General features: G+C 40.9%; 1 protein-coding gene, 1 long non-coding RNA gene and 1 pseudogene across 2 annotated transcripts; 2 read left to right on the top strand and 1 right to left on the bottom strand.

Annotated features, from left to right (window-relative positions):
* Positions 1 to 10,879: 10,879 nt before the first annotated feature.
* Positions 10,880 to 19,677, top strand: LOC113601559 (uncharacterized). The gene is made up of 3 exons (XR_008299417.1): positions 10,880 to 17,672; positions 18,837 to 18,894; positions 19,507 to 19,677. It is a non-coding gene; the product is annotated as an uncharacterized LOC113601559 (long non-coding RNA).
* A 34,660-nt stretch (positions 19,678 to 54,337) lies between these two features.
* PELI2 (pellino E3 ubiquitin protein ligase family member 2) lies at positions 54,338 to 252,268 on the bottom strand. Its single transcript, XM_027065781.2, has 6 exons — positions 251,738 to 252,268; positions 198,159 to 198,288; positions 89,331 to 89,432; positions 73,975 to 74,172; positions 66,503 to 66,691; positions 54,338 to 59,002 (listed from the first exon to the last, which is right to left on the bottom strand). The coding sequence occupies exons 1-6, from the start codon at positions 251,812 to 251,814 to the stop codon at positions 58,436 to 58,438; spliced, it is 1,263 nt and encodes a 420-aa protein (XP_026921582.1). The 5' UTR covers positions 251,815 to 252,268; the 3' UTR covers positions 54,338 to 58,435.
* Positions 252,269 to 258,845: 6,577 nt separating this feature from the next.
* On the top strand, positions 258,846 to 259,747 carry LOC106984330 (60S ribosomal protein L6-like; annotated as a pseudogene).
* The last annotated feature ends 28,611 nt before the right edge of the window (positions 259,748 to 288,358 follow it).

The raw sequence follows: 288,358 nt of genomic DNA, 5'->3' as shown, positions 1-288,358 counted from the left end.
ACAGCCAGCCAACCTCTCTGGCTGTACCCAGCAGTCAGGAGAATGCCTTGAGTCCCAGCCCACTTAGAGTTTATAGAGGAAAACATAAAAGTCACATGAGAAATACTTACGTAGCTAATTTAACTTGATTTATAGGGATTTCTCAAGCAAGCAAACATGTATTTTCACTGTCTTCACCATATTGTAGTGCTGTCCCTGTTGGTAGTCTGCTTCTGCAGGCCACATTTGGCCATATCTGGTGTTATCTTCACAGACCCCTGTACTCCTTAGCCACAGGATCAGCGAGGACCCTGTTACGTATGGCATCTTTCCTTTAGTTTATTTATTTATCAAGTACTTACTCAATGCCTATTACATGCTGGGTACAATTTGATGATCTGTCTTATACAGTTATCTGCATTCTATATATTATGTATGATATAACAATGCTACACAGAAATACTTTTATGTTTTCAAATAGAATCAAATTTCAGAGGGAATATGCCATTCAAACCACAACTACCCGGAAGAACTTACCTTCAAAACTTCAAGAATTGGTTAAAGTTCAGCAGATTTCTGGCCTCTGGATTAGTATAATCTTTCCAAGGTAGAGGTAGGAATGTGGTTCCACTCAGCACACAATTACCACTAATATTTACAGCTTGCCTTCTAAAAGTAAACAAATTAGGAGCAACCGGAGAACTCTAAGCCACCAAACCCCACACTTTCCATGAATCTTTCTTATCATGCTATGATAAAAGCAAATAAAAATTCTTGGATGTAGTTCAATGCTAGACGATGACTCTGCATCTGCAAAACATCTGACATATACAAAGTTTTAAAAATTATTTTAAAATGAATATGCATGAATGAATAATGAATGCTCTGTGTCTAGAGACAAAATCATATGTTATCAATTATTTGAAACACACAGCACACAGCCAACAAACACACGTGGAACCCACCAGCGTTGTTGGTAGGATTATGGGGAGAGTGGAGAGGTTGCTTGCAGCTGTTATGTTAATTAAGGAACAAGATGGCTCCATCTGCTACACCATCTCTCAATTGGGCTACCAGCCCTTTTCCTACTTGGCTCTAAGTTGTTATAGAGATAGGATGCTGATGCCTAGTCTTTGGCCCCAGTCAGTTCCCATGTGGAGTAGATGTTGGAGAGGAAGATCTGGCAGGCTGAGTGACAGGTTCCCACCTGGCTAATTCTCCATCACACTCAGGCTTGGGCTGTCAAGGGATTGTCTTCCCCCACATGGAATGGACTGAGATTGGGGGTAAGGGTCTGTGAACCAGGCTGGACTGGACCCTGTGGAAGCCATGCATCAATAAGAACGGATGGAGCTGAACAGAGATGCAGAGCTGGGTGGCATTCTGAGTTTCCTTTGCGGTTGTCTTGCTTTAATCATCCACATGACTTATGTGTAGCAGTGCTCCACACAGGATGTCCCACAGCCACCAATACAGTCAGCTTTGCTTGTATTTGTAAGCTTTGCTTGCAAGATCCTAGAATAGCAGAGTTTGGGGTAAATTTCTATTTGGTACCTTTCCAAGGGCCAAAATCAGAGACACACTGAATAAACACTTTCTAGTAACTGCCGAGACATAGATCATACAGACTGAATATATTTTATTTCTTCATGTATCCAATCTTCACCTATAAGCACATGATGCTTTGTTGCTTCCTCTATGGTCTCATGTTCCCTGATGGTAAAAATCATTCTGTCCATTGATACAAGTCAAAGATGAAGATGAACATAAGAATAGGAAAAATTCTAAATGCATTATGTTCACTTCCATGATTAAATCATCAGTGTGCTTCAAAAGTCTTTGATAAAATTAACATCCTGTTGTTTTTAAGCCAGTGAAAACCATATTATCCTCCTTTTGTTTTCCAACTACTCTTTTCTGGAGGTACAAAGGAGCAATGAGATGACGAGAAGTTAAACTTTAAGAGGAAAGAGTCATCAAGCACCTGCTGTGTTGTGGGTATATTCTCCATCTACAGAGTGAGCCATTACCCACAATACCTGCCCCCACCCCCCAGCACTCAAGGCCAAAAGAGTTATTTTTCGTTCTAGCCCTGGTGATGGGATGAATCCAAAATCACCTTCGTGCCACTTCCCCTTCATTCCACTTCCCCCCTCCACCATGACCACTGCTAGGGGATGCAACAGTCTAATGTGGTATATTAGACCAAGTTCTGCCCCACCCAGGAATGAAGAGGAGAACTACCATAGACAGCTAAATGGCTTCTCTACAGAGGTATCAGAGCTCGGGGCAAAAAAGGGTCAAGAGACAGGGTCAATCGTATGAGAAGAGAAAGACCAAAGTCATAGCTTTGGAAGAGACATTCTTTCTCTGACATGAAATTAGGCTACTGACTCTAAGGAAAAAGATGTTTCCCTGTTTACCCTTAGCTGTAGCTCCCTTGGGTGGTGAGACTTGTCTGGGATTGGAGTGCTTCAGTTCATAAGTGTCCTGCACCTGTCTGTATCTTACCCCAGAGTTTACCACACCCAAGAAGAGGAAAATACCAACAAATACTGGTTGAAACACCAAGGCGTTACTCAAGTGGTGAGTCATAGGAAGGAGTTGAGGATCCTACTCCTTTTTGGAGGAGAGTTAGAGCTTCCTGGGGAAAGGGACTAGGTCATCCAGGGGGTGTCAGGGAGGGAGGAGGTGCCTGGAGCCTGAGAGCAGAGAGGAATGGGAGAATCTGTCCCAGGAAAATATGAATCATGAGCATCTGTGTTTAGGTGGTTCTTCCCATTTGTGCCACAAGAGGAGAGCTGAGTTGCTGTTTTTGGTTGTTTCAACCTTCACTTCTCCCAGACTCTGATGCCCTTCTCAGAACTGCCTGCCCTTTCAGTAAAGAGCTTCTTCCACCAAGGCATCTTCATTCTCCAAGCTATTTGTGGGTAGAGGCACTGGGACAGATGCCAGTAGCTCTCGGGGGGCACTAGGGAAAAAAAAAACTTCAGAAGCTAAAGACAATGTGATGCAACTTCTCTTTTGCTTCGTTAACTAAGTGAAGATTCCTCTAATAGTGATTTTACAACCCAAGTTATGTTCATTTACCTCCAAAGAAGATTGTAGTTCAAGAGGCTATGAAATTCTTCCTTCTAAATTTTTTTGAAACAAAAAACTTTTTAAAAACATCCAAGCTTAAAGGTCAGAGGGCATGTGGAACACTTGAATCAAGAACTCACATGTCCATCGACTGATGAATGGATAAAGAAGATGTGGTACACACACACACACACACACACACACAATGGAATATCACTCAACCATAAAAAGAATGAAGTCTTGCCATTTGCAAGGACATGGGTGGAGCTAGAGTGTATTATGCTAAGTGAAATAAATCAGTCAAAGACAAATACCATGTGATTTCACTCATATGTGGAATTTAAGAAACACAGCAGATCAACATAGGGGAAGGGAAGGAAAAATAAGATAAAAACAGAGAGGGAGGCAAACCTTAAGGGACTCTTAAATACAGGCAACAAACTGAGGGTTGCTGAAGGGGAGGTGGATGGGGGGATGGGCTATATGGGTGATGGGCATTAAGGAGGGCACTTTTTGGGATGAGCACTGGGTGTCATATGTAAGAGATAAATCACTGGGTTCTATTCCTGAAACCAAGACTACACTCTATGTTAATTAACTTGATTGTAAATAATAATAATAATAATAATAATAATAATAATAAAAAGAGCTCACAGTAGAGAAAGTCAAGAGTGAGAAACCTAAGTGTGAACAGAATTCATAAGCCCAACATGGTGAGGAGAGGAGAGGCTCAAGCTCATTTTACTGGAATCAGCATAAAAACGCAAACAATATAATGCTTGCAAAGTGCCCGGCACCTTTCTAAGTGCTTCCCATGCAGTAACTCCTTTGACAGGCAAATGTTTGCTAATTAAGAGCACACAGACTAAAAGAGGTTTAAGCACTATCCCTAAAGTTTCCCTCAAAAGGCATATTAAAATTCAAATACTCTTCTTCCTTGGTAGAGTTCATTATTTACCAACCATTGATAGCATCCTTAGACAACAAGCAAGCAAATACCAGTGTGGCAAGGCCAAGTTTCCTAGATTTTCCTAATAATGAAATTCCCATCAGTATTGCAGCCTGAAACAGAAGCGAGGACCAGTCTTCTAGTGGTAAAGATTTGGATTGAAATAAGACCCATTTGTCGGGACAACATAAATTGAAGCAGCGTATCTAAATAAGGGAACTATCTCTTAATCAAAACTAATTTGTCTACCTTTTTCTTTTTTACACTTCATGAATTAAAAAATGTGTTCTTACATAAAACACAGAAATCATTAATTAAAATCTCTACAATCAAATTAGGCTCTGTGGGTCCGGACCCTTTAACAGAGAATGTATAGGGGTTGCCATGGTAACTCATCGTGTTGTAATTCTGTACCTTCCTGGTCAAGAGCCTAGAGAGGAGAAGACAAACAATTTGAGGAGATATTTGAGGAGATACTAGCTTCAGAAATTGAGTTAATCTGTGACATAAGCCCTCTGTAATTTTGTTTGCCAGCTTTCCCCATGTGGAGGAAAAACAGTAAGAAGGCATGAGCGATTTCATTTCAAAGCTCCCTAAAATTGCCAATTCCGTTCAAAGTTGATTCTCAGCAGAATAGGAAATGGGAGGAGAATGCAGGGAGATGAGGCTGTTGTAAAACGATGAGCTCGAAGGAGAAAGTGGCATCATTGCTTCTGAATGGCAGGAAGCAGGTGCCTCCCCCAGGGGAAGGATTCTGTCCAACCCTTAGATTTGAACCCACCCTCAGCTTACTGTTCCAAGCCATTTACCAACCTGGGACAACACAGAAGCAACTGGAACCAAACTCACAACCTGCAGGCATGCTTTCCCTTCCCAGTAGCTCTGTATGTTGAGGACTGGAAATCATCAGACACTGAGTACTGAACCCTTCCACAGCTGCTGAGCACAGAACGGAGCTGAGCACAGGATGGTCAGATGGCTGACCATCGGGTCTCATTTCCCCCCTTTCATGAAGCTGGGCACAACTGATGAAAACCTTTTAGGCTTTTGGTGTAGTTCTTTGCTTTCTCCCTTACCTTATTCAAGCCATATTGAATCGGGATTCTCTGAGAGTCCCAATTTCTCTGTTTGAAATACCTATACGAAAACTGATGGATTATAAAATCCATCTACTGAGCGGGTATCTTGCCTAATGTGGTCAGAAAACGTTAACAAGAACCATAATAATCTTGAGGACATTATTACAGGCAGGGATTGAAATTATTTAGCTTTTAGAATTCCAGAAGGTGGGGCACCTGAGTGGCTCAGGTGGTTGTGTGTGCGACTCTTGATTTCGGCTCAGGTCACGGTCTCGTGGTTTGTGAGTTCCAGCCCCGTGTTGGGCTCTGCCCCTCCACTGCTCATGCTCTCTCTCTCTCTTTCTCAAAAATAAATAAATAAACCAAAAAAAAAAAAAGATTCCAAAATGCTATCAACCATGGGATCAATTGTGTGGCTATTGTCAACAGCGCTCTTCCTCTTGCACTGGAAGCAAATGCTAGAGGGGACAGGGCTCTGAGGCAAAGTCAGTTTCATTAGAATTGTCACAGGAGTGGGCACCAAAGAAGGGTTCTCTTCTTAGGCAATGTTAAGTGTGTCTAGAATGCCTTTACAGATAACACGTTGGCAAATAAAGAGCTTCTTAATTATCAAGACAATTCCTGTTTTTATTGGGGTTACACTGGAGACGATTTCATTTATTAGGAGTTGACTCACAAGAGGAATTTATTCAACTTCCCAACTTTGCATTGGGGAGTTATTTATGAAACAGCTAATGGGAGCCGGGAAGGGACCTCAGTGTGAGGTGAACTGGCTACACGTCAACCAAAGTCTACTTTGCAGCACAAACCAGCCGCCATGAGCTACTAAGCTACCGTGGTCATGAAAGCTGTGCCACTGTATAACTGTTATTTGTCAGCTGCTGCCTTGTGGCAGGAGAAGGGGAAGCCAGGCATCCCTTCTAGTAATAGATCCCTTTCCATCCTGGCCCATAACACTACCTCTAGTCCCCTCTGATCACATTCACCAGAGTAATAACTGTGATTGACATTAGCTTGACAGAGAGAGTGGTGGTGGTTCCTGTCAGAAGTTCAAAGAGAAAAACAAAGGAAAACCAATGAATCACTGAAGTAGTAATTAGTAAAAATTTATTGTGCACACACCATGGTGATTGGCTACTATATTGGAATTGTCTTCAACGAAAGGGACCTACTTAGTTAGTGGCTACTTCGTATCAATACTGAGGAATGATCTATGTTTCACTTATGATTTTCAGAGACATAAATAGTGACCCAGGTCAAGGGAGTTTCACTTGTCCGGCAAATTATGCTAAATTAAGCTTTACTTGTATGATTAAACTGGTTTAGTCTGCTCAGGGAATTTTCAGGTCTGGTCTCCATTTATTTTTAAGCATTACACAACACTGTGAATGTACTTAATAGCATGGAATTATACACTTAGAAATGGCTAAAATGCTAAACTTCATGTGATATATATTTTACCACAATAAAAAATGTATCAAGCTTTCTTTTAAAAAAGAGTGATATATATATGATGAGTGATATATATCATATATATATGATATACATAATATATGGAGAGAGAGACATGGAATGACCTTGGATATCCATATATATCTATATATATATCTATATATATATATCCATATATATGGTTATATATGGCGACAGAGAGAGAATAAAGAATGAGTTGCAAAGTATGGTGGGAATTTCCTAAGCAGTCAAGAATGTGGTAAGCTGTGGTAGACATTTGTGGCATTGGGCCTAATGTGAGAATACCTGTTCTACTTTGGAAGGATCTCAAGATGGAAGCTGAAGGGTGGAGTTGTTCCCTCAACTGTTCTCTGAAAGTTGGAGAATTAGACCAACTGGAAAGCATCCCATAAAATGCTCATGCCCAAGACTCTAACTCTTAAGGGAGGGACCCAAAGATGCAGGTTCAGCCAGACAGGCCCTGGAAGTGAGTGGAGGCATGGCGAGTGACAAGGGAACACTGCAGGGGCTGCACCCTCCACGAAACATGGACAGCTCTGAGGTCTTGTCTCCTCTGGTTCCTGCCCATTTTCCTGGTTTCTCCAGCCCTTCTGTGAATTCTGCAAGAAAATCCTTCTAGTAAATTCCTTTTCCACTTAAGTTACTTTGTTAACTTCTGAAGTTTGTCATATGAATGGTAATACAAAGAGAAAAGATTCCATTTCTTCCATATTGACAAGTAATACTTGAAGTAAAAGTCAAAATGGAAGTTAATTTGTTCTTTTAACCAAGTGAGAATTTCTTAAATTTTACCTCATTTCCACTTCGCTGAGGTATAACTGACATATAAAATTATAAAATATTCAAAGTGTACATAATGGTACAGATGTATTCCCTGCGAAAGGATTCTCCCCATTGAGTTAATTAATGCATCCCCCGCCTCACATATTTATCTTTGGGTGTGAAAACATTTAAGTTTAACTCTCTTAGCAAATTTCAATGGTACAATACATTATTAATTATAGTTATCATGCTTTACATTAGAGCCTTAACCTTAGTCATTTTGTAGCTGAGTGCTTATACCCTTTTACCAACCTCTCCCTATTTCCTCCACCATCCCCCAGCACCTGACAACTAGTTTTCTACGAGTTTGGCTTTTTTTTTTTTTTTAGATTTCACATATAAATGATACCATGCAGTATTTATCTATCTCTGTCTGGCTTACTTCACTTAGTATAATGAGCCTTCACTTAGCGTAAAGCCCATCTATGTTTACAATGGCAGGGTTTGCTTCTTTCTCACGGCTGAATAACATTGCCTTATATAATATATAATAAAAATACAAATAATATGAGTATTACTCTGTGAAGAATAGCATATCTTTACCCCTTCACCTGTTGGTGGACACTTTTTGTTGTCATATCTTGGCTGTTGTGAATAATGCTGGAATGAAGGTAGAATGCAGATATTTTTTCGAGGTCTTGGTTTCAATTCTTTTGGATATATACCCAGAAATAGGCTTGCTGGATCATATGGTAGTTCTAGTTTTAATTTTCTGAGGAATCTCCATACCGTTTTACCTAGTTGCTGAACCAATGTACATTCCCACCAACAGTGTACAAAGGATCCCTTCTTTCCACATCTTCGTCAACACTTAGCTCTTGTCTTTTTGATAATAGCTCTTCTAATAGGTGTAAGGTGATATCTCATTGTAGGTTTGCTTTTTTTTAACTTTTAAATGTTTTTATTTAAATTCAAGTTGACATACAGTAATATTAGTTTCAGGTATACAATATAGCATTTAAAGGATTCCATACATCACCTGGTGCTCATCACAGCAGGTGCACTCCTTAAACCGCATCACCTATTTAACCCATCACTCACCCACCTGTGAGTTAGGATTTTAAAATTACTTAGGTGATTGTGATACAGGTCGTCCTATGAATCCCAAATACTGGCTAAAATTGTAGAATACTTTCAAGGAAATTAAATTATATAATTTTAAGGACAAATAGTTAATAGATCAAAGGCATGATTTATTATCTCTTTTGCTTCAGAGGTGAGTATGATTTCTTAAAACATAAAAAGCATTAACCATGAGAGAAAAGACCAATAAATTCAATTACATTAAGGGGAAGAACTTTGATTCAACAAAAGTCACCATAAAGAGGATAAAAAGACAAATCACAAATCAGGAGATGTAATTTGCAACATATGTAACTGACACAGAATTACTACCTGCAAATCAGTAAGATTTTATCAATAATTAATACCTACAAATCAATAATGAAAGGACAAACTGATGCAAAATGAACAAAAGGCTTGGATAGACATTTACAAAGAAATCCAAATGGCCAGGAAACGTATAACAATGTACTCAATTTTATTGATCAAGAAAATGTGAGTTAAAACCACAAAGGTATGACATTACATATTCACTAAATTGGCAAAATTTAAAAGGCAGATCTACCAATATCAACTGTTGGAGTGGATATGGATCAATGGGAAATTATACCTTGCTGAGGAAGGTATAAATTGGTACAGCCATTTTTGAAATGATCTTTAGCCTTGTATTGTAAACTTGAATATACTCCAGCAGTTTCCTAGGTATATTTTAGAGAAACTCTTGCATATAAATACCGTATACATGCAAGGATATTCATAGCAGTGTCAGCACTGTTACTTGTAATAGAAAATTATTGGAAACATCCAAATGTAGTTTTGATTTGCATTTCCCTGGTAAGTGATGTTGAGCATCGTTTCATGTACCTGTTGACTATTCACATGTCTTCTTTAATTTTTTTTTTAATATTTATTTATTTGTGAGAGAGAGACAGAGTGTGAGTGGGGGAGGATCAGAGAGAGAGGGAGACACAGAATCCGAAGCAGGCTCCAGGCTCCGAGTTGTCAGCACAGAGCCTGATGCGGGGCTCGAATGCACAAACCGCGAGACCATGACCTGGGCTGAAGTCAGACACTTACCAACTGAGCCACCCAGGCGCCCCTCACATGTCTTCTTTAGAAAAATGTCTGTTCAGTTCCTCTGCCCATTTTTTAATCAGATTGTGTGGGTTTTCTTTTGTTTTGTTGCCATTCAGTTGCATGCGTTATTTATATATTTTGGATAGTAACCCTTTATCAGATACCTGACTTGCAAATATTTTCTCCCACTGAGTAGGTTGCCTTTTTTATTGTGTTGATGGTTTCAAGTGAGAATTTTAGCTGAATTTGTAGCCACAAATCTTCCTCTGTTGTCACAAAACCACTCAACCCTGCTAATCTTCAGTCAAGCAGAGGCTCAAATGGTTAAGAAATAGTTTTCTTTCCCATCACAATACACAAATTCCCTGGGAAAATCAGAAGGACTGACTTCATGTGCTCTGGCTTTTTTGTGTTTTTTTTTGTTTTTAATTTTTTTTTAACGTTTTATTTATTTTTGAGACAGAGAGAGACAGAGCATGAACGGGGAAGGGGCAGAGAGAGAGGGAGACACAGAATCAGAAGCAGGCTCCAGGCTCTGAGCCATCAGCCCAGAGCCTGACGCGGGGCTCGAACTCACGGACCGCGAGATCGTGACCTGAGCTGAAGTCGGACGCTTAACCGACTGAGCCACCCAGGCGCCCCAATGTTTTTTTTTGTTTTTGTTTGTTGGTTTGCTTGTTTGGCTGTTTCAAAGGTTTCAGTACAAACTTCCAAAGAAGAGGCTGTATTTTCCCTAAAATCCTTAATGACCAGGATGTGCACAGTAGCCACATCACTTCAGCCAACCCTAGCTCTATTCTTGGAGTCAGGCAAATGAGCCTCAAACTGAGCAGGGCCAGGCTCCAAAGGCCAAACCACAGAGTCCAGTGCTGAGAAATGATCTTATTCCCTCTCCCAGGGCTCTGGAATGGTTTCTCTTCCAGCATATAGGTAGTTCTTCCTTTATCAGCCTTGCTACAAAAGAGAGTTCTAAGGAAACTGTGGCAACAGTGAGTATGAAAATGCACCAGCCGTGGCACAGTGGCTCGGCCTGCTGGTTGACCCACGTGCTATTTCCACGAACTTGCCCTTCTTCGCCTCCTGTTCTTTGACCCTGGCAATTTGTCCAAATGGGTCAGAAATGGACTGTACATTGAAGTTTGTCTACACCTTAACTCTAGGACAAACTATGCTTTAAAAAAATCTATGTAGTCTGTCAGGATGGTTTCAACCAGCCTCCCAGAAGGCTGTATCAAAACCATGTAGGGTGGTTTTTTTTTTTTTCCCCTCCTAAACTATGGGTATTCACTGCTTCCTCTCCCAAACACACGTTTGGATAAGCACCCCCACCCCCATTTGGATAAGCACCCATTCCTCATTGACATGACCAGGGCAAATGTGTGACAGGATTTCTTCAGGATGACCAGTTCCCAGGGCTGGGATGGGCATCCAGCACACCTGCCTCCATGCCCATGTGGTTTCTAGTGCCCTCAGCACACTGTGGGAGCCAGGTGATCAAGTCCCTCCTGGCTCTGTCACCTCACCATCCCCTAGTCAGTACCTGTATTTGAGGTGTTGTGACAAATGGGGAGAAAACGGGTGGGGACATGGGGAGTGATGCAAAGTGCTGCCTAAATGTAATTTGTTAACATGATGAGTAATAGTCTTATCTGACGTGAGTGCTAATGTTGCCACAGGACAGGGTCTGGAGAAGAAAGGAAGCTGTTAACCAGGGACAAGCAAATCACATCTTGCTTCGTTTGAAAAAAAAAAAACAACTTATATTTTTAGCTATAGGAAAGAGGAAAACAAATGACAATTAAGGACATGAGTGACTTCGAGGCGAACCCGTTACTTCCTGAGAAGTTTGAAAATGCTCACTGAGGTAGAAATCCCCACAGCTTTGTGTAACAGTGGTGGCCATCTTTTTTCCAAGAGTTCGTGAGTACCAAGGATTTATATTTGATTTCCTTACTTTGTTTTCCTTCCGCCTGATTATTCTACTGGAAAAACTGTGTGGGTTATGGAGAGAAAGAGGAAAAAGACAATACCACTATGGAACAAGTTGTTACTAAGCGCAACCTGTGATATGGAGTGAGTAGCCTTTAGGAAGATACATAGTAACGTTTGACCAAAGTAAAACAAGATTTCACTGACAAGCCCACTAGATTCTGTTAAGGGTTGGCCCTGTCTTTTGTTGACATATCACACTCTACTTTCAATGACAGTTTTATGGGCTTTTCAGAAATTAAAACAGCAATAAAAATAATTACATTAATGCCTCCACAGATGTGTTGGGGTTGTTTGATATTCTTGTAATATTTTAAGTCCTTTGCATAATTGGATTAAGCAACATAAACACACAACTCTAGAGCAAAAGGCCACTGTCATCCCAGGAAAGAGACCAGCATTAGCAAACAAATTAATTCCTGGGTAAACCAGAGAGAAAGGAGTAAGGCTTTGATCCAAGACTTAATATTTTCAAACCATCTCCCAGTTAAATTAAAGAGCTATCTCCTGAAGCAGATCAGTGGAAACCAGGCTCTACATTGCATCCCCCTCTACCGCTAAGTGTCCCATGGAAACAAACACATGCTCTTGAAGTTGCTGACCTGCCAAGTGAGAAAAAACACATTATGTGAGTGTGGGGAGAGTTGGTGCTCCAATTTGAAACAGTTTGTCATTTTTCCCCCTTCATGACCTTGGGTAAATGACTTGAGCACCTTTGAGCAGGGTGCTGCCTTTCCCACACTATAAAAATGGCTATTATGCCTATCAATCATGCAGAGGTGCCACAAGGCTTAATTTATTAGTTAATGTTTGTGTTACACTCTGCAGCTCTTAGATGGAAGGTGTTATAGAAATGCAAAGCAGCAATATATTATCTAAACATCTGCCTCCTCAAATAGCTCTCCAGAAAGTGTTCATGGCTGCAGCACAAATGATTCCTCCAAAAATGGATAATTTTGTCCAGGCCTTCCTTGGTCTGTAAATTGTTTCTCCCTCCTTCCGGTGCACAGAGTGTCTATGCAGAATACACTCGAGTAGCTGTGTTTTCCGCCTCCATAATGGCCCTGTGGGTGCTGCTCCCTTGCACCCGGGCGCTGCGATTCCTTATAGGTCTCCTCGTTTCCTCCCCACAGCCGCTCTCTTTGTTCTTTACTCCAAAAAGCCATTATAACTAGGCATTTCTTTTTTCCTAATGTTAACTTCATTTGTTTATTTTCAGAGAGACAGCATGAGCAGGAGAAGGGCAGAGGGAGAGGGAGAGAGAATCCCAAGCAGGTTCCATGCTGCTAGTGCAGAGCCATACATGGGGCTCAAACTCACAAAACTGTGAGATCATGACCTGGGCCAAAACCAAGAGTCTGATGCTGAACCGACTCAGCCACCCAGGCACCTGTAAGCATTTCTTTTGATGATTAATTTTATATATGGGCATGTTATACCTAACCCAAGGGCTTGGTGTTTTAAAATTTGGCAGTGAATGGGGCACCTGGGTGGCTCAGTCAGTTAAGCCTCCAACTCTTGATTTCAGCTCAGGTCATGATCTGACGGTTTGGGAGACTGAGGCCTGCATTGGCCCTGCACTGACAAGGCAGAGCCTGCTTGGGAATAATCTCTCTCTCTGCCCCTTCCCTGCCAGTGTTCTCTCTGTGTCTGTCAAAATAAATAAACTTAAAAATAAAATAAAATAAAATAATAAAACTTGGCAATGAAACCAAGAGAAATCACTTAAAAGATTCTTGAAAATAAAAGAAGAAAATGCAAACAAAAACAAAAACAAAAACAAAACTAGCCCAAGCTTGAACATGTTTCGATGAGACTTAATTAACGGCTACATTGCTAAAGATTATATTGGAGATTATTTCTGCTAATATTAATACTGTCCATAATTTTGTTAAACTCTGTACCCTACCCTAAAGCAAGTGGATATTTATTCCTATATAAATTCCATAGTTCCAAGTGTATGCTTGGATTTGGGTAACTCCTTTCCCAAACACAACTAGAGAAAGACAACAAATAATAAATGATCTCAACATACTGCATTCAAAGTTCTTCCTCTTCCCACATTTTTACTTCCATTTCAATTTTGAGAGTATTTTTTTCGTTGCATATTATTCCTCAACCCTATTGCTTATGGTTATAGGAATGGCTTCATATGTACCTGGGATTTGTTTTAATCAGGTTTCCTGAGATGACAGACATGGAGACAATGGACTTGGAAAGAGTTTGTTACTTACAAGGCCCAAGAGGAGGGGGCATGCAGTTCCATGCAGGGCCACCAGGGGAAGCACCGGGCAAGGCAGGAAGCAGAAAGAGCGACCAGAAAAGTGTGGCCCAGGGACTCTATTGTGGTTCCTGGCGGAAGGACTGGGTGAGGCAGGGTAGGCAAGTTTGAGCAAAGGCAGGCTCTGGGCTATAAGAGTGGTCTCCAGTTGCCTAGTACTTGGCCCTGGGGTGATTTGGGGCAGGGGAAATATGGGCTTGGTGTGTGAGGTTTTGATAAAGGAGGTAGATGGGAATATGGATTTTGGATTAGTTGGTTGGTGTGTGAAAGGTGTGCTCACAGGCAAGTTGTTTGCTACCCCAGCTCTGGAAGGGCAGTCTCTCCCCATGTTCATGTGGTCCCCAAGATGTCAAACATCATAAAATATAAAAAATAAAAAAACATGATTAACACAGGGAGATCTTGCCTGGCATCTTCCAAGAAAATCTTTAAGAATTTGGCCATACAAGTCTCTCACCTTTTATTTGGTGATAAAACATACGCTTTATACACAGAAAAGTTGTGGAAATCATCATGAAAACAGCTACCATTGATGAGTACTTACTATATCTAGCAACCGGTGAAACACTATATGTACTATGTCATTTGAAGTATTGAACTCTAAGAATGCCAACATGAAAAAGAAAAGTTTAAGTTACCCTTTTGTCCTTATTTATCTGTTGTTTCATGGTAAAGCACCTCAAGGTAGGGTTTACAAGAGGTTGACCCAGAGGGCTTTGAAAGAGATAAATCAGCATGTTCTTCCTTCTTAACAGAGATGAGTCAGCCTGTCAACACTCATTTGTGGTGTTGTAAAGCTGCTCACTTAAGTGCATAACCTGCCATGCATGGTGTTGACTGGCTGTTTGAATTAACTCTAGCATTACTTGGAAGCTCAGCTCTGACACATGGCTCCAATTGAAAGTCTCTCCATCTGTAATGTCCTCAGTTTGTGGGTAAGGGTTCTTAACCTGGCATAAAACAGGCAGTTATCACCCGGCATAGGTACCATCACTGCCCAAACCATACCCTTAGCCAGTATTGTTTTGTCTGAGCAAGAATGCAACCTCAAAATCTCTGTCAACACAGTTCTCTAGGAATTCACAACCAAGTTTTAGAATTTAGGTTTTAGAGTTGTAGATTGAAGGGTAATCAATAAATTAGTTTATTGACTACAGAAAATCGAGACATAGTCTAATATTTCTATATTTACAATGAATCTTTGCCTTACAAAATGGGCAATGTAGGTTCCTGCTAACCCAGAAAACTAGGTTAACCCTAAAGTGACCGGTTCTAGGCTGAGCCAATCACAGTCCTTGCTGGGTCTCTTCTGCTGGGGTGTCAAATGAGATTGTTTCTACTGGAGATGCTAGGTCAGGAGGGTATAAGGAAGGCGCTCGTGGTGGAGGACATCATGTGAGCTCAGCCAAGAGATGGAGAGAGAGACAGACAGAGACAGAGACCTTGGGTCCAAGCAAGATGGACCACTTCCTAGGCATGCATGAGAGCCAATAAATTTATTTTTCTGTCCCCGTAGGCTAGTTTAAAGTTGAACTTGTAACCAACAGACTTCTAACTAATAGAAGAACATTTAAAAAAATATATCAAAGGTATATTTTTACTCTATAGAGCTATTTTCTAAAGTTCCAACAGTTGGACACATGCTTAATACTGAGGAGATACATGATTCATATAAGGGGATAATATTTACTGAGCTTACCATGTGCTAGGTATTGTTCTAGGCACTTAGCATGTAGTGAATCATTTCATTCTCATAAAATCATTGGAGGTGGGTATTACTAGCATTATTATACAGATGCGGAAACCTGCACACTGAACACTTGTCCAGGGTCACAGAGCCTATATTTGAATCAGGCAGAGTCTGTGCTCTTAGCCACTAAGCCAGTACTTACAGCCTGGTTCTCGCCTCTCAATGGGAAAGTCTTTCATAATTACGTCTAATAACAAAAGAGAACAGGCACAGTATCCTTTCTCCTTTCCATGCCTCATAGGCCTCCCTGGACCCTGAGTGCTGTTCTAACTTCCAAAGATGAGCAGGAGAGTCTGGTCTCCCTTTGTAGGGGTGCTGACGGCTCTGACGCCATCGTTGGCTCGCCATCTTCTCCACGCCTGCGCAGTGCCCTCCCTCGGAGCTACGTGTTCCAGGCCCTAAGAGGTTAATGTAAGCCCTGATCACAATGAGAGAAGGCTTGTTCTGATCTTCCCTAAAGTGGCGCACAGAAGGGCCCACTGTAGATAACTAGTAGAGATCCTCTGGAGCACAGATGGTGCCACTTTAAATAACTACGCTGTGACCTCACCACTGTGCCCCTCCCTCTATAAAAGCTGGGGGTAAGGCCCTGGCAGGGTGGAGAGTCGTCGTGCGGTCTGTGGATTGTTTGCCTGCTGGATTCTTCTTGTCAGTAAGTTACCCTGGACGAAACTGTAAACACTGTGGAGCGGCTTGTGTCGTTTTGGTCTTAAAGTGCCTTCTTAGCCTGGAGGTTCATTACTGACCCTCTTGTACCTTCTAAAACCTTTGCTATGAGAATCGCTGCCCTTTAGATTTGGGGAGAACATTTCGGAAGAAATTCTACCCATAAGCCTCAGCCTAAACAGGCATACCCATCCTTTCATAAGTACGTAAGGGTCTTGAAAAATGTTATTAAACCAGTGATGAAAATACACAGGTGAACCTTGGCAGTATGCAATAGAGGTAAATATATCCAAGAAAGCCAAATGTTATGAGAAAGGTTATTCCTACTGCTCAGGGACTGGCATTGAAAGCAGGAAAATCTGTGCGTAGCAGGGTGCAGTCACTGGGCTTACATTTTCGTTGATTGCAGGGAAGATTCCTCTCCAAGTTCAAGTTCTCGCTGCCCTCTGTCCCAGGCCCCAGTAGAATTGTCCAATCCGCTTTTGGCACTTAGTTACTTGATTACCTGCTGAAATCCTGCAATTGCTACAGCTGTTGCTATTTTCGCTCCTAGAATTTATGAGCAGGGGAGCATCTCCCTCGCATCTGCTTTGGCTGTTGCTTTTGAAATGAGCGGTAGCGCTGACGGGGAGGGCATGCAGCCCCAAGAGCTCGGGGCAGGGGGGGGGGGGGGCTGAGGACCGCTAAGAGAAAGAGCAACTCTTAACTTTGGAATTAGAATAGTAGCAACATTAAGTATACACATCTTTTTCCCTGAGGAATGCCAAGTATTTTTCAAGAGCATGAACATTAAAATAGTGGCACGGTTTGTATGTAACATCTAGATGCTCTGCAGTGGGGTGACAAGAGGTTTGCTTTTCAAATGGAGGGGCAATGTACGGAGAGAGTACAATTATCTTTAAAGGAACTTGTTAGCTCAGGGGGATCTTCTTTTCAGATGGTTCATAGGTAACAGGGGAGACAGAGGGCTGGGAGAGAGGGATGCAGAGAGAAAATAAGGTGGTACTATTTTCTATAAGCATTTCTGCACACTTTTCTTAATGGACACTGACCTACACTCTGGTTTCCTCAAGGTCGAAGATAAAATTGATTTTTAGCCAAGGAGCAAGCCCGCCAGACACCTTTATGAGTCCTCAATTCTACGTGGGCTCTGATTTGGAGAAGGCTGTTCTCCTGCTTCCTTGGGCATTGTCTGGCCTCGGGAAGCGGCCAATTGCAAAGAAAGTTCACTAAGGATAATAAGCTATTTTCCATAAAGTCAGGTACTTGGGATTAGTTGGGGCCACCGGCTCTTTATGCACAAGTGCCTAGAGTTACTGACTAGCAAACCTCAGAGCAAAACTGAGCGTCTGTCCTGCCTGAGCAGCAGAGCCCGGACCGTCTCTCCATTTCCATGTACAACACCGTCTTCAGAAGACGCGGGGGGAGGATGCATCCCCCAGGATAAATTCTAGTCAATTCCAAGTGAGTCTCAAGTCCCATTAAAATAAAGTTGAATTAACAAATCACTGCCGTATGGCACATTTAAAGTAGAATCGTTGAACGCCATGAGTTCGTGTTTTTGTGAAGAAAGATCATTTGAAAGTAAAAGGAGAGGGGGGAAAAAGAACAATTTTGGTACGTGGTTGTCAAAGCTTGAGGAACGTTAACTTTTTGAGCAGAGGACAATTTTTTTAGGGCCCTACAATAGAAATTAGGTAAACAAAAGCTGCGTGGTTGAACCCCACTCTTGTTCGGTGGCCTCAAATACAGGCTTGGGACTCTTGCCCCTACGCAGGATCCTGCAACAGACTAATGCTCTCACCAAGAATAACTAGAAAGGCCATAAAGTGAAATGAAACGTAAGATACAATTTAAAAATTCTGTTAAAAGGCATAAGAGGGCAGCTGATGCCCACCCGCAACTAGGCAGGTCTATACTTAGATTTATAGGATCACAGAGAGGTGAGCTATTGATTTCCAGGTTCCTTTACCCTGAGACATTTGCAGATTGGGGAGCTAGAGTCAGAGCCTGAGAGTCTCGTCTTGGCATGGAAGACGGTAGAGAAACCAGTCTTGACAGTCTTCTAGGGTTTGAAAGACCAAGTTAGTAGAGGGTAGCAAATCACTAGCCACGAGCATGAGGATGCTAGAATCCATTAGCATGTTCCATGAAAGGAATGGAGAACAGTGATGAATTCTGTAAGAAGGCGAAGTAGAGGTCAGATAAGAGAGCTTCCACTGAAAGAGTTATTTAGGATGAGGAACACCTTTCTTTAGCAAAGGTTAAGTGTTCCAGAGTGTTTACACGTGATACTTAACTGTTATACAAGTTAAGCTACCTTAAAGTATTGGTTAAAATTTTATTATAAAGAATGAATTATATATATATATTTATATTTATATATATATCACCAGTGCATGTAGATATATAGTAATATATACATAGTTAAATATTTAATTTGTTTTCAATTAACATACTTAACATAAATGATATTTCTATCATGTTCAGTCTCTTTGAAGTTGAAAGCTTTCCTTCACTGTCTTCATGCGTCACTTTCGGAGGAAAAGAAAGGGTTTGATGGACAGAATCTGATTCTGTTTGGGTTATCAGAAGCTCTAAACTAATGGATTGTAAATTGCCTTGTAGGATGTGGCATGTTAGGCCATTGGTGAAATGCAAGCTCCTGGGAAATCAAGCTGATGCTGTGAGTATAATGTACACAGGATACCAACAACTTTCATTCTCCATGAGTACAATTGTTGCTGTTTCCTTTTAAATTCAGGTTTGCAACAAGAATGTAGCTCAGGTCTATCACTTGGTGCCTGCCTACACTTATATATTATGCAAGACATAATGCTACGAGTGGTTTTGTATTTATTAGGCAATTTTTGTCTGACACATTTATAAGAATGGCTCTCATTGTTAGATATTGTTAGTGATTTAACTTGGAGAACATTTTCTATTCTCTTTCAAGCTTCTGGTTTGGATTAAAGAGTATTAAGATGGAAGTTGAGCTATGAATCAGGTTTTTTTTTTTTTTTCCCCAATGAAGCAGAAAGATTGATAAGGCTGATAGGACGATAACTGTTTTCCCTAATCCTAGATTTTATCATTTTTTCTCATTTGAGTAATTTTATCCATTTAAGCTTTTTAAACTTATGCCACTAAAATATTGCTTTTATCCACTTACGTATTAGGAATCTGAATGAGAAGTCATCTGATTTTTTGAAAGTGTTCTACACTATCTACACTTTGAAAGCCATTGGTTTAGTCCAATTTTTAATTTTTTTTAACATTTTATTTATTTTTGAGACAGGGAGAGACAGAGCATGAACAGGGGAGGGTCAGAGAAAGAGGGAGACACAGCATCCGAAACAGGCTCCAGGATCCCAGCTGTCAGCACAGAGCCCGATGCGGGGCTCGAACTCACAGACCGCGAGATCATGACCTGAGCCGAAGTCGGCCGCTTAACCAACTGAGCCACCCAGGCTAGTACAATTTTTTTTTAAAGTTTTGATTGTAATGAGAACACTTTATGTGAGATCTGTCCTCTTAACGAATTTAAGTATATATTATTGTTGACCATACTTAAAATGTTGTACAGCCCTCTAGAGCTTTTTACTTGAGTCTGGTTGACCCACAATGTTACGTTAGTGTCAGGTGTACAACACAGTGATTCAACAAGTTTATGCATCAGGCTATGCTCACAGCAAGTGTAGCTACCATCTGTCCCCACATATCGCTATTACAGTATCACGGACTGTATTCCCTATGCTGTGCCTTTTGTTCCCATGATTTATTCATTCCGTACATGGAAGCCTGAAACTCCCACTCTCTTTACCCATTTTGCCCAAATCTCTATCCTTTGCCCCCTGGCAACCATCAGTTTGTTCTCTGTATTTATAGGTCTGATTCTAACTTTTTGTTGATTTTGTTTAGATTTCACTTATGGATGAAATCACATGGTATTTGTCTTTCTCAGTTTGACTTATTTCACTTAGCATAATACCCTCTAGGTCCTTCCATGGTGCCTCAAATGGCATAATCTCACCTCACCTTTTAAATGGCTACATATTATCTACCCACCGCCCCCCGACCCCTGTGTGTATGTGTATGCATGTATGTGTACCACATCTTATCCATTCATATATTGATGGACATTTGGGTTGGCTATCATGAATAATGCTGCAGTAAACAAACATAAGGGTGCGTATAAATTTTTGAATTAGTGTTTTTTTTTCCTTTGGGTTAATATCCAGTAGTGGAATTGGATCATATGATATTGTATTCAATTTTTTGAGGAACCTCCATATTGCTTTCCACAGTGGTTATACCAACTTATATTCTCACCAACAATGCAAAAGGGTACCTTCCCCCCCACCCCCCACATCCTTGCCAACACTGGTTATTTCTTTTTTTTTCCCCATTCTAATAGATGTGAGGTGATATCTCCTTGTGGTTTTGATTTGCATTTCCCTGATGATGAGTGATGTTGAACATCATGAAGTGTCTGTTGGCCATCTGTAGGTCTTATTTGGAAAAATGCTCACTTCCTCTGCCCATTTTTTCATTGGATGGTTTTTGTTTTTGTTTTTTATTTTGGTGGTGTTGTATAGTTCCTTATATATTTTAGATATTAACCCCTTATCAGATATATCATTTGCAAATATCTTCTATTCTGTAGGTTGTCTTTTTGTTTTGTTGATGGTTTCGTTCGCTGTGCAAAAGCTTTGTAGTGCCAATAGTTTGCTTTTTGCTTGTTTCCTTTGCCTTAGGAGACTTACGTAGAAGAAAAATGTCTTTACGGCTGATGTCAGAGCAATTATTGCCTGTGTTCTAAGATTTTTATGATGTCAGGTCTTTAATCTGTTTAGAGTCTCTTTTTGTGTAGGTGTTAAAAGGTGGTAGAGCTTATTCATCTATTCATCATATTTAACAAAAATATCATGCCTGTTGGTTAATAACCCCACCCCCATATCTGCCTCCCTCCTTATCCCTTAGTAACCACCATTCCAATCTTTGATTTTATAAATTTGAATAGTTTTGATACTTCATATAAGTGGAATCATGTAGTGTTTGTCTTTCTGGATCAAGCTTATTTCACAGCATAATGTCCTCAAGGTCTGTCCATGTTGTCACATATTATAGCATTTCCTTCTGTTTTAAGGCTAAATATTATTTTGTATACATATGCCACATTATCTATTCATCTGTCGGGACATTTGGGTTGTTTCCACATCTTAGCTATTGAGAATAGTGATGCAATAAATGGGAGTGCTAATATCCATTCAAGATTCCGATTTCACTTCTTTGGGATGTAAACCTAGAAGAGGGATTGCTGGGTCACATAGTAGTTCTATTTTTAATTTTTTGAGGAACTTTCTGTTTTCCATCTGTGCCATTTTGCATTCCCACCAACAGTGTGCAAAGGTTCTCATTTCTCTACATCCTTGCTGACACCTCTGTTTTTTTTGTTTTTGTTTTTGTTTTGTTTTGATAATAGTCATTCTGACAGGTGTGACATGATATCTCACTGTGTTTTTAAGTTTGCAAATTCTAGTTAACATGCGGTATAATATTAGTTTCAGGTGTACAATATGGTGATTCAGCGCTTCCATACAACAGCTGGTGGTCATCACAACAAGTGCACTCCTTAATCCCCATCACCTGTTTCCCCCATCTCCCCACCCACCTCCCTTCTGGCAACCATCTGTTTGTTCTCTATAGTTAAGAGTCTGTTTCTTGGTTTGCCTCCCTCTCTCTTTTCCCCCTTTGTTTGTTTTGTTAAATTCCACATGAGCGAAGTCATATGGGATTTGTCTTTCTCTGACTAATTTCACTTAGCACAATACTCTCTAGCTCCATCCATGTCATTGCAAACAGCAAGATTTCATTCTTTTTTATGGCTGAGTAATATTCCATCACATATATACCACATCTTCTTTATACATTTATCAGTCAGTGGACACTTGGGCTGTTCCTATTTCCATAATTTGGCTGTTATAGATAATGCTGCTATAGACATCAGGGTGAATGTATCCCTTTGAATGAATCCCTTTGTTTCCCCCTTTGAATTAGTATTTTTGTATTTTGAGGGTAAATACCTAGTAGTGGAATTACTGGGTCATAGGATAGTTCTATTTTTAACTTTTTGAGGAACCTCCATACTGTTTTCCACAGTAGCTGAACCAGTTTGCATTCCCACCAACAGTGGAAGAGGGTTCCTCTTTCTCCACATCCTTGCCAACACCTGTTGTTTCTTGTGTTGTTGATTTTAGCCATTCTGGCAAGTGTGAAGTGATATCTCATTGTGGTTTTGATTTGTATTTCCCTGATGATTGTGGGGATTTTTTTTGTTTGGTTTTTTAATGTTTATTTTGAGAGTGAGAGTGCACGTGCATGGATAAGGGGCAGGGAGAGAGGAGAGAGAATCCCAGGCAGGCTTCACCCACTTTCAGCGCAGAGACCAAAGTGGGCTCAATCCCATAAACCATGAGATCATCACCTGAGCCAAAATGAAGTGTGGCATGCTTAACCAACTGAGCCACTCAGGTGCTCCTGATTGTGGTTTTGGTTAGCATTTTTTTTGATTAGTGATGAACATTTTTTCATATACCTGTTGGCCATGTGTATGTCATCTTTGGAGAAATGTCTGTTCAAGCTCCTCAAGTCTTCAACCCATTTTAAAATTAGGTTATTAGTTTTTTCTCATGGAGTTGTATGATCAAATATATGGTTTGCAAATATTCTCTCATTCTATAGGTTTCTTCTTCATTCCATCATTTCCTTTGCTGTGCAGAAGCTTTTCAATTTGAGTTCCACTTGTCTATTTGTTGCCTGTGCTTTGGGGGTCCTATCTATAAAATCATTATCAAAACCAATATCATGAAGTTTATTCCCTATGGTTGCTTCTGAAAATCTTTACAGTATCAGGTCTTTCATTTAAGTCTTTAACCAATTTGAGTTGATTTTTGTGTGTATAGAGTAAGTTACAGGTCCAACTTCACTCTTTTACATGTAAAATGGTCCAGTTTTCCCAACACCAAGTAGTTGAAAAGACTATCTTTTCCCTATTGTGTTTTCTTAAACCCTTGCTGAAATACCTTGATCATGTATATATGGATTTATTTCTGGGCTCTCTTATGTTCCATTGGTTTATATGTCTTTTTTTATTTTAAATGATTTTTTTAACGTTTATTTTTTTTTGAGACAGAGAGAGACAGAGCATGAATGGGGGAGGGTCAGAGAGAGGGAGACATAGAATCTGAAACAGGCTCCAGGCTCTGAGCTGTCAGCACAGAGCCCGACGCGGGGCTCGAACTCACGGACCGTGAGATCATGACCTGAGCCGAAGTCGGCCACTTAACCGACTGAGCCACCCAGGCGCCCCGGTTTATATGTCTTTTTATGCAAGTACCATACTGTTTTAATTATTAAAACTCTGTAATATAGTTTGAAATCTTAAAGTGTTCTGCTTCCAGTTTTCTTCTTAGAATTGGCTATTCATAGTCATCTGTGGTTCCTTATGAACTGTAGAATTGCCTTTTATTTTTTTCTTTTTCTTTTTTTTTTTTGCCTTTTCTATTTCTGTAAAAAAAATGTTTCTGGAATTTTGATAGGGATTGTGTTGAATCTGTAGATTGCTTTGATTAGTCTTCTAATCCATGAACATAAGTTGTCTTTCCATTTGTGTCTTGTTTAATTTCTTTCATGAATGTTTTTAATTTTCAGTATAAAAATCTTTCAAGCGCTCCTGGGTGGTTCAGTCGGTTAAGCATCCAACTCTTGATTTTTACCTCAGGTCCTTATCTCACAAACCAGGAGACTGAGCCCTGTGTCCAGCTCTGCACTGACAGCGAGGAGTCTGGTTGGGATTCTCTCTCTCTCTCTCTCTCTCTGTCTCTCTCTCTCTCTCTCTCTGCCTCTCCCCCACCCATGCTCACTTGCTCACTCTCTCTCAAAATAAATAAACTTTAAAAAAACTTTGGCTCCTTAGCTTATTCCTAAGTATTTTATTCTTTTGCTACTATTATGAATGGGATTGTTTTTCTAATTTCCTTCCCAGATAGTTCATTTTTAGCATATAAAAACATGACTGAATTTGGGGGGGGGGGAGTAAAGGCTTTTTAAAATTTATTTTAATTTAATTTTTTAAAGCTTTTATTTTAATTTTAGATAACCTACAGTGTCATATTAGTTTCAGATGTACAATATAGTGATTCAGTAATTCCATATAACACGTGGTGCTCATCACAAGTGCACTCCTTCATCCCCATCACCTATGTCACCCATCCCCCTACCTCTACTTTGGTACCATCAGTTCTCTATAGTTAAGAGTCTGTTTCTTGGTTTGCCTCTCTTTTTTCCCTTTGCTCATTTGTTTCTTAAATTCTGTGTGAGCAAAATTATATGGTATTTATCTTTCTCTAACTGACTTATTCTGCTTAGCATAATATTTTCTAGCTCCATCCATGTCATTGCAAATGGCAAGATTTCATTCACACACACACACACACACACACCCCACAGCTTCTTTAGCCATTCATCAGTCAATGGACACTTGGGCTGTTTCCATAATTTGGCTATTGTTGCTAATGCTGCAGTGAACATAAGAGTATGTATATCCCTTTGATTTTGTATTTTTGTATTGGGGGGTGGTAAATACCTAGTAGTGCAATTGCTAGATCATACCATGGTTCTATATTTAACTTTATGAGGAAACTCCATCCATAGTGTTCTCCATAGTGGCTGCAAAAGTTTCTATTCCTATCATTTAGTGCACAAGTGTTCCTTTTTCTCCACATTCTCCCCAACACCTGATGGTTTTTTCTGTTGTTGATTTTAACCATTCTAACAGGTGTGAAGTGATATCTTCATGTAATTTTGATTTATATTTCCCTGATGGTGAGTGATGAGCATCTTTTCATGTGATGGTTGGCCACCTGGATATTGTCTTCGGAGAAATGTCTATTCATTTCTTCCCAATTTTTAATTTGATCAGTTTTTGAGTGTTGAGTTTTATAAGTTCTCGATATATTTTAGATACAGACCCTTTATCACATAATGTCATTTGCAGATATCTTCACCCATTCTGTTGGTTGCCTTTCAGTTTTGTTGATTGTTTTCTTCATTGTGAAGAAGTTTTTTTTATTTTGATGTAGTCGCATCAATGTATTTTTGCTTTTGTTTCCCTTGCCTCTGAGAACCTATCTAGAAAAAAGTTATTACTGCTGATGTCAGATAAATTACTGCCTGAGCTCTCTTCAAGGCCTTTTTGATTTTCAGGTCTCATATTTAGGTCTTTAATCCATTTTGAATTTATTTTGTGTGTGGTGTAAGGAAGTGGTCTACTTTCATTGTTTTGCATGTTGCTATCCAGTTTTTCTAACACCAACAACACCAATTGTTGAAGAGACCATCTGTTTCCCGTTGAATATTCTTTCCTTCTTTGTCAAAGATTAATGACCATATAATAGTGGGTTCATCTCTGGGCTTTGTATTCTGTTCCATTCATCTCTGTGTCTATTTTTGTGCTAATACCATACTGTTTTGATCACTACAGCTTTGTGATACAACTTAAAGTCTGGAATTGTGATTGCTTTTTGCTTTGCTTTTCTTTAAGATTACTTTGGATATTCAGAATCTTGTGGTTCCATGCCAATCATACGATTGCTCTAGCTCTGTGAAAAATGCTGTTGGTATTTTGATAGGGATTGCATTAAATGTGTAGTTTGCTTTGGGTAGTATAGACATTTTAACAGTATTCTTCCAACCCATGAGGATGGAATGTCTTTCCATTTCTTTGTGTTGTCTTCAATTTCTTTCATCGGTGTTTTATAGTTTTCATAGTTTTCAGAGTACAGATCTTTCGTCTCTTTGGTTAGGTTTATTCCTAGGTATCTTATGGTTTGGTGCAATTGTAAATTGTAAATTGTAAATTCTCTTATTGGTGTATAGAAATGTAACATATTTCTGTATGTGGGTTTTGTATCCTGTGACTTTACTGAATTCGTGTATCAATTCTAGCAGGTTTTTGGTGGAATCTTTCAAGGTACCTATATAGAGTATTATGCCATCTGCAAATAGTGAAAGTTTTACTTCTTGCTAATTTGGATGCCTTTTGCCTCTTTTTTTAATGTTTATTTTTGTGAGAGAGAGGGAGAGAGAGAAGAGAAGAGAGAGGGGGAGAGAGAATCCTAAGCAGACTGTGCTGTGTCAGTGCAGAGTCTGATACAGGGCTCCATCTCCTGGTTCATGAGATCATGTCCTGAGCTGGAATCAAGAGTCAGATGCTTAACCAAATGAGTCACCCAGGCACCCCAAGGATACCTTTTTGTTTTCTTTTTGTTGTCTGATTGCTGTGGCTAGGACTTCCAGTACTATATTGAATAAAAGTGGTGAGAGTAGACAACCCTATCTTATTCCTGACCTGAGGGGAAAAGCTCTGTTCTTCCCCACTCAAGATATTAGCTATGGGTTTTTCACATATGGTATTTATTATATTGAGATATGTTCACTCTAAACCTATTGTTGAGGGCTTTTTAAATCATGAATGGATTTTTTACATTGTCAAATGTTTTTTCTGCATCTATTGAAATGATCATATGGTTCTTATTCTTTTTTTTATTATTAATGCGTTATATCACATTGACTTGCAAATATGGAACCACGCTTGCAGCCCAGGAATAAATCCCACTTGATCTTGATGAATGATTTCTTTATTGTTAGATTTGTTTTGCTAGTATTTTGTTGAGAAATTTTGCATCTATGTCCATCAGAGATATTGGCCTGAAACTATTCTTTTTGTGGTGTCTTTATCTGGTTTTGGTATGAGGGCAATAATGCTGGCCTCATAGAGTGAATTTGAAGGATTCATAGAATGAAGTTTTCCTTTTCTATTTTTTTGGGATAGTTTGAGAAGAATGGATATTCACTTTTCTTTAAATGTTTGGTAGAATTTGCCTCTGAAGCCATCTGGTCCTAGACTTTTGTTTTTGAGAGTTTATGATTGCTGATTCAATTTCTTTGCTGGTTATCAGTCTGTTCAAGTTTTTTATTTCTTTCTGTTTCAGTTTTGGTAGGTTATATGTTTTGAGGAATTTATTTCTTCTAGGTTGTCCAATTTGTTGGCATATAGTTTTTCATAAGTCTCATTATTTGTATCTGTGAAGTTGGTTGTTAATTCTCCTCTCTTTTATGATTTTTATTTATTTGAGTCCTTTCTCTTTTTGATAAGTCTGACTGGAGGTTTATCAATTTTTTCAAAGAACCAGTTTCTGGTTTCATTGTTGTATTGTTTCTATATAACTTATTTCTGCTGTAATCTTTATTATTTCCTTCCTTCTGCTGGTTTGGGGTTTTGTTTGTTCTTTTTCTAGCTCCTTTAGGTTTAAGGTCAGATTGTTTGAGATTTTTCTTCTTAATGTAGGCCTGTATTGCTATAAACTTCCCTCATAGGACCACTTCTGCATCATCCCAAAGGATTTGGACTGTTTTTTTCATTTCCAATTGTTTTCATGTAATTTTTTATTTCTGCTTCTATTTCCTGGTTGACCCATTCATTGTTTACTAGCAAGTTGTTTAACCTCTGTGTATCTATGTTCTTTTCAGATTTTTTTTTTCTAGTTTTATAACCTGATAGAGAGGTGCATGGTATAACGTCAATCTTTTTTGTTGTTGTTGTTAAGGCCTGTTTTGTGACATAATATGTGATCTATTCTGGAGAATGTTCATGTACACTTGAAAAGAATGTGTATCCTGCTTTTTTAGGATGGAATGTTCAGAAAAATCTGTTAATACATCCATCTGGTCTAGTGTGTCATTCAAAGCCATTGTTTCCTAGTTGATTTTTCTGTTTAGATGATCTTTCCATTGATGTAAATGGGGTGTTAAATTCCCCTACTATTATATTATTATTGATTAGTTTCTTTATGTTTATTATTAACTGTTTTAGGTGTTTGGGTGCTTTCATGTTGGATGCATAAATTATTATAGTTGTATCTTCTTGCTGGATTGTTCCCTTTATTATTATATAGTGTCCTTCTTTGTTTCTTGTTACAGTCTTTGTTTTAAAGCATAGTTTGTCCAATATAAGCATTGGTACTCCAGCTTTATTTTGACCTCCATTAGCATGTTAGATGCTTCTCCATCCTCTCTAACTTTCAATCTCCAGGTATCTTTAGGTATAAGATGAGTCTCTTGCAGGCAGCATAAAGATGGGTCTTTTTAAAAACTCCATTCTGCTACTGTCTTTTGATCGCAGCATTTAGTTCATTTACATTCAAAATAATTATTGATAGGTATTGTACTTATTGCTGTTTTTAAAAATTTGTTTTCTGTTTTTTTTTTTCTCTTTGTTCTCTTGCCTTTGCTTTGTGTTGAGTATTTATAGTGTTTTGTTTGGATTTATTTCTCTTTATTTTTTGTGTGGCTACCATAGGTTTTGGGTTTGTGTTTACCATGAAGTTCATAAATAACATCCTAAGTAAATAGCAGTTTGTATTTATTGGTCCTTTAGGTTCATACACATTCCAATAACCACAACAAAAACAAAAAAACCAGAAAAATAAAAAATTTACTTTTCCTTACCCCTTTATTACTCTCTTCTCCAAAGTTGATGTATTTGTGTTCATATTTTACATCTTTTTGTTCATAGTTTTCTTATGTCTAATTATGGCTATTTCTTTTCTACTTTAAAGAAGTCCCTTTAACATTTCTTGTAAGGCTGGGTTAGTGGTGATAAAGTCCTTTATCTTTTGTTTGTCTGGGAAACTATCTCTCTTTCAAATATGAATGAAACCTTGCTGGTAGAGTATTCTTGGTTGCAGGTTTTTCCCTTTCAGCACTTTGACTATATTATGCAACTTGCTTCTTGCTGGCCAAGTTTCTGCTGAAAAATAAGCTGATAGCCTTATAGGTTTTCCCTGGTAGGTCACTTTCTTCCTTGTTGCTTTGAAGAGTCTTTAACCTTTTGATGTTTTAATTATTGTGTGCCTGCTTGGGGTCATCTTGTCTTGAACTCTGCTTCTTGGATTTGGGATATCTATTTCCTTCCTTAGGCTAGAGAAGTTTTCAGTTATTATTTCTTCAAATAAGTTTCCTACACATTTCTCTCTTCTTCTTCTGGGACCCCCAGCAGTGCTAGACTTGATGTTTTTTAAGAGATCTCTTAATTTATCTTCATTAAAAAAATTATTTTCTCTTTTTGCTGTTCAGCTTGTGTGTTTTCCAATATCTTGTCTTCCAGATCACTGAGTACTCCTGCCTCTGCTAATCTACTGTTGTTTCCCTTTAGTGTGTTTTTTATTTTCAGTTATTGTATTCTTCAACCCTGGTTCTTTTTAATATTTTCTCTTTATTGAAAGCCTCAGAGTTCTTACGTCTCTTCTCTCAAGTCTAGTGAGTATCTTTATGATCATTATTTTAAATTCTTTATCAGGTATATTGCTTATCTGTTAGTTCTTTTGAGGTTTTGTCTCTTTTGGAGTATATTCCTCTGTCTCCCTATTTTGCTTAACTTTCTGTGTTTATTTCTATAGATTAGGTGGAACCTATGGCTTGTTTTCTGTGCCTCAGCACCACAGGGCAGCTGCCATGGGCTTGTGGACTTACGGACCCTGGGCTCACTGAGGCTGCAAGCGTTCTGTGAGCCAGACCCTGCTCAGGTCTGAGCTTTTAAGGGGGAGAGGGGAGAGTGTTCCCATTGCTGCTTGGCCCTTTTAAACCCCGACCTGTTTTTCTATATCCCAGAGTGAGGGGTTGGTGTGGACTTGATACCCTAGGCTTGCTGAGGTCATGAGCTTACTGAGACAACCAGACAACATGCCCATTGTGGTGTGTAGACCCTGTTCTGGTCTGGACTTTTATGGTGGAGGTGGGGGCGGAGGGGACATAAACTGTGTCATTCTCTAGTTCCTCTGACCTGGAGAGCATTCCTGCAGCTCCTCTGCCACTTGGCACAGCTCTAGTGTTGTTTCCTTTATGTACTAGTTGCTCCTTTAAGCTATGGCTTTCTTTCTGTGCCTAAGGACAGAGGGATCTGTCCCGAGTCCCTCAGTACTAACACTCACCACTGCCATTCACAGTGGTGGGGGTTCCCTTTGTTACTGTGTCTCTGTCTCTCTTGCCATTCTCTTGCTGTTCTATCTTTGGTTGTTCAGAAGCTGTTCAGTCAGAGTTCAGTTATTCAGGAGGAATTGTTCTATTAATAAGTGTAATTTGGTGTGTTCCATGGAGGAGAGGAGTTCAGAGTCTTCCTACATTGCTCTTGAACAGGAACTCCCAAAACACAAGTGATTTTTGTATGTTGACTTGGTATCCTACAACTTTACTGAATGCACTTATTAGTTTCATTAGTTATAATAGTTTTTTAATGGATTCTTGTGGTTTTCTGTATATAAAATGTCGTCTGCAAACAGATCATTTTACTTCCTTTCCAATTTGCATTATGTCTTTTTCTTGTCTAATTGCTCTAGCTATCACTTCTAGTACTGTGTTAAGCAGAAGTGGTAAGAGGTGCATCCTTGCCTTATTCCTGATTTTAGAGAAAAAATTTTCAATTTTTCATCAGTATGTTATCTACATGCTTTTAATATATAGCTTTAATTTTGTTGGGATATTTTCCTTCTATTCCCAGTTTGTTGAGAATTGTAATCCTGAATTGATGATGAATCTGAGCAAATGTTTTTTCTGCATCTATTGAGGCAATTGTAATTTTTATCTTTTATTCTTAGGATGTAATATATAACTTTAGTTTTTGTATATTGAATCATCCTAGCATCCCAAGGATAAATCTCACTTGGTCATAGTGTATAATCCTTCCAATGTGCTATTGAATTCAGTTTACTACTATTTTGTTGAGGATTTTTGTGTTTATGTTCATCAGAGATATTGGCCTGTAGTTTGCTTTGTCTAGCTTTGGAATCAAAGTAATACTTGTCTCATAAAATGAATTTGGAAGGATTCCCTCCTTACCAGCTTTTGGGAAGAGTTTGAGAAGGATTAACCTTAATTCTTCTTTTAGATGTTTGGTAGAATTTACCAGTGAAGCCATCTAGTCCTGGCCTCTTCTTTGTTGGGAAGTTTTTGATTACAGATCCAATCTCCATAGTAGTTATGAGTCTGTTTAAGCTTTATATTTCCTCATGACTTAGTTTTAGTAGGTCCTATGTTTCTAGGAATTTATCCATTTCTTCTAGGTTATCAATTTGTTGGTGGAAGTTGTTCATAGTAGTCAATCATTCTTTTTATTCCTATGTCCTCAGTTGTGATATCTTTTCATTCTAGTTTTACTTGCATTTGTTCTCTTCTTTCTTAGTTTAGCTAAGGATTTGTCAATTTTGTCTCTTTTCCAAAAAAAAAAAACCTCTTAGTTTGTCAATTTTTTTTCTATTTTTAGAATATTCTATTTTGTTTCTTGTGCTCCTTGTAATTTCCTTCCTTCTCTTACCTTTTGGCTTGTTTTGTTTTTTTTCTAGCTCCTTGAGGTATAAAGTTGGGTTGTTTGAAATCTTCCTTCTTTTTTAATATGTGCACTTATTGCTATGAATTTCCCTTTTACTATAAGTTTTGATATGTTGTAGTTTTGTTTTAATTTGTTTCAATGTATTTTCTAATTTTCTTTTTAGGTTCCCCTTTGACCTAACGATTGTTCAGGAGTGTGCTATTTAATTTACACATTATTGTGAAGTTTCCAGTTTTCCTTCTATTATTTTTTAGTTTCCTTCTGTTGTGATAGGAAAAGATATTTAGTATAATTTCAATCTTTTAAATTGAGACTTGTGACTTGATGTGATCAATTCAGTCCCATTTCATCATCTCCCGTAGGAAAAACGGGCAGAAAGATTAAGCAACTTGCATAGGACCACACAATTAGCAGCCATATAATTATCAGAAACTGACACCTGACTTGGTGCTCTTTCCTCTGTCCACATTGGCTTTGTTTTCTAATTTTAATCCTGTTGATTCAGACTGACTGTATCATAGACACCTTTATTTTCTAAAGCAGATTTTATCCTACAGATTTACAGAGGCAAGTAGGCAACTCCATTAAAAATCAAACTATAATACATTGTAACTAAGGAGTTCTCATCCAATGGAAATCTTGGTGGGCGGCAGAGACTGATTTTATTGGACTATTTATTAGATTTTATAGCATAGGTTGCATTTTCAATGAGTTTTTACTCTTGCTCTATACAAGAAACTAACAGATAATCAGTCAAGAATCCTGATGCTTTCCACCAGCAACAAGGGGTAATAATCCAGTGATAACCCAGCTTCGTATCCAAGTGGATTAGTGAATTAACCTTTTTTTTTTTTTTTTTTGAGAGAGAAAGAGAGACCGACTGAGACCCCGTGTGAGCAGGAGAGGGGCAGAATGAGAGGGGGCAGGAAGAGAGAATCCCAAGCAGACTCCACACTGGTAGCTCAGAGCCAGACATGGGGATCAAACTCATGAAACTGAAAGATCATGCCTGAGCTGAAATCAAGAGTCAGATACTTGACTGACTGAGCCACCCAGGAGCCCTGTGAATTAACTAATTCTAAGGAACAGAATAGGACTTTGAAATTGTGAAAAATAAAATACTTTTAAAATTGAGAAATATCTACCAACTGAAAAGGCGGTATATACTTGTCAGCCTTATTCTCATATATATAGTCACAAATATAACTTTGTTATGAAAATATATAGTAAATACTACATGGTCATTTAAATGCTTTAAGTCATAGAGGCTGTGATACAGAGCTGTACACAGCAACAAATAGTATATATAAATAGTAGAGTTTAGAACTCCGTGAATATCAGTGGTCAACATTGGGCTCATGCTCCTTTGTGTCTTTAAAATAATTTTGAGAATGTATGGCAATAGGTCCATAACTGCTACAGCCTACTAATTATAGCACTCCCCAAGAAAGTAAAACACATTAGATGGGAGAAGAGCAGGTCTGTGGTCAAATAAATTTGGGATGTACTAGATTTATTTACCAATGTCATAAGGTTAAAAATGACCTCCCCCCACCCACCCCCGGATCTCAGCCAAACTTGGTTTTATTTATTTCAACTTGAATTTCAAATTGTAGTTAACGTATAGTGTCATTTCACTTTCAGGTATACAATATAGTGATTTAATAATTTCATATAGTACTGAGTGCTCATTAAGATCAGTGTATTCTTTTTTATTTCAAGTTTTTATTTAAATTCTAGTTAGTTAATGTATATGGTAAAATTGGTTTTAGGTATAGAATTTAGTGATGCATCACTTGCATATAACAACCAGTGCTCATCACAAGTGGACTCATTTATATCCATCACCTATTTAGCCCATCCCCCCACCTCCCTCCATCAACCCTCAGTCTGTTCTCTATAGTTGAGAGTCTCTCTATGGTTTGCTTCCCCTTTTCCCCCCTTTCCCTATGTTCTATTGTTGTGTTTCTTAAATTCCACATATGAGTGAAATTATATGGTATTTGTCTTTCTCTGACTTATTTTGCTTAGTATAATACACTCTAGCTCCATTCATGTCATTGCAAATGGCAAGATTTCATTCTTTTTGATGGTGGAGCAATATTCCATTGTGTATATATACACGCCTCATCTCACACCTGTCAGAATGGTTACAATTAACAACACCGGAAGCAACAGATGTTGGTGAGGAGGTAGAGAAAGAGGAACGCTCCTATACTGTTGGTGGGAATGTAAACTGGTGCAGCCACTCTGGAAAACAGTATGGAGGTTCCTCAAAAAGTTCAAAATAGAACTACCCTATGACCCATCAATTGCCCTACTAGGTATTTACCCAAAGGATACAAAACTACTGATTCAAAGGGGGCATATGCACCCTGATATGTATAGCAGCATTATCAATAATAGCCAAACTATGGAAAGAGGCCAGATGTCCATTGACTGATGAATGGTTAAAGATAAGCATACTCTTAGTCTCCTTCATGTATTTCACCTGTCTCCACAACCACCTCCCCTCTGGTAACCACAGTAAGAGTTTTTTTGTTTGTTTTTGTCTTAAATGTTTTATTTGAGAAAGAATGTGAACTGGGGAGGGGCAGAGAGGGGGAGATCAAGAATTCCAAGCAGTCTCTGCTGAGTCAGCACAGTGGAGTGCTGTGCGTCACAGCATGAACTGTGAATTCATGACCTGAGCCAAACTCAAGAGTCAGTGGCTCAGCTGAGTGAGCCACCCGGGTGCCCCAAGAGTCTATTTTTTGGTTTGTTACTTTTTCTTTCCTTTTCTCATTTGTTTCTTAAATTCCACATGTGAGTGAATCATATGGTGTTTGTCTTTCTCTGACTTATTTCACTTATTATGCTCTATAGGTCCATTCATGTTGTTGCAAATAGCAAGATTTCATTTTTTATGGCTGAGTAATATTCCATGTGATATGTATATATTATATATTATGTGTGTATATATATAATATATATATATATAATATACCTAAAACCAATATAATATATATGTATATATATTATATATATACATATACGTACACCTGTCACTATCTCTATCCATTCATCCATCGATGGATACTTGACCTGCTTTCATACCTTGGCTATAGTAACCAATACTGTAATGAACATAGGGGTACATACATCATTTCAAATTAGTGTTTTAATTTTGGGGGATAAATTTCTTTAGATAATCCAGTGATATTATTGGATCATATGGTAGTTCGATTTTTAATTTTTTGAGGAACTTATGTACTGTCTTTCACAGTGGCTGCATCAGTTTATATTCCCAGCAATAATGCACGAGGTTCCTTTTTCTCCACATCCTTATCAACACTTGTTATTTCTTGTGTTTTTGATAGTAGTCATTCTGAAAGGTGTGAAATGACCTCTTGTAGTTTTGATTTGTATTTCCCTAATGATGAGTGATGTTGAGCATCTTTTCGTGTGTCTGTTGCCCATCTGTATGTCTGCTTTGGAGAAATGTCTGTTTAAGTCTTCTGCCAATCTTTAAATTGGATTTTTTTTGGGTGTTGAGTAGTATAATAGTATATTCTTTATATAATTTGGATACTAACCCCTTACTGGATGCGACATTTGTAAATATATTTTCCTATTCATTAAGTTGTATTTTAGTTTTGTTGGTTGTTTCCTTTGCTGTGCAGAAGCCTTTTATTTTTATGTAGTTGCAACAGTTTATTTTTGCTTGTGTTGCCCTTGCCTCAGGAGCCATATCTAGAAAAGTGTTGTTGTTGCTAATGTCAGATAAATTATTGCCTGTGCTCTCTTCTAGGATTTTTATGGTTTCATGTCTCATATACAGATCCTTAATCCATTTCAAGTTTATTTTATGTGTGGTGTAAGAAAGTGGTCTGGTTTCATTCTTTTGCATGCAGCTGTTCAATTTTCCAGCACCATTTGTTGAAGAGGCTTTTTCCCATTGTATATGTTTTCCTCCTTTGTTGTATATTAATTGACCATCTAATCATGGATTTATTTCTGGGCATGCTGTTCTCCATTGATCTATGTATCTATTTTTATGTCAGTACCATATAGTTTTGATTACTACAGCTTTGTAATGTATCTTCAAATCTTGGATTATGATACTTCCAATTTTGTTCTTTTTCAAGATTGTTTTGCTGTTCAGAGTCTTTGTGGTTCCATACAAATTTTAGGACGATTTGTTCTAGTTTTGTGGAAAATACTATTGGTATTTTGATAGGGATTGCATTAAATGTATAGATTGCTTTGGGTAGTATGGACAGTTTAATGATATTCTTTTAACCCATTAGCATGAAATTCTTTCCATTTGTTTGTGTCATCTTCAATTTCTTTCATCATGGTTTTGAAAACTTTCAGATAATAGGTCTGTCACCTCTTTGGTTAAGTTTATTCCTAGGTATTTTATTCTTTTTTGTGCTATTGTAAGTGGGATTGTTTCCTTTCCTTTTTCTTTTAAAGGCTTATTTATTATTTTTGAGAAAGAGATAGAGCATGAGCAGGGGAGGGGTAGAGAGAGAGACAGATAGACAGACACACAATCAGAATCTGAAGCAGGCTCCTGGCTCTGAGCTGTCAGCACAGAGCCCGATGCAGGCCTCGAACTCACAAACAGTGAAATCATGACCCGAGCTGAAGTCAGACGCTTAACCCACTGAGCCACTCAAGTGCCCCAGTGGGATTGTTTTCTTAATTTCTTCCTGCTACTTCATATTAGTGTATAGAAACGCAACATTGGTGTATATTTGTATCCTGCAACTTTACTGAATCCATTTATTAATTCTAGTACTTTTTTTGGTAGAGTCACTAGGGTTTTCTATATATAGTATCATGGATTACATGATCTTTAAAAGAAAAATTTCTGGGACTTAATTTATATACAAAGATTACATGTTGGGAAATATTTCTGTAAGCAAAAAGTAAAAACCATTATTTACCGAGCCTCTATTATGTACTATAGTACATGTATTATGTTACCTTCATATCTCTAAGGAGTAGAAGCACTGTTATCATTTCTATTTTATAGATGAGGATATACTTGTGCATCCCTTTAACCCAATGAATGTATTTAACATAACATTTCCAGAATACATGCAGAAATCAAACTGTAACTAAAAAAGTTTCCCTTTGCAAGTTTTATTAAAAGTATATTACTAGATGTAGAAACCCAAAGCCTGTGAAAGGTGCTGTGATGACCCCTACTTTGTTGACACACAGCAAGTTTCCATCATAATTGATAACGCTTTTGAGAGCTTAGCAAGCTCTCAGAATTCTGTACAAATCTCATCTTTAACTCTGAACTCTCTCAAATAATTTGAGAATTTCTAGAGATTTTCCCTGTAAAGTCGAAATGGTAACAGGCATGAACTAAAGAAATCGATGCTAAAGAATAGGGCACGGAAGTTAAGAAAAAAGGAAATGGAGTTGAGTCTGTTCTATTTGACAGAAGATGGAAGGTAGAATCGCAGGGTAGGAAGAACACTTCACTGGGTGGGCCATCCGTTCCCATCTCTATTTGTACTTGTATACTTCAAGTTTCCAGGAAACCACACTGGGTCAGCCAAAACTAATAAACACAGCGGGGATTCAGTACCTTGTACTACAGAGGTGTACAATTCATAGAATCACTTTAAGAAATTTTTCTTCAACTAAGCATGGAACATGCATTACCTGCAGAATCATCTAGGTTGTCTGTCCAAAGTGTAAATTACTGGAGAGATCTAGAAAAGTAGAAGATCATCAGCCTCTGTAGATGCCACTAAAGAAACTACATTTGAAGCAAACACCCCATCGCACTCTGGTGTAACCTCAAATTTGAGCCTGGAATTAGGCAAGAATGAATCCATTTTTTCCCCCTTTAACTAATAAGAATAACTTTACTCTTAATCTAGCACCTATTTAGAAGATACAAGAAGGAGGTAATGCTTAAGAATAGACCATTTGGGCATTCCAAAGCATGTCCCATAGTTGGCCATGGGTATTTAGGGATACCCAATGGCTTGAAAACAGTTTTATTAGGCTTACAGTTTCGGCAGCCCTCACCACCATGGTCTCACTTTGCCAACATTGGACACATTTTGTGCTTTAGGGGAGCAAACTTCTTTTGTAGCTATTCACTGAGAAACCCACTACAGACCTACAGATCATTTCCCCCTGTTCCCCAAACCACATCTCAAAATGTACATCAGTGTTGGTAAGTAAATAAGTAAACACCAGATGAAATTAAAGTCACAAGTAAAAATTCATTTAAGTATAGAAAGCTGGAACACCAAATGTTGACAGTTTATCTTTGGGTGGTGGAGGAATAAGTTTTATTCTTCATGCTTCCCAGATTTAAATGTTTTCATAGTGGTCCTCCAATGGCTTTTATTTAGATTGCAAGAGTTATCACTTAAATACTTCTTTTTATTTTCTTTTTTTTAATAATTTATTTAAAATAATTTATTTTTAAATTTACATCTGAGTTAGCATATAGTACAACAATGATTTCAGGAGTAGATTTCTTAATGCTCCTTACCCATTTAGCCCATACCCCCCTCCCACAACCCCTCCAGTAACCCTCTGTTTTTTCTTCATATTTAAGAGCCTTTTATGTTTTGTCTCCTTCCCTGTTTTTATATTATTTTTGCTTCTCTTCCCTTATGTTCATTTTTTTTGTATCTTGAAGTCCTCATATGAGTGAAGTTATATATTTATCTTTCTCTAATTTCTCTTAGCATAATACCCTCTAGTTCCATCTATGTAGTTGCAAATGGCAAGATTTCACCTTTTTGATTGCCAAGTAATACTCCACTGTGTATGTGTGTATATATACATATATATACACATATTTATGTGTATACATAATACCTATACATATACATACACACACACACACACACACCACATCTTCTTTATCCATTCATCTGTTGGTGGACATTTGGGCTCTTTCCATACTTGGACTATTATCTACAGCATTGCCATAAACATTGGGGTGCATGTGCCCCTTCAAAACAGCATACCTGTATCCCTTGGATAAATACCTAGTAGTGTGATTGCTGGGTCATAGGGTAGTTCTATTTTTAATTTTTTAAGGAACCTCCATACTGTTTTCCAGAGTGGCTGCACAAATTTGCATTCCCACCAGCAGTGCAAAAGTGTTGCCCTTTCTCCACATCCTTGCCAGCATCTGTTGTTTCCTGAGTTGTTAATTTTAGCCATTCTGACAGGTGTGAGGTGGTATCTCATTGTGGTTTTGATTTGTGTTTCCCTGATGATGAGTGATGTGGAGCATTTTTTCATGTGTCGGTTGGCCATCTGGATGTCTTCTTTGGAGAAGTGTCTCTTCATGTCTTTTGCCCATTTCTTCATTGGATTGTTTGTTTTTTGGGTGTTGAGTTTGCTAAGTTCTTCATAGATTTTGGATACTAACCCTTTATCTGATATGTCGTTTGCAAATATCTTCTCCCATTCTGTCGGTTGCCTTTTAGTTTTGCTGATTGCTTCCTTCGCTGTGCAGAAGCTTTTTATTTTGATGAGGTCCCAATAGTTTTTTGGTCCCATTTTTGCTTTCATTTCCCTTGCCTCCAAAGATGTGTTGAGTAAGAAGTTTCTGTGGCCAAGATCAAAGAGGTTTTTGCCTGCTTTCTCCTCGAGGATTTTGATGGCTTCCTGTCTTACATTTAGGTCTTTCATCCATTTTGAATTTATTTTTGTGTATGGTATAAAAAAGTGGTCCAGGTTCATTCTTCTGCATGTTGCCGTCCAGTTTTCCCAGCACCATGTGCTAAAGAGACTGTCTTTATTCCATTGGATATTCTTTCCTGCTGTGTCAAAGATTAGTTGGCCATATGTTTGTGGGTCCATTTCTGGGTTCTCTATTCTGTTCCATTGATCTGGTGTCCATTTTTGTGCCAATACCATGCTGTCTTGATGACTATACTTTGTAGTATAGCTTGAAGTCTGGGATTGTGATGCCTCCTGCTTTGGTTTTCTTTTTCAAGATTGCTTTGGCTATTTGGGGTCTTTTTTTGGTTCCATACAAATTTTAGGATTGTTTATTTTACCTCTGTGAAGAATGCTAGTGTTACTTTGATAGGTATTGCATTGAATATGTAGATTGCTTTGGATACTATTAACATTTTAACGTTATTTGTTCTTCCTATCCAGGAGCATGGAGCATTTTTTCCTTTTTTTGTGTGTCATCTTCAATTTCTTTCATAAGCTTTCTAAAGTTTTCAGTGTATAGATTTTTCACCTCTTTGGTTAGATTTATTACTAGGTACTTTATGGGTTTGGGTGCATTTGTAAATGGGATTGATTCCTTGATTTCTCTTTGTGTTGTTTCATTCTTGGTGTATAGGAATGCAACCAATTTTCATGAATTGATTTTATATCCTGCGACTTTGCTGAATTCATGGATCAGTTCTAGCAGCTTTTTGGTGGAATCTTTTGGGTTTTCCATATGGAGTATCATGTCATCTGCAAAGAGTGAAAATTTGACCTCCTCCTGGCCAATTTGGATGCCTTTTATTTCTTTGTGTTGTCTGATTGCCGAGGCTAAGACTTCCAATACTATGTTGAATAACAATGGTGAGAGTGGACATCCCTGTCTTGTTCCTGACCTTAGGGGAAAGCTCTCAGTTTTCCCCATTGAGGATGATATTAGTTGTAGGTCTTTAATAGATGGCTTTTATGATCTTGAGGTTTGATCCTTCTATCCCTACTTTCTTGAGGGTTTTTTTTTGATAATCTGACTTTTTATACTTTTATGAGCTTATACATAAAATATGTTTTATGAACATTAGAATACAAATTCAACCCAAGCCATGGAACGTAACTCACTGCTGCCTTACACCATGTCTACAATCTCATACTATATATCGAAACTGAGGTTAGGTCTATCCATAAAAAAGCTCATGAGGATATTATAAAGTCATCCAAGAAATGCTTTCAAAATCTTATTTTAAAAACTCTGTTTGCAAAAAAACACAGTACCCTGCATCCAGCTTCCCCTAATGTTGATAACTTAAGTAGTACAATGATCAACACAGGAAACACAATACTATTAACTGACTTCATTTAAGTATGATTGGTTTTCCACAGATACCCTGCTGCTTTTTCAGGATCCACTCCAGGATCCCATTTCACATTTAGGTATCATGGGCCCTTGGTCTTCAGCAATCTGTGACAGCTGGATCCTGAAGCTTCCCTGTTTTTCATAATCTTGACATGGTTGCTGAGTACCAACCAGTTATTTTGTAACATGTTCTCAGTTTGCGGTTGCCTGATCCCTTTTTTTTAATGTTTAGATTGAAGTTACGCACTTTTGGCAAAACTACCACAGGAAGGGCATTGTGCCTTTCTCTGTGTATCACAAGGATACATGAAGTCAATGCCACATTACTGGGTTTCCTTGGTTAAGATGGCGCCTGCCATTTTCCTCCACAAAGAATTACCACCTTTCTCTTTGTTGTAAAAACACTTGGGAGAGAGACCTTGAGGCTATACATATATCTTGCTTTTCTTCAAACTTTCACCTGGTGATCTTAGCTTCCATCATTATTATGTACTTATACAAATATTTTATAATATAATGACTTTCTATTTTCCTCATTGCTGAAGGTTTTTATGTGAGTCAGTGTTGAACTTTACCAAATGTTTTCTGAGTCTATTCCTATGTTTATATATTTTTTCTTTACATGTTTTTGTATATTTTAAAAAATGTTTTTAATTTTTTAATTTTTTAAAATTTATATCCAAATGAGTTAGCATATAGTCAAGCAATGATTTCAGGAGTAGATTCCTTAGTGCCCCTTATCCATTTAGCCCATCCCCTTCCAGCAACCCTCAGTTTGTTCTCCATATTTAGGAGTCTCTTCTGTTTTGTCCCCCTCCCTGTTTTTATATTATTTTTGTTTCCCTTCACTTATGTTCATCTGTTTTGTCTCTGAAAGTCCTCATATGAGTGAAGTCATATGATATTTGTCTTTCTCAAATTTCGCTTAACATAATACCCTCTAGTTCCATCCACGTAGTTGCAAATGGCAAGATTTTATTCTTTTTGATTGCCGACTAGTACTCCATTGTATATATATATATACACCACATCTTCTTTATCCATTCATTCATCGATGGACATTTGGGCTCTTTCCATACTTTGCCTATTGTTGATAGTGCTGCTATAAACATGGGAGTGCACGTGTCCCTTCGAAACAGCACACCTGTATCCCTTGGATAAATGTCTACTAGTGCAATTGCTGGGTCATAGGGTAGTTCTATTTTTAGTTTTTTGAGGAACTTCCATACTGTTTTCCAGAGTGGCTGCACCAGCTTGCATTCCCAACTTTCTTGAGGGTTTTTTATCAAGAAAGGATACTGTATTTTGTCAAATGATTTCTCTGCATCTATTGAGAGGATTATGTGGTTCTTGTCCTTTCTTTTATTGATGTGATGTATCACATTGTTTTGTGGATATTGAACAAGCCCTGCATCCCAGGTATAAATCCCACTTGGTCATGGTGAATAATTTTTTTAATGTATTGTTGGATCCACTTGGCTAGTATCTTGTTGAGGATTTTTGCATCCATGTTCATCAGGGAAATTGGTCTATATTTTGGATTTTTGCATCCATGGTCATCAGGGAAATTGGTCTATATTTAGTGGGGTCTTTGGTTTCAAATCAAGGTAATGCTGGCTTCATGGAAAGGGTTTGGAAGTTTTACTCTGACTTCTATTTTTTTGGATCAGCTTCAAGAGAATAGGTGTTAACTATTCTTTAAATGTTTGGTAGAATTCCCCTGGAAAGCCATCTGGCCCTGGACTCTTGTTTTTTGGGAGATTTTTTTTATTACTAATTTTATTTCTTTACTGAATATTGGTCTGTTCAAATTTTCTACTTCTTCCTGTTTCAGTTTTGGTAGTTTATATGTTTCTAAGAATTTCTCCATTTCTTCCAGATTGCCTGTTTTATTGACATATAATTGCTTGTAATATTCTTTTATTATTGTTTTTATTTATGCTGTGTTGGTTGTGATCTCTCCTCCTTCATTCTTGATTTTATTTATTTGGGTCCTTTTTCTTTTTGATCAAACTGGCCAGGGGCTTATCAATTTTGTTAATTATTTCAAAGAGCCAGCTTCTGGTTTCAGTGATCTACTATTTTTTTGCTTTTTGGTTTTGATAGCATTGATTTCTGCTCCAATCTTATTATTTCCTGTCCTCTGCTGGTTTTGGGTTTAATTTGCTGTACTTTTCCAGCTCTTTAAGGTGTAAGGGTAGGTTGTGTATCTGAGACCTTTCTTCCTTCTTTAGGAAGGCCTGGGTGCTGTATACTTCCCTCTTATGACCTCCATTTCTATGTCCCAGAAGTTTTGGGTTTTGGTATAATCATTTTCATTGGCTTCCGTGTACTTTTAATTTCCTCTTTAACTTCTTGGTTAGCTTATTCAGTCTTCAGTAGGATGCTCTTTAGTCTCCAAGTATTTGTTATCTTTCCACATTTTTTCTTGTGGTTGATTTCAAGTTTCATAGCGCTGTGGTCTGAAAATATGCATGGTATTATCTTGATCTTTTTGTACTTGTTGAGGGCTGATTTGTGTGCCAGTATGTGGTCTATTCTGGAGAACGTTCCATGCGCACTGGAGAAGAATGTGTATTCCACTGCTTTAGGATGAAATGCTCTGAATAAATGTGTTAAGTCCATCTGGTCCAGTGTGTCATTCAAAGCCATGGTTTCTTGTTGATTTTCTGTTTAGATGATCTTTCTGTTGTTGTGTGAGGTGTTGAAGTCCCCTACTATTATGGTATTACTATCAATGAGTTTCTTTATGTTTGTGATTGATTTATATATTTGGGTTCTCTCACATTTAGAGCATAAATGTTTATAATTGTTAGATCTTGGTGGATAGACCCCTTAATTATGATATACTGTGTTCTTCATCTCTTGTTATAGTCTTTATTTTAAAGTCTAGATTGTCTGATAGAAGTATGGCTACTCTGGCTTTCTTTTGTTGACCATTAGCATGATAGATGGTTCTCCATCTGCTTATTTTCTATCAGAAGGTGTCTTTAGGTCTAAAATGGGTCTCTTGTAAAAAGCATATAGATGGATCTTGTTTTCTTTTTATTTATTTATTTATTTATTTATTTATTTATTTTTATTTTTTTTAATATATGAAATTTATTGTCAAATTGGTTTCCATACAACACCCAGTGCTCATCCCAAAAGGTGCCCTCCTCAATACCCATCACCCACCCTCTCCTCCCTCCCACCCCCCATCAACCCTCAGTTTGTTCTCAGTTTTTAACAGTCTCTTATGCTTTGGCTCTCTCCCACTCTAACCTCTTTTTTTTTTTTTTTTCCTTCCCCTCCCCCATGGGTTCCTGTTAAGTTTCTCAGGATCCACATAAGAGTGAAACCATATGGTATCTGTCTTTCTCTGTATGGCTTATTTCACTTAGCATCACACTCTCCAGTTCCATCCACGTTGCTACAAAAGGCCATATTTCATTTTTTCTCATTGCCACGTAGTATTCCATTGTGTATATAAACCACAATTTCTTTATCCATTCATCAGTTGATGGACATTTAGGCTCTTTCCATAATTTGGCTATTGTTGAGAGTGCTGCTATGAACATTGGGGTACAAGTGCCCCTATGCATCAGTACTCCTGTATCCCTTGGATAAATTCCTAGCAGTGCTATTGCTGGGTCATAGGGTAGGTCTATTTTTAATTTTCTGAGGAACCTCCACACTGCTTTCCAGAGCGGCTGCACCAATTTGCATTCCCACCAACAGTGCAAGAGGGTTCCCGTTTCTCCACATCCTCTCCAGCATCTATAGTCTCCTGATTTGTTTATTTTGGCCACTCCGACTGGCGTGAGGTGATACCTGAGTGTGGTTTTGATTTGTATTTCCCTGATAAGGAGCGACGCTGAACATCTTTTCATGTGCCTGTTGGCCATCTGGATGTCTTCTTTAGAGAAGTGTCTATTCATGTTTTCTGCCCATTTCTTCACTGGGTTATTTGCTTTTTGGGTGTGGAGTTTGGTGAGCTCTTTATAGATTTTGGATACTAGCCCTTTGTCCGATATGTCATTTGCAAATATCTTTTCCCATTCCGTTGGTTGCCTTTTAATTTTGTTAGTTGTTTCCTTTGCTGTGCAGAAGCTTTTTATCTTCATAAGGTCCCAGTAATTCACTTTTGCTTTTAATTCCCTTGCCTTTGGGGATGTGTCGAGTAAGAGATTGCTACGGCTGAGGTCAGAGAGGTCTTTTCCTGCTTTCTTCTCTAAGGTTTTGATGGTTTCCTGTCTCACATCCAGGTCCTTTATCCATTTTGAGTTTATTTTTGTGAATGGTGTGAGAAAGTGGTCTAGTTTCAACCTTCTGCATGTTGCTGTCCAGTTCTCCCAGCACCATTTGTTAAAGAGACTGTCTTTTTTCCATTGGATGTTCTTTCCTGCTTTGTCAAAGATGAGTTGGCCATACATTTGTGGGTCTAGTTCTGGGGTTTCTATTCTATTCCATTGGTCTATGTGTCTGTTTTTGTGCCAATACCATGCTGTCTTGATGATGACAGCTTTGTAGTAGAGGCTAAAGTCTGGGATTGTGATGCCTCCTGCTTTGGTCTTCTTCAAAATTACTTTGGCTATTCGGGGCCTTTTGTGGTTCCATATGAATTTTAGGATTGCTTGTTCTAGTTTTGAGAAGAATGCTGGTGCAATTTTGATTGGGATCGCATTGAATGTGTAGATAGCTTTGGGTAATATTGACATTTTGACAATATTTATTCTTCCAATCCATGAGCAGGGAATGTCTTTCCATTTCTTTAAATCTTCTTCAATTACCTTTATAAGCTTTCTATAGTTTTCAGCATACAGATCCTTTACATCTTTGGTTAGATTTATTCCTAGGTATTTTATGCTTCTTGGTGCAATTGTGAATGGGATCAGTTTCTTTATTTGTCTTTCTGTTGATTCATGGTTAGTGTATAAGAATGCAAGTGATTTCTGTACATTGATTTTGTATCCTGCGACTTTGCTGAATTCATGTATCAGTTCTAGCAGACTTTTGGTGGAGTCTATCGGATTTTCCATGTATAATATCATGTCATTTGCAAAAAGCGAAAGCTTGACTTCATCTTTGCCAATTTGGATGCCTTTGATTTCCTTTTGTTGTCTGATTGCTGATGCTAGAACTTCCAGCACTATGTTAAACAACAGTGGTGAGAGTGGGCATCCCTGTCGTGTTCCTGATCTCAGGGAAAAAGCTCTCAGTTTTTCCCCGTTGAGGATGATGTTAGCTGTGGGCTTTTCATAGATGGCTTTTATGATCTTTAAGTATGTTCCTTCTATCCCGACTTTCTCAAGGGTTTTTATTAAGAAAGGGTGCTGGATTTTGTCAAAGGCCTTTTCTTCATCGATTGACAGGATCATATGGTTCTTCTCTTTTTTTTTGTTAATGTGATGTATCACGTTGATTGATTTGCGAATGTTGAACCAGCCCTGCATCCCAGGAATGAATCCCACTTGATCATGGTGAATAATTCTTTTTATATGCTGTTGAATTCGATTTGCTCGTATCTTATTGAGAATTTTTGCATCCATATTCATCAGGGATATTGGCCTGTAGTTCTCTTTTTTTACTGGGTCTCTGTCTGTTTTAGGAATCAAAGTAATACTGGCTTCATAGAATGAGTCTGGAAGTTTTCCTTCCCTTTCTATTTCTTGGAATAGCTTGAGAAGGATAGGTATTATCTCTGCTTTAAACGTCTGGTAGAACTCCCCTGGGAAGCCATCTGGTCCTGGACTCTTATTTGTTGGGAGATTTTTGATAACCGATTCAATTTCTTCGCTGGTTATGGGTCTGTTCAAGCTTTCTATTTCCTCCTGATTGAGTTTTGGAAGAGTGTGGGTGTTCAGGAATTTGTCCATTTCTTCCAGGTTGTCCAATTTGTTGGCATATAATTTTTCATAGTATTCCCTGATAATTGTTTGTATCTCTGAGGGATTGGTTGTAATAATTCCATTTTCATTCATGATTTAATCTATTTGGGTCATCTCCCTTTTCTTTTTGAGAAGCCTGGCTAGAGGTTTGTCAATTTTGTTTATTTTTTCAAAAAACCAACTCTTGGTTTCGTTGATCTGCTCTACAGTTTTTTTAGATTCTATATTGTTTATTTCTGCTCTGATCTTTATTATTTCTCTTCTTCTGCTGGGTTTAGGCTGCCTTTGCTGTTCTGCTTCTATTTCCTTTAGGTGTGCTGTTAGATTTTGTATTTGGGATTTTTCTTGTTTCTTGAGATAGGCCTGGATTGCAATGTATTTTCCTCTCAGGACTGCCTTCGCTGTGTCCCAAAGCATTTGGATTGTTGTATTTTCATTTTCGTTTGTTTCCATATATTTTTTAATTTCTTCTCTAATTGCCTGGTTGACCCACTCATTCGTTAGTAGGGTGTTCTTTAACCTCCATGCTTTTGGAGGTTTTCCAGACTTTTTTCTGTGGTTGATTTCAAGCTTCATAGCATTGTGGTCTGAAAGTATGCATGGTATGATTTCAATTCTTGTAAACTTATGAAGGGCTGTTTTGTGACCCAGTATATGATCTATCTTGGAGAATGTTCCATGTGCACTCAAGAAGAAAGTATATTCTGTTGCTTTGGGATGCAGAGTTCTAAATATATCTGTCAAGTCCATCCGATCCAATGTCTCATTCAGGGCCCTTGTTTCTTTATTGACCGTGTGTCTAGATGATCTATCCATTTCTGTAAGTGGGGTGTTAAAGTCCCCTGCAATTACCACATTCTTATCAATAAGGTTGCTTATGTTTATGAGTAATTGTTTTATATATTTGGGGGCTCCGGTATTCGGTGCATAGACATTTATAATTGTTAGCTCTTCCTGATGGATAGACCCTGTAACTATTATATAATGTCCTTCTTCATCTCTTGTTACAGCCTTTAATTTAGTCTAGTTTGTCTGATATAAGTATGGCTACTCCAGCTTTCTTTTGGCTTCCAGTAGCATGATAAATAGTTCTCCATCCCCTCACTCTCAATCTAAAGGTATCCTCAGATCTAAAATGAGTCTCTTGTAGACAGCAAATAGATGGGTCTTGTTTTTTTATCCATTCTGATACCCTATGTCTTTTGGTTGGCGCATTTAATCCATTTACATTCAGTGTTATTATAGAAAGATACGGGTTTAGAGTCATTGTGATGTCTGTATGTTTTATGCTTGTAGTGATGTCTCTGGTACTTTGTCTCACAGGGTCCCCCTTAGGATCTCTTGTAGGGCTGGTTTAGTGGTGACAAATTCCTTCAGTTTTTGTTTGTTTGGGAAGACCTTTATCTCTCCTTCTATTCTAAATGACAGACTTGCTGGATAAAGGATTCTCGGCTGCATATTTTTTCTGTCTAGCACACTGAAAATCTCGTGCCAATTCTTTCTGGCCTGCCAAGTTTCAAAAGAGAGATCAGTCACGAGTCTTATAGGTCTCCCTTTATATGTGAGGGCACGTTTATCCCTTGCTGCTTTCAGAATTTTCTCTTTATCCTTGTATTTTGCCAGTTTCACTATGATATGTCGTGCAGAAGATCAATTCAAGTTACGTCTGAAGGGAGTTCTCTGTGCCTCTTGGATTTCAATGCCTTTTTCCTTCCCCAGTTCAGGGAAGTTCTCAGCTATCATTTCTTCAAGTACCCCTTCAGCACCTTTCCCTCTCTCTTCCTCCTCTGGTATACCAATTATGCGTATATTATTTCTTTTTAGTGTATCACTTAGTTCTCTAATTTTCCCCTCATACTCCTGGATTTTTTTTATCTCTTTTTCTCAGCTTCCTCTTTTTCCATAACTTTATCTTCTAGTTCACCTATTCTCTCCTCTGCCTCTTCAATCCGAGCCGTGGTGGTTTCCATTTTGTTTTGCATTTCGTTTAAAGCGTTTTTCAGCTCCTCGTGACTGTTCCTTAGTCCCTTGATCTCTGTAGCAAGAGATTCTCTGCTGTCCTCTATACTGTTTTCAAGCCCAGTGATTAATTTTATGACTATTATTCTAAATTCACTTTCTGTTATATTATTTAAATCCTTTTTGATCAGCTCATTAGCTGTTGTTATTTCCTGGAGATTCTTCTGAGGGGAATTCTTCCGCTTGGTCATTTTGGATAGTCCCTGGCGTGGTGAGGACCCGCAGGGCATTTCCTCTGTACTGTGGTGTATAACTGGAGTTGGTGGGCGGGGCCGCAGTCCGACCTGATGTCTGCCCCCAGCCCACCGCTGGGGCCACAGTCTGACTGGTGTGTGCCTTCTCTTCCCCTCTCCTAGGGGCGGGGTGGCGTGGCCTGTCTGGGCTACTTGCACACTGCCAGGCTTGTGATGCTGGGGATCTGGCATATTAGCTGGGGTGGGTAGGCAAGGTGCACAGGGGCAGGAGGGGCAGGCTTAGCTCGCTTCTCCTTAGGTGATCCACTTCAGGAGGGGCCCTGTGGCAGCGGGAGGGAGTCAGATCTGCTGCCGGAGGTTTGGCTCCGCAGAAGCACAGAGTTGGGTGTTTGCGCGGAGCGAGCAAGTTCCCTGGCAGGAACTGGTTCTCTTTGGGATTTTGGCTGGGGGATGGGCGGGGGAGATGGCGCTGGCAAGCGCCTTTGTTCCCCACCGAACTGAGCTCTGTCGTCCGGGGGCTCAGCAGCTGTCCCTCCCTTTGTCCTCCAGCCTTCCCGCTTTCCGAGCAGAGCTGTTAACTTATGACCTCCCAGACGCTAAGTCGCCCTTGCTGTTGGAACACAGTCCATCAGGCCCCTCCGCTTTTGCAAGCCAGACTCGGGGGCTCTGCTTGGCCGGCGAGCCGCCCCTCTGCCCCGGCTCCCTCCCGCCAGTCCGTGGAGCGCGCACCGCCTTGCCGCCCTTCCTACCCTCTTCCGTGGGCCTCCCGTCTGCGCTTGGCTCCGGCGACTCTGTTCTGCTAATCCTCTGGCGGTTTTCTGGGTTATTTAGGCAGGTGTAGGTGGAATCTAAGTGATCAGCAGGACGCGCGGTGAGCCCAGCGTCCTCCTATGCCACCATCTTCCGGAATCCCGATGGATCTTGTTTTCTTATCCATTCTGTTACCCTATGTCTTTTGATTGGAGCATTGAGTCCATTGACGTTTAGATTGAATACTGAAAGATATGAATTTATCGCCATTATGTTGCCTGTAGAATTGGAGTTTGTAGTGTTCTCTGGTCCTTTATATTCTTTGTTGCTTTTGGTCTTTTGGTCTTTTTTTTTTCCTCATCTTTTGTCTCCTCAAAGAGTCCCCCTTAAAATTTCTTGCAGGGCTGGTTTAGTAGTCACAAACTCCTTTAATTTTTGTTTTTCTGGGAAACTTTTTATTTCTACTTCTATTTTGAATGACAGCCTTGCTGGATAAAGAATTCTTGGCTGCATATTTTTTCCAATTCAGCACGTTGAATATATCCTGCCGCTCCTTTCTGACCTGCCGAGTTCCTGTGGATAGGTCTGCTGCAAACCTGATCTGTCTTCCCTTGTAGGTTAAGGACTGTTTTTCCCTTGCTGCTTTTATGATTCTTTCCTTGCCTGAGGATTTTGTGAATTTGACTATGATATGCTTTATTGATGGTTGGTTTTTGTTGAATCTAACAGGAGTCCTCTGTACTTCCTGGATTTTGATGTCTGTGTTTTTCCCCAATTTAGGAAAGTTTTCTGCTATAATTTGCTCACATAACCCTTCTACCCCTTTTTCTCTCTTCATCGTCTGGCACCCCTATGATTCTGATGTTATTCCTTTTTAATGAGTCACTGATTTCTCTAATTGTGCTCTTTTGCTTTAGTCTTCCTCCTTTTTTTCTGCACATTATTCTCCATAGGTTTGTCCTCTATATCACTGATATGCTGCTCTGCTTCATCCATCATTGCTGCCATGGCATCTATTCGAGATTGCAGCTCAGTTATAACTTTTTATTTCATCCTGACTAGCTTTGACTTCTATCTCTGCAGAAAGGGATTCTAATCTATTTCAACCATAGCTGGTAGTACTATCGTGACTCTAAATTCTGGTTCAGACATCTTGTTTGTATCTGTGTAGATTCATTTCTTCCTGTTCTTTCTAAAATTAAAGACAACACACACACACACACACACACACGCAAATCAAATAAAGGCTGCTAGATCCTAAGTGTGTTTGGATCCTAAGTCTGGTTGTTGAAAGGAACTTGATTAGAGAAAAAAGGGAAAGATAAGAAAAGAAAAAAAAGAAAAAAACATTTGAAAAGTTGGAAAGATGAATATAATGAAATAGAATGAAATGATGGAAGTAGAATTTGAAAAAAATTACAAAAATTACAAATATAGTGGAAAAATATTTTTAATAAAAATGGAAAATTTTTCTTTTTGTATTCAAGAATAAGAAAAAAATTGAATAGATGGACCAGTGAACAGACATATGATTTAAATTACATCAGGTTCCCCTAGAAGTCAAACTATGAAGCACTTTTTTAATCCATAAACTAAGCAGGCAGAGAGACTGTGGTGTTCCTGAAGAGTGAGGTTGGCACTGTTGGGCAGGGCTTAGTGTAACAGCTCCAACCTCCGCTGGATGGCGCTGCTTAGCTTACTGGGGTGGATTGTTGTGGCACCTGTAGGTGTGTATGCGCATGCACGGGAGGGGTGAAAATGGCATCATCCAGCTACCCAGTCTCTAGTATCAGAACTCTGTTCTCTCTGACCAGCAATTGTGCACCCCTGCCTTGTCTCCAGCTTCCATTCACTCCCTGCTTTTACACTGTCTGTGACCAAGCCATCAGGCTGCCAGGGGGTACCGCCTCCTAAGTTTTATCTCAAATGCAGTTGTGTTTCCCAACCCCTCACTCCTGAGTGACTGGGGCTTTGACCCATTCTGACCCTCTGGGGGAGGGTCTCACTGAGCAATGTCCGGGTGCCTGCCTGCCCCCAGGAATGTTCGGGAGACTCTGTTTCTGGCAATGCCCAGACACTGTGACTGGGTGCCAGCCCACCCCAGAAAAAGTTCACACAATTGTGTAGCAGCAGTATCTCAGGATTATGGAAAATTATAACACACATCTGGCATTAAGCTTCTCCCTTAACGTCCTTGTTCCAGCACCAGCGAATGTGGTTGTCTGGGGTCCACTGGGACCTTTGCTTGTGGGGTGGCCTCACAGGCTCTACCAAATGTCCTCCCAGAAGGTGAACCACCTCTCCCCTTGTGAGCCGAGCACCCCTCAGACCTTGCTCTTTGCTCCTTGCGGTTCACCCTTCCCACCTGGGAACCTCCAGGTATCGAGCTGCAGAGTTTGGCTCTGCCCTCAACCTGTTTATAGAGTCTTAATGGAATTTAAACACTTTTCTTTCTCCTTTTTGTTCAGTCCCTTATGTCCTCTTTTTCTCTCCAGCTGCTTTCGGGCGGGAGGGAGTGGATGCTTTCTTGTACTCCATCCTCTCTCCTCAAGCAAAAATAGTTCCTTGCCTTCTACAGCTTCTCTCTCCCCCAGTTCACGTCTCTATGCTATGTATGTACCTGCTGAGTTCTGTGGTTCAGGTTGAGCAGATTGTTGTTTAATCCTCAAATCACTTTTCTAGGTGTGGAGGATGGTTTAGTGTTGATCTTCAGGGATGAGAGATGCAAAAAAAACCCCAAAAAACCAAAAAGACTTCTATGCTGTTCTGCCATCTTGTCCTGGGAGCAAATTCACTTAAATACTTTTTAAAGTGGATTTTGAGGCCTCAGCATAATATTCCATTCTATTCTTTCAGAAATACCATTCTATTTTTTCATCCTAATTGCAAAAAATGGCAGTCAATCCTTAAGAATATAAAGTTCTCTAATAATCTTCTTAGTGGGTTTCTATGTTCTCTTTAGCTAATGGCAAGTGGAAGTATGATAGGAGCAAGCTGTGTTTTAAGACTTTGGAAAACATCTCAAGCTAGGCATTGGATGATCCTGAATTTCTTTATGTGAAGCACTAAGGTTATAGTGCTGTATTTAAATTTTAGGGTGCAATTTTTTTCCATGATCTAGCATCTCTGAACTTCGTCTTTTTAAAAAAATCAGTTTTGAGATAGAATTCAGACATTGAAAGTCACCCTCTCAAAGTATAAAATTTGTTTTTAGTATATACAGAGTTGTGCAACCATCACTGCTATATAAGTTTAGAACATTTTCATGTAATCATGAAAGTAATAGTCCCTCCTTAACTCTTCTCTCCTTTGTGTCTGTCCACTATTAATCTACTGTCTCTGTGAATTTGCCTATTTTCTGACCTACAATATGTGGCCTTGTGTGTCTGGTTTCTTTCACTTGGCATGTTTTCAAAGTTCATATTAGTACTTAATTTTTATAGCTAATATAGCTATAAACACTTTTGGGGTGTTTCTACTTATTGATTACTATAAATAAGGATGCTACATATTCACATACAAGTCTGTGTGTGAACATGTCTTCAGGTGTTGGGTACATATCTAAGGAGTCACCTGGCAATTGTATATTTTACCTTCTGAGGAACTGAATTGCCATACTGTTTGTTTTAAAGTGGCTGTATGTACTATTCTGCAATATCCCCAAAAGCGTATGAAGGTTTCAATTTTCCAACACATTGCCAACACTTGTTTTGGTTTAGCCATTATAGTATAAAGTGGTAGCTCATTATTTTAATTTGTGTTTCTCTGATGCTGGGAATCTTCTTATGCACTTATTGGTTATTTCTAGATCATCTTTGGTCAACAGATTAGACATTTTTCCATTTTTTACTGGGTTCTTTTTATTGATGAGTTCTTCACAATCTGGATACAACTCTTATGATTTTCAAGTTACTTTCTATTTTCTGGGTTTTTTTACTTGACAGTCCTTTGGTGTATAAAACATTTGAATTTGTTTCAATGTGGAATTTAAGAAACTAAAACATGAACATGGGAAAAATAAAACATTTTAAAGCCCAATTTATGGTGTTGTGTTTTTTTGGGGTCTTAAGAAATCACTGACTAATCCAAGGTCATAAAGTTTTACTGTTTTCTTCTAAGAATTCCATAGTTTTTTGGTATTGTGTGAGGTAGGGATCTAATGTCATCCTTTTGTATGTGGCTATCTAGTTATGCCAACTCTATTTGTTGAATACTTTTAGCACCCTTGTCAAATGGGATGTATCTACCTCACAATTGCAAGAGGTTATAGAAAAACAGCCAATTTTCTAATTCATGGAACTTAAATGTTCCAATATTTTAACTCCGGAAATAAAAGCCCATGTAAATGTGCATTTACTTTTGGGAAATGAAAAATCCATTTCCCTCAAAAATACTAAGACTCCTTAAATATCAGTGTGATGAGAAACTATCAAATACCATATCTTCTAATGAAAGACCTATTACTTTAAGGCTTGAATGTTTACCCATAATCTTTACATTATTAAAAGTAAATGAAGACGGTCACGAAAGTAGCAATATGACAATGAACATGAAGGAAATTAAATTCTCCTGGCAGTTAGACTTAAGTACTGATAGAATTTTTAAAGAAAAAGCATGGATTTTCAAAATCCAACTTAAGTAATGTATTGTGTGGAATATAATACAATAAGCTCAACTATATGGGATCAACTTGGAAGTTTGAGAAATGCAAAAATCAAGTCTACTTTTGTATCTTTGTAGCTGTCTGGGGTTCATCAGGACATTTGATACAGAGTCTGAAGACAACAACTCAAACATAATGAGATCCGTTTAATAACTTTTGAAGATTTTTCCTGTAAAATGGCTTGTATTTCCACAGGTTACAATAGTGAAGAAATAAACTTTTCAATTTGACATGAAATATAAAAGAACAGTTTTACAAATATATCCATAAAATTTAACTGCTTGTAACACTATACATGGTAAATAGGACCACCCCTTAACTTCTAGACTATTTAATACAGAGAAATGATCTGTCATCTCACCTAAAAAGAAATAATTTCCCTTTCATCAAGTTTACTTTTGTTTAGAAACGGTTAAGTAGGACTGGAAAAATATTTGCTTTTTCCTATCTTCCTCTAGGGCTTTTTCATGAAGGTGAAAACTTGAGAGGATATAAATTTTACTTAAAAAGAAATACTGAACCTTCTTTGTTTTACGAGTTTTGTAATGTTTACATTGTTAAAAAAAAAAAATCCTGGAGTTGTCTCCTTGGCCTTGGGGTCCTAAAGAAATGATAACAGAGCTGTGTTCTATTTTCAGCCCTGGAAGAGGAACGTCATCCCCTCAGCCCATGAAGGCTAAACTAGGGGGCTATAAGATCCCCTGCCAAGGGAACGGAGCTGGATCTGGCTTAAAATCAAGGTTGTGTGGTTTGCCTATCAGGAATTCCACTGTTGCAAGGCAAAACTGCCTGAAGCTCACTAGATCGTAGTCAGCATGAACAACGCTGAAATTGCACCTCCTTTCACATAAATCCAAAGCACAGAATAGCTTTTAAAAAGTTGATCAAAATCATAGAACTGCAGCTAACAATTCTTCAACCTAGGAGGAAATTCAGGAGAAAACACACTCCCTTTAAACTTTCAAAAGTGCCCAAATAACAATACTGAGCTCTCCCAAAAGGGGTTTGAGTTTCAGGTCAGCAAAAATGAAATAAAGCATGGAAGCTTGATGAAGAAGAGTTCTCGACTTTCCTGACATAGTATATGTAATAACTTAAGGTTTCCCTATTGACACTGGAAATAAATTCTAATACAATCATGCATATGCCAGGTCCTGGCATACTTCTGCATCCAGATTCATTAGTCTCCTTAATGGAGCCCATCATTTTTCCAATGGCTTTCTCCTTTCTTTAAACCCTAACCCTGAAATTCTATAACCAGTTACGTCACGTGGCTTCCCTGAGGCACAAAGGTACCAAACTCTATAATTAACTATTGAGGAATGATAAATATGCTCTCTATATAAAAAGATTCTAATTCTTTTGGGCCACAGTGGGGGGAAAAGAAAAACCCAGAAAGTTTAATACTTACTCTGCAGTGTGAACTGTAGCCCTTTTTGCAAAAAAAAAAAAAAAAAAAAAAAGAACCAAATAAGGGAAATGTTGAGTTGCAGCATGCATGACCTGACAGCACCAATTATTAAAAAAATTCGACTAGAAAAATATTCAGGGTTGTATCCCATCCATTTTTTTTTTTTTTTAAATAGTAAACTGACAACTGAAGAAATTTACTATGGGAATACATCACCGGGGCTTCACTTCTAGTGACCTATTCACAAAAGGCATTTTGATCAGGTCAAGATCAGGATAATTCCTAGGTGTACAGCTGGGGGAGCAGGGCTCGCTCCTCAAGCGGGCAAGCAAAAAAAAAAGTCATCTCTGTGAAGTTACTTTTTCTGAACTATATTACTCTACTTTGGCGAGCTAGACTTGTATGTTCTCACAAACTAAATTGCTCTCATGTCTGGAACAAACTCCTTAGTCCAAGTTATAAGCGAATCTTGCTGGAACTGGCCAAGCTGAACCTGGCTTCTTTTCCCAGACTTGCCACCTCTCTGCGGTTCCTTAGGCAGAAGGGGAGGGGATCTCACTGGGAAGTCAAAGGAGAAGGTGTGAAGAGAGAGTATGTTTCCTGTTAGCCCTTCCAAGAGCTTGGGATTTATTAGCCAAAATTTGACTTCTACTTAGGTATCTCCATTTACTAAAAGTCAAAAGGAACTTTTCACGTTGGAAGATCATCTGGGGGCATGTGTTACACGTAAAACTGCTAGACCCTGAACTGTTGTAGTCCTCGAAACGGAAGATTACAGCAGATTGTAACTTTCCGGAAATGTTTTTGATAGGAAAAATCCAGCCCTTCTAGATGCAAGGCCATTTACTTTATAAGATGCTTTTAGGGTATCCAGGCTCCTCAAACCACTTTCTAGCCAGAGAGCAAGAAAAGGGACTGTTGCCTCCTTTATCATTTTGTGGAGCCCAAAGAAGCACAAATTAAAGAGACTCTAAGAGAAAGTCAGTCATTGGAGTCTGAGGCTAAAGAAAAAGGTATGTGACACATGAATCTAGGCAATTCCAGCTGTCTGGAGATAGTTTATGACTTACCCTATCAGTAAGAGGACTGTTGTTGGATTTTTGCATCACTTAAAAATTACCAAAAATGTCTCCTCCCACACAATCACCTCCATTGAAAAGTAAAGCTTTTTTAAAACTGAGCAGCTGAACTTTTTAGATACTAGGTCAAATTACGCGGTAGCAATCAACAGTAATCCTTTTAAGGAAAAAGACATTCAAGATGTGTTAGAACAATTGAAAACAGGGCAACATATTTACCAGGAGGCAAAACATGGAAAGATGGTCAAGTGTAAATGCAGTCTATTAGAAGCCTATAAATTCTATACCTTTAGAAAGGTTAAAATGTAGCATGAATCTGCAATGGTCAATTTTAGAGGATGTTAGTATAAATAAATACTTGCTCTGTGCGGCAGGAATCTACTTCATGTCAGCCAGCTGTGGCAATCCGTCGCCTGTCCTCAAGAACCTTTACGTTCTGGTAGCAGGGATACCGTAGGTACTGAGGACAGAGAATGAGTATCTGAGAATTATTCAAAATGAAATGGAGCTAACAGAAGGGTTGGTGGTGCTCATGTGAAATTCTGATTTAATTATTCCTCAGTAAACACTCATTTGCTCTCTTGAAATCTGGAATTCCAAATTATCCCTGCAGATGTACTGCTTGGTGTTGTATATATCTAATGATCACATTTAAATTTGGTTTGATTTGCAAACATTTTCAAAACTTACAGGGCTCCATAAGCTGCAAGAGAAGGTGACAGATGGCAGTGAGGGAGTGAACAAAAGCCATTGAATCGTGGTGATACGTTGCTTTTAGGCTCTCAGAAGTTTGGCCTTTTTAAGGAAGGAAAAAAAAGAAACACCTTAGGAAACCCCAACAAGTGGTTTTAAAAAGTAAAATCTTATTTTTAATCACTCATAAATCTTGAGCAATTCAGTAAGCAAAGGAACTTGATGGTATAGTACCCAGGCCATGCTGACTGCTGCAATTAATAATCACCCTTAGTTAATGAATTTTTAAGAGTTGCTGCATTTTAATCAACCCAACGGTTGTGGCCAATCAGGGACAGACCATCTTAAACAGAAGCAACAAAAGGCAGACTAAAAAGTTACGGAAATGTCTTTGAAATGCCAAGGTATTTGATGACTGAGTAAAGTCATCGAATTCCACCCAACTAAAAACAAAAACACACGACAGTATATGAATATTCTTTTCCCAAAATAAGAAAAATCTGAAAACCCCGGATTTCAAAACTGCCACCTGTGCCTAACATCTCCCCACCACCACCGCCGCCGCCGCCGCCACCGCAGTGGGAGCTGGTCAGATTCTAGCCTGTATCAAGTACTCCCAGGCCCTGCATGTCTTTCCATTCACACCTACACCACGCAGCATGGAAGGTCGCCCATTTAGAGCCAACTTCTGAATAAATTTCTTCTACATTTGTAAAATAGGATTTTAAAGTCTCATCCAAGTTTACAAAGGAAAACATTGTTTGAAAACCCAAGGTTCAAATAAAAGCATGGCATTTTAAATCCAATTATGACAAAGATTATGGTTTCATCAAGCAGGCTTCAATGACGATGCCGCTTTTTTGAGCATGCAACACACCCGATGCCTTAAATTCCTGGCATGTCTCGTCGCCATGTCCCCCCCTCCCCCCCCCCAGCCTCAGCCCCCCCTCCCCTTAATAAACAGCATTATAAAAAGGTAAAATCTAGAGTTAGTGGCAAAATCTTCACAGTAACTTGTTAATAAAGTCGTAGATGGCTGTCAAGGGCATCAGTCAACTGGACCTTGGAAAATTAATTTGATGCAGTTCTGTTCCCCAACCAGCTGGGTAGCACAGAAAGGGCAGGCAGCGTGAAATGCGTGAGTTCCATGAGGCAACGGAATCTGAGACCAGTATTTCGCAGACTTTTCTGAGCACACGTGTCCACAAGGGGTGAAAGCATGAGTTGGTGGTCCTGCGTCTACATAAAACCCTGCCTCGCAGCCGAGCCAGAGAGGCACGTAGGGGCCCACAGTCCTGCACATGGGACACTCTCTCTCATTGGCCTCTGTGTCGCTCCGGTGGCCCCAGTTGTGGTACCCGTGCACGTGGCCGCAGCTGAGGTATGCCCAGGGCTGCTTCTCCTCCACCACCTCCTTCCTGTTGATGCTGGGGAAGGCCAAGGTGTTGAGCCCCACGGGACACTGCGGCCGGGCGGCATTAATCTCCTGCCGGAGCGCCTCGATGTGTTTCTGCGTTGGAGTATGGAAAAGGCCGTCTGCTGTTCTCCAGAGAAGGGTGGCCCCGCACAGGTCAATGAGGGAGCCGTCCTGCAGGACGTTGGTCTCACTCTCCACCTAGAACAAGTTTGAAAGACATGCCTTTTAAAAGCAAAATTCAGCAAATCATGCTAACGTTCTTTTGCTCTCAAGATAGAAATCATCTTTCAAGGAAACACAGGCAGGCAGCTTACCCCCTGCCTCCCTGAAGAACAAGACTGGGGGGTGGGGGGGGGGGTAACCCCTTCCTGGAGCTGGTTTCCTCACTGGAACACTGGATGGAACACGGATCTGCCATACTCACAAAGCCCTAAAGAGCACACATACACCCAGCTTTACATGTTCAATTACTGTACTGTGGTTATTTAATGAACATCACATATCTTATAGAGGAAAAGTGAAACTCTAAGTCAGTAACACTGTTCTTCCTTGATCTCACACAGGACAGGAGATGTCCTACCAGTCCATGCAGTATTGACTGTGAAGATTTGCTGTGACCAGAAGTGATCCAGAAGATGCTTGTGGGCCCTGCGATAATGACTGCAGTGGTCTGGACACTGCCTGGTCACCCTCAGCTTCATACAACATACTGCCTGTCCTGCATTGCTATGGTTTGGAGAAGTGTTCGCCATTAGCCTTCATTATAAAAAAAAAAAAAGGTTTAAATGTTTATTTTTGCGAGAGAGAATACAAGTGGGGAACGGGCAGAGAGGGAGGGGGCTCTGCACTGACAGCAGCGAACCCCATGCGGGGCTTGAACTCATGAACTGTGAGATCATAACGTGAGATGCTCAACTGACTGAGCCACCCAGGCGCCCCTAGGTTTTGCTTTTAAAATGGAATGCTAGGCACCTGACGAGAAGCGGCAGACACAGCGGGCGGGAGCCCAACCAGTGCCCTCCATGTGCCTGCTGTGCTCTGAGCCCCGTGGGTAATAAAGCTTCTCTCCCGTCCTGAAGACACGTCTTTAGTGGTGGGAGGCAGACACGCTACAGCCAGGAGCCAGCGAAGGTCAGTACAGCGCTGAAATCGTCGTGCGAGGCCACATCACACAGGCTAAGAGTGTGGCCTTTGCAGCGCACGGCCTTGGGCTGCACCTTGGCTCCGTCACGCACTAGCTCCAACCTGGGGCGGTGACTTCAGCAGCCTGTGCCTAGGTTGCCCCTTCCGTAAAACTGGACAAGGGGATCTTGAGGGTTGAAACAGACCAAGTTCTGAGAACTGGCATGCAGGAAGCACTGTGTACATGTTTGCTACTTTCGCTTTGATGACAGAAGGCCAGAAAGGCTTTTTGAAAAGGGTTTGCCTGGCGCGGAGATTTGAAAAAGTTGTCAGGACCCAGTGGGTGGGCTAGAAGACTCTCCAGAAAGAGGCATGCAAAGGCTCAGCAGCACGGGGCACGAGGGAGCAGCAGTTATTCCACAGGTGACCGAGCCCGGCTGGACGAGAGCCTCAGGCTGGCCTCCCGTGCCTGGAGGGCATCAACACAGAGTTTTAAGCGGCTATAAAAGAACAGATCTGCCTTTCCCAAAGGTCACTTCCAGAAGTGTGGAGGATGGGTTGGATGGGTTAAGAACACCGTGGGAGTTCTCTCCGGGCCGAGAGGATGGGTGCACCTCAACAAAGACAATCTATGGCAACAGCCCAGGCAGAGATACTGAACACTGAGGACTTAGCTCCTGGATTAAGAAAGACACGCTTCTGGATCTGGCTTTATTGTCTGCATGGGAGGAGGCTTTCCGGGCACAGGGAATCTAGGAGAAATGGCAGATTTGGGGGAAGGGACAGAAATTCAGTTATGGGTGTGCAGAAGCGGAGTGTCGTGTGGGTGTCTGCACGGTGATACACAGGAGGCTTGCATGACTGAAGAGCTGTTTTAGAGAAGCCGGTCTGGGACTTAACGGCATTGGGGTGAAGCTCCGGGAAGTGGACAAGACTGTCCAGGCAGGGTCTCAGGGAGGGCAGAGAGGCCCAGGGACAGAACCAGGGCCATCCCCAAGCAAGGCAGGGGCAAAGAACCGTGAGAAGGGCAGGCAGAGAAATTGTTTGTCATTCTCTGACTCAAAAGTCTTTGCTGGCTCTCCTCTGCCCTCAGGATCAAGCCCAAACTGAACACATATATTTATAAAAAACCTAGGAAAAAACCTAACCAAATAGTATGCTGAAAACTATACAAAACTTATGAAGGAAGTTGAGGAAGACACAAAGAAATAAAAAAACATTCCATGCTCATGGATTGGAAGAATTAATATTGTTAAAATGTCAATACTACCCAAAGCAATCTACACATTCAATGAAATCCCAGTCAGAATTGCACCAACATTCTTCTCAAAGCTAGAACAAAGCTAAGATTTGTATGGCACCACAAAAGACCCTGAATAGCCAAAGTTATGTTGAAAAAGAAAACCAAAGTGGAAGGCATCATGATCCTGGACTTTAGCCTCTACTACAAAGCTGTAATCACCAAGACAGTATGGTGTTGGCACAAGAACAGACACATAGACAAATGGAATAGAATAGAGAGCCCAGAATTGGACCCACAAATGTATGGCCATTTGACAAAGCAGGAAAACAATATCCAATGGAAAAAAGACAGTCTCTTTAGTAAATGGTACTGGGAGAACTGGACAGCAGTATGCAGAAGAATGAAACTGGACCACTTTCTCACACGATGCACAAAAATAAACTCAGAATGGACAAAAGACCTAAATGTGACACACAAGAGACCATCAAAACCCTAGAGGAGAAAATAGGCAATAATCTCTTTGACCTCAGCTGCAGCAATTTCTTGCTAGACATGTCTCCCAAGGCAAGTGAAACAAAAGCAAAAATGAACTACTGAGACCTCATCAAGACAAAAATCTTCTGCACTGCAAAGGAAACAATCAACAAAAGTAAAAAGCAACTGGCAGAATGGGAGAAGATATTTGCAAATGACATATTGGATAAAGGGTTAGCATCCAAAATCTATAAAGAACTTAACCAAACTCAACATCCGAAAAACAAATAATCCAGTGAAGAAATGGGCAGAAGACTGAATAGATACTTTTCCAAAGAAGACATCCAGATGGCCAACAGATGATGAGTGATGTTGAGCATCTTTTCATGTATCAGGGAAATACAAATCAAAATCACATTGAGATACCACCTCCCATCGCTCAGAGTGGCTAAAATTAACAACTCGGGACTACAGATGCTGGCGAGGGTGTGGAGAAACAGGAACCCTCTTGCACTGTTGGTGGAATACAAACTGGTGCAGCCGCTCTGGAAAACAGTGTGGAGGTTCCTCAAAACATTAAAAATAGATCTACCCTATGACCCAGCAAGCACTGCTAGGAATTTATCTAAAGATACAGGAGTGCTGATGCATAGGGGCACATGTACCCAATGTTTATAGTAGTGTTTTCAACAATAGCCAAATTATGGAAAGAGCCCAAATATCCATCAACTGATGAATGGATAAAGAAGATGTGGTTTGTATATACAATGGAATACCACTTGGCAATGAGAAAGAATGAAATCATGCCATTTGCAGCAACATGGATGGAACTGGAAGGTGTTATGCTAAGTAAAATAAGTCAGAGAAAGAAGACATCATATGTTTTCACTCATATGTGGAACTTGAGAAACCTAACAGAAGACTATGGGGGAATGGAAGGGGGACAAATAGATTCGAACAGAGAGTGAGGCAAACCATAAGAGACTCTTAAATACAGAGAACAAACAGGGTGGATGGGGTATGGGGGAAGGGGAAATGGGTGATGGACACTGAGGAGGGCACTTGTTGGGATGAGTACTGGGTATTGTATGTAAGTGATGAATCATGGGAATCTACCCCACAAACCAAGAGCACACTGTATACACTGTATGTTAGCTAATTTGACAATAAATTATGTATTAAAAAAAATTTTGCTGCAGCTCCCTCCCCCCCTCACTGCCCCCCCTCCCCAGTGCTGCATGGTCCCCTCCCCTCTCACAGCCTGGCACGAGGCTCCCTTCCTGTGCTGACCACAGGTAATTCTCAGGGACATCTTATCCAAGCATGTAACCACATCTGAAAGAATAATTCTGATGTGGTTAAGACACTGAGGTTCAGTAGTGGCCACACTGGTGAACAACCCCGTCTTTCCTTCCTACAAAGCAGTTTTTGGTAAACAACATCTTATAAATTTTGAGTCCCTGGTCTTTTATTTTCCACACATTCTTGACTCCTCCAAGGATAGAATAGGTTCCTCCTGTCCCTTCTAGTACAAGACTGTGTTCATTACATACAATATGCTAATGACTGGTTGCATTGTCTGTGACCTTCTCCAGATGGGACAACTGGAGGGCAGAGCCCTGGGCATCCTGTTCACTGCTGGATTCCCAGCTCCTACCCCTGCTTTGTCAGAACAGCTACCCAACCATGGACTGCTGTGCTGTGCAGTCCTGTTCCAATCTGCACTTTGCTCTCTCCGTGATCCGCTAAGGTATGGACCGGCACTATTCCAATTAAATGCATATGAAGCCAGGCACAGAGAGGTCAAGTCGTTGATTTGAGACTGCAGCACTCCTCACAGTGGCAATGAGCACCCAGATCTGTGACCGGACTTCAGAACCAGTGATGGAAGGAGGCTGCTCAAACAATAACCGTTATTTTTTGTGGGCTCTCTCTTAACTGTGAACAAAGCGTAGTTTTCTCCAGACTACAGTGTGTAGGAGGGAGCATGGTAAAGACACCCCTGGGCAGAGGCATAGGTTCATCAGATATTTGTTTCTCAAATTCCACAAAAAGAAAAAAAAGAAAAAAAAAAGGCAAGGAGAAAGCCCAAGGAATCGACACTTACCTTTCAGAAGTAAGACAGTTAAAACTGATCAGTTAGCTAAGTTTAGGGTAGACAATTCAAATCCCCACCCACTACTTACAAGTTGAGTATCAACTTTTTAAATCCCTGGTTATCTGTAAGTGGGAATGACAACACTGATCCCATGAGGTTGCTCTGAGTAATGCCTAAGAGAGACTTAATATGAAGCACTTCATAAAGCCTGCACGGAACACTATGGTTATTTTCAGATCACCTAAAATTAGGTAAGCAAATGAACTTTGCTGAATTTACTAAATTTTACAGAGCCAATATAGTTTAATAGATCTATATATCTAGTAGAGATCTAGTAGATATCTAGTACACTCACACTTAATAGAGCAATATTATCACTATTGATAAGACTATTGATAGAAAGTTATCAACTAGGTAAAGGAATAGGATACAGTTCAAAGCCTATTCACCTATTTATTTGGGGTGGGGGGTTAAGCTCCTGAAAGGGCATTTCCCCCCACATTTAATTGGTTGTGGTGATCAAGGACAAAGCTGGTGTGATGAGAAACCAAGGAAGTTGTTAACACACTGGCACATTAAATGCCAAGCAGGATATTAACACAGAACCTTCTACCAGCACTAGTTCCACACTGAAAGCAGGAGGCACCTGCTACTTTTATAATGTTCTCGATTTTTCGCAGATCACTTTATTCTCCACATTTTTGTGTTCAACTGAAAATGGAGAGTACCGTCAGAGACTGTTCTCTAAATCGAATCTCCTGACAGAAACTTTACATCAATACAACAGCCACATGCACAGAAGGAGTCATAAACTGAAACATAAGCTGGAAGAATCAGTGGGTTTTCACCTCAAACTGTTCCCCTGGTTAATCAGAGGGGGTTGCAGGGGAGGATGGGTCCTTTGATCCCCACAGTGCAAAGTTAGACTGATGGAAACTCAGAAACCTTTACTATAGGCCAAGCCAGTCGTACACTATCAAACAGTACAGCACAATGTTGGGCAGATCTAAGGGTCTCCTGTAGGGACTAACTTTGAAAATAGTCTAGATTTAGTACAGCTGGTGAATATAAGCTATTTTTGGAGCGGTTTCTTTTCAGTAGCACTGCCACCTTCTCTGGCACACACAGCCTGAGCTGGGTCACTGCACAATCACCAGAGTAGGCAAGAAACCCATCCTATAAATGTGCCCTTGAAGACAGATGTGCCCTACGCGGACTCTGACATATGCTCTGTATTTCCTAGGGAAGCAAATGCTCTGGTGTCAAGCACCTCGGGTGAGAGCCAGGTGATGCTCCCCACAAGCTGATACCTAGTGGAGGCCTGGAGTCTAGACCCTCAGTCAGGGAGGACTGAGTTTCAATCCCATCTGCTGCTACCTTCTAACTCTGGTACCCTTCACAGTAATTAACCTCCCTATGCCGTACTTTCCTCATCCATAAGATGGGCACGATCCCACTTCTTTGAATAAAGTTGCTCAGGTGTGATGAGTTACGGTCTCTGAAATGTTAATGTTGCCCCCAGCAACCATTTACTAACTTCTACTGTGGCCATTATAATGACTGATAACCAGTTCAGCCAACCTAGGTCAGTTTTTGTATAAAGTTATCCAGTGATCAGAAACAAAGTTATCTGGAAGACCTGCTTTCACATTCTGTGCCCTAGTCTCTTGAAAAGTGTTTAAACAGAGATTACTGTATTTGCTTTGGGCTCTCTTAGAAAACGCTTCTCATATTTACTCAGCCAGGATGTTCTAATACTGGGCTTTACTGTAAAATGCAGAAGCTGTACTTGTAGCTCAGTAATGATGTAAAATAGAAATAAAAGTAACAATTCCCTACAAACTAACATCTAGTAGAGACTAGCCAACCAGGCTAGTGAAACAGCATCCCTGCCATCTTCTTTTTCCGTTTTAGTAATACTTGGTTGTCATCTTGCTGAAAAATGCTAGATGACTCTTATGTTTTTCTAGGGAGGTGTTCTGAATCAAATATTTGTTCTCTCATATTCTGGCTTCTACCTAACAATTAATTAAAGGCACTGGAGTAGAAAGTTTACTTAGAAACTTCCGGCACTGTGTCCCACAGGCGTGGTAAGATCAGAAACCCAAAGCTTCCCATTTAAGGGTTTAACAATTATTCTCCATAGAAGAAAGGGTTAAAAACCCAACTGCTTTAGGTCATTTCGGATAAGTAGTGATATTTATAGGAAAATATTAACATGTCAGATCAATACCCTCTATGAATTATTTCAAGTAAAAAGTTTTATGACTTTGGTGAATTATATAGGGAACTATGTATTAATTTCTTACTGTGAACTCAAAGGAAAAAAGCTAACTTAATTCTCTTTTAGTTCCAGGAAGTCTAGTAAATACTTCTGTAATTCATAATTTTCACTAATTAGTCTTGGACAGCTCAGGATTTTTCCAAATTAGTAAAGTTTTACACTAAAAATAAGTTTATCTTTCTTCATCGAATTTAAGCAGAATTCTGTGGTGAAGCATATAATGAAAGATATGCTATTAAGGTAGGCGAGGAACAGAAAGGTAATTTTCTTCTACTATGGGAAAAGCTTAATCATTGAAGGAAATAAGCCTTTTTCCCTAGCACTTTCAGGGGCCTGTGGAATTCTCGTTTTCCTGGGTCAATGGAACACAGCCCTGGTACCCCTACAAAGGTTCTGAATTTCAGGGGAGAAAAACGACACTCCTTAGAGGCTGGGCTTTTGCAGTTCGGTGCATTTTCCAGAGCGAAGACCACTCACCAGCTTTCCCCTCTGCTGGGCCGACCTGGTTTCTCGCAAGGTGTACACGTCTCCACATACAGAGATCTCACGCCAGACCCCAGGCTGGGACTCCTCAGTGAAGCCCCCTCGTGGATGCATCACCAGGACGCCATTTGTAGTGAGCCCGTCCATGTGGCCATCGGGGTTTTTCCATTTTGCTGCCTTTTCCTGGAGAGCATACCACAGAACAGAAAAAGCATGCTAAGATTATGTTCAAAGTGAAGGGATTCCAGAATCTTTTAAAAATATCCAGTACGGGCAGAAGGAAGGAAAGTGATGAATTTTCATTTTCTATTTAAAGCTAATAATCAGAAGGATAAAATATGCAATTATTCTGATAACATGAAAGTGCTAAAATGTATGAATGATTTATCACTGGATATACATTATATTCATCTGGGGAGCTTAAAAAAAAAAAAAAAAAAAAAAAAAAAAAAAAAAAAAAGGACCTGAGGCCCGGACCCTTCCCTCAGAGATTCTTTTCTACCCACTGCCCTCACGCCTGGGAGAGTCCAGGAATCTAGACACGTTCTTCAGTTCTATTTGTGCAATCCTTTCGCCTCTTATCTACCAGCACTTTACATGCAATTATTACCTGGGAAGTATACAGAAGAAAGAGGAAAAAACATACAAAAATTTTAAGACTGTTAGTCTGACAAGTTGTGGCTAGTATCTCTTCATAAATGTCAATGTTTGGACCCTCAAAGATGGAATGTAAAGAGCGCCTGATGTGATGGCAGGACCAACACTCCTGGATGCTTGTGCCACAGTGACTTCTCTCCTCTTTCTTGGTGACAGAGATAGCTGTTGCAAACATGACTCAGGAGTAAATTCTGAGTTGGATAACCCTCTTGCCAGGGACTGAGCTCTGGCCAATGAGACATAAGAGGGTTTTTAAGAGCCTTCCTGGTAAAGATCCTTTGTTCTAAAAAGTAAAGGGAAAACAGTCTCCCAGTGGCATGGGTCATTCCATTTTCCTTGCCCCTCAGATGTACAACTAATCAGACATCTGTAACCAAAAAAGAGAGCATGGCTGTACAGCATCCAGGTCACCTGAAAGAGATCAATACATCTATGCCCGGAAAGTGGGTGCATTGAAACACAGAGGAGGCAGCGGAGAGGAGTTGCTGGGGAGCCAGAAGGCAGCAAAGGCAGTGGCTGGTGGGCAGGCAGGAGGATAGCGTAACCTTTCTGAAAAAGGAGGTGGAGGGTGAAGGAGGTAAGTGGGGGTCTGCCCCATGCATGTTCTGTAGCTGGAAGGACCGAATGTTGTCTCCAAGGGAAGACTGCAGTGAGTGGGAGAAGGGAAATAGGCAAAAAGAATTTCAGGGAAGGGTCTCCTGCTCTTTGCCCCAGGGTTCTGGCTCATGGACTTCTGGGACTCGTTTCATCCCCATCCCAAGTTGAGGATCCCCCTTCCAGGCTGTGGGCACATCAAAGCCCCAAGAGCTAAGTACACACCTTCTCCAACTCTGCGGCACCCCCATTCCTTTTCCCTTGGTGGCCACTCCCAATCTTAGGAGGAAGTCAGCTCCTACCCCCAAGAGAAAACAAAAATTTGTGCTATGGCACCACCTTCTGGGAAGGGAAAAGAAGGTTCCGAGGTACCAACTTGAACTGTTAGAACCAAAGTAAACAGAACGTTGCCTAAATAGGGTGTTCCGTACTTCAAATGTGAGGACAGAGTCACTTTTAATCAAATACCATTAAAAATCAGAGTAATACAGTACTACAAAAAGAAAATGACAATTTTCCAACAAATGAACCCAAAGACATGGAATACCACAATCTAACTGATAAAGAATTCAAAACAGCTGTTATGAAGAAATTTAATGAGCTACAAGAAAACTCAGAAAGGCAATACAATGACCTCAGAAATAAAATTAACAAACAGAAGGAATACTTTGCCAAAGACGCCAAAATTGTAAAAAAAGAACCAAACAAATTTTGGGCTTGAAGAACTCAATGAATGACATGAAGAATGCATTAGAATGCACTGGAAATAGAGCAGATCAGATGGAAGAGAGAATTAGCAAGTTGGAAGGCTGGAATAGAGAAATGCTTCAGATGGAAGAGGAGAGAGAACTAAGATTTAAAGGAAGTGAAGAAACACTACGAAAGCTAGCAAACTCCATTACAAAAGCCCATATATGAATAATGAATTTTCTAGAAGAAGAGAGGGAGAAAAGGACAGGCAGCATATTTAAAGAAATAATTCCTGAGAACTTCCAAAATTTGGGGAAAGAACTGGATATACAAAGTCCATTAAGCTAACAGAACACCTTATTAACTCAATGCAAGATCTTCTCTAAGACACATTATATTAAAACTATTAAAAGTCAGTGATAAAATTAAAATTTTTAAAAATATTTATTTTTGAGAGAGACAGAGACAGAATGTGAATGGGTTAGGGTCAGAGAGAGAGGGAGACACAGAATTGGAAGCTGGCTCCAGGCTCCTCACTGTCAGCACAGAACCTGACGTGGGGCTCGAACTCAAGAGCTGTGAGATCATAACCTGAGCTGAAGTTGGACGCTCGACTGAGCCACCCAGGTACCCCCAATGATAAAATTTTAAAGGCAGCTGGGGGGGGGGGGTAGGAAGAAAAAAAAAAAAAAAGACAGTAACCTACAAAGTAATCTCCAGCAGGCTATCAAACTTCTCAGATAAAAACTGCCAGCCAAGAATATTCCACCCAGAAAAGTTATGCTTCAGATATGAAGGAGAATTAAAAGCTTTCCCAGACAAACAAAAGCAGAGGGCGTTCACCACCACTAGACCTGCCTTACAAGAAGTGTTCAAATGAGATTTTCAAGCTGGAATGAAAAGACAGAAATACACAAAACTCTGATTAAGGTGTTAGTCAGAATTATAAAACTGTAACTATTTATAGTAGTATATTAACTCCCAATTATAGCATAAAGGTTAACATTAAAAATACCTATAATAAATAATAAAAATAAATACAGCTACTACAACTTGGTAACCAAATCACAGCATAAAAAGAGATCATCTGTGACATCAAAAATATAAAAGGAAAAAAGTAAAAGGACAGAATCTTCATAGGCAGCTGAAGATAAATTGCCATCAGCAGAAAAAGGACTGTTTTATCTGTGAGATGTTTTATGTAAACCTCATGATAACCACAAAACAAAAATTTAGAAGAGAGACATAAAACACTAAAAAAAAGAGTGGGAGACTGAACGAAAAGCACCATGGAAAACCACCAAGGTATAAAGGTAGGTAGAAACAGAAGGAAAAAGAACAGTGGAGAGACAAGATAACCAGCAGGCAAAAGAGAAAATGGCAGTAATAAGTATCAACAATCACACTAAATGTATCAACATATCAACAATCATACTAAATGTAAATGTACTGACTCACCAAAAGGCATATAGTGGCAGTTGGATCTAAAAAAACCCACAAAATACAAAAAACAAAAACCTCCTGCCCTACAGGAGATTCATCTCAGCTTTAAAAAAAAAAATTTAATATGAAATTAATTGTCAAATTGGTTTCTATACAACACCCAGTGCTCATCCCAACAGGTGGCTTCCTCAATGCCCATCACCCACTTTCTGCTCCCTCCCACCCCCCATCAACCCTCAGTTTATTCTCAGTTTTTAAGAGTCTCCTATGGTTTGGCTCAAAATTAAAGGATGGAAGATGATATTCCAAGCAAACAGAATACAAAAGAAGGCAGCTATAGCCATACTTATATCAGACAAAATAGATTTAAAGCCAAAAAGGGTAATAAGAGACAAAGTCATTACATAATCACAAAGGGATCAGTACATCAAGAAAATAAAATAATTATATGTATGTATGGAGATTATGTGTATGTAATGTATGTAATGTATATACACACACACACACATCCCCAACATCCAAGTACCAAATTATATTAAGCAAATAATAACAAATCTAAAAGAGAAATATACAATGTAATAATTGTAGGGGACTTCAATACCTCACTATCAACAATGGATAGATTTTTCAGACAGAAAATGAAGAAGGAAACACTGGAATTAAACCACACTTTAGAACAAGGACTTGACAGACATCTACAGAACATCTTATCCCACAGAATATATTTTTCTCAGGTGCATTAGAACGGTCTCCAGGAGAGATATGATAGGCCACAAAACAAATTTTTGCAAGTTTAAGAAGACTGAAATCATATCAACTATCCTCCCTGACTACAATGGTATGAAAGTAGAAAGTTACAATGAGAGGAAACTGAGAAGATCTACAAATAATGTGGAAACTTAACAACCACTGGGTCAAAGAAGAAATCAAAAGGGGAAAAATTATCTTGAGACAATTGAAAATGAAAACACAATATATCAAATATTGTGGGATACAGCAAAAGCAGTTCTGAGAAGTTTATAGCAATAAATATGTATATACGAAATTAGAAAGGTCTTGAACAACCTAACTTTACACTTCAAGGAACTAGAAAAAGAAAAACACAAAAACAGCAAGCTCAAAGTTAGCAGAAGAAAGGACATATGGATCCAAGCAAAATAAATCAAATAGAGACCAGAAAAACAACAGAAGAGATCAACAAAACTAAGAGCTGGTTCTTTGAAAAGAGAAACAAAATTGACAAACCTTTAGCTAAACTCAGTAAAAAGAGAGAAGACTCAAAATTAGAAATAAAAGAGGAGATATTATACCTGATATTACAGACATACAGAGAATCATGAAAGACTGCTAGAAGGTAGAAGAAATGGATACATTTCCAGAAACACACATCCTAGCAAGACTGAATCAGGAAGACTCAGAAAATGGGTAAAGAGATTGAATGAGTGTTAAAAAAAAAAAAAAATCCCAAGGAAATTCCACCACCAGATGGCTTCAACTAGGGAATGCTACCAAACATTTAAAGAAGAATTACTACCAATCCTCCTCAAACTCTTCCAAAATATTGAGAATGAAGGAACATTTCCAAACTCATTCTATGAAGCCAGCCTTACATTGATAACAAAACCAGATAAGGATACCACAAGAAAATTATAGACCGATGTCCCTGATAAATGTAGATGCAAAAATTCTCAACAAAATATGAACAAATCAAATTCCAGAACACATTAAAAGGATTAGACACCATGACCAAGTGGAATTTACCCGAGATGCGAGGTTCAACAGATGTAAATTAATAAACGTAACACATCACATCAATAAAATGAAAGGTAAAAATCACACGATCAATTCAACAGACACAGAAAACTATTTAACAAAATACAACATCCCTTCAGAATAAAAACCCTTAACAGGTTGGCTACAGAAGGAACATACCTCAACAGGCCGTATATGACAAACCTACGGCTAAACATCATACTGAAGGGGGAAAAACTGAAAGTGTATCCTCTAAGGTTGGAAACAAGACAAGGATGCCCACTCTTACCATTTCTGTTCAATACAGTACCAGACGTCCTGGCCAGCGCAATCAGGCAAGATAAAGAAATAAATGGCATACAAACTGGAAAGAAAGTAAAACTGTCACTATTTGCTGACGATATGATCTTATTTATTGACAATCACAAGGAATCTGTCAAAAAGCTGTTGGAATTAATGATTTCAGTAAAGTGTCGGGACACCAACATACAGAAGTAAGTTGCACTCCTTTACACAAATAATGAAGCATTTGAAAAAGACAAAAAGAAAACTATCCCATTCGCAACAGCATCAAAAACAAAACACTTAGGAACAAATTTAATCAGGGAAGTGAAGGATCTATATACGATGAAAAGTACAAAACGTTGTACTGAGCTTTGCCGAAAGAAATTGAAGACACAAATGGAAAGGCACCCCATGTTTATGAATCAGAAGAATAATGTTAAAATGGCCATACCACCCAAATCCATCTACAGAGTCAATGCAATCCCATCAAAATATTAAAGGAATTCTTCACAGAAATAGAAGCAATAATCCTAAACTCTGTGTGCAACCACAGAAGACCCCAAATAGTCAAAAAATTAAAAATAGACCTACCATATGATCCAGCATTTCCACTTGTAGGCACATACCCACAGGAAATGAAAACAGGATTTCAATGAGATATATGCACTCCCATGTTTATCTCATTATTCCCAACAGCCATTATTGGAAACCACCCCAACGCCCATCAATGAATGAATGGATAAAAAAAGACACTGTACATATACACAGTAAAATATTATTTACCCATGAGAAAGGAGGATATCCTTCCATTTGCAACAACACAGATGGACCCTGAGCGCATTATGCTAAGCAAGTCAGAGAAAACAAGTACTATAGGATATCATTTATAGGTGGAATCTAAAAAAGTTAAGCCTATGCAAAACAGAGCAAAGTGGTTACCAGGGATGGATGGGGGCAGAGGGACCTGGAGAGAGTGGTAAGATTGATGGTGTTTATTGGGTACAACTTGTAATGAGCAGCAAATTAGCCATTGAGATTTAAGGCACCATAATATGAATATAGACCATATTATTGTACTATAGTTGTGAATGTGGTAAATATTGCTACATCAGCAAGTATTTTACAACATACAAATGTATCAAAGTAACAGGACTGCACCCCTTACATTTACACAATGGTACATGTCAAATTTATTCAACTACAAAAAGTAAATAACAAAACAATAAAAAGGGATAAGGATAGAAACTGCCTGTGCCCGCCTCTTCTTCAGCTACAAGTTGTTATGTGGAGGGACGTACGGAGTGCAGGAGCCATCCCTCAGCCCTAAGGCTGCCTGAGGAACCCTGATTTGCGCAGGGAGGGAGGGGCAAGACGGAACCAACGTGGTTCCCTGGATGTCACAGAACCACTGAAGCAATCAACCCTGGAACTGTCTTCCCTGGCACTCCTTGTTACATGAAATAATACATTTTTATTATTGTTTAGGCCATTCCGAATGGTTTTTGTCCTCCCAAAAACATCCCGAATAAAAAAACCCCCAAACTATATTAAAACTGAACATTCACCAAAACTTCCGGGTTTGATTTACATGGAAGCCTTATGAAGCCTTAATCTGTTTTGTTCTCTGCAATATCACATCTATAACATGTGACCGGGAGCACAGCCAATACCCAATGAAAATTTTTTGAATGAATGAACGTCACTTTTTCCTTTGAACCCTATTTATGTAGATTTGACCATTATTTTTCCCTCTGAAATCACCTCCCTTAAATCTACTAAGAATACATTAAGAACAATGTTAATATACATTTTTTAAAAAGTAATTACTGTACATATTATAATACAGCAAGTGGAACAAGTATCAAGGAACTTCATTACTTTCAGATTTTTAATAACAGCCTCATAAAACTCCACCATCTGAAAACTAAAATCTCCAAATGTAACTAGAGGCGTCGTGTCAAGCAGATTTTTGGCCACAATTAACTGTTATAGCTGATAATAATGGGTGTTATTCTTGAAACAATGGGCTTAGTCATAGTACTTACTCCAAGAAATATGTTTTTGGAAGAGTCGAATCCGGCTGCGAATATCCGTGCTGTGTAAGGTTCGCTCCTGTCGCAGACGATCCTGCAGGCAAACCTGGATATGGTGCTTTGTGTAATCTGGGCCTCATCATTGTTCTGACTGCCCGAAATTGTGTCTGTAACAACGAAGTCGATAGGGCTTTCTGTTGATCTGCCCACCTAAATAAATCAAATGCACTCATGACTCATTTTGAAAAGTATGTCACCATATTTTGTTCACATGGAATGAGTGTTCAGGATCCTTTTAACGTTTATTATCTCTGCTCTGAGGGTAAGAATTTAATGAAAAAAATGTAGTTCTGTTCCTTTTCTTGTTTAAGGGAGATATTATAGTAACCAATCATCAGATTTTAAATATTAAGAGAAAAGCTAAATTTTTTATCTGGGAGAAAAACATGAAGTCTTGCCCCTCAACAGATTGTATTTCTTGGATCAGGTAAAAATATTATTCTAATAGAGAATTATTTTCTCCCTCACCCCCTCTGCCCCTCTATTTCTAGCTGGAAAAAACCAAGATTTTAAAGAAAGCCAAGAAACAAAGGAACTGTTGCCCAGCCACAGGGATTGTTTTCCCTACGTAAATCCAGTGACTCATGGCGTGGGGCAAGAATAGCCCTAACCCAGACATAGACTAAATGCCTGTTGCCATACTCTCTGTAAATGAGAATGATGTAAAGGGCTATACAAGTCAGCCCAAAGTTTGGGATGTAGTCAAGTGAAATATTTAAAAAGCTGGTCTTAACATTTCAATTTTGGATTAAAAAAAAAAAAATCTCTCTTGGGAAAGTCTGAAAGAGTTGCCAATAATATTATGTTGACTTATTTTCCTTGGTAAATTTAAATGCTTCAGAAAGAATAGATTTCATTAGGAAGATCTTACAGTTCTAGAAAAGGTTTTCATATTCAATAAATCCAAATAAGGGAGGCACTGCTCTGTCCTGGAAACTGGGAAGAGTTAAGTACTTGTTTACAAATAAAAAAATTCTCAAGGGGTGCCTGGGTGGCTCAGTTGGTTAAGTGTCTGACTTTGGCTCAGGTCATGATCTCACTGTTCATGAGTTCAAGCCCCACACTGGGCTCTGTGCTGACAGGTCGGAGCCTGGAGCCTGCTTCAGATTCTGTGTCTCCCTTTCTCTCTGCCTCTCCCCCACTCGTGCTCTCTCTCTCTCAAGAATAAACTTTAAAAAAAATTTTCAAAAATCCTCAAGACAAAATATTAAAATGTTCACGTAATGCTGTTCTATGCATCTCTTAACTAGTAAAAAGTGATAGATGTTCTATATATGCCAAAGAGACTTTTTAATCATTTATATGTAAATAAGTCATTTCTCACTAAAATATGATATTAATGTTCTCTCCTAACACTAGTGACTTTGATTCAGAAGCTGACAAGGGGAGGGACACATGGAACTCCCAGATGTGTACATATAAGCCCCCCTAAAAGTCAATTTCCCAGGTATTTTTATCGTGATCTCAAAATTCTATCTAACACATAAGATGTATTTTTCATCCAAATGAATAAAAGTAAAAAAAAAAAATTATCTTGCATCATTTAGCTCTGTTGGCTTCCTGGAAAATTATTATTGTATTTCTTTTGTAAATCTCACACATTTTTTATGCACAGACTATCTCTATTAAGCCAACAGACAGCATTCATCTATTTTCTGTCTCTCTCTCTCTTCTTTTTTTTTTTTTACAACACTTAATTTCTTGTCCTAATGAAATGTTCCTGGCATAAACGAAACCTCTGGTTTCACTAAAACTCATCAACTTGAATAGATGCATATTGCCTGAATATATGCATTTCAGGTTTAGAAAATATATAACTTGTTTAAAATGCAACATAAAACCTAAATTAAGAGATATTATAAAACCTTACCATAGAATTCATCTTTCTAAAGTTGAGAGTCTTCCCTCTGCTAGATTCATTTAAAAGCTGGGTGTATAACTCAGAAGCTCTGATTCAGACTGCTCTCTTTCTTTGAGCCTTTTTTTTTTCTTTTTATAAAAGCTATTCTCTTAGCGACTTTCAAGGATACAATACAGTATTATTAACTATAATCACCATGCTGTACATTCGATCCCCAGAACCTATTCATCTTACAGCTGGAAGTTTGTACTATGTGACCAACTTCTCCCTCTTTCCCCCACCCCCTCAGCCCCTGGTAACTACCATTCTAGTCTCTGCCTCCATGGTTTTGATTTTTTTTTTTTTTTAGATTCCACATATAATTGATATCATACAGTATTTACCTTTGATCTATTTCACTTAAAAAATTTTTTTTAATTAGAAAAGTAACAAATACTTATTGCAAAATATTCTACAAATACAGAAAAGTATAAACAAGAAAATAAAGGCTACTCTAAACTCAGGAATAAACTTGTACTGTCCAATGAATAACCTTGTCCAATGAAGCTGGGGAGTGAAATGGGGTGAGTTCTACAATTGCCTGGAGCTCTCACAAAGACACGGTCTCTGACATCGTTTCTGTTACCTCCATGAAGAGGGCAACGGCTCTTCAAGCTCTGTTGTAAGCTCAAAGCTAAAGCCATGCTCTAGTAGAATGTCACAGGCTTGTCACACACAAAGATTACTCTCTTCCGTAAAGGCCACTGTGATTTCATCCCAATATATTAATGTCTTGATGAATTAACTGAAATGGACTGTAAAACATGACATTTCAACTGGAACATACCGTTACCATCAATTATTTCAAGTCATGACACTTATCTGACTGGTCATGTTTGATTTGTTTATCAATTCACTCCCACTTAAATCTAACCTATAGGGTGCCAGTAAAATTTTATACTTTCGGATACATGTTGCTTTTGCCAGGAAAAAAAAAACCAAAACTCTAAGCCACTTTCCTACTGAAAACTCACCCCGTGCGCAAAACTTGGAACCCATCCTTTTGAATACTGGATCAACTCTACATTATCTTAAGGGGAGTCATGTAGACAAGCCAAGATGTTCCTGAATTTCACCTGATAATCATACAGTGCTGATACTCATAGAGTAACCACAGGGAGAATTTTACTGATACCACAGACATGGCATCGTTCAGCATTTTAAATTTTATATATTTTAGAAAGGTTTGGGTTTGCCTGGTTGTCAGTCGAAGTCAGTACAGGTAAGATGGCATTGAAGAACTTGGAAGGGCCTCCCTCACCTTTCCTGGACCAACGCTACCCATATCCCTGTATCTGTAACCTTATTTTCTGATGTCCCTCCTATGACAAGGATGGAATGTTGCTGCTTCTATCCAAGACCAATCTCTCTACTGATGTGGGCGTCTCCATATTCTTCCCAAGGATTTTGCTCCTGATATTGTCCCCTCTCTCTCCTGAATCTTCAATTTCTCTCTTTATACTAGATCTTGCCATCAGCTACCAAACACATTGTGAAGCTTCTCCAACTCTGTGACTCTGTGGGGGTAAAAGGACCAATTTTTTTTTTTAAACAGCAACTTGTCACTGATACTTTTTAAAAGTACAATAAAAATGAGTATTAGAAAAATGATCATCTGCTTGGGTGTTTCAGGTACTATAAAAGGTGCTGTAATGGTTTCCAAAGTCCTCTCCATGTCCTACTCCGCTCATTCTGTACCACTAACAGATGCTTGGATGCTCAGCTGAGCACACTTTGAGTAGCACTGTTCTAGATTAGTCTCTCTCATCTTTAAAAACACATTCCTTCCAGGGCACCTGGATGGCTCAGTTGGTTAAGCGTCCGACTTCAGCTCAGGTCAAGATCTCACAGTTTGTGGGTCCCAGTCCCACATCGGGCTCTGTGCTGACAGGTTGGAGCCTGCTTCGGATTCTGTGTCTCTGTCTCTCTCTCTGTCCCTCCCTCACTTGCATTCTCTCTCTTAAAAATAAATACACATTGGGGCGCCTGGGTGGCTCAGTCGGTTGGGCTTCCGACTTCAGCTCAGGTCACGATCTCGAGGTCCGTGAGTTTGAGCCCCGCGTCGGACTCTGGGCTGATGGCTCAGAGCCTGGAGCCTGCTTCTGGTTCTGTGTCTCCTTCTCTCTCTGCCCCTCCCCCGTTCACGCTCTGTCTCTCTCTGTCTCAAAAATAAACATTAAAATAAACAAACATTAACAAAAATTAAAAAACAAAACACATTCGCTCCCCTGCAAGCAGCCTTTAACCTATGGCCCCATCTCTCCAGTTCAGTTAGAGGCAATACTTCTTGAAAAACCTGTCACTAGTTACCACCCTCCCATGTCCTGACTCCTCCCTCACTCAACTTCTCTCAACCCACCTGTGGAGTTTCTACCCCAGGGCAGTACTGATCACACTACTGCAGAGCTCAGCCAGCACATCCTGGCACATCTGTACCTGGTATTAGAATAATGCAGCCCGGGGTGCTTTGATAGCTCAGTTGGTTAAGCGGTCGATGCTTGGTTTCAGTTGAGGTCATGCTGTTGTGGTTCGTGAGACTGAGCCCCCGTGTTGGGCTCTGCATGGAGTGCGGAGCCTGCTTGGGATTCTCTCTCTCCCTCTGCCCCTCCCCGGCTCCCTCGAGTGCCCTTTCTCTCAAAATAAGTAAATAAAAAAAGAAAGAATAAGGAAACCCTACAGGCTAGTTGGTAAATCATCCCCTTCCCTTCTCTTTCTCTTCTCTCCCTAGGTAATCTCGTTAAATCCTACTATTAGCCAAAAAGTCCTGATCTTTACCAGAGCTTCAGACTATCATGCCCAATCTCCACTTCGGAATCTAATAAGCATCTTGAAACGTAACATGTTCTAAACAGAGCCTGGATTCTTCTTCAATCCCTAGATGCCCTGCCAACGACTGGTATCCAATTTGCTCAAGCTGAAACTCAGTATCAAAATATTATCCTTGATTGTTTACCTTCCTTCACAGCCACCTGTCAACACTGCCTCCAAACACAGCTTCCGTCCTTTCATTTCTCCCACCTTAGTTCCAGTTACTGCCAGTTTTTACTAGGATTGCATTGCCTTAGTCTCCAAACTGGTCTCTGTTTTCACACGTCACCTCCATTCCTTTCGAGAGAGTACTTGAAGATATCTTTAAGAAATATCAATCAGATTATACCCCTCCCTTGCTTAAAACTCAATTTTTTTACTTGGCCTTAAAGGCCCCACCTCTCCAAGCTCATCTCACTTCACTGTCCTCCTCCTTCACTCTGCTCCTGCTTGGGGCTTTGGCACCCCCCATTCCTCCCCCCTGGAATGCTTATTTGTGGTCCGTTTGCCTCCTCTAGGATGCAGCCTCCATGAGAGGGGAGCCCTGGCTGTCTTCAGTAACTACAGGAGTATCTGATACATAGCAGGTGCTCAAGAAATGAAACTGATGAATGGAAGATTCTGACAGTCAGCTTGATCTCTGTGAGAGAGACACACAATGCTTTAAGAAATAACTCTCTCTCTCTCTCTTTTTTTTTTTTTTAAGAGAGAGAGCAAGCATGGGCATGTGAAAGCAGGAGAGGGGCAGAGGGAAAGACAGAATCTCAAGCAGGCTCCGTACTCAGCACAGGGCCTGAAGCAGGACTCAACACAGGGCTCAATCGCATGACCACGAGATCAGTACCTGAGCCAAAATCAAAAGTCGGACATTCAACCGATGGAGGCACCCAGGCACCCCAAAAAATAACTATTTAAATAGCAAATATTCTTTAACTTTTCTCAATTAGATATATGCTACTTAAATATTGCCATCAAAAAGTACTATAGGGGTGTGTAGGTGGCTCAGTTGGTTAAGCATCCAACTTCAACACAGGTCATGATCTTGCAGTCTGTGGGTTCGAGCCCCGCATTGGGCTCTGTGCTGGCAGCTCAGAGCCTGGAGCCTGCTTTGGATTCTGTGTCTCCCTCTCTCTCATGCCCCTGTCATGCTCTCTCTCTCTCTCAAAAATAAATACGCATTAAAAACAAATAAAAGTACTATAAAACAACTAAATTAAACACCAACCAAACAAAAACCAAAAACATAAGGTATGGCAGCACCCAGGGTCCAAATTATGAAACAGAAATCTTGAGGCCTGGCTGATTTCCTTACCCTGATGGTCAATATGCATTTGGCATCATACTTCCCTTTAGGGACCATGTAAGACATTTCATCACTTCCTTTGATTTCTTTGATAAACATTTAAAAAAAATATTTTGCTTTCTCAATAACTACATTATTCCCTCTTTCATTTACTCCTATTCTAGAAAATTACTAAGAAACTGTTGCTACATTAACTCAGACTTTCTTACCCTTAACCCATCTCTTAAATTCAGATATAATTGATATTTTCTTCCTTAGGCAATAATATTTCCAAGTTCTGAGCCTACTGTCTGTTCCACAGTGGGAAAGGCAGCACAAGGACCTTCTTTGGTTCAGTCTGATGTTCTGCTTTTAAATTCTCAATTAACTTAGAAATCATTTTATAGATAATGGCTACAATGAACAGCCCTCAACACCAAGGTCCAGGCTTGAGATATAGGAATGCTACAGTGCTTTTTGCTCAGTAACCTTTGTCTGTGGTGGGTTTGGGACATAAGAACTTGTAAAAGGAAGAAAAATTAAAACAAGCTTGATTGTTCAGGGCCTTCTGAGAATGCCTTAGTTTTACTCTGCAGAGAAATGACCTGATAGTAATCCTCCCACAGGTCTAGTTATTTTGCAAGTAGAATCAGATTATTTTAGTTAAAGTGACAAATGTGTTATGTTTTCTTAGTAAATCTATAAATTCTTGTTGAATTACCACGCTTTATTTAAAGAGGTACTATGTAGAGAATGTAGAACTCCAGAGACGTAAATCTTACTTCTGCCAGTAATGCCTTTTCTGCCCCTAGTAGCTAGTTACCTTTCCTCTCAAAGACCCAAATTTCTTCAGCTATGCAATTTAAGAGGTTAGTATAGTATAATTTGGTATTTCTCAGTGTAGTCTATGAACCTCTGTGGGTCCCTGAGGCTTTTTTTCTTTCTTAAATTTACATCCAAGTTAGTTAGCATATAGCACAACAATGATTTTAGGAGTAGATTCCTTACTGCCCCTTACCCATTTAGCCCATCCCCGCTCCCACAACCCCTCCAGTAACCCTCTGTTTGTTCTCCATATTTAAGAGCCCTGAGACCTTTTCTAAGGACCATGTCCATGAAGCCAAAAATCACTTTCATAATAATACAAACGTGCCATTTGCCTTTTCCACTGTGCTAACATTTATTCTGATGGTGCTCAGGCAATCGAGTGCTTTAGCAGGAATCAAGGCAGTGGCACCAAAGTGTACTAACAGCCACTGCATTCTTCATCGCCGTGCATGTGCAGTTAAAAATAATGTCAATTTCACTTAAGTGTGCTTCTGATGAAGTGGTAATAAATTACTCTCGTTAAATATTGAGGCTTTCAAATATTCCATGTGGTGGAATAGGAAGTATGCAAAAAGCACTTAGATGTTCACAACTATATGGAGGTTCCTCAAAAAATTAAAAACAAAACTACCATGTGATTCAGCAATCCTGTTTCTGGGTATTTATTAAACAAAAACAAAACAAAAGAAAAACCAAAAAAACCTGAAATGAGGATCTCAAAGAGGTATCTGCTCCCCATGTTCACTGCAGCATTACTTACTGTAGCCAAGATCTAGATACAACCAAAAGGTCTGCAAAGGGTGAATGGATAAAGAAAATGTGGTATAAACATCCAATGGAATATTATTCAGTTTTACAAAAGAGGAAATCCTGCCACATGCACCAACATGCATAAACCTGGAGGATATTACAAATATTGCCCGATTCTGATTATGTGCAGTATCTACACAATCAATAGAAACAGAGCAGAATGATGGCTGCCAGGGACTGGAGGTGGAGGGAAATGGGAATCACTGTTTAATAGGTACAAAGTTTCAGTTCCACAAGATGAATGCATTCCAGAGATCTGCTGGATAACCCTGTGTCTATGGTAAAGGTACTGTATTGGGCACATATTTTGTCAAGACGATGGATCTCATGTTAAGATTCTCATGAATCTTTCGCTCATCTTGCATTTGCAGAGGTGAGGGGGAAAGTGAACAATGTGAGTGGAATGTGACTGTACAATAGTGAAGAACTATCTATGTCCCAACATGTCGCTAAAGAATAGTGATGAAATTACAGGTGCTATTGCAGTGATGTGTTGATTTGAAAGTGGTAAAAAATCGACAAACAAAAATTAAAGGAGTTTGTGACCACTAAACCAGCCCTATAAGAAATTTTAAGGAGGACTCTCTGAAGGGAGAAAAGATGAAAAAAAAATACACACACACACACACACACACACACACACACCCAAAAGCAACAGAAGATTAGAAAGGACCAGAGAACACCACCAGAAACTCCAACTCTACAAGCATCATAATGGCAATAAATTCATATCTTTCAGTATTCACTCTAAACGTCAATGGACTCAATGCTCCAATCAAAAGACAGGGTAACAGAATGGGTAAGAAAACAAGATCCATCTATATGCTGTTTACAAGAGACCCACTTTAGACCTAAAGACATTTTCACTTGTATCAGACAATCTAGACTTTAAAACAACGACTGTATCAAGAGATGAAGAAGGGCATTTTATCATAATCAAGGGGTCTATCCACCAAGAAGACCTAACAATTGTAAATATTTATGTGCCAAATGTGAGAGCACCCAAATATATAAATGAATTAATCACAAACATAAAGAAACTCATTGATATTAATACCATAATAGTAGGAGACTTCAACACCCCGCTCACAGCAATGGACAGATCATCTAATCAAAAAATCAGCACGGAAACAATGGCTTTGAATGACACACTGGACCAGATGGACTTAACAGATATATTCAGAACATTTCATTCTAAAGCAGCAGAATATACATTCTTCTCCAGTGCACATGGAACGTTCTCCAGAATAGACCATATACTGGGACACAAATCAGCCCTAAGTAAGTACAAAAAGATTGAGATCATATTGTACATATTTTCAGACCACAACACTATGAAACTTGGAATCAACCACAAGAAAAAATTTGGAAAGGTAACAAATACTTGGAGACTGAAGAACATCCTACTAACGAATGAATGGGCTAACCAAGCAGTTAAAGAGGAAATTAAAAAGTATATGGAAGTCAATGAAAATGATAACACCACAACCCAAAACCTCTGGGACGCAGCAAAGGCGGTCATAAGAGGAAAGTATATAGCAATCCAGGCCTTCCTAAAGAAGGAAGAAAGATCTCAGATACACAACCTAACCTCACGCCTTAAGGAGCTGCAAAAAGAACAGCAAATAAAACCCCAAACCAGCAGAAGACAGGAAATAATAAAGATTAGACCTATATAATAATAAATAAATAATAATAAAGCAATTAATGCTATCAAAACCAAAAGAAAAACAGAACAGATCAATGAAACCAGAAGCTAGTTCTTTGAAAGAATTAACAAAATTGATAAACCACTAGCCAGTTTGATCAAGAAGAAAAAGGAAAGGACCCAAATAAATAAAATCAAGAATGAAAGAGGAGAGATCACAACCAACACAAGAGAAATAAAAATAATAATAAGAGAATATTATGAGCAATTATATACCAATAAAATGGGTAATCTGGAAGAAATGGGCAAATTCCTAGAAACATATACACTACCAAAACTGAAACAGGAAGAAATAGATAATTGGAACAGACCCATAACCAGTAAGGAAATTGAATTAGTAATCAAAAATCTGCCAAAAAACAAGAACCCAGGGCCAGATGGCTTTCCAGGGGAATTCTACCAAACATTTAAGGAAGAGTTAACACCTATTCTCTTGAAACTGTTCCAAAAAATAGAAATGGAAGGAAAACTTCCAAACTCTTTCCATGAAGCCAGCATTACCTTGATTCCAAAACCAGACAGAGACCCCACTAAAAAGGAGAACTATAGACCAATTTCCCTGATGAACATGGATGCAAAAATCCTCAACAAGATACTAGCCAACTGGATCCAACAATACATTAAAAAAATATTCACCATGACCAAGTGGGATTCATACCTGGGATGCAGGGCTGGTTCCATATCCGCAAAACAATTAACATGATTCATCACATCAATAAAAGAAAGGACAAGAACCATATGATCCTCTCAACAGATGCAGAGAAAGCATTTGACAAAAATACAGCATCCTTTCTTGATAAAAACCCTCAAGAAAGTAGGGATAGAAGGAGCATACCTCGAGATCATAAAAGCCATATATGAACGATCCAATGCTAATATCATCCTCAATGGGGAAAAACTGAGAGTTTTCCCCCTAAGGTCAGGAACAAGACAGGGATGTCCACTCTCACCACTGTTATTCAACATAGTATTGGAAGTCTTAGCCTCTGCAATCAGACAACACAAAGAAATAAAAGGCATCCAAATAGGCCAGGAGGTCAAACTTTCACTCTTCGCAGATGACATGATAGTCTATATGGAAAACCCAAAAGATTCCACCAAAAAACTGCTAGAATTGATTCAAGAATTCAACAAAGTTGCAGGATATAAAATCAATGCACAGAAATCGGTTGCATTCCTATACACCAACAATGAGGCAATGGAAAGAGAAATCAAGGAATCAATCCCATTTACAGTTGCACAAAAAAACCATAAAATACCTAGGAATAAATCTAACCAAAGAGGTGAAAAAAATCTATACACTGAAAACTATAGAAAGCTTATGAAAGAATTTGAAGAAGACACAAAGAATGGAAAAAGATTCCATGTTCCTGGATAGGAAGAACAAATATTGTTAAAATGTCAATACCACCCAAAGCAATCTACATATTCAATGCAAACCCTATCAAAATAACACCAGCATTCTTCACAGAGCTACAACAAATAATCCTAAAATTTGTATGGAACCAGAAAAGACCCCGAATAGCCAAAGCAATCTTGAAAAAGAAAACCAAAGCAGGAGGCATCAAAATCCCAGACTTCAGGCTATACTACAAAGCTGTAATCATCAAGACAGTATGGTACTGGCACAAGAACAGACACTCAGATCAATGGAACAGAATAGAGAACCCAGAAATGGACCCACAAACATATGGCCAACAAATCTTTGACACAGCAGGAAAGAATATCCAATGGAATAAAGACAGTCTCTTCAGCAAATGGCATTGGGAAAACTGGACAGCAACATGAAGAAGAATGAACCTGGACCACTTTCTTACACCATACACAAAAATGAACTCAAAATGGATGAAAGACCTCAGTGTAAGACAGGAAGCCATCAAAATCCTCGAGGAGAAAGCAGGCAAAAACCTCTTTGATCTTGCCTGCAACAACAACTTACTCAACACATCTCTGGAGGTAAGGGAAACAAACGCAAAAATGAACTACTGGGACCTCATCAAAATAAAAAGTTTCTGCACAGTGAAAGAAACAATCAGCAAAACTAAAAGGCGACATGGGAGAAGATTTTTGCAAACGACATGTCAGATAAAGGGTTAGTATCCAAAATCTATAAAGAACTTACCAAACTCAACACCCAAAAAACAAAGAATCCCGTGAAGAAATGAGCAAAAGACATGAATAGACACTTCTGCAAAGAAGACCCAGATGGCAAACAGACACATGAAAAAATGCTCCACATCACTCATCATCAGGGAAATACAAATCAAAACCACAATGAGATACCACCTTACACCTGTCAGAATGGCTAACATTAACAACTCAGGCAACAACAGATGTAGGTGAGGATGTGGAGAAAGGGGATCTCTTTTGCATTGTTGGTGGCCATGCAAGCTGGTGCAGCCACTCTGGAAAACAGTATGGAGATTCCTCAAAACACTAAAAATAGAACTACCCTACAACCCAGCAATTGCACCACTAGGCATTTATCCAAGGGATACAGGTGTGCTGTTTCGAAGGGACACTATTGACAATAGCCAAGGTATGGAAAGAGCCCAAATGTCCATTGATGGATGAATGGATAAAGAAAACGTGGTATATATATATATACAATGGAGTATTACTCGGCAATCAAAAAGAATGAAATCTTGTCATTTGCAACTACATGGATGGAACTAGAGGGTATTATGCTAAGTGAAATTTCTCAGAGAAAGAAAAATCATATGACTTCACTCAATATGAGGACTTTAAGAGACAAAACAGATGAACATAAGTGAAGGGAAACAAAAATAATATAAAAACAGGGAGGGGGACAAAACAGAAGAGACTCATAAATATGGAGAACAAACTAAGGGTTGCTGGAGGGGTTGTGGGAGGGGGGATGGGCTAAATGGGTAAGGGACATTAAGGAATCTACTCCTGAAATCATTGTTTGACTATACGCTAACTAATTTGGATGTAAATTTTTAAAAATAAAAACAAACAAGAAAGTGGTAAAAACTGTACCACTGACCACTGTAAAATTTTATTGATGCTTTTTTTTTTTTTTTGGTATTGAGAGTCTGTTCTCTAGGTAAGTAAGACATGTGTAAAAAACCTATGTAAAAAATCTTGTAAATAGAAGATTTATTTGGAAATCTTGGAATCTTGGAAAATAATTTTGGGAAGTATTAAAAAATTATTATGAAGTCCACTAAAATCATCAACAGGGAAGTGTAGGCATGCATTTATTTAGGAAGAGATTTTCTCTGGTTGAAGGAGAAGAAAAAACATTTAGAATGTTATAAAATGGAATGGTATGACTAAAGCCACTGTTAATATTTTGTCTATGATAAATACTACTTTTGGGGCCCTTAACTAATTGGTCCATATCTAGGACTATGACACTATCTAGGATTGTTTAGCTTTTTATAAAATAGCTAACACATTCACATGGTTCAAAAATCATAGTGTGAAATAGCCCCCCATGTCCCCCCTACCCAGACCTCTTCCCTACAAAGGCAGCTGCTTTAGTAATAATGCCTTATTTGTCCTCTTGGAGATTTTTAATGCATATAAGCATTATTTAAATCATTTATCTATGCTAATATTTAATAATATACTATTTAATATTTAATAACAAATTTATTACTATTTAAGATTAGCTAATCTTTTTTAAAATGTTTACTTTTTAAAAAACTGTTTTTAAAAAAAATCTTTATTTATTTTTGAGAGAGAGAGACAGAGTGTGAGCAGGGGAGGAGCAGAAAGAGAGGGAGACAGAATCTGAAACAGGCTCCAGGCCCTGAGCTGTCAGCCCAGAGCCCGATGCAGGGCTCAAACCCATGAACCGTGAGATCATGATCTGAGCCAAAGTCCAACGCTCAACTGACTGAGCCACCCAGGTGCCCCTAAAATATTTTGAGAGAGAGAGAGAGCACACGTGCAAGTGCATGAGTTGTGGAGGGGCAGAGGGAGAGAGGGAGAGAGAGAATGACAAGCAGGTTCCACTCTGTCAGCTCAGAGCACAACCCAGGGCTCGATCCCACAAAATACAAGATCATGACCTGAGCCTAAATCAAGAGTCGGAAATCAAGAATCGGACGTTCAACTGACTGAGCCACCCAGGCACCCCAAAGATTAAATAATCTTAATTGAATATATTATCAATGGCTCGATATAATTAATAATACTAGTATTTAATTCATTAACTATGTTTGGAGCTCTTTCCACATCCACACAAGCTTTTTCTTGTTCTCTTTTACAGTCTTGGAGACCTCCACTGTATGGCTGTACCTGAATTTACCGAACCAGTCCCCTACTGAAAGGACATTTAGGTTGTTCACAATCTTTGGCTACTAAATCTTGCTTTGAGCAATAACTTGGTAAAAATGTAATTCTGCATGTATGTAGGGGTATCTTTGGGGTAAATCTCTAGAAACAGAAGAGCGGAGTCAAAGAGTGCAAGCATTTTTCATTTTCACCAGCATCTCTAACTCACTGTTGCACACAGGTCATACCAGTTTATAGGAGTAGGAGAGGGTTTCCCCACATCTCTGACAAGACCTTTCAGATTTTTGCCAATCTGGTAAGTGAAACATAATGTGGCTGTGCGATGCGAAGCCACATTTTTCTTTTTGAGATAGGTTGAGCATATTTTCTTATTTTTCAGAACTACTTATTCCCCCTTTAGGATGTGATCTATGATATTGTTTTGACACTTGTTTCAATATCGTTTATTTAATAATTTAACTCTCCATACAGAAATGCAAAGCCTATGGACACCTGCGTGGCTCAGTAGGTTAAGTGTCCAACCTTGGCTCAGGTCATGATCTCACAGAGCCTGCTTTGGATCCTCTGTCTCCCTCATTCTGTCTCTCTTCTCTCTCTCTCAAATAAAAGCATTCAAAAAAGAAAGAAAGAAAGAAGAAAGAAAGAAAGAAAGAAAGAAAGAAAGAAAGAAAGAAAGAAAGAAAGAAAGAAAGAAATGCAAAACCTCATGGCTCCCAATTTGAGTTTGATTTTTTTCCCCTTTATTAGCCTTAATTTTAATTTTTTGTTGTTTTAAAGCACCAAATCTTGAATATATTATAAATTCTCTTCTTCCTAAATTGATGATTTTTTTCCCTTTTCATTTCCTTCCTTCTGCTTTCTTTTGATCTATTTTTGGACTTCCTATTATATACCACTAATAGGAACCACTATTCATGACCCTGTTCTGTATTTTCTTACTTTCATTTTTTAAAGAGAACTCTTAGAGACCAATGGTTAGTTTCTTGATTTCCTTCCTCCTTCCCTCCCTTCTATAATGAAAGCACTTCAATTTTTACATTTCCTTCTGAGTATGAGGTCAGTCACATCTCTTGAGTTTTGCTACATAATGTTCTATAGTTCTTTTTAAAAAGGCCTATACTTGTAGTATCAATGTCCTTTCTGATTCAAGTGTTATTCAGGAAGTATTTTGAACATGTTTGCTTTTCAAAGTGATTGGTTCAAAAAATTTTCATTATAAAATAAAAATAATGTGTATTTATACACATAATGCTAAGAACGTAGCTTGTCTGCAATTTTAGAACTAAGTTTTTTCTTAGTCTTTCAAAAACCAAACAGGAATTAATTTTTATATTATCCTTATGTCCTTCTCCTTGTACATCACTAAACGCTACTGTGCCAAAAGGTCTGACTACATATGAAAATGAAGGAAAGTGTGCTAAAATTTCCACAAAGGAGAGGAAGATGTGTCATGGGGATGTAACATACAGCTCGGTGCCTCTGGTAAATAATATTGCGTTGTATATTTGAAAGTAGCCAGGAGAGTGGATCTTAAAAAGCTGTCATCCCCAGAAAAAAACTTTGTAATTATGTGTGGTGACAAATGTTAGCTGAACTTACTGTAGTGATTATTTTGTAATATGCACAAATACAGAACTATCATACTGTATGCCCAAAACTAACGGTAAGGACACCACATTAAACAAGAGAAATAAAGACGTTACCTGAAACATATCCGTATCTTTATCATGTGTGTATTCCACCACCACAGTCTGATTCCTTGACAGAGTATACGATATACTGTGTTGACCTTTGCAGCTGATAGCCTAATAATGAAATAAAAACATAGACATTCAACAAAATCTCGTTTCAACCAACTGCAATTCTGTTTGTAGTTAACAAACATCACTCTGCCAGCCAAATCAATACAAGCCAAGCCAACGTGTTTTTTGTTTGTTTTTAATCAGAACCTGTTCCTGTGCTGTGCCCTGAATTAGACAAACTAACAGCCATGACTCCGGTTTTACCCAATACCGTATCTTCATATGAACAATATTTAAGTCAAATCAAATTTACCAGTTTGCAAGACTTGATTTAATCATGTCTCAGGAAAAACATATATTTTCTCCATATTACTATAACTAAATGATAGAAATTTTAGATTAATAGGGTTTATTCAAAAATTTATTTTGGGGTGCCTGGATGGCTCAGTCAGTTAAGCACCCAACTCCTGGTTTTGGCTCAGGTCATGATCTCACAGTTGTGAGATCAAGCTCTGCACCGGGCTCCACGATGAACGTGGATCCTGCTTAAGATTCTCTATCCTCCCTCTGCCCTTCCCCTGCTCATGCATGCATGCACTCTCAAATAAAAAGATAAGAACAATAATTTAACATTACAGCAGTAAGTCAATGGCATTTTGTTACACCTTCCCCATGCAATAGAGATGATAAGCATAGTAAAAAAAAAATATCACTGCAAAATGTAAATGTTCTTTAAGGATTTCTCTATATCCATCTGGCCAATGATAATCATACAAGATTCAATATGGCATTGAACAGAGTATAAGTAGTTGTTTAACCCAGATATTTACTAAGTTAATAAATAAGGAAACTAAGTCAATTTCATCTTTTCTGTTTTTAGACTAAAGCTAACAGTCTTCTTCAAAGAATCTAGAGGCCAGTAATACAATATTCTTATTGTCTCCACAATGATATATTTGAACACATCTTAAGTTGTGGTCACACACTTTTAACACTTCCACATTAACAAAGAAGTTTATTTAAATTGTACTCCAAATTATTTCAATTACATTTTATCCATTCCACTTCAACCTCATTTATCTTCATTTCTACTCTTTTACATTAAGTATAATAAATAAAATTTTAATGAGCCTTTCTATTAAACATTTATTGAATAATGACACTATGAAGACCAAGAAAGCATTTGGAAGTAGCTGGACACAGAAAGCATGTTAATGAAAATGTACTCTGAACATTTATATTTGACTAATATAATTGCTTAGTGCCAAAAGTAGTACAAAATTCCAAATCAACTTTGAAGTTAGCCTGGTTAATCTCATGGTTATTTAATCATCTGCCCTGAGGAACTTCGTGACTGAACTGTTTTGTTCTACGTGCTTCATTAAGACAATATAAGTATTAGAAATAATTTAAATATTTAATATGGCCAGAAATCTAAAACAGACTCCTTAGACTACTCAAGTCCACTAATAAAAATAGCCTTAAATTTTCATTGGTCTGAGTCCGGTAAATTCAATGGTTTTGATAAAAGTGACATTTTTTTGAAAGCCAAGCTAATAAAGAGCTATTTTCAAGATAAATAGACAATGGATGTTTATAGCTATATGAAAACACCCACTTTAAGAAAAATAATTTTATTCAACTCAAACTTATTAAAACTAGCAATCGGGGGGTGATTATTTATAAACTAATTTTAGGTTTCCTGAAAAAGTGTCTATTGCATTTAGAAGTATTCAATTTACAAATATCTCAGCCCAAAACACAACTTTCATGACGCATACATTACATGAAGAAGAAATGTCTGTACTTTGTCAATTATCTGCACACTGAGAAGCTAACAAGTGCCATAAAAGAACTCCCTTTAAAAAGTTACACCTTTTTGTATGATTGTACCTTCTTAAGTACAGTGTTTCTCAAACTTCCATCAAAGCTGCCTGAACTGGAAGAGAGTCACCTGAACTTTGGAGACATCTGAGAAAGTACCCTGCAGTGAAGTTTCTCATATTAAAACATTTTACCTTAAGCTTATTATAAATTTTGTATTCTCCTTCATAATATACTGGCTAGTTTTAACAGTTAAACATTTCCAAATTTGCTGGGAAACTAATGCCCCGGGAAGACTTGCTGGGCTCACCCCATAACCTGGCATAGCCCTGGGCACGGGACCCCACAGACACTTCTAGGCCACTCTGGGAAATACCTGCAAATAGCCATTTTACAGGCCCCAAGTTGTTAGTGGGCCCCATTGTTCTAACTTGTTTACTCAAACTATTCTTGTGACCCAAGTTATGAAAAGGGCTACTGATAGAGAAGCCATACCCAGGAACTGCTCCCAGCACAGGGAAGCACACAACCTAGGCTGACCCCCGGCTGCTCCCCCTCAAACATGGAAGCAAGCACAGAGACTCTGAACCCTTGAATGCCTGATCCAGGGCACCTTGCGTGTTGAGCCCACATAAAGAAAATTTACAGTTTCAAGCTTTTGCCCACTCTTTATGTGGCTGAACGTGAACAACTGGGGAGTTAGGAAAGGTGAATGCTTTTGGGTTAGGGAAATGCTTTTCCTGAGACTTTCTGATGAAGAAAGTACCAGCAGCGGGCTATATTCCAGATGCCTCTGATGTAGGGAAGATGGAGAAGTGGGAAAAGAGGTTCTGCAGGGAGAAATGAGAAGGTGGTGAATGGCTCTGAGCTGGCAGGTAATGTACTCCCTGTGGCAGGGATGGCCAAGGAACTTCAGAATGGGAGTGACCTCCACCTTCGCGCGGCTTCCAGTTCTCACCGTGACTTCCCTCTGTGAGTGCCAAGCCAGGAGCTCACTGCCTGTCCTGAGTTCTCAGGGCTGGTGTTGTGACACGTTTCACCCGCAGGAAGAAGCATGGTGATGAGCTGGCCCTTAGAACGCTGAGAGTTAAGCCAGGACTGAGATCTGGAGTAAAAGGTGGCAGTCAAAACCAGGCCACCTGAGGCCATTGATGGCAACCTCAGAAACAAATGGAGAGATGCAGACTTCCCTGGATGACACACACTGGGCTCACGTGATCCTGTCTGCATATTAAAGCCAAGAGTGGGGCCAGATTTGGTTAGCTGGGGAGAAAATTAGAAGACCGTGTAAGCTTGAAATCTGGTTTTGTTTTCTTTCTGGCAAGTACCTAAGGCATTACGCTCTTTTCTTGTTAGAAGTACCCATTTTTCAACAAGACTTTTAACATTTAAAATACGACTTTCAGGGGCGCCTGAGTGGCTCAGTCGGTTGAGTGTCCTGACTTCGGCCCAGGTCATGATCTTGCGGTGACTTCCAGCCCTGCGTTGGGCTCTGTGCTGACAGCTCGGAGCCTGGAGCCTGCTTCCCATTCTGTGTCTCCCTCTCTCTCTGCCCCTCCCCCGCTCATGCTCTGTCTCTGTGTCAAAAATAAACATTTAAAATACAACTTTCAGAAATTCAGCTTCTAGTCAATTACAGATTCACGGACTTGAGTCCATCATTGCAGGTATCTCGGAAATAAAAATTTCCCCAAAGTAACGAGTTGCTTTGAAATCTACTTCTGAAATATACAGGGGAGTAGTGAGGCCTTCTCTTGGCACTCACTAGAATGTAGTTCAAACACAATTACTGTGACATAATGTAATTTTTATTACACTAACTCAAACTTGGAAACTAGGTGCTTTAAAATTGTAAGGAAAACCAGCCCAACTTCCCTGGTGGCCAGTGCTGATTTCCAGTATCCGCTTTACTGCTGTGAGGAGGGGGCAGAGACGATGACTCTCTCTCACTGCCCTGTGAGTGCCTTTATCTATCCTTCCGTCCCCAGCACTGAGGGCCCGGCAGGCATTCAACGAATGTCAGACAACTGAATGAGCTGCTACAGATACAAGGTGAGATTTAAAGCTTCCTTCCTCCTCCTCAGGTCTCCGCCCCCCCTCCCCTGCCCTCCTTTTCATCTGCAAAGGTACCCACAGTGACACCTCGGCTTAAATTTACTGCAGGTGACTTTTACTGGGTTAAAAATACCACAGTTGGACAATTACAGATTAGACAATTACAACTACAGAGCCACAGAATAAAGGATTCCAACTTTATCCAGCTTCTGACAGTCAATCATGGCAGGTCCTTTGGATATTACATATATATACACATATATATACACACATATACATATGTATATACACACATATACATATGTATATGTATATGTGTGTATACACACATATACATATATATATACACACACATATACGTATACATATGTATATATGTGTGTGTATATATGTGTGTGTGTGTATATATATACATAGTGTAGGAGCACTAACCTGCGATCCCAGGTGCCCACACTAGGACCCTTCAGAGCCAAGACAGTTTCTTCCCAGCCAAGGATCTACATTTTCTTAGCTTTACTCGTGTCTCAGACTCTGTTCAGCTCAGTCAGCCTCTGCCATTCAGGAGAGCTACAACTGGTTGTCCTGGTTCAACTCAGACTAAACGTCAGGGAGTTTTCTGAGCTTCCAGACTCTAAAACAAACATGGCTCATAATGTCTACAGAATTTTCTTGCTCATATAAAACAGAAGATACGTATATAAAAGCACATATGGAGATACAGAAAGTGTAACGATGCCAGAAGGGCAATCCTGTAAGATGTAAAATGGGATGGATACAGGTTTTCATGGCAGCCAGAGAGTTCTCACACAAATTCTAAGAGGGAAATGATCTCAGATATTGTGTTTGTTATGAAACAGTGGGATCAGCTCTCAACCACAGAGAAGGGAAAGGCCCACTGCAAAACTAACTGGTTTCTAGAAAATACTATTTATTACAGTTATGATTTAGCCTATCTAATTCAAGCTCTATAAGGCTGCTAAGTGAGCCTTTATCAACTGTGTAGGGAGAGAAAATGGAATTCATCACTGTGACAGACATTGTTGGTTACCTACTTAGTGCCTTTCTCCCTGCTGAGCTGGTTTTCCATGAAAAAGCCTGAAAATGCCAATCTCCTAGGCCCTGAAACTTGCACAGGGAAACCTGACCCAACCCTAACCAGCGGGACTTAGGAGAAATCTGGTGTGGACCTCCTGGGGATGGGAGCCATCAGGAGACTTCTTCCTTTCTCTGTTATTAAAATGTCACTGTGACATGTGGAGTGGAGGTGGCCATCTAGCAACATGGAAAGGAGGTTAGAAGACTCTCAGGAAGGTGGACAAAGCCCTGACATCTTGGAGCTGAACCACACCTGGAACTACCTGCCCCAGACTTCTTCTGAGAGAAAAATGAGGGTTTTAAGTTTGTTTTTAGTTGGTGTGGACTGCAAGTAACAAAATACCCATCCCTATATTGTTTGGCCCTAACTTTCTCCTCCTGGGTTTCCTATTTCAGTCAATGGCACAACCATATTCCCGATCACTCACACTTAAAACAGCCCTCTCTTGCCACTGTTGTCCATAGACAATCAGCATTAGCGTAATTAAAGCCAGGAGCACGGACTTTACTGCATTAAGGCAAAAATCAAATACAAATGGAACAAACAATATGTAACATTTCATGCTTTCTCTTCAAATATGAAGTAGTTGTTGGGCAAAACTGATTTATTCCCCAAAGGAGTTTTGCAACCAGCTCTTTTACAGACTACAGCTTTCTGCTCTGGAGATTACTAGGCATCACCTAATTCATCTTTCCTAAATCTGGGCTGCCCTTGGGAACTTGCTTGACCACAACAGAATGCACGAGAAGTGACATATAGGGCTTCCGAGGCTGGGACACATAGGACGTGTAGCTTCTCCCCGGCACAGCACCCTGGAACCTTCGCTCTTGGAGTCCTGAGCCCCCACATGAGAAGCGTACTCATCCAGAGGCCACCATACTACAAGGGGAGGCCATGCAGACGGCAATGCCACGTGGGGAGACAGAGGCCACGGAGCAGCAAGACCCAGACACCGGGATGAAGAAGCTACCTTGGGAGTGGATCCTCCAGGTCCAACTGCCCCCAAATTCACCATGTGGGTCAGAGAGACACTGCCCATGTGGGCCCTTCCCAAATTCCTGATTCACAGAATTACGAACCAGATCAAGTGGTTTTTGCTAAGTTTGTTGCACAGAAAAGACAACTGGACCAATCAGTTTTCAAGACCCATCGGTGGTAGAGCCTTTCTTCTGTCTTAGGTGACTTCTCACTCACGACACCATGGGGCTGTGTGCACTCCCCTTACCTCTGTCCGAGGCTACGGGACTGGGTATAGGGACCACAGCAGGTAGCATAGTGCCTCACACAGAGCACGGGTTAGGTTTTTAAGGGCAGTTTCATGTGCTCCTGAACGTAAGCTAAGAGGCGGCTGTCTGTGGTTTGCATAAATAGTTTCACTGTGATAATCTTCAGTTGCTGAATGAGATGTAACCAAGTTTTATATTAGTATTTAAGATTAATATTTATAGACTAACACATCAAAGAAATCTGTAAGGCATTCTCAGGGGAGGCAAAGCCAGCCAGACATGTCACATGGACAATATTCATTCCTTACACATTTGGATCAGGAATAGAAGGGATACTTAGAAAGGCAGGAACAAAAAAATAGCCACTGACATTAGACACTGAAGCCAAACTTTGGCAAACCACAAGTACTGTGTATACCAACGGAGCATGCCTTACTAGAGTAGATCTCATTTAAGAGAATACTGTATCTGTGTACGTGTGTGAATCTGAGTTTCAAACGAAAAGGAACGAAATTCTTTTTCTTCGAATCCATATCTAATTTTTCTATTAATGTGTCTTTCTTAGAACCAAATGACTCCAGGGCTTAATAATCTCCCTTGTCTAGACATCTTGGATGCTAACGATCACAGGACCGCAGTTAATGCTCCGGGCCACACAGTGTTTGCAAACAGCAGCGCCCTGCACGGTTTTCTCCATGAGTAGATATAATTAGTGCTGTGTTCGCCTCTCCAAAGAGACACCTGCTGTGGCTTATACACTGAAGGAACCTTTTCCAAATAAATCTCAGTCTCACAGAGCTGCTCTGAAGAGTTTTAGCATCACATGTCCGAAGATGGTGGTATTCTGTGATGCTGTTCACTGAGCCCCCTCCTTCGGTTTCCAACAAAACATCTCAGGAAGAAGTCAGAGATGCTCTCACAGCATCTGTTAGATCTGTTCCCAATGGGAACGTTCCTAGGAAATGTCTGTTACACTCTACTCAGGAAGCCAGGAACACCTTTGTCTTCTGGGTTCCACCAAGAAAACTATGAGCTTGTGTTCCCAGCAGCCTTCTAAATGATGTCCACAACTCAGCACTCTTTAATAAGGCATCGTAGAGTAAGTATAGTCTCCCTGGCCAATTATTCCGCATGTTTAAGGCATATTTTTTAATTTTTAATTTTTTTAATGTTTATTTACTTTTGAGAGAGAGAGAGAGAGAGAGAGAGAGAGAGAGAGAGAGAGAGAGAGAGAGAGAATGCATGCACGCACGAGTGGTGGAGGGGCAGAGAGAGAGAGGGAGACAGAATCCAAAGCTCTGAGCTATCAGCACAGAGCCCGCCATGGGGCTCAAACACACGAACAGTGAGATCATGACCTGAGCCGAAGTGGGACGCTCAACCACCCAGGCACCCCTAAGGCAAGTTTATTTACAGTCACTTTAACTGTTAGTTCTAATTTGTAAGTTAGTATTTCGGTTGCAGAAAGGACCTGATAAAATGGATAAATAACTACGTTGACCTCTCACAGCCATTCCTACGACAGGGTGAATTGCCATAGAAACAACATTTTAATTGGTATGAAAAAACATAATGGGAACTATTTGGGGGTAGGACTGAATAAGGCCAACGAACTGAACCTTTTTTGTCCAAAACCAACTTCTGACATTTATGTTTATGGCACATTTATGAGCAAATGGATGAGTCTGCTGAGAACTGCACAGCAGCTTGGAAATAAATAACTGCTGAATGATTTCACCATCCAGGGCAGGGTGTCCATAACGATGCTGGGGCAGTGCAGCAGGGGGCCAGAGGGTATCGGCATATATGGGCACATGACCGCTGTCCTGGGAGCTCATCAGGGCCGCATAACCTCGCTGTTAATAGTCATCCATAACCCAGCACATGCCTGGACGTTGGGCAGAAGCAGCCATTCGTGCTAGATGGTTGCCTCACTGGACTTCCTGGTTTATCCTGCTGAGCTCCAAGTTCACGTGCATGATAGGAAAGGGGAATAAGACCACGTGTGGACACTGCAGAGATCAACTTGGTCAGTGGACTCTGATGTTAAGGAAACACACACACACACACACACACACACACACACACACACACACACACAAACACTGGACCCCAGATTTGAATCCTAACACACAACTACAGCCAGAATACAGGACCTCTTTGATTCTTTTTCTATCTTTATAATTCAACAGAGGGAATTAACGTCAGCAGCACTGATTTCACTGGATTCAAAGCAGAGGGAATGAGGTATAGAACATGGCATTTTCTCTCCTCAAATACAAACTTGTTCTTAGATCACCGCTTCGTGACCCAAAGAGGTTTACCATCAGTTCATCATAGTCCATAACATATGCTTTGGGAATTATGATTCTGTTTGGCTTTAAATATATGTTGGATATTGACTGTATTAATTAGAGATAATCTCGGTATGACAAACATGTTTTTCCAGAACTAATGACTTTTATGTCAGGCTGACAAGTATAATTAGGCAATAAATCCTCAATCAGTGTGGCTCAAACTGCTGCAGGAAAGATGAGGTCTCTGCCATCCTTGTCAATTTATGTATAAAATATGTATGAGTGCTATTTCTAAAGAGAAGAGGTGGCTAAAGGAATTCATAATTTATTTGCACGAACATACTCTTTAAAATATACTATATTTTCAAACAGCCATATTTCAAACAAGTGCCTGAGCCACAGGTATGATTCGAAAGTCAGGAAGCATTTCACTCAATAAATAAGTAAGATAAGCCTATATGTGGGAGGCAATGGTTTGAACTTGGCATTGGACTGCTCCCACACCCGTCTAGGATCAGCTCACTGAGCTATCTCATAAACCTTGGCAGAGAACTTACTGCATGCACAGGCTGGGGAGGACATGGTCAATCCATCCAGCACACGCAGATGCCAGAGAAGATAAGAAGATTTGAGGAGAACCTGTTTCTAATTTGGAGGCACTCCTAACCATACGGAGGCTGGATTTGATGAGTGGTACCAGTCACAAGAGACCACCTCAGATATAGTTCAGAAAACACAAAACATCCACGGCTGTAGTTGTAGAGGTGGGCGAGAACACATTCTTATGCCTGTGGAGATCTGCCCTGAAGGAACTCTCTCACTCACGCTGGATGAAAAGCTCCTTGCGGGCAAGAACTCCTGTCTTTTCAAATCAGCCTTCAATTCAGGTGGTATACTGCGTAACAGCAAAGCTCAGGGTGAATTCCCGCCCCCCCCCCCAATCTGGACAAGATATTTAAGGTCTCCGTGCTTCAGTTTTGTCATCTTATAAGTGTTGGTCCTGTGTCCAGGAAGGTCACTGCTGTCTAAAGTCGGAGATGCTTCAGTTATATCTTATCATAAAGTACTGAACAAGTAAAATGTCAGATTCCAGTCTGTACGGATTATTTCACATAATAGGCATCTTTAGAACCTACTAAGCTAACCTAATGTGCAATCTCCTCCTCAATAGTTGCCTTCTTTGTCTCCTCTCTTTTGGAAAACAGGGCTGAAGGGCAGTTTTCCCACACATGAACGTTGTGGCAAGGTCACACGTTGGCACACATAACATGCTCATGTTACCAATCATATGCTGGACACTAGTCACCATAAGTGACAGCGTATTTCTTTTTTAAATTTCTTTATTAAAAATAAGTTCAATGCAAGGCTCAAACTCATGAACCGTGAGATCATGACTTGGGCCGAAATCAAGAATCAGCGGCTGAACCGACTGAGCCATCCAGGCGCCCCAGTCTATTTGTGATGGTAACTTTTCAAGTACACACTTTACTGCAGGTCCTGTAGACATCTTTCCACACTGATGGAGAGGCAGCTCCCACAAAGCAGGAGGGGGTGCAGGAGGGACGCAGTCCCGCAAGTGCAGGGCAATGCTCTGGAGCTCCACCGATCTCTATGCACACAGCAGATGTGAGAACTAATGGGGACCCAGGGTCAACCCCACAGCAAGGACCACCCCCTACATCCACGGTAACCTGGAGAAGAGTGTGTCATTCTTCAAAAAAGCAGTGCTTTTGCTTTCGGACCGGTTACGGTTCTAGATATGAACAAGGAGGAGCAAGGTAAGAAATGAAGATGCGATATTCTTGCAAATGCCAAGTATTTCCGTGAAAATTAAAACAAAGATGGGATTTCTTACTGCCATACACCTTCAGACAGAGATGCCTAACTGCAGTGTCCCATAAGAACAGGGGTTGGTAAACTTTCTGGACAGATATTTAATTAGTCAATGGACAACATTCTCAAGGATGCATGTGAATCTGTCTGCGGCAACACATGTTTACTTATCTGAATCAAGTACATATTTGCAGACATATGAGCTCCTTGCCACAGGAAACAAAGCTAATTGAAAGAACGGACCCAAATAAATATGAATTATAAGGAAGAAGAAAGCATCTTGCAAATGACTAAGTTGGAATGATTCATTGTTCAGAATTCCATTTACATACTTTTTAAATAATGTGTACACTGGGTAAAATGCATTTATCACTCCAAGACATACGTAAGTCAAATCATTGTGCTGCACCTCTTAAATTTATACAATGCTGTATGTATGTCGATTATATCTCAATAAAAACTGGAAAAAACTCCAAGGGATATCTGCTTTCTAAAAAGCACTGGAGAAAAAATATGTAAGTATCCACCACAAACTATGCATTACAGTGAGTCAGTAGTAAATGCAAGCCCTAATTTATTGCCATGAGCAGGCAAACTTCCAGATGGTATAAACTGAATCGGATATGAAGCGACTTCATACTAAGATACCCAAAGATGTGCCATATGATTGTTTTAATATATATGTAGGCCAGTTTATCAACTGTCAGAAAGATGCCGTGAGTAATGAAGAATAAAAGGGCTGAAATTTACCCTTGCTCAAAATAAAATACAAGACCTTATTGATTGTTTATAGTGACAGAAGCTAAAGTCCTCATTTAAAAGATGTTAGGTTAAAAAAGGGGGAGGGGGTAACGTTTTAAATTTCCCCCTCAATTTACTTTGATTTTTATTTTTAAGGCTTGGTCTAGGTTTAAAATTTGTCCATCTGCTGAAGAACCTCATTTTCTTTAAAAGACCACATCACAGTTATACAGAAATATGAAAATATTTCCTCCCCAAAGATGACATTTATCTTGGCAGTTGGTATTTTCAAGATGTGGAGCTTGCTGGAATCATACAGGTTCCAGTCCTAATACACAAAATTTTGAGCAAAATTATGGCTGCCTTTCCTGGGAAGTATAAGAAAACATACATGTACCTACCACCACACAAGCCATCCATAAATGCTTTTGGGAGATGCCTGGATATATTCTTGGATGTTACTCCTCAACCCTAATTCAACTGAACGTCTTACAAGGGTCCTTATTGTTTGTGTGCCCTTGGTCCATATTCTGAATCTATTTCTTTCCCTGTAAAATACAACTACCTTGAAGGGTTGTTGGAAAAACTAAGATAACGTGTGTAAAGGACCCAGAGTACAGTGCCCAACATGCAATAATTATATTAAGCTATTTTTATTACTAAAACATTCACAATTTCTACTGGATAATTTAATCACATAGGGTCCCTCAGGCTCTTAATTGATTTGTAAGGTAAAGAATATTTTTAATTAGGTAATATGTTCACAAAGTACTAAATGTTACCAATAAATAGTCTGCTCCTTTCAATTCTAGGTCTATCATAGGGAGAGGCACTAATTTCTTGTGTATTCTTCCAGGGAAGATCTGTGCCTATACTAACATAGTAGATATATTTAAACAATGATAATAGCATATTATACACAGTCTCTTGCTATTAGTGCTGTCTCATTCTTTTTGATATATATAGTTTGACTTACCTAATAATTTATTTTTTCCTATTTTATAGGCGATGCTATAATAAATATTCACGTATTCATTGTGCATATAGGGGGATAGATCTATAGGATAAATTCTAGAAATAAAATTACTGGATTAAAGGATATATAAATATTCAAAGGTATTGTCAAACTACTTTTCATAGATGTTAAATCAATTTAAATTCTTACCAGATGTATAGGAGAGTGTATTTTTCCTACCTCACCAACATAGGGAGTTAAGTTACTGTTATGGTCTCTACTGTATGATATGTGGAAAATTAGGTCACTGTGCTTTCACAGAACATTTCTACTATAATAAATGAAGGTAAACATGTTTTAACATGCTTAAAGGCCATCTCTTCCTTTACTATGAACTGTTTACATCCTTTGCTTATTACTCTTGGATAGTCTTTTTCTTATTGATTTGTAGGCACTCTTCATATATCAAAGAGATGACCCCCCACTGTTGGCAATATGAGTTCCAAATTTCCCTATTCGTGTGACTTTTGATTTTACTTAAGGTGGCTTTTTTGCCATGTAGATTTTTTACAAGTTCATACAATGAAACTTTTGTTGTTTGTTTTTATGGTTTCCAGATTTTACCTCATAATTAGCAAGGCTTTCTCACTCTGAGATAAAGCAAAGAATTTTCAATTTTTCTTCAGCACATTTATGATTTTGCTGTTTAGGTTTAAAAATATTACTTGAGTAACTTGTCTTAACAGTCAGGAGTGCCAGTAAAGAAGACAGTTTCTGTTTTCATTATATAAAGGTCATATTAAACACATATCACACAAAATTCGTTTCTTTTCAATGCACTGCCCAATGTTTTAAGGAAATGATGTTATTTGATATATAATAATCTTAACAGACTGTCATTGGATTGTACTCCTTTTCATTATATAGAACCCTTCTTTGATTTAATACTTTTTTTTTTTTTACCCTGAATTCATTTATAGACTGTAACCTCTGCTTTGTTTGCATTTCACTGTATGTTCTCCATAATTTTACCCTGAATCTAAGCCACTTTCAGATGTACCTTATACACAGCCTGTAATTGTATTTTTCTCTATGTGATCCTATTCTTTTAATATGTAGGTTTAGAACATTTATATTTATTGATAAGTACAAGATATATGCTATATTTTCTGCATGTATTGCTACTACTGTCTTATTAAAAACAGCTTTACTGAGGTAGAATTGAGACACAATAAATTGCATCTACTTAAAATGTATAATTTAATAAGTCTTGACATGTTTATATACCTATAAAACCACCATTACAATCAAAATAATGTACATTCCCATAAACCACAGAAATTGTCTCACCATGCTCCACTGTAATTCAATCTTCCCCGCCAGGCCCTCATACTCAGGCAGTCAATTAACTGTTTTCGGTCTCTACAGACTAGTTTGTATTTTCTAGAATTTTATAGAAATGGAATTTTAAATTATGTACTTTTTGGGGGATCTGGCTTCTTTTATTTAGCATTGTCATTTTGAGATTCATTCATGTTGCTATATGTATCAACAGTTCATTACTACATTTTATTGTGAAGTGGTACTCCCTTTTAAGGATATAGTACAATTTGTTTATATAATTCATCTGTTGATGGATATCGGGTTCTAGCTTTTGGCGACTACAAATAAGGCTGTTGTGAACACTTATGTAGATGTGTTTGTATAAACATATCCTTTCTTTTCTCTTGGGTAAATATCTAGGAGTAGAATAGCTGGACACATGGTAGGTATATATTTAACTTTTTAAGAAATTGCCAAATTATTTTTCAAATTGATTGCAGCATTTTGCATTCTGATAAGCAGTGAACATGAGTTCCAGCTGCTCCACATCCTGCCAGCCCTTGGTATTGCTGTCTTTCGATTTTAGCCATCCTTATGAGTCTGTAGTGATAGCTCATTGTGGTTTTAATTTGTATTTTCCCAATGACATTGTCAATCTTTTCATGTGCTGCCATCTCTCTATATTCTTTGGAAAGTGTTCAAGTCTTTTGCTTATTTTTTAAAAATTAGGTCTTCTTACGGAGTTTTGAGGATTCTTTATACATTCTGAATGCAAATTCTTTATCAGATGTGTGATCTGCAAATATTTCCCCCCACTCTGTAGCTCCTCTTTTTATTCTCTGAAGAGTTTAGTTCAAAGAGAAGTTAATTTTTATCTCTAATAATTTTTTTCCTTTATAAATCATGCTTTTGAGTCTAAGAAATCTTTGTCTAATCCAAAATCATAAAGGCTTTTCTAGGTTTCCTTTTAAGAGTTTTAGATTTAGGTCTATCATCCATTTTGATCTAATGTTTGATCTGATAAAAGGTATGGATCAAAAATCACATTTTTGCATATGGATGTCCATTTCTAGCATCATCTATTTAAAAGGGTATCTTTTTTCAAATGAATTGCCTTTGCATCTTTGTTGAAAATCAACATATATGTGTGAGTCAATTTCTGGACTCTATTCTGTTGATCTGTTTCTATTATCTTTACATCAATGTCACACTGTTGATTCTTGCAGCCATAAAAATTTTCAAAACTATTTTTTGTTTTTATGTTTCTGCATTTTCAAATGAATATTTTGCAATCAGCTTGTCAATTTCCAAAGCTTTTTTTTTTTTTAAACGTGTTTAGTTTTTGAGACAGAGTGTGTGCGTGTGAGCAGGGGAGGAGCAGAGAGAGAGGGAGAGAGGATCCCAAGCAGGCTCTCGCTGTCAGTACAGAGCCAGATGAGGGGCTCAAACTCACCAACTGTGAGATCATGACCTGAGTCAAAATCAAGATTCCAATGCTTAACCAACTTTGACCCACTCAGGTGCCCCTTAGCTTGTCAATTTCAAGGAAGGAAGGAAGGAAGGAAGGAAGGAAGGAAGGAAGGAAGGAAGGGAGGGAGGGAGGGAGGGAGGGAGGGAGGGAGGAAGGAAGACAGAAAGAAAGAAAGACAGACAGACAGAAAGACAGACAGAAAGACAGACAGACAGAAAGACAAACAGAAAGACAGACAGACAGACAGAAAAGACAGAAAGACGGACAGACAGAAAGACAGACAGAAAGACAGACAGACAGAAAGACAGACAGACAGAAAGACAGAAAGAAAGAAAGAAAGACAGAAAGAAAAAGACAGAAAGACAGAAAGACAGAAAGAAAGAAAGAAAAGGAAAAATAGCCTATTGGAATTTTGATTGGGATTGTATTGAATTCACAAATAATTTTGGGAAGAATTAACAGTACTGAGTTTTCTGTATATAGCATATTTCTATAAACATGGTATATCTCTCTACATATTTAGAAATATGATATATATTTTAGCAATGCTTTTTCACTCTCAGTGTAGAAGTATTTCACTCTCAGTGTAGAAGCACATTATTTGTTAGAATCATCCCCAAGTACAGTTAATTTTTGTTATTCGTAGCAGTGACGTTCTATAAGGTTGTTGCCAACAACGAATTAGTGAATATCTTGGAAAAATGCAGGTTCTTGTGAGCTTTTAATCACATTTTTGTCTATCGATCAATACATAACCTTGTTTTATGTGTTTCTGTTTAAAGATACCTTGTTTAATACGTATTTCTTAGAAATAATGGTCTACTGGGGAATCTGGGTGGCTCAGTCAGTTAAGCGTCTCTCAGTTTTGGCTCAGGTCATGATCTCCTGGTTCTGTTGAGTTTGAGCCCCACATTGGGCTGCGCTGACACTGCAGAGCCTATTTGGGACTCTCTCTCTTCCCCTCTCTCTGCCCCTCCCTCCCCCCCTTAAAATAAATAACTAAACTTAAAAAAAAAAATCATTGTCTACAATATGAAAGCTGAAATAACAAGACAGATTGAAAACTTTTTCAACCTCAGCTGTCAACTCAACATTTTTACCGTGCTGCCCATGCCTACCAATAACTGGGAAGTTCTACACATATAGATTTTACCAAGGAAATTTGCAAATATGAACTCTATGAATAATGAGGATCAACTGTAGTTTGCATTTTTTTAAAAAAATTTCTTTTTAATGTTTATTTTTGAGAGACAGAGCATGAGTGGGGAAGGGGGGGAGAGAGAGGGAGACACAGAATCTAAAGCAGGCTCCAGGCTCTGATCTGTCAGCACAGAGCCCAACGCGGGGCTCAAACCCACGAGCCATGAGATCATGGCCTGAGCCAAAGTTGGACGATTAACCGACTGAGCCACCCAGGCACCCCTACATTTTTAAATGCTATCGTAAATTTTTTTTTTTTAATTTCTATTTCTGAGCTTCTGTACTGTCATTTAAAAAAATCTTTCACATTATGGTCTGGTTTTTGCCTTAAATTCTTTGTTTTATATGATTACTTAGAAGGGTTCTATTTCTATTCTTGTGGTTACTTTTTTGTATACAACTATATAAATACGGTTGTACTCATTAACAGAAGCAATGATGAATAAGAATACTTGAATTATCTCTCTACCATCCTCCCACATATTTTTAATTGATTTTATAATCTTTTTAACCATTAAATATACTTATATCTTTAAGTGACAGTTTTTGTCTCCCAGCAGTACCATCTGAGGATATTAGCATGCATACACTACCTCTCACCCTTTCTAAGTCTTCCTGTCACCTTTATTATTATTTCTACATTGTCAGAATTTATGACATTGCCCTTCTGTGGCAACCAAGTTCTCTTTTGTTTTGGCCCTACAGAGCGCAATGAATTTGATGCTGAGATGCCAGTCTCTTTGCCACAGATTCTCTATTTACCTCCTTGCTTGGCCGAAATTTGTCTTTTGGGAATTTCTTCAGTAAGGGCTCTTAAAAACCCCATATCTTCAATTCTCACATGTTCATCAATATTTGTCTGTGGGCTGTATATTTAAAAGAAGTCTGGAATAAGTAAAGAGATCTTGAGTCATTAGATTATGAAACCCTCAGGCAAATGAGTCAAAGCACCTAGTGTAGCACCAAGGACCTTTAGAACAAGCGCAGGTGAACAGGTCACTACCAAAAATGGATAAAAGGTCTTGTATACAAAAATGCCTTGTTCTGTGCATATTCTATCTTAAAACTTTTATATTCTGGATATATTTGTTAAGAATTTCATCCAAAGAAATCTTGTATTATGTATGTTACATAATACAAGAATCAGGGGCGCCTGGGTGGCTCAGTCGGTTAAGTGGCCGACTTCGGCTCAGGTCATGATCTCGCGGTCCATGAGTTCGAGCCCCGTGTCGGGCTCTGTACTGACAGCTCAAAGCCTGGAGCCTGTTTTTTCGGATTCTTGTCTCCCTCTCTCTGACCCTCCCCTGTTCATGCTCTGTCTCTCCCTGTCTCAAAAATAAATAAAAAACATTAAAAAAAAATTAAAAAAATACAAGAATCAAATTGTGATGAAGACAGCAGTAAGACGTAGTGTGACAGTGGAAAGAACGTCAGATCAGGAGCGAGCTACTTAGGGTGAAGGTAAGCCCCCTGCAACTCCCAGAGTCCTTGGGCACATTTCTGGTAAAAGAGGAAAGAAGTGGCACAGATTTTAAATGCCATTTTCTATTGTAAGAATATATTCTAGGTATGGAGAAGAATTATCTTTATCATTCCCTCCCCAACTTCAGCTATTTATTAAAATTAGCTTACATTCCTTGAGACATTAAGGACTGAAAGACAAGAATGGGGGTAAGGGTCATCTCAATGAAAATAGTCCAATGTGGAAAATCTATAGGTATTCCATTTACACACAATCAAACAATCAATAGGAAAGTAAAACGGCTTGGTATTGAGTGTGGTGGGGACTGAGATCTGACTTGGCTATTAAGTCATTAAGATGATTACTATTGATCAAAAGGTCTATCCAGGCAGTAGATAACACAATGTTTATTCCTTGGGTGATGCTGCGGAACAGAACTCCTTGAACGGCCACTAAAATGACCAGGGTTAATGCTGTGTTGCTAAGTATAGCTATCTAGCTAAAAGGAAGTCACATGAAAAACAGATCTGCCTTAGGACTCTGCCCGTAGACTGTGGCCTAAAATAAACCTGCCCTACATCTAATGTTTTGGAAAGAGAATATAAATAAATTTGATGAATATGCGTTGCTATCTAGTGGATGGAACCTGTGCTGAATGGTAAGCCCACAAGATGCCACCCATTGAAGAAACTTCAAGAGTGAAACTACATGATGGGGTGGGTGCCTGGGTGGCTAAGCTGGTTGAACATCCAACTTCAGCTCAGGTCATGATCTCATGGTTTGTGGGTTCGAGCCCCACATCGGGCTCTGTGCTGACAGCTTGGAACCTAGAGTCTGCTTTGGATTCCGCGTCTCCTCTCTCTGCCCCTCTCCTGCTCATGCTCTCTCTCAAAAAATAAGTAACATTAAATTTTTTTTTTTTAAAAAGTGGTAAAGCTACATGAGACCAGAGCAGACAAGTCTCATTTATGGTACTTGGGAAGTCAGCCATTTCTAAGTCACATATTTACATATTAATTAGAGTAGTAATATACAATGCACAAAATACTCTGCTTGGATCCAAGTGTAACTAAAAATAAACAGATTCATAAAATAAGGTAAACACCTGCACCTTAATAACCAAATTAGCAATAGTTTCTGCATCTATAGTGCTTTCTCAAGGTAGAGTATTTGCATGTATGTTATTTCACTTAATCATTTGATCCACACAACAACTATAATATAGACATAATTATCCCCATTTGTCAAATAAGGAAATTCACTTGGAGAGGATAAGTGATTTCCTTAGTGCATGGGTGGGTCTACAATTGCCTTGCATACTCTATTTTATTTCATTGTTTGTTTTTTGTTTTACAAAAGAATTTCCAAATGGGGGGGGGGAGAGACTTACATACATTTTCATAATCACTTACAATCTCTGAGATCATTGTTTTGCAAATCCCTTCAAAAGTGATATAGTTGTCACCTATCAAACCCTCTTTCCCTCAGTAGGAAGGAAGAACCAGAAGTGAAGCCAGAGGAGAACCAGGGAAGTATGGTATCAGGGAAGCCAAATTTATAAGAAATGAATTACAAAAGCAAGCCATAATCAAAACAGTCAGCTGGGGCAGAGAGATTAAGCAGGAGAGATTGGGGAGGCCAGTGAATTTAGGTCATTTGTGCAGTCACAGTACCCAATTAAAAAAGTATTAACACAAGTTGAAATTTAGGCACATTCTTCTGAAGTTTCTAGAATCTCCTTGACAATACACCATCCTTGCCAATACCATCCAGTCTAAAAAACTTCCCAAACTGAATAGCCTGGGAAGCTTTGTGGTAGGTAGAAACCTATCTTTCTGCAGCCAGAACATTTAGGGGGAAAAAAAAAATCCAATCCCTCTCATACAAGAGTCCTTCAAATATCTAAAGACAACGGTTTGGATCTCACTTCCAATGTTTCCTTCTCTTAGTGAAACATCTCCCATTCCTTCCAATTTTCTTCAAAACTCCTGGCTCCGAGTCCCTTTATTCTCCTGGGGAGAATCCAGTTCTGTCCATCTACATTCATTTCGAGGTCTCCATACAGAACACTTCCATCTACATATGCTGATTACAATGAGCAAACAATTCTGCTTGTATCACTTCAGCATAAGATTGTATTAGTTTCTCAAGGCACTCATACTACTCACGTGAGTTTATGAAAAACTGTTTTGAATACCTTAAAAATAAGCTCTAAGTGGACTTTACATTTAATAAAATTCACCAATTTTAAGCGCACAGTTTGAGGACTTTGACAAATGGTCATGTAACCATTTCTTCAAGATTTAGCTCCATCCCAAATAGTGCCTTCATGACACTTTGCAGCCAATCCTGTTCCCCACTTTCCCAACAATCACTGGTCTGCTTTTCTGGAGTTTCATATAAATAAAAACTTAGTCTTCTGTATTTAGCTTCTCTAAATTACCAAACGCTTTTAAGATTTACGTCTGTTGCTGTGTGTATACATAGCTTGTTCCTTTTTCTTTTATAGTTGTATTCCATTGTATGAATATACTGTAATTTCTTTATTCATCAGCTGATGGATATTTACATTATTCCCATTTTTGTGCGATCATGAGTAAAGCTGTGCATATATATTTTCAGTTCTGGGTAAACACTTACGGTCATATGGTGAACAGAAAATAACTATTATTTATTTACACTCACAACACATTGGACACCCAGTCTGTGAGTTTTCCACACCATGCCATTCTGTTACCACAGACCCCAAAGGTTGAAGGTTCAGTCCTGCAAGACTGTCTCCACTTCAGACATCAATCACAAGTACGAGGTCCCCAGGTTACTCACAACTTTAGTCCAAGTTGGCTATAAATCGATGGTTTCTATGACCCGCCCTCCCCATCTCATGTTCAATAATTTGCTACAGCAACTCACAGAACCCAGGAAAAGTGTACTTATTATTACTGATTTATTACAAAAGATATTCCAAAGAATTCAAATGAACATCCGGATAAAGAAGTACAAAAGAAGAGGTCTGGAGGCGTCTTGAGTGTAGGAGTTTCTGTTCCCTTGGAGTATACCACCCCCCCGGCACATGGCTGTGTTCGCCAATGCAGAAACTCTCCAAACACCATACTGTTTTTATTTTTTTTAAAGTTCGCTTAGTTTTGAGAGAAGAAAAGCATGGGGGAGAAGCAGAGAGAAAGGGAGACAGAGAATCCCAAGCAGTCTTAGCACTGTCAGCGAGGAGCCAGACTCGAACTCACGAACCATGAGATCATGACCTAAGCCAAAATCAAGAGTCAGATGCTTAACTGACTTAGCCACCCAGGTGCCCCAAACACCAACCTTTTTATGGAGGCTTTATCATGTAGGCTTATGATGAATTATTAATGCAATTTCTAGCCCCTCTCCCCTCTCTGGAGAATGGGGAGGGTGGGGGTGAAAGTTCCAAGCTTCTAATCATGGCTTGGTCTTTCCAGTGACCAGCCCCCATCTAGAAGACCACCAAGGGTCATATCATTAGAATAAAAGGTGCTCCTGGGTGGCTCAGTCAGTTAAGCTCCGACTCGATTTCAGCTCAAGTCATGATCTCATGGTTTGTGGGATTGAGCCCTGTGTCAAGCTCCACATTGAGAGCTTGCAGCCTGCTTGCGATTCTCTCTTTCCCTCCCTGCCCACCCCCCCACCATGCATACACACTCTCTTTCTCTCAAAATAAATAAACTTTAAAAAAAGAATGAAAGCCACAGCTCTTACCTGAGACATCCCAGGGGATTTATAAGCTCTGTGTCAGACACTCCTATCACTTAGGAGATTACAAGGATTTTAGGAGCTCATGTCAGAAACCAATATACATTTGTTTCACATGTTATAAGTGTACATTCACTTGCACCCCCCCCCCCAAAAAGAAAAATCTGGGATTTTGGTTGGAATTATGTTGAATCTATAAATCAATTTTTAGAAAACAGACACCTCAAGTCTTCCAATTCACTAACATGTATCTCTCCATTTCCTTTAGGTCTTTTCTAGTTTATCTCAATGTTTTGCAGTTTTCATCACGTAGTGCTGCATATATTCTATTTACTGCCATGTATTCCACACAATATTTTGAGTGCTTTGTTTTCAAATTTTCCATTATCAATGGCTCAATGCTAGTACAGAAAAACAATGATTTCTATATATTGGTCTCGCATCTTATAAGCCCACTAAATCTCTATTAGTTTGAGATTAAAAAAATTTTTTTCTCTTGTATCCACTGTAGGATTCTCTACACGGATAATCTTATTGCCTGAAGATAAAAAATGTTTCATTTCTCTGCCTGCCCCCAAGCTGTATGCACTTTATGTCTTTTCCTTGCTGTACTGTACTACAGGGCCGCCGTTACAATGAGAAGTAGAGCTACTGGGGGCAAACATTCCTTCCTTGGTGTCAATCTAAGGGAGAGCAGCATTCAGTCTTTCACCATTAAGTACAGTTACCTAGAAGTTTTTCACAGGTATCTTTTTATCAAGTTAGGGCTTTCCTTCTATTCCTGGTTTCCTGAGAGATTTCATTGCAAGTTAGTGTTTAGTTTTTCAAATGCTGTTTATGCACCTCTTGAAATGATCATATGGTTTTCTAATCAGCAGATAATGGTGGATTACATTGATTTTTGAATGATGAATCAACCTTGCATTTTAGGGATAAAGAATATAAGAATCTTACAATTTCCTCCCTCCTGCCCTTGATTTTACGGTTACACTCTCATGTTATACGCTCATAGCATTTGTGTTCATTTTGCTCTAACCAATTAATCTTAGAGAACTCAGAAGAAGAAATATCTGTTTATATATATATTATATATAATATTATATATTATATATATTATATATTAATATATATTATTATATATATTAATATATAATATATATATATATTTTTTAACCATGTCTGGGGTACTCTGTAAATCCACATTTTCATGTTTATTTTTTCCCTTCTGCTTGAAAAACTTGAACATTTCTTTCTGTGCTACTTTGCTAGTGATATTTTCAGCTTTGAAATAGATCTTTGTTTTCATTTTCAAAATACAGAATTCTAGGTTGACAGTCTTCCTGTTCTTCTCTCTGCTTTTAGACTTCCCTTCTGGTACTTTAAAGATGTCGGTCCATTGTCTTCTGTCATGCAACATTTCTGATGAGATTTTTTTTTCATCCTTTGTTCCTTTCTGCATATTGTCTCTTTTTTTTCCTCTGGTTGCTTTCAAGATTTCTAGATATTGGCTTTATCATTTTCATCATATCTGGAAAATTTTGGGCCATTCTTTTCCTTCCTCCTCTACCCCTATTTTTCTAGGACATCAAATACGCATATTTGAGACCACCTGATATTTTTCACAGTCTACTGGGGCTCTCTTCATTTTTTTCAGTCTTTTCTCTTTGCCTCATATCAGACATTTTCTACTAACTAGGTTTCCAAGTTCACTGACCTTTCTTCTTCAGTTCCTAATCTGCACTTTTCACTTTACACATTTAATTTTTCATCTTTGGATGTTTCAGTTGGGTCCTTTTGTTCTTTCATTTCTTTCTTCAACACCTTCATGGTTTCCTCTACGCGCCTGACCACAGGGAATATATTGTAGCAGTTGTTTTTATCTTTGTGTCTATTAATTCCATTTGTATTTTCTGGGTTTGTTTCTATTATTTTCCCCCTCAGTAATAGGTCATTTTTTATTGCCTTTTTTTGCATTTCTGGTAACTTTTGATTGGATGCTAGACACTTAATTTTATAGTTTGGGATACTGGATTTTGTTATGGGTGTTGAACTTGTTCTGGCAGTTAAAGTTACTTCAGATAAGTTTTTCTCTCTCAAGGCTTGCTTTTAAAGCTTTGTCAGTGCAAGACCAGAGAACGCTTTGATCTAGGGATAATTAAACCTCATTACTTAGGACAGAGGCTTCAGAAGAGCATCACCTATTTCCCTTTATTATGCAGTTTTTTCCACTCTGCAGGTGGGAACATAAACTAATGCCTAGCACTCTGTGAGCTATAGAAATCATTTGACCTACAGCTTCCTGGTGGTTCTTTTTCTGCCCTGGAATTTTACCCACACATAAGTAAAGCAGAAATTAGCTAATAGCTCCAGACATGTCCCCCGCAGCTATCCAGAGCTCTTTCTCCCTGGGAAGCCCCCTATTTCTGGTACTCTCCTTCAAAAATTCTAGCTGCCTCAACTGTAACCTCTGGTTCAGCTCAGTGAGATCACAGGGCTGTTTGGTTCCTCATCCCAGAGCCTGAGCCTGGACACTGCTTCAGGTAGTAAGATGGGGCAGGAGGCTTGCCTCATTAAGTTACCTTCTCTTAGAGATCACAAGCCTGAGCTGCCTGGTGTCCAATGTCTGCAACAAGTTATTTAATATATTTTGTCCAATGTTCCAGTTGTTCACAGCAGGAAGAAGTAGGGAATTTCTGTAGTAGTTAATTCTTCGTGCATAGAAACAGAACTTTGTTTTGTACACATTTAGAAAATCTCTTGGAGGGTAGAGAGAATCTAGTACACTTGAAATGATAATTTTAAATTCAAACAATTCAACTTCTTGAATTATATCCCTCCTAGTAACATTAAATATTAAGTAGTACTCCAATCTAGTTCTCTCTAATCCCATTTTATTTTCTTCTGAGCATTTAGTAAATAAATGACAGCTTTTGTTATGTTCCTCCAAGTTCACATTAGAAAGTAAGCTCTGAGAGGGTAAGACCGTGATGCTGTGCATTGTTTCTACCTTCAGGACCTAGAGCAGCTCCTGGAACACACTTAGCACACAACTACCTTTTGAGACATCTGTATATATCTATTCTTTGTCTTGGCAGGTACCTCTCTCAGTAGAAAAGATATTTATTTGTTATAAAGCTAATTTTGGTTAAAAAATATCCTATTTGCCCTTGATACCCACTCTATATAATTAAAATAAGATCCTATGTACACATGCAGGCAAATACAAAGAAAAAGGTAAACATTCATATTCATAATTTGAAAGGAAAAACACTACTTTAGTGTTTCTCAAAGTACATCATATGTAATAATGCAGGGCATCCTATGTAGCTAATTCAGGCATCTGGCACCTTCTAGCAGCATATACTACTATGAATCTGAAGACGAAAGGCTACAGACAGAGAACAGAATCTATGTTCTCAAAAGCTACCACTTTTTAAAAGGGAGGACCTATATTAATCAGAGCATATGAAAGGAAGGAGGGGAAATCTGTCTGAAGTTTACCTGCAATAAAATTTTTTTAGGCTGGATCAACTAGTGATTTCATTTACTCTATATATTACTTATTTCCCAAGATGTTCAAAAGTTTCTTGCTTTCTAACTACAATTTGTATTAAAGAGATTCAGTGTCAACATAAAATCTTGGCTAAAAGATCGAAGGACAAAATAAATTTTAGACATATATATGTGTATATATACACATGTATGTGTATGTATACACATGTATATGTGTATATACATACATATATGTGTATGTGTATGTGTGTACGTATATGTGTGTATATATGTATTTAATATTCAGTCAAATTTCAATGTTTTCTGATACCCCTTTCTCCAGAATCACACCTGGCTTCTGACATTTCTAATAATTTTTATTTTGAAGTGAATGACTAATTCCACTATGACCAATACACATTTTATAACATGTTATAGGTCAGATATTTGTTCATATATATATTATAAGTGTATTTTCTAAGACTTTTAAAACTTGCTGACTTGGCACATGATCAGACTTGGGTTATAAGTGTTCCAATAAAGATTTTGCCATATTAATGAATGTCTTTCCTTTTGGAAATCTTATTTTAAAACAAGACTATGCTACCATTAACTATGAAAATAATTTTAAAGATCTAAATATATACCTCCCCCCCCCCCCCCCAAGTCTGGCTACTGTTATAGTATCTTTACCCTGTGCTATGCTATTTACTTGTCTATAAATTGTCAGCCCCTTACTGTCTGAGCTAGCACAATGTCTGGTACAGAGAGCACTCAAGCGGTTGCCAAATAAATTATTAAATCAGAATACCCTAGCCTCTCCAGCATTCTAGATGCCTGAGATATTACCATGTGTTATTCTCAAATTAATTAAAAATTCTCCAAGTTCTACCTCATGATCCTCTTATGTCTCACTATGAAAATAAAAAAAGAGAATTACACTAGACAATGTTTGGAGTCTTACACTGTCCTGTCTCTACACAGGAATACAAGATGGTTACAAATTGGACTAAAATATCACGTATGTGGCCACTCTTGACGTAGCAACACCAGAGCTTTAACAACTCATCCTGACAGGCTGTGCTAGCTTTAAACAATGCACACACTTCAAATGTTACATCTAACGGTCCCCCATCATTTAGCTTGCAGGCCTCTTTCCGAGAGTTGCGGGTATCAAAACCTGGGGTCTTGGTTTTGCTGAACAATTGCAGAGGCCACAGGAGATGGCGGGACCAGAAGCAAGGTGTGGAGTCAGACTGGCCATCATAATGACAAGTGCACCCCGCACAGCTCTGACAACAAGGATATGCCACTCCTTGTTCTTGCATCCCAACTTCTGGGGTAACAATACCCACCTCAGAGAACCCGTGAAAGAGGTACACTAAGGTTAAGAAGGGGAAGTATTAATGGTTTGTGAAGAGCGCCTCTGCTGGTGACTCTGCACAGGGGCCGGTGCAAATCATCACCCCTAATCAGGTAGAAAGTGGGAAGTGAATGTTGGCTACTGAGGATTCACAACGAAACCCTTTTCTAGGGAAGGTCCCTTGGACAGCTTAGTGCAGAAATGCGTGGGAGAGAATGCATTTCCCCCAAGGGCATCCTGCTGCCCATACCTCACTAACAAGGACAAGCCCTGGCCTCAAGTGGGGCAACTGTGTGGTCCCATGCGTCAGAGCTCTTGGGGGAGCAGGTGGAGGCCAGACTTCAGCTAGCACATTTTCTCAGCTTCTTCTCTGGCTCTCTCCAGCTCCCCATGCTTCTTTACAGGTCTCTCCTACCGGTAATTCCTCAATAAAGCACTTAACACAGGCTTTGCTCCTAGAGAACCTTATTTAATAAACAATCCATACCTTCTGGCTAAAGTCTGACAACCCTCAGCAAGTGGAAATGTTTCCTGGATGGCCAAGGCTCCCAGTCAGGCCTCCTGGCGCATCAGAACAGTGCCCCGCAAGCCCCACCAATGCTGGTTGATACCGGAAATAAGCCAGAAGCCAAGTGTGGGCAGAGCACAAGGTATTACAGGAGGGATAGGATGTACCCCTGCTTAGAGCATCCTCAGACAGGAAGACAAGATTTTCCAAAACCTACATGTGAAGGGAACTTCCATCTCTTGGGGAAAAAAAAAAAAAATCAGACAACATCTACCTCCCTCTCTATATGAAACACCCCTCTTAATCCACTGTGTTGACAGAAGTCAAACAAACTCCCAGAACTGCTTTCTCCACCTCAAAAACATTTAAATGACATCAAGATTCACTTATCCACAGGGCCCAGAATAGCTGCTGACCACAGCAGGCACTCAGTAACCTCTGACTCAGTCAATGCATACATTCTAAGGGAACAGAGCAGTACGGGACCTACTCCCTGCTGTTTCCAGTCTCTACCCTTCTCTGAATTCCTGCAGAACTCAACACACAGGTACGTATGCTACCCAAAATGCTGGTTAAGTCTTTGGTGTGTGTTTACATATTGTCGCCTCAAGGGAACACAAGTGCCTTACTTCCTTCTAAGACCCACTTGGAGCCCCAGCAATGCATCTACCGCCAAGCTCAGTACTGAGGTTATAAAGACTGAGTTAGGCACAGTTCTTGCCCTAAGTTACTCACACTGGACCTTGAACCTAATGGATCACTCCAGAGGAATTCATGGAATTAAACTGACTGTGGCTTGGAGGAGGTGGATAAGGATTCTGGGAGGAAGTAGTCCTTGAACAGGACACTGAAGTAGCAGGATTTAGACAGAACAGAGGAAAAAAGATATCTTGGGGACAGGGAAGGCATTCACAGTGATGAAGACTTGTAAATAGGAATAACCAAACACTGTGATCAGGGCCAACAGACCAATGTGTAACGTAATTAAGTGTTACCAAAAAGGATAGGAACAATTAACTGCTCAGGGGAGTATGCTTCCCCCCCCCCCCTTTTTTAAACCCTTTTCCCACAAGTGCCTGGCACAGAGTAAACGCTCAGCATTGTTTGAATTTTAACAGACATTAATTAATCCCTTAAGCCTAGAATTCTTATATGTGAACTTCTAGAAAGGGAAAGATACATGTATCAATCCTTTGAAACCAATAAACATTTCTGAGCACCAAATAATCCCTGTCTCATGGCCAAGTTATAGAACTACCATGGGGATGAACTGACAAAAGAACTCCAACCTTTGTGTGAAAAGCCCAATCAACAGAAGCATGAATACAGAAGTCAAGGCAACAACTGGCAGAGAAGACTGTGCATTTTATTTCTGAATTGGCATTCACCATGCTTATGAGGCATTCACTCAGAGGACAACCCTCTTACAAAGCAGGATGGCAAGCACAGATAGCTGGCAGGACTGCCCTTCACTCTGGGTACTTAAACTTGGAATAGGTAGCGGCCACAACCCTCTTCCCCCACACTGCTTAGGTCTCTATTCTGTTCCTATTCTGATGAGAGTCCCCCCTTCCTCCACTGGTACAGAGTCAAGCCCCCATTCCTGAGCTTGGCATTCAAGACCCTCTTGGATTTAGCCTCAAGTTACCCTTTTGGTCCAATCTCCCATTACGTGCCAGACACAGGCCCTTCCCTCTACTTTCCATGGCCTCCTGGTTCTTCCATGCCTGTCCGCCTTGGCTCACTGCTTTGCCTGGATGCCGCCTTTCACATTCACCTCCAGAACAAGATGTCAAGCCCTGGTTAAAGGCCACTTCTCCTGCAAAGGTTTCCAGGACTTGCCTGATAATCAGAAAGAATCACTCCTTGTTCTGGATATTTCTCTGAGCTTCAATTCCTTCAACTAAAAAAATCAGAATGATGATCTGTATTCTGTCACATCAGAGTTCTTGAAAGGCTTGAATGAGGTGATGTACGTGGTTGTTCTAGTCTCTACATTTTTTAAAGGGTGAATAAAATGAAAATGTGCACACAAGTTAATGTTCTCACTGTTTACTATGTTCACCGAAGCCACATATTTAATTGGCTCATATGCCATGTTCACTGCAGAATAGTTACCATAGATGCTGAAAATTATTTTTGCAGTCTATTTCATATTCATGCAGCCACTTTTAATGGCTTAAGTCAATCCAATATTCTGAAAATGTATTTTAACCAATTATATTAAATTTTATCTTGCTAAACAAGTTCCCAATGGAGCATCAACACCGATGCCAGTTATGTGGCAGCCAGCCTAAGGGAATCAAAATAGCACACGTACTGTGTGTGTGTGTGTGTGTGTGCGATACAACCGGGCATTTGTAGACATTTCCCAAACTACAGACATCTGTTGTTTATAGTTCAAGTTTTCCCAAATATAAAGTATCATCCTTCCAGACTGGGTAGCAAAGACTACTCGCCAAATGACTACTTTCTTAACAAGATTCCATGGAGGTACCTGACAAGGTCTTTTGTGATGCTTTTGTACCTACAGTGGAGAAATACAGTTAGCAGATAATTAAGTAGACTTATATTTGGATGAATGACCATACTTAAAATATCACTTGCAGTCTAACAGGATCTCACTGGTGGAAATCACAGAATTAGGTCCTAAAATTCAACCTTTTTTTAACCCATTGACTTTCAAGATGTCAAGGAGAATAGGTTGATTGAAAAAAATGATGTAAAACCAAAGACAGTGAACCTACCAGATAAGAGGGTCAAACTCTATACAATGACAACCCATTATAAAAACAGGCCAAATCTAAGGAGATAAAAAATGTAAATTTCTATGTGTAAGTTCAGATAATCAAGTCTCATAAATATATATGTACAAGACTGCTCTTTATACCTCCACTTGTAATAGCACAAAGACCATCTAAACATCCATTAACAAGGGAATAGTTAAATGAATTAACTGGTTATAGCATACTTTGCAGCTACTAAAAAAAAAAAAAAAGTATAGTGGACTGAAATATGATATGGAAGAATAGCTATGATAAATTTTAGGTGATCAAAGTAGGTAGAGGATATTATATATAGACTGTCCCCCCTTTTTAAAAGAATTCCATATATATGCACATTTTTTTTCAAATTCAGAATGTCTAGGCCACTGACTTTTAATTCATCATAGGTATTTATATATAGTTGTGTCTTTTTACCATCTAAGAACTCCTTGCTATCTATTTGTCCTACCTATGGTATACTCCTGTTTCAAGTAACTTTTTTTTTTAAGCTTCATTTTTTTTTTTTTTAACTTTTAAAATTTGAACATGGTTGACACACAATGTTACATTAGTTTCAGGTGTTGGATCACTGCGTGGCACAAGTTTATGCATTATGCTATGCTCACAAGCATAACTACCATCTGTCACCAAACAACCCTACTACAATATCATTGGCTGTATTTCTTATGCTGTGCCTTTTATTCCTGTGATTTATTCACTCCACAACTAGAAGCCTGGATCTCTCACTCCCCTTCACCCATTTTAAGCTTCATTTTGGATTGATGAAACTTTAAAAAAAAAATCACTCTATTATTGTCTTTTATTCTGGATATTTTATTCTGTTCTATTTTTCAGCCTACTGATTTTCTCCCATCTGTCTCTAAACTATTACTAAACTTTTTTTTTTTAATAGGAAAAATTTTCTTAGTCTGGTGTGAGAAAGATCTATTTTTCCCCTCTGTGTTAAGATATAATTGACATATAATGTTGTAGAAGTTTAAGGAGTATAATGTGTTGATTTGATACACGCATATTATGAATCGAGTACCATAAGGTTAACATATAACCTCACGTAACTTAAATGTTATGAACATGTAAGATGTACTTTCTTACCAACTTTCAAGCACATATTGTGAATTATAGTTATTACCATGATGTACATTAGATCCTTAGAATTTATCCTATAACTAGAAGTTTGCACCCTTTGACCAACATCTTCCACCCACCTACCCCTCCCTAAAACCACCATTCTGTTCGTATGAGTTTGGTGGGTTTTTTTAAGTGGTATTTCACTTAACATAATACCTTCAAGGTCCATCCATCTTGTCTTGTGCTGCAGAATTTCCTTTTTAATGGATGATTATTATTCCATTGTGTGTATGTATATATCACATCATCTTTATCCATTCATCTGTTGATGGACAGTTAGGTTGTTTCCATGTCTTGACTATTGTAAATAATGCTGCAGCTTCAGAGATATAGTCAAAAATGGGATTGATAGATCACATGGTAGTCCTGATTTCTGAGGAATCTCCATACTGTTTTCAATGATTGGCTCTGCTAATTTACCAACAATTGGCAAAGGTTCCTTTATCTCAACATCCTTGCCAACCCTTGTTATCTCCTGTCTTTTTGATTATAGGTATTCTTACACATCAGGTGCTATTTCTGTGGTTTTGATTTGCATTTCTGTGATGATTAGTGATGCTGAGCACCTTTTCATGTGCCTGTTGGTCGTCTGTATGTCTTCTTTGGAAAAATGTCTATTCAGATCCTCTGCCTATTTTTAAATTGGATTATTAGTCTTTTTGCTTTTGACTTGTAGGAGTTCCACATATTTTGGAGATTAACCCTTTGATATATGGCCTACGAATATTTTCCTCCTATTCCATACTTGCCTCCTCATTTTGTTGATTATTTCTCTTGCTGTGCAGAAGTTTTTCACTTTGATGTAGTCTTACCAGTTTGCTTTTGTGGCTTGGTGCTTTTGGGGGTCACTTCCAAAAAATTCTTGCCAAGACCAAGGTCAAGGGGATTTTTCCCTATGTTTCCTTCTACGAGTTGTACAGTTTCAGGTCTTAAGTCTTTAATTCATTTTGAGGTAATTTTTATTGTGAGTGGAAATGACAGAGGTCCAATTTCCTTCATTTGCATCAAGATCCAGGTCTCCAACACCAGTTACTGAAAAGACACTACGCTTTCCCCATGAAGAATTCTTGGCTTCCTTGTTCAATATTAGTTGACTATGTATGTACTTATTTTCATATACATATGAATGTGCATGTGTTTGTGTGCTTAAATACGTAAGAGCAACATTTCAGCTCTACATATGAGAAACTATTCTATACATCCTTCATGTATATTAACTAGTTCAGTCTTTAGAGTGAAACAGGTACATATTCAGTATCTCCATTTTAGGTAGGTACAGAAGTTAAGCGGTTGAGCAAGAATATGAAAAGGCAGTCACATTTCACACTACCAGCAGAGTTACTGGGGTAGTGAAGAGTTTTAAAACTGTATAGAACAGACGAAGAAAAGTACTTAGAAAGCATGGGATACTTTTTTATTCAAAAAAGAAAACATGGCTCTGGCCGTGTAAGAAAGGGTATGCAATAGAAGTCAATGGTGCAATGAAATAACAAAAGGGAATAGGAGACACCACTCTGCTACTTCCTGGGTAAGTTACCTGGAGCAATTTACTTAACATCAGAGTCTCAGTTTCCTTATCAGAGTCCTGGTGATACTCAAGCCTAAGTGCAAAGTCATATGGGTTTGATAACACAGGACTGTGCCAAGCCTGCGCTTCCTGACACACAGTCGACCTGCCTCCGTAAATGCTGCTTGCTACATAACAAACAAGAAATCATTCTCATCAATACAGGGAGATCCCAACTGTCCTGAGGAGCAGTCGAATGCAGAGACACAGGAGGGCTAAAACAGACAAGGAAGGAGATGGAAAACAGGCGTGAAGAAGAGTTAGAAGAACTGGAGCACCCTGCCCTACAAGTCATGTCTTAGTCAAGGATCAGTGGCGGACTTTAAAATAATTAAAGGGCTACTGATTTAAGAGAAAAATTAGATTTTCTTCTGTTTCCCTTTGACAGACAGAGCCAAAACCACTACGTACAAGTTATAGGGGAGAGGAGTCGGATTTGGGTACATATATATAAATCGTCTAAGAGTTACAACTGTGGAAAACCGAACTGAGTTGCCCAGTCCTCTCTTAGTTACAGCAAGCTTCATGTCCTCTGCTCGCTCCACTAGGGAAGTTCAGACGGAATGCCACAGGTCTTGCAGGGCAGATTTAGATCTACTGAGGAAGAATGGACTAGATATTCGTAAAGTCTATGCCTTTAAGATTTAGAGGCTCTATGACATCCAAAGGATCTAGCCAGTTCAAAAAGTTTATCAGTTAAGTATTGACATTTTTAACCAGTGAAACTCCCTAACTATTCTCATTGTTACAGATGAAGAAATAGTTCCCAAGGGAAGAAAGTGTGCCTGTGCAGTTCAAATCATATAGATTGAACATCAGGCCAGAATAGCTCTCCAACCTCCAAGGCAGTACATCTCAAATTTTTCCAACTATGAGTTCACTCAATGGGCATATGGTACACATGCAGATAATTAACTCTAATAAAAAATTCATATATTCATATTTTTGAATATCAATAAAATGTTTTAAAACTACTAAGTATTCTATATCAGCACATTCTTACATCTGGCTTCAATGACCTATTTAATTTGAGCAATAGCCTGGATACAAATCTATGATTAATTTATTTTAGTTTAAATCCATTCAAAAATCCTAACTCATTGTGCTGTACGGACAGCAGAAAATGCTACAATGCCTTGTTCCACTAGGCAGTTTAGGTATTTGCATTAAGGATGAATCCCAACATTACAGAGAAACTTCTTATCAAAGGTTTCTCTTGGCACCTATTAGAACCTAAGTCATCCCTAAAAGCTGGGAGATGGAATGTTTCAACTTGCTGCAGATTTTTACATATGCACAACGTATCATTGCTTTCTTGATCAAAGTCAGCATATTCTAGTAAAGAGTCAAATTCTTATTAAGTCATCAGCAGCAGCGTCTAGTTTTCAAAATTTCTCATTATCTTCTTTCTGTCACTGACCAGAAAGAGATAGATTAAATGAGAAGAGAGAAAAATACCCAAGCCGAGTGAGATCATAGAAATGGTTTTACTCACATTGCGGCCATGAAGAAATAGTTCATATCTTATTTCAGAAAGATCTCAATGGCAGTTCAACATAGAAAACCTGGGATTTTCACTTGCTGAATATTTCCTCATACTGCCCTGCAGGGAATTATACATTCAGTGGCAGAGCTTTCATCATCTCGGGGGGAAAAGTAGCATGTGGATAAACATTTGTAGAGCGACAACTTCCTGGCTGCCTGCTCAGCCACTGCTTTGTCAGTAGGCATGTCAAGGAACCTTTCGATCCACATCAGAGCTCACAAAATACACCAAAAACAAAACAAAACAAAACAAAACACAAAAACCAACCTCCCTTTCTGAAGCAAAAGTTTTCAATGAAAAGTCACTGAATACTTCTCCCTGATCTGCGCTATCAGACATATGCTAAAGGCTGACTCATCCCCTGCACGTCAGTGATTTCGACAAACTTACAAGGGAAAATATTCTTTCGCACATGTGACTCCTCCCCCACACTGCATACCACTGACATTATGTGACAAGCAACAGAAGCATTTGATAAAGGGATTTTGCCAAAAGCGTGTTCCTCTTTCTCCCTGAGGATGTTCTCCTCAGCTCTGCGGCTGCTGCTGCTGCACACTTCTCAGCAAATCTGCCTTTGCTGCGAGGAATCCAAGCTTGGTGCCTCTGAGGTTCTATTTTGGGCCCTCAGTGACAGAATATTCACCAATTTCACCCTGGAAAACATTACTTTCTCCTTGATCTGGGAAGACTCGACTGGTTTGCTAGAGAGTCCGCTGTACTTTGCCTGAAAATGGCTCAAAAGTGTTGAGGGTTTCATGCCATTATTTGACAAAGTATCGTAACAGACAAAGCATCGGAGACTATGGGCAGATAAATCACCTACCAAGTAAAATCCAATTTTCAGAGAGTCACTGTGGTACTTTCTATTTAAAATTTTTCTTTTTCTGTTACTTGAGTGAAATTACCAACCTGGCACGTTCACTGGTCCCTGGACATTAAGATTCACATTCTATAATTACACTGGATTTCTGTTCACTATGTTTATGATGTTATTTTGAGCCATAGTATTTTACTCCTATTTTTGTCACTCCTTTTATACCTCACTTCGAATTACTGATCCATTTTTGTGAACTGAAAACCGTGATCATGAAAAATGAAAAGGTTAATAAGTAATTTACAACTGCACAATTATGTGCTATGTACTAATTGAAAGATACATATCTACATATATTAAAATTTTTTTCATGTTTATTTTTGATAGAGACAGAGACAGAGCGCAAGCGGCAAAGGAACAGAAAGAGAGGGAGACATAGAATCTGAAGCAGGCTCCAGGCTCCGAGTTGTCAGCACAGAGCCCAATGCGGGGCTCGAACTCACAAACCACGAGATAATGACCTGAGCTGAAGTCGGACGCTTAACTGACTGAACCACCCAGGCACCCAAAATTGATTTACTCTTCACAGCCACCTTAAGAAGGAGGTAGTATTATCACCTCCTTTTTTTTTTATAGTTGGGTAAACTGAGGTATGACCTCACTTCCCCAAGGTCACAAAGAACCAGAATTTGGGACTAGGCAGTCCAGCTAGAGAGCCTCCATTCTTCCCACACTATGCTCCCTCTCAAATAGGTAAAATGAATGCACTGAAGCAGTTCTTATAACCCAAGGCTCTGCCTTTGAAGGAGTAGGTTAAAACAGTTTGCCCTAAGTAGTCCTGGATAGCTTCCTTCAGGGACCTTGCTGCAATAAAGCCATCCTACCTCCCTCAGAGCTGGAATCTGATTAGATAAGTCAACAGCCAAGGGGTCTAGAGACCACTTTCCGTCCTGTGTCCTAAGTCACACTGGGATGGAAAGTACACAGAATTCCTTGGCAGGTTAAGTATTACATGACCTTCTAAGTTTTTCTTTCTTGATTGGTCAGTTGTTAGTTTTGACTTCCTCTTTTACAAGGTAAGCATTTGGCTTTCTCATGTAGACTCCCCTCCCATTCTTGTAATAGGTCATTTTGTTAAAGTAATTTTTTATTAAATTGATATTCACTGTTTTCATGGTTAGGACTATGCATATAATGGTCACAGCTGAGTCTGCAGTATCCCATGAGTACATTTCCTTTCTTAGTAACTCTGTCTCTCCTGTAATTAATTGTAACTTTGTGGGGCGCCTGGGTGGCTCAGTCGGTTAAGCGGCCGACTTTGGCTCAGGTCATGATCTCACGTTCACGAGTTCAAGCCCCGCGTCAGGCTCTGTGCTGACAGCTCAGAGCCTGGAGCCTGCTTCAGATTCTGTGTCTCCCTCTCTTTCTGCTCTCCCCCACTCACACTCTTTCTTTCCCTCCCTCCCTCCCCCTCTCAAAAATAAACATTTGGGGCACCTGGGTGACTCAGTTGACTGAGCATCTGACTTCAGCTCAGGTCATGGTATCACGGTTAGTGAGTTTGAGCCCCACATCAGGCGCTGTGCTGACAGTGCCAGGAACCTGCTTCAGATTCCGTGTCTCCCTCGCTCTCTGCCCCTCCCCCGCTCATGCTCGCTCTCGCTCTCTCTCTCTCTCAAAAATGAATAAATGTTAACAATTTTTTTTAATATAACTTTGTTTATACTTGCTTTGTTTTCTATTTTCCTATCATTGATTGATCCCCAAATCTTTGACATGAAGGTAAAACTCTTCTCTATAGAAACCCACCGCTGGCTCTCCCACCTCCACAAGCCTCACACACAGCCATTCCTTTAGTGGCCCCTACTGTCCTGGGTAGGCTGACCTCCAGGACCACTCCACAACTGTGTGTCCCCTTACCCGCCCAGGAATTCCCTTTGCTTTCTTCTCGTGTTGGAGCTGTGGTTTTCTGGAACATGTCTTCCTTCCTCTTATCCTTACTCCTTCATTTTTGTGGAGCACAAGTCCAGCAGGTAGTTTTTAGTCCTGGTCTGTCTAAAAAATATCTTCATTCTACTCTCACACTTGACGGTCTGGCTGCATGGAGAACTACAGGCTGGAACTCATCTCCCTTCATAAGTAGGGTATCACTAGTATTGGAAGTTCCATGCTACTTGAGTCCTGATCTTTTAAATATAGTCTGATTTTCTCCTCCTGGAAAGTTTTACTATCTTCCCGTCATCCCTGGTGTTCTGAAAATTTGTAGCAAAGTACCATATGTGAATCATTCTTCAGTTTTAATGTAACGCCAGTAGAATGTAAACTCCATGATGGCACAGAGGTTTATCTACCGCTCCCCACTCCTATGCCTCTAGTGCATTTGACCGTCCATGTCTTAGAGCAGGTGCCTAGCGAATCTGGGTCGGATGAAGGGACAAGATAAGCCCGGACTTGCTGGGTCCTGTTAATCTGGAGGCATACATATTTTTTTGAATTAACTTCTTTGTAACTTTCTCCCCACTACCTTTTCTGGAACTCATGTAAGTTAGGTGTTAGACTCTTGAATGGATACCCAAATATTCTTCCCCCTCTCCACTGTTCTACCGTCTGGGAGATTTCTTTCACTTTTATCTTCCTATCATTGCAAGCTGCTTTAACCTTTGGCTAGCAAATATTTAGCTTCTAGTTATTTCTTACTTGCAGGACTGAGTAATCAAGAGTTCCCATATGTTTCACTGAAGGATCAGAATTCTAAAACTCTAGTATTTTTTAAATCTTTTCCTCTTGGTCTAGTTGGTCTCCTCAGAGAAGAATCCTTAAATCTCCTGGCTGATATTATCAATCCGGCTTCCAGTGTTCGGAGAGCCAAGTGAGGGAAGGCAGTTGAAGATCTCACTATCTGGCACATAGGCATTCACTTGTTCCCAGTGTCTTCAATAATGTACTACTTCCTGCTCTCAGCTAACACCCCCAAAGGAGAACGTGGACCTGCCCTCAGGCCAGCTTTCTTCCTCCTCACAAGGATTATGGGCCTTGGTCACTCCCCAAGCACACCCGGACATATTTCCAGGGCTCTGAGTGTCAGAGTCACATAGACTCTGAGTCAGATGGACTCAGTCCCTTCTCCCCCAAGAGGCCTCCAGGTTCTCTACAAACAAAATATGTCCACCCCTTCTCCCACAGCCTTTAAACTCCCTGAGAAAAGATTTACCACTCTTCTTCACCTGGCCCTGAGACACCTGGACTCACGTACACAAGAAACTGCACAATGTGCCACTGGATGGGACATTGCTTACAATCTTGTTCTCCCTCTCTGCTGGCTATATTTTTTCTGTTGGTATAAAATAAATGTTTTATATTGATTTTAAAAGTTAAGAAATTTATAGTTCTTTAAGAAAATAACTCCAAATCCATCTTGTGAGTGGAAAAGGTTAGAATCTTAAGATTTTCACAGAATATGGGCGGCTGGGTGGCTCAGTCAGCTGGGTGTCTGACTCTTGATTTCGGCTCAGGTCATGGTCTCGTGCTTGTGGGGCTGAGCCCCGCGTCGGGCACTATGCTAGGTGTGGAGCCTGCTTGGGATTCTCCCTCTCCCTCTGCCCCTCCCCAACTCGTGCTCTTGTGCACACTCTCTCTCAAAATAAACGTTTAAAAAAAATGTCACAGAATAGCTGCGTGGTACAAATGATGCTACTACACATGTGACGACAGATCATCCATAGGATGTGGTAAGAGGGCAGTTCCCAGCCATAAACGTCAATAATGAAAATGCACATGGCATGCCTCAATGTGGATTGGTGATCTGAAAAATATTTAAATTTAGCAACTTTGAAAAAAGCCTTGTTAGTTTCTGCTTGTTATTTTTAAAAAATATGTACTGATTTAAAACCATAGGTAATAGAATACAGAAAATCATAAATTATTAATAGTGATAATTATTAATAACAGTAATAATAGCTGTCTTATTGCCTTAAGTGATCCATTTTGCAGAGAAGGAAACTGGGTCTCATCAGGTAGAGGCAAGATTCAAATCCAAGTAGCCAGACTTTAGGACTTGAGATCTTCCCTGCAACCACAAGGCCTCAGAGATGCGAGTCCATCCAAGGCCAGCCTTTCTGCTGGAATGCTAGGAACCGCCTCTTCCTGGATATCAAATTCTCATTATCCACTAATCCCTCTTCTGTAGCTCCTTCCTATATTTACTGCCTCCTTAGGCCAGCATTCAAACATGTTTAGAACTCACTCCCCTTAAAACCCCCTCTTAGTCCACATCTCCCTCCACTTATTATGCTATGTTGTCTAACACCTTGAAGGCTGAACACCTTTAAAGACTTGTCTTCTTGCACAGTCTCTACTTGATCGCCCCTCTCACTCATCACCTGTCTAGAATGTGGCATTCATCCGCATAGCTTCAATGAAACCATTCTTGCCAACATCAGTAAAAGCTCATCCACACTCTTCAGCATCATCCCGGTCTCTTCCCTCTACCTCATCCCCCATATCCAATCACATTTACTGAGATGGTCAAAGCCACTTCTTACACATCTCTGGAATCTGTCAATTTCTCTTCATCTGCACTGCCAGGCCCCACCACCCTGCCACTAGATTATTCCAACAGGCACCCCAACCTCAAGTCTTGCCCTCCATACTGCACCCAGAGTGACTTTCCTAAAACAGAAATCTAATCAGTTAAAATACTTCTGTGGCATCTCCCTGCCCTTGACCTAACTTTCAATATCCTTAATAGAGCCTTACAAGGCCTTCATGACCTGACCCATAGGTCTTAATGGATAAAGAACTGGAAGTTCTGAAGTGTTAAGAGACTTACTGTAATTGCCGGTTAACCGGCAGTGGGAACAGAGTTTGAGCCCAGGTTCTCTTGTCCAAACCCTACTTCTCTCTGCCACTGATAAAGTACTTCTTTTACTGTCTATTCTATGTGGTCCATCCTCCTGGTCATTTCTATTAAGAAATGGGACTAGGAGTGCCGTTTATACATGGACTTAGGGAACTGGCTACAGGTCACTCAGTGGTCTAGCTGGGACTCAGTCTGGGCTCGGTGCTCTGTCTGCTTTTCCAGAGGGTTTCACAAATCACAGGTGTGGAGGAGGGATAGTTTCTCTCCACAGCTACACAGAGTTGGAGTAGGGGGCTCTAACGAGCACCCGACTCATCATTATAAGACCTGAACTCCAGTCTGGGTTTTCTACTAACAGTGTGAATGGATTCAAGTTCTTTCACTTGGCTGAATCTGGTTTCATTTGTTACATGGAGATACAATACTGTCTTGTGTGTGTGTCTGTGTGTGTGTGTACACACACACACAGACACACACACAAACAAAACATTGTTTACTCTGTCTCTCAGAGCTCTTGAGGTAATCAAGTAAAAGAAACAGCTCTTGAAGTAATCAAGTAAAAGAAACAGGAAAGTACTCTACAAATATGTTATCAGCATTAATAAAGGCAGGTTTAAAAGTAAAAATCTAGAGCATGCTTAACTAAAGAAAACATTGTAGCATTCCTGTTTACTGTTTAATAAAGTCAGTTCTCTTCTGTTAGATAGGGCTACAAAACTCAAATGACTTAAATTGAATTCAAATCAAGCTTTCTCCTGTAAGGTCCATCGAGAATTTTTAAAAACAGATACTGTAAGATACTCTCTTTTGAGGCTATTTCCCTATTCTCAATTTCAAGAGAGAACATGTAAGTATATCTTATCTTTCTGGATTATCTGAAACTGATGAGCACAACTGTTCTGCAGTTTGAAACTATACAGAGGCAGGCAATAAGTATCAACTGTGGTTTAATAAATAATGTTTTCCATGATTTTAGCCCCTTTATTAAGATGGATTTATACTTTAAAATAATATCTCCAGGTCACTAACAAATGTTAGCATAAAAAGGTCCTCTGCAAAAAAAAAAGAAAAAAAAACGTGACATGATTTACAGTTAATTCATGCTTTCAATCAAAAATCAATGAAAAAATATTTTTAACCACTAACAATAAAGCATGCTTAATTTACTGCTTGAGTTGCTTCTAATGACTTCAAGGAAGTTTTTAGCTACCTCCCAAACTTGTTATTTTTCTAACCTCTTTTATGGCTAGGCAAGGATTTTTTTTTTCTAGTTCACTGAATAAATCATTTTCATGTGAACCTTAAAATAAGATTTTTAACCCACAAATCCTCCTGGTTAACATCTTTGTCGAGTATACTCACAGGCACTGAAACTGCCGCTCAGCTGGCTTCCAGACACATGCTTTGTGTCCTTGTACAATTAAATTCATGAATGGGCTTAGTAACTAACTGATTAGAATTTGTCTGAGATTTTGAACAATTCTGTCATAAATGTAATCACAATAAGTCTATACAAGACTTATAAGACCGCTGGCCAAAAGTGAGCAATTCAAAACAGGAAACAGAAGGACAAAGGTTTTATTTTGGGAAGAGGAGCCAGATGATTGTAGGGATGAATTAAGGACACTAAACACCTTTAACTGTACTACCACGGCCAGAACAGCCTTCCAGAAATATTTACAAGAGTATAAATTGTAACTAATAGATTTTTGGATATACTATGGACTACAAGACTGAAATCAGCAGGAAATGTAATTAATGCCGTCAGTATAAAATGGCAATTGACAGCAAATGTTGGATAACACGAGACTCCGAGAACTTGAATCTCTTTCCTTAAATTAAGGATAGTAAATGAAACTCCTTCACAAAACAGCTTTCAAGAGACTCTGTAACTGCAAGAGGCATATTACCAATTCAATAGGTTTAGTTATTAATTATAACTGAGTAGCTATCAATTCCTGCAGACAGAATTGATTGGCAACATATGAAATGCAAGTGCTAGGTTTTCAAACTAACAATTTAGGAGTTTGAGATCCTAGATTATTTTACATTGAGGGAAATTACCCTTAAGCAAAGATAAAGAGAACATATTGGGGTTTAATACGCCGGTTCCAAAAAGAATCAGATAACAGTGCGTCACTTACCCTTTTAAAATGCACCATTATCTGCAATTTTGGGATGAATAAGATCTGGCTTCAAAGAGCTGACATGAAGATCAGGGTGGGAGTGGGAGGGAAGAGACTATTATGAGCTCAGTGAACTGTAATGAAGCATGTGACAGAGCTGCTCGGGAAAGCCTGGGAAGCAGAGGTGTCCAGGCAGTCCATGCACTCAGACATGGCCGGGCCCTATCTGGGATATCTGATGCGGTTCTAAACGTGCAGTGCCTGAGGAGCTGACAAACTAGACACCAAACGGAAGGAATCATCAGCAGTCCTGACACTTGGTGGTGGAGATTTCGAGTCATGCCCCATGGAAAGGGGAGATTTCCCTTGTGTTGCTTCAACAACTGAGAATTAAAGACAGCTAGAATTTAGTTCCATGTAAGGAAAAAAAAAAGGATTTAAAAATCAAAGTTGTTCAACTAGATGGGATTCTGAACAAGTGGTGAGCATTGGATATTAAAGTAGGGTCTGGGCGCCTCTCTGACTTGAATTCTGTAAAAGGGACACCAGCCGTATTGGGAAGTAGGCTTCATAGAGAAAGGTTCAAAGCCATTTTAAGAACTGAGGACTTCCATTTCTGAGAGTCTGTCCAAATAGGCACTCTGACCTATCCTCACAATGAGAACTAAAAATATTGGCTAAAACATTAAATACAGATAGCTAGAGAGGTGCCTGGGTGGCTCAGTCGGTTAAGTATCGGACTTCAGCTCAGGTCATCATCTCACGGTTTGTGAGTTTGAGCCCCACATCAGGCTCTGTGCTGACAGTTAGAGCCTGGAGCCTACTTCAGATTCTGTGTCTCCTTCTCTCTCTGCTCCTCCCCAACTTGTGCTCTATGTCTCTTAAAAAATAAACGTAAAAAAAAAAAAATAGAGGGGCACCTAGGTGGCTCAGTCAGTTAAGCGTCCGACTTCGGCTCAGGTCATGATCTTGCGGTTTGTGAGTTTGAGCCCCGCATTGGGCTCTGTGCTTACAGCTCAAAGCCTGGAGCCTGCTTCAGATTCTGTGTCTCCTTCTCCCTCTGCCCCTCCCCCACTTGTGCTGTCTCTATCAAAAATAAATAAAAAATATTTAAAAAATTTAAAAAAAATAGCTAGATATGAGCTGACCAGTTATTAAGGAACATGAGAAGCCAAAAATTAAGTGAAGGCAGGAAGCACAAGAAGTAAGCAGGGGAGTCAAAGTGGCTTCTGCTTTAGAGGCATCTGCTGGTCTGGGTGGACTTTAGCTTTTGTTTGCACAGTCTCTTGGTGGTTAGAGGCATTAAAAAAAACAAAAAAACCAACCAACTCAGGGCCCACCCAAAGTGGACCCGTCTAAACAGGACATACTCCAAAGGACCATACATCACCCTCCATGTTTAGAATTGGACATCTCAGGACTGCAAAGACAACACTTGTTCAAATCTCGGTGCTACGTGAAGGGGGAATATCCCTGCACCTCCAAGAATTCAGAACCACAAGCCAGACCTTATATAAGATTGTGCCCCAAAATAACTTGAAGTACCCAAAACCTCAAGTTGAGAGTTGGGTTTCCAGGGGTCTCCAGGGGTGGAAAGTGATTCCAGTCATCTAGGAGAAGCAAAGGAAATTCCTCTTTGGTTCAACTCTGGTTGCAGAGAATTCTGCATAAAACCTAAGAAACATGGACTCATCGTAAAAACAAAGCAAAAATACACACAAAAGCAAGGCACCATGAATAAGAGCCAGCAAAAATGATAGTGAGAATAAGAACTGTAGAAGCTACAGTTCTTTAGCTACAGCATTGGTCAAAAATGGAATGGAGATAAAAGACATGTATAAACATGCATCACACACACAATATCCAAAGCTGGCTAAGATTCTGGATAAGCTGAAGTCTCATTCATAATCCATCTCACTATTAGAGCAGCTGTAAAAGTTAATACATAAAGCATAAGTAACTAAACCCTGTGAATAAGTCTCTTCCTGGTATTCATTAGACGACAGCTTATCTCTGTACAAAGAGCTGTAGCTAGAACAGTGCTAAGTATTTGTATACATAGGCCTATGTAAATGTGTTTTAAGTCAACACCAAGTATGCTTATTTTGAAACATACTAGCATAGGTAAATGCATATTTATAAACTCTAAAAATTTAATTCTATCAACCTCACAAAGGAGTGAACTTAAAAAAAAAACTCAATGAACACAAAATTTATTAAAGTGATACATGAACTCTGCAGCAGATTTTGCCCCTTGGGTTTGGAGTAGAGCATTACTATTTCCATGTGTCACTTTCATTACAAAAAAGCACTTGAGGAAAAGGTGGGAAATGGTCTTAGCAGTATGGCTTCCAAGTCAGAGTCTCCAGCTGACTGAATGTGGGACTAAGTCAAAATGAAACATTGAAAAGTTTCATTACAAAATGGAGAGGTTAACCAAGGTTTAAAATAACCAAGTATCTGTATTCTTTTTTGACTCTCAGGGGAGTGCAGTGTTCTTACCTTCACACTAACGTACATTTATAGAACACGTATCAGGCAAAATCATCCAAGGACAGCATCATTCTCATTCCACTGGTTTCAATGACCCCATAAAAAGGGATTGGATCCTGCTAGATATACAGGACCCAGGACTGCCTCATGGGTTTCCTTCTCTAAAAAAGGTTTGTCATGATCCAAACATCACTACTACATCAGTCTCAAAGTTGATGGTAATAAATCAGAGGGATGAATAAAAAGTGGGTTTATTAGGGGCACCTGGGTGGCTCAGTCAGTTGAGCGTCCGACTTCAGCTCAGGTCATGATCTCGCGGTCCGTGAGTTCGAGCCCCGTGTCAGGCTCTGTGCTGACCGCTCAGAGCCTGGAGCCTGTTTCAGATTCTGTGTCTCCCTCTCTCTCTGACCCTCCCCCATTCATGCTCTGTCTCTCTCTGTCTCAAAGATAAAAAAACGTTAAAAAAATTTTTTTAAAGTGGGTTTATTAGACTATCTGATGCATTACACATGGGAACAAGTGTTAAACTAGAGCGATACACCTGTCAAAAGTTCAAGTTTAAAAGGTGATCCAGTTACAGTTCCTAATGCCACCTCTCTTTCAAGATCCCACTAATATCTAGAAAGATGCAAAACAGGTGGATTTCCAGGGGGTGGAATCTCAGTAGCACCAAAACAGAAGCAGAACCAAATTCCAAGAACTAATGCTTCTACTACCTAAAATCAATTCCTTATGATTGGAAAGCGAATAATTAAATGTTTTAAAATCCAGTTTTCCAAAAATTTATAATTCTTTTTAAGTTTGAGAGAAAGAAAGTGCAAGCAGGAGAGGGGCAGAGAGAGGAGGGGAGAAAGAATCCCAAGCAGGCGTGCTGTCAGTGGGTTCACTGTTCCTGGTGGGTTGCTGCTCCTAGGCTGCCAGTGAACACAGCCAGAGGCTACACTTAAGTGTACGGATACATCTCTACTTGTTTCTGTAGGTCTGTATTCACTGAAATTCATGAATTTGTACTGATATCCAATTCCAATCTAACACCACAGCATTCACTGTAGTTTTCTCCCTTTCCATATTCAGAATTCTTTCTTGGAAGTCAAATCTGGCTCCCATTATCTTCAATACACTTATATATTTGATCAATTCCCTTATATGGATCTCTCACTGCTGCTACTCAGCCCCCAATCCCACTAGGGCACCCTCCTCACTCCACGTGGGCTTGAACACTCTGGATCAGGAACACTGTCACACCCCATTCCACCCAGGCCATCAATCTCACCCCTCGCAGGTTCTGACACTCACACCAGGCTGCCCTCCTCACCCCGAACTGGGCCAAGGCCACCTGCCCCACGGGCTGCCCTCCACAACACCCTCCTCACCCCAGTTGGACCAGCGCGACCCCCACCCCACTTCCCACATAGATGGCTGCCTGGCTCCATCCTGTCTAATGGCTTCTGGGCTGAACCACTGAGGAAACAAAGGAGGAATAATTTAATAATGATCTTAATATAAAAGAGGAATGGTATAAGACAAATGCCAGATTGGTGCATCTCTGAAGTCTCTGCAGGTAACACTTAAAAATAAAAATAAAATATAGCTAATGATAGGTGGTACATTTTCATTTTATGCAATAGTCACAATCCTGAAAATTTCCACAGATGTTTAAGTTTCTATATAGGAATCATGTTTTAGAGCCCTGTGGGGCTTTTACTTAAAAGAATACAATGGCAAGTTATTTCATGAAGCAAAAAGTCATTTTGTAATGTGAATAATCCCTCCTAATGTAGCTATTCTATAAAATTTGATTTCACCAAACATGATTTTTTTTTAAATGCTGGTACTTAAGAGATAAAGTTCACTAATACTAGTCAATGTACTCCAGAATCTTTCAACTTATGCCTAACTAGGCAAAACAAAACATCATTCAATTATAATATTGAACCCCAGAGAATTTTTTTTCAGTAAAATCAATTAAAAGGAACCTTTAGGAAATTAATAGTTACAGAATGTCATCTCAACATGAGTGTCAGTGCATCTAAGTCTGGAGGGAGGGGGGAGAGTTAAACTAGGAATTCAGAAAATGGTTTTAGTGCAAACATGTAATGATTAGAATTTTAGGGACATGTAATTACCTGCATATTTATTTAGAAATTATGCTCTGAAATCCATCCAAGTGGGTTAGAAAAGAGCATAACGCCACCTCCCCTCACTTTTGTGTCATTAATTGCTACCCCCTCACTTTTGTGTCATTAATTGCTATCAGGAAAGAACAAAGCCCCTTTCTGCCTCAAATGATCCTGGAATCAAGAGAGTCTGGTGAACAGCACGCGTCAGGTGGCCACAGCGGGCTGGCCCCAGGTTGATATGCAGGGAGGTGGGCAAGGGTGAGAAACAAAGGGGGAAGGTAGAACTAACACACCTGTGCAGGAACCTGGGAACTAGGCGCAGGAAGGCCCATGTGGAGAGAGTCGGGGGAAGGAGGAGACAGGTAGGTCAGATCTACACCAGATAAGCAGAGGAAAGGAGGGAGAGCGGAGACAGTCAGGAGTTACCTCGGCGCACCTGAGGTTTTTTGGCCACAGGGAGGTTTTAGTGTGCATTTTCCCCTGGAAACCCTAACTAGGGCAGTCAGTTCTTACACTGGAAATGTAGACTACTGTTTTAAGCACAGATTCTGAAATCAAATGGGAGTTCAAACCCAGGATGCACAGTGTTAGCTGAACACACGACTGTGTTACCTTGGGCAAGGCTCATAATCTCTCTATGCCTCAGCTTCCACATGACAACAGAGATCCTAAACACTGGGATGGGGACAAGGGGGATCCAGGAGGCCGCTCACCCCCAGGGAAGTGCTGGACCACTGGGACAGGTGTGGGGAGGTGGTGTGGAGGCTGCCCCAAGTCAGAAGGCTTCTCTGGATAGGTTCTCCTCAATTGTTTTTGGTAGCTTCTGCTTCTCTGGGACAAGGAGAACAGAGTGGCAAAGAACCAATGCACGTAAAAGCTCTCCAGAGAAGATAACAGTTTGGAACTGCTGCATCTGCTGGAGGACTGTCTGGGCTTCTATCATTCATGCAACTAGCACAGGGCCTCTCTGGAAGCACGTCCAGTTCAGGTCAATTACAGACCCCACCTCATGTGACTCAGGGAGCTCGAAGGGAGGCTGCTCAGTGCACCATGAGCCTCATCCAGGGTCTTGCTCTCATCGCTGGTTCCTATTCCAGCCCTGGTAGCCTTGAGGGCACTGTTCCTTCTTGGGGTTTTACCTCCTTCCAAACCCAGTGCTCAGTTTGAACTCTCCACAGCTTCCACTCTCCAGTGCCTGGATTGCTGGAGTAATCAGCCCCTCTACCCTGCTTCGAAACTGTTCTATTAACAGTGGTGTAATGTACAACGCAGCCTGGATCTCTGGTGTCCCCAAGTTCATACAGCTGCTCAGGATTCTTGGACGGGTCTTATTCTGTTTCCCAGGGCCAGATCTCCATTCTCATTGGTCCCCTTTACCATTTACACTGATCTCATACACATGAGGATATGTACTTATTCATTCTTGACGTACTAAGCAGCCAGCATTATGGTAGGCTCTGGGGACACATAACACTGAAGATACAGACATATGCACATACCAAGACTTTCCAGTTAGAGCACCCAGAGAGAGACCAACTGGCAGATGAGTGATTATAGAGTAATGCGGCTGTCGTTACGACAGGATTATGTAAGGAGCACGAGGGAACCCAGAAAAGGCAGCAGCAGCCAACAGAGGATTGCGTGTGCCGGCAAAGTTGTTACATTTTGACTCAACTATACTTTACGTACTGATGTTTTCATGAGTCTCCCAGTCCAAAGAAGAAAAGACCACCTTCTTAAAATACAACGATAGCCAATAAGCCCTGCACAAATGTAGCAAGACCTTCTTATTCCATTTATACATAGATATTAAAACTATTACACAAAAAATAGATTATCTAAATTCTGAGTTGCTTCTGTGGGTTAATAAAAACAAAACCTGACACACTCTAGTGATCTCCGGTTTCTAAAAGGAGAGAGAGACACAAAACACACTATGTAATGTTGTAGGAATTCTGTCCCTACTGAACTTTGAACAGATGACCCTTTCTCAAGAGCAACAACTGTACCAGCTGTTTCAGAATGAACTATCAATGAATTTTTAAAAAGCCACTAGAGGGCAAGATAGCAGTGGACTTTCCAAGTTAGAAGAGTCCAACTTTAAAAAAAACTACAGAGCACGTGAAGTCACAGTCACCACCTGGTGGGACAGGAGATTTGGGACAGATTAAATGAAGGCCAAAGCAGAGAATCTGCCTGACACTGAGTCTAAATCACAAGTGCCTATACTTGAAAGCAATATTAAATGACTTTATCGAAGTATTCCACTAACTGAACGTGAAGCCCTTTACATGAAACCAGTCCGTTCAAATGAATGTCTTAACCATCCATGTATTCTTCTGGATACTTCCGAACCTGCTGAGTTCCAAACCTGTTGTGCGTTCCAAATCTGAACTTTAAAAACGTAATTTTTTTTTTCATTGAGAGAGAGAGAGAACACAAGCTGAAGAGAGGGGCAGAGAGGGGCAAGCAGGCTTCACTCAGCAGGGAGCCCGATGCAGAGCTCTATCTCACAACGCTGGGATCATGACCTGAGCCTAAGTCAAGAGTCAGATGCTTAACCGACTGAGCCACCCAGGTGCCCCTCTAAACCAAAACTTTTAAAGCATATATACACTTCTTCAATCCCCTTTTCTCCTTTTAAAAGCCATGTTCATCCACATTCCTACATAAGATCAATTTATATTGCCCCATTATTTTGTAGACTGTGAAACCATTTTGTTTTCCTCAGAAATATACTCTAATGTACATTGATCTCACCATCCCCATACATTTACATTTGCCAACATGGGAGATGGGTGGAGGAAAACAGGTATTATATGATACAAACTGGCAAATTAATCTCTTTCTGTAATTTTAGCAAATGGCACTCAATTCTTGTGAAATTAGAATGATTTTCAAACAGGAAGAAATAAAAACCCTACTGTGATTTTTTTATGCAAGTTTGGAAAGTTACTGCATATGGTATTAAAATCTGTATCTGGTCCTCAATGAAGTTAATAAGTGATCAAATATCTTCTAGTATGAAAAGGAAAATAATCAAGATGTGTACCCAAGTTATAAATAGGCTCTTTTACAACAACATGGTCCTTTCTCCATATCCAATCCACATCTGCTTCCATATTTTGCTTTCCTATTGTTAGGACTGCATCCTACCCACAATTCTCGCCTTTCTCTGCACATCTGCAATCCACAGAACAGGATAATGTGGGAGTAGAGGCCAGGCCATTCTTCAAAGACCAAGGGCCAGCTCTCACCACCTCTGGGCCGAAGAAAACTCAGCGGCAGGGAATCTGAGTTCTGGAGATGCCCACATATGAATCAAGGGAGAGACGGTCAAGGCTCTAGTGCATTTCACAGTGTTCCTACAGCTTAATTCTTTGCTCCTGAAAGCCTTGGGAGCCTAAGAACAAGCCCCCTCCTGAATAAACTCTGTATTTAAGTTCTCCAGTTACAGAAATTCAGATCGGAGAAGGGAGTTCAGGTTGAGGAAAGAAAGGTTCCACTGACAGCTGGGTGGTTAAGAGCAATGGAACTTTCCTGGGTTTGCAGAGCCATCCCTTAGGTGTTGGTTACAGGCTCTAGAGATGAATGGGGCCATGAGCATCAAGGGTCACTGGGAGGACCAAACTGCCTTACATGCCTCAAGCAGAGGGGACCACAGACATTCTCCCCCACCCCCATTCTGAAATAATTCTTTCGATCGTTAGCCAGTTCACAATCTATCATTTTAACCCCTGCCTGTTCTCTCCTACATTTGTTCTCCGCCTTCTCTCCATCAACATTGCAGCTCCCTCCCGGACTGCTGGGGCAAATTTAGGTCAGGTGGTGCCATGCATCAGGGAGGACAAGGGGCTGAAATCAAGCCTGTACAGTTCCCTGAACCACACACCCTGGTGATGAGCTGTGTCCACCAGAGAAAGGGAGGCTTTTTCCTATCTGGCACAAAAGCACCATCCATTACCAAGCTTTGTGCCACAGGGTAAGTGTCTGCTTAGAGAGGGCACTACTTGCTCTGGTACGGACTGGGGCTAGCCCTGCTCCCTACCGCCCCCCCCCCCCTCCCCCGGCCGTCACTGTGAACTAAAAAGAGTTCTTCCATCAAAACTAATTCTTTGTGAATCACTGTTGATAAAAATATTTCATTCGAAGTCATACTACATTAATATGTCTTTTCCCATGGACAGACAATTCCTCTTTATATCCAACAGAGTAGTTTTAACTGAAATAAATGAATAAAGGGTTTCTAAGAGTGCCTGGCACATAGCTACACAGGGACCTCCAACTACATATCAGATGTTTTTATTCTTACCTTTTCAAATGTCATGCCATGCTGGATTTATCCAACAACTCAAATACTTTTAATAATGATGGGAGGGAAATCCAAGACAAATTAAGAGAACGAAGTCTTTCCTGCTTCTAATCCATATCCAGCAAAATGATTGTTGAAAATTGGAAAAAAAAAAATCACACCTGCAAAATGTCTTTAGTTAGGCCATACATATGCAGACCAATGAGAAGGTCATCCTGCTAAGAAGATAAAATGAGGGAATATACGTAAAAGCTTCTAGCATAATGTAGCCGGGAGCTCAATAAACATTTTTTAAAAAGTTAAGGAGAGGAGGTAGAAAAATTCAAAAGCTGTCTGAAACTAAAAAAGGAGAGCAGCCTAGGATCATCATGCATAGAGGAAACAGGCCTTAGTATAAAATAATGGTTATTCCAGTCAATGAATTCCTGCTCTATTATTGTCTTTGTGGGAGAGATGAAGAAGGGACTTTTGAGTTCCTCCCGTAGATGCCACATGTTGTCAGGATATGTATGCTAAGCTCTTCAGAATTCTATTAGCTGAGCATGGTTACCCCTGTTTTGTTAAAAAAAAAAAAAGGGGGGGGGGCACCTGGGTGGCTCAGTCAGTTAAGCATCCAACTTCGGCTCAGGTCATGATCTCATGGTTCATGGGTTTGAGCCCTGCATCGGGCTCCGTGCTGACAGCTCAGAGCCTGAAGCCTGCTTCAGATTCCGTGTCTCCCTCTCTCTCTCTGCTCCTCCCAGCTCACGCTCTCTCTCTCAGAAATAAACAGACATTTTAAAAATTTTTTTAAAAAGAAAAAAGGAAACAAGAACACCTGGCCTCCAGGGAGGACGTGACCACCCAAAAGGTTTAAATAAAACGTGAATGTTTCCACCATCGACTTTCTATAAAACTCATCTATGTGGATGATTTCCGGTAGCTGAAGGCTTCCTTCAGGGTAAGTCTCCTCTGCTCTTCTGCACAAGAGGAACGGAGCCACCCCTGTGGTCAGACTCTTCCCTGCAGTCAGGAAAGGCCTCCTCATGTTGGCAGTTAGAGACGTTTCAGAGGGAGCAGAGACTCCATCCCAGTATGGGATCTGGCAAACAGCAGTCTTCTGTATTTGGTTTTAGAAGACGACATGTCCATTCCTGAGCACTGTGTGGGTAGGTGGAGATCAGGGCGCTGAAAGCATGTGTGCCTGTTTCCACATTCTCCATGTGACCCTGTGGTGGCCTCACCTTCATCTGCCCTGTCCCTCTTTAACCAGGTCACCTGAGTGGCTCCCTTTATGTCTCAAAGCCAGATTCTCCTTAGGTAAGCCTTTCCTCTCCTTCTCAGGGGCCGAAATTCAGTGTTCCCTGCAGCCTTTGCTCTTTTGAAGGGCAGGTTTTACAGGTCTCAGGGGTGGTCTGTGAAAGGCAGCTTTAGCTTCCCACAGGGTGTGGCCAGTTTTAGGGGGTGGGGTGGGGGCTTGGTGTCAGGTGGGCTTCTGCTGTCCAGGTCCCAGAACCACACTAGGCCTGACCGTCCGCCTGACTTATCAGCTACTCCTTACCTTGGTGCTGGCTCTCTACCAACTATTATTTACGTGGAGACCTGGCTTTTCAAGTTTTGCTATGCCACCCTGCCGTCTTCATCATGGGGCAGATTTTTCCTGCCTCTCTCTCCTTTGCATTTGTCATATTCTTAATAAAATTCAAACCCAAAAGAGCAAATGTACTGACGGTTTCATCTCACGGTTTTGAAAAAATCAGCAAGTAGTATTGGAATCATACAGCATTGTCCTTTTGTACAAATTGCTATTTAAATGCCAAAACACAAGGTGGATACTGCTTAGTTTCCGGGTATTTTTTGCAGGGGGAGGATTCTGACCGTTCCCCCCGCTCCCCCAGAAGAAAACCGTAGACACATGCTGTGTCTCATAGCTATGCTGCTTCAAAACTATCATTTTGTTTTTAGTCATGTTCCCCCCAAAATACTAGCTTCCAGCCAGATATTATCTGTGTGTCAAACAGCAGAACACTCCCCTGACCATGCGTCTTTGCACAAATGAAGTTAATCTGATTTTAAAGCTGCAGAATTAAACCATTGTCCCCATGGCATGGCCCACTGTAGTCGCCCTGGTGCTGGTGAGCGTGCTGTCACAGGGAGTCAGCAGCTGGGACACATCTGTGGTGTGCCTCTTGTTTAGTGCCGTCTGAAGACAGCAGAAGCAAGGAACGAGCCACAGCTAAGTGTCTGCAGCTTGCAGATAAGAAACATGTTTGGTGAAACAGGAAAGTTCTCAGTGTCTGTTGTTTGCTTTTACTGTTTACCTGGACGGCTTGTGATAGGATTCCCATGGCAAGCATTAATAGAGCAATAAAAAGTGTTAGCGGAACGCTTCAGTTATCTGTTCTGCAGCCTGAGTTTTTTCAATCCAGAGCTTCTTTAAGGAGCCTATATCCATTAAAGACATAACAAGGGACTCTTTCTGTAAGGATGTCAGCAGTCTCAAATCCTTTATGGAATGGGGCGAGTTATAAACATGGAGAAATAAATGAATCTAGCTGCATAAAATGAATGTATGTCATGTCACTTTTTAGTTTACCGACCTATGTGTAATTTTCCTCATCTAATTTTCTGCTTTTAAGTTGGCTACAGAAATGGAAATGGAATAATCAGTCAGTGAAGAATTGTCTATAAACAACAAATGAGTCCTGGGAGCAGGGCTAAGGAACCTCTTGTGAGTGCCTGGCAGTTCAGAGAGCCTGGAGTCACCTTCCTCGCTGATCCTGACTGTACAGCCTGCGAGACGGATAGAGAGGTTGCTGCAGAAGGTGAGATATGGCTCTGAGAGCTGAGTGCTGAGGGTAAAACACACCATTCTCGCGGTTCCTGGGTGAGGAAAGGATGACAAAGGAGTAGAGACTGAACATTAAAAGCTACAAGAATGTTGAGAGCTGAAAACAGTTAACTTTAGGCAAGTCAGCATGAGTGAAAAAAGAAACTTAAGAATTCAGAGACACGAATGCTCAATGTGGTTTGGATGTGAAGATACCATCACTTTGGAGGAAAAGCAAGTGAAGGAAAAGAACAAGAAACTGACCTGGCCAAGCCCAAGAAAGCCGAAGGACCAGGCCCTTTATAAAGTCCAGGCAAAAGCAGCCCCAGAATGCTGTCTACTGCTTTCATATGCACACAGCGTCACAGGACCACCTCCTCCATGTTCATCGTCCGCGAGAACTCTCATCACGTTTCATTTTGACCAAATCTTCTGCGTCTGTGAACCATACTGCTCTCTACAAACATGCCAGTTTCAGACCAATAGCTTTTTGTGGCTTAGTCTGTAATCTTCTTGGAAAATCAAATCCCATCTCCCTCTCTCTGTCTTCTTCTTCCCACCCACGTTCTCATCCCCCACCCCTCCCCACACCCATGGTGTCTTGGATCTGATTTTCTAAATGTATTACCCACAAAGACAAAGCAGAATAACATTTCCATCTCTTGGGAACAATAAAAGAAAACATCTGGGAGGTAGAAGAGTAGGCAGCAATAAATTAGCCTTAAAATTTGGCACAAAACATTAACTTCTAAGCAACAGAAGGTTTCTACAGTCCTTGAATGTGTCCAAAGTGGCAACAATTAAAGAAGCAGCCATGTTGGTTTCTACACCAATCATTTTTATTATCACAAGATCCCCCTGGAGGAACTTCTCTGCTCTACAACCCCAAAAGTAGAAGTACGAAACGGAAATTCTTGGCTTCTATTTTAAACACTCGATTAATTTTGCTCGACTGAGTATCAGAACAGAAAAACAAGATTCAAATCTTTAAGTACAAAAGCTACTAGCTATTAACACAAACAAACAAATTACATTCTCTGAAAGGAGAGGTCCCAGGAAAATGAGAGGGCACGGCTACTGAAAAAGCCAAAGGCAGGGGCAGAATCAGTCTGTACATTTATTAGACCGCCGGCCAGAGTCAGACAACACAGGGCTCAAATCTCGGCTTTGTCACTTACTACCTGTGTGATATCCAACAGGCTTCTTCATCATACTCCCTCTTTTCATCTACAAAAGAGCCACGGCTAAAATACCAACTGACAGGGAATGTGGGAGGAATCACACGCGATGCTGTGTGAAGTGGGCTCAGAATGTGCTTGCCTGGCAAACGTCCCTTAATAAACAGGAGTCTTTATTAGCTAGCCGCGCAGGAGGGTGAGCACACAAATAGTGTTTCCCAACAGATATGTGAGATGATGATAAGCGCTGGTAAAGGACAGGCCGCGGGGGAGGCAAACCAAACCATGAAGCAATAGGGCCACATTGGATCAAAACAACGATCACAGAAAGGAACAGATGCCTGACAAAATGTGAAAATTTCAAAGGTTAGACAACAATAAAATAAGTCGCCTTTTCCTATTACGTGTAGCTTTGTTTTTTGTTTTTCCTGTGATGAAGCATGGGTCTAGCTTTCAGTGTGGAGAAGAGGCTATAGAACGTTAATAAAAGGGTCAAAAATGGCACACTCAAAAGGCTTCCTGCTGTAGTGAGGTAGAGGAGAGAATGAGCCCGGCCTCAGATGTCATTCAGGAGCCCTCTGCCTACCGCAGCCACAAGACACTGACCTCATCTGTAAGGTTCATGGGGGCAGAGCCACGTGTGATGCTTACAAGCTGTGTGGACCCTCTCACGGCCTCAGTTTCCTCATCTGTGAGCAAGGGAGACACACTGTTTACATTTCTGCCTCACAGGACTATTACTACCATCAAATGAGAAGTGTGTGAAGCTATAAAGTGGCAAAGAATGCAACAAATTCTATTATCAGAAAAATAAGAACACCTGTTTGGAAACACTTTCCTTGATGTATTTAACACACTATGAAGCCCACAGCGAAAGCTTAAAAAACAAAAGCCAACAAATAAAAAACTTCTAGAACTGAATTGCGATGCTGACAAAGGACTAAATAATTTAGGACATGTTTGGAAATGATTAAATTCTTAAATGAAGATATAGGTAAGCAAAATTATTCTTAGGGACCTCGTAACAATGCAGGCTAAGCAGCCTCAGGAGAAGCAGTAACTGTCAACAGGTCAAGGCAAAGAGCCAGTGTCTGCCGGGGAAGCAAATGCCAAATAACCGAATTTGCTTTTTCAGAGGAGCCAGAAACCTGAGCCCCAGTGACATGAATCCTGATAGCACTGGAGCTCTCAACACGGCCCCTGCTCGCAGAGTTTTGTTCCTTTCTTCCTTCTGAATTAGATTAAAATGAATGCAATCACAATTGGTTTCTAACTGCCTACCAGTGTTCACTGAAAAACTATCATCAAATGTATGAAAACTCAGACATTGCAGCTAGGACAGAGAATTATACTTTTGAAAAAAATGATACCAATTATGTGAAATATCTGCCTTTAGGAGCTACTACGTTTGCAGGATGAAACCGCCTATGTGTATGTCTTGTCGGGTATGAATATGTGTACTTTACAAAGTAACAGCCCTGCCTGGATATCCAACAATAACAGCTCACATTCGGCTGAACAAATAGTTCAATATACTGTTATAATAAACTTGGAAATGAATCTAGAGGATGAGATTGAGCATAGCATAACTCCACAACTGGTTCAGAAGGCAGAAGACAAAACAGAAAGGAACCTTAACAAATAACACCACAGCCAAACAGGGGCAGCTGAGTGCCATTCCAAGACCTAACAGTCTCAACCCCATCCCCTGGTCAAGAATCTACACAAACCAAATAGAAGATGAATTATTTCCTATGCACATTAAAGCAACTGCAGACAGGGTTTTGTTTTTTGTTTTCATTTTTCCATAATGCTGATTAAAGAAACACCCAGGGGTGCCTGGGTGGCTCAGTTAAGCATTCGACTTCAGCTCAGGTCATGATCTCGCAGTTCGTGAGTTCGAGCCCTGCATCGGTTTCCGTGCTGACAGCTCAGAGTCTGGAGCTTGCTTCAGATTCTGTGTCTTCCTCTCTTTCTGCCTCTCCCCCACTCGCGCACGCATGCACACTCTCTCTCTCAAAAATAAACATTAAAACAATTTTTTAAAAATAAACACAATTAAATGCCACCTTGAAAGCTTAGAGATGACAGTTTTGCAAAATATAAGCCAGATTAAGCAGTTCCCATGCAGTGCTAACATGTATTCTCTGTATAAAAATATAACACTAACACAGGTATGATATATATTCTGGAGCATCGTCACAACATGAAATGGGACTACAAAATGAAACTGCATGATTTCTAAAAGTCACTGCAGTGTTATTACACTGTAGTCAAGTTATGCAGGTTTTAAGCATGCTTGCGCACATTAGGTACCTGAATTCCACATCACTGGTGATAGTGACAAGACCTGATGTGTAATTAAGCAACCGTGAGTTCAATTAAAATTTTTATTTGCAAAACTGGGCTACATTTCAAGACTCTGCTTCTTTCTTAAGGCCCCGTTAATTTTGAAAATAAAATGCTCTTTAGCTCATGTGTTCTGCTACCAAAATGGAGACTTTAGTTGAAAATATTATTATAGTTTACACCCAATGTGAATTTTCAACAACTGATTTATTTTGTTTTTGACTAATTCTTTTAGTCTTGGTTCATGAACTTAGGTTTTTTTTTAAAGGCCATAAATAAGTCTTAAGTCTAGAAAACAAGTATTGTTTCCTTCCACCGGCCTATTTGAGGAAACCCAAAATCTGTGTGAAAAGTATACCCAAAAGTATTCTCTAACAATGGAGTCAGCTACATTTCCCTTCAGTTGGTTTTTCTGTGAGCTGTTTTGCTACAGCAACAGCATGGGAGATATCTATCCTCAAATGCCCTCTCTTGAAAACACTTTATGCTTCATGAAAAGGGTTTAGCCTGCAAAACACATCCAAGTCTATCACTATAGATTTACTATTACCAAGTATCCTTCTGAGGATAAGAACAATCGTAATTGCTGAGCCTTAAAATAAAACTGATGAAGATCTTTTTTCCCCTTATCTAGATTACCAAGTGAGACTATTACATAGATAATCACAATTATGCAATTAATGAAGGAGATGTGCTGGCACAGGGAAGCAAAAAGCACCTATTAATTACTGATACCTCCTTTGCTCAAATCGCTCATCAACTGTGAGACTAGTAACTCGAATTTTTCCGAATATAAGTTTAAGTAAAACAATTATTAAAATTCCCAGCATCTCAAAAAAGGGGGGAGAGGGGAGGGAGGGAGGAAAATCAGCAAAAGGTAGATGTTCAAGAAGAACGCTAACCCCACACAATCATCTGCAGTCATGAGCTCCGCTCTCAGAGCAGGGAGCACAGTAGCACACTGGTCATCTCCTTGACCATTTCTTATCCGACGCAATGAACCCGGAAGGTCAGACTGTCTTGGTCCAGTTCGCTGATACACCATAGGTGGGGAGGAAAGGTCCAAAAGGAGCCCCTCTGTGTGGCATTCATCACATTCTCAATATCACCCCCCAACCTTGTCCCCGCTAAGACTACCCTCCCAACTTTCTCTCCCACTCATCAAATGCTGAACTTTAAAATGCTGTTGCTGTGTCCCTCAAAGGCTAAATATCTTAGAGACAGAAAATATACATTAAGTGTTCCACCAAAGAAAGTAGCATATCCATCTTCAGAACTCTAGAGGTGGCCATGCACACCAGCTCCCTCCAAAGCTTCCCTGGATGCATAATTACAACTGACCCGAAGTTTAGTTCCTTCTGGGTCACCTGGGCCTGAAGCCTCTTCCTACCAAGAGGACAAACCCAAGAAGAAATCACTTGCTAAAATTCATCCTATTGGGCATGCTCAGGAGGAAAACTTGGAAGAGAGACTAAAAATAAGGATACTTACAAAAAGCAGCACACATGGGCATGCTATCCCTGTGTGGATATTTCACACTATACTCCCCAAACCCAGTCAATCTAAGCGATGAGTACCATTAACGTCTGAAAACGAATTCAGAGAAAAAGATAGCATCACTTCTTGTCTCAAAGTCACAGCATAGGGCTTGATACCTTCTAGCCCCCTCTCCCCACCTTCCCCACCCTGAGCTCCGTGCCTCATGGTGGCAGACTCCCATCTCCCCAGTCCCTGAGCTAAGGTGAGAAAGCAAGACAAATGTTCCGATTCTGCATCGTAATTAATTTAAGAACATACTTCCTTAAGGATCCTAATTTGGGATCCAGGAGTTGCACCGAATTACATCATAGTGACATTGGGACAAGCCTTATAAACGAGTCATTAAACATTACCACGGCATGAGGTCCCTATTTGTCATTCAGATTGATTTATCCCTCAGGATTAAAACAAATAAACCTAAGCTTTTTGCTTAGGTATCTTCCTACTCATTATCAATAATGCTCACTCTGAGCCCTGCTCTTGGTACTTCAATCCCCCCTGCCCTACCACTGGCTTATTAACTTCACTCCCAAACATATTTTTGCCATTTCGTCCTAAAACCACCAGCAGTCTTCCCTTCATCATCAAATCGCCAAACTTCTTCGGGACCACAGTCCACCTGCTACTTCAATTCTGGCTCTTTTCCACTTCCCGTTCTGCAGTCTAGCCTTTGCCCCTCTATTCCAGGGACCTGCCCTAAGCTTCCCAGTGGGGCTCACCCTCAGCCTCCCCTACTAACCTGACCCTGCCCTCTATGACCTTTCAAGTGTGCTGTTCCTGGCACTTGCAACAAGCTAATTCCTTTCTGGATCTCCTTCTGTCTCTACTGTGCAAACCCCTTGCCTGGGCAAGAAAGGTAGAATGCAAAAGAGAAATACAAATTATTCATGATGATACAAACTGTAACTTCATCCACATGTGTTAGAGGAGAAAAGATACCATTACCTAGTTGGTTGCTCTACTTCCTGAGGAAGTGATAAGAATGTCTCCCAAGGCTAGAGTTCCTGTTCTTTATAATCTGATACTTGAGGCAATCTGCCTGTACAGTCACTGTCAGATTTTAGAAATTATTCTAAAGATGAACGTGAGTCGGTAAGAAGAGGGAGGGGCAACAACTGGCAAGCTGCAGGTCAGGGAAGAGAACCCTGCCATCCACTTCCAGGCGAGGCTCCCAAAAAAGGCATACGCAGCAGGCATCGACCAAAAACCTCTGGACCCTGCCTCCCAAGCCAGCTTTCATCCCCAGCACCTCTGCTGTGTCTGGCTATTGGCCTCGGCTTGATTTCGTAGTCATGGCTCCTGCCACCCCCCTCCTGTAGGGCAGGTGTATGCTCCGCCTGAGTACCTGCCCAGACTGGTCACTGGAACACATGTCCCTGTCCCTTCCCGCCCCCAGAACACCTGCAGGGAAGAGTAAGGGTTATGGTGAATGGTACTGTTCTCCACAGCACCGTCCGACGTTTACTGCACGAGCTCGGCAGCAAAGCTGTCACCTGTAGGACGATGACAGAGCATTTCTAAGTCACAATCCTCTTCCTCCAAAAGCAAATCAATAAGGCAGCATCAAGAAGCTTCAGTGGTCCTCAGAAAGCCTGTCACAGGCCACCCCTTTCATCTCATAGGTTGTGTCTTCCAATTCCCCTGTGGGAGCTCAGATAAACCTGTGTGGGAGGTCAGGGTCACAGACACAGAGGCTCTCCCTCAGAGGCCAGGGGCCCAGCTGGCCAGGGAAGAGAACAGGGGATACCTGAGACCAATGGTGTCTGGGTGAGCTATAGGACTTCAGATCACTGATTTCAATGTTCCACAGAACCACACTTCCCCTCCTGGGGAGAGCCAACCTTGTATGGATTTGTAGGACTACGAGTTTTGGTAGCATGGATTTTTCCTCTTCAAACAAGGGAAAGAAGTGACTTAGCTAGATCTGTGGGGATGAGGGGGATTAACGAGCCTCTTATCAGTATCCCTACCTGGCCTGTGACTTGGAATTCAGTCATGGGGCAACTTCACCAGCTAGAAAGAGTAAATACAAAATAACACATTTAATGCTTTTATAGCAAAATTTCTCTAGAACTTTAATATCGGTCAAATGTCTATCTAATTTATAGTCACTAATCCATCCACCCAAAACCTATTTATTTCTCACTATGTGCCAGGGACTATGTTTAGAGCTGAAGAAACACACATTAATAGAATATGCTCTGCACTCTAACAAGGTTGGAAAACTTGTCTGAAAATATGTACAATACATAATACGAGGTGCTCTATAAGAGGTGCACGCTAAATACTATGTGAACATTCAACCCAGCCTGTGGATGTCAGGGAGAAGAGGTGACAGTGTGATGGTATACTTCACAGACGATGACAGACCATAATGATACCATGACATCTCAGCCCAGAGGTCTACCTACCAACCCAAAACAATCTAATCACCTTGTGACCTCATGACAACCTTCTCAACGTCCAGAACCAGTCAGTCAGCAACTAGGCAACCGAGGACATGTACAGTAACAAGCAAGAGTTGCTTCGGGGCTGGAAGCTGCCTTCCCCAGCAGAGGTGATGGGGCAAATGCTCAAAGACCTGAGATTTTTATTTTCTCTTATGTGGCTTCTCAGTTGGTTGCGTTGCAGGATAAAGAATCACAGGTAGGCTAAAAAAGCTTCTGAATGGCTTAGAAATCTTGCATATACAAGATGTTCAGAAAGTGTGAACTGCACCCAGAAACTCCTGGTAGTTCCTTAAAAACAAGTAAACGAATGATACCACCAAAAGTTACAATGGTTTATTCCAATGATTTTTAATTATTTAGAGAGATGGACGTTCATTTTTCATTTACATGGAAGGCAAACGCTGAAGAGGTCCAGCCACAGGTCAGACAGTAATAGTGGAGTCTGACAATGGGGCTTCAGATTGAAGACGAACCCCAGGTGCTGTCTACCTGGTACCCCAAATCCTGCCATTATTGTGGGCAATTGTGACACACTTAGCAGTCAAATGGAACCTTGGCCATTCAGTTCATTGACATCATTAACTGCAGACTTTCCCCGTATTCATCTACCCTCAAGGCTGTTCTCTAGCCTTCATCATTTCTTTACATCTGGCCATATTAAAATTGAACCAATCTGACTAAACACTCCTATTTTGAGTCTTTCACTTGATAATTCCACAACATGTTTCCGTAATACATCAAGCTCTTCCTATTGGTCTCTAGCTTCCCCTTCTTGTAAAATTTTTATTTAAAAAATACATGTACATTGTCCGAAACTCAAATTATTCTGTGAGGCTTAAAAAGAAACACAGAAGCTCTGCCCCACTCTCCCTTTCTTGATTTCCCCTCCCGGAGAAAACCACTTCAACTCTGGTGGTGGTTTCTTAATTTCTTTTGTAATTTTAAACAGCATACTTTCCAATTTCAGGCATTAACCACTGACTGATCTTTCCTTCTTCCTTCTCCATACCCCTCCCCTCATCAACATCAACACACCCTTTTCATTCTTCCAATAGGGTTTAGCTACAATTTTTGGTTAAAACAATATTTACTGTTGGTATTATTTTTACTATATTAACATTGTTCAGAGCTGAGCCCTGCAGTGAACTATGGTTAAATTTCTTGTTCAACTTGTTATGTTACCTAAAGCTTTGCTTATCCTTTAATTTATTTTGTTTGTGCTGATTATTGATAAACTCCCAGACTATCCCATGGGAGTCTAGAACTCTCTCAACGCAGTCCTATGTAACACTCATTGGATCCAAGTTTTTTCTTGGATATTCTCACTTATAAATCTTCAGTCTTTTGCTCCAATATGGATGGAATATTCCCTGGGCCTGCTCTACAGTTGCCATCCTGGGATTCCCTGTATCATTCTGGGAGACCCCTTTGCCTTTCTCTTCTGCTGGAGATTACCTGGATCCCATGCATTCCTCTTCATTTACTCCCTCATTTACCTAGATACAGCACATCCTTTCTTGGCTTCACGAGAAAGGTCCAGGCAGTTAAAGGTTTACATCACTCACATTCACAAACTATCTTGTTGATAGTTTAACAGGAAATAGAACTTTAGGCTGGGAATCATTTTCATTCACAATTTTGAAGGTATTGCTTCACTGTGTTGCTAATACAAAGACCAGGGTCTCTCTAATTCCTTGACCTTTACAGGGATGATTTCTCTCTCTGGAAGCTATCAGGATTCTTTATCTCTGGTGTTCTGCACTTCACAATGACATGCCTTTAAGTGATATTGTTGTACCACAGTGTTGGGCACTTAGTGTGAATATTCAATCTGAAGATCCATCATCAATTCTGGGATGTTTTATCTCATTTGATTGCATTAGTCCTTTGATAACTCCTCTCCTTCCTGTTTGCTTACTCTTTGTAAGGTTCATACTAATTGGATGTTAGACTTCCTAGACTGATCCTATTTTTTACCTCCTTAATTTACAACACTTGTTTTTTCTGTTCTACATTCTAGGAGATTTATTTCGCAAACCTTTATTTTTATCCTCACTTTTCCACAACATTTTATTTTGCAAAGCTTTGAAACTGTAAGTCCTTTAAAAAAACTAGTACAGCTTGGGAGGAATTAAGATGTGGGAGAAGTAGGGGGCCAGGATTTCCCTCATCCCTCAAACACAACTGTATGGAGGTCAGAACACTTGGAACACCCAGGAATTCTTTCTGCAGAAAAATCTCCTAGACTATCTCCACAGGTGAAGGGAGGCAGGTTGGCAGGGCAGAGGTGTGTGTATGCAAATTGGGAGACGTAAGACAGAGTGGGCACAGAGGGGAGAGATTTTTTTGTGTTAGGACAAGAGAAAAACCTCTCCAGACCATGAACTGGGGAACAAGAAATAAGGAGAGCACCAGTCTCTACTCTGCAAATAGCTTTAGGAACTGAAAATCAGAGTTTTCAAAAGTACCAGACTTTCAAATCCAGACCAAAGCTGCCATGTGTGTGCAGGGGAGGTGAGCCAGCCCGGGCTCAGCAGCGATCTCAAGGGCACACTAGGAGACCACAGTCTTCTCCCTTGAGTACTGTGGGAAGAGGGTATATGGCCCCCACCCCCAACAAGGACAAAAGACCCTGCTGGTGCCAGCCATATCAGCAGGGTGGGGTGGTGCTACCCCAGAACCAAGTCTGGCTGTACAAGATCCCTTAAGACATCAGGTTTTGAATCCCAGAAGAGAGCCTGGGAGGTGTGGGAGACTGGGGAGCGGGACATGCCAGCCCCCTGGGCTATTCTGTGAGGGCTGCCTGAACAGCATGGTTTGGGACACCCCACCTGGGGAGGAGAGACTGGGGTGTTGCCATTTTTCTCCCCATCACCATCATGGTGGGGTTTCAGGCAACAGCACAGCAGCCCCCAGCGGAGGCAGCGCTGCTTAACATCAAACCCCACAACTCCGTGCCTGGTAACCGCTGATCTACCGAAGCGGGACTGACACTGACCGACCCAGATGGCCTCTCCTCCAGACCAGCACAACCACTGGTCCCAGGCACCAACAGACAACAGTCATGCGGTTTTGTATATTCGTACGTTTTTCTCTTTTCTTTCCTTCTCTTTTCCCTCTTTTTTCTTTCTACCCTCCTCTTTTTTATTCCTTTGGAATCAGGCTCATAGTTTGACTTCATTTTTGGTCAATTCTTACTATATATATGTATTTTTTTCTTTCTTTCTTTGTTCATGTTTTTACTCTATTCTTTTTACACCTTTTCTATATCTCCTTCTTCTTTATTTTTCTCTTTCTCTGGATTAAGCCTTATAGTTTGATTCTCTGTCTGGTCTTTTTTTCTCCACCCCTTTCATTTTTTTTTTCTTTGTATGGGATGAGGTTCCCCACCCTTTCCTTTTTTCCAGAGTTACTTCAACAAGCAAACAAAGTACACCTGGTCCAAACACTCCACCACTACAAGCAAGGAGGAGCTTTGTGGAGGACCGAACGATGGGATAGAGCAGCCCGAGATACAACAGAGTATATATGCAACACGCTCCAAAAACACTTCCTGAAGTGCCAGGCCTTGGACAATGTATGACCTCTTGTTAATATAGTAGTACTCGCAGGTATAGGACACAGAACAAGTTATTAAAACACATAAAAGACAGTAACCTAGCTGAAATGATGAAACAGAAAAATTCTCAAAAGAAATTCCAGGAAGAAATGACAGCGAATTGCCCAAGACAGATATAAACAATATATCTGAACAAGAATTTAGAATAACACTCATAAGACTAATAGCTGGACTTGAAAAAAGCATAGAAGACAGCAGAGAATCTATTGTTATAGAGATAAAAGACCTAAGAAATAGTCATGATGAATTAAATGTTGTAAATGTGATGCAAAATAAACTAGATGCAGTGACAATGAGAATGGAGGAAGCAGAAGACAGAACAGGCAAAACAGAAGATAAAATTATGGAAAATTATGAAGCTGAAAAAAAGAGCAAAAGCAAATTACTAGACCACGAGGGGAGAATTAGAAACCTAACTGATTCAATGAAACCAAATAATATCCACATCATACGAGTTCCAGAAGAAGAAGAGAGAAAGGGGCAGAAGGTTTATTTGAGCAAATTATAGCTGAGAACTTCCCTAATCTGGGGAAGGAAACAGGCATTCAAGTCCAGGAGGCACATAGAACTCCCTCCAAAATCAAGAGAAACAGGTCACCACCACAACACATCATAGTGAAACTGGCAAAATACAAAGATGAGAGAATTCTGAAAGCAGCTAGGTACAAATGGACCTTAACCTACAAGAGTAGACACATAGGGTAGTAGCAGACCTATCCACTGAGACTTGGCAGGCCAGAAGGGAGTGGCAGAAAATATTCAGTGTGCTGAATAAGAAAAATATGCAGCCAACAATCCTTTATCCAGCAAGGCTGTCATTCTGAATAGAAGGAGAGATAAAGGCTTTCCCAAACAAACAAAAACTAAAGGAGTTCATCACCACTAAACCAGCCCTACAGAAGATCTCAAGGGGGACTCTGAATGGAAAGCAACAAAGACTACAAAGGAGCATCAGGCACAAAACCTACAGATAACACAATGACACTAAATCCATATCTTTCAATAATCGCTCTGAATGTAAATGGACTAAATGCCCCAGGCAAAAGACATAGGGTGTCAGAATGGACAAAAAAAACAAAAACAAAACAAAACCATCTATATGCTGCCTACAAGAGACTCATTTTAGACCAGAGGACACCTGCAGATTGAAAGTGAGGGGTTGGAGAACCATCTAGCATACTACTGAATGACAAAACAAAGTCGGAGTAGCCATACTTGTATGAAACAAACTAGATCTTAAAACAAATACCGTAAAAAGAGATGAAGAAGGGCATTATATCATAGTTAAGGGGTCTATCCATCAAGAAAATCTAACAAAAATGTTTATGCCCCCAATGTGAGAGCACTCAAATATACAAATCAATCACAAACATAAATAACTGTATAGATATTAATACCATGATTGTAGGACACTTTAATACACCACTTACAACAATGGACAGAGCATCTGGGCAGAAAATCAATTAGGAGACAATGGCTCTGAATGACACATTGAATCAGATTCACTTAACAGATATATTCAGAACTTTTCATACAAAAGCAGAATACACATTCTTCTTGAATGCACATGGAACATTCTCCAAAATAGATCATATACTGGGTCACAAAACAGCCCTCAATAAGTATAAAAGGATTGAGATCATACCATGCACATTTTTAGATCACAACACTATGAAACTTGGTCAACCACAAGAAAAAATTTGGAAAGCCCCAAATACATGGAGGTAAAAGAACATACTACTAAAGAATGAATGGGTCAACAAAGAAATTGAAGAAGAAATTAAAAAATATATGGAAGTAAATAAAAATGAAAACATGATAGTCCAAACCCTTTGCGATTCAGCAAAGGCAGTCCTAAGAGGAAAATACATTGTAATCCAAACCTATCTCAAGAAGCAAGAAAAGTCTCAAATACAGAACCTAACCTCACACCTAAAGAAACTAGAAAGGCAGCAGCAAAGAAAGTCCAAAGCCAGCAGAAGAAGAGAAATAATAAAGATTAGAGCAGAAATAAACAATAGAGAATCCAAAAAAACCAGTAGAATAGATCAATGAATCTAAGAGCTGGTTTTTTGAAAGAATAAACAAAATTGGTAAGCCCCTAGCCAGACTTCTCAAAAAGATAAGAGAGAGGACCCAAACAGAGAAAATCGCAAATGAAAGAGGAGAGATCACAACCAATACTACAGAAATACAAACAATTATTAGAGAATACCATGAAAACTTATATGCCAACAAACTGGACAACCTGCAAGAAATGGACAAATTCCTTGACACTCACACTACCGAAACTCAAAAGGGAAGAAACAGAAAATTTGAATAGACCCATAACCAGCAAAGAAATTGAATTGGTTATCAAAAATCTCCCAACAAGTAAGAGTCCTAAGCCAGATGGCTTCCCAGGGAAATTTCACCAGACATTTGAAGCAGAGTTAATACCTATCCTTCTCAGGCTGTTCCAAAAAATAGAAAGAGAAGGAAAGCTTCCAGACTCATTCTATGAAGCCAACATTACCTTGATTCCACAAACACACAAAGACCCCACTAAAAAGGAGAATTACAGGCCAATATCCCCGATGAACATGGTTGCAAAAATTCTCAACAAGATACTAGCAAATTGAATTCAACAGTATATTAAAGGAATTATTCACCATGATCAAGTGGGATTCATTTCTGGGCTGCAGGGCTGGTTCAATATTTGCAAATCAATCAATGTGATGGATCACATTAATAAAAGATAAGAACCATATGATCCTGTCAATAGTTGCAGAAAGAACATTTGACAAAATACAGCATCCTTTCTTAATAAAATCCCTCAAGAGAGTTGGGATAGAAGGAACATACCTTAATGTCACAAAAGCCATACACGAAAAGGCCCACAGCTAATATCATCCTCAGTGGGGAAAACCGGAGAGCTTTTTCCCTGAGATCAGAAACACGACAGGGATGTCACCCTCACCACTGTTGTTTAACATAGTGTTGGAAGTCCTAGCCTCAGCAATCAGACAACAAAATGAAATAAAAGGCATCCAAATTGGCAAAGAAGTCAAACTTTCACTCTCTTCAGAGGACATGATAATCTACATGGAAAACCCGAAAGACTCCACCAAAAACCAATGTACAGAAATCGGTTGCATTTCTATACACCAATAATGAAGGAACAGAAAGAGATATCAAGAAATTGATCCCATTTACAATTGCACCAAGAACCCTAAAATACCTAGGAATAAACCTAACCATAGATGTAAAAGATCTGCATGCTGAAAACTATAGAAAGTTTATGAAATAAATTGAAGACGACACAAAGAAATGGAAAAACATTCCATGCTCATTGATCAGAAGAACAAATACTGTCACAATATTGATATTACCCAAAGCAATCTACAAAATCTACAATCTCCATTGGGATTCAATGCAATCCCAATCAAAATAGCACTAACATTCTTCACAGAGCTAGAAGAAACAATCCTAACATTTGTTTGGAACCACAAAAGACCCTGAATAGCCAAAGTAAAATTGAAGAAGAAAACCAAAGCAGGACGCATCAAAATCCCAGACATTGGCCTCTACTTCAAAGCTGTAATCATCAAGACAGTATGGTATTGGCACAAAAACTGACAGACCAATAGAAATAATGGACCCACAAATATATGGCCAACTAATCTTTGACAAAGCAGGAAATAGTATCCAATGGGAAAAAGATACTCTCATCAGTAAATGGTGCTGGCAGAACTGGACAGCAAATGCAGAAGAATGAACCTGGACTGTTTTCTTACACCATACACAAAAATAAATTCAAAATGGATGAAAGACTTAAATGTGAGACAGGAGAAAACAGGAAGCAACCTCTTTGACCTTGGCTGCAGCAACTTCTTACTTGAAATGTCTCTGAAGGCAAGGGAAATAAAAGCAAAAATGAACTACTGGGACCTCATAGAGATAAAGAGAATCTGCACAGCAGAGGAAACAAATCAACAAAACTAAAAGACAACTGATGAAATGGGAGAAGATATTTGCAAGTGACATATCAGATCAAGGGTTAGTATCCAAAATCTATAAAGAACTTACCAAACTCAATACCCAAAAAACAAATAATCCAGTGAAGAAATGGGCAGAAGACATGAATAGACATTTTTCCAAAGAAGACATCCAGATGGCAAACAGACATGTGAAAAGATTCTCAACATCACTCATCATCAGAGAAATACAAATCAAAGCCCATTGAGATACCACATCACACCTATCAGAGGGTCTAAAATTAACAACTCAGGAAACAATAGATGTTGGCAAATATGTGGAGAAAGGGGAACCCTCTTGCACTCCTGGTGGGAATGCAACTGGTGCGGCCACTCTGGAAAATAGTATGGAGGTTCCTCAAAAAATTAAAAATGGAATTACCCTACAACCCAGCAATTGCACTACTAGGAATTTATCCAAAGGACACAGGAGTACTGAACCAAAGGGGCACATGCACCCCCATGTTTATAGCAGCACTATCAACAATAGCCAAATTGTGGAAAGAGCCCAAATGTCCATCGACTAATGAATGGATAAAGAAGACGTGGTTTATATATACAACGGAATACTACTTGGCTATGAGAAAGAATGATACCTTGATATTTCCAACAACATAGATGGAACTGGAGGGTATTATGCTAAGCAAAATAAGTCAGCCAGAGAAAGACAAATATCATGTGATTCCATTCAGAAAATTAACAGATGACCATAGCGGAAGGCAAGGAAAAATAAGATACAAACAGAAAGGGAGGCAAACCAGATGAGACTCTTAAATACAGAGAAAATACTGGGAATTGATAGTGGTGGAGAGTTGAGGAGGTGGTGAAGATGGGTGACGGGCACTGAGCAGGGCACTTGTTGGGATGAGCACAGGGTGTTGTTTAAGTGGTGAACCACGGAAATCTACTCCTGAAGCCAAGACTACACTGTATGTTAGCTAACTTGACAAGAAATATTTTTTAAAAAAGAGCAAAACACCAAAAAACTAGTACAATGTTTGAACAAATTTTTATAAATAGTATAGCAAATAGCTACAGATGAGACCCTTCACCTAGATTTACCAACTGTTAACTTTTTACCACACATGCTCCTTTTTTTATGTAAATGTATTTTTATCCTGGACAAAACCATTTTAAATGTTACATTTCACTCCTATATACTTTACAGTGCTGTTAAGAAGGACATTCATTCACCCAGCCATAACCACAATACCATTATTACACTGTGATACAACACCAAAACTCAACAACTTGCCATTTCTTAAAGGTCGCAATGTAGAATCTGAAATTACATCAATGAGCTTTTCTTACTCCATTATATCCACTGGTCCAACTTATACTTTTGCTCTTTTGGCTACATACAAGTAATATATGTAACATGAATTAAGGATGTAACCAGTCATTTGGAACATACTAGTTCACTGAATTATGTAGAACTTCCGTATGTTGACACATTAATATATGTATTTTTTACTTTGAGAGAGAGCACAAGCATGAGCAAGCAGGGAGGAGGGGCAGAAGAAGAGGTGGAGAGTGTGTGTGGGGGGGAGGGAGATAGGGAAGGGGGAGAGAGGGAGAAAGAATCTTAAACAGGCTTCATGCTCAGTATAGAGCCCAATGTGGGGCTCAATCCCATGACCCTGGGACCACGACCTCAGCCAAAATCAAGAGCTGAGCGCTCAAGTGACTGAGCCACCCAGGAGCCCCAACACATTAATATTTATTTTTAAAAACCACCTTATTAATATCACTACCAAGCTCATCAGGAAAGTCTAGCCTCGGTGACCAACAAGTTTTCCAAATCCCTGATTTTGGCTTGAAAGTTTGAATTTTAACACAGGCAACAAAACTCCCTGTGGTTTTCCTTTCGAAAATGGGTACCAAACACCCAAGTCTGAATAACCATGTCAATAGATCATCCTTTTAAAATGCTGCTCGGTTACACTGGCCAGTTCCATGAACAAGTCCGGCCACCCAGTGCTTTCCCAGAGAAACTAGCCTGCTGTGCTAGGTGACAGGTGCTTTAGATGTACTTCTCATTTCCACATGAATAAAAAGATGTGCACTCAGGGCTGGGATGTAATAAGAGTGTTACCACCTCAAGTGAAGCTGCATTTTCTTTGTAACTTGCAGGTGTTTGTTGCAACGAAGAACAAAATGACCACCCGTTTGGAGCGCTCGCTGCCAGGCTTCAGGTTAAGGTGCCAGGAGTTTTACCCCAACACCGAGGGAAAGACAAATGCAACAGTATCCTAACCAGCCTCCCTTTCCCACCTATACCTCATAGGCACATGGAGCTACTTCTCATTGTTGGAGCAGATTCTGATGCGCTCAACAGTCAGTTCCTCTGTTCTCCTCACCCATTTATCTTCAGATCTGAGAGGTCATCTCCTCTGGAAAGCCATGACTCCCTGAAATGGGGTCAGGTTACCCTGCTCGGCACTTGCACAGCACCTGTTTACCAGGGCACGGGAGCTTTAGTAAGGAGCTTCTGAGAATCGGGGCCCCTCTGGCGCCTGCCCCTCATCTTGGCAAGCACTCAAGAGTGATTCTCTGCTCACCACACTGACTCCTCGACTTTTAAGCTCCCTCCATGAGGCTGACTGATGCAACTTGGTAACAGCACGCTGAATTTAGGCACCAATGCGATGCCTGTCATGTGAGAGGTGTCTGTCTGAACGAAAAAGATGAGAGTTTTACGTTTGCCCTGTGAGTCCCAGTCCTGAATTCTCAACAATCTCAATGTGCCTATCATCTGGATAAGGATCCAGACTCCACCCAGAGAGAAGGCACCATGGCCATCACCCGAGGCAGCAGGGTTCATGCCTGCTCTCTACTAGTAGGTCATGCCAGTGTAGGTGTTCTCTCCCCTCTGGTCACACAAGAAAGGCCTCTGCTGCCCTCACTGCCGCCCAGCACTGGAGCCCACTAGGGTGACAGTGTTCCAGGCCCCTTTCCAGCCCTCTGGCTAGCAACTGCACCATGTCTTTCCCCCTCTGGGTTCAGGTGACATTTAAGCTTAGCTGTGCTTTTTCCACACCGTGTGACACCACGTTTTTATGGAAATATAACCTACTGAGGGGAAACTGACTGCCAGAAAATTGATCCCTTTTCTTAGTGCATCCCAGCAATACCACATTCTACTGGGACTTCTGATTTTCTTACTAAGAACTCCTATTAAATAAACTAAGTTCCTGGAGAACAGTGAGCATATTATCCCCAGTAACTACCATGGTACCTAGAATATAGTAGGTGCTCCAAAAAAAAAAAAAATATCTGAAGGGATTAAACGAGATATTATAAAGTTCTTACCACAGTGACTGGGACACAGGACACAGCTGAAGCCGATCTGATTTTGATATAACGACACTGACAACAATGTTAGGGTTTACGCAGAGATTCAGTAATTTTTTGCTCTACTGGCCTCGTTGACAATGTGCAAAGTGTTATTTGTTAGGACCCAGTGATCTTAGCATGTGTCCAAGGACAGTGAGAAATGACACAGTTAATGAATCTTAAAACCCTCTGTTCGTTCTGCTCTTGGGTGGTAAATTTTTGTCATTCATTTCCACTGTCTTCCCAGGATTTCATGTAGACTCACAGCTAAAAAGCCACGTAGTCACTGAAATCCATGGGCCCTCATTTGATTACCTGTGCTGCACATTTTGATTAGGCACAGCCAACGTGTTTCCAGGCAGGGCAAGTTATCCCCACAGAATGCACAGCGAACCCCTCAGAAGACAGTACTGACCAGTTTAATAAAAGGGGTGGCAGTGATCCTGGAGTTTCAGAAACCACTTGACAGAGTTCCATATCAAAGGTTAACAGCCAGTGTAGGACAGCCATAAACTGAGAGGGAAATTGGGATTAGACTGAGAAAAGACTGAACAACAGGAAACAAAGAAAATGTTCGAGGAGGACCGGGAAGTCTTACATGCCGCCTGAGCTGGTGATGAATTCCAGGATTTTTAGGTTACTCTAAAACATCTGAAGGGAAAGCACTCTGGGTACTTGAGGCTCGCAGACCCATTAGAAAAAGAGACCGTAATGAAACACTGGAAAGAGAACTAGCACATCCAGCCTGGCACGTGAAAAGAGTCATTCCCTGAACTCTGAAATGGTAACTTGCTAGAGCACTTGGAATGAGAGCTGGAAGGAAACTCTTAAAAGGTCAACCTATGAAGTTCAGCAAAGAAGAATGTTTGTAAGAGGAGGACAAACAGAAGACTGTTTTGTCAACTAAGGATTACTTTGAAAAAATTCTTCCTTGAGAGGGAAATGGAAAGGTGATATGCAAACCACCATTCTGACATAACTTTTGTTTTTCCCCAATTAGCCCTGGTAATAAGGCAGAACTAAGCCATTTCGGTCAAGTAAAGGGAAGTAATGTGAGGTACTGACCCTGTAATCTGACGATGAGAAAGTTTCTGAAGTTACCATTTGTTCTAATTAGGTCACCTTCCTACTGTAAATACCCCAGTAAATGAGGTGTGTCATTTCAGTACTCAACCTTTGCAAAGGAGAGGAAACTTCTGAATAGCAGCCACGCTTCCTGCTGGGCAGCGTTTGCTTGCAAACTAGCTGCTCCTTGGTAGGTTATCTGTGGGCTTTTCATGCATCAAAATGACGGTTACTGGTTGGTCCGGAGGAAAAAAAAAATTCCAATTCTCCAATTACCCTCTTCAACACTCATGATACTTAGAATAGCTTTTTATTTCAACTGCACTGACTTAACCGCTCCCCAGGCTGTTTCCCTTACTTCCTAACCCCAAGATGCAGCTCCCAGCTGGCCTCCTCCCCTGGCAGAGGGGCTCCAGCATCTCCTCGGGACTAGTGCTGTGCCGGCCAAAAGCACCCACCACATCTGGTCTCCGCGTGAATACCATGTGGAGGTCTAACCCTGGACTTACGTCCATAAACCACCGAATGCTTTTCCGTTTTAAATATGTTTTAATTTTCCATCCAGTCGTCCCCTTTACCTTCACTTTCCAGCGTCCCTCGTGCTTCAGGTTGTGATGGAGGAGGAGTTTACCCTTGCTCAGCCCACACCTCCTGCCTTCTCTAGGATCTTGCCCAGTTACCCACCCTGTATTTTCAATCTCCCCTTCCGTGTCCTGTTTAACCATGCTCAGGACTCTTCTATGTTAAAAAATATATATAACTCCACTCCCTCATCACGCTCTCACCTCCTATTCAAATCACATGAGTTTCCCGATGCATAGAGCAGCATGAACTCTTGTCGTATACTGTATTTAATGTACCTGGTAATAAGGCAGCAGAGGAAAGGGTCTATATCTGCAGGCAGGCTGACCTAGAATGAAGCAAAGCATTCCTAAGCTTACTCTTGGATGGAAAAGCAAAGGACTGTCCATAGGTGCTTTGAAGTGACAAAAAATACACTAGTGCCAGTTGTGGGCACCTTCCAACGTTCTGAAAAATCACTGATTTCTGCCAAACACCTTGGCCTGAGACCAAGCATCCGAGCATGGGAGATGATCACCCACAATCCCACAGCGAATGAGAGAGGAGACAGAGAATGAGAGAGAGAGAGAGAGAGAGAGAGAGAGACAGAACCACTGACTCAGTTGTGATCATGTGACGTTCAGCATACATACTACTCATATTGCAAGACATTGCTCGTTTGCCAACTTAAAATTTAGTAGAAATGTTTGCTTGTCTTGTGCAACACTTGCAGAACATGTTACTTGCAATCCGAGGTTTTACTGTAATTAGGCAGCCGGATTTTTGGTGAAACATTCCTAACCACATCTCAGGAAACCACAGTGCAATGGAGGGAGCCACCCACTAAAACAGGGGAGAGAGGTTTATCAGTGGCTCAGAAGCATCACTTCATAACTGACATGGAGGAGAGCCTAGGAGAACTACATGGTCTCAGGTGGCATCTGATCATACTATTCGACCAGATTATACAAGGAGAGGTATTTTTCTCAAATAGCATTTGTATGGTAGGCCCTTAACCAGTGTTGGTTGAATGCATGCACAATACACCGTAGAGACGAACGCAAACTTAAAAAGCAGAATGGCACTGCTGTACTTGAAATCCCTAGCCCACTCCTGGATAACTGGCACCACTGGATGCACTGGCATCCAAGACTTCGGTATGAAAGACTATCTCACGTTAAGTAGAAGGCACCTTGCAAACCTACTTAAAGAAAAATGACAGTATCTGTCACAGGTTTTAGCTTCTCTTTCTCCATATTGTTTCCATTTCTCCTAAGGAACACTCTAACGGAAAGCACACCAGCAAATCCAGAATCATCCTTTGAAAGAATGAATTGTGAAGAGCTGCAGGGCAACAGGAAAAATTTCCAGTTTCCTTTTCTGGCTTCCTCACTGAGGCTCACTCAGAGAGCACATCACTTATTTGGAGTCCCAAGCAGGAAGTAGGTTCTATACCTCCAAATTTGCAGGCCAGTGCTCTGCCCTGGGTTTACACTTACAGACTGAATCTTAATGTTCTTTTATTTGGTGTTTTAGGTCAAGATCAGATGTATTTTAATAAAGAGGACTGTGTACGTCTTTTTGATGTTGAAAAGGCTGTGAAATGCAGCCATACTTGTGAAATCCCCAGGCAGTTTCATTTAATAATGATCACTAATAGCCCCTGGACCAGGCAAAAATCTGTGAGCCAAACAATCAGCATGTTTGAAATGCAAACGTAAGATAATTAATGAAAATGCCGGCAGGTCTTCTGCTAAAGCCCGCTACAGTATTAAAAATTAATCTAACAGGAATTTTCATACAGGGAGACCTGAGTTACGAACTCAATCACGCTTTTTCAAGAATCATCTTTGTAAGTGAACAGTACAGTTCAGGCAATTATCAACATCCTGAAAGTCTAATATCCAAGATTTCAACACATAGGATTGTATTTATGGTTGAGTGTTGATTATATTGATTATTTCCTAATCTTTTAATGAGATTTCTTTCTTAGTCATAATTTCTAGTTCTGGATGGTACCTTATGTGGAAAAAAAAAACCCCAAAAAACAAAAAACCACCCAGGCACCCCATAAACCCACCTCATTTTAAATGGAATCAGGAAGCCAGAAGGGGAAGCTCTCACACCCTACCATTGGTCATCAAGTACAGACCCAACAAGAATAGAAGAACCTTACAATTCTTGCAAGTGGGTAACTACTACCCTAAACAGGAGGAAGGTTTTCTCCTTGTCCAGCAATAGTCCTGCCAATGAGAGGCTGTCACAACTCAGCCAATGAGAAGCCATTACACTCTGAACTCCCAGTTTACTCCAAAGGACATTTTGTTTGTAAGAGCCCCTCGCCCCCACCCCTCTTCCTCTGTAAAAGCTTATCTTTTGTTCTCCAGACTTGCTTATGGTTTTGCAATAGTGTGCATGTCCTGAATTACAATTCTCTATTCCCAGAATGAAACCATTTTCGCTGGTAAAATAACTGACAATGTTTAAGCTTAACACCTACATGTAAAAATACAGTGTGTGGTCATTATGAAAGCAGGCTTGGCCATCAGACCAGGTTTGAATCTACTTCTCACCATCTGTGTGATCTTGGGGAGGTTCCTTAATTACTCTATGCCTCAGATACCTCATCTGAAAGATGGAGATGATAAAAGACCTATGTTGTGAAACTTAGAAGGGAAACAAGAAAATCTAGGAAAAGCTCTTAATATGTGGCAGCACTCTATATTTGAGCTCCAATTATTATTATGGCAGGATGGTATGGTAGCCGCAAGGAAAAGTAGCCGAAGTACATTTTGTTGCCTATAAGGAAGAAAAACAACACATATTTGGAAAATGAATTGTGAAGTAGATTATGAAGGAAATAAACATTTATATAGAGGCCTTGAATTCTGGTTTTAAACCATTCCTCCCGATTTTGTACAAACTCTTCATTAATCACTTAAGCTGCCGACTGGCAGGAGACCCAAGCTTGATTCAGAGCTGTGTCTACCACGTGAATACTCCAAGGGCCTCCACACATGTAACGCAGGTTTTTGCAGTGCAAGTAAACTGTGAGTACACGCAGTCAACACCAAGCAAGAGAAGATTTATCAGGCACCACCTGTGTGCATGGCACAACCATAAACAGAACCTGTAGCACAGAATCAAATCCCTGGATCCCAAGAAGCTGAGTGCAAATCATAAATACTGGAGAAAGAGCTGAGAAATTGGCTTATCACATATGTTCACATATTTTAATTTACCAAAACAACTTTTAACTCTCGATGCAACCAGTAGGGTTTGTGTCTAATCAGAATAAATATGTCAAACTGGCCATTAAACTCATTTACAATGAGGATTTCACGCAGACTTGCCAGTTATCAACCTTGGTTCATTGCTGGCCACACCCGGAGAAATCAACAGGAGGAACCAGAAGCCCTGTGTAGATTTAATCAGCACATTTAGAATATTCTATTTTTATATTCCTGATAATAAGGAATGGTTTCCAATCACATTTAGGAATCTACCATCTGTGATTATTGGACACTTCCCTCCTCACAGCTCCTAATTCTTCACTGGATTCCACCCCAGCAGCAACATAGGAAGAGAAGAAATGACCCAGACTAATCCTGCTCTTGTCTAAACACAAAGATGGAACAGAAGTAAATGGCTTCTATTAGAGCCCAAGCAGAACGGAGACATTCAGTTTCCAAACACGAGTATGTGGAGAGACTCAGGACGGTCACTAAAGAGGACTCGAAAACATCATGTGATCGCCCTCCCGAGAAAAGTCTTGAGCAGCAAGACAAACTCTGGCTCACACATGACAGTAACAGAACTGCTGTTGTTTACAGAATTACTGTAAGGAGAGAGGCAAACTAAAATTAATGAAATTTAAGAGAGTAACAGTGGAAAATAAGGCAAAATCTGGCTTTTTGAAAGTAGGAGTAAAATAAAATACATCTAAACAAAAGAGGAGAAACAAAAATATATGATTATAGGAGTAAAAAAAGGGGGACATAATCATAGATACAAATGGTTATGGGAAGAGTCAACTGTACAACTTTCACTCCCAAATTAATCTACAAATTACATGCAATTCCTAACAAAACTCTAACATGCCTTTCGATAGGACCTGGCAATCTAATCCGTAGAATTCACGTGGAAGAGAAGAGAACCCAGAATAATGAAGACACTTCTGAAGAACAAGGTGGGTGGGGCTTACCTTACCAAACATTAGGATTTACTGTGAAGGTGTAGTAATTAAAATAGTGTGGTGTTGGTCGAGGGATAAACAGACCGATGGAAGAGAATACAGAGCTATAGATCTGGGTCCACATATTTACGTAGGAAGTTAGTATTTGACTGGAAACCAGGTAAAGTGCAGAGAAAATTGGTTCTTGATGACAAAAACAACAATTCTAGATCTTTGCTTAGCTTACAACCTACACAAAATCAACTCTGGTTTAAAGTCCTAACCATGAAAAGCAAAACTTTATTTAAAACATATTAAAAGATAATATCAGAAATCAAAACTACAATGAGATATCACTTCACACCTGTCAGAATGGCTAAAATCAACAACACAAGAAACAATGGGTGTTGACAAGGGTGTGGAGAAACAGTAGCCCTCTTACACTGTTGGTGGGAATGCAAACCAGTACAGGCACTCTTGGAAAACAGTATGGAGGTTCCTCAAACAGTTAAAAATAGGATGAATATACAATCAAGTAATTCCACTACTGGGTATTTACCAAAAACACTGATTTGAAGGGATATATGCACCCCAGTGTTTATAATAGCATTATCTACAACAGCCAAATTATGTACAACACCCAAATGTCCACTGCTGATGAATAAAGGAGATACTGTGGTGTGATATATATCTATATATAGATGTATAGAGATATACAATGGAATATTAATCTGCCATAAAAAAAGAATGAAATCTTGCCATTTGCAACAATGTGGATGGAGCTACAGAGTATTATGTGAAGCAAAATAAGCCAGAAAAGACAAATGCCATATAATTTCCCTCATATGTGAAATTTAAGGAACAAATTATCATAGGGGAATAAATAGAGGTAAACCAAGAAACAGACTCTTAACTATAGAGAACTGACGGTGGGGGCGGGTGAGGGAATGGGTGAAATAGGTGATGGGGATTAAGGAAGGCACTTGTGATGAGCATTGGGCATTGTATGTAAGTGGTGAATACTAAATTGTACACCTGAAACTAAATTACACTGTATGGTAACTGGAATTCAAATAAACACTTAAAAAAGCATAATATCAGAAACAATGTCTATGACACTAGCATAGGAAAAGATTGTTTAAATAAGGGACACAAAAGCACAGGCTATAAGGGGGAAGAGGAGAAGAAACAGATTTGCCTGACTACATTAAAATCTAAAACCCCTCAACTTGCACATCCAGCATGATGGAGTAGGAAGGTCAGTGAAGTCCTCTCCCCAAATAAGTTTGGTAACATCAAGTATTTGTAAGAACATGGAGAAATAAAAACTCTTACTGGTAGGAGTATAAAATGCTACAAACATCTTGGAGAACAATTTAGCAATAGTGACACAGAAGATGAACTTCTTCTGTCTTACCAAGCAACTCTATTCCAGGTGGTAGGTCTGGAAAAACTGCACGTGTCCCTGAAGGACCCTAACCCTGCTCTACCCCATACTGAAAGCGTGTGTCTACACTGCAAGAGGCAAAGAGATCTGAAGAACAGAACAGAGAGACAAAGAGGGCTCCTAGGATTGTATGGAAATTCAATATACGGCAACAGTGGCGAGTCAAGTCAGTGAACAAAGGATGGTCTACTTAATAAAGGGTTGGGGCACAACTGCTTCTCCTGAAAATAATGCAGGTGGACCCCTCACCTCACAGCATACATATGACCTCATCACATCCTTCCACCACAGTTCTTGGATGTCACCAGTTATCCATCAGTATCCTTTTCATCAAACTGAAATTTCATCAATCACTTTTATCACTCCCATAAAAACCATTCCCTTGGTCCTGTTTGTCAGACTCTAACCCAATTTTCTTCTTTCTTCTTTCTCCACAGCTGCAGCAAAACATTTACAACAGAAAAACAGACTAGTGTCCCTTTAAATCAGTCTCAACTCTCAAGGAGGGATTTCAACACCATCCTAGCTATTCTGAGTTAACTTTCTTCCCCGCTCTACTACCTCCTACCTCCTTCACATACTCTCCTTACTTCCCAATTCCCTTTTCTAGGAGAACAAAATCCATTACATGGGAGCTCCTCATTCCCCCAACAGACTCACCTGCCCAAGGACCTGTTTCTCCTATTTTACACCTTCTTTCTCCTCATCCTCAGTCTTCCCACACTACTGGATCATCTCCATCAGAATCTGAACATGCCTTCCTATCATCCATCATTAAAAAGTAAGAGTGAAATACCCCTGAGCTCCAAATCCTCACCTCCTCCTCCCCTGGTTTTGCTGTTCCCTGTTGCTGCACATCCAGAGGTTGGCACAGGTGCATTCTTCCCGTCTTCAGCTCCACTTCACTCAGCCCATTCCACTCCTGACTTTGTTCCCACTACGCCATCAACTCTGCATTAGTCAAATAACCACCAACCAGCAAGCTGTCAAGCCTAACAGTTACCTCTAATTAGCCTTCATCTTCTGGTACCACGCAACAGCATCTGACATCAGCTACATTCTTCAAAGCTCTTGATTCTCCTATGTTTCTGGTCACTCCCTGTCCATGTATTTATATGTGTTTTTAATGTTTTTATTTTTATTGATTGATTGAGAGAGCGCAAGTGGGAGAGGGGCTCTGAGGGACAGAGCCCGACACAGGGCTCAAACTCACAAACTGTGAGATCATGACCTGAGCCAACGTCAGACACTCAACTGACCGAGCCATCCAGGCGCCCCACTGTCAGTGTATTTCTAAAGGTGGGGTTCTCTAGTGCTCAGTTCTGCATCTTCTGCCCCTGTCTGTACTGCTGAGTTTCAGAATCGTATCTCCGATTTGTATACTTAACCCTTCCGCTCATATCCCAGTGGCACCTCAAATGAAACAGGTACCAAACTCTTGAATTTCCCCTACCTTGGCTCCTCTCTGTGCTTTCAATTCCCCGAGTGACCTCACCATTCAATTACAATTTATTCCTCTCAGTGAGTCCCACTCTTTCCACCTCAAAAACAGGCTCAGTTCTCTGTATTTTCACTGTCACCACTTCTGATGTTATTAGTCAAGGCTATCCAGAGAAACAGAACCAGTTGTGTGTGTGTGGGGGGGGGGGGGGGGATGTACACACACGCATGCACATACACGGAGAAAGTTTTGGCTTTTTGTTTTTGTGTTTTACGGAATTGGCTCATGTTGTTATAGAGGCTAGCAAATCCAAAATCTGCACCGTGAGCCTACAAGCTGGAGACCAGGGAAAAGCTAGTGCTACAGCTCAAGTGTGAATGCTGTCTACCTGGCTACTGCAGAACTCCCTCTTGTTCAAGGAGGCCAGTCTTTTGTTCTATTCAGACCTTCAATTGATTAGACGAGGCCCACCAGCATTATACAGGGCAATCTGTTACTCAGAGTTCATGAGTTAAAATGTTAACCTCCAAAAACACCTCAAGGAACATTATTCTAAATGTTTGACCACATATCTGGGCCTCAGAGCCCAGCCAGGGTGACACATAGAATTAACCATCACACTAGTCTAAGCCGTTCATCTCTTATCCAGCCTATTAGAGCAGCCTATCTGGTTTCTCTGCGTCCATCCTTACTTTCCCTATCAAAGCTAAAACACTCATCCTTCATACATTCTCTCCCTAAACCTCCTACAGCTTCCTACTGTACCTAGATTAAAACCAAGGCCCCTTAACAAGACATGAAGAAGCCGTTACTTCTGAACCCTGGTCTCATCCCAGACTCCAACTCTCCGCTTACCAATCCTCAAATCTGCCTCGGGGTCTTAGAATATCCTGCCGGTTATATCTTCTGCCCCCCTCTCCACAAAGCTAACTTCTATGTATCCCTTCATAATTCAGCACGGCTTAAGCTTGTGTCCCTAGACCACACAGTATTCCCCCCCTCGCTGTTTCCTTGACAGCACTGGGCACAGACAGAAATTATGTATTTGTTTGGTAACCTATTTACCGCCTGCCTCTGCCAGGATAAAGCTCCACTAGTTGAGGGATCAAGTTTTACTCATCAGTACAGAACCCAGGGCCCAGCACAAAGGAGATGCTCAATAATTGATTTAAAAATAAAATTCAAATGGAAGAAAAATCTAAGTATAAAAAATAAAGTCAGGGAGTGCCTGGGTAGCTCAGTCGGTTAAGTGTCTGACTTTGGCTCAGGTCATGATCTCACGGTCTGTGGGTTCGAGCCCCACGTCGGGCTCTATGTTGAATGCTTGCTCGGAACCTGAGCCTGCTTCAGATTCTGTATCTCTTTCTATCTCTGCCCCTCCCCACTCCTGCTCCATCTCACCCTGTCTCTCAAAAATAAGTGTAATAAAAGAAATTTTAAAAAAGTCAGGGGTGCTGGGGTGGTTCAGTCAGTTAAGCATCGGACTCTTGATTTTGGCTCAGCTCATGATCTCATGGTCATGAGACTAAGCCCCGTGCTTGGCTCTGTGCTGAGTGTAGAACCTGCTTATGATTCTCTCCCTCCCTCTCCCTCCATCCCATCCCTGCTTGGATGTGCGCACGCGCATGCTCCCTCTCTCACTCAAAGTCAAAAAAGCATTTGAAAAAGTATAAGATATGTAAACCTTGGGATAGAGTCTTACTTTTTTTAATTAAAGTTTTTTTTTAATGTTTATTATTTTTCAGAGAGAGAAAGAGAGAGACAGAGTACAAGCAGGGGAGGGGCAGAGAGAGAGGGAGACACAGAACCGGAAGCAGGCTCCAGGCTCTGAGCTGTCAGCACAGAGCCCGATGCGGGGCTGGAACTCACAGACTGCAAGATCGTGACATGAGCTATAGTCGGCCGCCCAACCGAATGAGCCACCCAGGTGCCCCAGGATAGAGTATTTCTTAAGCATAACAGGAAACATAAATCATAAGTGAAAAAATTCCACATATGACTACATCAAGGTTAAAAAAAAAGCCTCAAATACAGTGAACAGAGTTAAAAGACAAAGAAAATTGATAAGACCTCTTTGTTATATACATCACATATATAAAAAAGTCCAACAATATAATTTAAAAATAGGCAAGAAATCTAAACATTAGATCTTTAACAAATGCCAGGAGATTAACATAAATTCTACACTTCACCCATCAGATTGGCAAAAAATTAACTGACATCTTAGAATTAAAAATGAGGGGCGTCTGGGTGGCTCAGTTGGTTGAGCATTTGACTCTTGCTTTCGGCTCTGATCGTGATCCCTGGGTCGTGGGATTGAGCCCCGCCTCGGGCTCTGTGCTGAGCATGAAGCCTGCTTAAGATTCTCTCCCTCCCTCTGCCCTTCTCCCCTGCTTGCCCTCTAACATAATTACTAAAAAAAAAAAAAAAAAAAAAAAAATTAATGAAAAATACTTTTTAAATCTGAAAACACAGATTTTAAAAACATGCTTCTATTGGTCCCTTTTCCCATGAGCAGCAGTGCACGTGCTCCATGCAGTGCACCAGACAGGTCTGGTGAGAGGAAGGGATGTGGGGACACAAGGGTATGGAGACTGTTTCCTTACAGCCACCTCTGCAAGGAATCCATACAGAGTTTGTTTGAAGTAGAGGATCACACATTTTCCAAAGCAAAAAGCTCATCAACCCAGGGACAGTGACATAATCATGGTCTCATCACCAGAAGTATAATATCAAGGACTACAAAGTTTTCCATGGCTCCAATTCCTTCCTAAACGTGGACCAAAAGAACTTTCTTCAGAAATCAATGCCAAACATGTTCATTTCAGGGTCTACAATTTGTACCTCCCCCCCAAAATGCTTTGGAAGCAAAGAGGTCTAGTTATTTCGAGGAGGGAAATTACTCCTAAGAAATATCTTGCTTCTTTCTAGCTTTTCAGTTCACTTGGCATCATTTTTATTTATAGAACCAAATCTGGTAAATTGCATTAAAAAAAACACACACAGCTAATATTTTAAGCATTTTGATATCGTATTTTATTTCCCTATTAAGATGAATAAATGGCTAATTCTATCGGACTCTCCTCCCACCCCTACCCTAGTAATCCTAAATTGACCCTCTGGAGTCAAAACATCGATTCTGCCAACTGGGAATGTGCTCACAGAAATGGTGCTCTCCCGCTGGAGGCTCCAGTCACATCCTGCTTGACAACTACACGTGCAAAGTGCAGCCCACGTCAGTCCTCCGCCTCTAAGAATGGTGTTCAAAACTGCTTGCTACACAGGTTAAGCTTTTTGACGTGTGATTCCTATTCCTCCCCAGCTTTACAGAGGTATCACTGACGTAACGTGATGTAAGAATAAGGTGTGCAACATGTTGACTTGACACACATATACTGCAAAAGGATCATTACCACAGCTTTAGCTAACACCTCCATCATGCCATGTAATTACCATTACTCTTCTGGGGTGAGAATACATAACATTTACTCCCTCAGCAAAGTTCAAGTATATGATACAGTTTTTCTATAATACGGTATTATTAGCTATAATCACTATGCTGCACACTAGATCCCCAGAGCTTAGAACCAGACGTTTGTACCTTTGACCAGTATCTCCCATTTTTTTCACATGTCAGCTGGTAACTACCGTGCTAGTCTCGGTTTCTGAATTCAGCCTTTTAAGATCGTCCATGTAAGTAAAACCTACACTGGCTGTCTTTTAGCCTTATTTCACTTAGCATAAATGTCCTCAAGGCCCATCTGTATTTTCATAAATGGCAGGATGTCCTTTCTTGTACCTGAATAACACTTGCATGTATGTATGTGTGTACACACACACACACACACACACACCCCATATCTTTATTGACTCATTCACTGACAGATACTTAGGTTCTTGCCATTATCTTGGCTACTGTGAACAGAACTGCAACGAACCTGGGAGTGCAGCTGTCTCTTTGAGACCCTGTTTTCATTTCCTTTGCATATATATCCAGAAGTGCTAGGTCATACGGTAGCTCTATTTTTAGTTTTCCATATCGCTTTCCATAGTGGCTATACCAATTTACATTTCAACCAACAATGGATAAGAATTCCCTTTTCTTCACATCTTTGCAAGTGTGTATCTTTTTGAGAACAAGCATTTTAACAGGTGTTAAGGTGGTATCTCGTGGTTTTGATCTGCATTTCCTTGATGATGACTGATGTTCAGCATCTTGTCATTTACCTGTTGGCCATTTGGATGTCTTCTTTGGAAAAGTGTCTATGCAGTTCCTCTACCCATTTTAAAATATCAGCTGGTTTTTTGCTATTGAGTTGTATCAGTTCTTTATGTATTTTGGATATTAAGACTCCTTATCAGAAATAATTTGCAAATATTTTCTCCCACTTTGCAGGTTGCCTTTTCATTTTGTTGGTGGTTCCCTCTGTTATACAGAGGCTTTTTCGTCTGATGTAAGCCCACTTATTTTGCTTTTGTTGCCTTGGCTTTTGGTGTCAAATTCAAGAAATCATCACCAAGACCCATGTCAAGAAACTTACCCCTTGTTCCCTTCTAGGAGTTTTACCTTTTCAGGTCTTCCCCTCTTCAATCCACTTTGATTTCTGTGTATGGCTTAAGATGGTAGTCCAGTTACATTCTTTTGCATGTGGCTGTCCAACTTTTCTAACACCATTTACTGAAGAGACCATCTTTTCCTATGGATTACTCTTGGCTCCTTTGTCATAACTTGGCAATATATTTTTGGATTTATTCCTGGGCTCTCTATTCTGTTCCACTGGTCTAGGTATCTGTTTTTATGCCAATACCATTCCATTTTGATTATTACAGCTTTAGAATACAGTTTGAAACCAGGAAGCATGATGCCTCCAGCTTTGTTCTTCCTCCTCAAGACTGCCTTGGTAATTGGGGGTTTTGTGGCTCCATATGAATTTTAGGATTGTTTCTTCTAGTTCTGTGAAAATGCCATTGGAATTTTGATAGGTAGTGCATTGAATCTGTAGATGGCTTTGGGTCTGATTCATATTTAATTAACCAAAAGATCTCTATGGAACAACTCTAAAATCTGAAAAATGGTTTAACATAAACTAAAACTAGCTAAGGTGGCAAAGTTTCCTCTGATGGGTGGTCTCTATTATTTAACAGAGAAAGTGGTGGCATTTCGAGGAAAGGTATCTCCACCACATGTTCCTTTAGTGCCAATTTTCGTTAAGTGAAAATGTCTCCACTGCTTCCAAGCCTTTAGCTCAATTGCTGAAAGGTCTTTCACACAGTAATTCTGTTTTATGGCCATTAAAATGCCCACCTAGCTTCAGAGCTGCCATAGTGAACAGATGCTGCTGGAAACTGCTTCAGCCTGAAGCCAGCTGTGAGCGATGTGAGAATGGACGGTTCAAAAAAAGCATCCTCCAAAAACGCAGAAATGGTGCCTCAGGAGAACACTCCATGTGGAAAGGTCAAGCACAGCTCTTTCCTGGTAGAAGCAGTGCTGGTCTCTCCACACCCCACTAGAAGACAAGGCGATGGCGAAATGGTAAGAAGCAAACACAAAGACAGTGTAAAGACTGAACCACAAGAGACTTTCAGCGGGGGGTTCTACCTTATTTTAGCAGGGGGTCCCCTTTTCCTAGGATGGTTACAAGGTTATTTTTACAAGGAATACCAGAAAGGAACACTCATTTTATGAACTATTTCTGGCTTGCACGCATCCTTTAGTCTGCGTGGGTGCCGAAAATTTTTTTATTGAAAACTGTAGAATCTTGTATCAAGGAAAAGCATTAAATTAATGGATCATCCAGTTTAAAGCTTTAGACTTAATCCTCATCAGTGGGAGGAGAACGCCCCTGGATTCATCAGGGCTGTCTCTGTGCACAGAGTACAGGGATATCTGAATTTGATACAGCTGGCCCCTGAATTCTAATACCAGGACCAACCCTCAGGCCTTATTTTCACATACATAAAGAGCAAGATCTTAAAAGTACTAATCCCTTACAATTCCCAATTGACTCACTTTGCAAGGAGAAGAAAAGAGGTGCTGGTAGACCAAAGGAAGCTGGAAAGGTATAGGGGCCAGTCTGTGGAAGACTTCACAAGCCAGTCTCTGAAAATGGGGCCTTATTGTATGCATGACGGAAGTTTCAACTAGGGGAAGTGAAGCACTGGGCAGACCCAGCAGTATGAAGAAGAGCACACCTCTCATTATCTTGAAAGTATTTTAGCGCTTCAGGGGCATCTAAGAGATATGAAGAGTCTATGGCCTGGAGTAAAAGAACAACTGTTAAGGCTTCATCCATCCATCCAAGAATTACTGCAAATGTCAGCACCAGGCACTGGCAACAGAGACGGGGAAAAGAGAGCATGGGGTCAATGAATCTGCATTGTGTAGGCTCTGGGGGCTCACTAGCCAGGGGGAGATGCCCAGGTATCACGGGAAAGAAAAGTTAAGCAGGATACCAAGGGTCTCACTTAAGACTACAAAGTAGGTGGTGACGGGACTAGAACCAAAGACAGGAAGTTTAGCAGCAAGTGGGACGCAGGGAAGCAGGTTGAGAAGCAGACACTTAGGACAGGAACAGAGGTAATGTTCTAGTAGGGAGAGGCAGTGAGCCCGTGGAAAACACCACCCACCACAGGGGTATACTCACGGTCAATACCCCACATTGCATGCCATAAAAGTACCTTATACTCAGCTGTGGCTTTTATAAGTGTTTTTTTTTTTTTTTTTTTAAACCACATAAGAGTCCACAAAGTTCAGGAACAACGATTACTTTAATAAAAAAAGAATAAGGTGATAAAAGACTTAATTTCTCAGACCAAATGAAGATCCAACAATAAAAATGTAGCAGTTAAGAACCTGAGGCTCAAGCTACCCAAGCAATCCTAGAAAGGTCCTATCATGCTAGGTAGGCCTCACTTTTCCTACTAGGAACAATGACCAGGTAGCTCTAGAGTCTTCCTAATATTTTAGAAAAATGGTATCATAACTAGGGATAAATTACATACTCCTTTGACAAAAAAGGAAGCTGACTTTTCTTATAAAATTACATATTAAAGTATTTTTTAATGTTTATTTTGAGAGAGAGCATGTGTGCGGATAGGGGGAGGCACAGAGAGAGGAAGAGAGAGAATCTCAAGCAGCCTCTGTGCTGTCAGCACAGAGCCCAGTGTGGGGCTCAATCCCACGAACCGTAAGATCCTGACCTGAGCTGAAATCAAGAGCTGGACACTCAACTGACTGAGCCACCCAGGCACCCCTGAAGTATTTTTCTAAACTTAACAAAGTTTTAAATTTTAAAGATTTTGAAAATTCCCACTCTTTATAAGTGTGTTTTAAGACTCAGATCAATAAGATACTAAAAGAGTATCTATCATTAACATTTTTGGGACTAACTAATGGATTTTTTAAAACCTATAAGCAGTACAATTCAATCGCATGTATCATCAGAGGAGCTATTTTGTGCATTTAAGTTGCTTCAAGTCCCTCTGGTAAGTATGACTACCTGCCTATTTGTTCGCAACTCCATCTTTTTTCATTCTCAGACTGTAGAGAAAATATTTTTCCTGCACAAAAATCTCTGCTGATCCTTTTCCCCCAACCAAGCCCCTGCCCAACCTCCCCCACACACTGCCTTTTTTTTTTTTTTTTTTTAATTTCTATGAATTAGCAGCCACTGCCACAATCAAGGCTTTGGCAAAAATGAATTTGTCCTTGTCAGATTAGATAAAGGGTGAAATTCAAGATAGAAGGAGCTTCAACTGACTGGGGTAACAGAAAAATCCTCCTTCCTTCCAGCCCATACTGCTGGCTGGAAGCCTTCTCACCACGTTTCATCCCAGTCTGGGGACAGAAGGTCTTAATGTGCCTCCAACCTGAGGAAGAGAGAGGCTTGGGACTGAGACGGGAACTGAGAGCAGCCCTTCTTAATACAGGCCAAAGACCATCCGTGTGCAAAGCATTGCCCTCACTCTCTACAAAACCCAAGTTCAAGCAATGGTCTCTGCTAAGCAGCACACGATCACCGAAGGAAAGGAAGCCGGTCAGGAGAGTGATATCAATTCACTGCCACACTGCCTGCCAGCCAAAGCACACAGCAATACAGCTTTTAAAAAGGAGATTAATTTGCTGAAACCCTGTCTCGATTATCACTTCCCCCTTAGGTCTCCATTCTGTGACACAGTGAAAAAATAAGCGGGAGGAGGAAGGAAAGGAAAAGATATAATATGATACCCAGTATTCTTATAAGCGGTAACAATACTCGTGGTTAACCTTTACTGAGCATTTCCAGCAGGCGAGGCACCATTCTAAAAGCTAAAAACCTTACGTGTATTAACACATTCCAACCTAGGATTTGAATGTTCTTTTCCGTCACTTGAGAGATGAGAAAACGGAGAGGCGGTGTCATTGTCACTTGGCCAAAAGCTGGGATATCAACCCCGGGACTCTAATGCCAGAACTCGCACTCTGAAGCAGGTGACATACTGGCTAGACTTAGGAGTCTAGATCAATGGTCCTCACCAGGGTCATCCCTCCCTCCAAAAGAACATTCACCAGTGTCTGAGGACAGTTCTGGTTGTCACAACTGGGAGTAGTGGGGGGCCTTTTGGCACCACATGGCTAGAGGCCAAGGATGCTGCTCAACACAACATACAACATTGCCTCACAACAAAGAATAATCTGTCCAAACTGCCAATAGCGCTGAGGTCAAGAAACCCCAACCTAAATAGTGTTCATAAACTTCTTAATCTTTTTCTCTTTCACCACTGTTTCATTGACTCAGTGTAAAGAATGATAAAGGACAAGAAGTACAGAAATTGGTTGTGTTTCTACACACTAATGAAATAGCTAAGAGAAAAATTAATAATTCCATTTATAATTGCACCAAAAGAACACCTAGGAGTAAATTCAACCAAAGAGGTAAAAGACCTGTACTCTGAAAACTATAAAACACTGATGAAAGATGGGCACCTGGGTGGCTCAGTCAGTTAAGCATCTGATTCTTGGTTTTGGCTCAGGCCAAACCTGAGGTCATGATCTCATGGTTTCATGGGTTCAAGCCCTGCGTTGGGTTCTACACCAGCAGCATGGAGCCTGCTTGGGATCCTCTCTCTGCCCCTGTCTCTGCCCTTCCTCCAATTGCGCTGTCTCATCTCTCTCAAAATAAACAAATAAACTTCAAAAATCAAAATAAAACACTGATGAAAGAAACTGAAGATATTCTGTGCTCACAGATTGTGAGAATACTGTTAAAATGTCCACACTACCCAAAACAACCTACAGATTCAATGCAATCCCTGTCAACGTACCCACATTTTTCACAGAACTAGAATACTAAAGTTTTTATGGAGGCACAGAAGACCCCAAATAATCAAAGCAATCTGAAGAAGAACAAAGCTGGAGATACCATCTCAGGTTTTCAGATATACTACAAAGTTGTAGTAACCAAAACAGTATGGTAACTGGCACAAACAATAGACCCGCAGGTCAACAGAACAGAACAGACAGATCAGAAATAAACTGAGGCTTATATGGTCAATTGATCTATGACAAAGGAGCAAGAATACAGTGAGGAAAAGACCATCTCTTCAACAAATGGTGGTGGGAAAATCAGAAAGCAACATGCAAAAAAAAACTGAACCACTTTCTCATACGATATACAATAAACTCAGAATGAATTAAAGACCTAAATTTAAGACATGAAACCATAAAACTCCTAGAAGAAAACATAGGCAGTAATCTTTAACACTGGCCTTAGCAACATTTGTCTAAATAGGCCTCCTTAAAGCAAAGGAAACAGCATTAAAAATAAACCATTGGGACCACACACACACACACACACACAGTTTTGCACAGCAAAGGAAACCATCAACAAAACAAAAAGGCAACCTACTGAATGGGAGAAGACATTTGCAAATGATATATCCAATAAGGGGTTCATACCCAAAATATATAAAGAACTTGTACAACTCCACACCAAAAACATAATCTGATTAAAAAATGGGCAGAGGACCTGAACAGACATTTTTTCCAAAGAAGACATACAGATGACAAACAGGCACATGAAAAGATGTTCAACATCACTAAGGAAATGCAAAGCAAAACCCAATGAGCTATCACCTCATACCTGTCAGAATGGCTAAAATCAAAAACACAAGAACCAAGTGTTGGCAATGTTGTGGAGAAAAATGGAACCTTCGTGCACTGTTGGTGGGAGTGTAAATCATTGCAGCCACTGCTGAAAACAGTGTGGAGGTTCCTCAAAAAAATTAACATAATTACCATATGATCTAGTAATTCTACTACTGGGCATTTACCTGAAGAAAACAAGAACACTAATTCAAAGAGATATATGTGTCCCTATGTTTATTGCAGCATTATTTACAATGGCCAAGATATAGAAGCAACCCAAGTGTCTGTTGATAGATGAATGGATAAAGAACATGTTGTGTGTGTACACACACACACACACACACACACACACACAGGACTAATACTCGGTCATAATAAAGAACGAGATCTTGCCATTTGTGACAGTATGAAGGGACCTAGAGGGTATTATGCCAAGTGAAATAAAGACAAATCACATGATTTCACTTATATGGGAAATCTAAAAAAACAAACAAAAAGCAAAAACAGACCCATAAATACGGAGCACTGATGGCTGCCAGAGAGGAGGGGTTGGGGAATGGGCAAAAATGAGTGAAGCGGAGTGGCAGGGGATAAGTCATGGGAATAAAAGGTAGAGTGCAGGAAATACAGTCAATGATATTGTAATAGTGATATAATGGGGCTGATGGCAGCTATACTTGCTGTGAGCATAGCATAATGCGTAAACTTGTCCAATTACTATGTTGCACACCTGAAACTAATGACATTGTGTAAGCATACTTCGATAAAAAAAAAAAAATGTCTCCAACAATACCAACTTACAGCTACTGAATTGATTTAGAATCAAAAAATTAAATTCATCTTGCTGTTCTGATGTATACACAAAGCAAAACTCCCTTTCACGGTTAGAGAATTTTTTAAAAGAACAAAAAACACACAAAACTAGAAATACATCACCATAATAAAGGACTGAGTGGAAGAAAATTTAATAAATTGGTATTAAAATTATCTTTGTTCAATGTTTCAAAACAAAAACACTTTCTCATTAAACAAAAATAAAGAGGCTATGTTCTTTTAAAAGAGAGAAAAAAGAGCAACCAGAGTTAAAACTTCTTAAAAAAACAAACAAACAAAAAAACCCACCAAACCCTGATCTTGCATCACAGCTCAAGTCAAACTATTCTCAGAATTAGTGTGGGTTGCCAAATTTTCAAAGTTATAGTGGGGTTGTGACTTCAAGAGGAATTCATGTTGTCTCATCTCCCAGGCATGGAAGGGGGCAGAGGCAGAAAGAAGGTCCTCCTGGGTGTTCACAAAAGTGAAAGCTGAGAAAAATTTGGTATGCAGGCCCCTAGCTGAAATGCAGGTGTATGTTTTATCAGGAGAGGAAAACAACACATCGTATGTAACATTCAAAGGTTAGTATAAAATTAGTTCTTCCCCCAAACAGTCAATTCTGTGAGATCATTACTGTTGCAGCAGGCTAATCAATTTTCAAAGTGAGGATACATTTTCTGTGTAACAGGTAGCTACATTTTCAACTGCTGCAAGCTATAAATGTGGATGTTGGTAGCTATTGTGTCTATTTTGATTTCATATCTGAAATTGAAATTGTGGGTTGCCTGCGTGGCTCAGTGGGTTGAGCGTCGGACTTCGGCTCAGGTCATGATCCCACGGCTCAGGAGTTCGAGCCCCACATCGGGCTCAGTGCTGACAGCTTGGAGCCTGGAGCCCGCTACCAATTCTTTGTCTCCATCTCTCTCTGTACCTTCCCCACTCACGCTCTGTCTCCCTCTCTCAAAAACAAACATTAAAAAAAGTGAAACAGTTAACTTAAAAAAAAGTTTGATAATTTTCAAAAACTCAGATTTTTGTGTGATTAATACTGTAATGCATATTGAATAAGAGAATGAATATTTATACAACTGAATACTATACACCAAGAAACAAACCTACCCAATGTGGGATATTTCACTCACAAACACAATGCTAATGAAAGAAATAAAAAATACGCATACTACAGATCCAATTTATATAAAGTACAACAACAGAAATCAGTCTATGGTGTTAGGTTGTAATGGCAGGTAGCTGGTGTGGGCCAGGAGAGAGAGCAAGGGGAGGGGTGTCTCTTCTGGGCACTGATGGTGCCATTTCTTGATCTGGGCACTGTTTAAATGGGTGTGTTCACTCTATGAAAATCCATCCAACTCTACACTTACGATGGGTGTACCCTAAAGAAAGTCTTCTTAAAAACAAAAAGCTAGGTAAGATCTGTTTACCACAACTTCCATTCTTCTGCATTTTACGGGAACCAATTTAACATTAGTTCCACCTTGCTCATTAAACATACATATCGATGGTATTTAGAAATTTAAAAATAGTATTCTTGGATTTAGGATACTAGATTGCAGAGTAAGATCATTTTTTAATGATCTTGGGGGGAAAAAAACCCTGATATCATGTTCATGTCAACCAGGTAATATGGAAAGATCTAAAAGGGGTTTCCAAATCTCAACTATCCACGGGAAACCAAGGTTTAACTCTATTTTGAAAAAATACAGAACTACTCCTTTGTTTGAAAAGCAAGGAATGAAATCAATGTTGGCAGTCTGAAGATTGCATGAGGAACCAAAACAGATTCAGGCCGGATACATTTTTCACAAAAGAATGGCTTATCAAAGTGTTCTAATTGTTAAGTATATTTTCCAGTAAGGAAATACACTGATTTTCAAAGTTAGTGGGGTTGATAATTCAAAAACTATTATTCATTAAGCCTTTGTTGCTGTGATCTAGAGAAAATGATAAAGTTTACAGAGAAAACCTATATTCAAATCATGAAGCTGAAGTTTTATTTTTAATCTGTCAGTATTTTAAATAAAAGTTTTTTTTATATACAATCAAACTGCCAATAACTTAGATGCTAGGTTTCATCATATCTTAAGCCCATTTATATCTTCTTATAACAGATAATTAATACTTTCCAGAGAAACCAATCACTACCATGTACTAGCTGTATGTGATACGTTCCAAGTATTTCCCTTCGTGAACCACTGCCTGGAGGCAGAATGCACTACCATTTGCAAATACGTGATGCCTCTCCCTGCTGAAGGATTATGCGTCTCAACCTTTGAACTCAGTCTGCTATGAGACATGCTTTAGCCAGGGAAATCCAAGTAGGTCACTTCCAGCTGGAAGTTTTAAGAGCTATATTCTCTTACCTCCCTCTACAATCTTTGAAATGGAAGTCAAGATGCACCCTCTGTCTGGATCCCTGATTTCCCATGGTGAACACTGCCTCTGTGCTAATCCACAATGGACAGGATGAATTAATAATAAGTATGCTGTGCTGCCATAAACCTACAGAGATTCGGGAGTTGGTTTTACAGGATAGCCTGGCCTATATTGACTGACACAAATCTATTCTTCTAAAAAAACTGGAGAGTGAACCACAGAAAACGGTTTTGCCCAAGTGAGTCTATAGGTAGTAAATGGGGCCAACTAGGAATTCAGGAAGCCTAAACCCCAAAGCCCACACTTTCCATTCTATTCGTGTTTTCATATTTTATAAAACTTAACAATTTCTTCCTAAAAGTCTCAAATATGGGATTCCTGAGATTGAAAGGAAGAAGATGAGAAATTAATATGAGTTTCTGTACAGAGGAAATTATCACATTATTTGTAATGAAGAAGATATAGAAACAGAAAGAATTTTCAATTTACCAAATGTGCCTGAAATATAAACTAACCCATGCATGTGTCTGTGGGTTGGCAGAATACCAACACATTAGTTATTGACCCATTACAACAACCAGCTGTCCCACCTACCCATGCCCAAGGCAGACCACAGCACTTAGCTACTCATTCAACAACCTGTGCTGGGCGCTGGGAATACAGACAAGAAAGACCACCCCTGTCTTCAAGGGACTTGTTTCCCAGCATGACAAGACACAGACAACTCTAATACAGCTCAGAGCACTGAGATACACACACACACACACACACACACACACACACACACACACACACACACGCATGCTTTTGAACTTCAAGAGTTCACAAAAGGGCTTTTCACTGAGACTAGGAGTGAGGAGTGTCAGAGTTCCTAGGGGAAAGGACACGTGGGCCATGTTCTAGAGGATGGTGGGAGTCTATGTTAGTATTGAAAGCCGGAGCACATTCTAGGAAATGAGAACGTCAAAGGTGTGGGGGGCAAGGAAAACATGGCCACCTGGGGAATTTAACTTGAATGCCAGGCTAGAACACAGAGAAGACAGAGCTGGTCCTGAGGGCTCACCTGGAAGCAGAATAAGGAGAAAGCAAAGCAAGAACACACTTATCCATCAGAGAGCACCTGTGCCCAGGCTCCAACAAGCTCCCATTAACTCAACTTCAGTAAGACAAAACCAAAGCTTCCTGAAGCTTATTCATGCCTCGCCTGTGACATGCGTGTAATCAATAAAGAACTTGTAAGGAGGTTTCTCTGAATTAGTCAGCAACATAGCACTTCAAAGAGGCTGACATACTTTTCACAAAAAGAAGAAAAAAGAGAAGGTCAACAGCACACTTTAACGTGAAAGGCAAAGACGTTAACAGAAGAGGCCACCAGCAAATTGAAGTCACTCAATGATACCTCTGTGACGCTCCCTCCAAAGGTTAGGACTTCTTTTCAGCTACACAGAATTTATTTTGATGTACCTTATGCTACTTGCCGTTCTAAGTACCACTTCAAACCAACCAGCTACTAAACGCAAGCCTTCATCATTGTGCCTTTTGTAGAGAGAGCTCTCTCTGCAGAGAACTGGATTCCAGACTGGACAGATTATCCTAACAGCGCCAGTAATCCTTGAGTTGACAAAGCAACTTCCACTTTTATTAATAAATGTAACATTCATTGCAGCATTCCTAGTTCAGAAATAAACGGGATTTTCCAAGCCACACTCCCAGGAGGTGAGAGACTCAGGGGCTTGGTTCCCGTCCTTCAGATCACTCTCCACCTGCTACCTGCAGCAACACACTCCTTATCCCGGATCCTGGGCACCACAGCTGGCTTCGTGACCTGGGGCCACTTTTACTGGGCTTCTCTGCACTTCAAGTCCCTCCTGTGTAAAATGGAGTCAGAGGGCATAAGGGTCTTTCCAATATTCACTTTCCATGTTTTTAAAAAGAAAAGTTACAGCAAAAGATTCTCTCCCTCCATGGAAAGACAGGATGGGTATAAGTGCCTGAATCAGTCATAATTCCAGAAAGTCTGAGTAAAGGCATAATTGGAAGGACCAATGCAAGTATTCTCCCACACTGACATGTTAAAAGCAACTATTTAATAAACATGTGCTTTAAGGACAACACAAATTAAATCTGATTTTTCTAACTAATACATGAATCAAATCAATAGTAAAATTATTATGGATCAGTAAAGCAGATAATTACACTGATAATTAAGTTATTGGGTGAAGTCAAGCTTTCCAACAAACTGCTCCAACACTCTGGATCCAAGAGAACTGAAGAAAGAAAAGAAAACAAAACCTCTTTTCCGCCCCAGTTCCCTGATGGCTCCCCAGCCTTTCTTTCCCCCCAGTACAAAGTCAAGGGCTGCTCAGTAAAACAAGGTACTCTGTATTTAATTTCCCACAATGGGGGCGCCTGGATGGCTCAGCTGGTTAAGTGTCCCACTTTGGCTCAGGTCACGATCTCACGGTTTGGTTCCTGAGTTCGAGCCCCGCATCCGGCTCTGTGCTTAGAGCCTGGAGCCTGCTTCGGATTCTGTCTCCACCTGTCTGCCCGTCCCCTGCTCGTGCTCTTTCTCAAAACTAGATAAAACTTAAAAAAATTTAATTTCCCACAATGGTATTGTAAGTTTTCTCACACTGCTGTAACGAATTACCACAAGCTACAAACACAGATTTGTTTTCTCAGACATGCTGTTCTAGAGGCTTGCCTCGTTTCTCTGCCCAAGCCTGAAGAGGCCAAAAATCAAGGGGCTACTAGGGCTATGTTCCTCTGTGAGGTTCTAGGGAAGATGGTTTCCAGGGACATTTCAGGCTGTTAGCAGAATGGAGTTCCATGTGACTATAGGGCAGAGGTCCCCATTTCCCAACTGCTCCTACCAGAGCTATTCTCAGCTTCTAGAGGGGGGCCCACATTCCTTGGCTCACAGGCCCTGCCCCCATCTTCAAAGAAAGGAATGTGGAGTCCTGCCTGTGCTTCAAAATCCCCAGCCCCTTCTTCCTGCACACTTCTGGCAGTCTTTGACAGATGTCTTCCACCTTGAAGGACTATTGTGATTATTTTGGACTATGGGGCAGGCCCAACGTAACCCCCCTATTTTAAGTTCCCAGACTTCAATTCCATCTGCAAGGTCCCCTTTGCCATGTGAGAGAACACATTCTCAGCTCCCAGACATCAAGGCATGGACATCTTTGATGGGGAGGGAGCATTCTCTACCAACCAAATCATAAATACATAGAAGACAGAAATGTATCTTTTGCAAGGAAACAGTAATTCTGCCCACACCACACAGCGGAGATTTAGCCTAAATATCCATGAACAGAAAAGACCGCAGCAATGACCTTGTGATGATTCTGAACAGACACGAAAAAGCCCATTTGCTGTTAGTGCTTGAAGTGATGAAAACGTATGTTAGGATTTGAGAAAACAAAAATGTTAGGGTCAAACTACAATAGCAGAAACGAAGAAAAATGTGATATTCTGAATCAACTTCAACTTTCTGGGATTATTCACCACGAATCATACCTCAAAGTTTAATTTTAAAAATACCATAAAATATCTTAAAACCCACCTGAAAGCCTCTCACACAAATCGGAATGGAGAAATGGTGGTAATTATTCCCTTTCAGATCTTCAACCAGCACAGGTCAAACTGCCTAGTTTAAACACAGCAGTAGAGATGTCAACATGTAGGGGATTTGAAAGAAAATGTACTTAAATAAGAAAGTCTACTGTTTACTTTGTGCGCAGAAATCAAAGCTAAACCCAAAAAGGGCAAAGAACAGCTCCCAAATTGCAATGGCAAAACCATCAAAAAGCTTAGAAAACCATAAAAGTATTGGTTACCCAAAATTTATAGAAATATAGCAGTTAAGGGGCTCCTGGGTGGCTCAGTCAGTTGAGGGTCCGACTTCAGCTCAGGTCATGGTCTTGCAGTTTGTGAGTTCAAGCCCTGCATCAGGCTCTGGGCTGACAGCTCCGAGCCTGGAGCCTGCTTCAGATTCCGTCTCTCTCTCTCTCTCTCTCTCTCTCTCGCTGCCCCTCCCTTGCTCACACTCTCTCTCCCTCTTAAAAATAAACGTTAAAAATTTTTTTAAAAGAAATACAGCAGTTAATAATTCTTGCTGTTAAAACTCAAGCTATATAACACATAAAATGAGATAATCACCTAGATATATGTATAAAAATTATTCATGTCAGGAATGATAATATTTAACAATAGGATTTATAATAAGTATGTAAGCCAAAAATTTTAAAACATTCCGTGGTCTGAATAATATGAACTATATATGGTATAAAACTGTTCCCAAGTGATGCAAGCTGGAGTGCCAATCATTCAACAAACCATGCTAATGTATTTCCAAGTCATCTGTTAATTGTTAGAAATTACTGGTGTGATCCTTTATTTGATATAACTGTCACAACTAAGCCATGTCTGAGCTAGGATTCAATAGAACTAAACTCTTCCAATAACATCCCCCATTTAATTGAAAGCCAACAAGTAAATAGAGTCTTGATATAGAGATACCTTCTATTGAACTAGTATCAAGTAAGCTCAATATTTTCCTAGCCCCAATACTGTAATTTTTTAAGTGTTATTTTTTTAATGTTTATTCATTTTTGAAGGACAGAGAGAGACAGAGCACAAGCAGGGGTGGGGCAGAGAGAGAGGAGGACACAGAATCTGAGGCAGGCTCCAGGTTCTGAGCTGTCAGCACAGAGCCTGATGTGGGGCTTGAACCCACGACCACAAGATCATGACCTGAGCCGAAGTCTGATGCTTAACTGACCGAGCCACCCAGGTGCCCCAACCAGTACTGTAATTTTTATGTTCACTATTTCTATTATTACCTAAGCCATGAAAACCACTTATTGGGCTGTCCTATTCAATTACTTAGCTTCATTTTACAAAATTTTGTTCACCTTCAATCTATGTGCTTTGAAAACATCAGTTGGTCAAACTCCAAACTGTTCATTATATTCTTCAGATTTATCAAGTAAGTGTATTTTCATGTAACTTGGATAATTTAATAGTTTTTCTCTTAGAATATTTTGATTTTAAGTTTGTTTCCCTAATATTCTCTGCTTCTCTATCACAGGCTTCTGTATTTGGTTTTATAAATTCTATCACCTACTTGTCAAGTAAAAATATCCATTTTAATAACTGAAATTTTTTCTCTTCTAAAACCAAAGAAATAAGAACGGTTAGAATGGCATGTAATAAAGCCAAATCTCTAAAGTATTTAATCATCTAAATGCTATCTCACAGTTCCTATTAAAGCGAATATTCAGGTCTTTGATTTCCAAAGTGACTTTTGTGTCAATAATGCCACAAGCTGCCCATCTCACTGAAACCATGTTTCTTGAATGACAGTAAAGTTTAATGTATTTCAGACTTGGCTCCTCCCCAGCTCCATGAAATCAAAAGTCATCACCTATCTTCAAAGTCTTGAACACCATATTTTTAATTTTAAGCAAATTTTTAAATCATTTCTATGTGAAATGGTTTGAGCCTTGTCAATAATGACTGGAATTTTACTGCCCTGATTTAGGAGTTTTACAAGAAGCTGTTCTCATCTAATTCATGTTTTGTAAGAATCAAGACCATAACTTTAAACTGCCATGGTACATTCAGGTAAGAGCTATTTTTTGAAGTCTCAATAAACACTAAATCAGAGTATTATTTTAAACTATGAAGTATGTTGTTGGTATCTGAAATACTTTTTCCTTTCCTTTAACAATACTCTGATTTTTTTGAAGTTATTTCCATTTCTTTGAAACTTATGCTTATATTTTTCCAGTTCTGAGATACATTTGACATATAACATTAAGGCATACAATACGTGAATTTGATACCCTTATATATTGCAAAATGATGCAACCATATCCTTAGCTGATGCCTCCATCATGTCACATACTTACCATTTCTTTTTTGTGGTAAGAACAGTTAAGATCTACTCAGCTTTCAAGTTTATAAAACAGTTTTATTAACTATAATCATCATGCTATACTTAAGATCCTCAAACCTTATTCAAATTATAACTGGAGGTGTGTAAGTGTTCATATACTTTGACAAGCATCTCCCCATACCCTCAATCCCTTGGCCTCTGATCCCATCATTCCAGTCTGTTTCTATGAGTTCAGGTGTTTAGATTTGAGATATATATATATATATATATATATATATATGATCGGTAGTATTGAGCTTTCTCTCTGACTTATTTACTTAGCATGATGTCCTCAAGGTCCATCTATGTTGTCGTAAATACAGGATGTCCTTTCTCATGGCTGAATGATATTACATTGTATATACATATACAGATGGGCCTTCAACACAGGTTTGAACTGTGAGGTTCCACTTACAGAGATTCTTTTTCATATGGTAAAGTCCTGTATATGTAGTTTCTCTTCCTTAGGATTTTCTTAACCTTTTCTTTTCTCCAGTTTACTTTTAAGAATACAGTATATAGGGGCGCCTGGGTGGCGCAGTCGGTTAAGCATCCGACTTCAGCCAGGTCACGATCTCACAGTCCGTGAGTTCGAGCCCCGCGTCAGGCTCTGGGCTGATGGCTCGGAGCCTGGAGCCTGTTTCCGATTCTGTGTCTCCCTCTCTCTCTGCCCCTCCCCCGTTCATGCTCTGTCTCTCTCTGTCCCAAAAATAAATAAACGTTGAAAAAAAAAAATAAAAAAAAAATACAGTATATAATACATATAATGTACAACCTAGCTGTTAATTGACTGTTTATGTTATCGGTACGACTTCCAGTCAACAGTAGGCTATCAGTATTTAGGAGGAGTGAAAAGTTCTATGAAGGTTTTCAACTGTGTTGGTGGTGGTGGGGGTGGTTAGTACTCCTAACAGCCATGTTGTTCAAGGGTCAACTGTGTACCTTATCTTTATAAACCACTCGAACTGCTGACAGGCACTTAGGCTGATCCCATATTTGGGGTATTGTGAATAGTGCGGCAATGAACACGAGGGTGCAGGTATCTCCTAGAAACGCTGTTTTCGTTTCCTTTGGATATACACCCAGAAGTGGAATTGCTGGATCATATGGTAATTCTATTTTTAACATGAGAAACTTCCATATTGTTTTCCACAGTGGCTACACCAATCTACATTCCCACCAATGGGGGAATTTACATTCCCAGTGTGTGAGGGTTCCCTTTTCTTCACATCTTCACCAACACTTACCTCTCATCTTTATGATATCCATTTTAACAGGCATAAGGTGATGTTTCATTGTGGTTTTGATTTGCATTTCCTTGGTCATTAGTGTCCTTGAGCACCATTTCATGTGGCTGTTGGCCATTTGGAGGTCTCCTCTGAAAAAAGGTCTATTCAAATGCTGTGCCCATTTTTTTTAATCAGACTGTTTTGTTATCAAGTTGTAGGAGTTCCTTTGGATGTTAGACTTTGGATATTAACTCCTTATCAGATACAGGATTTGTAAATATTTTCTCCTACTCTTGAGATTGCTTCTCCATTTTGTTGACCATTTCCTTTGCTGTGCAGAAGCTTTTTAGCATAGTGTAGTGCCACTCATTTATTTTTGCTTTTGTTGCCTTTGCTTTTGGTGTCAAGAAATCATCGCCAAGACCCAAGTCAAGGAGCTTATTCCCTATATTTGACTCTAGGATTTTATGGTTTTAAGTCTTATGCTCAAGCCTTTAATCCACTTTGAGTTTTTTTTTGTGTATGATATATGATATGGGACCAGTTTCATTCTTTCGCATGTGGCTGTCCAGTTTTTCCAAAACATTTTATTGAAAAGACCAGCTTTCCCCCTTTAATTACTCTTGGCTCCTTTGTCACAAATAGACCATATATGTGTAGGTTTACTTCTGGACTCTCTATTCTGTTCCATTGACCTACATGTATGTTTTTATGGCAATACCATCCTGTTTTGATCACTATAAGGTTTGTGATATGGTTTGAAATCAGGAAGCATATCTCCAGCTTTGTTCTTCCTCCTCAAGATTGCCTTGGCTATTCAGGGTCTTGTGTGGTTCCATACAAATTGTTTATTCTACTTCTCTGAAAATTACTGTTGGAATTCTGATAGTACTGCTTTGGCTAGTATGGTCATCAATGTTAGCTTATGCTCATGGGTTAGAATTATTCTTTCCATTTGTGTCTTCAATTTCTTTCATCAACATTTTATAGTTTTCAGTGAACGCATCTTTCACCTCCTTGGTTAAACCTATTCCTATTTTTTCTTCCTGATGCAACTGTAAATGAAATTGTTTTGATACCTGCATTTGTTACTGATTCTTGTATATTGATTCTATGTATCGCAACTTTACTGATTCATCTTCGTTCTAACAGTTTTTTGTGTAGTCTTCAGGGTTTTCTATGTATATATAATGTCATCTGCAAATAGATCATTTTACTTCTTCCTTCCCAGTTTGGGAGACTATTTCTTTTCCTTGCCTAATTGCTCTGCCTAGGACTTCTAGTATGATATTCAATAAAAGGATCCTGAGTGGGCATCCTTGTCTTACTCCTGACCTTAGAGGAAAAGCTTTCCGTTTTTCAGTTGACTATGAGATTAGCTGTGGGCTTGCCACATGTGACCTTTATTATGTTGAGGTACATTTCTCTGTAGCCAATTTGTTGCACATTTTTAGTCATAAATGGATGTTGATTTTTTGGTTTTTTTCCCCTTAATCTTTGAGATCATCCTGCAACTTTAATTTCCTATTGTTAACGTAGTTTATTTGCTGATTTGCAAAAGTTGAATCATTCATTCTCGCATCCCAGGAATAAATCCCACTTGATCATGGTGCATGATCTTTTTACTGTACTGAATTCATTGACATTTTGAGAATTTTTACATCTGTGTTCATCAGGGATATTGCCGTGTAATTTTCTTGTCTTATAGTGTCTTTGTCTGGTTTTGGTATCAGGGTAATGCTGGCCTTGTAAAAAGGAGTTTGAAAGTATTCCCTCAATTTTTTGGAAGAATTTGAGAAGAATGGTTATAAAGTCCCCTTTAAATGTTTGGTAGAATTCAGCAGTGAAGTCATCTGGTCTTTACTTTCAATTAGCAATCAAACCCCTCCACAATCTCCTTAATAGTAACTGGCCTGTCCAGATTTTCTATTTCTTCACGATTCTGTCTCAGGCTGTATTTCTAGGAATGTATCCATTTCTCCTATGTTGATCAATTTGTTGGCAAATATTTGTTCATGCTAATCTCTTATTATCCTTTTTATTTCTGGGGTAGCAATTGTAATGTCTTCCTAATTTTGAGTCATCATTTCTTGGGGAGTCTAAAGATCTATCTTTATCTTTTCAAAACACTAGCTATTAGTTTGGTTGATCGTTTGTCTTTTTTCTATTTGTTTTGGCTCTGATCTTTGCTATTTCTTCCCTTCTACTGACTTGGGCTTAGCTTGTTGTTCCATTTCTAGTTCACTGAGGTATAGGGTCAGGTTGCTTGTATTTATATTTTGTTAAAATAATTAAGCTGTATTCCCTTCTGTAAGTACAAACTATTTTAGGTTTATATTCCTGTATAGTACACAAAGATATTCTAGGCTGCGGTGGATTACTAGTTTTTTTTTTCAGATTCAGAATGTTCATGTTGATGTGATCTAGAAGGATAAAACTTACCCACACCTTGTTGCTCCTGTACAATAAAATGAAATTCTTGAACTTATAAACATCAAAACACCAGACGCCACGAAACTCAAGAATAGTCCGTTAACAACGAAAGAACACAAAGTTAAAAAAAAAAACAAAACAACCCACTAGTTAAAAGCTGCATTAAATAGTCTGAGGATAATGATACACAGATGACTCCTATGGCACAGATGTCTGCAGCTTCCTAATAATTGCGCAGCAGAGAGATGCCACCCACGGCACCAAGACCCAGGCTGTACAGACAGGATTTCAAGAGCAGACCCCACTACAGCCTACAAAATTAGCTTGAACGAATGAGTTACACTGCACTTTATATTACCACTTCTCATATTACTACTGTATTATTCATGGATACGGAAGAGTGTTAGCATCAACCAGGAGGGCCACTGCAGTGTGAACAACCCAAGAACAGTCCTGGCCGTAACAATCACATGAAATAGTTCTTGCTTTAACACTGTCACTTGGAGACCTTTGATATTTTTCCATTCTGAAACATGCCCACTGGAACAAAATGATACTCTGTTACTTTTAAGAAGTAAAAATGCCCAAAACAGGAGATTTCAACAAAGCATAGCCTAGAAGGGAAAACCACGATGAAGAGTTTTCCTCTGTGATGTTGCTAAATTTAAACCATGTTGCTACCAAAATAGTCACCACCACCACGACCCTATTTACCGATTAATTAAGAGCAAAACAGTTGTCCCACAACCTTAAAAGGAAATGAACAAAAATGGACTTAAATTCTTAGTCCTATTATATCATGTCCTCTACTTAAAAAAAAAAAAAAAAAAAGAGGAAACAGTGAAGGGTGTTAAGTTTATTTTGAGAGAGAGAGAGGCAGCAGAGAGGGAGGGAGACAGAGAATCCCATGCAGGCTCCACATGGTCAGTGCAGAGCCTGACACGGTGCTAGAACTCACGAACCATGAGATCTGAGATCATGAGAACCTGAGCCAAAATCAAGAGTTGGATACTTCACCAACTGAGTCACCCAGGCACCCCTCAATGTTTCCTTTAACAAAAAAACCCAAATCTCTGCTCCAGATCTCTCTGCTCTCCTGGCTAACTCCTCCTAACCCCTCACCTCCAAGCTCAGGTGCCATGCCCTCAGAGGCCCTTCCCTGTCTACCCAATCCAAGCTCTTGCCCCCCCCCACCCCCCGCCCGCTGTCCTCACAGCTCCATCGTCTTTTCCTGCACTGCACTTCCCACAACATGCAGTTAGCATGTATTCACATGAGAACTTAGTGTCTGCCTCCTCATTAGACAATGTACTTCATGCAGACAAGGTTTGCACACTGCAGTATATCCAATACCTAGCATGATGCCTGGCCATAGAAAAGTGCTAGATAAATATTTTTTGAATAAATGAACAGTGAATAAATTGCTAAATGCCAAAAGCAAAACAAGACTTTCGGTTTTCTTTGAACACGTTATATATTAGGTGAAGTATCTTGGAGTATTACTATTTCAAGAGCAAATACGCACACAAATAGAGATTACACAGAGATTACACAACAGTAGCACACATTTACCATCCTGATCTGACTTTGCTTGGACTGTGGCATGCATGGAAGACGGAGACCCCATTCTCCAGCAGCCACTACCATCAACAAAAGGGTACATCCTGATACGCCACTGGGCTGTGGGGCAGAAGGAAGAAACAACATGGAATGTGAGCACTTGGCCTCTTGACTAACAATGGTAACCACAACTACCCTTTAAGATCTCCTGTTTACAGCTCCAATCAAAGATGACCCTTTCACTGCCAGTATTGCACAATCAAATTTCAGGGCAGATAAACCACTGATGATTCAGGTCAAACAGCTTTTGTCAAGTTTACCACAGACCCTGGCATTCTGACAGGAAATGGGGTGAGCAAGAGGGAAGAAAACGCAATACAGGAGGGCCTGGGAAGGGCCCAGAGGCAAGGACTCACCAGGAGGGGTAACCGGCAGGTACCTGAGAAAGGAAATCCAGGGTAAAGTTGACACATAACTGGAAAAGCCAAGTAGACCAACAACCATGACAAGAGTAAGGACAGGCTAAAGGGCTAGAGGTCTTGAGATCAGGTAAGAAAGCCTATTTATTCACAGGTAGAATGAACTGGAGGGTATGGTCACCTTCAAGTGACAATGGACTACAAAGTGCACCATATCAGTGGGAAAAGTGCAAGTGATGGTCAAATTGGAAGAGGTAAAATATTATGACCCATGGAGGCCAATGCACGGCTTAGCAAAGGTCAGGGAGGTACTAAGTCAATGGAATATGCAGAAGAGTGGACTGCAGGTAAGGGAGGTCAGGAGAAGCAGGGTAATCAGCAGCTTACATCAAAGTAGACTTAAGAAACAGACTAGGGGCGCCTGGGTGGGTCAGTCGGTTGAGCGTCCAACTTCGGCTCAGGTCATGATCTCGCAGTCTGTGAGTTCAAGCCCCGCATCGGGCTCTGTGCTGACAGCTCGGAGCCTGGAGCCTGCTTTGGATTCTGTGTCTCCTTCCCTCTCTGCCCATCCCCCACTTGTGCTGTCTCTCACTCTGTCAAAAATAAGTAAACATTAAAAAACAAAAAAAAGAACACACTGAAATGGAAACAGAAGGAAATCATTTTAAGTCCAATAAACTTGGAGAGATGGAAGAAAGGAAAAAGGCCATACCTGTGAAAAAACAGCATTCAGTTAAGGTGAGGCAGGAGGAGAAACATTTGAAGCAAAGGTTAAATATGTAAGAGACTTTGTCTAGGGGTCAACAGAGCAGGTGGGAGGAGAGGCAGGCACAGCTGACCAGAAGTGAGAGTTTGAGAGGGAACAGGAGTGAGGAATTTGTGAGCAAGGTGCTAGGCTCAGGTAGGGCGGAATACCGTGCATGAGGCCCTCATTGTACAGATACCAGGATGAGTAACATGCATAAGCGAAAGGCAGTAACGGCTAGGTGATCAGCTCAGTGTGTCTGATCTACTCATCTCCCTTAGTCATAGCTGACTGACCCTGGCCAGGCCTCTCAGATTCCCTTTCCTGACAATTAAAAACCTCTAAAAGAGACAGAAGGTAGCTGGAGACAAGTCACTTTACAACCCCCGTTAAACAAGACCCACATTAACTCTTGTTCATACTCAGCAGAGCTGTTCCTATCCTAATCTTTAATAATTTCTCCAGTTTTGTTTTTTAAAGCCACAATCATTTGTTGCTTATAACAGAAGTATCTTGTCTGATTCAGCATGGCTCCTGCCTATAGCCAACTCATTCATTTTATATATGAGGAAACAGAGGCTCTGCGAATGTATGATTTTCCCAGGTTACAAGACAAAGTTCCAATTTCCTCTTACTACTAGTAATGTAGACCATAAACACAGATTGAGACAGACAACTACCAAAAGATTCAGAATTTAAATAACTTCGGGTAAAATTCAGTTATAAAAAGTAAAACCTTTATGAAAAGTTAAACCTGGAGCACATGGAAGTAGGTAGTGAATAAAGAAAAAGCCAGTGATCTTCCAATAGTAGCTACTGGAAGATCTATTTGATATTCCAGCCATATTTCATATTCTATCATAACATGAAGCCTGAGGTGGCGCCTGGGTGGCTCAGTCGGTTAAGCGTCCGACTTCGGCTCAGGTCATGATCTCATGGTTCATGGGTTCATGGTTCATGAGCCCCGCATTGGGCTCTGTGCTGACAGCTCAGAGCCTGGAGCCTGTTTCAGATTCTGTGTCTCCCTCTCTCTCTCTGCCCCTCCCCCACTCGCAATCTGTCTCCGTCTCTAAAATAAACAATAAAAAATTTTAAAAACTGAAGCCTGAGTAATCAAAGATTTCCATACATTTTCTTAAATATGTAAATCCATGGTATCAATATAAAATCTAAGATTAAGGAAAGTAAAGTTACTGAGCTAGAGGAAGATCAACACACAGACAAATGGAAGGACCAGGTCTATAATATCAGAACTTTTTTGGCTTAAAAACTCTTGTCTTTAACAGTCTCTTATGGTTTGCCTCCCTCCCTGTTTTTATATTATTTTCCTCTGAAACACAGAGAACAAACTGTGGGTTGCTGGAGGGGAGGTAAGCAGGGGGATGGGCCTAAATGGGCAGTAAGGAGGGCACTTGTGATGAGCACTGGGTACTGTATCTAAGGGATGAATCACTGAATCTACTCCTGAAACCAATACTATACTGTATGTTAACTAATTTGAATGTAAACAAATGAGTTAGAAAAAAAACTTTGGTCTTGGTATCCTCCAAATATTTTTGCACTATAAAATACTTCTCATACTCATTAGCCTTCCAAGATTCTGTTATTTCACTTCCTTCTTTTCTCAGCATCTTTGTAAATCTGACTTCTTTTGTTTTCCTTATCAAGTGTCCTTCCCTTCATAAAACTTACTTTATTTCCCCTTCTCTAGCCAAGTTTGGCTGCTAAATAGTTATCTTTCCTGTTTTCCTAGTTGTTTCATATTTTCAGATCTAGCCATTCCCTCATTAATACAAGACAATCAACTGGTACATTCTAGCAAACTTTTTTCACGGCACTGCTTCAGAAACTCCTTCAGCAACAGGAGGTCTTTTAATAAAAAACATTAACAAAGGTCATCTGTTTCTAAGACTGAGTATCAAAACCACACATACTTCCACGAAGCTTTTCGATTCTCTCTGACCCATGGGTTTTCAGTAAAAATGGCAATCAAGTCGTATTTATTCCAGATGGTCCAAACGCATTATGATAAATATGTATTAGCCAATGCACCATATAGAAATTTCAGGTAAATCCAATTTTGCTAGAAAAAGAAACTATATTACACATTAAATAATTGAATTAAAAGAAAAAACTGTCCTATCTAAACAAGTAGAATATATTACCCAGAATGGAAACTCAGGTTTCTCCCCATTTATAGATCAGAAAATCATAGAAAACTTAACATTTTATAGACTTCAAAGCTATGACAAGAGATATAGTAAACGTCCTATGGCACTTAGCTCTGTTTACTTCCAATCTTTCTAATAATGACCCAAATTCCAGGTACATGTAGATTGTATAAAAACAGCTAGTGCTCAATAAATAGAAGGAAAATGACAAATCTTAGTGAGGTTCACGAAGACTTAACACAAAAACTAAGGAACATCATTTATCTTTCAATACAACTATTCTAAAGTGACATATGTTGGTTCCACTATATCCCAAGCAGTGATCCATCAGGGGGTAGCGGGATGGGAGAGTCTGCCCACCTCACCACTCAGGGGACATGTGGCAATGTCTGGAGACCTGTTTGGTTGTCCTAACAGGGGATGGGAGTGGGGATGTGCTATTGGCATCCAGTGAGTCAAAGCCAGGGATGTGGCTAAACATACAATATATAGGACAGCCCTTAACCACAAAGAATTATCTGGCCTAAATGACTGAGAAACTGCCCCACAGAGAAAAGAGACTGAAAGAAAAGAGCAGTGATGACAAGAAGTACCAAAAGTCACCATCTGCCAAGGCCTTCCCAATTCTGTAGGAACCACCTACCTTGGACGCTTGTGGCGTGGATATCACATGGACCGTGCTGGGTTTGACTCCATTAGCCTTTGGCCGCTTATAGAGAGCAAATCTGCTTTTCCTCCGGCCGCGGTCTCCATTAGGTAAAGCACCATTGTACCTATAAACAAAGATGAAAGAGTTCATTTCCTTGTCGATTTTTAAAGTTTTAAGAATAAAGGATGGAAAAAGGGGAGAGACAGGGATGGTCATAAAAAGCTGCCCACTAAACACCCCATAGAAGGAATGGGCTGTAAAACAGACTTCAGCTGTAATGAAATTCAAATCACTTCCAGAAACTTAATTTAAGGGTGATGTACAAAGTAATTATAGGTTTCCTATTCTATAAAGTCAGACTCTTCAAATCTTTTTGGAAAGAGACAGTATAAATAAGCAAATGAGAATTCTGCAGAGGCTGTATTAGAGCTGGCTCAATTTAGCAAGTGTTGTTCTAATGGACCCCAGAGAAACACTCAAGAAATATTTTTAAATGAACTAGTTAGAAAATAGCATACTAATTAAACCTCATCTCTCACTCCCAAATCATGTTAATGTCTTTAGGATCTTTATTTGTAAGACCAAATTTAGTTACTTGCAGTCTTAAGAGTTCTGAATTCTCTACATTCATTCCCATTGCTATTCGAACCGTATACGGTCAGGTAGGCAAAAATACTTGTGAAATCCTATTTTATGTTTGTCACAAGAGGGCTGCCTGTAAAGAGGCCCGGAAATAAAAAATGAGGAGTTTTAGTCCAAACTGTCAAATAACTTAAAAAGTCATCTGGAAAACAATGTTCTTAATGTAGCTCTCCCACATTAATACCTGAAGTTAATACCAGTGTTTAAAAGAAATGCAGGGGGCACCTGGGAGGCTCAGTCAGTTAAGCATCCACTTCTTGGTTTCAGCTCAGGTCATGATCTCATGGTTCATGGGACAGAGCCCCAAATAGGGCTCCGTGCTGACAGCACAGAGCCTGCTTGGGATTCTCTCTCTCCCTCTCCCTGACTCACATTCTCTCTCTCTCAAACAAACTTAAAAAAAAAAAAAAAAAAAAAAAGAAATGCAGGACTGCAGTTAGTGATTCGGCTTTCAGTTGTACTTCTAACTTGATTAATGGGTCTCTGTAAGTTCTGACCAAGGTCTCATGTTGCCACACTGACATGACTATTCTCCATCTCCTTCTTTGGAGAAGTTCCTTTAAAGAAGAGAATAGAAAGAAGGGAAGGGAATCTTTTGAGTTTTACACATATAGGACAGCTCCTTCAGAACACCAAAGTCAGGGATAGCACATCTAGTGGCTCGTTCCTCTCCTCCAAGTCTTACCTCTGTCTCTGTTGAGCCCCACCCAGAAGTACCTGGTGGCCAGTATGGCAAAGGGGACATCAGGCTCACTAACAGTAAGAGTTGGAACAAAGGGGTTTTTTGTTACAATTTGGTAGCTACAGTTTGAGGATGGATTTAAATTATCACTCGAAGTTATTCCTGCTGTGTTTTTAATCTGTTCCCATTTCCATCACAAAGAAACACGCACTACATAAAAGTGTCTCCAGAATACAGAGATGATTTATTTCCAGTCTCCTTTTTCTGAGGCAAGATCAAAACATACATTGTTTTCTTACACGTGTTTGTGATTGCTACTTTAATGAATGTACCCATAAGAAAACCACCATTAACATGCTTTAACATATTTCCCAATCACTTAAATCAAGATGAATATTTTGTACTAAGAGAAACATGTGGAAATCAGTTAAAGCTACTAGGGCTCTCAACAACTTAGAGGAACATTTTCACCACTGAAGCCTCAAGGCAAATGGTACAGGATCTGGCAGGATTTCCCGGGCCCCGTCGAGTCTCCCCAGCTCTCTACTGCATCTTTTAAGTGCACACTAAACCTAACAAGAGTGTGTCAGATGCTTCTCGGGGATCCACTCACCACCACACTCCCTCCTCAGGCATGCATCCCTTAACTCCCTAAGGTGAGCCCGAGCACCACGTGTGAGTGAAATGGCCAGGCACCCTCCCCACCACACTGTCGCTGAATGGCTGGAGGTGGACAGCTGGCCCACATTGACAATGACCTTCTCATCCCAGAAAACACAACACTGACCCTGAGACACACCCAGCCAGTCTCTGCGGATGTCCAGGGCTGCAAAATCGAAGTGCACAAACTGTGGGGATGTCACAATGTGTCACATGATGAAGCAGCAGAGAAGTGAGGAATGAAGCAGATGAACGGAGACAAGCAACAACAAGAGATAGAGAGAGGATCCTTAGGGCTTCTAGTGACCCAGATGCACGCTGACCCTTGTTCACGAAATTCTTTCTAGTTTCGGCTAACTCAGGTTGGTTTCTGCTACCTACAACCCCAAAGTCCTATCTACCATAAAGGGGAGGATAAACCCACAAAAACCAGACGTGTCATCTTACCATACGCAGAAATGTTTACGCTGCCCAAGCATGATACCTGTAGGTTAAGCAAATAGTAAGCCAGCCTACACACAGGTTACCTACTTACTCAATCCATCTAGACCATGCTCAGTAACAAATCCTACTGGAAATCGGAGGGATTTCCTATTGGAAATAGGGTCCCAATGAGACAAGTTTCTAATTAGGTTAAGCTACATGGCATTATGAATACTGAATGAATGACCAAGTACTAGAGCTACAGTGATGAGTATCAGTTTCCTGGTCTTCAGATCTCTCCACTTAAAAGCAAAGAAAGGCATAAAAACAAGTGTGATAAGGTATGTAAACAACAAGATGCACTAGGGCACAAAGCACGTGGGAAGAGGCATGAGGGAAAGTTGCATGGAGGATACAATGCTTGAATGGCCTTTTTTGTTTGCTAATATTTATTTATTTTGAGAGAGAAAGAGAACATGAGTGGGAAGAGGGGCAGGGAAGAGAGAGAGGGAGAGAGAGAATCCCAAGCAGGCTCTGTACTGTCAGCACAGCACCCAATGCGGGGCTCAAACCCACAAGCCGTGAGAGCATGACCTGAGCTGAAACCAAGAGTCAGACACTTAACTGACTGAGCCAGGCAGGAGCCCCAATGCTTGAACGGCCTTGAAATGTGAACAACACTACAGGGGGAAGGTGGGGCAATACTATATACAAGGACAAGGAGTATGGGCAGTTCATTACTGTGAAAGCAAAGAGTTCAAGGGAAGAGAAGTAGTGGGGCGGCAGTGGGGGGGGGGGGGCAGGTAAAAGGCAGGGGCCAGGTTACACAACAGCCTGGCACTCCATAAGGGGCATGGCTTTTTACCCTAAGGGGAATGGGGAGCTGGTAAGATTAAGCAAAGGACTAACACAATTGGATATAAAGTCATCGCTAGGGCAGCACAGCGCAGGACGGACAGCCAGACCGGACTCAAGATGACCAGACAGCAGAAGAAGCCTACCCATATGGGAAGTGGAGCGGGTCACATAGTGGCCCCCAAATCAATGGGACCATGTCCCAGACCTTTGAAAAAAGGGTCTTTGCAGATGTAGTTAAAGCCCTGGAGATGAAATCATCCTAGGTCACTGGAGGGCCCTAAACCCAAGAACAAGCATTTTCATAAAGAGACACACAGGGGAAGAGACAGAGAGGACCATGGGAACATGAAGGCAGAGACTGGGGCTAGACCCTCACAAACCAAGAAATGCCTGGAGCCTCCAGGAAGCAGGAAGAAGCAAGGAAAGATCCTGCCCCCCACCCCCACCCCCCGGGCTCCTGGAGGCAGTATGGCCTTGCCTGCACCATGACTCCAGACTTGAGGCCTCCAGAACTGGGAGAATAAATTCTGCCCCCTTGAGCCACCACGTTGGTCAGAATTTGTCCTGATAGCCACAGGAAACTTTAACGGCCTAAACCCAAGCAGCAAGGAAAGGAACTGGAGGATTAGACAAAGCTTGCAGAGAGTTGTTTTCAGTGCTAAGTCAGCATGAGAATCACCAGGGAAGCTTTACAAACCTAGGCACACCTAGGTCTCAAGAGATGCTGAGTCGGCAGTTCTGGTACAGGGCTCCAGGTGTGCACACTGTCCAAGTTCCACAGGGGACGTGCACTTGCAGCCATAGTTGAGCTCCTTGGTTCTGAAGACAAGTATCAATAGTATTTGGAGACCCATTTGGCTGCACAGAGGGAGGGACAGAGAAAGGTAATGGCATACAGGCTTCTGGCCTAGGCCAGGGGGATGGCATTATTAGGAAGACAAACAGGAATTACAGGGGTATCCCGGGAAAGACATGAAGGAGGCAAGAGAAGTTACAGTGTTTAATCAGTTAAAAGGCCAGTTCATAGAACAGAAATGTACTTCCATGATCTGGAACAGACTGGGTCATTGGTGACCTCACCCATCTTCAGAGTAAACAAGTAACAACACAAGCCAGCCCCTAGACCCTGGGTCTCCCTCCGAGCCTCCCCTCCCATACCACCTTCTCCTAACAGCCAAGAGAGCTCCTCACCCACTGCCCTGCTTCTAGTGCTCATAGACTCTTCAATCCGCTATCATTTGATCTTTGCCCCAAATCTAAAAGTACATTTGGGGATACCTGGGTGGCTCAGTCGGTTAAGTGTCCGACTCTTGGCTTTGATTCAGGTCATGATCTCACAGTTCATGAGTTTGAGCCCTGCATCTGGCTCTGTGCTGACAGTGTGGAGCCTGCTTGGGATTCTCTGTCTCCCTCTCTCTCTGTCCCTCCCCCTACGCTCTCGCACATGTCCTTTCTCTCAGATAAATAAACATAAAAAAATAAAAGTACGTTTGGTCATGTGTCATGCCACCACCCTACTCAGCCCCCGCCCCCACTCCAAGAGTCTCCCACTGGCTCTTGTATCAGAGTGGCAGATCAGAGATGAACACAGATGCCCATGACTTCTCCCAGTGAGAGGTGAGTCTAGTTCCCCCCTCCCTACACCTGCGCTGGCCTGCGCTGGTAAGGGACCTGCTTCCCAATAGGATGTAGAGGAAGTGATGTTCTGAGATTTCCCAAGCCAGGTCTGAAAAAGCCTCGAGGCTTCTGCCTGGGTCTTTTGTGAGCCTTGAGCCGCCATGGAAGAGACCTGGGACCACCATGCTGGGCAGGCCACACGTAGGGGCTCCAGTCAGCAGTCTCAGCAGAGCCCAGCCTTCCAACCACCAAGTTAAGGCACCAGTCACATGAATGAAGCAGCCTTGGACCTTCCAGACCAGACCATCCCTCAGCTGACGATCACCAAGGGCTACCAAATGGGGCAGAAAAACTGCCCAGCTGAGCACTGCCTAAATTCCTGACCCAGAGAACGGTGCAATAAATAAGATGGTGGTTGTATCAAGCCAGTGAGTTGGGGGTAGTTGGTTACACTACAACAAGCCCCAATACTCCCTTCTCCCTCCTCACAGCCTCTCCTTCATCCCCTGATCTGTCAAGCATGGTCACCTCCTCCTGAACACCATCACAGAATCTTCCCCTCCTACTTCCTGCCTCCCTATCCAGACCAGGGAACATCAAGTCCGTCCCCACCACCTGGTACACCGCACAGGGCTCACAGGCACTGAAACCCACCCAGGGTTACTACGTGACAAGACACAACCATCTTCTGTGTAACAGAGTAGAGCTAAAGACGTGATTCTGCCTACAAAGGCAAAAGGCTTCTTTCCAAGAAGGAAGGGCAGAATATTCCCTGGCCTGGCAAGCTCTTCAGCCAGTCAGTTTGTAGAAAGAATATTTCCAAGTGCTGCTGACACACCTGTTTTAGCTGCTTAACAGGGGCATTTTGATTCAAATCCACAAGTCGCTTTTCAAGCTTCCCATTTAAAAAAAAAAAAATTCTGGAGACTTTAAAAACATCCACTTATTTAGTAAGCATGTGATGAAAACTTAACTCTTCACATACGCAGAGCAAATAATTGGTCTTAACAGTAAAAGTATTTGGATGCTGTGAAGGACAATGAAAACCCTGTTTAAGAAGCCTCACAAATTGAGGGTTTTCCCTGGATTAAGATTCAGAGTTTGCATGTTTTCCGTAGTAAGCACACAGCAAATGCTTTGTGCCAAGAAACTCAGTGAGGGAGGTGTTATTACTCCCAGTGGACAGAATGGTTGAAACACAAACTTGCACAGCTAGGAAAGGACAGGCTGAACCTGAATCCACACCTACTTTTGTCTGACTCCAAGCGTCATTCCTTCCAGTAGCTACTGACAATTTTTAAATTCAAGGCATTTCCTGGCACACAACACAAAGATGCAGTCTTAAGATGCCTACCACCTAAAAATGCATTCGTCAAAAAGAATTTTCTATGGGAAATGGCAAGAGACATGTGCTAGAGGCTACCAGTTACATTTTGGAGGCATCACGTTTGATCTCGACCAGACTGAGCTCAGAGCAGCGTCCACGCGGAAACGGGGAAGAAGATGTGGGGTACACAATTGGAGGCATCATGAGCATTACAGAACCACATTCCAGAAGCAGCACGGTTTCCCACTGCAGCCTGAACGTTCTGCCCTCCCTCGAAAGCAACATTTCTGTCACTTGCACAGATCAATCACAAGCAACTACTACAACCAAAGTAGGCTGTACAACGCAGATGAACACGTCAGTGACCCCACAGATGAGAGACGTGAAGGCAGGGCACACAGTCTGATAAACTCTTGCACTGTGGCACCTGCTTCGACAGAGCACACACTAACTCACCATGAGAGTGAATGCACCAGTGGAACTGTAAGAAAATGCACATAAACCAATTAAATGCCTGACACCAGCCTGACATTATTAGGGCCTCGCTCATTATTTCATCTGTCATAACGCATCTGGATTTGCCTTGCCCGAATGAACTTTATATATAAAGCCCTGGGACCCAACAGCGTTTATTTCTCTGTGCCTAACAAATATGTAGGGTTACATAAATAGATGTTCATTTCTAGCCAGAGAACTAATTATGACAGCACTGGAACAGTGTATCCCCTCTGGTGATAACCTGCTGCTTTTTAAACATCAGTTCATTCAGAAAATCTTCCTGGGCTTGGCCTTAAAATGAGAATTTTCAACACCCCACTTCTGGCTGGAAAGGGTCTTTGCCTCAAGTAGCTACTTAACGTTCAATCAATATGAAACGAATATGTTCACTCAAGAATGCATCCCGGGTAGTACCTGGGGCAGGGAGGGCGGGAGGGGGAGTCAGGCCTCAGGGCCAGAGCCTAAGGGGCTAAGGGTACTAACCCTTAAGGTACTTGCCTCTTAACAGAGTCAGGCAAAGGCAGACAAGGTAACAGAATTAGAAAATAATACTGACAAACGCTGCTGAAATTGAGTTAGAAAACAATGGGAAAAAATGAATCCAAACATTAAGTTTTGAACCTGGACAGTGACAGGTCTTGCCACGCCCTACACATGGGATGGGACTCATGGAACCTTTAACGGTTGTCTGCTATAGCTGACCTGTGTGATGGCACAGGTTCATCTTCCATTTTTCTTACACCGTTTTGGTGGATGCTTTTGAGAAGTTTCCTTTTTAATGTTTTAATTTTTTTTAATGTTTATTTTTGAGAGAGCCGAGCAGGAGAGGTGCAGAGAGAGAGGGAGACACAGAATCTGAAGCAGACTCCAGCCTCTCAGCTGTCAGCACAGAGCCCTAAGCGGGACTTGAACTCATGAACCATGAGATCGTGACCTGAGCCGAGGTCAGATGCTTAACCAACTAAGCCACCCAGGCGCCCTGAGAAGTTTCCTTTTCATATGCATAAGCCTCTTCAACTCCACGTGGTCCCTTCAAACTGAGCAGGGGCTCAATGAAACAGTCACCACATTAGTGTGGAGATAGTGATGGGGGTGCAGGGATCACCAGCAATTCCAGCTGCAACCCTTCTCCCATCCTGTGCTGTGAACTTACTGAAGATGGGCCTGTTCCTTCAGCTATGAAGACAGCAACACAAAATTACAAATTTTAAAAAGATTCCTAAGCCTCTTTCAAGCGTTTCAAGTACATAAGGGCACAGAAAGCATTACACCCAACTAAAATACCGTCCTCTTGTCTAAGGAAGGTGACTGTTTCAGCCATTACGGACACGACTGTCTTTTATGGCCGCCACAGTTCCAAAAGCCTCCCAAATCTTCGCGACAGCTATATTTTCAGAGGTTGCCTTTTCTTATCTGGAGGTGTTTTAACTTCCACACACCAAAATATTTCCCAAAGTGAAATATTAAAAAGTTTTTTATAACAGGAACACACTACTACCCCCACACCAGAAGGTTTTTAGGCTGTTCTTCCTGGGTTTGTACACCCACACGCCCCTTGCAGCAAGAAGTACGGGGACGGCCATCCTGGCCCTGCATCTAATCCCACAGGGGACTTTGCACAAGTCCTGGAACTTCTCAGAACCTCACTTTCCTTCCCCATAATGTAGGAAGGCAGAACATTCTATGGTTTGGATTCTGCTGCAGTGTGCTAGGAGAGGAGCTCAGGAGAGGCATGGCCCCAGCCTCCCTGTGCCATCACTCTTTCTTGCATCCATCCCATTCCTGTGGACTCTAGAAGGTCACCCCTCCCTACGTGCTTCCTCCTCCAACCGGGCCATTCAAAAGCAACCAACGTGCACAGCAAATCCAGTCTACCTAAAAAATAATATTCTTTTCATAAACCATTCCTTTATCATCTCATACTTAGCCATTTGCTCCTTTGAGGTATTTCTCCTCCCTTTTTCATCAAATTGGTTAAATCCACAAGTTGTATTTCTTTTTGGTTTTTTTTTTTTTACTGTATTGAATCTTTGACTGTTAAGTATTGCTGGGGGGCCAACAGCAGAACATTTTTCACTGAATAAAGATACGCAAAATGTTGGGAATAGGGAAAACTTGTTTCTCTTACGAGATCTAAGACTACTTCTTTTATTCGGTCATTGGCTCCAACAGTCCAAACACCTCCAATTAAATATCTATTAATCTTACTGCTTTACAGAGAATCAACTGTTTAACTTATAGGTGAGAATTAAAGTATTACTCTTCAGTGATTTGATCTCTAACAGAGAAAAGATCACAAAGAGGGAAAAAAAAGTGTGGCAAAAAATGGATTTGATATACTACAATTTGAGATATTGTACAATTTGAGAACCAGGTAAAGATTCATCTTATTCTTGAATGAGTACCACCTTACATTCTACACCCCTTTACGTATTTCGCCATTTTGGAAAAACAGATTAAATCCCAAACGTTCATTCTTCATCACTTTAACATTTGCTTATTTTAGCCTCTCGTCACCTAAATTAAGATGATCAGGTGCATAAATTGTACATGGTAGACATGAAACAAGACACGCCCTTAGCCATGACTTTATAGCTCCAGTTAACTGCCTTGCCCTGGACGTGGGGTTGGGCCATGTGACTTGCTTTGGCCAATGAATGTTAACAAATGTGATGCAAGCAGGGGCTTGAGATGTGCTTGGTACTTGAGATTATCTTCTGGCATCGCCATAGGAAGACTATGTCCCAGCCAGCCTGCCAAGGAGAAGGAGAGACACTTGGAGGAGATCCAAACCACATATATGCAGCATGAAGCAAAGCCACTCCATCACTGCCTAAAGCAGAGCGGTCTCAACCAACCCCACGGATTCATGAGAATAAATGATTATTGTTTTAAAAGGCACAGAGTTTGGGGATGACCTGTTACACAGCATTATATGGCAAAAATGAAATGATGTTCTGAATTTCAAAAGCAAATTAAGTAGCTCCCTCAGTACCTAAAGACTTTGGGCTAAAGACACATAAACCATCAAATACATGCCTGAAGTTTTATATATAAAGACTCTCTCATTCTGAAGGAAGATTAGAATTCCAAATGTGTCCCTTTTTAAATTAAGAAAAAAAAATTTTTTAATGTATACTTTTTAATGAGGGGAATGAAATATCAAATTCTAGGTCTTCAATAAATTATGTCAATCAAAAGCTGTGGTCCCTCAAGTCAGCTACATGTGTACATAAAGATCTTAGTCTCTAAAATTCAAATTTAGACATAAAAGAATTAGGATAAAATTACTATCTGGCAGAGCACGGATTCTTTTAAATCTGTTCATATACAACTTCCACCATAGTAAGAGCCCTCTAAAAAGTGAACATCTCAAACGTTGCCTAAAAAGGGAGCATCTGAAACTAGCATTGGGCCCATCATCTAACATGTACTAAAGCTATGGGCATTTCAACTAAAGAACTTGATGTACAAAGAGTTTATAACTGGTCCAAAGAATTAAAGCCAGAAACTGAAACTAGCATTGCAATCTTTTCTGTATGATAAATACAGATAAATAAGTTCTAACTATTCTTAATAACTAAATTACTTACAATCTCTTTTCCTTTTTTAAAATTTTGCGAAGAATCACACTAATCTATCCTTTACTAATGTATCCTAAACAAATGTTTACCGTAAACCTTTAGCAAAGGCACCTGAATTTAGAAATTCCTAGAAATATAGGCATGTCAGAGCAAGACACCTAACTTTTGAAACCTTGCTGGCCAATGCCTTGATGATTTAAAAGATACATAATTGCTATTGTGTATAACAACTAATTTGAAGAGGATTATACAATATATTCACTCGAATCAATTACCCATGACAGAATGAGGGGAATGAACGGTTTACACCAAATATAAATACTTTAATGGGCTGCAAAACATAAACCCAATGGTGGCTTTACCTCATGCATATTGAGACTACATGGAGAACCTTTCACATAACTTTTTTAAAAGATTCTTTTATTTCTAGAACACCTGAATATAAGAGTTGCAATACAAGATTGGAAAATATTAGTATATAAAATCAAGTTTATTTCAAGAAAATGAAAGCACTGCCTAAAGTCACATTTTAGAAAAGCAGTAGTAGGTGAATCAGGTCAGTTACACAAAAGGACTTCTGAGCAGCTGTGGTGAATGATTTTATAACAACCAACCTTCAATGCTATAGAAGATGATCTAGAAGTTAGTTTTGCTTTGGCATATTAGCCCATCAACTACAAAAGAAAAAAACTTCGCATTCACCAGGAAAATATATTAACTTGTCAATTACCACAAATACGATGTTTTAAGTGGATACTAGGAGTCAGTCAACGCTCAGGTACATAATCTGAAAACAGGGAGTATCTTATCAAGAATTCAGAAATCAGAACTTCGAGGTTTCCATCCCAAATCTCCCAACTTACAAATTCTTAAAATCTAAGATTTCTTAGGATATTTCTAGCCATATTAGAGAGGCACAGTTTGAGAGCCACAAGTGACCTCCGATATATCCTGACTCATTGTACAGATCTGCATCATCCACTATAGCACCATTAGCCGCAGACAGCTATTTACATTTTAACCGGACTTAAAAATTCAGTTCTTCATGCTAGCCACATTTCAAGTGCTCAACAGCCAGATGTGGCCGCTGTCCACCCTACTGGACAGCAGGGCTTTGGAACCTTTCCATCATCACAGAAGCTTCGACTGGACAGTGCTGGAATAGATGTTCAAGTCAAATCAAGAAGCATCTTTGAGGCACTTAGCTAGGTTGGTAGTAGGTTCCTGAATCTTCGTTCAAATTCTGCCTTTAGGATTTCTAGAATTTAAGTTTTGGACATTGTTTCTAAAAGAGTTCCTCAGAATAGTGCCAAGGTCTTCCAGACTCCATCTTTCTGCTTGAAGAAGAGGTTTTTCTATCTGGTAATTAAGAAAATGTCCTACTGTCTTTGAGGGAAAGCAAAGTTTCTGGCATCAAAAAAATGTATTTTGCTTGAGGCCTAAGCACTTTCTCTAGGGACACATTTTGGAATATGCAATGGAAGTTCTCGCAAAGTGTGATTCACTTACAAAAATTCACTGTATAAACAACTTCCAAATTCAGACTTCATATAGATGCCGAAAAGGCATTTGATAAGTTTATTACAGATTAATGTTTTTAAGAGCCACAAAGAACATTTCCTTCCCACAATTATTTAAAGGTAAAACAGTAAAAGCATTTGTATTAAAAATCAGAAATAAAATAAGGATGATTATTACCATCTTTACTAAATACTGTTCTAAAAATCCTTGCCTAACTAAAAACTTGAATTAAGTATTAACTGTAGGAAAAGAAATACAACTTAAGTGGTATTGCTGTAGTAATTAAAACAGATTACTTGAGAACAAAACCCACAAACCAATGGAACCAAAGAAATATTCCAGAAATAGAATCTTGACTATGTAAGAAAGTAATAGAAAATGAAGCCTGTAAGTCAATGGGAAAAGTTGGATTATTCAGTGAATTGTGTACGGAAACCGACTACTTTAAAAGGAGAAAAAAAAAGTGTTGCGCTACATGTTCCCCTCCACCACAAAATTCTGAAATACTCAACAAATAAATGAACAATAGTCATAAAACTAAAGAAAGCAAAGCTGATCACTGGTTCAAGGATACGAAAAATAATGTTCTACATATGGTGGAAAAAAATACAAAGAAAAGGACAAGTACACTTAAATATGTAAAAACCTGAAATTCTGCACAGCAACAATTATAAGAATACACAACCAAAGCTAGAAAAAAAATATTGATAATAATATGACAGAAACTTTATACTTTTAATAGGTAAATGTTTTTAGAAGGAAAAAAACAGACATTCCCCTAGATACATAATAGAAAAATAAAGAACATGAATAGAAACTTCAGAGAAACAAACAATGGCTAATGAACACTTTTTAAATGTTCAATCTCATCAGTAATCAAAGAAACGCAAATTAAAATTATTATCTGCTGGGGCGCCTGGGTGGCTTAGTTGGTTAAGCGTCTGACTTCAGCTCAGGTCATGATCTCACTGTTTGTGAGTTCGAGCCCCACGTTGGGTTCAGTGCTGACAGCTCAGAGCCTGGAGCCTGCTTCAGATTCTGTGTCTCCCTCTCTCTCTGTCCCCATCCCCCGCCCTCCCCCACTCACCTCTGTCTCTCCCTATCTCTCAAAAATAAATAGACATTAAAAAAATTTTTAAGGGGCGCCTGGGTGGCGCAGTCGGTTAGGCGTCCGACTTCAGCCAGGTCACGATCTCACGGTCCGTGAGTTCGAGCCCCGCGTCGGGCTCTGGGCTGATGGCTCAGAGCCTGGAGCCTGTTTCCGATTCTGTGTCTCCCTCTCTCTCTGCCCCTCCCCCGTTCATGCTCTGTCTCTCTCTGTCCCAAAAATAAATAAACGTTGAAAAAAAAAATTAAAAAAAAATTTTTTTTTAAATAAAATTATTTGCCAGTAAAATTACCAAACTGTTGAAGTGACCTCTTGTCACTAATACACCTCTGGTGAGAAGGTTAATTGGTATAATTTCTCTGTAAAATAACTTAATGTGTATCAACATGCTTACAAAAGTACTCATGTTCTTTGACCTAGTAATTCTATTTTGAAAGATCTATTCTCTGAACATAATTTTGAAATGCGAGTTTTATGCACAAAGATGTTAATTATGTCATTATTTATAATGGCAAAAACTGCAAGTAACCTAAATATTCAATCATGGATTAAGTAGATCCTATAATTCTACATGATGAAATTGTATTTACCACAAATTCTTAATAGTGATGAAAAAGGATTATAAAAACCAGAATACAAAATGTACATATGGTATCTTTAATATGTTCAGTTACTTAATATTCCTAGAAAAAACTGAAATATACCAATACATTAAATGATTACTGCTAGACAATTATATAATTTTTTTATATTTTTCTATACCTCCCAAAGGGCTATGTTGAACATATTTTTTTAAATCAGAATTAAACGTTTTAAAAAGCATATAGTAAATAGGGTAGCCTCATATTATTTCTGATACAGTATTGATAAACTTAGATCTGAAACAAGACCCATAAATTTCAAAAAATTAAAAAAATAAATCAACCCTGAAGATGGGAAGATTTAAATTTATACTCAGTAGAAGGCCACAAGGTATCTTAAATTGTTACAGTGGTCACATTCACAAATACCACGTGTTCATGGATTATCTCTAGCACACAAATTGGACTTGGTTTTTCCACAGCTGGGCAAGTGGTTACTCTACAAAAAACCCTTTGCACCTATCATTCTCATATTTAAGTTAAGAAAATCTCAAGTTCAGGGCACCTGGGTGGCTCCATTGGTTGATTCCGACCTCGGCTCAGGTTACGTCATGGGTTCGAGCCCCTCATCGGGCTCTGTGCTGACAGCTCAGAGCCTGGAGCCTGCTTCAGATTTTGTGTCTCCCTCTCTCTGCTCCTCCCCTGCATGTGTGCCCTCTCTCAAAATTAAACATTAAAAAAAATTTTTTTTTTAATTCTCAAGTTCTCTACTTCTATACACACTTAATTCTTTTATGTAGAATCTTAATCAAATTTTTGCCTTTCATAAATTACTATTAGAGCATAAAAATGGCCTCTAGGGCCCAAGACATAGGCCTTTGAAAATTTTAAATCTGAAGTCTGCTCCTGGATTAACTCTTAGAAGAACAGAATTCACAGCAACACTAATCAGGCAACACTTTTCCTGTCTCTCACCTGTGACCATTTTCCTGATACTTTCTCTGCAGATGAACAGGGAAATGGGCTTAATAATTACACCCTGACAGAGAACAAGTAAGAGCAGGAACTGCAGGCAACTCATGGAATCAGAGCCTGGTGTGTATATTATACTAAACTTGGAGGTCGATCAGGAATTTTCCTCCTGCCAAAACCAGTATATACAGAACCCAGTCTTCCATGACAGTTACAGCAGCACTACTCAAGCCAAGAAATCCAAAAGTTCATTTCCAAGTTTGTCAAGCAAACCAAAGAAAGTCAGGCAGGCTTCTCTGCTGCCATCCTTCTCGCAGCCTTTAATATGCTACTACGCCCTGCGAACCTCCATGTGGCACACACAGCAAGTGGTATTTCCCAAGATCACTTAGCCTCGAGTCCCACTGTCATGGCACACACGTAACTGTTTCCAGAACCGTGCTCTCAAGTTCGGGAGCTGCCAAAGTCGGTGTGTAGACACCCCATGCTGCTCACGGTTACCACAAACACATGAGAAGGCCGGGAGAGAAGAGTGGGAGTTCCAAGTAGCCACACTGCATATTAGCTTTCCCAATTAATACAGTTTCTAATTGACATCAATTATAAATCTGTTTCAATACAGGAAACATCCCTTTACAGCCATCATTTTACTACCATAAAGGAAGAATGAATGTTACAATTAGAAGTTAATATGGTCACAAATGCAACGTTTCCTTTTAATTTACTTTCTTGGTATATTAATGACAAGCTACAGTAAAAAGAGGAGCTAGAAATGAAAAATGGAGGTCAAAAACCACTAACAGTGTCATCAACCTTTCTCGTACTGACCCAAGGGAGGCCTAAGCAAGACCTGTACAGGGCAAGAGCCTACAAGTTCCTGGGACCTACAGTAATGACAACAATGCTCTGGCTTCCCAGAAACCTCCTGTAAGGAGGCCGGTGAGGGAGCCCCAAGCCCCAGTCTCTGGTTTTCCTCCCATGGAGGAAAACCGGGCGTGTCCCTCCATACTCATCTCCCTCCCTACTCATCTCCCTCCCTCCTTTTAGTGAGATCCTCACAATCATGGTCCTGTACACAATGCTTCCTTTGTGCCAGGTGCTGTCCAAGGTGCTACATAGACTAACTCAACGTAATCCTCACCACAACCCTGTGATGTGAGTGCTCCTATTACCCCCATTTTTTAATGTTTATTTAGAGAGAGAGATTGAAAGAGAGAGAGAGAGAGAGAGAGAGAGAAACACATGTGGGGGAAAGGCAGAGAGAAAGGGAGAGACAGAGAATCCCAAGCAGGCTCCCACAAACCATGAGAGCATGACCTTAGCTGAAATCAAGAGTCAAATGCCTAACCGACTGAGCCAACCAGCACCCCTACCCTCATTTTAAAGACAAAAAAAAAAAAAAAAAAAAAGGCACAGAGAGGCTAAGCAACTTCCCCAAAGTCTCAGTGTCATTCAGTGGCAAAGCTAGAACCCCCTTGGTTTCCCTTGCTGCTGGTTGTGGTTATGGGACTGTTTGGGACAGCGAAATAGGACCATAAGCAATGCAAACAATTTCTGGCTCCTCTCCTTACAGTGGAGACCACTCTCCCCGACCTCTCTCTTCCCTGAGGGCTGGAACATGGCCAGAAAATAGGACAGCCTGTACAATGTGAGACCAAGTCTTTGAGTAATAAAAGAAAAGGGACCTGGCCTCCTAAAGTCCCCTAGGAAGTACACTCATCATGGACAGCTCAATGGTGGGCTATTTCAAGAGAGAGGAAATAGCTACTAGATTTCCAGCTCTGTTATTTTAGGTATATAGTAAAATCTTGGATTGCAAGTATCTTGTTCTGCAAGTGTTCTGCAAGACAAGCAAACATTTCTAATAAACTGTAACTTGATAAACAAGCAATGTCTTGCAATACAAGTAGTACGTGATGCCAAACATCACCTGATCATAACTGAGCCAATGGTTCCCTCTCTCACTGTGGACTGTGGGTGACCATCAATGCAATGTCACATTTCTGCAAAATCCTCAGAAGGAGGCAAAAGGAAGTGTCACTGGATAACTTCCTTGTTAAAGCTGCATGGAAAAAAGAAAAAAAGAAAGAAAAAAGATTCCACTGAGCCAATAGATAGCAGTGATTCATTAGTGACAGTCAAAGTCATCCTACACAATAACCCTCCCCTCTCTGTCTCCCTCACGCCAGCCACGAAGGTTTTCAAAGGTAAGTGCAGGTTAATTTTTAATATTTTGTATTTTATTACTTTGTATTACAGTAATTATTATTTATTGCTACTTATTTAATATGAATATTTTGGGGTTGTGGAATGAATCATCTGAGTTTCCATTATTGCCAATGGGGAAAATTGCTTTGACATACAAGTGCTTTGGATTATAAGCATGTTTTCGGAATGAATAATGCTCACAAACCAAGGTTTTACTGTGTTTTGGAGTATCTTTAAGAGGAACTTTATTTTGTTTTTAGCCCAAAATTTGTTCCACTTTCTTAAATAAGCTCTACTAGTAATTTTTTTCTCAATAACTTGGTTCTCAGCTTTGATCCAGATAATAGCTATAACTCATTAAACACTTACTTGACTCTATTCTAAGCACCTTACACGTATCAACTCATTTAATCTCCTTCACAAGACTGCAGGGGCATGGGGCTTGTTAATATCCTCATCCCATAGATGAGAAACTGAGGCACTGGTTAGGCAGCCTGCACGCCATCACAGAGCTGGGGTGAAAATCCAAACACTCTGATTAAGTCCTGGCTGAACAGGTACATTCCATTGGTTGAGGTAAGGTCAAGTTCATGCAACATGTTTAGCAAGTGCAGTCCCCCGAGACAGATACACCATTTACAAAACAGAGTGCCGTTCTGAAACAGGTCTGTGTCCAGTGTTAAGGGAGTGCCAAGGACAGAGCACCTGGGTCAGTTAAGCATGGGGTAAATAGGAACACCGAACAAAAGGGTTCACAGAGAAGGAAACCATAGAGCAATGCATAGGATAGGAAGCACAAAGGCCCCCGGTAAACAGAAGAAGAGGGCAGGGAGAGACAGAAGGGACTGTATATGCAGAGACTATGTGCCCCTGAGCTCCTGGAGCTGCTGAGTTACCGAGATGCTTCAAAGAGGCCACACACCCCACACTGCGGGTGTGGGCTGCAACACCACCAGAGCCTCTAGCCAGCAGCACCCAATTTACCTTCAATTTCATTTCACCTTTTCTTTCTAAGCTCCAGCTGTAAACACGACAGAGGTGTTGGCACCTCTCATTTTCTTAAATCCTTAATGTCCAAAAGGTAATCTCATTTCATCTCCTTCAACTTCAGTCTTACCTGTCAAGTCTGAAGCAACCTTTGGGATCTCCACTGCTGCCAAGAGTCCACTCTGCTTTTTGAGACAGAAGATGGCCAGCCAGCCACCGCTGGAATGAGGCCTCTGTGATGAGTCTTCAAGTTAAATTTGGCTTCCTTACCTTGTGTACCCAGTGTCTGTATCAAGTCTTTTCAAACAACACAAGTAAGTCTTTTCCCTTTCCTACCGGACAGCCTTTTAGATATTTAGAATTGTGGAAATAAGATCGTAAAAGACTTTTCCAGGTATTGTAAATACCTTGAAATACATAAAGATATTTAGACTTTCTTATTGATGTGAAATCTTTACTCCCAAAATTCATTAATAAACATGCCACTGAACGAGCGGACCTACGCCGGCCGACTCCATCTTGTTCTGTGTCCTCCATCTTGAGTGACTATGTCCCCAACATGGCCCCATTTCCGGGAAAACCGCAGAAACCTCAGACCACGCCTACTCCCCTTGAGTAACCTCCCGCTCACCCGTTCAAACTTCCCGATCAAAACATGCCCAGCAACCTGCATAACAGGACTCCGACCCTTCCCCGGCCAATCGGCGGAGGCCACGACCCTTCCCCGGCCAATCGGCGGAGGCCACGACCATTACCTCACCAACTGCCCCTAGACCCCTATATAACCTTTGTGCTTTTGAAACTCGCTGGCTTCTCCGCATCTCACTGCTGCGTTGGTGCAGGTAGGGGATTGAGCTCGAGGTAGCTTGAATAAAGGCTCTTTACTTTTGCATCAGACTTGGCTCCCTGGTGGTCTTTTGGGATGGCGAATTCTGGGCATAACACCACTGCTCAGTATTATGTCAGATATATAAGCTGGCCTGAAAAAGTTAAAGTGACTACCAAATGTATTTTAAAAGGTCACCAACAAAAAAGGGGGTAGCAGGCAATGCGATCAATTGGGAGATTATATGGGATCAACATACAATGGCATTCATTACAGCACATCTTCATCTGAAACTCTAAGTGAATGTCTTTACTTTGGTTATGTGTGGGGGAACTATTTCCTTCAAGATGGTGTTCTGGCAGTTCACACCGGATATTTTTTATTTATTTTTTTAATGTGTATGTATTTTTGAGAGATAGAGCACAAGTAAGGGAGAGGCAGAGAGAGGGAGACACAGATTCCAAAGCAGGCTCCAGGCTCCCAGCTGTCAGCTCAGAGCCTGACATGGGGCTCAAACTCACAAACCATGAGATCAAGACCCGAGCTGAAGTCGGACGCTCAACCGACAGAGCCACCCAGGCACCCCAACACTGGATCTTCATGTTAACCACCACACACACCTGACAGTTACAATGTGCTTTTGCCAGTGACACGATCTGTATAATATTTCCTCCGCAAACTGTTTTACTTTTGAGGAGATCAAAGCACTTTACCTTATTTACCTTTATGCCTGCCTTGAGAAGGAACATAGCATGAATAAGAGATCTAAGTTATTAAAGTTTCCCCTTAACAATACTGGTAATATCTATCCTACACATTTCTAGGAAAGTCATTGATCTTGTGCACAACATAGCTGGGACCAGCATACAAAGTTATAGGGAAGCATGACCTGTTAAGTCTCCCACGACTACCAAAAAACAAAGGCAGGAAAAAAGATGTATGTTTTGTACGCGAGAAGACAGACATTAAATATCCTTTAAAAATAAGAAAATATTTGCATTATCCTCTAAAGACACTTGAGCTCTTAAACCAAGAGAAATATAAAGTACACAATATTTTAAATAGAGATCAATAACACCTTATTCACAGATGCTGCAAAGGTAGGAGAAATGATATAATCTCAAAATGAACTGAGGCAATACAACTCCCAAAGGTCGGGTAAAAATTAATCTAGCAGGAGGACAAAAATATTTTTCACAATTGTAATATGGTTGAAAAAGTAAAAGGTGGGGTCCAATCTCCATGGAAACTGGAACTGGTGAAACCAAATGGAAAAATACTTGGTGATGAGATATATTCTTACATTTCTGCCCTCAGTATTGTCTTCCTGGGCCCCCATGCTCCTTCGGGCAGGCATTATTTTATAAAGCGTAATTCCATGTGCGATTACCTTGGCAAGTTGTAGAAATAAAAAAGGATAAAGGATGAACTGTGGTGTCCAGAATACCTAACTAGAATGAAGCAGAACTATGCATGAAGAGAAATTTAAACAGGAAAAAAAAGGACATTGTATGCAAAGCCCTCACTTTTCAATAATCAGGAATGTGTGGTTTAAAGCTTACTTAATAGGTTCACACATTTTGGCATCTAACCTCACAACTCTTGTTTCAATTTTATTACAGTTCTCGTTTAAATGTTTATTTGCCTTCACAGAAGGATCCATGCATACTAAGGCTAACAACAACAAGAAAAGAGTACTTAAAACCTAGTATACAAGGATCTGGTAAAATATTAATTCTATAATTTCTGAACATGAGGGCTTCTGAGTACCGGAAGAATATAAGGAGGTGGGATCACTCTTCCAACCAGCAGGTGAGTTTGCATCTACACTTACCTGAAAGACACAGAGTGACCCAACATGCCTCCTCCCAGTGCTCACAGATGGCATCTCACTTCCCACAAATTATCTACTGCTCCCACCCACCTTTAGCCCAGACTCCTCAGCTCCCTGTCTGCAAATTCTGAGTTCACACTTGGGGCCACGCACTGTACAAGATGGCAGGGTCTCGAACCTAGAGAACTCCCTGCTACCTAGGAGTACACAGCCCAGGGAGGGACAGAACAGTAGGCTCACAGTTGCAGTGTTGTGGGACCAAGTCAGATAGAGAGGCAGGTAAAAGTGCAGGGAGGCAGCAGGAAGAGAGGGGCGGGGGGAGGTAAAGGCATCTGAGAAGGTTTTGGGTCACCTAGGCACCGCAGTCTTGGAAAGATGAACTCCGGGGTTTGGTGGGGGGGGACAAGGATGGAGGAGGACAGGTCTCCCCAACCACCAGAACAGGATCTGCAAAGGCTGGACATTCCAGAGAGGCAGGGGCATCCGAGCAGCCACGGGCAGCTCCCTGAGGCTGCAGGCTGTACGTGACGGGCCGCAGGGGCCGGCACCGTGAAAACCCTTTCACACGATGGAAAGTTTACACTTCACCCTCTAGGCGACATGCGCCACACACATTTTTACACAGATCCTCACAGGGGCACATAAACTGCTTTTCACTGCTAACAGATCTCTCCAGTAGCATTGAGACATGGGGAAGGAGGGACTCGGACAGAGAAAAAAGGGATCAGGGGGCAACAGACCCGGGGGGTGGGGGAGAGGAGGGGAACAGCAAAGAGGAGTCCAATCAGAAGAAAAAAAAATTTTTTTTTTTTTTTAATTTAGTGACCCACAAGATGTGGGAGGGGAGGGAAGCATCCGGGCTGACTTCCAGGTCCTGGTTTGCATCACTGCTTTGTGGTGCCAAAAACAGGGAGGGAGGCAGGGGCAAGAGATCTACCAAACTTGGCAAACTTCATATTGTGACCAAAAAGGTATGAAGTAATCTGTACTTTGCATCTAGTGCTATTAAAACATTAAACCTCAACCTGTCTGTTCCCCAGCTGTTTACACTTCAAACACCCAGTCCTGTACCAAATCTGATTCCAATACAACTTGTCACACTAATAATGCTGTGGTCAAAACACTGCACTGGTAAGGACATAAAGATACTCTAGTTTTCCTTTTAGACACACACCCAAACCACACACTTAAATATCCACTCATCCTCCTCCATATTCCTGGCTTTTCCTGAACTTTCTAAAAGCAGAGCCAGAGAACTTTCTAAAAGTAATAGCAAGACAGAGTTATAAAGAGGTTGTTTTAACTCAGTTGGAGATCACTACAGGGGTGTTTTTCCCAGATTCCAGTGTCAGACGAAAAGTTCACATAAAACCAGAGCTCATAAAGAGAAAAACGATGAACAGAAAGAGAGCAGTATCCTCAGAATTCCATCCTGCACAATTCGGTGCTGGTGCGGGAATTCAGAACACCTAGCAGGAGACAAGCAACCATCCCACCCACAGTGGCTTTCACATCCTCTCTTCCGCCTGCCCCATGCACACAATCACTTGTTGCCAGTAAGACTATGCCCGCAGTAGGATGGTACAGCATCTCTGAAGAACAGTTCGGCAGTTTCTTAAAAAGAAATTGAACACGGAGTGCCTGGGTAGCTCAGTCGGTTAAGCATTCGACTTCGGCTCAGGTCAGGATCTCAGGGCTGGCGAGTCCGAGCCTTGCGTCGGGCTCTGCGCTGACAGCTCGGAGCCCGGAGCCTGCTTTGGATTCTGTGTCTCCCTGTCTCTCTGCCCACCTGCCCCCCTCCACTCAAGCTCTGTCTCTCTCTCAAAAATAAACATTAAAAAAATTTAAATTAAACATACGCTTCTTACATCTAGTAATTCCACTTCTAAGTATCTACCAAAGAAAAACTAAAACATCTGTCCATGTAAAGACTTGCAAGCAAATATCTATGGTCACGTTATTCCTAACAGCCCCAGATCAGAAACAATCCAAGTGTCCATCGGTCACTGGTGAATGGATAAATGCTATGTGGTACATCCACACAATGGAATATTCGTTTGGTCATGAAAAGGAATGAAGACCTGACACCCTGCAATATGCGTCAAGCTCCAAAACATGATGTTAAATGAAACAAGACAGACACGTGAGACTCCATGCTGTAGGATCCTATTTATAGGAAATCTCTAGAAATGGCAAAACTATAGGAACAGAAAGTAGGAGCACGAATTCACCACACACTGGCATGACGGAACACTACGGGGTGATGGAAATGTTCTACACCTGTATATAAGTGACTGTCAACTTGTAGAACCATTGAACTGTATGCTGAAATAGGGAAATGGAATGGTGTAGAAATTATAGTTGAAGCTTAAAAAAAAAAAAAAAAAAGACCAGTCATCAGCAGAAAAATGAAGACTTTATAGTGTTACATAACACAAGTGAAGTTTCTCCCTGGTGTAAACACCAGAGTTCTAGAATAAGGACTGTGTAAGGAGGATACCATCAAGTTCAGAAGTCCTCCTTTGTGGTACATTCCAACAGTACTGAACCGCCCATGCCACCGGGCCCCCATGGCCTCCTACATGTTATTTATTCTTTCCTTGCTCCTGCTCATCCTTCAAGTTTCATCCCAGGTGTCAGCATCTTGCCCACCATCCCTGGCCCCTCACACAGAACTTGAGTACAGCACATCAGCACATGGTAACTGTGCTTGCACGACTCTCTTACCGAACCAGCATTTTCTCCAACAGGGACTTGTGCACATATTCTTAGAAAATATCCTTCTTGATGTGGACCCCTACCTTCTCTTCTGGCATCTCAGGTTGTTCTGCATTTAGAACCAAAACGGGGCAAACTATTCTCACTTCAGTTGCTGGGCACTAACGAGAAACCAACAAAGGCAGACCTACTATGCTGACGATGCATCTGGGTCGACAGAAGGCCCGATGAAATCCAGAACAAAGACTTCTGTATGCTGGTGGGAAGTCTGAGTCATGCCAGGGCAGTAGAGGCATGCCAAACTGAAAAGTCTGGGCCCTGAGGAGTTGACGCAGTATTTTGTATTGCAGAGGGTGCTTGTGTTTTAGCAAAACAGTATCATCTGTCCCATTAAATTAATACAGTTAATTTGGATTTCAGGGACTCTCTAGTTTTATACTTCATCGCAAATTGACAGGAGACATAAGGGGTTTATTCCGAGTGACATGGCTGTACGTACTGAAGTAACATTACAAAAGTAATGTAAGTCAACACTGGGCATGCCAGATAATTTTTTCCCCTTTGAAACAGAAGCATGCACTACTGAACACAGAAAATCAGTGCCCTAGAATATACATGCTTTAGTAGCAGAGTCCCTATCTTTTCCTCTCTATAGCCCGAATGCATGGCATAAGAGAAATGACAGCTTGTATCATGCTACTACTCCCAAACAGCAAAAAAGTGAATTGCCACCGTTTGGTAATACCCTGAATGCATCTGTTTTGAAGCTTCAAACTATTGGAAGGTATCCTTTTCTCTAAAGCACAGAAACGAACCAAGCAGAACTTGTAGAAGGGGGGGGGGGTGGGGAGGGGAGGAGGCGGGAGAGAAGGGAAGCAGGCATTCCAAGAAAGGGGTGGATTTTGGTCTTTCAGTCAACTATTTCAGTATTAACCCAAAGTACAGAGGATGTTTATCCAACATTTCCTTGGAATCCAGGATTTAACCCAATACCCATCTTTTGGTCTCATTATGCCCCCTTCTAAGCTGGGTCTTGTGACTTCATTCCTCTTGTTTAATGGAAACACTGGCAAAGGGGAACATTGGTGATAAAGAAATGTTGGAAGGATGATGTTATTCACGTTGTTCATTCAACAGCAAGTCACTGTTCTAGTAACTGTACCAAGTCTTGGAGATATAGGGCAAGACTGAATAGGGTCCAGTGAGGAAGGTGATAAACAAGGTTATCAACAATAGGAATAACTGCAGATTAGCAAGTGCTATCCTATATTTATCATTGCATCTACAAATTTTACATAGAAAACAGATTGCTTAAAAAAACCAGACTGGGGTACCTTACTGTTTCTCATAGAAGGTATGGGTTAGCAATTCTATAACTGCTTTATTGATTTAGGAGGTATGATGGTCAGTTTTAGGGGTCAACTGGGCTAGACCACAAACCCCACTTATTCAGTTAAACACTCCTCTAGGTGTGGCTGTGAAGGTATTTTTTAGATGTGACTTAAGTCCATAATCAGGTGGTTTTAATAAGGGCAATTGTCCTAGATAATCTATGTGGGCCTGATTCTATCAGTTGAAAGGCCTTAACAACAAAGCAAAGGCTTCCCTGAAAAAATTCTGTCTGTGGACAGCAGCTTTAGCTCCTAGCCAAGAGTGCCAGCCTGCCCTCTGGATTTCAGACTTGCCTAGCCAGGCTCCACAATCACAGAAGAGAATTCCTTGCAACAAATCTTTTAGTAGGTCTTCTACTAGTTTTTTTGGGGGGGTGTTTTGCAATTTTTTTTTAATGTTTATTTTTGAGAGAGAGAGAGAGAGAGAGAGAGAGAGAGAGAGAGAGAGAGAACATGAGTGGGGAAGAGGCAAAGAGAGAGAGGGAGACACAGAATGTGAAGCAGGCTCCAGGCTCTGAGCTGTCAACACAGAGCTTGATGCAGGGCTCCAACTCACAAGCCATGAGATCATGACCTGAGCCAAAGTCGGATGCTCAACCAACTGACCCACCCAGGCGCTCTGTTTTTTTTTATTATTCAATTTGTAAATTTAAATCCAAGTTAGTTAACATATGGTATAATAATGGATTTCAGGAATAGATTTTAGTGAATCATCACATACATCACACCCAGTGCTCATCCCAACAAGTGCCCTCCTTAATGCCCATCACCCATTTAGCCCATCCCCCCACCGAACACCCTACCAGCAACACTCAGTTTGTTCTCTGTATTTAAGAGTCTCTTATGCTTTGTCTCCCTCTGTGTTTTGATCTCATTTTTGCTTCCCTTCTCCTATGTTCATCTGTTTTGTTTCTTAGATTCCACATCGGAGTGAAATCATAAGATATTGGTCTTTCTTTGACTTATTTTGCTTAGCAAAATATACTCTAGTTCCATCCACATGGTTACAAATGGCAATATTTCATTCTTTGGTCTTCTGTTTCTCTGATTGAGCCCTCAATGACCTAATAGGGCTGAAACAAATAACTAAAATAACACTGTAGACAACAGGAACCAGGTTGCTCATTGTCTAACAAGTTAGAAATAAGAGAAAAGTCTAGAATGGACTGTGCAGTATTGGACTCAGGTATCAGTATAAACTAATGCTCGATATAGTTACACAGATTTAGAAATATAGATGCACATGCAAGTGTAGGTTAGTATACATTGGTTTTTCTCCCTGTGTCCACTGGGAAGGCCTAGGAGCAATGGTATGCCACTAGCAGTGAGCTCATTTAACACCCAGATCTTAGTTTCTACGCATCACTCTCCAATAAAAGGAACCAAGGTTCCTTAGAAAAGTGGTCGACTCCAGGGCTGGGGCAGGGAAAATGCAAGGTAAGCTTGAAACATTTGTGGTGTCAGAAAACAAGAGAGTACTTGACAAAGGCTGTCCAAAGGACACTGGAGAAAACCTGAAGGAGGTCCCAGTGGCCAAAGCCAGAACATTTTGAACAAAAGAAACAGTAATACTTTTGGATTATAATGTATAAAGATATCCACAATTCATTTTTTTTTAATTTTTTTAGTTTTGAGAGACAGGGGAAACATTCATATGAGCCAGGTAGAGGCAGAGGAAAGAATCTTAAGCAGGGGCTTAATCTCACAATTGTGAGATCATGACCTGAACTGAAACCAAGAGTCAGATGCTTACTGACTGAACCACCTAGGTGCCCCTACATAGTTCGTTTTGATATAAATGATAAATACATAAATGAAGGACAACTCTTCTTCACAGAAGAATTCCAGTTAACTAAATGTAAAAGGAATGAAGGAAATATAAGATCACCCTTAGGCCAAAATCACAGTAGTAACTGTTGCAGGCAAGATCCACTGATGGATGCTCAAAATCGGTGGACAAATTTGAGAAACACAAAAATTGGTCTCAAAGTGTTTCCCTGAAGACACTCATCAATTAGAAAGGAAAAGACAGCAACTTTACAGAGGAGAAATCACACAGACATCACCTCAGCCAAGTGATCAAGGTAAGACCTTTCATCTTCGTGTACTCCTGACATACGCATCACAGAAAAGAGCACATGACTTCTATGCGCTTAACTGCATAGCCTCACTTTGATCATGAGAACACACTAGACCAAGCCAAACAGAGACAAGTTACAAAACAGCTGACCAATCCTCCTCAAAAGAGTCACGGTCATGAAAGGCTGAGGAACCATCACAGATTGAAGGAGACTAAGGAGACAAGATGGCAAATTTAAGAGGAGAGTCTGGACTAAATCCTAGAACAGAAAATACACACTAGGGGAAAATCTAGTGAAATGCATATAAGGTCTAGTATGGTACCAGTGTTCATTTCCTGGTTTTTTTTAAAATTTATTTTGAGAGAGAGAGAGAGAGAGAGAGAGAGAGAGAGAGAGAGTGTGTGTGTGTGTGTGTGTGTGTGTGTGTGTATATGCAGGGGAGAGGCAGAGAGAATCCCAAGCAGGCTCCGTACTGCCAGTGTAGAGCCCAATGAGGGGCTCAAACTCAAACCACAAGACCATGACCTGAGCTGAAATCAAGAGAGGGACGCTTAAATGACTGAGTCACACAGGCACCCCAATTTCCTGGTTTTTAATGATTTTTCTATGGTCATGGTAACACTGGAGGAAGCAGGGTGAAAGATGTTCATGTACTCTCTGTACAATTTCTGCAGTTTGTGTGTAAAATTAAAATCATTCAAAGAAAAAAGAGCTGCAGTTTAAAAAAAAATCTAAATCTAAATCTGGCTCCACATTTTTAAAAAGTTTTAAATATAACAGTAGTCTAGATCTAATTTAAAAAGATTGTACTCCTATTTTTGCTAAAAATTGTCAACTGTTACTTTAAAAAAATATGCCATTACAATCTCAACCTCTTTATTTGAAATGAGAAAAAAAACTGTACAGTACTGATCTGTAAAAAAAAAAAAAAAAAAAAAGAAATTGAACTGAGAATTTTGTAAAAGACATATATGTAATTACGTCTTTATAAGTGTGCAAAGAGAAGGGTCTGAAAGATTCACGCATTTATCCCTTGATAAATTTCTGAGCCCCCAACAATATTCCAGGCACTTGCCAGCTATAGGATACTACTGTGACACGGGCCTCCCACTTCTGAGAGCTCACATTCTGGTGAGAAATAGACAAAAACCCAGTAAACAGCTGTATAATAACTATCAACAAGGATATGGTCTATAAAGGAAACAGGATGTTGTGACAGACTCTGGGTGGGAGAGAGAACATGTAAGCATATGCCAGATCGCCAGGGCCCAAGAAAGTCACTGAACAGCATAAGCAGTCGTGGGGACATGCATGATCCGATCCATGCTGGCCCTCCCACCGCTGTGTAGGCATGCCTGGCGGAGGGGCAGGAAGAGATGGGGGTGGTGGAAGTCTCCACATGTGGCGGAACCTGTGAGTGTTGTCTTTCCCCATTCATACAGGTCTGTTGTCCACATCTTCAACAGTGAACAGGTTAAAGCTGCCTTAACAAAAGGAAATTACTTGGTTTAAAAAAACAAAAAACAAAAAACAAAAAAAAACAAACCTGAGGAGGCACCTGGGTGGCCCAGCGAGTTGAGCGCATGACTTCAACTCAGGTCATGATCTCGCTGTTCGTGAGTTCAAGCCCCGCATGGGACTCTCTGCTGTCAGCACAGAGCCCACTCCAGATCCTCTGTCTCCCTCTCTCTCTGCCCCTCTTCCACTCCCACTCTCAAAAATAAACAAACATTAAAAAAAAAAAAAAAGTTACCTCAATTTGCCACTGCTCTATCTGTACGTTTCCAGTAACCTTGAGATTTCCTATTGTAACCCTTTCTTCTAAGAATAGTATTCAGGAAAAGAACAGAAATTTCTTTCCTATTTTGGAGGAAATGGCTCTATATGAAACATACTCCAAAGATTTCTGAAGTCTAGTATCTGTTGGCAAGCAGTTCCAAGTTAGTAGAGAAGTTATCGCTTTTAGGCATTAAATTCCTAATGCTCTGAAAATTTACTGTGAGACACTGGAGGACAATCACTGGTAAAAGGGGGCAAATTTCTGGCCAAAGCCCCACATAGTCACAGGCAGTGAAGGGGGTGGGACAAAGCCCGTCAGAAATTCCAGCACTCAAGATGTAGCATGTCCCAATTTCACCCCACAGATCTGTAAATAGGTAATTTATTGATTATTTTCCTGAGGAAAACTTGAATTTAACTTAGAAGTGTGAGCAAAAATTTTAAAGGTAGAACAGAGACCACTATCAATACGTAAAGTTCTGCTCATGAGCCCCCAGCTACTTCTTATTTCAAAGGGCCACTGATAAAGGATGGGCAAGGTCATGTTAAAGTTAGAGATCATTGTTCATGAAAGAACTCTCTGGAACTGGAAAAGGTCAGAACTATGCTGATCCTGTACCGAATGGCTATGGGCAATATGCCCTGCATTTGTTTTAAGCTTTGCCAATGCCTTGATACAATGCTATAAAGCATCTTCCTTGTAATAAAATACTTCAAATCCATGAATGTGGTCCATGGATCAAATTACCTCCTAAAGACTGAAGCAAATTCCACCTCAGAAAAATCTTAACCGAAGAGAAATGGGTGTTTATTTGCCTAACTGGCCGTCCTCACATACATTCACTGAGGGCTCACACAAGACTCCGGTCTAACAGCTACTCCACATTTAGTTTTCCAGATCAACATGCATAGTAGACAATGCCTGAGAAGTGTTAAATTTTCTCGTTTCTCAATCAGATGATCACTCTCACACTAATAGAAACAAGTTATGCTTTTCAAAGAGAGGACAGGCGTTAACTGAACTTACTGTGGTAATCATTTTGCAGTATAGGGGAAGTCAAGGGATTATTCTGTACACCTTAAACTTACAGCACTGAATGTGAATGGTCTCAAAACTGGAAGAAAACCAACCAAACAAAACACAACGTTTACTTTTATCCCATCCAAGAGAAGCCCAGATTCACAAGGAAAGAGTCCGTACCGTAAAGTGCCATCCTAGCCTGAGGGCCCAAGCCTTGCCAGCAGCCCTTGGGCTCCAACCAAATCAGACACTATATAAATGACTATATAGTTTTTATGTTACTGAAGTAATGTGCTTTTCAGCGGACAGGACAACTCAACAGTAAGGTACAAAGGGAAAGAGACAGAAATAAGACACTCAGCTGGTGGGTCAACTTCCACATGCTCTGGCCAGCAACCCTGCCAAGCTCCAAGCATCTGCCCATTCTCCTGGCCTTCCCTCCCATGCCTATGGAAGAACGGTCATATCCTGGTAAGAAATCAACTCCCCATTTGTCCACTAGACCCTATCCACTCCAGTTCTAGCATCATCAAAATAGTTTATTTAAAGCAACCACTGATACTATTATTTTAAATGGAAATCTGGGATTGCAGGAAGGAGTTTATGTGTGTTTTGCAGGGCAGGAGTGTTCCTGACTATTCAAGTCCCAAAGATATTAATGGGAAAGATGAATCAGTCCTGTAAAGTCACCTCACATGTTTGAGGCATGATGCATGATTTAGCCATCATCAACGGGGCTGCATTTTCATTTCATTCAGACATGCGCTAACATGTTCACAAGGGAAGAAAGAAAGACAAGGAGGGGGAAGAAAGACAAGGAGGGGGAAGAAAGACAAGGAGGGGGAAGAAAGACAAGGAGGGGGAAGAAAGACAAGGAGGGGGAAGAAAGACAAGGAGGGGGAAGAAAGACAAGGAGGGGGAAGAAAGACAAGGAGGGGGAAGAAAGACAAGGAGGGGGAAGAAAGACAAGGAGGGGAAGAAAGACAAGGAGGGGGAAGAAAGACAAGGAGGGGGAAGAAAGACAAGGAGGGGAAGAAAGACAAGGAGGGGGAAGAAAGACAAGGAGGGGGAAGAAAGACAAGGAGGGGAAGAAAGACAAGGAGGGGGAAGAAAGACAAGGAGGGGGAAGAAAGACAAGGAGGGGGAAGAAAGACAAGGAGGGGAAGAAAGACAAGGAGGGGGAAGAAAGACAAGGAGGGGGAAGAAAGACAAGGAGGGGGAAGAAAGACAAGGAGGGGAAGAAAGACAAGGAGGGGAAGAAAGACAAGGAGGGGGAAGAAAGACAAGGAGGGGGAAGAAAGACAAGGAGGGGGAAGAAAGACAAGGAGGGGGAAGAAAGACAAGGAGGACAAAAAGGAATGGTGAACAAAGGGAAAGGAGGAACAGATAGGGGAAAAGGAGTTGGCTCAGTAAAAAATGAACTTTAGGGGCACCTTGAGGTTGGACTCTGCTGGCAGTGCACAGCCTGCTTGGGATTCTGGCTCTCTGCGCCTCCCCCAAGTGCACACGCCAGCAGGCTCTCTCAAAACAAACATGGGGCGGGGGGGGGGGGGGGGGGGCGAGAACTTTAATGGCACTAACCATAAAATACAGGGTCCGCTTAGAGAATAAGCACTTGCATACAAAATACAGATAGACCAAGCTTCAATACAGTTTCATAAGTACTCTGAGACAACTAAATCTCGAAACTACCAAATACAAAGAAAACCCAGTACATTTTAATCCCACTCTGCACGGCAACCCCCCCCCCCCGTGCTCTCCTCTCGCCCTCTCCCCTCCCACTCTGCCTTCCCTGGCCCATCTGTCACCCTTTGTTACCTCTCTCATCCTGCACCAGTCAGCACCAAACCCAGAAAAATGACAGGGTATGGAAGGCCCTACCGTTTAGGGTGTCAGAGAAGCAAGGAGTACAGTCAGATAACTGAGGATTCTGTGGTTTAGCCAATGAGTCCACCTCTACCCAGCTGTTCCTGCAATCCTGTGGCCTACGTTCCCCAAATCCTCCGGCTCCCTGTAGGTAGACCAACTTGAATTACTTTTGTAACCCCTATCCCACCCCCACCCCTTTACCGGGGCCCTCCCCCCCACATGTTTATCAACTTTGTCAGCAGGAAAGAAGTGAAAACCAGGCTGGGGAAAAAGCACCTGAGAAAACAAACCAACAACACAGGAGAAATCATTGTTTCAACATGAACTAAGTGTTTCCATAATCATCTACTAAAACTTCAAACAAGTTGCATGAATGAACAATCTAGACATTCCTAGAGGGACAATACGGCAAAAACAATTTGCTCCCTCTTTTAGTTAGGCCACAAATTAGTAGGAAATAAAATAAATGCTATTAACTTAGGGGAGGAAATCTTTACAATGTTATTCCATCATTATTCACACCTGTCCAATAAAGAGGACTTTTTAAGTGTGCCAAGTAGATCACTTTACAAAGTTTAAGTCAGATCTTTACAGATTCAAATTTGTAAATGCCCTATAATATGATATTCCTATTAAGCAACTGCCATCTCATCGTCTTTTCCTGGACAGATTATAGAATTCATGAATATTTTTCAGTCTTTGAAAGACAAGAAGAAACACAGAACCTCCTACACTTTGATTGGATTAAAAAGTTGCAGATGATTCCAAAAAGAGAAAATGTTCAATGCCTGAAAAATGCTTTTGCTATTTCTACGGCAGGACTGAAACTCCAAACATAAGATGCTTTGTGTCAAAGCCTATGTAAAAATACACGGTCTCTTTTGGGACTCAGCACTTTTTACCAACTGTGTGTACAATTTCAAAGAATACTCCTGAAAGTTACTTTTACCTCCTCATGAAAAAGGACTACTCCAAACAAAAACAGTCCCTTCTTGGAGAAAGCAATTTTCTGGGCATTGTAATGCTCTGGTGAGCACAGAGCAGAGGCAGGCTACGTGGGAACTGTCGCTGGGAGACCAGACCCAGCTGGGGAGCAGGGCGGGGCATGGGGCTGGCTGCTCCTGGGGTCAGGAGCACGTAAGGTCCCAGCAGCCTTCCCCCTGGCAGCTGTCTGCAGCAAAGGCTGCTCTCCAGAAGAACACATCCTGGAGCCTCCTGGAAACTGCACAGGTCAAGAACAGATGGTAGGCAGGAAACTGCAGCCCAGTGCAGATCAGCTTGTTATCCCCCACTTCAAGACTGACATGTATGGCATCAAGTAACATTTGTAGGAGAATGATCTAAGCACCTCTCTTCAAGCTCTCTGAACTCTTCTGCAAAGATGAATCTGTTTAACTCTCTCCATAAAGCACACTGGCAACTCAAACTCAGAAGAGTTTAAGATCTTAAATCCAAACCATCAGCCCCAAATTCAATCACAGTCTTGGTGAAGCAACTGATGATAGAGTGAGAGATCACACATGATACGTGTAAGTAGTCGTTTTTCATCAATTATACTGCTAAATACTCTACAAGGGGGAAGTGTACACAAACACCTTTTCTCCACGGCATTAGAATCGAACCTGAGACATTCAGAACAGCAACATTCTGTAGGTGACAAGGAACCAGGGTCAGGATACCCTAGAGGGAACCTGGAAAAAAAAGTGCCATCCTCACCACAGACCAACGGCCCATTAAACTCTAGGCAGTGTAGGTTTTCATTCTTCTCCCCCGCTTTAATCCAGATACCAGGCAATTATAGTAAAACCTTGGTTTGCAAGCATAATTCGTTCCAGAAACAAGCTTGTAATCCAAAGCACTTGTATAGGAAAGTGAATTTCAAGAACCATGGGCACATGTGATGTTCAGCATCATGTACTACTCATATTGCAAGACCTCGCTCGTTCATCAAGTTAAAATTACAAATGTTTTCTCATCTTGCAGAAAAAATTACTTGCAATCCAAGGTTTTACTGTACTTGTCACGTGGCTCCAAAAGTTTTTCTATTACCCACTCCAATGACAGAAAAGAAGTTTTTCAAATTTCACGTTGAGAAAATCACCTTACTATACACACCTAACAGGGTCTCCCAAGGAAAGCAAAGTTACTGTGAGATTCTTATGTTAATGAGAAGCCATGAGCTACTTTTTGAAAGAGGTTACTAACCCCATCCTAGACTCGTCACAGTGTGCTTGATGCCCTCACCTCTAGAGCAGTAAGTGAATGAAAACAAGTTTCTTCTTACTGAATGGGTGAAATTCACTTTGTTATTATGCTGACACCCCACCAAACCTTCCCAGTGGCTGTAGGGCCAGCCCAACATAATTGGTCACCCCTTTCCAGAAGAAGAGTGAAGCGGCTTTCCAAGGGGGAGCTGGAACAAAAACGAACTCTACACCGGTGGGTTCTTCACGTGACACTCTTAGAGGAAGTTGCCCAAGGCAAACTGCCAAGGTCTCCCAGTAAAAGAATGATCTCAGAGTGCGCACGTACAAGAGGAGGGAAAAGAGGGGGTGGGGAGGAGAAGGAAAAGACAAGAACAAGAAAGGCACCCATTCAACTTCAGAGACCATTGGCAGGTGTCCTGGATAAATTCCATGCTTTATACGTCAATTAAAAACACTTGGCACTCAATAAATTACATCAGAGGATGTCACAATTACCAAGGTCAGTGGGCTGAAGTAGTCAATTATTTTTATTCTTACTTAAACAAAAGGCATTCCACTAACTGAGCTGCCCTGGGGAATGATAGATCACATCGGGCATCTCTAGCACGTTGCTCTGGTCCTGATTCTCCTCAGCTGAAACCTTGATTTTACCTCCTTCTCAACAGCCTAATGCTTTAAGAGAAACCACCAGTTTAAAAGGTTAAAAATATAAATTGGCAGTTAGCAGGGTTGCTTCTAAATTATACGCTCCCCTGGCAAACATGTTTATTTTGTTGCCACGCTACCTAAATCCAGAGCCTTTGGGCAGAACCAAAGAAGCTATGGACCCCCAACAGTCTAAGACACCCCCAGGAGATATTCAAAAACCCAAATGGGCAGAACCTAAGTGCACCAGTGCATCTCTTGGGCAACACAAATGCCTTCCCTGCAATCCACCTTTACAGAAAGCCAAATTATCGGTAACACAATTTTTTATTTATAGGATAAAATGTTAGCAAGGGATTTTCAGAGGTTTCCCGTGGGCCCCGGTTTCTACCTTTAAAATTTACAGTGTTATTCAATGATTACTAATGTCCAAAAGGATCAACAAGGCATGCCTAACCCATCAAAAAAAAAAAGAGTCAACCAGACTCCATATATTGCCTTTGGAAAAGCAGAATGGTGATTGCTTTTTTCAGTCCTCTTCAGAGATTTCTGCTTAACCTACCAGTTAACCTAAAACCTCGATGGCCTGTAAGTATGCCACTCCTGAAGCATTCTGTTTAACAGATCTTTACAGTATAAGGCTGAGGTTAAATACTTGGCTAAATGTTCTTAGTGAGCAGCAAATGCAGCATATTGTTTTTTTTTTTTTTTTGAACCCAGTTACTTCTGGTCCAGAACAGACACGAGTTCCAGCTTTTGAAATATAGTCTATCAGAAAGCAAAGGCTGTTTTCAATTTAGTAATAGTCACCATGTGTAGCTAATATATTTATTATACAAAGCCCAAAATGTCAGCTCTCAGAGAAATCTTACTTTAGACAGATCCTCAGTAGTAAACTGACTCATCAACCACCAACATTCCACCAAAATCTCTGGACTATCATCCCTGAACATTTCTCATATGGACAAAGTACCTGCAATTTCTGGATTTTTTATTGAGAGCAGGTGCCCATAATACACTAGAAAGAAAATCTAAAGAGCAAAACTAATCAGGCAAATGCCATAAGACAGTCTCTTATTGTAATCCAATCAAAATTAGATGAACAGATTCATTAAGCCACTTTACAAAACCGCAATTCACAAATCATATGGACTGCAGCTCACTCCCAAGGACTTGTGCACACAGAAACAGACCATTTCCCTTCTACTTGGAAAGTCATGAGGGCACATGTGTTCCCAGAATCAGATCTAGGCATCCTTTATACTTGGAATACAGCTTTGGGGTTGCCGAGACCCCACAAAGAACAAGGACCTTAAGTCAGAGTAATTTAGACCACCATACTGCTCTCCAACATGTAATTTCTTTTAGTATCACCACAATTCCCTTTTTATTGTAAATCCCACGAATGACCTAAATTTTAGACATTTTATTATCTATTACGGTCTGCAGGAGAAAGATGAATGTTCGTTTGAGGAGTCTACAAACTCAATCACACAGGGTGGGAAACTAGGCAAGGTGAGGAAGAGGGAGGCAGAATAAAAAGCAAGCCCGAGAAGAGGGTTGCGATACACAACCCCTCTCCAGTAAAAAGGACCCGCTTAATGACTTGATCTCTGGTTCCTCATGATAATGATTTTTTTTTAAATATATAAGAAAATGAAAAAATAGCTCCAGTTGGCTTCCAGAATAGCCCAGCTGTCTTGCTCCAAATACTTAACAAGCTGTACTCAAAGTGGTGTGATGGAGGAAAAAAGTCAACAAACAACAAATATGTTTGTAAGGACATGAAAAAAGAACATGTTGAAATTGGCTAGACAGCAGACATCCCATCCACAAGCATAAAGCTCTCAAAGAAAAAAAAAATATCAAAGGGAAGGAGCTGGAGAGTTAAAGGTACAGGTGAAAAAGCACACAGCCAGCCAGCCTACAAACAAAAGCCAGTTATGATATATATCAGGAAAACATAATGCAGAGAATATTTCCCTGACTTTAGAGTGGAAAAGTAAGAAACCAGAGCAACTAATTTTGAGTAAAAATAAAGATTTGTCACTGCCAAAATATTCTTGGATTTGTTGATTTTGCAAGGGAGGTTTTTTAATACTCCATACGAAGATCATTTAAAACTGAAAGCTGAAATTAGTGTCAGCTTCAGACTACCTCCTGATACTCCTCCACTTTAACCCCTTATCTTTTTTAGAGTTTAAAAGGACAATTTTAAATTCACCACCATCTCCTTTCAGGGCTGAAACAGTCAATTTTCAATGAGTACCCAATATATTTATGTAGCCTAGAAACCTTGCAATTTACCTTGGGGAGATGCAAACAGGAGAATATTTTTTGGAAACCAATTAAAGAAACAGAAATAAGCTAAGTGCCTATTTCAAAATGAATAATCCTTTCTATAAAACCCAAGCCGGGAGCAAAGAAAAGGGGGAAGAGGCCACCTGTATGAGAATGCTCACATTTCCAGGCCGGTGTCTGTTCATCCATATCTTCCACCACCCACCAAGTGCCACGTCCTCCTCAAGGTGCTGAGACAGAGTGCAGGTGAGTGAGGCCAGGGCCCGAGGAGGATCCTTAGGAAGGTCCTGAGAGCTCACCAGAAATAACTGCTCCAGGCAGGAGGAAAAGGGAGTCTGGGAGGGAATTATGCAAGAGGGGACACCTGAGCTAAATCCTATCGGGTGAGCCGGTGGTAGCAGGCAGAGGAAGGGAGATGTAAAAGAGGAAGAAAGTTCAATTAAAAAGCCAGAGGTTTGGCCCCAAGGGCAAGGAAGTAAGTCACCTTGGGCTTGACTGGGCCACGCTGGTAGAATTTAGTGTCCTTAAATGTGGCCTTTTCTCTAGGCTCCTAAGAAACTCATTTGTAGAAGCCAGTCATACTCTTAGCAGAACTATGGGTCTTTCAGAGATCTTTTAAGGATCTCAAACAGTGAATGACCCTGTATTTCTTCTCCTCCCATATATTTCCTTAGAACAAAAGCCTCAGAAATCACATGGCATTTCTTCATTCTGCAATAACCCCCACCTCAAAACGGAAAAGAAAAGAAAAAATCCCACAGAATTTGTGTTATATAACCTATTAGCACATAACTGCTCTGATCAAGAAAAAATAGATTTGGCTTACTCTAAATGCTTTTTCTAGTATTAATCAAATTCTCTTAAAATGAAAGTGAGTTAGCTAATCCTTTATAAAGTAGCATATACACCGTGTATAAAATGTAATAAAATATTTTTGTATGTGGATAATGACCAGATGTGACTATGCAAAATACAGTATTAGCATATGGATGATTTTTCCTTCCAATATTTTCATTAATACTCTTTTCATAATCATATCTTTAGCATGCCGCTTTTAGGATTAATTCCATGTTACCTGAATATAAATGGTCTGTCTTAAAAAAAATCTGCATTTACAAATTTATCAGTAGAGGAAAGCTAAATAATTAGCATTAATGATTAGTTGCTAACATCTAAGTTGCAAGAATCTATGACACATAACACTGGTTTAACCCTCGGAGAAATTGGGGTGAAGTAATTACCCGGGCAAAATCAAAGAGTATGTGATTCACGTTAACTAACACGGTGAGTATTCAAGTGGATAAAAAAAAAAACCCACAATTAGATCAGAGAAAGATTCACTTGAATTGAACTTAAGGGGCCAGGCAGAGCCCTTCTCGGCAAGGAGCAGAGCTCCATTGTCTGAATTTGATCTGAATGGAGGTAACAGGAAAAACAAGGGCAGGCCTCCTCTGACCCCTTCCATGGGCCTGAAGGAGAGGAGCAGAAAGGGAAGGGTTAGCAGGCAAAGCCATCAGGCAGTGAGGAGGGGCCGGCTCCCTGCAGGGCTGTCGCCAGCACCATTGTCCACCCTTCCCAGCTGGTCCTGGGAAGCCTCGCCAGAATTTTCATTATAATCACAACTTCAGAACCTAACGCAAATACAAAGACTTACACCCTTAACGTGACCCTTCAGGTGGTTATCAAAAGTTATTACAGATGTGATGATGTGATGTGAGTTACAGGCTTTGAGAAATGGAATACACACAAGCTTCTGAGAATCTGAGATCCGGATTCAAATTCCTGAGCTTCAAAATCCTTTCCTGGCTATGAAGGCTCACAGGAGTCACTGGATCTGTGGCCATCTCTACTTCCCCACTTCTCTGATGGAGATGATAGTCCATCCTCTGACTCCTGCTGCAATCGAGCATCTGGCAGGGGCTTGGGGCCCCCTGGGAGCCTCCCACACCATGCAAGGGACCCCAAGTTCCTGCTGCCTCCTGCGGTCAGTAAACTGCACAGCAGCCGGGAGAAGCAGCTAAGGGGAAAGCCCCCTGCTCAGCCCTCCTCGCCACCTCCCAGAGAAGGAGCAACTCTCCACAGCTGTTCCTGAAGCATGGGTTAAGAGTGGAGCCAGGTTCTTCTCTTCCAGGGGGGCCCCTTGAGCTAAAGAAGCCCGCAGGCTTGTCACCATAGCTAAACTATACTTGGCACTGTTGAGGAGCAGTTTTACTTCTTATACAACCCGAAGTCTGTAGGCTTCATTATGCGGGACAGGAATTCCAACCAATAGCCCACTAGAAGCCTGGGGGCGGGGGAGGTAGTGGGAAGGAGGGCCCACAAATTATTAAGGTGATGAAGATTTGTGTCTTTTGTCTCCCATCTGGGGACAATGTGAGTTGTGTTATTTTTTAATATTTAAAACAGTAGAACACGGGCAGACAACCATTTTAAGACAATAAATTCAACTGAAGGACATTCCAGTGTGCGTAAACCACAAGTTTCACCCTTGTGCAGTTTATTACATTATCAGAACCTCCTGATTGGATTACTTTCCTGCAGGGCTTCCAAGTGTCTGCTTTTCCCCCACATAATATCTAATATCACCTATCAAGATGCTGTATTTGTCCTTTTGTATTTTACCCCCTGATATCTTAGGACGCCTGTTAGTTAAGAACGGTTTTTGTTGTTGTTTTCGGTTTGTGTTTTGTTTTGTTTTCAGAAACTCTGGGTCGTACGCACCTCACCACATCTGTGACCAAAAAGGCTTAACTGCCCTCACAGGAAGGTTGAAACTGTACAGCATAAAGCTTCACCAGCTTCCAGAAGGGTTCTAAGCCAACAATTTCATCAAAGCCTTCAAGTTGGCATCTGGTCTAAGTTAACACTTAGAATAGCAAATAAAAGGCACTTTTCCTGGACTCCTGCTGGCCAATACTTCTCGGATTAGCTAAAGCAGTGCCACTGCAGGAGCGCCTTGTATTAGGTCCTGTTAGTGAGGAGATGCAGGGAAGCTGTGCGGGTCTTTTCGCTTAATCAATACTAACAGGAAGATCAGCAGACAGGGAAGGAAACACCAACGCGCAGCGACATTAGTATCTAAGCACAAACAGACCTTTACTTGAGAGCACAAGGGCTTGAAGCCCCTTTTCCAAGCTATGAACAAAATATAAATGCTAGCCTACGTTTTCATCAACAATAGCAAAAGAAAAAAGAAAGCCTTCAGGAGTGCGTGCCACAGCTAACGGGATTAAAGAGCTTTTTCTCAAGGAAAGAAGAATAACTTGACAAAGTGGCTTTAAAACTAGAGAAATGAACTTAGAATTATTTTGGATTATAAACGCCAGTCTTTCTTGAATTTAACTGCAATATGTTCAGGCAAATAAGAAGGAAAATAGGAGGATGCATGTTTTTATTCCCTAGAAATCACATTGTTTTAGGTTTTTTTTGGAAATACATTAGGAACACAATACATAAGTGGGTAAAGCACATACGTAGGCAATTTTCCACCCAAAAGGTTCATATCAGTTGTAAACATTAAAAAAAAAAATTAACCTTACTGGTAACCTCATTAAATGAGTGAGGTTTATTATCACTGCGTTTAATGAGAATATGCAGTACAGAAAGGGTTTGGTTAGAAAACAAATAGGGGTACCTGGGTGACTCAGTCAGTTAAGTGTCCAACTCTTGATTTCAGCTCAGGTCATGATCTCAGTTTGTGAGTTCAAGCGCCCCATCAGGCTCTGTGCTGGCAACAGGGAGCCTGCTTGGGATTCTCTCTCTCTCCTTCTCTCTCTGCCCTTCCTCTGCGGGTGCACACACTATCTAAATAAATAAGGTGCAAAACTGCACAAACACACACACATAGAGACAGGATTTATGAACAAGGGTGTTGGGGTCAGAAAGCCTAGAGTTTGAATCACGTGACAGCGATCCAGCGATCCAAGACAAGCTCCTCACAGCATGCATGGCTCAAGCTCTTCATCTATAAAATGACGAGTGATAATATGCAGCTGCCTCGGTCAGAACTTAAATGCATGAGGGGCACTTTGCACAGGACCGACTAACAGTAAGCACTTAACACAGGCTACTGAGACATCACTGTCACGACCAAAAGCACCAGTGCTCTGTGCACCTCCCCCAAAGAAAGAACCAGCTGGAATTTTCTCATCCACGTGCAAAAAAAAGAAAGAGCTCAGATCCTGATGCTCCCTCTTTAATGATGATTTTAAGGTCTGATGGGGACCTCCATTTCAATTCAAAAGGTGCAGAGCTCCCTGAAGGCAAGGCAGAAGTAGACATGGGAGTGATGGGAGAGCAAAGCAAGCACTGGGCAGAAACCAGAGAGCCCGCACCTACTGCAAGAATAAAACTCTGCCCCCAGCAGCAGGATCAACACACCAGCAGAGGGGCTGTTCCATAGGCGACGCTGGCCCCAGCTGTCCCCCCCTTCTGCTGCTGGCACAGCTCAGCCGGAGACAGCCAAGACCCTGAGCTGCAGTAACAGCCTGAAGCAAGAGCACCAGTTTACTCCCTGAGGGTGATTCGCTGGAAGGCTGGCACACAAGGGCTCCCTGGGGGGCCAGGAAAGGATGGCCATGGGCTGCAGGTCCCCTCCACTGGGGAGACGATGCACAGGGATGGCCATCACCTGGGCGTTGAGGGAAAGCGAGGCTCCAGAGGACAGTTGGCTGAGTGTGTAAAGGTTCTGGGATCTGCTCTGACGAGTGGGGTCCGAAACAAAAACGTGCATGGGTCCTGCCCAAGTTTTCCAAACACACTCCTGAGTGACTGAACGCTCACTGTATCCCACCACCGCCGTCTCTCATCGCTAGACGCAGCACAAGCCACTGTCCCTTGGAGACAAAGGAGGGGGAAATAATCTACAAGAGAAAATGCAGACCCAGCTGGAAATCCTTCCTCAGAGTTTTAAGGCAACTGCTCAGAAGACACGGAATACCACTCGAACGTCAAGGCTTCCCAATCCCCGGAGGCCTGAATCTTTACAGGGCCCACGGCACCCTTCCCATCATGTCCATCTCGTCACTCTGGCCCTCCAACCCCCTGATTTCCAAACTCACCGGATGTCTCTCGGCTCCTCAGCTTCCAAATGTGTCTTATACACACCACTCTCCCCCAGGACCCTTGGCTAATTCTTACTCACCCCCCTCATCGCAGACTAAATGGAATCCTTCCCTCTGCACAAACCCAAGGTTTCTCCCCTGAACCTACACGCCCGTGAAACCCTGTGCTTGCTTGCGCCCTGCCAGGCTTAATATGTGTCAAGTCCCCCTTTTGTGGTAGACTATAAGCTCCATGAAGGCAGGGACCACGCAGTTATTGCCCACCGGATCCCTAGCATGAGTAGTTGCTGACTAGCTGATGGTATTCCAACTTTCTCTCCTTCCCGGGGCACTTCAGCCTCTAGCTAAACACCCCTATGCCTTTACTACTACTGCCCTCTAAAACCTCAGGTCGCCCTTCAAAGCTCTGCTCCCAGGTCACCTCCTCCAGGATATCTTTCCCAATCTTTCAGGAATATCTTCTGACCTCACCCTGGAGGAAAAAAGCAAAGCTTCAGAGCAACATGTACAGACCCACCTTCCAGCCAGGCCCTGCCACTGATGAGGCGAGTGACCTGAACCAGGGCCTCACTTCCAGGTTGTGCAGATTGTTGTGTTCATCTTCCAATCGGTTTTCTAGGTGTGCAGGATGGTTTAGTGTGGGTCTGGCTGTATTTCATGGACGCGAGACACACAAAAAGCTTCCATGCTGTTCCGCCATCTTGGCTCCTCCAAGGGGCCTCACTTTCCACCAATAAAATCTAATTCCTGGGACTGACCAAGCAAAACACCTAATGGAACCTGGCACATAGTGTGTCTGAAAAAACAGCTGCCTCCATCTACCCCTCCTCTACACCGTGTATGGTTTGTTGCTAAGTTATTCGTCTTGACCTCGGGTCGTATGCCCCTGGAGGGCATTTCCTTATGTGGGCTCCTCAACATGAAATCATCAGCATCATCACAACAGCAACAACAACAACAGCATTGACTCACCCTTACTGAGTGCTTAACGTTTAGTGTGTATGTTTATAAGTGCTTCATTTCTACTAGGTACAGGGGCTCCCATTTTTAATTAAATAGATCCGTACAGGAAACACATGCAGTAAAACGCATCTATCTCTATATTTGGTATCCCAAAAGTCTTCGCGTAGTGTTAAACTTTAAAAACCAGAGAATTATAGCAGTTTTTTACAAAACAGATCGTTTAGAAATTTAAATTTCTTTTACACTTAGTTTATACATTTTGAATGCAAAACTCTGAACTTTACATGTTTCAGTCCCTCGGATAAAACATGGCAAACGTTAAAATTCCCTAAAGAACATTTAGGGAAATTCATGAAGTTATATTCACATCAGCTACTACAGGACTCTCTCTCTCTCTCTCTCTCCAGCAATGGGCTCAATTTGGAGGTGGTAACTGGTGGATTCTAGAGGCGTGGTGGAGTGAGGACCACACAGGTGGCTGCCAGTGTGGCTGCCATCACTCTTTGTCCCTTTCTGTCGCAAGTCCACGGGCCCACCCCAGACCGTGCACGCCAGAGTGATCTCTCGCCACTGCTTGCCTCTGACCCGGCACATGATGGGTCTCCACAGCGTGAATGAGGCACGTGAAGTATTTCAGGAACTGTGCTTCCGTCTTATGGCTGACAGCCACAGACAGGTACAACTGACAGAAATGAGCTTTTCACCTTGTCACTTCACCGCCCGACTGCAGCGTGAAAACATTCTGCGGGCCCATCCATCGCCCTGTACCTGCAGGATGCTAGTATAGATCACCTCCCCCACTCAAATCTCTGTTGGTTCTATTATTTCATGTCAGGTGGCCTTTAAAAGCCTGAAAATCTGTGTCATGCATTAGCTCCCTGGGTTCAAGCGACTTCTGTTCGAGTGTACCAGAGGCACGGTTCTCAGCAAAGCGGGGGCCATTCTTCACCTGCCGTGCTCTCACTGAATTTCAGGAGATAATACTGATTATGGAGATTATCGAATGCAGGGAGACTCACAGATGACTTACACATGATAAAGTTATTCCACAAATGCTTTTGTTAGCTAAGATTTTCAGACCATGCGGTACTCGATTTCTGGAATAACTCATCCAAAAGGCTGAAATCGTGCTTATTAAAATAATCAGAAACAAAACACAAGACCAGTGAGTTATTTCACATTAGTCTGTCAGGTCTGACAGCAGAGCCACATGCAACGGAATACTGTGGTGTCCGAATTGTCTGCCACTGTGTAACAAGTCACCCCAACATGCGGTGGCTTAAAACAACTGACACCCACAGTACCTTCATATGGGCAAAGCTTGGTGGAAACGGCTCATCTCTGCTCCACGTGGTGTGGACTGGGCAGCCTGATGGGCTGAAGGGTCTAAAACAGCTTCACTCCCAGGCCAGCTGCCTCAGCTGCGTGGCTAGAATGGCTGAAGGTTGGCCAGGCCCACTGCCCTTTTGTAATCCCTCACCCGCCAGGGCCACGGTCCCCAGCAAGGCAATCAGCTTCTCCATCTGGAGGCTGCCTTCTAAGAGGGCATTATAGACTGAATTTATATGTTGAAGTCCTAACCCCAGGACACCTCAGAATGTGACTGTATTTGGAGACAGGATCTTTAGAGAGGTAATTAAAGTGAAATCAGGTCATATGGGTGGGCCCCAATCCAGTAGGACTGGTGTCTTTATAAGAAAAGGAAGGACCATCGGGGTGGGCACACAGAGAAAAAGGCCATCTGAGGACACAGGGTGAGATGGTCATCTGTAGGCCAAGCAGAGAGGCCTCAGGAGAAACCCAGCCTGCCAACACCTTAATCTTGGACATCGAACTTTCAGAACTGCAAGGAAATGAACTTCTGTTGTTTAAGGCGCCAGGTCTGTGGTATTTTGTTATGGCAGCTCTAGCAAACTAACAGGACAAAACCGGAAGCTACAACGCCCCCTTACAGCAACATCCACAAGTCACAAAGTATCACTTCCCTCAGGTGGACTGGTCAAAGCGAATCACCAAACCAGCCCAGATTTGAGCGGTGGGGATTGGCCTCCTGAAGGAGAGGTCCAGTGCACGCACACAAGGACACACGGGGAACCACTGCCGGCCATATTTGAAGACAACAGGGGAAGAGCATGGAATGAAGTCAAAACCCTGAGTTCTCTTACCTGATCTCCAGCTGACTACAAGACCGGCTGGGAAAGCAGGGTAATGTCCACCTCGACGACATGGCCGTTAGGTACAGTGCTTCACTGGACAGGTTAAAGGGCCAAACAAATGAATGCTTATTAAATGAAAGAGCTCTGGTACGTGAAAGCATAACATGCTGACAAATCATGGCTCTCTGTACGATAACTTTCCTGTTTACCTTAGATATTGCTACAGAGCAAAAGTACAGATTCCAGGGCGCCTGGGTGGCTCAGTTGGTTGAGCGTCTGACTTTGGCTCAGGTCACGAACTCACTGTTCTTGAGTTCGAACCCTGCGTCGGGCTCTGTTCTGACAGCTCAGAGTCTGGAGCCTGCTTTGGATTCTGTGTCTCCCTCTCTGTCTCTGTCTCTCTCTCTCTCAAAAATAAAGACTAATCTTTACCAAAAAAACAAAAGTACAGATTCCAATTCTCAATTCTATCCATGGGCATGTACTAACGAAAGCACCCAAATGGTAGTGTAACCTAATGTACTACCGCACAGACCTGGTCCGTGTAATTTTCCGGGATCTGGTGTGAAACACACTCTTTTGTGTCTATGGTCCCTGTGCAATAAGGGCCCCTCCTCAAGGTAATCAGTTTATCAATCAAGTGCTCCAGAAATCCTAACTGCTTACCCCTCACAAGTTCTGATTGTGAAGAGTGCTCTCTAAACACATAGCAGGAAGCACAAGAATTCCAGGTATGGATGGGAAAAGAGCAGGGGCCCCTGGTAATAGTAAACAGCAGTTTTAGCCCAACAGCTCAGAAGCCAAACACACAACTGCCTGCTTTGGTTGGATTTCGTTAGGCTAGCACCAATTAGAACGGAAGTACAAAGCTTGAAATAATGGTTCTTATCCTAAAAGGAGATCCTGCGTGAGCACAAAAGCAGGGAACGAACAGTTAAATGTTTGAGAGTGAGACGCATTATGTGGATGGCTGGAAATAAAACCTCAATCAAGAACGACTTGCAGTAGTCTTAAACCTGACGCTGAAAAATACCCCCAATGCATATTTATTAGGTTTGTCGTCCGAGAGGCTTGTATTCCATAGTGCTGCCAGCCATCATTAACAGGCACTAATGACCACAGCCTTTCAACGCCACCACGGCGCACTGCAATGCAGCTCAGAGCAGCTGGGGGAATCAGAACAGATGGCCTGCTTCCCTTCAAGGCAGAACTTTCTGCAGGTGACAAAATGACTGTTAGGTGACTGACAGAAAGAGAAACAAACAAAAGTTGAAATGGAATATCTGATGTCAGTAAAGTGGGTGTTTAGTATTGCAGGGAGCCTTTATTGTGGGCCCTTACGGCTGGGAGGGTTGTTTACACAGTGCAGCTGTGCTACGGAACTGCAGTGTTCCTTCCAAATCCAAAATCCTTCCCTGAGCCCCGGGACTCCTCTGTGCCAAGCGAGCGGGGCACTGGAGATGTCACGGAAATCCACTCCTTCCAGGTACCGGGTAAGTACCTAGCATACACCTGGTGTGCCTGGCACTCCAAGGCAGGCAGAGGTGGGGGTCTCCGCCCTCCAGGGGCAAACTTTAAGGGAAAGCCAGGTAATTTCAACGAACACTAGTGGAATGCCATCACCAGTCTGGGCACACGGCAACAGCACAGTGGACTGAACCGCGTTTGTGTCTAGGGATGTTAGACACATGTCCTTATATTTGTTTTCACTTCTATTTTCCCTTTGGTAGTCTGTTTATGTACTCTGCATCCTTAGCTAATATAATACTCGGAATGCTTTGCTATAAGACAGGAATCCACCCAGGGTGGCTTAAACAGAAAACAGTAAATAAAAATTGAAAAATGTGGGTGCTCTCAGAGGACTCGGGATCATTTTCTCAGAAAAGCCCTTGCTGATTATTCAGCCTCCAAGGGCCTCCAAGGGCCTTATCCCTAGCTCTTCACCCTGCTAGTCCCCTACGCCAACCTGCTCACTCTCTTCCCCCTTCTCCCGCTTTCTTTTCCCCATAGCACCCTCTGAAATGGCATGTTTTAGCTATGTGTCTGCTGGCTCCTGCACAGGGCCCACCCCTCCCACTAAAAGGTAAGCTCCCCACTGCCCGGGTGTCCTCTATCTCCCCGGCTTCGGCTTCGGTCTGCGACAGTGCTAGGGCAGTGCGGGTTCCCCATCAGAACTTTCGACACTGAACGAACAGCCAAACACACAGAGCTCTGGGCAGGGGGTGCAACTGGGTCTCACAAGGGACAGGAACCAGAATCTAGAACCCAAACAGCTGCCAGCTGGCTTACATTGGAGTCCGCTCTTCCCTGCACTTCCTTTTCCCTCTCCCAAGGCCGCATCCCCCCTTTGTGAAAGTGCCTTCTCCACTCTCCCCTTTCAGAGCTGAAAACCCTGCTACCAGCTCCCATGCCCTTAGGATAAGGCCCAAAATCTTTCTAAGGACCCAGTCATTGACTAAGTCCAATGACTTTATGCCTGCCCCCAGCCTCACCTGTGATTTCAGTCAACCACTCTTTGTGGTTACGCAGGGCTTTCCCCCTTCCTTATAGGAGCATGCACACTTCACCTCTGGGTCTTCCAATCCTAGTTTGCAGCACCTAGAGCATTCTTTCCCTCTTCCCTCCTCCTGGCCATGCTCTCCTCCTCCGGCACGGTGTTAGGTGACCCTCTGCTCTGCAGACTGCCTTCTATGTCTCTGACGGGACTACAGGCTCCAAAGTAGCAGGAACTGTACCAGTCTCATTCATCAGTGCATCCCCTAGTGCCAAGCACGGCATCCCACGTGAGTAGATGCTCAAATACTCGTAGGCTAAATAAACGAACAACATATTGGCAATGGCTGTTCACTAAGGAGCTGTGACAAGAGTAAGACAGCAGTTCACGAGGGCAGGGAACGTGATCGCCCTGTCTCACTCCCCTGTGCCTGGAAGAGAAGACACCCAATAAATATTTGTTGAATGAATAAATTCCTGGCTTGCCCCATGTAGCTCCACCCCTTTTCTCTCCCATTTGAGAAAACGTATCAGAATGCAAGTGGGTAAAAAAAATGGCATTATTAAAGAGACATCTCAGAGTCATTTGAAACATCAACACTCTATTACTTGTCATAAGTTACTGGACACATAACTCAAAACTGATCATCACAAATGAGGTCGTTTGAGACAGTGGTTGAGAATAGCTGATTAAGACAAAGCTACGAAACATGAAGCACTTTCTGCTCTTATCATTTTATTTTCCAGAAGCTGAAATGACAATACACTCAGTAAGAACTAATAACTGACTCATTCTTACCCTCACCGTTCTCTATAACATAGGTTCTGCTCGCCCCAGGAGAAACCTTTCTTTAAAGCAAACGACGTTACAAATTCCTTTTCAGTTATTTTTCTCCGGTACCAATGAGGTCCACCAAGTTGCTGTTGTCTCCAGTCAAAAGCCAGCCCACAGCCCCACACGCTTACTTCCAGGAGGCTGTGTTGCTGATCCCTGCACAGCGATATAAACTCACTGCACCAGCGTGACAATACTGGTCTCCCTCAAAATCGGCAACTGGTATGTTTTTGGCTTTTTGGTGTTTTGTGCGTATGTGTTTTACCTCTTGGACAAAATATGTTTGGTAAAGTTGCTGGGCTCTCGATCAGCCTGGTTTTATTTCTGTTTATATAAAGCATCCCCAAATATTGATCACATGATGAAATACAACCAAAAATGCTAAGTCCTAACAAAGGTGTCAATCTGGTTGTGTTAAAAAGAGAAATAAATCTGAGAAAGCCAGACGAGAAACCACACAGACAGCCACATACTCCAAACAAGGCTAAAGTTAGTAAAGCAAAATATAGCAACCCAAAGCTAGTAACATCATGACCCTTAATAGCCTACAGAATTAGACACTCCATCCACACGAACAGATCTGAGCTCTTCAGATCACCCCACACGCTGAGTGGCAGTAAAGATTTTGTTTTATTTACGAAAAACAAAAAGATCTTTAACTTTATAAAGGATACTAGCGTTTGAAGTCTTTGGGCCCAAATTAGAGAGGGGGGACGAGAAAAGGAAAAGTATTAGGGTATATCTTAAGGTTTCTTATTACTACCGAAGGGAGGGGTAGTCAAGGCAAAGTGCCAAAGTTAAAACACAAACAGCATATAGAAATCTGGAGCTGCTTGCTTAAAAAAACAAAGACCATAAACTGTTCAAGCAACAGTGTGCTTTGTCTTATCTGACAGAATGCTGCGCCGTCCAAAGGAAAAAAGGCAGGTCCCCCCACCCATCCCTGACCTTTTAGCCTTTTGAAGACCTTGATCAGTTTCCACTAAAATACTTCATTTTCAGTCATGTTTGGAAGTACACATTTGTAGAGGTTTTTACCCATTTAGGTGCCAAGGATCCCTTTGGCAGTCTGGTAAAACCTACTGAGCCCTTCTCAGAAAAATGGTTTAATTGCATAAAATAAAATAAAATACAAAGGACTACAAGTGAAAATAATTATACTTAGTTATCAAGACAGTTTTAAGTTATGAGACGATAATGTATGCAGTTCTGTATTAATACACCAAATAACAAATCTAGCAGCAGTTCTATTTGTTGCCTGTACTCATGAAATGCTAAATTTCACTCTGACTACAGTGAAAATAGAGATGCATCCCGCCCCCATCCAAGTTCAAGGGCTTCCTGAAGGACCCTAAAACCCCTTGGTTGGGTTTGGGAGAGCCAATAAAAATATATCTGGTGAAGCATCAAATTAAAAATAAAGCCTGGGAAAACAGATTATCCATTCAACTGTGCAATATTTTTCCAAAAAACCATGATGGGTCCTGAGTCAGCAAGAGAGCTGCACGCTTCAAACTGAATCCAGAAAGGGATTCAGCTTCCCCCATGCAAGTTACAAAAAGTCTGAAGCTTTGAGAAACTGACAGCACTGCTGGAGTCTGCCTTGAAGTGGGAAAACAGTGACCCGGCAGTGCAGTGATCCAGCTCAATTGTGAACTTGAACAAATCTCCTTCCTTTCTGGAGCCTCAGTTTCTTTCTCATTAGTAAAATAAAAGGGCTAAACACACACCATGACCTCGCAGGTCCCTTCCAGGTCTAAAATCCTATCTTCAGATTATCTCTTCCTTATGCTGGCTTTTGTAGCCTATTTAGATTAATTTCAAAACATTATTGCCTTGCTTAAGTTTGGAACAGAAAGTTGTACCAAATCTGAATGTCTTAACATATAATCAAACACCAATGAGCCAAATATACGCATACCATTACCACCTTTTTTAAAAACCCTGTTTTGCACATATCTACTTCAAAAAAAGTAATCACAGCGTTGGTCTTTTCTGCTATTTAAAGTCAGTTCCCATTAGAATTCTAGCACCATCACCTTAAGAATATTCAAAATTAACACACAGAATGTTAACTATGCATTTTCCACACTAAACCAAGGAACAGTATTACAGGGTATACACCAGGAAGGGCCCTTAAAGATCACCTAATCCAATCATGTTTCATTATCACTTTAGACAGAGAAGGTAGAAGACTAATCCAAAGTCACAACGCTGGTTGGCAAGAAAGCAGAGATTCAATCCCGGTCTCCTGACTGTACCTTTATGCTCTCTCCACTACACTCTCAAATCCAGACACACTTCCCCAACTTAGGCTTAAAAGGAATAGCAAGAAAGACCTGACGGTTAGACTAGTCATTTTCTCTACTGTGAATTATGTAATGGGCACAACAAGGGGTGGTGGCATGACACATTCATTGGCTGGAATCAAGGAATAAGGAAATTCCATTAATCCACCAAAAAGGTGATGACCCAACTAACATCCTAACTACCTGGCAATTCTCTTAGTACTGTACAGTATGTGAAAAGACCCATATTTGCATATGGATTTAGACATATAGCTATATGCAAATAGCTATACATATAAACCTCTTCACACATACATATATAAGTATACACATATATAGACATACACATATATACATATATATAGTTCCTCAGTCTGCTTGCCAGGATTTCTCACTAACATTTTACCATGAAATTTAAAAGAGAAAAGAAAAAAGGAGAAATTTAGAGGAAAACAAAAAGGTAGTTACACAACAGCTTAAAAAAAAAAAAGCACTGTGTTTTATAGGCAAAAGCTTCTATCAATATCAATATTGGTCATTTTTAGACATCAACACTAATTTTATCAATAAGAAAACCTACTAGAAATTCTTTACCAATGTTTACATCCCAGATGATCAGATATGCAAAGTTGATGTTTGATTGTTATTGTTGTTTTAAGAGGGGACTGTCTTGAATCCGATGGATAGGATATGAATTAGTAAGGGTCTCTCTTTTTTTTTTAATGTTTATTTTTGAGACAGAGAGGGACAGAGCGTGAGCAGTAGAGGGGCCGAGAGAGAGGGAGACACAGAATCAGAAGCTGGCTCCAGGTTCCAAGCTGCCAGCACAGAGCCTGAAGTGGGGCTCGAACTCAAAAACTGCAAGATCATGACCTGAGCTGAAGTCAAACACTTAACCGACTGAGCCAAGCAAGGGTCTTGTTAAAGTCTACCTACTACTCACTATTTCCCCAGCATTCTTCAATGTACTTAATATTTCTAGAGAGTCAGAAATCTACTCAGAAAGAAAGAAAAGAAAAGAAAAGAAAAGAAAAGAAAGAAAAGAAAAGAAAAGAAAAGAGAAGAGAAAAGAAAACAAGCAAGCAGGCAGTCACGAAGGAAGGAAGGAAGTTAGGAAGAAAGAAAGCAAGCAAGAAGGAAAAAAAGAAAAAGAACAATTCTTCTCAAGTATTCAAAAACCTGACCAGTATCTTCTCAGTAGTCTGATGTCAACTCACATTTCACTTCCTCAGAGAGACCTGCCCTGACCCCTAGCTAAAGAAAGCAATACCTACCTGGGGCAGACATTCCCTAAGTTAACCTCCTTCTGTTGAGAATTTGGCAACACCTGACATTGTCATTTATAATCCATTTGTTTGCTCGTTTGTTTCTGCTTACCCTGTCCCTCCACACTAAAATGAAAGCTCCTTGTTCACTGCTGGATCCTCAATGCCTAAGCAGTGCTGGCACATAATAGGTGCACATATAACTGCCGAGCGTCTGGTCCAAAATATTCGAGTGCCAACTATGTCATACTTAGTGTCTCCTGGAAAACCATTAGTCAGGGACAAAGCACATGCAATGAGTAATGCATTTACATAGCCTACTTTAGAGTAAGCCTATGATACCAAGACAATCCTGGGTATAAATCCTTTCCACGGCTTTGGAATGCCCTGCACTTCCAGCTAGAAACACAAAACCTCTCCAGGCCCACTCACACGCTGCTTCTCTGAAACATCTCAACAATGATTTCCTCAAAAGGAAATAATGAAATAAAGTTCTGGCATAAGTTAATCTTTCCTGTCAGGTTCACAGAGTATGTTAAACATGCTTTGAAGCCAGACACACAAACAAAATCAAACTCCACAAAATTAGGTTGGGCTGAAGTTACATAAGACCAGCTAACCTCCTGCTTTCTCCCTCATTCTGCCCTCCTTCCAGTGAACCCTAACATCTGTCTTTTCAGCACAATTCAGATGCAGGTGACAAAAACCGCTTATCTGCAAACTTCAAAATAGGTAATGAGATTTCCAATATTATTCCACTTAATACTGTAGCAACTGTAGCAACAAAGTGAGGAGGAAAAGACAACTTCCAGCTGTACTGTGTCTGGAAGCTTCTCTTAAAAATTCTCTTCAAAATTATTTTTAAGCCCACACTTACTTCAAGGCACTCAGTTATCAAAACACGTTTTTCAGAGTTCCCTGAGTTTTTCCATACCCGTGGCTCCTCATATGTGTGAGAAGCCTACCTACCTATCAGCACAGATGAGGGTCTGAACACAGGTCTTTCAAGAGAGAGGACAAAAGCGCGGTTCCCAGGAGTGACACATCCAAAGGAGAAAATAATCCTTTCTCCTCCTAAATATTAAATCCAAGTTGCTTCCTCTCCCGAGTTTCCTGCACTTCCCTCCTCCCCATTCTGCTCCCCTTTCACTGCCCACTTTATCCTGCTTTAATCCTACGAAGCCTCTCTCCCGGCTTATTAAGGGTAAACAATAGAAATGTCACAAGGAAACTCAGGAAGTAGATGAAGTCTCTAATTGCTGCCGTTTAACGATTGTGGATAATTACTATCTTCAAAATGTGGTTTTCACAAGCGGAGAGGGAGCCGAGGCGGGCGAGCTCCACGCCGCCAGGAGCACATCAGCGAGGCCGCGGCCCGGGACGGAGGGGATGCGGCCCCGCGCCCCGGGGCCCCGGCAGGCGCAGCCGCGTCCCTGCCCCCCCAACCCCCGGACACTGGCGGCTGGCAAAGCGGAGGGCCGGCCTGCCCGCCCAGGTCACAGACAGTTCACAGCCCCCGGCTGCGGCTACCCGCGGCGGTCACCATAACAATATGCAAAGCGCTATCCGCGGACGCCCACCCCACTGATCTCGCTGCCCGCGGCAGCCAAGCCCGCAGCGCCGCGCTCCGAGTTTCGGGACCCGAGACCACAGTCCCCCGGGGCAGAGGGGTCCCGGGGACCGGGCTCCACCGGCCTTTCAGCTTCGCCAACTGGGGGGTCTCCTCCGACACCGCGAGGTGCCTGCGACGGTGGCGCCTTGGCCCGGTCCCTAGCGGCCCTCCCCGACCCAGGACGCGCGGGGAAGTCGAGCAGGGGTCCCCCGCGGTACGGACCGGGACTTGGTCCCTGAACGCTGCGCCTCGCGGGGCGCGGTGTCGCCACAGTCCCTCCCTTCCCGGGGCCGGCCCCGCTCCGCCACTTCCTCGGCTGCCGCCGTCCGCCGCCGGGAAGGCGCGTCTCGGTGGTCTCTGCAGCGCCCCGCGCGCGCTGATGGGGAGCACCGCTCCCCGGGCGCCTGCCGCCCGGGCCCCTGAGCCGCCCCCGGAGCCCCAGCCGTCCCCAGAGAGCGCCCGAGCCGCCCTCCTGGCCCCGCTCGGAGATGCGGGCGCCCGGCAGTCACCCAGCCCGGAGCGCTCGCCGCCCGCTGCCTCGGAGATCTCGGGACTCACCCTAGAACTACCAGCTCCCCATATTTCACAGGCTCCTTATTGGGGGCGCAGTGCTCCTCCTGGCCGGGGGAAAACATGGAGCCCCGATCGGCCGCCGCCGCCGCCTCCTCCGCCGCGATCCCCGCGGAGTCCGCGCCGCCGCTACAATCCCATCCTGAGAACGGGGTGAGCGCGCCGGGGAAGGGCACGGCGGCGAAGGGGGCGCGAGGCGGCCAGTCCCGCGGCTGCTCCGTCGTGGCTGTGCGGCTGCCCCGCCGGGCTCCCCGGAGCTCCGCTCGCCGCCGCCGCTCCGAGCAGGACTCGGCAACAAATGGGACCGGGCAGCAGGGGGACCTGCCCGCGCCAAGCGCCGCCGCCGCCGCCGCCGCCGCCGCCGCCGGAGCCCCGCCAGGGAAGGAGGGAGGGAGAAAGCCAGCGCGGGAGGGGCGGGGGCAGCGGGCGGGGGAGGGGCGGGGGCAGGACCGCTGAGCCGCCCCGCCGGCGCGCGGGCAGGTGGGAACCGCCCGGCCCTCCGCCCGAAGCCGCGCTGCCCCCCGCCCTCCCCGCGCCCCCTCCCTCCGGCGCGTGGGGCGACCGGCACCCTCTCCCGCCCCCCTCGGGCCCCGCGGTGGATCGGCCCCCGTGTTATGTAAACATAGAGTAAAAGGGAAAGGAAGTTCTTAAAGGAGCAGCTCTATTTTTTTTCTCTCGCTTCCTTCCCCAAACTTACAGCACGGGGTTCTCAGCCCTTGCAAACCGGTTCTCTAGCTGCTGAAAACTGCACAGGATCCCGGAAACGCAGTCCTCGAGGTTCCCAAGCCTAGCCTAGCAGTCCCGGGTTTCCTTAGATGTAAAAAAAGAACTTCCTCTCGGAGTTAGCATTTGCTTTCTCGGTGCCATTGTGTAGCGCCGTACATCTGTAACACACGCACCTGGGCGCCTCCTCCTCTTCCAAAATCAAGTCTTTCAAAGCTTGGAGGTATCTAGAAATCTGGAGGGTTTTGCTAATTGGTGCTGGATTAGAGGGAGTTTTGAGTTTTGAAGGCACTTGGAGCACCCTGCCAGTGTATAGGGTATAGATACCCGGTTTGTGGTCAGCGAAGTTCCACAGGATTAAAAAAAAAGGGGGGGGGTTGGTTTTTGGGTTTTTTTTTTTAAATCCATACTCCATCCACTTTTCTCGTACTTTCTTTCACTACCCTAAGAAATTTAAGAGGAACTTACCTGGGTGAACTTTTTAGTGAATATAAATGTTCCTTTATTACCATAATGTAGACAATGCACTATGCTATGGCTTTAATATGGTTTGGGGTATAATAGATGTACTTACTGCTGTTTTTCATCATGCAGGATTTTATTGTTTTACCATTTATTAAGCACTGGTAACATGCTGGAAACTGCATATTATTGCCAGTCACTGCCTCCCAAGTCTGCTAAATATTTAAAGAAATAAATACTGCAAAAGCTACCTTGTGTATAAACAATGACTGATTAGCCGTGACCCTAAGAAAGGGCTAGAAAAAAAATAATCACATCTATCACCTTCCACTCTGCCATTTGGCACCCTTTGCCTGACATTCTCTGACACGTTATTACTACAGTTACATGATGCTTCAGAAAATTTTACTTCAGTTATTAACTGATTTTTTAAATTGAGGCTTTAGAAATAAATTACTTCAATAACTATAGCTACACCGTTGGTAAGCCAAACACACACACACACAAAACTGAAACCATTAACTTGTTTCAGCTAAGTACAGAAATTCTATACTTCAGCTGAATATAGCTATTCTGCACATTTTATAAGTTCTCTGTATTTTTAAATATATATTCTGTTTTACTTCAAACCAACAATCCTTCACTAACGGGTTAAATGTCTTCTCACTAGTGTTTTGATGTGAATTTCTGTCTGAATTTGTTTGATTAATGTTACCTTCATCTGTGGACTCTATGCTTCTACTTACCATGTAGAAGTGTTACTAGCAAAGATCTATCGGAATCATGCCATAGGTATGCAGTCCCCTGTTATTATAGTACTTGGCCCTGTCATTCTAACTTCTCCAGGCTTGTTCTGTTGCTGCTACTGCTCTCTAGGCTGCAATTACCTCCTCCCTCCTTCTCTCTTGGCATGCTGTGCTTTTGTGCATTGCATTACACTATTCTGGCTCCATTTCCTCCTTGCTGTGCTCTGCATCTGCTCTTAGGAAGATAGAAACAAATATTTATTAACCTCCTACTAAGTTCCAAACACTAGCCTGAGAGTGTCCCATAGGATGCCCCAGTCTTCGAAGGTTCTTCATTCTAGCTGTCTGCCCATGGTGCCCCTGATTTTCAGAAGGGCAGTGCTCTCTGTTCGCCCAGCATGTCTCTGAGCATGTTTATGGTTCTGACGCAGGTCTGTCTTTATCAGAATTATTTAGGAACTGTTGCTTTGAGTAAGTTTTTGTATCAGGGGAGACTTTTATCCTAGGCAGCTCAGGGCTTGAAGACCAGGTTTATAAATCACTCCCAGACCTGAAAGCCTCAGGAATGTACACAGCCGCCAGAAGTGGAAATCCAAATGAGCACATGGGCTGAGTGAGGACTGCGGCAAATTGGCGAGCCTGTGCCATCTAAAATGAGCATCGCTCTTCTGCAGATAATGGTTACCATGTGACAATAACAGGTCACTGTTGCTAAATTTAACTTTTCTTAAAGCCCATATCCGGAATTTTATGCCAAATTTCCCAATTTCTAACTGTCACGCAACTCATTCAAGTTGATTTTTTTTTAAAACACATTTTTTTTTTTACTACATTGAGCTCAAGGTCTGCAAATTTGCATTCTCTGATTTCAAGGAAACTTACAAAGGTAAAGGTAAAGGAACACACACACACACTCTCTCTTTTTTTAATCTTTATTTTTGAGACAAAGAGACAGTGTGTGAGTGGGGGAGGAACACAGAGAGAGGGAGACACAGAATCTGAAGCAGGCTCCAAGCTGTCAGCATGGAGCTCCATGGGAGGTTCAACGTGGGGCTGGACGCAGGGCTGGATGCAGGGCTGGATGCAGGGCTGGATGTGGGGCTCATCGTGGGGCTCGTCATGGGGCTCGTCATGGGGCTCGTCATGGGGCTGGAACTCACAAACCACAAGATCATGACCTGAGCCGAAGCCGGATGCTTAACCGACTGAGCCACCCTGGCGTCCCAGTAAAGGAACGTGGTATCAAATGGCAGCGATGGGAGGGGAGCAGAGCAGTGGGGCATAAACTTAACTTTTTCAGAGTTGGTGACTTATGTCCCTTTGCAAGGCGGCTTGCACCTTTCTCTGCCCATCCTTTTTAGAGTTTTCTGCTCACAAGTTAAGCCCACTGGAACATTACCCCTACCATCCCTAGCTAGTATTAGGAATCCAGTTGTAGCATAAATTTATCTCTTCTTGAATGTAACTGTTTTAGTTTGTAGCTTCAGGCTGATGGGACAATCTGGCTGTGCCATCTGCCAACCCACCGAAAGCCACGGTGGGTTTGACCGACCTAGCTGCCAGGGCAGACCCGCCCATCCCCTCCCTGCTCGCCATTCCATTTACATCTCTCCTAAACTACTCTCCTAAAGAGGATGGCCCACTCACTGCATCCCACAGGGAGTTGATGCTATTTCTTGGGCTACTAAAGGCCATATGTTTACTACACAAATAAATAATGTAAGGCTTTCTCTTGATTTCTCTCCCTGTGATGTCTACCTCTTTTAAGTTAGAATGAAAACATTTAGTGAAGAAGTTTGCTTGTCTTAACCATACTCTGAATGAAGCCAATCAAAAACCTTCCAGTACTTCCAGAAGAAAGAGTCTAATTTCTGATCACTCTATATTCTACCTTACATGTTTATGTTTGCAGACTTAAAAGAGTAAAAGGATACTTTAAAATCTTATTTTATTTTAGTCATCCATAGTCTCATTACCCAGAAAACAGCCTTATGACATTTTTTTGTGGATTTCCTTCATCTTTTTTAGTTTTAATTTTTTGACAGAGCAGTGATAATATGATTTGTAATCACCGTTTATACAGCTTGTTACCTCCCCCCGTTTTTACCTCATGTTATATTGTGAGTTTTCTCTTGCCAATAAACTTCATAAACATTTTTGTTGTTTTATCATATATGTCAGCTTCTACTAACCATTCCTTTCTCGTGGAACATTGGGAAGATTTCTAAATTTTGGTCTTATAAATAAACATATTTGCATTTGTTATTGCTGCATGAGAACAGACTCCTACAAGTGAAATTATTACATCAAAGGGTACAAACACTTTTAAGACCCTTTGATGCATATTTCCAAAGTGTTTTCCAAAACGGTTATGCCTGCCAATTTACACTGTAACTAGCAGTAAATGAGAGAGCTGCCTCAGGGAACTCGCACCAGCTTTTAAAACCCTTGCTAATGTGACAGGTGGTCATTTTTTATTTGCATTTCTTTGATTGCTATTGTGAGGTGTACCCACTTTTTATTATCATGGTAAAAAATGCATAACATGAGATCTACCCTCAACAGATTTTTTTAGAGTACTGTATGGTGTTGTTAACTCTAAACACAGTGCTGTCCAGCAGCTCTCCCTAACTTTGTCATCTTGCATGACCGAAACTTTATACTCCTTGAACAGCAACTCCTCATTTCTCTCTCCTCGCAGCCCCTGGCAACCACCATTGCACTTTCTACTTCCGTGAGTTTGACAATTTTAGATACCTCGTATAAGTGGAATCGTGCATTATTTCTCCTTCTGTGCTGGCTTAGTTTTTAGCAAGCTGTCCTCGAGGTTTACCTATGACATGGCATAAAACAGGATTTCCTTCTTGTTATGGCTCAGTAATATTCATTTTATGTATACACTACAATTTTTTTATAGGTCCATCTGCCAGTGGGCCTACAGGACAGCTACAGGTTGTCCTAACCACTTGGCTATTGTGAATAATGCTGCAATGAACACAAAAGTGGGGATCTCTTTGGGTGCCTGACTTCAGTTATTTTGAGTAAACACCCAGAAGTTGAACTGCTAGATCATATAGTTAGTTCTATTTTTAATTTTTTTTGAGGAAACTCCCTTTAGTTTTCCATAATTGCAGGCACCATCTTATATTCCCACAAGTGGGCACAAAGGTTCCAATTTCTCTACATCCCCATCAACATTTGCTATTTTGGGGGTTGTTTTGTTGATCGTGAACATCCTAAAAGGTGTGAGATATCTCATTGTGGTTTGGATTTGCACTTCCCTAATAATTGGTGATGTTGAACATCTTTTCATATATCTGGTATTTATCTTCTTTGGAGAAATATCTATTCAGTTCTTTTGCCCACTTTTAAGGTGGGTTATTTCTTTTTTTGCTATTGAATTATATGAGTTTCTTATGTTTTTTGGATATTAACTCTTTATCAGACATATGGTTTGCAAATATTTTCTCCCACTCTATAGGTTGCATTTCCACACTGTTGGTTATTTCCTTTGCTGTGGAAAAGCTTTTTAGTTTGATGTCGTCCCATTTGTCTATTTTTGCTTTTGTTGCTGGTGCTTTTTGGTGTCAAATCCAAGAAATCATTGCCAAGACCAGTATCGTAAAACATTTCTCCTTTGTTTTCTTTTAGGAGTTTTACAGTTTCAGATCTTACGTTCAAGTCTTTGATCCATTTGAGCTGATTTTTTTGTATGGTGTAAGATGAGGGTCCAATTTCATTCTTTTACATGTGGATATCCAGTTTTCCCAGCACATTTATTGAGGGGACCCTCCTTTTCCATTGTGTCTTCTTAGCACCCTTGTTAAAGACTTGTTGACCGTATTTGTGTATGATTGTTCCTGGACTCTGATCCATTGGTCTGTAAGTCTATCTTTATGCCAGTACCATACCGTTTTGATTACTGTAGCTTTGTAATATGTTTTGAAATCAGGAGGTGTGAGCCCTCCTATTTGTTCTTTTTAAGATTGTTTGGGCTCTTTGGGGTTCTTTGTGGTTCCATATGAATTTTAAAATTGTTTTTTCTATTCTATTAAAAAGTTGGGGTTTTGACAGATTGCATTAAATCTGTAGGTTGTTTTAGGTAGTATGAACATTTTAACAATATGAAGTCTTCCAATCCATGAACAGGAGATGTCTTCCCATTTATTTGTGTCTTCTCTCATTTCTTTCATAGATGTTTCGTACTTTTTAGTGTAAAACTCTTGGCTCCTTGGCTTCTTCCTAAGTATTTTATTCTTTCTTATGCTACTGTAAATGGCATTGTTTTCTCAGTGTCCTTATCAGATAGTTCATTGTGGGGGCATCAAAACACATCTAATTTTGGCATATTGATTTTGCGTCCTGCAACTTTACTGAATTCTTTTATTACCTCTAACGGCTTTTTTTGGTAGAATTTTTAGGCATGCCTACATATAAGATCATGTCATCTGTGAGCAGAAATAATTTTACTTCTTTTCCAATCTGGATGCCTTTGATTTCTTTGTCTTGCCTAACTGCTCTGGTTATCTTGCCTAACTGAATCGAGGTGGCAAGAATGGACATCCTTGCCTTTTGTTCCTGATCTTAGAGGAAACACTTTCAGTTTCTCACCATTGAGTTTGATGTTAGCTGTAGTCTTTTCATACGTGGTCTTTCTTATGCTGAGATAACTTCCTTTTATTCCTGGTTTGAGGTTTTTCTTGTTTTGTTTTGTTTTGTTTCAATCAAGAAACGGTGTTAGATTTTGTCAAATGCTTTTTCTGCCACATATGAAGAGCATCATGAGATTTTGATCCTTTATTCTGCTAATGTGTCAAACCATCCTCATACAGCAGGGATAAATCTCACTTGGTCATGGTGTATGATCCTTTTAATATGCTGTTAAACTTGGTTTGCTAGTATTTTGTTGAGAATTTCTTCATCTATATCCATCAGGGATACTGGCCTGATGTTTTTCTTTTTCTAGCTTTGGTATCAGGATAATACTGGCTTCATAAAATGAGTTTGGAAGTGTTTCCTCTTCTTCAACTTTTTGGAAGAGTTTGAGAAAAATTGATGTTAATTCCTTAAATGTTTAGTGGAATTGCTCTTTCCCATCTTGCAAGATGACAGGTGAAATGCTGAGAAGCTCAATACTGAAGAGAAGAAACCTGGGGCACCTGGGTGGCTCAGTCAGTTAAGTGTCCAACTTCTGCTCAGGTCATGATCTTGCGGTTCATGTGTTCAAGCCCCGCATGGGGCTCTGTGCTGACAGCTCAGAGCCTGGAGCCTGCTTTGGATTCTGTGTCTCCCTCTCTCTTTGCCCCTCCCCCACTCACAAAAATAAACATTAAAAAAAAAAAAGTAACCTCAAGACTAAAACACCTAAAAAGGGGAAGCCCCACTGCAGCTGAAATCCTGTCCTAGTCAGAGGAATTGGCAGATATTCCCGATCAGCTATGTATTCCAGAAAGGCCATGTGCAAGAGGAAGTATTCAGCAGCTAAATACAGGGTTGAAAAGAAAAAGAAGGGGAGGGTTCTTGCTACTGTCACAAAACCAGTTGGTGGTGACAGAATGCGTAGGTATAATCCTACTGAAGATGTGCCTCAAAAGCTATTGAGCCACGGCTAAAAACCTTTCAGTCAGCATGTGAGGAAGCTGCAAGCTAGTATCACCCCTGGGACCATTTTGATCATCCTCATTGGGTGCCACAGGGGCAAGAGGGTGGTTTTCCTGAAGCAGCTGAGCAGTGGCTTGCTATCTGTGACTGGACTGCTAGCCTTCAACTGAGTTCCTCTGTGTAGAACACACTAGAAATTTGTCACTGGCACCTCCACCATTGATATCAGCAATGTGAAAAATCCCCAAATATCTCACTGATGCTTGCTTCAAGAAGAAGCTGTGTAAACTCAGACACCAGGAAGGTGAGATCTTCCACACGGAGAAAGAGAAACATGAGATTATAGAGCACTGCAAGGTTGATCAGAAAGCTGTGGACCCACAAAGCTGTTCCTCAGCTTCAGGGCTACATCCACTTTGTGTTTTCTCTCACAAATGGAGTGTACCCTCACAAATTGGTGTTCTAGATTTCTTACAAAGAACCTAATTAAATAACTGATAAATAATAGATGATACATAGATAGATAGATAGATGATAGATAGATAGATAGATGATAGATAGATAGTGGAAGTCACCAGTGAAGCCATCATCCTGGAACTTTCTTTGTTGGAGGTTTTTGATTGCTAATTCAATCTCTTTACTAGTTATAGGTCTGTTCAGGTTTTCTATTACTTCACAATTCAATCTTGGTAAGTTACATGTTTCTAGAAATTCATCTATTTCTTTTAGGTTATCCTGTTGGTTGGTGTAGAGTTATTCTTCGTACTTTTGTAATCCTTTTTATTTCTGAAGAAGTGGTAATATTTATTTTATTTCTGATTTTATTTCCTGGAGTCTTTCTCTTTTATGCTTAGCTAGTCTAGCTAAAGACTTGTCGATTTCATTGATGTTTTCAAAAAAAAAAACAAAACTCTTAGTTTTGTTGATTTTTTCTATTCTCTATTTTGTTTATTTCTGCTCTAATCTCCATTGCCTTCCTCCTGCTAACTTGTGGCTTAGTTTGTTCTTCTTTTTCTAGTTCCTCGAGGTGTAGAATTAGGTTGTTTATTTAAGATTCTATGTCTTTTGTAGTATAGGCATTTATCATTATAAAGTTCCGTCTTAGTACTGTTTGCTGCATCCCATAAGTTTGGTATGTGGTACTTTTATTTTCATTTGTCTCAAGATATATTGTAACTTCCTTTTAATTTCTTCTTTGCCCCATTGATTATTCAAGAATATGTTGTTTAATTTCCAAACATTTGTGAATTCTCTAATTTTCTTGGCTATTTCTAGTTTAATTCCATTGTGGTCAGAAAAAAATATGAATATGATTTCACTCTCCTTAAATTTGTTAACATTTGTTTTGTTATCTAATGTGTGACCTATCCTGGACAATGTTCTATTTGTACTTGAGAAAAACGTGCGTTCTGCTGTTGAGTGAAGGTAGTCGCTTTCTAAACAGACACACGGTTGGGTCATGTTGAACTTGTGGTCAATAAAATTTTAACTTTTTGTCAGGTGAATTGCTCTTAAGCGGGACACATTTCACCAGGAACTGTATAACTGAATTACTGAATCTAAGTGAAATATTCAGTATTTATTTCTGTTGTATTTCCAATTTATTAGGTTTAGGCTATCGTATAGGTCCTCCCCCCCCCCCTTTTAAAGAGGCTTTAATTATTGTAATAAGTAATACATACAGGTAGTAAACAATTCAAATAATACAACAGAGTGAAAAATGTTTTACTCCCATTTTCATCCTGCCATTCTTCTCCCTAGTGGACACCACTGTTATCAATTTCTTGTGTATCTTTCCAGTGCTATTCCTTGTATATATTTGTATAAATAATATTTAAGAAAACACACAGAAATGGAAGCACACTAAACATACTATTCTATACCTACCTCCTTCCACTTACCAAGGAGACCAGGAAAGACCTCTTTAAGGAGGGCTTTGAGCAGATAGCTGAATTATGACAAGACAGAGTCACCTGTGCAAAATCTGTGGAAGATCCAAGGGAACAATGATATTCCATCTAGAAGATATAGCACGTTCAAATGCCCTAAGATAGAAATGAGCTTGGCCTATACTAGCAGCAGAATGAACTCCATGTTGTCTAAACTCACTGAATGAGCAGGAAAGTATTATAAAATTAAGTTGGAGATGTAGGTAGAAGCCAGATCATACAGGTCATCAGGATAATGATGTGAACATTTGCTTTGCTTCTCTGTGATACTATAAATCACTAGAGAGTTAGGTATGGGTGTTGAAACAATAAAAACAAAATCACCTAACAATGTTACCTATGTAGATACGAGACCATAACATGTAAAATCAAGACAGACATTTTAGAAGCTCCACGATAGATGATTAAAGAATTAATTTTTCCATTCTTAGCTCAAGGCCAGAGTTACTGTGGACAATGAAGCATACTTGTAACAGTGAGATAGCCCTGGAAGACAGCCTCCTTACTGTCAATCGCCACTGAGCTGGGGACACATGGAAAGAGGTTAAACTGAGGCAGAAGAAAGGCATCCTAAAAGAGTAAAGAAAGGGCAAGTTTAAGAGCCAGAGACCTCAGTTCCATATCACTTAATCCCTTTGTTCCTGTCTTACTTATCCCATCTGTGAAATAAGAATAATTTCCTGCCTATATATCTCACAAAGTTTTTGAGAAAATCAAATGAAATAATGCATGTGACAGTAACTTGGGTGCTGCAAATAAAACGTGTATAGTCTTGTCATTTTTTGAATAAAACTGCAGGAAAAATTTTGTAGGGCGGAGGATGCGGAAATATTAAATAAAAATGAATCAGTAAATGTGTTAAAAACTTCCTGTACTTGTTCTGTGCAGTCCTGTAATAATAAGTCAATTTGATAAATATTTATTTAGGACCTATTATTTTATGGCACCATGACAGATAAAGCAAATGATAGAAGTGCATGAAAGACAGCAGGAAACCAGGAGTCCCAGGAGCTCACATTTTGGAGGTAAACTCTTAATCCCAAAACAAGGGACAGAGGGAGGGTATGGGCCTCTGGATGGCACGGTCTGTGCAGCATCTGGCTTTCCTGCTAGTTGTGAGATGTTCCAGTTGTAGCAACTAGAACCTTAGAACCTAAATAAGAAACAAATCCAAATGAGAATGCTCTCTACACTGCAAGGTGCTCCTCAGCTATATGATTATGAGGGAGTACTAAAAGATCAGTTGATATCAGAAAGCTAAATCTAAAATGCTGATCTACTGTTTTATCCACTTTCAACTTGCTTATGAGTGTCCCTCCGACCTTGAATCACACTGGATGCATTTGTTTTATTCTTCCTTTTTCATGATCTTTTAGATTCAGCCATTACAATTGCTTACGTCAAGTGGTTGGATGTGTTTAGCTGCAGAATCAACACATGAGACACAGTGACCTAATCTCCACTACCACGTGCCAGTTCACATGAAAAATCCAAGGGCACGCTGATACAGACAGCCCAGCACAGATGGGACTGATCCCCACAGTCAACAGTGAAAGTCGGCACGAGCACCAGATAACAGGTAAAGGTTGTAACTATTCCCCTAAGCTAAATAATAAGGCAAAATGACATTTTTCATTCTTTTTGAAGGACCTTGAACCAACGTTGCAGCTTATTCACGGTAAAGGGGAAATTAAACACGTTAAGACCCACAAAATCAAAAGTGTCAATGCACAAAAATCCACATGCCTGGTAAATTTAAGTTCCTATTAACCTTTCTCTTTGCTTGGTCACCAATCAGTTTCATGAGGGGTCTTTCTCCTCTTGCACTCAATCCTTAGGTTGTGATTAACTAAAGTCAATATGCAAAGATCTGCAGTTCACCAAAAACAAGCCATAAATACATAAAAGGGAAGCAAAGAATCTTAGCCGAACTAACCACATTTATTTCTTCTATGAAATAATGAACGTTTTATTACATGTTAAGCGTTTTATTAACTGTGTCTTCGTCTATGTTCAGACCAACAGATGCTGAAAGCTAGTTAAAAAAAAAAAAACAAAAACTTAAAAAATCAAATCCCTTGCCCTCCCCTCCTTCTCTAGGCATTTTAAAATTCATAATCTTTCTGGCATTTATCACAGACTCACCATATGTTTGCTACTATACATCATATTCAATACAGAACTTTCTTGCACTCTATAATCTTTTTATAATAAAATCATATGGATATTAAGTTGAAATGTCGATAGCTCTAAGCATAGTTTTTCATTCATAATTAGAGACTTTATTCAGCAACTTTGGAGGATAATGATACACCAGCTATCTATTACTGCAAAACAAAACCCCCCAAAAGTTAGCGGTTTAAACCAAAAACCAAAAACCACCCTTGGTCCCACCCTTGGTTAAAGGGTGAGGGCCATGAAGTTCTAACATGGCTACTATGGGAGCAAGCGAGAAGGCAGGATGTGGGCTGAGAAAACACCTCCAATTGTCTCCTACAACTATAATTCCAATGGAAAGAGAGCAGAAACATTTGAGTGTAAACAAAATGTTAAAGTATGAAGGTATTATATTTAGTACTACGTGTGGGATAAAAATGAGTAAGAACATAGCCAAAGAGGACACATTAAGCAAAGTAGGTGAGGCATAGTGAAAGGGGCCAACTCCATAAAAGGAGAGAAGGAAGTTCATTCCAGGTGAGATATCTGAAAGATCTGAAACACAGGATGAATAATTCAAACTTAAAAAAAAAAAATTTTGTTGAAGGTTTTGAAACAGGAGGTGATGAGGTCAAAATGGCAGGAGAGATATTGACATTCAATCACTTAAAATAAGTTAATAGACAGTGAGTGTCTACAGTGTGCCAGACCTTGTGCTGAACCCTGGGATTGTTTGAGTGGTGTGGTTCTAGAGCATCTGAAGGGTATACCCTGCCTGGAGGACAGCCAAAGGATTCTACTCTTGCGTGTCACTGCAGAGAGAATGACGGTAAAGTCAGGACAGCTCAATGACAAAAAAAAAAAAAAAAAGCAAATTAGAAAGGAACATCACCTTTAGTATAAAATTTCACTTTTCATCCTTTAGTCTTCTCTGCCTATAACTGAAGATAAATATGGATAATGTTATACTTCTTTCACAGAGTCAGCAAAGCAAAGTTTGATTTTATTTAGAGTATTAACAAAAAGCCCAGCATCAAACAGGAACTTTGTGGCTGATCATCACATGGCCTTTAATAAGTCTCTACCTCTCTAAGCCTTAGTCTTGAAGTGCAGTAGCTAATGATAATAACAACACAGACTGTTTATTATTGCCAGGCACAGTTGTACGGGCTTTATACAAATTAACATATTTAATCCTTACAATAACCAGATGAAATAGATCATTATCCTCATGATATAGTCGAAGAAATTGAGGGATAGAGAATTTAAGTGTCTTGACCAGGGTTATACAGGTAGTAAGCAGCAGAACTGTGCTTTAGACTCAAAATATCTGGTTCCAGAATCCATGTGATATGCTATGATGCCTTGTAATTACTTTTTAAATTAAAAAATATTTTGATTTATACTTCTTGGAAATATTGGCTGAATGTCCTTTTATATGGCCACACCATGAATAGTTGGTGTCATACATACATTTCTAGCATGTAGGACCATTTAACCAACTGGATATACTTCCTTGTCCTAAAGTGGCCAAAAGCACAGGGCCAAAGACGCCTGTTCATAACATACTATAGGGAGGGGAGGGGGAAGGGGTCAACCCTCCAGTAAGAGCTTGGGTTCTGAGGCCATTTGAGGGGCCCAGTATTTCCCCTTAGCATGAAAGAGAGCCGTTTCTCTCCCGGCGGATGCCAGTGACCACGGGCTCAATCTTCGGTTTCTACTGGACTACCTCGGCACCACGCATGTGCGCAGAGATGTGCACGCGCACGCAGACTCACACGCTCTCCACTCAGGTTGGGCGCTCTCCTCGTTATTGCAGACCTATTACGGGAGGTCTGCAATACCCAGCTTTCTCCCGGAGCATTCTGCCCTAGCTGCCAGGGGGACTAGTGTAGCCGGCTGGGAAGTTAGCCTGCATCAGCATGGGTGAGGGAGAGGTCCAAGCGTGTTGCTTTGGGAAAGCAGGCCAACATTAAGATGCTTTGCATGGCTGCTAACCCCCAATTTTCTCAAATTTCATTACTGAAAGGATCAATGTCAGTGTAATAAATATCATATTATCAAGTTTCACGGTCTAATATCAGTTGGCAGCCCGTGGCCTTTCTACATTAGTTACCATAAACACACCAAATGTAGGTGGGATATTTGGGGCTGAATTGAAGCAAGCTCTTGGTAACAGGGCGTTAAAATTACAAATTTTACACAATTAAGTTAAAATGGTATCATTAAAAAAATTTTTTTAACGTTCACATTTACAGTCATTGCTAGTCAGTCTTTATTTTAATTTTTAAGATATAAGATTATCCGTATTTTACAAAGCTAATTCTTCAATAAATTCATGCATTAGTTTTGAAGAAAGCAGATTTTTAAATGAGTAAATTATCAGAGAAAAGTTCAAGGCTACTTACAATCTCTTTTATCTTCTTAGGCCTCAAAAGTGTCCCCAGCTTTTTCAATCCTTTCCCTGGAGTTTGATTTCCACTATCTCTAACCTCACTTTAATTCAGGCCAAATGATCATTACAAATGAAACTGCCAGAAGGAACAAGAAATGTTCAAAGGATTTATCTTTGTTATTTGGCTTCTAACTTAGGACCTACAAGACCAGGGTTCACAAAATTATCCTCTAAAGATAATTTGTGGGAGAAAAATAGCAGATTCAGAGATGAAGATGTATTTTAGCAATAAAAAGTGAAGTAGTATTAGGTACAAAGAATGAGAATGAATTTTCATCATTTTTATTTTAAATGTTCTCAAGACAATTCATCTAAACAAAAGTATTTCCTTCTTCTAAAAACACATTTTTCAGAGCAATTTCTGAAGGTTCTTGATCTAGATATATCCATCATTTTCTCTTGCCCACCCCCCTTTTGGAGAACTTTCCCTGCTAACTGACCTAAAGGGGTATGATGCATCCCCTTGGCAGCTGGACCAAGAGTGGTCACGTGACTCAAGTTAGGTTGTTCAAATTATGTCTCCTAGAAATTTTGGATATTGAAAGAGAGACCAAATCATCTACATCTTAGGCTCTAGAGCCATAAGGTCATAAAAACTTCGTAATAGAATTGGCTTCTTTGTAAAGGGCTAGGATCCAAAATCTATAAAGAACTTACCAAACTCAACACTCAAAAAACAAATAATCCAGTGAAGAAATGGGCAGAAGACATGAATAGACACTTTTCCAAAGAAGACATCCAGATGGCCAACAGACACATGAAAAGATGCTCAAGTCATTCATCATCAGGGAAATACAAATCAAAGCCACACTGAGATACCACCTCACACTGGTCAGAGTGGCTTAAGCGAACAAATCAGATGCCGGTGAGGATGTGGAGAAACGGGAACCCTCTTGCACTGTTGGTGGGAATGCAAACTGGTACAGCCACTGTGGAAAACAGTGTGGAGTTTCCTCAAAAAATTAAAAAGAGAACTATCCTACAACCCAGCAATAGCACTACTAGGAATTTACCCAAGGGATACAGGAGTGCTGATGCATAGGGGGACGTGTACCCCAATTTTTATAGCAGTGATTTCAACAATAGCCAAATTATGGAAAGAGCCTAAATGCCCATCAACTGATGAATGGATAAAGAAATTGTGGTTTATAGACACAATCGAGTACTACGTGGCAATGAGAAAGAATGAAATCGTGCCATTTGCAGCAACCTGGATGGAAATGGAAAGTATTATGCTGAGTGAAATAAGTTAGAGAAGGACAGATATCATATGTTTTCACTCATATGTGGATCTTGAGAAACTTAACAGAAGACCATGGGGGAGGGGAAGGGGAAAAAAATAGTTACAAACAGAGAGGGAGGGAGGCAAACCTTAAGAGACTCTTAAATACAGAGAACAATCTGAGGATTGATGGAGATGTGGGAGAGAGGGGAAAATGGATGATGGGCATTGAGGAGGGCACTGTTGGGATGAGCACTGGGTGTTATATGTAAGCCAATTTGACAATAAATCATATTCATAAAAAATATATAAAATAAATAAATAGGCAGATAAAATAACAAGTAGTGTTATTCTTAAATAAAATGAATAAAAATATATTTAGGAAAATAAAAAAAAAGAAGAAGAAGAATTGACTTCTTGGCCAAATTAAAAACATAGCTAAATTCAAAGTTAAGCACAGCCAAAGTTATGGGAAAGCAGACCCCAAAGGGCCTGTAGAAGAGGCTCATTTCCACAGGGAAGATGCAGCTTATGTGCAAAAAGAAGTAAGGACAAGACTCTGAGAAAGACCCAGACAACTGATCTGCTTGCAGATATTTGAGTTCCCATAAGTCCCCAGCTATATCATCAGATTCAGAGGATTTCATGAGACCCTTACAACAAAGTCCTCATTACTTACACTAGCTCGAGTGTATTTTTTTTTTGTAATGAGAAGAAGATAATTGTTTTTTGTGTGCATGCTTTCAATCTGGATGAAGACTGCATTTAATATGCCTCAAAAGACAAAAGGGGATGGCCTCTTCCCCTTCCGGTGCTCCCAGAAAAAAACAAAAAACAAAAAAACAAAAACGAAGGCAAACACCAAAGCTTGCATATCTTAAGTATTTGCAAAGGACAGCAGTTTCATCCCAAATGGGATTTGATGAGTAACTTCTGTGACTAGGAAAGAACTCAGTAGAAAAGCTTTTCCTAATAAGACAGATGACTCAGTCATTGCAGTCATTCTGCAAATTATATTGAGTGTCCACTAGGCATTCTGTGAACAGACACACTGTGAACAGTCTGGAGCCCTCAAGGAGATGAGGTGAGCTATAAATAAGGGTTCCAGCAGGACTAGAGTAAATCACAATTATTATACAACATACCTCAGTCCATTGAATGTTAAAGATGATTTCAAACGGAGAGCATTGGGCTGGAGAGTCGGGGGGTAGGGTTGAGCCACATGTAAAAAAATACAGCTTTTTCCTTCTTGAGTTTCTCTGGCAAGGGATTCCAAGTTTAAACAAAGTCCTGTGAGCATGTGTCTGAGAGTTCTGAACAAGTCAACAGACATCAATTAAAAATGTACTATGTGCTAGGCACTAACCAAACACTAAGATGAAAAAGGCTTGGCTCCTTGTCAAAGAGCTTTTGTACTAGAAAGTGAGCTAAAATAAATACATCCAAATGGATTTTATATCCTTTTATATGACATAAGAGAGATCATTCACTCATTAGCTTCCTGTTTGTATTGATGCCTGAATGTTGTGTTGGTGAATTCTGCAACTGTTTTAAGAACTTTGTGACTTCCCCTTGACCTCCTGTCACTCGTTTACATTCTAACCCATGAGGGACAGATGTGATTCCAAATAATGTCATTATAACTTGGTAAAAGCATTACAACTGAAACCCCTCAACTTGCTTTGTGGATAAAGCCTAGGATAGTCTGCTAAGTCCTAGCCCTGGAAAACACAGTGTCAGTCTTTCAGTCATGATATATTTCATGCCATTTTTGTTGTTGAAGAAAAGGGCAAACAGTATAACCCTCTGAATCCACAGATCACGAGTGCGTTAAAACATCAGCTGTCAGCACATGAAGCAAGTCACAGGAGGGCAATCTGGCACAAGAGCTGAAGCTGTCAGTCACATTAATAGAATAAAGTAGATGTAAAACTATCTATGGACTCCAAAATCAAATTGCCCCTCTCTTCCACGGCAGCTCACAAAACTCTCCTAGAATCACTTAAGGCCCCAGCACAGTTAGGACTGGAGACTTGGAGGGGAGAAGCAGAGACGAGAAAATATTTAGAAAGCATCCTGCATAGGCACAGTCCTCCCCCTAAGTGCTTCATCATCATAATGTTACGGTTGAGTGCCTATCAAATTATAGCTGAAGACCAAGTAAAACACAGGCCTTTTCAGAGCACTTACTGCTCACTTAATGGTCTGATAGGGCAAAGGATAAATTCTTGAAAATGTCAGGTATTCAATAAGTCATATTCTTAGAGGAAAAAAAAAAATCCTTCCAGAATTCAGGCTTATTATCTAAGATAAAAGTCATGGTTCGTGTCCAGCAGGAATTTATAAAGATAAACACAAATGTGGCAGTACTGGTCCCCAAAGCTCCATAATCAAACTAAGAGATTTTTCTCTGCTCGGAATCATTCAGCTGTGTCATCCAAATGCCATTCTACTGAGAAGCAAAACACTCCGTAGTGAATTTTTCAGCTAGGATTCAAACGGACCCAGACACCAAAACCTTTCAGAGGAGGTAGACTGTAGCTATAGAAAGATGGGAAGAGCAGATAAATTGAGTAAATCAAGTAATAAATCTGAATTCCAGGGCCACCATTTGCCGGCTCTGTGACTGGGGGCGGGTCACTTCACACCTCTGCCCCTCCATTCGCTCTTCTATAAGGTGATGGTAGTAATATCTGCCTCACAGGGTTATTGTGAGAATTAAAAGGGGTGATATGGGGGGCATAGTACCTGGCAGGTGGTGGGGAATCCATAAATCTTGGTCCCCATTCCCTAGCATGGCCTAGCAATAAACGTCAATTCACAGTTTGCTTTTCATTTTACTTTACTTATTTCTCCCACTGGATTGGAGAGGCAGCACGGTCGAGTGGTGAGAGCACGCAGCAAGGGGCACTCAGCTGCCGGGGCTCAAGGCCTGCTTTCATTGATTTCTAGCTTTGTGACTTTGGGCTCGTTACTTAACCTTTTTGCAGCCCATTTTCCACTGAGGATGAACTGAATTAATATAGACCACTTGGAAAAATGTCTGGTACACAGTGAACCCTTTAAGATTTAGTTACTGTCATTATGACCACTGTTGTTAACTGTGTCTGGATAAAACATGTATTCCTTCAAGGAGCTTATTCCGGTTCAATTTTTTTTCCCTCCAGTCGTCTACTCACAGGTAACGTGCATCCTGAACCACTGATGGCAGACGGTATTTTTCCAAAGACAACTGCAACAATAACTCCCATTTCACGTGCTCTTCTGCGATGTGACCTGTCATGACTCCATCAGCAATGGAGAATCCATAGATATTTGTATGTCACCCTCCCCTTGAATCTGGGTGAGCCTTTCACTGCTTTGGCCAAGAGAGTGTGATCAGAGTGACGGTATGGGTCCCCACAGGTGATTCAGCTTCTGCTTTGTTTGCTGGGAACACTTGCATTTGGATCCCTGAGGCTGCCATGCTGGGAGGAAGCCAGATCCCATGCAGAGGACGCACGCAGGGGCTCGGGTCTGTGCTCATCACGGCATCTTAGCCCGGGTGCCAGATGTGGGAGCGAGGCCGCCCCAGAGGACTCCAGCCTCCAGCCTTTACAGCAGCCTCAAGTGTGAAGCCTTCTTAGCTGAGATCTCAGACATCACGGAGCAGAGTCAACACATCCAAATTCCTGATCCACATAATCTGTGACCAGAGTAAAAACGATTGTTTTAAGCTGCTATCTTTTCAGATCGTTTATTATGAAGTTAACTGGAACACTTTCTTTCAAGGAGAAAGCTCTATTATTTTAAACCTTTTCTGGCGTGAACATATGAAAAAAATTGTTTTTTGATGAACATAAAATATGGGCCTTCTTCACAATAATTCACGGGAGTAACTTGAAAAATAGACATTTCAAATTATATGTATTTTTATGAGCTGATGGGTGAGGCCTGGAACTGGCGTTTCTGTATCACATGTCAAAAAGCTTGCCATGGTTTTCCTCCCCAAACGTGTACAAGTATTTTTCTGGAACTAAAGTTTGCAAGCAGAGATTCCTTTTTTTTGTCATCAGAGTAACAAAATCTTTCTGATGCTTCCTACCTCGGAACTAGAAATCATGCAGTAATGTTCAAACAGCTGTATTCAATTATTGCTGAGCATGTTAACTAGTGAGTGATCTCAGGTTCAGAATTATTCACAGCACCTTGTTAAAGTGGCAAGAGGGTCTCTATCGATGCGCATTGACTCACGCATCTGAATTTCTGCTCACCGTCTCCAACACTGTATGCAGCGCCGATGTGCAGAGGCCAGTCTCCTATTTTAAAAGTTGTAATACACATAAGACACTAAAAGTTAGGGTTTGCGCTGTGTTAAATAAGGACACAGAATGCCATTTCTTCAAGGAAGCTTTCCTAGGAACAACCATCTGTCCTGTTGTGTGTGTGTGTGTGTATGTGTGTGTGCGCGCGTGCGTTTCCCAAGCTATCCTGATTTCAAAACAGAAATGCCAGTAAGAGCTGACCTGAAACATTTCCATGCTCTCAGCTTCTGCCACCTTCTTGAGGGCAGCTCCATTCTGTCCCCTCAGTGTTTGAGAGAGGCTGTGTGCTGACAGCGAAGGACACAGGAGGCCAGCGTGCTGAGCAGTGACAGAACTGTACCTGCCACATGGTCTGAAAATTCTCTAGTTTCATTTCTTAGGTCTCTGAGCCCTTCTTCCTTGTAAGAAGCTTCTTTTTGCCTGGACCCCCATCCTACTTTCTACTGTGTCGATGGATTACCCCTGTAACCCCTGAGGCTGTGGTTCATGGCAGGAGCTTTGCTATTAAAAACACCTGGATTTGATTTCTGTCTCCTCCACCTATTAGCTGTGTGACTTTGGGCAAGTTACTTAAATTCTCTGGTCATCAATCTCTTAACCTTAAAAGTGGAGACAACAATATACCTACTTTGCAAGATTCTTAAGAGAGTTAAAGAAATAATGCATCATAAGCATGTAGAACAGTGCTTAGAGTATAACTGAATGTTCACCCCATATTAGCTGTTTAGAATAAATGAATGTATATCACAGAGATCAGAAAAAAAAAGAAATTCAGAGTACAGATCCCTCTTTTTTTTTTAGTTTATTTATATATTTTGAGAGGGGCATGGGAGGGGCAGAGAGAGAATCCCAAGCAAGCTTCACACTGTCAGTGCAGAGCCCCGACATGAGGCTCGCACTCACGAACTGTGAGATCATGACCTGAGCCGAAATCGAGAGTCAGATGCTTAACTGACTGAGCTACCCAGGTGCCCCTGGATCCCTCTTTCTAAGATGTCCTTTGGATTTCAGTTATCCCAGGAGTGCTAGGAAAAGGCACAGCTGTCCAAGTCAATAGAAGTACTCCCAGAGATCACCTAAGAACCTGGTGATGGACTTTGTCAACGTCAGGTCCCTACCTGGGTCATGCATTATTAGCTGAAGAGGTGCAGCTTCCAGCAGGATTAGGATTAGGCAATGAGATGGACTAACAGAGAGCATCCTCATACAGGCTCAGGAACCCAGATATACCCTTACTTCTGTTCACCATAGCAAGGACAGTCTATTAATTGCACAGGGCTTGGACACCTGATTCCAAGGTGTGCTTGTTCTTTAGGGAGAACAGTATATCTCATTTCACATTCATGTAACAGGCCAGACCTAAGACCTGGGTGGCACGAGTGTACCAAAGCAGCACAGAAGTGATTTTCTGGGCCCCACACAGCAGCAACCACCACGGCCCTGGGAATGAATGTAAGGAAGGTGATGTTTGTCTTTCACTTCTCATTCCACTTTTCTTCCCCTGCACCCCCTCCCTCAGTGCCAAGACAGGGTATCACAACCTCTATCAGGATCCTCAATGTCCCACCCCCCCAGTGGTATGCCACTCTCCTCTTCCCTCCCCCGAAATGTCCCAAGCTCCAAGAGACCCTCCCTCAGTCTTTAGCAGAACAACACTCATTGTTCTTTACATAAATTTATTCTCTGGTTAGACTAATTCACAGTAAGCTACAAATGACCAAGAAGTCTTGGGACTCAGAAATATAGGGCAGTAGGCTGGATTGTGGCCCACCCCCCAAAATACATTCAAGTCCTAACCCCCACTACCTGTTTGTGTGACCTTATTTGGAAAGAGGGTCTTTGCAGACATAAGTAAGTGAGAGAGCTGGAGATGATATCCCCGTGGATTAACTGAATGAGCCCTGAATCAAATGGTAAAGATCCTTATAAGAAAAGCAGATAAGGAAGACAGAGCCAGAGATTTGAGTGATGCAGCCACAAACCAAAGGACACGCGGATCCACCAGAAGCTGAAAGAAACAAGGTAAGATTGTCCCCTAGAGCCTTCCAAGGGAATGTGACCTGCTGACACCTTGATCTTTGGCTTCTGGCCTCTAGAACTAAACAAGAATACATTTCTGTTGTTCAAAGCCACCCAGTTTGTGATCATTTTTTAATGGCATCCCCGGGAAATGAGTACATCCAGTAACCTCACCCAACCACCATAATCCAGAGGCCCACTGAGCATGGGGTAGTTTCTTGTACATGATTTCAATGACTCTTCCCAAGGAAAGCAAAAAGACACCTGATGTCGCCTCGACAGATGAAGAACCTGAAGTTAAGGAAGGTTCCGTAACTTGCTCTTGTCACAGAGGTAGGACTCAGCTTCTTGTGCCTTCCTATATCATCAGTTTCCAGACTGCTGTTGGTTTTATTTTGGAAGGGAAGCCTATGGTTCCAAATGCATTTATGACAGCGTAAACTTTTCACTGGTTCCTTTGACTTCCCTGGCTCTGCCGCTGTGTCTGCAGAGCGCAAGGCCTCTGAGCCCTAGCTTTCACACCGCGGCTGACTCAGACGGAAGAGGGAAGGAAGCAAGGCTGCCGGAAGTGCCGTAAGACATAAAAACACCATTTTTGTGGTTTTCCTCCGTCCCGTCCCACGCGTGCTCCTTTGTCCGGGCTCAACGGTTACCATACCGTAGCCCGTCTCTCATTTGTGAGGGAGCACTTCGGCAGCACTGTTCCTTCCGTCGTTGTCATCTGTGCATACATAGATTTTTTAAATTGAATGATATTATCAAAATTTTGGTCACAGTTCCCCATCCTTTCATTTTCAACAGCAATGACGCTTCCGGTTGTATATCTCCATCTGTTTCAGAAACGTTTTCTTCCTGGTGCATTTACTGGGATCTCCCTTTCATTTTCCATAGTAATCAGTAGATGACATCAGCTCACACACTCCTAACTCACGGGGGCTCCAGGCACCTAAGCTATCAGTGACAACGCATCGCTTTTGCCTTCTTGTGCTCGTCATTCTCATCCACCTCTCTTTGGAACTGCTCAAATGTTCCAGCATCTTCGTAAGGCTGAGAGGTGCAGAAATTGGCACATATTTATGGAGTGACTCCCCTGTATCTAGTGCTGTATTCCAGTTGCTATAGAAATAAGCCAGAAAATCTAACTCTGGGTTCTCACGTCTCACATATTCAAATTTAGATGGACTGTGACATGGCTACAAAAAAAATTACGCCATCTGAAAAAATTATGCCAAAGGAAACTGTAGGTTTGCAACAGAAATGCAAACCCACAGTTGCAGTTGGCTCTCTAAATGGATAAAGCCATCATGTAAAGACAGAAGAAGTCGTTTGTCTGCTCCCCTTTATTTTTTCTGGTCTTGAGGGAGCTTTGTTTATAGTAAAAACTTAGGTCTGGGTATTCTAACTGCTCTGAAACTTAATGGAGTAGGAGAGAAAGACAGGACAGAGAGGGTTACAAGAAAGTAAAACGGCACACTTTTCTAGTGCTCGAGATGGCAAACTACTTTTGTTTTTCTAATATTATATGACAGAAATAGAATTCACTTGGAGACTGGCCAAGACTGCTAAGCCCAAGGAGGCGTAGTACAGGTGAGGCTATAGTCTGAAATGTGTACTAAGACTCAAAGACGAAAAAAAAAAAATAAGGAACCAAAACCAAGCACTGAGTGTTGAGAGAGAAATAGCCAGAATGCTCTATCTCTGATTGCCCTTCTTTTGAGCCAAGCTTTCTTAGTTTTTCTTGAAAAGAAATTGAAAATCAATCCAGTATGCACACCACTCTTTAGCTCTTGTTACTACGTAGCATGCATTCAATTTAAAAGTGGTATTGCTGAGAAGCTATAAAGAAATGCTGAATGGGATGGGGTGTTGGGGGAGAAGAGAAGAGAAATAGGGGAGCATAAAAAGTTTTAGATCTCCTAAAAGTTAAGTCTTTAAAATAGCCTTTTTTCTTTAACCCATCAGGACTAGGAAAGCCTGTACTTGACAATACACTTAAATAAATCCTTTCTCAGTTGAATTATAAATCCCACGTTGCAATATTTGAAAAGAAAATTGATTTACATGAGGACATTGAGAGAGGACTTACACATATTTCTTCTCTATGATTTACACCTTAGAATTTAAAATCACTTGGTTGATGGGTCCAGGCTTTTGAGTACCACGGATTCTATAACTCAACCAGGAAGGTGCTCAAATGTTACAGTGTGAAGGGGTTTGTTGAATGTTGAATAGGAGCTTGGAGATGTTAACTAAGGAGGTAGGGAGACTGTAACACTTCTCTTGTCTTTGAAGAAGGAAGACAGTCACAATGATTGAGCTTCTAATTGCGCAGGGGAAGGATGTGACAGCTAAGAGTTTGAAAGGACAGTATGAGGAATTTAAATTGGTTGTTAAACAAAGATAAAGTTTCCTACAAGAAGCTGGATTTGTTATTTAAAAGACCTTCAAATGACTGACCAAAACCTTGCCCATAGTGGCAATCTTGGCTGTTCCTTCCCAGTCATGTGAATCTATAAAATAGGGCAGCAGTGTTCTGTACAGAGGCAGTAAAAGATAGTGACTATGTGCTTATACTTTGGAATCAAATAGATGGAGGTTCAACTCTCACATCTACTGCTTGACAGCTGATTAAGTCAAGCCAGCTACTTAGCCTTGCTAGTTTTAGTTTCTCCAATTGTAAAAGGGAGGCAATAATAATAGTAGGTACCACCTAAGAGTCTGGTGAGAACTAAGTGAAGTAATGTGTAATCAGTAGTAAGCCTAGTGTCTGGAATACAGCAAATATTTAATAAATATTAGCTAGTATTGTTGCTACCATTATTATTACTTAAACAGAAGTAAGATAATAGTTTTTTTTTTTAATTTAGATCTTGTGCCAGTAGGATATAGTAACTAATGATCAGAACTAGTATCATCAAATGGTCACTGTCCTGTCACTACTTCAAGTACTTTGTGAATTGCAAACAAGTGTCTCCTAAAGCTGTCCTCACATTTCATGTCCAGGCTGACCTTTAGCAACACTCCCCCCCACACCCCCCCGCTACAATCTTAACCTAACCTGCTGCATTCTACAACACTCCAGTGGGCCAACATTAGCTTGGGCTCCACATCACCGGGAACACACCCCCTTTTCTTCGCTAATTTGCAATTTCTCTCTGGTCTTAGGGCTTTTGAAATTGGATATGGTCAATTTCATTACTAGTGGTCTGTAGAGTCAATTTTAAAATCATTAATCTTTGTAAACTCAAAGGTGTGCCCATCAGCAAAGGTTCTTGCAGCTTTCATTATTCTGGTCTACAGGGTGGATGGATATACAGGCAAAAATCCTTCTCATAGCAATGAGATCATAATGACTTCATTAACAGAGAAATGGTTATCTGCAGCAAGTGGTATACAACTCTTGCATTCTTACTGGATTTTTTTTAACTTGCTGAAAATGAGTTGCTGGGAGTTATTAGAAGCATCCAGCTAATGAAAGCTATGCATAAAAGCTCCAAGAAAAGCCAGGAAGAGATTAGGTGACACAAGAACATTAAAAAAAAAGACGGGAGGGGTGAGTGGATATATCTTTGCCCAGTCCTTTAGGAAAAGGAAAAAGAAAAATAAAAAATGTCTGTACCTTTGCTTACTTACTTATTTTTGGAATCCATATACGGGATCAGAGAAAAGCCACACACGGTTTTTGTTTTCTTGTGTTTGCTTTTCTGTTTATTTGCTTTGCTCTGTTTTGTTGTTGTTGTTTATTTATTTATTTTGATAGAGAAAGAAGGAGTGTAAGCAAGGGAGGGGCAGAGAGAGAACTCCAAGCAGGCTCCACACTGTCAGCGCAGAGCCCAATGCAAGGCTTGATCTCATGAACTATGAGATCATGACCTGAGCCCAAATCAAGAGTCAGCTTAATGGACTGCTTAATGGACTGAGCCACCCAGTCGCCCCTATTCTGGTTTTTAATCCCAGCTAAATATGAATCAACAAGAAAAAATGAGCAATTACCGCCTGACTAAAACGGCAAGCAGGGGCACCTGGTGGCTCAGTAGCTTAAACACCAACTTCAGCTCAGGTCATGATCTCACTGTTTGTGAGTTTGAGCCCTGTGTCGGGACTCTGTGCTGACAGCTCGGAGCCTGGAGCCTGCTTCGGATTCGGTGTCTCCCTCTCTCTCTGCCCCTCCCCCACTCATGCTTTTCCCTGTCTCTCTCTCTCTCTCTCAAAAATAAATAAACATTAAAAAAAATTAAAAAAACAAACAAGCAAGCAAACACACATAGAAACAAGATAAAATAAGATTCCCAGTTCAAAAACCACCATAAGAACAGGGAGGATCTCCTGACACTTTCTCCGAGAAAAGCAGCCCCCAGCAACTGAGCTTTTGGCGGTGTCGCTTCCCTACCACAGTAAAGGATGAACTGAGGTCGGTAGAATAAAGGGAAGCTACTTAACCCTGAAGCACTGAGTTTTGATCCCTTTTTCTCAGATACTTTCTGTAGAGTTCAGGGTTTGAGGGAGAATCACATTAACAAAGGAAACAGAACCCCTTCTCAAATTTGGGCGGGGCTCTTTAACCAGCCCCAAGACAAAAACATCATGGAGGAAACTCCCCTGCACATTAAACGAAAACCAAAACACAACAAAAAAACACTTGCCATGATGAGAATAAAAATCGTCACAGTTACTTGTCCTGTGAAAGACCAAATAGGGGCTCCCTATGAAAGAAAAGTCTTTCGGAAATTTGGTCATCATTATTTTCACAGCAGATGGGGCCAGAGTCAGCTCAGGCTTCCTCGCTCACAGACACCAGCCAAATCTGCCACTAATTAGCAATGCACCACACTGCTAAATGGCCTTCTTCCATTTGCAGCCAAAGCCTTGGTGACCTGCAATACACCACCTGAGACCACGATTCAACAATCACTGCCTGGAAATCATCCTGCAGTGGCCACCCCGTCCGTCACCGCGAATGTGTGGGGTCACAAAGGAAGGCTTTGGTTTTTCCTTCGTGTTCCATTTTAACTCCTACGAAGGAAATTCCAAAGATCATTGTCTGGGGAAATAAAGATATTTCTTGCCTCACCACCTATTTTCCCTAGTTAATATTTCATATGTCTCTTTCTCGCAGAAAGGAAATGTGAAGGATATTTTTTCTCTTAAAAGAAGGGCAAGGGGAATCTTTATTTTTCTGTGCCTGCATTAACTCTTAAGAGTGCATGTTTATTTACTTATTTTGTAATTGTATGTATTTGTATATATGTATGTATTTTGTAATTGTATGCAATTGTATGTATGTATTTGTAATTGGTTTTGCACCATTTGAAGGAGAGGATATCTGGTCAGCCCTTTTGCCAGGCGAAACAAATGTGCATGGCCTACACCCACTGCCTGACAATGCTTCTGTCCTTGCCTTCTTGCTGGCTGCTGGTGCTGACCTACAGAGCTGTGGAAATTGGGGCCTTCAGGGTTTTATCTCAGCCACAGAGCCCCCAGCCCTGTCCTGTACCCTGGGGATATGGCTGGCTCTGTGGAGTCCATGAAGACAAAACTTTTACATTTTTAAATCCCTTTATCAGATGCAACACCATTAAGAGAAACATTTCAGCAAATCCAGAAGCCACACAAAGAGGTAGGGAGCTGTTCTGGTCAGAGAAAAACTTCAATTCTCTTCTGTGTGTGTGTGTGTGTGTGTGTGTGTGTGTGATGACTGGTAAATTTTTATACTTCTACTTTGTCTTCACAGCAGTGTCCAGCACTTTTTAGAAGGTTTTTTTTTCTGCAACAGTACAAGTAAATAACTAATGATATGTTCCATGAGGATAATCTGAAACTAAACCTTATGTTAGCTCCCAAATTAAAATCCCTCACTCCTTCTATTTGGTTCTTGGGCTTACAATCTTGAATTTCTAATATGTTATATTTTTTTTAAGAGGAACAGATTGGTTATCTTCATCTCTGAAAACATGGAGACAAGCATCTCCCAACATTATTACAGTTTTTATCTGTCTTTATAGTTTTCAACCCACAGAAGCAAGAGCAAGTATTTAAGGTAAATCAGGAAGTAACATTTAGTGAGCACTCATGTGCCCCTATCAGGGGTCTGAAACTATGCTAAGAACTTTATGCCCATTACCTTCTGTATTTCCCATGACAATGCTGCATTGGATACTAGCACCGTCCTCATGTTAGAGATGATAAAACAGATCAGAGAGGATTTAGTAACTTGCACAGTCACACAGTTTAGGGCCATCTGATCCCAGCATCTGAACACTTAGCCATGGCTCTCAGCTGCCTGCCTTTGATGAATGGCAAATGGTTGTCTCCCCAGAACTTTTTGAGAAAAAGCTTGCTTGGGATATCTTTGCCAAGCCCATTATAAGTAAATATATCAAGGGCCACCCTGACATGCTTCAGCCAATCCCTTTCCACATGTTTCATATGCAGGAGGACAGCCATGGCCAGAGATGAGTCTCTTATGGAGACCGGATGGTTCTGGCTGTTGGAAACATCGAAATTCGCCAGAGCAGTTGCTTTTGAGCAAACTAGCCATTTTTTTCATTGCTAGCCAAACTTTCTGGTAATCGTTTTTGGTGACAAACACCCTGGGGTAAAATTTAGCAATCACACAAACTGGAAAAAAAAAAAAAATGTAGGCAGGCAAACAGTTTGCAAGGAAAATCACGTGAAACTTAGTGTTCTTTATTCTTTTCTGTTCTCTACTCTTGCCTTCACACAAGGGCTGGTCTAGCGTCACACTAAATCAAGAGGCATCACGACAAAGGTAGGAAAAAGACAGGATTGTTTTGACACTACAGACTTTGATTTCTCCTTCCAGTCCAAATCACTGTGAGAAAGACCCTGATTTGGCTAGCTATTTTTGCAGATGTGGGATTTCTCCAAGAATCTTCAGAAGCAACTTTTTTACTGTTTTTTCCTCCATGCTCAGAAAAATAAAGTCCCTGAAATGAGATAAAGGTCAGCCACCAACAAAGACTTGTAATCTCTTTGCCATCTCCCCTCAGGCAGTTGAAATTTTCCTTCTTTATTGAAATGTTGTGCTCAGTAGAGGTATAAACAAATTGTAAGAGACCATTTATTTAACGGTCTGACAGCTTAACCAAATCCCCTAGTAGCAGGGCTTCCATTATAAGATTCCGTTCTCATATGCCACGGAGGGAAATTCATATTCATAGGAGAGAGTAATCTCATGTGAAAACCTGTCACGTTGATGGTACATCCTCCACAGTTACACTGTTCACGGGGTTTGTGGTGGCACAGCTACATTACCATATTCATGCTGAGTATCTACCATCACCTTCACCTTGGGAAATCTTGGCATTAAATATAAGCATAGAGCTGATCCTTTATGCAAACACTACCAGTGAATATGGGCTACTTAGCATACATGCCTCCTCTTGCCATAAGGAGCATTAGTATTGGAAACACTGCTTTCTGCCAAGAACTCCGGAGTCATCCTGTCATGAACTATTAATTCAGAGATCAGTCTTCTTGTTGGCAGCTAACCACGAAACCCACAAAGTTGTGTTTAATTTGCTCTTGGAGGATAGACGGTTCTCTCCCTTGAACCGTGTGGGAGCAATGCCTAACCGTGGTGGCCCGGAACACATCTGTACCAAAGCCTGTGAGCAGTACGTACTTTTCATGGCAGTTAATGGCATGGCTGATCCGATCCAGGCAGTTTTACCTGAAAGCAAGGACAAGATAAACACAGCTGAGCGCACAGGCTCTTGGGGGAGATTTGGCTCTACTCCGCAAACTCGGAGCTTTCTATTAACAACAGTTAATATGGTCTCCCAACAGCCTGCTCGCTGGCACAGTAAAAGGATGTGCTGCTTTCTTGGCAACTTGAGAGTGTATATAGTAGCCATGGCAAGAGTTGATGCCTATATTTTTCTTATGAGATGTATACATGTGGCCTGCCTCTTCAGCAATGACTCCTTCTTCTTGTGCCAATGGACCAGTTTGGGGAGAGGATCCACTTCTACTCACTCCTACTCCTGAAGAACTGGGCAGGGGTCCAGCCCGCCTTAGGATAGAGTTTATACTGAGGCCTAAATCAATCAACATATTGTATTGCTCCTGGTCACAGAAATTGGTACAGGAGACTGTATGTGACTTCCTGGATGTTTGTTAATACTGGATGTACCCAAGGCTTTGCTATTTCCTGTTGTATTCAAACTTGGAAGGATGTCACCTTGAGGACTTGTAGAAGACACTTGATGACCAGAGAAGGCCTGTGATTAGACCTGGTATGGAAGAAGCTGATGTGGAGAAAGGAGAGTAATCAGTTTATGGTGACATTATGTAAGGCTAAGCAAGCCACATCGGAAGCTGATTTCCCCTGGACTCTCCAGTTTTTATTCAAGTTTTTACATGGGCTGATTTGAGTTATGTTATCTGTCATATATAGCTACAACAATAATAACTAATACAGCCTTAGAAATTACTTTACTTAAAAAATTCGAAGGACGGCACTTGGGTGGCTCAGTCAGTTAAGCGTCCAACTCTTGATTTCAGCTCAGGTCATGATCTCTCCATTCGTGAGTTTGAGTGGAGCCTGCTTAGGTTTCTCTCTCTCCCTTTCTCTCTGCCTCTACCCTGTGCTCTCTCTCAAATAAACTTTAAAAAGTTCAAAGGACAATTATCTAAGTACTGTATGTATTAGCATAGTCAAATTTGCTCTTCACTAGGGTTTTATGGTTTCCTAGAAATATTTTGGGGACCCAAGGAAGATGTGGTATACATATACAATGGAATATTATTCAGCCATAAAAGAGAATGAAAACTTGCCATTTGCAATGACGTGGATGGATCTAGAGAGTATGATGAAAGTGAAATAAATCAGAGAAAGACAAATACCATAGGATTTCACTCATATGTGGAATTTAAGAAACAAAACAAACAAGCAAAGGGAAAAAAAAAGAGAAAGAGAGGCAAACCAAGAAACAGACTCTTAACTATAGAGAACGAACTGATGGTTACCAGAGGGGAGGTGTGGAGGGATGGGTGAAATAGATGATGAGGATTAAGGAGGGCACTTGTGATGAGCACCAGGTGTTGTATGGAATTGCTGAATCACTGTATTATATACCTGAAACTAACATTACACTGTATATTAACTAACTGGAATTTAAACAAAAGCTTAAAACATATTTTGGGGGCCATAACAGACTTTTATTTTTTATTTTTTTATTTTTTTGAGGCAGAGAGAGAGAGAGAGAGCATCAGTTGGGGAGGGGGTGGGAGGGTGGGGAGAGGCAGAGACAGAATCTTAAGGAGGCTTTATGCTCAGCACAGAGCCTAAGGGGGGGACTCTATCCTATGAATCCTGATCTGAGCTGAAATCAAGAGTCAGAAGCTCAACCTACTGAGCCACCCAGGAGCCCCGGGGGGGCCATACATAGCATTCTAAAATACACTGTATCAAACTAACAGAGAATAGTAATAACAAATGGTATATTTATATATAGTAAATATATATAGTAAATAGTAAATAATAATGCTTTGCATTAGCAAAGTGTTTTAGTTTACCAAGAGCTTTGAGAAACATTATCTTATGATCCTAAACAAAATATGGGCTATACAGGGCAAATTTTATATTATTTTGCAGAAAAAAGGTTTAGGTGATGTCATGTCAAAAGAACACAGGAGTAGAAATTGACCTCAGCAATCATTGGCATACCCTACCACATTCCAGATGCAGACACTGTATCTCCAAAACTCCAAGAGCCTTCACTAAAAATCACACAGCTAATCGTTTAATTAATATTTTAGGGGGGAAACTTTTGAATTTCTTTGTAAGTTCACCTGCTACATCATATTTACTACCCATAAATCTCTTACACATGGTGCTTGAAGTATAGCTTTTTTGCTCAGAAAGAGAAGCCCTGTCTCACTCATACAAAAGACACATTAAATCTAATTCAGTGCATGTTTCTGAGCCCTGGAAATGTGACTGGGTCAAATACTTGACAGAACATACTTTCCCATCCATATCCATAACCATGTACTCTGCCCAAAATTCCTTGCTTGGCAAACGTGACCACAGTTATATTCCTAATGTTAGAGTCAGAAAAGTCGTTCTTTATTGACAGCAGGAGGCTCTCTGCCTAGAGGCCTACCGTCAGCCTGCAACTAAGAAAACACTACCCCTGATAACCTCATTCTTTACCATGGGTAAAGTTACCAGGTACTAGTTACCACCCAGAGATGGGTGATGTCTCTGACATGAATTTAAATACTTTGGATCACTAGATCTCTCCCACTTGCCCCCTAAAATATCTTTTTAAAAAAATTTGATGGTAATTTCTTTGGCTATTCAAATATACTTAATTAGGAAAATCCATGCATTCAATCTTTCAACAAATACTATGTGCCAGGCACTGTTCTAGGTGCTGGAATAAAGTTGTGAGCCAAACAGAACAATGTCTGATCCAGTGGGACATTCATTCTAGTGAGGAAGACAATAAACAAGGTAAGTAAACTGCATAGTTAGATAAAGTGTTGAGAGGGGGAAAAAATGAAGCAGAAAAGGATAGGCTTTCCTGAAATGGTTATATCGGAATAAATAAGGAAGTGAGGGATCTGACCATAAGGCTGTCTGGGAGAGGAGCAATCCAGGTGGAGGGAACAGCAAATGCAAAGGCCTTGGGGCAGCAGCGTGTCTCAGGTGTGTTTGAGCAAGGAATCAGTGTGGCTTCCCTGGGGTTATGGAGGGGGAGATTAGTAGAAAATGGGGTCAAGAGGTTAACAGGGCATCATTGTGTGGACCTGGCTTTTCTTCCGGATGAGATGGGAAGGCCTTGGAAGGTTTTAAGCGAGGCGCATCACGATTAAATTTTATGTTCTAATAGGAAATCTCTGGTTAGTGGAGTAAGAAGAATCTGCAGAGGGGCAAGGATAGAAGCAGGGGGATTACTGCAGCAGTGAAAGATGATGGGGAGTTGGACCAGGACCGTAGCAGGAGGGTGAAGAGTGAATGCCACATATATTTTGAAGGTAGAGTCACAGCAATGGCTGCAAGATCATGTATAGAATGTGTGAGAGAGGAAGGAGTCAAGGATGCCCCTAATATCTTTTGGCTGAAGTAACTAGAAGACACCGTAGCCCTAAACTGACTACAGGAGAAGCTGGTTTCAGGGAGAATGACACATTAAGTTTGAGGTGCCAATTCAACTGGAGATGTCAAATGGGCTTTTGTTAATTTAAGAGAAAGTTCTCGAGTGCATATACAATGTTGGGAGTCATCAGTACGGAGATACACCTAAAGCCATAATACTGGAAACATTCACCAGGAGAGCAAACGTAATTCTGAAAGTAGGCAATAAATACCATGGCTGAGCTCTGGCGAAGTCCAAGATTTAGAGTCTGGAGAGATGAAGAAAAGCCTGACCAATGAGGTAGGAGGAATACCAGGAGAGCCTGGAAGCCAAGAGAAGAAAGTGTTCCAAGGAGGAAAAATGGCATTGACTTGGTCCAAGACTGCTCATAGGTCAATTAAGATGAGGTCTGAAAAGTTACATTAGATTTGCAAAACTATAAGTCATTGGTGACCTTCAGCAATGTCAGTGGAGGAATTGGACCTCAAGTCTGCCTGGAGTGGGTTCAGGGGAGAGGGAGAGAGAAGCAATTGGAGGTTGCAAGAACAGATGCCTCTTTCAAAGGGCTTTACTCTAATGGAAAGGAGAAAAATGGGGTATGAGTAGAAGAGGAAGAGGGGTCACAGAGGGATATTCTTAAGGTGACAGGCATTATGCATGTTTGCAGATTGATGGGAAGGATCTTGCAGAGGTGGAAGACTTGAAGGTGAAGAGAAAGGGGGGAGAATTGTGGGAGCAGGACTGCCCAAACATCCTTGGGCAGGACTGAGGGACAGCATAGTGCCCAGCTGAAGACAGTGGTCACAGGCAGGAGCAAGACCTGGTCATCACAGTGGCCAGAGAGAAGGCAGAGACTCAGAGGCAGGTGGGTTGGTAGACATAAGGTAGAACCTTGTGACACATCTCTGGTCACTCCCATTTTCTTGCGGAAGCAGTGTGTGCTTCATGCAAAGAGGTTATCGTTCCACATTTTTACAAAGTTAAGGAATGTCAACGTCAAGAATTTTGTGAGCGGGAGCCTAACAAGAGCTGTGTTGCTATTATTTTGCACCTAAGTTATCATACTCTGAAGAGTAGAGGGCTATACCACCCTAGGACTAGGCCTGTCTTTCTAGAAACAAATTCCTGATATCCAGATTAAGTGGTTCTGAGGAAGTTGCTCATACCTGATTCTGTCACTCCTGGGAGAAAAGACACCAAACCTTCCATTATCTTGATTTTTACCTGTGCCTGCCTTTTCTCTCTTCTGCAAGGTTCCCCCACTCTGTCATGTCTTTTCAGATGTCCAGTAGAGCATGGATAGAGGCAGTAGTAGTGACTAGCAGACCAAAAAGAAACCCTAGGAAATTCCAGGCAGGTGCCTGCCTCTTAGTGGTTTTCCCAGATATATACTGGACTTGTTCCTGATTATTTCTCTCTGCTCAATAAAAGTAAAATAATCCTTCTCATGTTTTTTTTTTTTTAAAGACCTGCTTAAGTCTCTGAAAGGACACTCTATACAACTATGATGGGTGTATTATATACACTCTTTTCTCAACTTAGATTTTGAGATTTTCAGTGTCCAAGATGGATAGGGAAAGGAAAGGAAAGAAGGTTTGTTATCTCATCCAATTCTGACAGCTCTATGTGGTAGGTATTATTATCTCCATTTTATAGATTAGGTTCAAGGAGAGTAAGTAACTTGCCCAAAGCCACCCACTAGTAAGTAGAGGACCCAGGCTTTAACCCTGGACTCTCAGAGCTCAGGGCCATGTTCTTTTCATTATACTTTTTTCTACAGTCAACTAGGGAAGGCAAATGCTGTGTCAGTAAGTGATAAAGGATTTTCCTGCCCTTACCCTAAGCTGGCTCTCTAGACAGTCCAGAAACCCCTACTTCTGTTCTTGTTCTGTAGGGTCTATTCCACAAAGAACCTTTTGTTATACCATGGGCATTCAGAACATTGCTTTCTGCCAAGGTGACTTTTAATTCATCAGAGGTCTTTCTGGTATATAGATGCCCAAACTATTTGGTTACTGTGTTCTTAACCAAAAAATCAGTTAGGGAAGAAGTCTAGGCACTCAGCTGGAATGTGAATCTGCTTTTTTTGTCTTTGGGATTCCTTACTTTCAAAAACAAGTTCCATCTTACCCCATGGCTGGGTTGTTTTCCTGCTCTGAGTGCTGTGTCCCAAATATACCTCTTCAGCATTCCAAGTGGACGTTTCCTACATGTTATGGATCAGCTTTTCCAAGCACATGATCTACACTGGACACTCTATTTTCTATTTTGAGAGTTCCCCGCCCCTTTCATTAGCAACTTTAGTGAGAAGATGGAGGCCAGGCTGTCCTGAGCAAAGGTCCCCAACTCCTTCACCATTTGCATCAGATCTGCCTACCACTCATCCTGTCCTCTTTTCTCTTATCTCAGAGGCAGGAAGCAATGGCCCTGACCATTTCCCTGAACATCTTTTTACTTGTGTCCTTGATCTCACCTCTTTACTTGTGTCCTTGATCTCACCTCTTTGGTAATCTCCTCTCACATTCTCAAGCTCATGGTCAACCTAATGTCTAAGTAGCTCCCCTTTTAAAAAGTCTTCCCATTGTTTTAAGCTAACACCCCATTTCTTAAATTTTACTGCCAAACTTTTTGGAAGAGAGGCTAACCTCAATACCTTTGCTTCCTGTTATTGCAACCCTCCCTGACCGTTTTATCAAAATCTTTCATTTGGGATGTGGCTAGTGGGCTCCTAATCACCATGGCAAATGGCATGCTTTAAGTCTTCATCCTGATGTGAATCTGCAAAACGAAGGGTGTTGGCATCCGTCAGGCCTGGGTACAAGTCCTAACTCTGTCACTTTGTAGCTTTGTTAGGAGCTTTAATATGTCTGGCATACAGTAAATAGTTTACAAATGCTTGTTATTCTCCTCATGACTATTATTAGCTGTCCTTCCTTTGGAAATTCCTTCATCCCTTAGCTTCTCTGCCACTGACCTGTTGGTTCTCCTCCATGCTCTGATGGTTTCCTCTAAATCATCTCACTGGCCTCTCTTCCTTCAGTGGCCAAGCTTCTGCCTTTCCTCTTTTCCTTTCCCCACTGTGTTCTTTGCCATAGGGATTTGATTCATTCCCACAGCCTGGCCTCTCTCTGGGTGAGAGGTCCATCACCAAACCCCAACAGTGACTGTTCTGATTGGCTGGAGGTCTCCCTGCCTCCCCGCTCCTAATGGAGGCTTGTCTTTAGTGCCACTTCCTTTTCAAAGCCTTGCATTCTCATCCATATTTGGCCAGAATTTTCAGCTCTTCCTTGGGAGCTCTTTCTTTATAAAGACTCCCACTTGTGTGAGTCTTAGTACATGTGTTACTACTTTGAACTATAGTTGAGTGTGTGCATTTCTGACTCCCTCATTAGACCACAAGCTCCTTAGGGCAGGAACCATATTTTAATCACCTTTTTTTTTAATGTTTATTTATTTTTGAGAGAGAGAGACAGCATGAGTGGGGGAGGAGCAGAGAGAGAGGGGACACAGAATCTGAAACAGGCTCCAGGCTCTGAGCTGTCAGTACAGAGTCCGACACGGGGCCCAAACCCACAAACTGCGAGGTCATGACCCGAGTCAAAGTTGGATGCCCAACCAACTGGGCCACCCAGGTGTCCCTAATCACCCTTTTACCCTCACATGCTGAGTGTGGTATATTTCTCATGGTAGGCTGAACTTACTGGAACAGACAGGCAGCGCAAGTGGGGTCTGGTAAGTATTCAGATACCCAAGCACCTCTCAAACTTGACTCCAAGTTATGGGATGGCTCGGGAAAGGCAGGAAATATCATTGTTCAAGAGAAATTAAAGGAGCAAAGCATAAAGATGAACTAAGTAGAAGAG

The sequence above is a fragment of the Acinonyx jubatus genome, chromosome B3 (assembly GCF_027475565.1).
Source record: "Acinonyx jubatus isolate Ajub_Pintada_27869175 chromosome B3, VMU_Ajub_asm_v1.0, whole genome shotgun sequence".
Classification (NCBI taxonomy): domain Eukaryota; kingdom Metazoa; phylum Chordata; class Mammalia; order Carnivora; family Felidae; genus Acinonyx; species Acinonyx jubatus.
The sequence above is the reverse complement of the archived record's forward strand: the minus strand, read 5'-3'. Positions and strand labels throughout refer to the sequence as shown.

Excerpts from the sequence above, each read along its gene's own strand:
- PELI2 (XM_027065781.2), bottom strand. The coding sequence starts at position 251,814 with ATGTTTTCCCCCGGCCAGGAGGAGCACTGCGCCCCCAATAAGGAGCCT. Across the intron at positions 198,289-251,737 it reads GGGGAGCTGGTAGTTCTAGG|GTACAATGGTGCTTTACCTA; the intron begins GTGAGTCCCGAG and ends CTTTGTTTATAG. Across the intron at positions 66,692-73,974 it reads CCAAAAACATATTTCTTGGA|GAAAAGGCAGCAAAATGGAA; the intron begins GTAAGTACTATG and ends TATGCTCTCCAG.